The sequence below is a fragment of the Euleptes europaea genome, chromosome 10 (genome assembly GCF_029931775.1).
Source record: "Euleptes europaea isolate rEulEur1 chromosome 10, rEulEur1.hap1, whole genome shotgun sequence".
Lineage (NCBI taxonomy): Eukaryota > Metazoa > Chordata > Lepidosauria > Squamata > Sphaerodactylidae > Euleptes > Euleptes europaea.
In genome coordinates this window covers 68,456,830-68,745,187 of record NC_079321.1, presented here as the reverse complement: position 1 = coordinate 68,745,187, position 288,358 = coordinate 68,456,830, and positions in this window count along the sequence as shown.

The following is a 288,358-nucleotide window of genomic DNA, read 5'->3' as shown; positions in this document are numbered from 1 at the left end:
TTAACATCCATGCCTTAGTTTCAATTAAATTTAATCCTAATTCAGAACACAATGCATAATAAGAAACACAGTTTGGGAAGCCCATAATTTGTCTAAAAAAGGATGCTTGAATCGCCTCCACTTCATGATTAAAAGCATTAAACCATATAGGAACCCCATAAAGAACCTGAGGTAAAATTTTAGAGTTGCCAAGGCCTCATTTTAAGCCTGGTAAGATCCGCCCGGGCCAGCTTGATGGTGCTGGGGGAGAGGGCCCAAAGCAAGGGATCCCCCACCCCTGGTGGGGTCTGGCAACCCTAAGTCTAATGCAAGTTAGCCACTATGGAAATTAAAATACAAACCACCTCCCTGCTACTATCCTGCCCTTATTTAAAGCTCAGTCCTCTAGCATGCAAGTTAACACAGTTTCATTACTACTTATCCAAGGATCCAGGATGGTTGTAGAGACAGGACCTTTGGAGGCTTGTAGGCTTCTCAACGCTCAGACACCTGAGAATTAAGAGGGCAGAAGAATAGGGCATAGGCCTTTGGAAGACTCAGCAAGGCATCTTCAAGGTAGATAGACCTCAAAAAGAAAAGGTTATTCTCAGGTTGCCTTCCCCCTAGCCTTTTCTACATTTCTCTTGGTCAGGGCACCCCACTCCTTAGAGGTGGTGACAGAGGCACGGACAATTTCCCCCTCTTCCATTATTTACTCTGAAACCCAGGAAACAAAAGTCCTCATACAAATGTTTCCAGTATCCTAGTCAGAGCTTTGCTTATTAGTCATGAGACTGTTCTTTTGTTTGTCATTTGCATCCTGGGGATTATTTGCTTTCTCAGCAATTAGCATTAAATTTTGGGGACTCCCAATCAGGACGTTTGGGCTGGGATCTGAAGAAAGTCATCCATGTAAAGCCTGAATGTGCATGCAAACAGTTTTGGACAGGGTTCCTTATCGATGGAATCTAGTCCTGTGCAATTTGGTTACTTGTAAAATACTTCCTGGTCATCTCAGCAGCTTTTTATATGAATTCAGTTGGTACAACTGGGATGCAGCTAATTCCAGGTGGCACTAGGGGTGTGAATATCAATATGCCAAAATTAAAAACAAAAACAAAAAATTACCTTTTCAGTATTTTTTAACTGGTATTTTAAACAGCAACAATAAAGGGAGCTGAATAAGTGGGTCCCGAATATTGCCCAAAATATTCAGTCTGGTGCCATTTCCGTGCTGCCAGCCTTCTCTGGGGTCCAGAGAAGGCTAGCAGCATGGATCTAAGCAAAGTCCACCCTGCCCAGCTTCCCAGGAGTCCTGGGAAGCCGGGGATGGTGGTGGTGGTCTTCATTAAGATCTGTGCTGCCAGCCTTGGCAGCATGGATCTAAGTGAAGTCCACCCTGCTCGGCTTGCTGGGAGTACAGCACGGATCTTACTGAAGACCACCCCGCCCGGCTTCCCAGGACTCTGGAGAAACCGGACAGGGTGGACTTCTTTCAGATTCATGCTGCAAGCCTCTCTGGACCCCAGGGAAGGCCAGCAGAATAGATCTAAGAGAAATCCATGCCAAACCCATTTTTGAGTTTGGGTATTTTTGGGTTCAGATTTATTAACCCAAAACCTTTTGAAAAATCTGAGTTTCCCGCATTTTTCAAAAATTTCCAGGTTTGATAAACTTGAACATGAAAAAATGCACAACCCTAATTGGCACACCAGCTTCTGATAAAGTGTCTTCCTCTTCTGGACTTTATTCTATGGCAGGGGAAAATGGGTATGTGTGTGATCCAGCGTTGTCCTGAGTTGCAACGTTACTGCTGGTGTGAGACCATAGAGCAGTGATGGCGAACCTTTTAGAGACCGAGTGCCCAAACTGCAACCCAAAACCCACTTATTTATCGCCAAGTGCCAATATGGCAATTTAACCTGAATACTGAGGTTTTAGTTTAGACAAAACAACTCATACATTCACATATTTTGCGTTAAAAGAAAAACACAACAACAGAGTTTTCAATGATACAAACAACTTTTTATTGAAAGGTAAAAGTCTGCATTTGGCATGCATCTCTCCAGGACTCGTCCTCTGCTCAGCCACCGGACATTATTGTACATAAGTAAACAATTATACTGTGCCTGAACCTCCTCAAGAAGTGCTTGAAACTGTCGACAATTCAGAGCACGAGCCATGATGTAATTCACCATTTTTGTGATATCTTTGAGGACATCGTCAAATTTTTTGAACAATTAATGTGCTTTTTGCTGTTGTGTTCATGCTGATAATTTGTCTACCCTTGGCTCATACTTTGTAAGTTTGAGAGCAACACATGCAGCACTCAGGTCATCTGTTAGCCTGTTTCTGGTGTCAGATATGATATAATTCAAAGCTGAAAACAGCTGCTCACAAGCATAAGATGATCCAAACAAAATAAGGAAAGCAATCCCAAGTGCTTTCATTGACTTAAAATTATTTGGCAAAGAATTCCACACTTTAAGGATTTCATTTTCAGAACTAACTGTCATCCCTTCTATCTTCTCAAGTGTTTCATGCAGGTCATAGAATTTATTTTTCCAGTTAGAGCTTTCTTGAAATTCTATTAGCTCCATTTCCAGATTTTCTAAATCTAACCAGTGTAGGCAGGAAAGATCAAATTCTTCAAATTTGGCTTTATCTGGAGAAGTATGAAAACACAGGGTTGTCTCCATCTTATGGAACTGTAAAAATCTGTTACTGAAATTCACCTTTGCAGCTGCTACAATGCTAGAAAATTCCTTGTAGATTTCCTGATGGCTTGTAGGATTGTCTGCAAATGTGGTAGAATTTTCTAAATGCTTTTTTAGACCGGCGGGGCCCCAGACAAACTGAATACGGGCGGGGCCCCGCAGCTCAGCTGAGAGGGGGGACGTGGCAAGGTGCTCGGCCATAGCCTCCCGGTCCAAACTGAAGACAGGCGGGCCCCCGACAAACAGCTGAGCTGCGGCGGCAGCTCAGCTGAGAGAGAGGGAGGGTGCCAGTGCAGGCTTGGGAAGCATGGGCTTGGGGGGAAGGAGCACCGCCCTCAGCGCCCTCACCACGGCAACACCGGCACAGTCTTAAGCAGATGTGAGGGGTCTGCGCATGCCCAAAGAGAGGGCTGGGTGTGCCGGCTGTGGCACGCGTGCCATAGGTTCGCCAACACAGCCATAGAGTTTAACCACAGAGATATGGGTTAATCCTAGCTCATTATCTCTACGCAATGACATTACTTCCAGTTTTGCAGCAGAAATGATGTTGAGTGTTGGCATGACACCAAATCCCTTCTCCTCACCCCCTGATTTCTCCCACCTGGGTGCCAGCTAAGGTGGGCAATGGGCAACCCTAACTTCTGGACTGCTTCAACTGGATCCGCAGATTGTTCCAAAACCCTTGGAGTAATCATTGAAAAGTGGATCAAAACTCCAGCAGTCCTCACTTCTCCTAATCCTATATTATCATGCAAGGTCAGACAAAGTGGAATCATCTGGGGAAGGGTCTTTCTGTTGCAAAAATCTATTTGTACCAGTTTCCCCTGTGAACAAAAGGCTTATCTCAATTTATAAGGGCTAATGTTCAAGTGTTGTATTTACTGGCAGATGTTTCTCGGTTTCTGATGGAAAACTACAAAGGTACAAGGTCTAAAATCCATGTTGTTCAAAGATGGAATCTTTAACTGGGCCCAAAAATATCATGGACTAACAGCCTCCTACTTCTTAAGAAACCCTCCCTTACGACTTTGTGTACAGATAAAGTGAGGTCATGGGCCCTTTCCATCCTTTGGGATGGTTGGTTAGCCAGAGTGGGTGAGGAGGGTGCCTTAGAAACACAGAAACATAGAATTGGAAGGTACCTCAAGGGTCATCTAGTCTAACCCCCTGCACAACACAGGGAATATACTACCCCCCACTCCTCCAGTGACCCCCTGCTCTATGGCCAGGATCCCTGGCCAATCTGGCCTGGAGGAAAATTCCTTCCTGACCCCAAAGTAGTGATCGGCATTACCTTGGGCATGTAAGAAAGGGCCATGAGAACTGAGCACTGACTCATACCTTCCTGCCCTCCTTCTCATGATCTATGTAAGTTCACAGAATCACTGGCTACATTTAGGAAGGCATGTGATGCAGTCTTATTCTAGTGAGCATTTGGTGGCAGGTAAACTGTTTCAGCATATTTGGCTGTGCTCGTTGTACTCTTATCTGTTTTTAATTCTTGTTTTAAATCTTGGGTGCTTTTAAAGGTGTATTTTATATATTTTAATCTGTGTTTCAATTTTGTTAATTAGGCTATTATAATTTGTGTCCTTGCAACCTATTAGTTGACTATAATAGTTGACTATTTTATGTTCATTCGTTTTAAGGAAAATTGCAGACTGAATTCAGTATGCAATTTCTATGCATACAGAAAATGAAATCATTCTTAACAGTAACAAAATAAAGGACTTGAATTACTAGAATTTTCATATACTGTTGTAATGGGTCTGTACTTTCTACATGTTACTTTGCACTTAACCAACACACAATTTTATCTGCCAATTTACCCAGTTACCTACTTCTGTGACACGCTTCTGAAGCTCTCAGTGGCTAGCTTTAACCTAAATTGTCTTGAATAATTTAATAGCATCTGCAGGTCTCATCACTTCACAATTGCCCACAGTTTCTAGATTATTAACTATCACAGTAAATATAAGTCCATATCCTCAAGGCTCTGTACTCTTTCCTCTCCCTGGTGTGAAATCTAACACTTTGTTTCCTATCTTTAACTGATTATTGAAATTCACCAGCTGCATCCTCAGCCTCCCAGCCAGCAATCTAACCCTTTGTTCTTTATGAAAAGTGCTTAATTCTCTTCACATAACTGGTCAATTCAGTTTGAACAAAAATACACACACACACAATTTCATCCTCACACATTTTGACCTGCTTTAGAATGTGTCTTTACTTAGCACAAGACAGTGATAATTCATTTCCATCATAACAGACTTCTTGGAATCTATACACAAAGAGCTTTTTCTTATGTCTGATCCGAGACTTCCAAAAGAAAGCATCCTGGAAATAGCATTGCAGTTCCAGCTTGGGTAAGGTACCGAGCCCTCCATTGGGGGTGGGGATCCCCACCTTTGGGGCCTCTCCCCCAGGCATAGTTCAGCCAGCTGGTGGGGGGACTTACCAGCAGCAAATTGAGGACTAGGCCTATGTCAAAGGACATTTATGTCCTTTCCAGCAAGGACCAGAAGTGAGGTCATCCCATTGCAGCTTCTACCACAGTTTTTGGCCAAATACCAGAACATCACTGTGTCACAAGCAATAGAGGCCTAGGCCTCAGTTTGCTGTCAGTAAGTTGTCCCCTGCCGGTTGTGTAATGCCTGTAATCATTATTATTAATTGAATGTATGCTTTTATGTTCAGTTCTGCATATTTGCACTTATAGAAATGCTAAGCCCAGAATATAAGGGCTGGTTCAGGACACTATGTATTCATATGCACATATATGGAGGCTTTGGGAAGGTGGCACCCGGGAGCCATGGGCCAGTAAATCAGACTGTCTGTGCTTGGTACAGCCTTCCACTAATACACCACTCAAAGTTTCCTTCTGCTTAAGGAATGTGTTTTGTATTTCCAAGATCACAAGACCTAGCATCTGCTTAGAGTCAGCTTCGACCAATCTCTATACACTACGTTAATGAAAGTAAAGTAAGCAACCAATGTGTAGTTAGTCTACACATTGGAATTGGAACATCCCTAACCAGAAGTTATAATTGGGGTGGCAATCCTTTGTTTAGTGTGGGCGAGCTGTCTTAGGGCAGCCGTCACCCGGTATGTATTATTAAGCTTAATAAACAAACTGCCTCGAAAATCAACCTCTTCCTGTGTTATGGTCATTGGGACTTAATACTATAACGCAGGCTCTTCATTTGTCAGAGGGTACCTGACAACACTAAGCTTGGGAGATTCCTGGAGATTTGAGGGTGGTACCTATGGAGAGTAGAGTTTGGGGAAGAGAGAGAGCTCAGCAGGGATATGATTTCATAGACTCTGCCTTCTGAAGCTGCCATTTTCTCCAAGGGAACTGATCACTGTAGTCTGAAGATCACTTATCATTCTGGAAGAACACCAGGCCCCATCTGGAGATTAGTAATCCTGCTTGAACTACAGCATTTCATGTTTCATGAAGAGCAGTGGGAGCAAAATGAGTGTGTTTGGGGGAACTGGCATCAGGCGATACCATCATGTCACTTTCATATTAAGTACCCAGAAGTGATGGCATAGTGCCAGGCAACAGTCTAGGAATTTCCCAAGTCTGTGTGATAAAACCCACAGAGATCTGGAGAATTCCTAGAGCATGTCCCAATGCCATGACATCATCTCTGGGTACATACTTGGAAGTGGCATTGCAGCATCACCTGACATCAGTTTCCTGTGTCTCTGCCCCCTCCCCCATCTGAAGATCCTGGGGTTGCCAATCTTCTACGGGTGACCCTATCTAAGCAGCTGGGCCCATATAGGGTTGCCAGATCCCTTTTCTCCACCGGTGGGAGATTTTTGGGGTGGAGCTTGGGGGGGCGGGGTTTGGGGAGGGGAGGGACTTCCATGCCATAGAGTCTAATTGCCAAAGTGGCCATTTTTCTCCAGGTGAACTGATCTCTATCAACTGGAGATCTCCAGCTAGTACCTGGCAGTTGGCAACCCTAGGCCAATATGATGTCTGGCTATTTATAGAAGTTAACTGAATTCATACTCTCTCTCTCTCTCTCTCTCTCTGGAGGGGGAAGAATCATGCAAATAGCCCAACCTCCCCATGGAAGTTTGTGGCACACATTCTATTTGGTATGTGATAGAGGGATAAAGAGGAATAAAGAACATCAACTAAAGCTATCAGTGCCACATTGTCCTACAACGTGGCCTGAAACCAGACTGAAAAGGATCTAGAGCAAATGAATAATCCAGAAGACTTGAAGCTGCAAAAGCACATGACAGATGGCATGATCTGAAACCAAAGTTAGTTTTTAAAAGGTTATAGCTTGGAGACCAGGCTGGATAGGTGATGTGGATTCTTCAGACAGTGGCAGTAGATTTTAACATAAAGTAGATTGTTTTACTTCTATCTGGAAACTGGGTCATACTAAGAAATACAAATTACTAACTTGCTCAAGTTGAAATTAATCTTTCACAATCATTTTGAGACTATTTCTATGAACATACAACAAATTGGATAGACTGATTAATGTGCTACTTTGTAGCTGCTAAAACAAAAATTTTAGTACTAAAAAACTAAATAAAGCCATTAAAAATATTTCATAGACCCACAAGCCTGTCATATATTCACTAATGTGCACTGTACATTATGTATGAGAATGGCTTTATATTTTATCTAGAAACTCATATAGAAGATCAGCAAGAGACTAGTATTCTTGTAGGTGTCAGGCAAAGAAAAACTGATACATCTTCCTTGTGGAGAAAGATTCATGTGTTCCTAGTGAGGGGATTACGGTACTCCTCTTTCACCATATGCTGGTAGTAACCAAAGTAGGAGTCTACAGAACATCCATGATATTATACATAGCTGGTCAGAGAGTTACAGACTTTCTATTCAGAATTCATTGCTACTTCAACCGAAAAAATATTTCCTTATGTTGGAAATTGTTTGTGATATGATAAATGATAAAGGACAACCGAAAAAATATTTCCTTATGTTGGAAATTGTTTGTGATATGATAAATGATAAAGGACAAGATCCTGCTCTCCATTGCCTAAGCCTGCATAATTTAATACACATCTTTGTTTGCTTTACTCATTTCTTATCATCTTTATTTGCTACAAACTATGCAGCCCACTTGCACAATTCTGGTATGGAAGCAGTCATTTAGCACTGGTGCTATCTCTCTCTCACTCTCACACACACATACATCTCAAAGAGCAATGAGACCATTTTCTTCCTTTCCTCTGTACCTTTTGTTTAATATAATTTTATTCTCTGAACACAGTGCTGCTTTCCATTTTCTGCACTGAAGTTGACTTCTACATAGATTAAATTTAACAGGGCAATTGAGGGCAAGCAGTGGCATACCTATCCTATCACTAGCTCTGCATTGTAGACACCAGTTTAACAGAAAAGGAACATGCAACGACAATTGTGCAAAGCATATAGAAGGATGAGGAATGCTTTGAATCCTGCAGGAAGGCCTAAGATTTCAGTCATCTTACAGATGCTTGTTTAGCTTCCTCTGGCTGTGGAGGTAAGGTCTGATGTTAAATACCCCTGTTAAATATCTTTGACATCCTCCTTTATTATATTTTATCCTATTTTAAAGCTAAAATTAGCTCTCAAAATGGTAGATAGTGTGGGAATTGGGAAGGATTGAGGCGAGGCTTCAGTGTCAGTGTAAAACAGAACTCCCTTGCAGAGAGCTGAGTTTATTTTATAGCAATTGTAATCAGCAGCCAAGCTGAGCAAGGCAGAAAGCAGCTAGATTCAGTGACTAGAACAGCTTGTACATTGCTAAGGTATATTGTTGCAATATAGGTTTCTGCAAGGAGCAGTTGCTAACCTAAGAACAAAGGCAGCCTGTTAGATGGCGTGATCTGCTAGCCTGCCCCCCCCCCCAAGGCCTGGTGACGTTGGTTTGCCAACGTCACTGATGGGTGGTGTGCCAGCAACCATCGGTAGGCCAAAACCCTATACCCTATAGGAACCTAGTCTAGGGTTTAAACCCCTACTGCCACTGGACCGTCCCCACAAGGCCTTGCGCTATGGCGGTGGTTTGCCAGCTCGCCAGGGCAAGGCCTTGTGCTTCTGGCGGTGGTCTGCCAGCTCGCCAGGGGTCCAGGGGTTTGGGGTTCAAACCCTACATGTCCCCCTTTTTTGTTTTTTAAGCTGAAATACATAGTGCAGCATTGCAGATGGTCGTTAGACAAGGAACACATATGATACAGATTAGGTAGGCATCGTACAATGATAAAAAGGATGCTCGCAGCCATTTAAAGTTAGGTAGCCAGCTGGTCAACCAATCAAAAAGACCAAGAGTTTCAGAAGTAATAACATTGTTAGTGAGCATATGACGCAATTTCTCCAGCTCATCTTCTATGGTTTTGTTGAGGTCATGAAATGTGACTTTGCAACCTGCCTGACCAACAATTTTACAAAACCCACCTTGCCGAGCTAGGAGAAAATCTAAAGCAAAGCGATGCTGTAAGGTGATTTGATTCAATTCAGAAATCTCTTGCTGTAAATCTTGAATTAAGCGGCTTGTAGCATTAACAGTCTTTTCTAACCTACAAGTGAGGCCTAAGATGGAATGACGGTTTTCCTGGGCAATTATCCCTGGTAGCTTCCCAGAGTCAAAAGTCCAGTAAGACCAGCCCCTAAAGCGCGACCCCAGTCGCTTCCCCCACTGAGTTGAGTGTCCACAATTACCTGATCTGAACACCTGGGGCCAAGAGGGGCTGCTGCGGCTCGCCTCATTTTGTGAGTGGCCACATGTGTCCCAGAAGCATCCAGGACTAGGACTGGTATTGTAAGATACCCAAGAGCTGCACACTGATATTTGCCTGGGTGATAGTTGGTAGCCCACCCTGAACCCCAAAAGAACTAAAAGTTGGGATCTTGAATGAGCCAGTTGCCACAAATGCTTCCAGAGGTGAGCTGGGAAGCATTGGGAGAAAACATAGGGAAAGTGTGATACAGCTGTTGTGTGGTGGTGTTCATGAGAGTGAGATTGGGCTGAAAAAAGGAGTTAAAGTTACCCCAAAGGTAAAAACGATCAGAACAAGCAGTATAATTGACAGCATGTTGTCCCCACAGTCGATCAGCAACCTTCTTGTAAGTCCAGTGGGAAAACTGAGGATTGAGAGCATAACAACAAAAACATAACCTAGGTAGATAACGATGAAACCAAAACTTGTGAAAAGGAGTAGTGTTCCAGTTAGAGTCAGTGATGGGCACAAACAGTGTTGAGTGGTTCAGGTGCTGTAACTCAGAAAGAACCAGTTCAGGTGAATTAAAGGGAGCAGACATAGTAGAAGCAGCCAAAGGAGGTTCATAAATCAAAGAGACGTTTTGTCCATGGAATGCAAACATGTAAGCAGCATGACGAACCCATAAGTTTGGTGCAGAGAAATCATGCTTGACCCCCTGCACCCCAGATCCTAAGAAGCAAAAGCACAAAATGATCATGAGGGAGTTCGTAGTCAGCTGGGCGAAAACAGCAGCTAGGAAGCGTTCTAGCGTGAAAGGCACACTTTGCTTCTCCAACACCTGCTGGGCTTGATCAGACAAGCTTTTAAGGGCCCCCCAAGTCACTGGAGGGGTTGATCTGCGACGACTACGACGTCTCTCGGCCATGGGCTCAGAGTCCACCAACTAAAGGTTGAATTGAGGAATCGGGTTGGAGGATTCCAATTGAGGAATCAGGTTGGAGAGACCTTGGTGCCATGCCATGAAGATCAGGTCGCACACACCGCGCAGGCACCCACAGAAGTTCGGTAGGCGTTTGGACAGCAGCTTAGCCCCGACCCCACGTGATGAGAGGCACCGGCCTGTGCCAGTGGGGGTCGGGCAGACGGCGATAGCGCACCAGGGGCTGTTGCAGCGGCTTGCCGGCCTGGCAATGCCGCTGAGTCCTAGTAAGAAATTTTGAATTAAAAGAAAGAAGGTTAAGATGGTTGAGCGTAAAGAGAACCTGAGCTAATAGGCTCTCCTTGTCCAGGAGAGAGAGGCCAACTCCCCCTTGTTTTTTAAGTTTTTCAAGCATTCTTTTGAGAGTGCCATTGGCACGTTCCACAATGGCTTGGCCTGTGGAATTGTATGGAATGCCAAACGTATGTTAGAGTTGCCAGCGAGCACAGAAGGCAGCGAATGTGGAGGAACAACAGGCAGGGCCATTGTCCTGTTTTTAGAGCAGTGGGAACACCCATGACCGAAAAGGCACGAAGTACATGGGTGCAGACGTGCTTGACTTTCTCACCTTTTTAAGGTGAGGCAAACAGGTAACCAGAGTAGGTATCTATGACCACATAGAGATAGTTCCAGGGAGCAAATGGAGAAAACTGAGTAACGTCCATTTGCCACAATTGATTGGCTCCAAAACCTCGAGGGTTTACACCAGTGGAAGGAAAGGAAGCTTGCCCTGAACACTGAGGGCATTGCTGAATGATGGCAGAGGCTTCTGCAAGGGGCAAATGAAATTGTTTCGCCAAGGCTTTGGCGTTTTGGTGATGCATGGCATGACTCTCAATGGGAGAGAGAGCAGCATAGGAAACAAACCTTTTGGCTTGTCACCACCACTGAACATGTGCAGAGTGCACCTTGAAAGCAGTGGTGGGTTCCAGGTTGGGAGAGCAATGAGGCTCTCAATGCTTACAAGTTATGGTATTTTACACAAAGCAAGTTTCAAAAATTCGGTTTTTCAAAAAATTAAGCAAAAGTATAATGAAAATAAAAATAGAGCTCCTGTGTGTCCAAATTATGAAGGTCCTTGCTGTGAATCTGCTAAATTTTAAGCAAACCATAAGGTTTTTGCAAAAGGGGCCCAAAAAAGACAGAAAGTGATGGCACCTCTGTGCTTACACAGAGTGTTAGGGCTTGCTTTGCAAGCCAGAGAGCAAGACCTAAAAAAAAATTCCTATAGAAGTGGAGCTTGCGAGGGGGTGTAGCGGTGCAAAGGAATGTGTTTCTTTACAGATCAAGGCCGTTTGGGAGGGTGATTCGCCTCCAGTCGATTTTCAAGAGTACATCCTATCTCTGTCAGGCAAGGAGTAGACGGGCACCCTTCCTCTTTGGAGTGGGGGTAGGGTGAATGCATTTCTATAGCAAAAAGTGTGAGCTGTAGGGAAAGTGTCACTGGGCCTGATGATTGCATTCCTCCCCCTATTTCTCGGAATGAAGGCAGATGGGCTGTTATGGCAAGACATGATTCTGGGTGAGAACAGCCTTTTCTTTTTACAATTATTAGTGGAGGAAATTTGCACTCGGATTGCCGGATCTAGAATCCAGAGTGCTAACCATTATACTGGGTGTAAGGGAGAGGCCAATGGGCCTGAGGGGATGGAGAATGCTGAGCCTTTAGAATGGGCTTCATTTTTCTGTTTAACTGTTAGAGTCAAGCTTTCAAAGAAGATCCTTGCTTGACATTTGGTAGGCATTTTCAAACCCTTTTCTGGTGTTAATTCACAAGCTTTTTGTACCATTTTAACAGCTGCAAAGCTGGATTTAAGAGTCTGGACAAATTTGTCATTGGTCCTGGCGTGTGCCAGTTCAGATATACCTTGGAAGTTTAGCAGGCACATATTAATGCAAAATCAGATTCCCCAGTCCTTGTAATTTGTTTTCTTTTACACTTGACTTTCAAGACAATAGCCAATACTTAAACCAAAATGCAAAGGTAAACAGGAGAAATTTCCTAAAGGAGGAGAGATCGGCTTTTGCAGGACTGAGGTATACAAATGCTTTATCAGTACTAAAGGGAAGACTTTCATTGTGCAATGAACGTAACCTTACTTAATATGAGGAAACAGAAATAGTTTTCTTGCCTTTCTCAGACATGGTGAGAGGGCATACATTTGCAGTTGGAATTTAAAACCTGCAGGGTGGGGGTAGAGCCTGCTCCCCACATTGTGTTTGAGAGGAACCGGCCGGCTTCCTCACAAACAAGCACCCTAAAAGTACCAGTCAAAACACACACACACAATCTTATTTTTTATGAGAGCACAATACACCACATAGCTATGCCCTTCTTGTAATTGCAAAGCAGACTAAAAGCTACACATTTTTAATTTCAGGGCTAAAAGGAAGAAAAAAAAACCAGGCCTCCATACTAAGGAGGCTTCTGTCACTATACGAAGCATTAATTTCTTCTTTTTCTTTTGTACACACTCTCACATTCATACACACATTAAAGAAGCGGATTTTACACACACAAGGGGACTTTTAGGCGTTGCAAAGCTTTCAATTTTTCACCAGGCAGCGGCCATTGGTCAATCCACACATAGTCTGTGGAAAGCCATGACAAAGCAAGGGCGCGAGGCTTAGTCATTAGTGACTAAAGTAGCCCCCAATTGAGACAAAAGGTCTCGTCCCCAAAGGTTGACTTTAAGTGGGACGACAATTGGAGTTACATACCCCCATCTAATGCAGTGGAACCCCCCACCCCCCAGACAGCAGATGAACATTCTAGAGGCCAGGAGGGGTCCCAATCATGAAAGGTGGTTACAGAAACATCAGCACTAGTTATCAAGGAGATTTTTTAACTTTTTACCTTGAACCTCATACTCACGAATTGGTTTCTGAAGTCAGATGTTTTCAGGACCAAGGTAATCTGTAAGGAATCAAAAGACAAACTTCCCCTTGTCCCCCTCCCAGTGCGGGAGTGGGACAAGGTGCGCACAGGAAGCACCTTCCTTTAAATCCAAAGGAAGAGTGCTCCAACACTGCAAAACAACAAATAAAATTGTCCTGGACCACAACCTTGTCTGGTGGTACATTAATTCCCTGTTGCTGGGCTGCACAGGTAGGTAAGGCCAGGTACGTGCCAGGTGGAGCCTCAGCACGCATAGAAATGAGGGCAACCTCCCCAGGGAGGGGTTGCTGAACTGCATGTGCAACATAGAGTTAGGAGTGTTAGCACCACCCCCTTGGTAGGCTCCCCCACCGGGGGCTCGGCACTCACTCCTAAAGTGATTGGGCTTTTGGCAGTGAAAACAGTGAGATGGCATTTTTAAGCTGATTTACAAAACTTGCATATGACTCATTGGGACTTTGTTTCATGGCAGAGAAAGATTTACGCAGGTGGATCTCCCTCCCACTCTTCGGAAAGATCCAGGTCCCCATTACAGCGGGCTGCCTGGACTGCCAACACCACTTTTGATCGAGGCGGTGGACAAGCGGGAGAAGGAGATAAGGGAGCCAAAGATGAGGCTGCAGGGAGGAGAGCCGGATAGGGGGGCGGTGTCACCTCCATAGCAGGTTTCAAGAGCATGTTGTCCGCTGGCGTCCCAGCGCAGACAGCTCTATAAACCTTTTGCCAGGCAAGAATATATTGCACTGGTGCACGAGGCTCACCCTTCAATTCCCTTCCTATTCGTTCCCAGTCTCCTGGATTGAAAGTGCCTTTCTGGGGGTACCAGGGACACTGACAATCAATCTCCCGTAGGAGATCTTTGAGATCCGCCACTGACATTGAAATCCCGCCACAATGTTTAACCAACCGCTGAAGTTCTTCAGCATGCTTCACCTGTTCCGTTGACAATGTTTCACCCATACTTACCAAAGAGAGCCGGAGCTGAGGGGGCCGATGAGCCGTGGGGGCCTGGAGCCGAAGGGGCCGATGAGCCGAGCTGAGGAGGGCTGAAAAGCCGAGGGGGCCGATGAGCCGAGTGCGCACATAAACCTTTTCCAGTCGTGGTAAGCGGGTGGGGTCCGGTGGATCACGTCGAATCACGTCGGCGGCACCAGATGTGGGAATTGGGAAGGATTGAGGCGAGGCTTCAGTGTCAGTGTAAAACAGAACTCCCTTGCAGAGAGCTGAGTTTATTTTATAGCAATTGTAATCAGCAGCCAAGCTGAGCAAGGCAGAAAGCAGCTAGATTCAGTGACTAGAACAGCTTGTACATTGCTAAGGTATATTGTTGCAATATAGGTTTCTGCAAGGAGCAGTTGCTAACCTAAGAACAAAGGCAGCCTGTTAGATGGCGTGATCTGCTAGCCTGCCCCCCCCCCAAGGCCTGGTGACGTTGGTTTGCCAACGTCACTGATGGGTGGTGTGCCAGCAACCATCGGTAGGCCAAAACCCTATACCCTATAGGAACCTAGTCTAGGGTTTAAACCCCTACTGCCACTGGACCGTCCCCACAAGGCCTTGCGCTATGGCGGTGGTTTGCCAGCTCGCCAGGGCAAGGCCTTGTGCTTCTGGCGGTGGTCTGCCAGCTCGCCAGGGGTCCAGGGGTTTGGGGTTCAAACCCTACAAGATAGAAATATAAATCCTATAAAAATAACATTAATATTCAATTTAAATATTCCTTTGAGGTAGACTGAATTGGATTCAGGAATGGTGGAAGAGTACCTGCCCCCCTCTCACCATCACTCTGATGTCTTTATTTTGGGAGCTGTAAGGAAGTGGAGCATTTTTATGCAAGTTTGCAGGAATACTAATCCACTATCCACTGCACATCCAAAATATGTATAGCCAGAATATTTACTGCAAGGAATTCCATGTTTGTCCTTTCTTCTCAGCTGTTTAACTGTCCTGTCTGTTTCATGTGGTGTCCGAGAGACACTGGATCAACTGTGGGTTTTGTGCATTCAAGGATGCTCTCCCTGATTGCTTTCCTTGAAGTCCAGGTGTACAGTATAGTGAACCATCCACATCCTGTGCTTATTTGGATCAACAGAGCATTCTATCCAGAAGCAGATAGAAATGATTTGCCCTCCATTTCCTTTTAACGTCCACCCTTATAGAGTTCAGGAGAACTCAAAAGCTTGCACACTATGTTGTTCTTATTTGTGCTTGGTCTTAATAAAGGTTTGGGTTTTGGATATTCAGTCATATAATGTATTCAATAGACTCTGGACTTAATAGTTATATGGGCACCTCCTTTTTAAGTGGCAACGTATCAAATGTGAACCTACAGCCTGCTTTAGCCCCTCCCCTGAACCAATGAGCTGGGGCCTTGCATTTACATCCCCAAATCCTGCCCTGATGTATTTTGGATGTATTTTGCCAAGATCCACTTCAAGAAACAATTCAGTAATGTTCTCCTGGGAAAAGATTAATTTATTTCCAGAAGTTGTTGGCTGCCTTGCATGAAAGAGTGCACTTCCCCCCCCCCTTGACTGTGACTTTCATATGGCACAATAGGCAGAAATTCAGCTAGCAAATCTATCCCTGTCATTACATAGCTGGGGAAACCTGCACCTGTTGAATTAGTGCAACATATTGAGCAGGACTATCTACACATATGTTTACTAGAATTACAGCCCATTCCTGAGGTTGGGGGCCAAATGAGCAGTGTGACCCCTACACAGGCATCTGTGCCATTTGACCCATGCAGACTGGCACGGCGCTAGTGTAGGGGCACCCCCTGGACCATGGTTGCAGTGCAGCCCTCAGATGCCAGAGCGGCCTCCTGCCAGCGGCCTCGTGGTGCAAGACCCCGCGCCAGCACCCCAGGAGGCGTTCCTGGGGTGTTCCGGGGCGGAGCTGCCATTAGGCAGCTTCCTAACCCCTTTCAGCCCGGAAACACCCCCTTTCACAACAGCATTGCTGACCACCTTTTTAGGTGGCGCGGCATCATTTTTTTGCAATGGGGCCTTTCCCCCATTTTCTTTTAAAAAACAAAAAAACCTCATTGGTGGCGCCGTCCCCGGCCACTGCTTCTCTCAGGAATGGGCTGTAAGAGTTGCCACGCTGTCGTCATGAATGGGTGCTGGGTGAGGCTTTGGTCCTTTCGTTATGATCTTATTCGGCTTTAGACGGATTCATGGCTGCTGGCCATGATGACAAAAAGGAACCTTGAGAGGCAGCAAGTTTCTTGTTACCAGTGCCATGAAGCAACATTGGGGATGGCCTTATGCACTGGACCCTGTGTGGTTGTTGTTTTTGCCTTCCAAAGTAACTGATACGCCATGTGTGATATTGTACGCTGGACTAGATGGACCACGTGTTTGATCTGCTTGGGCTCTTGTGGTTTTTAGATCTATTTTCACCTCAAGTGGTGCTTCATCTTCTTTATCTTTAATTGTGTGGAAGAAACTGATGTTGATATACTGTTCAGCATAATATATTAATGAGCTTTTTAAAATGGGGAATTTCATAAATTCTTTCAGGTATCAAATAGTTCCTGTAAAACAGGTAGAATGAATGAGGTATTTCTTTTTAATGTCATTTAACACAGGAAAACAATGTCCAGTGCTTGAGGTACTGGATTTTGGAATGGTTGCCATTCTCTAGGGTTGCCAGGCCCCTCTTCGCCACCGGCGGGAGGTTTTTGGGGTGGAGCCTGAGGAGGGCGGGGTTTGGGGAAGGGAGGGACTTCAATTGCCAAAGCGGCCATTTTCTCCAGGTGAACTGATTTCTATCGGCTGGAGAACAGTTGTAATAGCAGGAGATCTCCAGCTAGTACCTGGAGGTTGGCAACCCTAGCCATTCACAAAACATCAGGTCTCCATGATATACTGAAGCTTTTGAATTTCTGCCAATGTTAAATTTCACCAAAACAACAATGCAAGATTCATTTGAAGGATTCTGCTCAGGCAAAGCAGGAATTCGGAGGGAAGTACCGTAGACAAGACTATGAAAGGGCCTCGGGGGTGTTTATTCCATCTCCAGTTAGTACTACTTAGATCAAACTTTAGATAAGCCCCAAAGCCCATCTCATGAAATATATACCGTATTTGTCTTTATAGCCTGACATCTCAGACACACCTTTATAGTCCAATGTTTCAGGAAGACATGGCTGCAAAATGAGTCCCTAATGCCAATGAATAGATGTATAGAATGTTCCTGTTCAACGTATTGCAGTTTTTCATCTTTGGCTGCCGTGACAATATAACTCATCACTGTCATATTTAGAAGCTAGATCAGCACCTGTGGCCCCAGGGAAAAAAGACATTCTCAATTTAAAAAAAAAAAAAAATGCTATCCCTATTCAGATTTTAAACATGTCAGCAATTCTTAATTTTTCCACATGTCCATAACTTAGGATCTTCATTGGTTATAGACTACATTTTTTCCCAGATACCTGAGAAAAATAAGTGAATGATGGAAGAAGTTATCTTTACATGACTGGCAGCAGCTATTTTTCACTTCTGAGATTGTTTCACAAAGAGATATTTTCTTGCTGCTTGCATTTTATTGTCATTGAAGAATGTTTTCCTACTATAAATGCAGAAAACTGGAACCACCACATATTCTCTTTTGTCATTTGATTTACTATGTTCTTCAGCATTTTGGACTGACAATAAATGTGTTTATTAAATTTTGTTAAAACTGTTATATACCCAATTCTCAATTAAAAAATACATTGGGGGAGTTAAAACATCCCCCAATGATAAAAAAGAGCATATGTAGCTTTAAGAAACAGATACCCACACTGGCTGTTGCTAGGCAACCACAAAAGAATTGCCATCCTCGACAACAAGAAGAAGAGTTGGTTTTTATACCCCAATTTTCTCTACCCTTTTAAGGAGACTCAAACCGGCTTATAATTGCCTTCCCTTCCTCTTCCCATAACAGGCACCTTGTGAGGTATATGGGGCTGAGAGAGTTCGGAGAGAACTGTGACTAGGCCAATGCCATCCAGTAGGCTTCATGTGTAGGAGTGGGGAAACCAACCCAGTTCACCAGTTTAGAATCTGCTGCTCATGTGGAGGCACAGGGAATCAAACCTGGTTCTCCAGATTAGAGTCTACCACTCTTAACCACTACACCATGCTGGCTTGGCATCTATCAGTAAAAAGGCAGAGTGAGGGTGTAGGACATTTTCCAGGGCTGTTCTGGCCTTTGAGAGAGGACTCATCAGGGCCAGGGTCAGCAACAACCACTGGGAAACTTGCTACCATGTGACTTGCATAACTCAACCAGGACTGGATGCGTGCCACTGTTTAAGTGTAGCCACCTCATGAAAGCCAGCATCAGACTAGGGTCTGGGAGACCCAGATTCAAATATCCATTCTGCTGTAGAAGTTCACTGGGTGACCTTGGGCCAGTCACGTTCTCTGCCTAACCTAACTGACAGGGTTGCTGTGAGGATAAAATGGAGGAGATGAGAATGATGTCAGCTACAAGTTCTTCTTTTATCATTTTGGGTTTTTTAAATTCCCCTAAATGCACTTTTTAAAGATTTCAGGTTTTTCTGCAAATCTTTGGATTAAAGTATTCACAGATAGGGCCACATTGAACATTATATATACATATGTCAAAGGGAGAGAGGAAGTAAAAGGGAGGGACTAGGAGAGGAGAATGTGCTTCAAGTTGACAATCTTCATTTTGCATGAAGGTTCAAGAACTGAGACCATATTTGATCTGTTGTCTCTGCCATATCTCTTGTGGTGAAGGTGATTTTTGACAACTTCTTCTCTTTCCCATATGGCCTGGTGAAGAAGTCTTCTGTGTAATTCAAACCCGAAATTCTTCTAATAAGGTTTTTCTATACCCAAGAGAAGGTAAATGTATCCCACCTCCCCTTGTATTATTTCTATTTTCTTTTTAATTTCTTCACTAGCTTTTCTCTCCTACACACATCTTCAGATTTCTTGGTACTCAGTGGGGTCAACAGCAATTTTTAGATTCACTCATTATTGACAGCTGAATAGTTGAAAGGCAGCAACTTTGTGGGCCCACAGAGACTTATCTGTCAGTCTGAATCTGAGACAAGCACATTACCCCTGCTTCAGCACAAGGATAATTTTATCATCTACTTTTGTTGTTTCTTTATTTCATGGCAAGGCCTCAGAACAAGAAATTTATACATTTTCAAGAGGAGGAAAAAATATAATCATTGCTGCTAGGAATGACAATGAATTAGGATTAATGAGGACACCGGCAGAAACAGTGCGAAGGCAATATAAAGCACTGCACAGGCATTGCAGCTGGTGAATGCTAGCTATATTTCATCCCTTTTTAATTTCCACTCAGAGGGCCTGAAAAGCTGTGGGCAAACTCTCTCAAAATGAAGAACATCATCACCGAGTTAAGGCTAACACAAAATAATTTAAAATAGGAGCAGCTTGGCAGCGTAAATGGAATGAAGGGCTTCAGAGCAATCATAATGTTCACATCAACAGCAGGCATTACAGGGTTTTTATTCAGGTACTGTATAAGATTGCAAACACAGATCTGACTTTCTATTTCAGTGAAGGTCGACGTCAACATCTGAATAATGCGGTGTGGTTTAAAAAGGACAAAATTGTTATGTGGTTGACATCAATGTTATATTTTCATAAAACACATTGAGTTGTATTGTGCATATGAGGGAGCCAGGGGCAGAAGAGCAAATCTAGGAAGATAATAAGAAAGAGAACCTTCAAAACCAGTCTAAGGAAATGGAAACCTTGCAAAATAGGAAGAACAAATAGAGTAGGTGTGTTTTCTAAAACTAACGTAATTATCCTGGAAGTTTGAATTACTGTATTGACTCTATTTTTATTGGTCTTGGACTGTATTTTATTATTTATTTTAACATGGTTATCAATGCACATTTATAAATATGACATCAATAATTCTCAAAAGCAAGCAGCTCCAAGGAAAATTTACTTAATAATTAATTTATTTTGCCATCAAGTCACAGCTAACTTATGGCAACCCCATAGGGTTTTCAAGGCAGGAGACGTTCAGAGGTGGTTTGCCATTGCCTGTCTCCGCGTCACGACCCTGGTATTCCTTGGAGGTCTCCCATCCAAACACTTGCCAGGATCAAGGCTGACAGTGTGTGTCTGGCCCAAGGTTACCCCACATGTTTCCATGGCAGAGGTGGATTTAAAGCTAGTTTCCCAGATCCTAGTCCTACACTTTAACCACTACAGCACACTGGCTCTCTATTAATTAATATTTGGAATTCAATAATAATACCGAGCACAATGTTCAAAGTGCTTCACGCATGTTTGCTTACTGTAATCCCTACATCCATATATGATGAACTAATTCAGGGCTCCCCAACTTGTTGAACCATGGGTAACTTTGAGACAAGGCTTTAGACAACACAACATAAGAGAGCCAGTGTAATAAAGTGGTTCAAGTGTTGGACTAGGATCTGGAAAAGCCAAGTTTGAATCCCTACTCTGCCATGGAAGCTTGCTGGGTGACCTTGGGCCAGTCACAAACATTCAGCCTAATCTACCTCACAGGGTTGTTGTCAGCCTAATCTCACTCGCAGGGTTGTTGTGAGGATAAAACGGAGGAGAGGAGAATGATGTAAGCCGCTTTGGGTCCTCACTGGGGAGAATGGTGGGATATAAATAAAGTAAGTAAATTAAAAAAATGGAAACCAGTCACAGAATAGCTGCCATAGGGTCTCAGTCCCATCACAAGAACATTGGGAGGTTCTGTAAAACGTTAGGAGCCAAACTTCCTTTTTTTGGGATTCAGCCATTTCCAAATGGTTACTTCTTGCAGAGACCATGGTTATATCTCTTAGTCTTTTTTGAAGCACTCTGCATTCCAATAAAGCAGAGAAAAGCCAAAATTGGCAGCTTGCTTTGAGGAGGAGATGTTTTAGGGAAGAAGTGAGCACTGAGAAACATACTGACAGGAACCATAGCACCCATGGGCACCATGTTGGGAACCACTGAGCTATCATCATATTATTATTCCTACATTGCACATAGGAGACTGAAGCTAAGAGATAGCAACATGTGTGTAGCTACCTGGAACATTTGTGGAAGAGGTGACATATGAGTTGGGGACGCCCTGGATCACAGCTCATTTTCTTAGCTACTATGCTACATTAGATCCAGGATGACAATGCATTTTCACCTTACCCTATCCCTAAGGTGAATTTGCCACTCAGTTTCAATACCAAAAATACATAAATCAAGTTGGGGGTAGATGGGATCAGTCAGAATGAAACTTTTCTATGAGGGCAACTAATCTTTTAGGCAGTTTCCCCAGGTGATGTTGTCAAGCCCCCAAGATCTAGGGGCTGCTTCTGCACTGAGATATCCAATCTTTCACCAGCCTTACCAAACACAAGCAAACACCAGGGAATTGCTGAGGTTTTACTTTAATTGCTTAAACTGCATCCAACAGCCAACTCATAAAGATATGTAATATGTCCCTTCAATCAGCCTCTGTACCAGAGGACTGGAGAATGGCCAATGTAACACCCATTTATAAAAAAAGATTCCAGGGGGGACCCAGGAAATTACAGGCTAGTTAGCTTAACGTCTGTTCTGGATAAATTAGTGGAAAGCATTATTAAAGATAGAATTGTCAAGCATATAGAAGGGCAAGGTCTGCTGGGCAAAACCCAACATGGCTTCTGTAAGGGTAGGTCCTGTCTCACTAACCTATTAGAGTTTTTTGATAGCATCAATAAGCATGTGGACAGGAATGAGCCTGTGGATATTGTGTATTTGGATTTCCAAAAAGCTTTTGATAAAGTCCCCCACCAAAGACTGCTAAGAAAACTTCATAGTCATGGGATAAGAGGACAAGTCCTCTTATGGATTGGGAGCTGGCTGAAAAATAGGAAGCAGAGAGTAGGAATCAATGGTCAGTTCTCACAATGGCGGGATGTGAGCAGTGGGGTGCCTCAGGAATCTGTGTTGGGACCGGTGCTTTTCAACCTGTTCATCAATGACCTGGAGCAGGGGTTAAACAGTGAAGTAGCCAAGTTTGCAGATGATACCAAATTATTTAGGGTGGTTAAAACAAAATCGGACTGTGATGAGCTCCAGAAGGATCTCTTCATACTGGAAGAATGGGCATTAAAATGGCAAATGAGATTCAGTGTGAGAAAGTTTAAAGTGATGCATACTGGGACAAAAAATTCCAACTTCACATATACACTGATGGGATCTGTGCTGGCAGAAACAGACCAAGAAAGGGATCTTGGGGTGGTAGTGGATAGTTCAATGAAGATGTCAACCCAGTGTGCGGCTGCTGTAAAAAAGGCAAATTCTATGCTGGCCATAATTAGACGAGGAATTGAGAATAAAACTGCTGATATCATACTGGCCTTGTACAAATCTATGGTGAGACCACACTTGGAATACTGTGTACAGTTCTGGTCACCAAACCTAAAAACGGATATTACAGAGCTTGAGAAGGTGCAGAAAAGAGCAACCAAAATGATTAGGGGACTAGAGCAACTGTCCTATGGGAGCGGTTAAGACGCTTAGGGCTGTTTAGCTTGGAAAGAAGGCGGCTGAGGGGAGACATGATAGAGGTCTATAAAATTATGCATGGTTTGGAGAGAGTGGACAGGGAGATGTTTTTCTCCCTCTCCCATAATACTAGAACACAGGGTCATCTTCTAAAGCTGGAGAGCGAGAGATTCAAAACAGATAAAAGGAAATATTTTTTCACACAACGCATAGTTGAATTGTGGAACTCCCTGCCCCAGGATGTGGTGATGGCTGCCAGCTTGGAGGGCTTTAAGAGGGGAGTGGACATATTCATGGAGGAGAGGGGTATTCATGGTTAGAATGGATACTAGTCATGCTGCACCTATTCTCTCTAGTATCAGAGGAGCATGCCTATTATTTTGGGTGCGGTGGAATACAGGCAGGAAGGTGCTGCTGCAGTCGTCTTGTTTGGGGGCTTCCTAGAGGCACCTGCTGAACAGACTGCTGGACTTGATGGGCCTTGGTCTGATCCAGCAGGGCCTTTATGTTCTTATGTAACTTCACAGACACAATTGAGCCAAAAGGCCAGTTTTCCAGTCATTGCCTCTATTTCCTTCCACCCAAGTTTAAAGATTGCTTCCAAGCAAAGGTCCTCACCCCCCCCCCCCCCAATCTTTTAGCTGCTGGCTCTAGCAATGGCCTTCCTGCAGTAGCGAAACTGCCACCTGGTTCCACCTTCCATATTCCTGGCCAGAAATGCCACTTCCCTGTTCCCAAAGCAAGTGTGCTTTGATTTTTCTCTCTCCCTGTCCTTCCTTCTTTTTTTCCCAGCTGCAAAGACCACAAGTCCTGCTGACTATCTTCAGCTTCCCACCCACCCCAGCCAGAACACTGTCACTTCTCCTGGCTGTTTCTTAGTTACCCTCAGGGCCTGCCCTTCTCTTTTCTCTGATCTGCAGCACTACTGCTGCTTCTGCCTCTCTTAGGGCTGCACCCATGTTCCCTCCCTTTCCCCCAGGCTTAGGGTGCCTTGGCATGTGACAAATACTTAAGTCAGTCATTACATTTCTCAAATCTATAATTTTAATGTAAAACAATCTCTGATCCGATTTGTGTTCTACATTAAAAAAATCACTAACATGGTGAGAGTTTTTAGTGCCATGTGTGAAAAATATTGCTTAGCCAAACCATATGCACATTTATTTTGATTTAAGTGTCTCTCCAATGGGGCTGTGGGACTGTAAGGGATGAGGCTTGCCTCATTATGTTTCCATTGAGGTCTAGACAAGGAGGAGATGCAGTCCTCTTCTGAATCTTCTTCCTCCCTTCAGGCTACTCTTGGTCTCCACCTCTTTCTCTTAGCTCCTTTCCCTTGGGTAGGAATTAGTTTGGTGCAGTCAACCTCAACCTCTAGCCACAGAGGTCTTGGTAACCCCAACCAGCCCCAAAAAGCCCTTCCCTTTTGCAAGTCACTTGTAATGTACTCCTCTAGAGGTTCCGGCCAGACCTTCTGCACAGTAGTTCTGACTTCTACTGTGTTCATTTGCATCAGAAGACTTGTGCACCTTTTGACTGAAATAGGTGCATTAGTGTCCCCTGAACAAGTAACTGAAGCTCGGGCAGCCCATTCCTGAGGGGAAGGACTGTGCCAGTGACTGGAGGCAGCGCAGCCACACTGTGTCCAAAGGAGGTTCCCCCCTACCCACTGAGGCTGAAACCTTCCCCTTACATGGAAAACCCATGCAACCACTCCATTGGTGCTCAAAAGGTGGCATATCTCCATGTAAGGGAAAGAGGGCATTCCCAGGCTGATAGGGCTTAGGAGGCCATCTAAAGGTGGCTCATCCCCTGGTCCTGTGTAGGAACGCCCCGGGAACACCCCTGGGAGGACAGCGCACAGAAGTACACCATCTGGACTGAGGCTGTGCCAGAGTCCCTGGGCGGTGCTGTCATGGCAGCACCAGGAGGATGATGCCCGGGGCCCCCTGCCAGCATCCATGCCACCCTGGGTGGCGTAAGTGGCATGGGTGCCGGTGCAGGGCCCCCGAACACCAATGGAGCCCCTTCCTGGCCTCCTAAGGACTTTCATCCTTGAGGCTCAGGAATGAGCTGTGAATATTTCAATCCCACTTACAACAACATGCTTATGTGAAGTGGGCTTCAAGACAATGGCTGAAATAGAAACAAAACAATGACGCAACTGGGAGTGTTGACTGGCACACTGCTGAGTATTTCCTCACCGCAAATCGACAGAGAGAAATTATCTGATGCCAAGCAAGCCAAAGTATCTCATGGAAGGATTTTGAACAAAGTGAAATTTCTTTTACTATGAAAAAAAAGTATTTATATACTCCTGCAGAGGTGAGACCCCCTCACCTCTGCAGGAGTATATCGTATACCTTGCAGCTGTGGAGAAGTTTACATCGGGACCACAAAACGCAGCATACAAACAAGGATAAAAGAACATGAAAGATACTGCAGACTTGGCCAACCTGAGAAATCAGCAGTGGCTGAACATGGACTGACACAAACAGGACACAGGGTCTTATTCCAAGACACTGAAAGACTGGACAATTCTACCAACTATTTTGTCAGATTGCACAGAGAAGCCATTGAAATTAATAAACATCAGCACAACTTTAACAGAAAAGAGGAGAGTTTAAGAATGAATAAGGCTTGGCTTCCTGCCCTGAAAAACCTCCAGACAAAGACAACATTCAACAATAGCCATACAGATTAGCTTTGGATTACACACATTAACAGATCACTTCAGGATACAATGGTTCCATATTAACATACCATACCCTCATTAGCACATTATCTTGATACTTACAGGACAATACTTTTGCAGGACAATACTCAGCTCAAACCCAACCCTTTCTGACTATATATTACTCTTCCTACACCCTTGACACTGAGAGACACTGTCCTTCAGTGTTACTACTCTGAAGATGCCTGCCACAGTTGCTGGCGAAACGTCAGGAAAGAAAATTCCAAGACCACGGTTACACAACCCGGATAACCTACAAGAACCAATATTTATAGTGTATTTTGGTGGGAAAGTAAATTTCTGTTGAGCACAGAGATTTTAAATTTGTTCCCCACGGACACCTCCTATCTTTCCCTCTAGAAACCCAGCGACTGAGAATCACTAAGATATAAATGCAGCTATCTGAGATTCGGTACTTGGATTAACAGGCATTGGAACTCTCAACGTCTTTTATCTTTGATTAAACAACACACCCATATACAACAATAGATTTTTAAATTAATGTGAATGTATTTTTTAATATTTATTTTAATATGAAAGGCATGTTCATTCATCACAGAGGTTATTGGGAAGCAGTGCGTCTTATCAACCATCCTGATGATAAATGGGAATATCCTTTTTTTTTTTGCAGCGCAATAAATATTTCATAAATCCACTTGAATCTCAAAGAAAAAATTTCTTTGCTTAGCCAGCACTCCGTGTTTGAAAATAAGATCTGTCAACAACAATTCGATTCCTCTGGAACCTCACAAATAATTCCATCATGTCAATTTGGTTCAAGCATACACAACTTCATTTTAAAATCACTGAAATATATTAGGAAGAATTTACAAGCATGATTTGTATGAGCCAGTTTCACCATTTTGAAGCAGAACAGGTAATTTCATTAAGCCATCTCTTTTCAATGCAGGAGCATCAGTGACGTGACATAGGACTTAAGCCATAGGTATGTTATAGGACATAGGTATGTTAGGGATACACTGTAAATCCATGTTTCCACTGATGTTTTTGAGTACTCCTCCCACAAGAAACTCACTATAACATGGAGAAAGTTTTTTTTTTTTTCATTTAAGAGCATTTCAAATGTAGTTTGCAATGCCTCATGAAGAGGCTGCTGGAGAAAACCCCCCAGTAATAAGCAGTTCTAGGTATACAGCTGCCCATGGCAGCTGTATAAAGGAGCTCTCGGGATTGTGGTATATATACACATAGACACACAAAAACCAAAATGGCAACAGCACAGAAGAGAAAAGAATAGGCAAACATGAGTCTCAACATGAGCCTCAAATCATAATACCAGTAATAAACATGTGCATCCAAATCTCATTTAATAAAAGGCAGTAAAATCCAGCACATTTAACACTTTTTAAAATAAATAGTAAACGTCTTTTGAGGAAATACCATCTTCATCAGGGAAGTTATGAAATGTGGGATCTTAGTGCAATTCTAAAAAAAAAAAAAAAAACACTTTCCTGGGAGAAAGCCCCATATTATAGCAAAATACTGAGTAGACTTGTTTAGGATTGTTTCTAAATCTGAAAATGCAGTAAGTTTCATTATAAAACATACACATTAATCAGAATTTCAGGATAATCTCTTAAATTCATACAAAAACTGTGCATATAATAAGAACAAACCACTAGACAATCAGAACAATAAAATAAATGTGCATCAGCTTCCAAAGCATAACTCTAAATATTGAGTATTGTGTGACAAAGAATATATTAAATATTTACTATTGATAATTATGAGTATAAAATCCTGTATAGTGAATGATACTTTGTTACATACATAGGTTGCTTCTGCACCAACTACTTACAACATATTTTTCTCGTGGTCGATCTTATAGGTTTGGCCATGAATTCAAAGTTTTTGTCTGCACCCTGTTGTCTTCCTTCTTCCTGAAAGCGTTTCACCCTGACCACACTCCTCTGGGGTACGTCGTGTCATTCGTGACATCATAGATGCCCCCTTCTTCCCCCCTTTTTGGTTTCTGTGCATGCGCTCCAGCGAAGGTTCGCTAGTAGGCTGCAATTGCCACCAGATACTAGCTGGAGATCTCCTGCTATTACAAGTGATCTCCAGCCGATAGAGATCAGTTCACCTGGAGAAAATGGCCGCTTTGGCAATTGGACTCTATGGCATTGAAGTCCCTCCCCTCTCCAAACCCTGCCCTCCTCAGGCTCCGCCCCAAAAACCTCCCACCGGTGGGACCTGGCATCCCTAACTGCAGCACCAGCTGAGAAGGGAGAACTCCTTCCTCCCCCCACCCCGAGAACACAGAGATTGCACAGTTCCCAAGCAAGGAAGTTAAGAGCACTCTCCTGCAAAACACATATGTCGTACAAGAGAAAGAAACCACCCTGTAATTCAATACTCTCTGTGACTTTTGGTAAGAGGATCCAGTTGCTTTGGCATGCATTAGCAACTCGGTCGAGCTACAAAGTCGGGGTGGTGGTGGTGGTGGTGGTGGTGGTGGTGGTGAAGAAGATCATGTTTCTAGAAGCTTGGTGATCTCTGTCTATGAGAGAAATGCAGTATTCCTTAATGTTCTTCTGTCATTTCTCTGGAAAATGGCTGCTGGGAGAAAGAGAAGGGGAGGGGCAGAGAAATGAATAGCAATTTCAATATGTCTGCACCTCAGAGGAAGTCATTCTAGAAACAGTGACACTAGAAACATTGTGGTATAAGTGTTCGCTGATACCACGAACATTAAATGCCTCATTAACTGTTGGAAATAATTAGTGCGGAAACGGCCATAGTTAGAATCTGACTTTCAAATAAGGAAAAGGTTAACATAAGAATTATTAATCTCCATCTGAGCAAAGATTCTTCCAGGCCTCATTTTCATTCCAGCATCAGACAGCTCCAAGACTGGGGAGAAGATAACAGGCTTTCTTTCTTTGTTCTAGCACTAGGTACTCAGAGGTATATTGCCTCTCAACACAGACAGTAGAGATGCCATGAATTTCATGGAGAACACACATGGTTGACAGTTGAATTCATCCGGTTTGACAGCTGTGATCAACTGAGCCATTCCTGAATTTGTTTGGTTCAACAGCAAATGTTTGAATGCCTTGCAAACAGTTTTGACATCCTTGGCTGGGAACAGATTGGCTTTAGAAGGGGTTGGTCTGTCACGGACCACTGTTTAGTGCTCTCCCATCTAGCCGAGAAATATTCCTCCCCCAGAAATGGCACCCTTTATGCGGGTTTTATGGATCTTAAGGGAGCTTTTGATACCATCCCGAGGGAGAGGCTATGGTTGAAACTATCACATTCTACTATGGATAGGAGGTTACTATGGCTTATTCAGCAATTTCATACTGACCTCACAGCTCAGGTTCGCTGTGGCAACCAAGGAGAACTAACCAAGCCCTTTGAACTGGTCAAGGGAGTTAGACAAGGTTGCCTCCTTGCTCCTCTCTTGTTTAACCTATACCTGAATGATATGGCAACCGATTTCGCAGAGTTTTGCCACCCCCAAAAGCTTGCAAGTCATCCCACCCCGATTCTACTCTATGCTGACAATGCAGTTCTCCTGTCCCACACAAGAATTGGTTTGAAAAGATCTTTGCAAACTTTTTCTGAGTACTGCTCTAGGGAAGGTCTTAAAATAAACCATCATAAATCTAAGATTATGATCTTCACTAAGAGGAGAAAATTGCCTCTTTTTCGCTGGGTATTAGATGGCTTTGAGGTTGACCAAGTCAAGGAGTTTGTTTACCTTGGCATTCTTTTTTCCCGTAACCTAAATTGGAATGCCCGTCAAAAAGCAGTGTCCAACAAAATTAAACCTGGGGTTGGTGCTATTGTCAATTTTTTTCACACCAAAGGTGGCAAATATATTCCAGGGGCTATTCAGGTTTTTAACCTGAAAATTACCCCAATTATCCTCTTTGGTGTTGCCATTTGGATTACTGTCATCAATGAATCTATAGATCGTCCACTGCTTCAGTTCTTACGAAAACTTCTAAATGCCCCTCGATGTGTTGCTGGCGTTACTCTTCGTTCCGAGTTTTGCCAAATGTCACTTGAAGCTAGGGCGTGGTTGGCCGCCTTTAAACTACACCTTAAACTGTGCTTTAGCACTGAGGGGTTCCTAGCTTCTCTGAAGCATGACCCTTTTAAATCCTCATGGCAAAAAATCTTAGATGAGAAACTGGCGTTGTTGGGCTTCTCGCAGGATATGTTATCAGATCTTGGGAAAACTGAAGCTTTTGCCAAAATTAAAAAGCGCATTAAAGAGCTCGATTATAACAGCACTACTTTTCGTGCTCGTCGTGTCTGTTCATCCCAGTTCTTCGGAATACCCCGTCCACATGGTCTGCCTGCCTATACATATTATCTAATAACTCCTCGTCTCTGTAGAGCTTTTTGCTTGGCTAGATTGAATGCTAACCCTTCTATGGTAATGCAGGGCAGAATTCTGAATATACCATACTCAGACAGGATCTGCCCTTGCTCTTCTGGCTCTATTGACTCATTAGCCCATGCCCTTTTGGAATGCCGCTTTTACGAGGAACTTCGATTGCACTATATTTCCCCCCTTTTAATATACAAATCCAATGCCTCTGTGACTGACATAATGCCTTTTTTACTAAGTGATAGGGACCCCAAGGCTACATTGTCAGTGGCAAGATTTGTTTCAGTCCTTATATCCCTCCAACACTAGATATATGCTGCTCAAGATCAATTGATCAAAGAGCTTCTAAGGGATAAAAGGTAAAGGCATACTAGCTGTGCTTGCTAGCTTTTAGTTACTTGAGCACAAGAAGGCAGCCAATCAGAGCAATCCTTGCTCATGACACAGTTGATGATCTAGTAGAAAGAGCATGGAAGGGAATTTCCAGAACAGTCCATCCTCCATTACAGGGTTTGCACAACAGACATTTTTAGCACAGCATGTAGGATTGCCAGGCTCCTGCCAGCAGCCCTAATTTCCCACCAGTGCTTGGAGTGATGGCAGGATTATTATTTTTAAAAACCCGCTAGCATTGCCTGCATCATGATGTCACTTCCAGGGAAAACACAAAAGAGACATCATGTACCTCTAGGAATTACCCAAGACTATGGTTTTATGCCCTGCCTCCCATGTCCCAACTCCTTCAAGTTCCTGACAATTGCCAGGCACAATGGAACCAATGAAAAGGGAAGGAAAAAAAAAAACACCTCAACCTGAACTAAACAAAAAACCTAAAAGTTGAGCTGAAAGTTATAACAAAATAATAAAATTTATTATATGGTGTACACAGAAATAAAAACACTGGGCTAATCAGTTAAAATAATATATATAAATAATTACTAACTTTGCAATATTGTTGATGATAAAAACCAGTATAAATGACCAATAAATAACCAGACGTGTTTTGGCCTGTATGGCCTTCTTCAGTGATCATATATACAATTATTATAGAGACACATCCAGAAATACATGTAAAATGTGTGCTATAAAATGGTATACACATCCATACAGCATTAGAAATACATTACAAGATTTCTGTGTGAGCCAGTTAAAATGGTGAAATATCCATGATATACAACAGTAAGCCTGGGTTCCCGCCTAAACGGGAGCCATTTTGCTGCCCCGGGCTGAGAAGGAAAGGCCAAGAGCGAAGGGGGAGGGAGATCGGGCCGGCCAGCTAACATATGCATTCGCGCGTACACGTCACGCTCGTGCCTGGCCCGATCTGCCTGGTAACAGCTCCCTCATTGGTTAATGCCAGGAGGCTTCGAACCAACGAGGGCTGAGGGCAGGAGCTGGGGCAGGGGTGTGGCTAACCCCGCCCCAAAAGTATATAAGGGGGAGTGGGGCCCACCCACGGCTCACTCCGTTTTCTTGCGAACCCACCCACCCACCCTAATTTGGTTTACATTATTATGTCACAACTTGGGGCGGTTTGGCATGGAGATGTGTCACGTTGGGGGAAGTGCATGGATATGGGGTCGCTTCCCAGGTTCGGGAATCCCAGTTTGGGGTTTTGGGAGAGGCTTTCAGGACATGCCCTGATGGCAGGGCAGGTTGTCCGCCTCTTCCCACGTGGTGGGGGATAACACATAGTGGCGTTCGTCCCAGTGTTTTCCTGGACTGCCATCCCGGTTGCTCACAGCAAGGGTGCTGTGGGCTGGTGCTAAGTCAGGGCCTTGGGGGCAAGGCCTTGGCAACTGACACATCACTCATGCTGCACCACAAGGGGTCGCAGCTGTTTGCCAATTCCAAGTTGTGGCCCAATTTATTCCAATTCATTCCAATTCATTCCAATTATTACAATTAACTTTTAATGATGTTGTTGTTTAATAAAATTGTGTTGTAATAAATTGTTAACTAAGAAAGTGTCTTCAACTTTGTAAAGAGCGTCGGCATTCCTTATCCAAACAGCCCTGGGTCAGCAAGTGACAACGGGCCACACAATATATAATGTTATTGCTTTATAGCCCACCTTTTACATGTATTTCTGGATGTGTCTCTATAATAATCATAATTGCCAGGCACAGCCTGGCAACCCTACCAGCATGATCAGGATGTGCATGCTTTCCAAATATTCTTTTTGTGTGTTTCTCAGCGTGTTGCATAATTTTATTTAAATTTTTACACTATTTTGAAGACACACACACACAAAAAAAAAGATGCAAGGGAGAAAGTACATCTCCTGATCCAAACAGATTGGCAACCATTACTGTTGATAATGAGATGATAGAAACAGAAGAAATTCAAACAAAAATTAGATATGCCAAGCAAAGACTTTTTGAAAGAGCAAACAAGCCTGGTCATTTTTTAGCTAATCAACTTCGACAACAAGAGAAGGCAAGAAAGATAATTGGCGCTAAAGTTAACGGGAAAATTTATAACAAACAAGAAGAAATTGAAAGAATATTTGTGGATTATTATAAGCAACTGTACGCGAAGGATGATCTGAAAGAAGATGAACTAGGAACCTATTTATTAGATGCACAATTACCCAAGTTACCAAAAGAAGACCAAGAGAGTCTTAACCAGAAGATAACGACACAAGAAATTGTGGATGCTATTCATAACTTAAAATCAGACAAGGCACCTGATCCAGACGGTATAACACCACAATTTTACAAGCTGTTAGAACAACAACTGACTCCGGTCCTACTTTCCCTTTACAGTGAAGTACTTCAACACGGAAAGATTCCTTCGTCTTGGCAAGAGGCACACATTTCTTTGATTCCAAAAGAAGGTACAGATCAACATCTTCCACAAGCTTACAGACCAATTTCATTGTTAAATATTGACTACAAAATTTTTGTTTCTATAATTACCAAAAGATTTCAAAAATATATTGGTAAATTGATACACCCAGACCAAACTGGCTTTATCCCAAAGAGACTTATGAGAGATAATGTTCGATTGATCCTTAGTGCAATTAAATATACAAAGTCAAAATCATTGAAGACCGCAATGATTTTCCTAGATGCAGAAAAAGGCTTTGATAACGTTTCTTGGCACTTCATTTCTAAAACATTACAACAAATAAACTGTGGAGACACTCTTTTAACAATTTTCAGAGCAATTTACTCTGCTCAGAAAGCACACCTTTTGATTAATGGTCTATTGTCATCAGAATTCGCTATCACGAAAGGTACAAGGCAAGGTTGTCCACTTTCTCCACTCCACTTTGATTTATCAATGGAAGTTCTTTCGAACTACATAAGAAATGATCCAAAGATTCAAGGTCTCATAATAGGAAACGAAGAACACAAAATTAAAAGCTACGCAGATGACGTTGTTTTAATCTTTCAGAACCCTAGTCAAACAACACCGCAGGTTTATAATCATATAATGGAATATGCAAAATACTCTGGCTATAAACTAAACAAAACAAAGATGAAAATTATGACCTTTAACACCACAATAGACGAAGACAAGTATATTAAAGAAGTTATTGGATGTCAAATTGTCAAAGACTCTGTCAAATATTTGGGTGTACACGTATCTTCCCAAAATAAGACTCTTATAAGGTCAAACTATTTGAAAATCTGGGGAAAAATTGAAAGGGACTTGACTTTATGGTCTAAAATGAACATTTCATGGTTGGGAAGGATTTCGGCGATAAAGATGAACGTACTTCCAAGACTAAATTTTTTATTTCAATTTTTGCCGATTGAAATCCCAGATAGAACAATAGAAAGTTGGCAAAAACAAATTAACCGATTTGTTTGGAATGGGAAAAAACCGAGAATCAGATTCAAGGTGTTACAAGACGAAAAGAAAAGAGGAGGACTAGCACTACCCAATCTTAAATTATATTATCACGCTGCTTGTCTAACTTGGATTACAGAATGGATAAAATATCCCGATGCCAGGCATGTTATTCTAGAACGAGCGGATCTCAGACAAGGTTTCCACAAAGTCTTGTGGGACTCCACAACAAAAATTCAAAAGGACAAAGTACCAAAAGATTGCGACGTTAAAATAGCGCTTATGAAAATATGGAAAAAATACAAAAAGAGAATAAGTCCTTCTCCACCATCTATAATGTCGCCAGTTGAGGCTTATCATGACAATGTCAAATTGAAACCGGGTGTTCATTTTACCTACAATCAAATGATAGAGCTACAGGAGAAATCAAGACTTTGACTAAACTTCAAGAAAAATTCCAGAAACTGAATTGGCTGACCTACCTACAACTGAGGTCTAACTTACAAAAAGACTGTCTTTATCCCCAGCCATTTCGTGAACTAACAGAATTTGAGCAGATAATATCTAAAGATGATTCACATTTATTAGGTAAAATCTACAAGCTCCTTTTGAAATACGAAACAGAAGAAGAACAAGTGAAAACTAATATGATAAAATGGATGCAAAACTTTGGAGAAATGATTAATATGGATAAATGGGAAAAACTCTGTACTCATGAATTGAAATATACTGTGTCCCAAGAAGTGAAAGAAAACTGGTATAAAACATTCTACAGATGGTATCTGACTCCCAACATGCTTTCTCAGATGACCACTCCAGGTAAAAGGGGCGCCTGTTGGAAATGTCAAGACACGGACGGTTCCTATTTTCATGTTTGGTAGACATGTCCAAAGATACAAACATATTGGAAAAGAATTCATCAAGAACTGCAGTTGATGTTAAATATCAAGTTCACATTTGACCCAAAATTCTATTTACTCAGTATAACGCCACAAAACTTGCCTTTAAAGTATCACGATGTTTTTAAGTATGCTACAACTGCAGCCAGAACGGTTTTGGCAAGAACTTGGAAACAAAATCATATCCCTGAAATAGAAAATTGGAAAGAAAAACTGTTGGAATATGCCAGCATGGCTAAGATGACTCACGAGATAAACCCAAAACCCAGCGAATCTAAAGAGCAATTTGACGACAAGTGGGCGTTATTTTATATTTATATGACTTGCAACTAACTAGTTGAAATATGCTGGCATTGTATTATATAATTCTGTTTTTAAATAATTGCTAAGTTAATAATAAATTCTTATATTATAGAATAGTAATATAAATAGAATAACACAATGACATACTGTATCAATTTCCTTTTTTTATTACTATCACTATTTTTTGGCATAAAAAACGTTCTACAATATACAATTTACAATATATCATTGAGCTTACTTTTTATATCTATATAATATCCATATTTACTGTTTTTATATTTACAATGCTTACCCCTCCCCCTTTTTTCCCCCTGTACCCCTTCAATTATATAAATAAAAAAATAATTAAAAAATGCAGAAATTAACAAAAAATGGTAATTTAAACAGCATTGATTTGCCAGCAGTTTACATGCATGAGACTTAATTTAACCCTGTGTTTTGGCTGTGCAGTGAAGTAGTATGAGCAATGAGTCAGGCAAAAGGAAGAGAGTTCCACTTGGCCATAAGGCAACATACAGGTGTAAAAGCTGATCATGTGTATACTGCAGTGCTGGAAGGGAGCACAGCTACCCTTGCAGCAGAAATGAATGGGATGTGAGTTGTCAAATGATCAACAACAGGCTATCAGGACATGATTCAAACTGTTTTGTCTTCCAGCAAGGTGTCGTGGTTAAGAGCAGTGGACTCTAATCTGGAGAACTAGGTTGGTTTCCCTACTCCTACACACGAAGCCTGCTGAATGACCTTGAGCTAGTCACAGTTCTCTTCAAGCTCTCTCAGCCTCACCTACCTCACAAGGTGTCTGTTGTAGGGAGAGGAAGGGAAGGAGATTGTAAGCCGCTTGTTGATTATATATCTTGCTCACTATTCTTACCCTCTAAAATCTTAATTTTGTTTTCCAATTTGTCAGTCTGTCCCTTTACCTGTTTTGCTTCAATCAATTCTTTCAAAATACCTTTTATTTTTGTCTCATTAGCTATCAATCTTTGATCTATAGTTTTAACCTTATTTTCCAAATCTATGCGAGAATCTTCTATTGTCATAAATATTTTTTCTTCCAAATTTTGGAATTCACTTAAACATTTCTCATATAGAATTTAAAGCAAAAAGAGAAGGGAGATAAGGGGGTGACTTCTGTGGGCTAATCTTTTTACCTTTCAGCATTTTCAAATTATTTTTTAAATCCTAACCAGATAATCTGAAGTCAGGAACTACTCTGTTCTAGAGACTAGTAAAATAAACCTAATTGAATAACAGAAGCAAAGATGATTTTAGTGTAACCTACCACAAAATTACTAATAGTATTCACCTTATCATTTTTATAATGTGAACTGCCACAAATTATCTTATTAACTAGCTACTTATATAGAAGAAATACCAATAACAACAAAGTTAAAATTCTTATTTAGAACAGGCGTCAGAAAGGCATCTCGCCACTGCCTTTCCTGGTGGCAAAAATGAGGCAAATGAGTCATCCTTTGCCCTCTTGCAGCTGACACCAAAGGGGGGGATGGAGACACATGCTGTGTGGATGGATGGGGGAGGTAGTTGCTGCTTACAGCTCACCAGGTGCTTGGTATTTTCCCCACTCCCTCACTGCTGCCTTATGCCACATAAAAGCCACTGAAGCTCTTGCAGAGTGGCTGTGGGGTATTCTTCACGGTGGATTTTGCTTCGGTTTCGAATCGGAGCAAACAATAAACCGATTTAAATAGCTTTTTCATGGCAGCTCAGATTCTCCCCCCATCCCGAGGCATTTTCAATTTTTCACGGGAGAAACAGCGCACTTCTCTGCGCTGCTTACGTCTGCTGCCGCTCATGACTCACCGCTCCAAATCCGACTAATCCCGTCCACTCTTCCCATGATCCTGTGTGTGTGTTTTTTTGGGGGGCATCCTGAGAGCAGCACATCCAAGCCAAAACTCCCGTCACCCTTCTGAAGAGAGGCTGCCAGTCTGCTCTGGGTCTCCCTCCAGCCGGTGCGATCCTATGTGTGTGTGTGTTGGGGGGGGGGCATTCTGCAAGCGGCAAATCCAAGCCAAAACCCCCATCACCCTTCAGAAGAGAGGCTGCCAGTCTGCTCTGGGTCTCCCTCCAGCCGGTGTGATCCTATGTGTGCGTGTGTTGGGGGGGCATCCTGAGAGCGGCAAATCCAAACCAAAACTCCCATCACCCTTCTGAAGAGGGGCAGCCAGTCTGCTCTGGGTCTCCCTCCAGCCGGTGCGATCCTATGTGTGCGTGTGTTGGGGGGGCATCCTGAGAGCGGCAAATCCAAACCAAAACTCCCATCACCCTTCTGAAGAGGGGCAGCCAGTCTGCTCTGGGTCTCCCTCCAGCCGGCGCGAACCTATGTGTGTGTGTGTTGGGGGGGGGCATCCTGAAAGCGGCAAATCCAAGCCAAAATCCCCATCACCCTTCTGAAAGGGGCAGCCAGTCTGCTTTGGGTCTCCCTCCTGCCGGTGCGATGCTGTTAGAGTGGCAACTCCCCCAGCCAATCACCGTTCTTGGGGGAGGAGAAAGGAGACGTCCCGGGGAGCCAAGCAAACATTTTTTCATGGGCATCCGAGCAACAAAACGCTCTTCTACTGGAAAGTACGGCTCAGAAGTGGTTTGGATTGCCTCTCGTTTAACCCGGCTTATTTTGCTCAGTGGGGGAAAACACGGATCCGGAGTGAATAACCAAAATTTGCCTCCAACGCAAATCAGCATCGAAACAGCAGCAAATCTCCGTGAAGAATACCCCTGTAAGAAAGGCATCTTGTAATTGCTTTTGCTGGTGGTGAAAATGAGGCAAACAAAGTCCTCTCTCGCTCCCTCTCAGCTGGCACTGGGGGGTGGCGGGGAGAGGTACATACCGTGCAGACAGACGGGGCGAGTTGCCGCTTATAGTTCACCAGGTGCTGTATTCTAATTCTTTTTAATCTTTTTGAAGGTCATACAAGCTAGTGGCCATAATCACATCTTGGGACAATTAATTTGAAAAATTAATTATACATTGTGCGAAGAAGTATTTTCTTTTGACCATCAATTTCCTGCCAATCAATTTAATCAGGAGACTCCTAATCATAGTATTATGAAGGAGAGGGAAAATTTATTTTTACTCTATTCACACAATGCATAGTTTTCTAAACTTCTTTTGTTATTTTCTGAAAAAGCCCAAGTATAAAGGTCTTCTGTTGCAGGGAAGGGACTTCAACATCCTAATCATTGTGGGTTACCTCTGGGAGTGATGAACGGAATATACTGTAAGGACTATTTAGCTTTTACATATGCTGCACAAATACACACGGAGGGAAGCAGTGACATTCTTTATATCAGTGATGCAGCAGGATCAATACCGTTTGGTGCCTTTTGCCGTTAGATTATGCAATAGAGAAGCAGAATTTGCAATGATTTTAGACCTGTTTATCCAATAAGTGCAGCTTGGTTACATTTGAGGAAAAAAAAGCAAAGCAAAACAAACCTTCTATCCTTTTCTGTGCATATACACAGAGATTAAATTTTTGGAATAAGCACTTTGGTTTTCCCCTCTGCTCCTGAGATCATTTCTAGTACCAGCTGCTGGGCGCTGAACATTTTTCAAAAATATCACCTCTTTGCTTAGGAGCTTTGTGCCAAGAGAGGAATTCAATATTAATAATCCTTCCTCCCATTTCATCTTTAGCTGTAATTCTTTTCTAGGCTAGGGAGTGCTTATAGGTCTGGCTCTAAATGGCATAATCCACCAGCCACAAACTTTACTGACTTGAACAGAGGCTTTGCAGAAGCGGGCTGTACTGCACTGTAGGCAGAAGTCTCAGGTTCACAGTCAAATATGTACCACATGAGAGACTGAAAATACTTTGAGGCCACTCTGGGTACTCATTTAGTATTTAGTTGAGCTATAGCTTGTGCAGTGGAGGTTCAACTGCACTAAAGGGCTAAATAAGAAATATTTATTTCTGTTGGTAGTGATGTTATTTTATTACTTTAGGGTATAGTGACCCACTGAATTAGTTTTCACAAAAATAACACTTTTTTCCATTCCAGAACTGGTTGCCCTTAGTATCCTTTTTTATATGCCAACCCTAAATACGTTTCTTGTAGGCAAGTCTCATTGAAACCAGAAAAGGTGGCTTTCATGCCTTTGCAGTGAAGCCTGAATGGCAAAGATTCCTGTGCATATGGTGGATTGTTTTAATGTACAGATTTTAATAGACTGTATCCTCTGCATCAAGTTATGTATCAAGACTCTTTTTGTTATAACCTATGGCCACAATACATTTTATATGATCCACTGAAACCCATGAACCTTTCAAACAGAAAGAGACACTGCAACATCACATGCCTTGACATATGTACCACAAATAGTCACAGGTATTTTCTTTCAAACAAGACATTTCAGAAACCTGGAAAGTACTCAGGATGTGCAGTTGGGTATTGAATCTGATGTAATCTGAATAGTGCCTATTTATAAATGGGATAAATTATCTGAATTTTAGCATTATTAATTCATTTGGGAACAATTGGAAGTCACCTGATCTGATAGTTATGCTATTGCCTCTATCTGACTTCACTTTTCTGGCAGCAGGAGGTGGGAGAAGCAGTAAGAGGGGAAAATGACTCAGCAGATATTACTTCACAATGACATCATGCAGCAAGAACAGATAACCCATCTTCCCACCCCCTAGGAATGTATTATAATAAGTATTAATGTGCACAGCATTTTCACTTTGTATTAATCAAATTCAAATTTATTTACAGTCAAAGACCAGCAGAATCTGATACAATACCAAAAATGTATTAGAACTGTCTAGTATTATTAATAATAATTCCCTGATCTAAATGCATAGGCTACTAGGTGCTACTCCAACGTTACAGGCATAGTCATATCTATATACATGCATACTTACATACAAATATATATGTATACATACAAATATATATAATAGGACATGCTTGATAGATTCTACCTTGCCAGACTGGCAGGGGCAGAGGCTCTGTGCATAAGGGGCGCATGCTTCTCTCCCTTCAGTAAAGGCAGATGGGAGTGCATTAAATTGGGCTAAGGTAAAGGTTCTTTGTTGCTTGGGAAATTCTAATATATAAAGATAATCTGAAGGAACAAAATTTTTATTACGGTCCTTCATTGCTGAAAAGGAGTAAGCCCATGATCTATCAGCTTGAAGGGCAGTATCCCATAGCCTTTGTTTAATTAATGTTCTGGCTTCTTGGTACCCAAGCAGTAATAAAGCTATACTACTATAGCTGAGATAATGGAGTTGGTCCTCTATTGTTCTCAGCCACCTTGATGGGAAATTATCAGCAGGAATTAATGAAGTTAATCCAGGTGGGGAAAGATTTAGCTTAAACCAAAGGCTTATAGCTTGAAACCAAGCATGTGTTTCTAGAGACACCAGCCCTACTTCTAACCTAAGCAGGGCATTCAGGATACAGTGTGGTACTCCTAAGGAGGATCTGAGAAATTTGGACTGAATTACTTCTAGTTTACGATAGTCTTTATATAAGCAAATCTGGGAGGCATACATGAGTTGTGGAATCACCTTACCTTGAAAAACCTTCAACTCACAAGGTATGTGGGAACCCCCTTTTGAAAAAAATCTTAAAGTTGCTGTGGCCACATGGGATAACTGCACTGACCATGAGCCAGATGATTGGAACACTACATCTAAATATTTGAACATTTTAACTTGCTCAGTCTTGTGACCATACTTTGTATTAATCACTGCACCACCTCATCGGCTTTGGGAAACTTTCTCATTCCAAGCAAGCAGGGGTTCAAGGTTTGCATGAGGTGTTTCCTTCATTCATTGGGGTTGTGCTCATTAGTTGTTAGGCAGGGACAAAGGCTTCACTTGCACATACTATAACATAGCTCAGGGATGTTATAAGCAGAACTTAGCCTTGGGCTACATTTATCTCCTTTATGGCAATCATCCCCCAAAGTTCTCTCTTTCCTCCAGGGCTCTGAAACAATACTTCTAATTTGGGCCTCACACAAATCCAAGTGATTGCCAGCCAACCAAAGTCCAAGGAACTCCACTGGATGGATGGGGGTGTGTAAAAAAACCTTTTATCTCAGATATCTGGATAAGAACATCAGTTTAGCCAGGATTTTTATTTGGCTTTTAGGTAAGATGTGGGTATGCTTAGAGATAAAAGCTTATTTTTAGATGATAATCACCCTGGTAAATGCCAGAAGCACCAAATCTACTTGGGCAATTTCTGAGAACCAGAGACTATGAGGGGAAAGGGGATGCCTACACCTTTGAGGGAACTTGTGTCTGGGTAACCTGGTCTGGTAAACCTCCTATCCTGAGGTAAATGTTTTGGGGAAAGTGTGTGGGGGGAGATCTCACCTTGTTGTCTATTTATTTGTAGATTGGGCCAGTTACAAAACATTAAATCCTTTGGGGAAAATGTTGTAATTTATTGTAATCCTGACAAGCAGAGGTTATCTGGGTTAACAGAAAGGCAAACTGGGGACATAAGATTTCTCCTGTCTGGATGGGGTTATACTGCACTTGAAAATCCAGGATTGCAGTTGGGAGTGCTGCTTTGACACAATGGTCACCTTAGATATTCAGGTGGCTGCAGTCCCTCAGAGTACATTTGCCCGGTTTTTGCTTTATTAGTTGCGTGGGATGCTGAAGGAGAAAAAGATTCCCCCTGAAGAAGCTTACGCGAAACACATTGGGGTTGCACAACGTATTAAAATATTATTTCCCTTGGACCAATTGTTTCCTTGCTTTCATTTTGTTTTGCTGCGGCCCCTCTTTTTCTTCCTTAGTTACATCTAGACAAGGTTATTTCAATGTGCTGTACATGGGGCTACCCTTGAAGAGCTTTCAGAGGCTGCAACTGGTGCAGAATGCTGCTGCTAGACTGCTAGTTGGGAAAAGCTACTGGGAGCGTGTGACCCTGGTACTATAGCAATTATACTGGCCACCTATCCACTCCCGAGACCAATTCAAGGTGTTGATTTTGTCCTTTAAAGCCCTGCATGGATGGAGCCTGGGGTATCTGAAGGACAATCTTTTCCCATACATTTCTACCCGGGAATTAAGATCACAGCAGAGAACCTGCTGACTGTACTACTAATCTAAGAAGCTCATCTGATGGATACATGAGAGAAGGCCTTCTTGGCAGCAGTTCCATGATTATGGAACTATCTCCACAGGGAGGTGCTCCTTTTCAGGAGGCAGTTGAAGACAGTTTTATTTAGGACTGCATTTGACTAATTCCATTTTTATTTATTGGAAGTCCTAATTGAGATTTTAAATTGTGCTCTTTTGTGTGTTATTACAATTATTGATTTATTTAAATCATAAGCCACCCTGAGTTCCATAAGGTAGAAAGGCAACTAATAAATGTTTTAAATAAAACAAATAAATAAAATTGCTGGGTCACAGTTGGAAGGGTATTTTTTCTCATTTAAGCTGAAACTTTCCACACATAACACTTACTCTGTTGAAAACTTTTTTTTTTACTATAATGTGTGTTTAGCTTTCAGCCATGTCTTGTCTACCCAGTTGAATATTTAGTGAAAGAGGAACTAAATTTCCTTCATAAGTGCTTCAAATATTGTTATAAGAATGTCTGTGGAAGATACAGGTGAGGGACACACAATTTACACACTACCAACCCTTTATCAAAAACTCATGTCACCCATGCTCATGAATGTGGGTGGTTAGTGATTCAAAGATAAAGAGAGGCTAGTGTGAGGGAGGGACCATTTTAGAATGGTTTGAGGCAACTACAGAGGCTCCTAAGGATAATAAAGTCTTGAGTCTAGGGCCTAGTTGCCTCAGAGCTTCATCCTACTCAGCCTCATCCCACAACCAACCCCCCCCCCCACACACACACACCATGAAAGGAATCCTATGTACAGGAAAGAAGCAAAGTCTTTGCTTATGCATGCTGGCTGGCTGGTACCACTACAGAATATGTGAAGAACAGAGCCTTTGATTCCCTGCCACTTGACCAGCATACTAAGGAAGGATAAAAGTGGAGGTTTAAGGCTTCACCCTGCAGTACAAAAGAGAAAATGTGCACTTGAAGTTAGAAATTTTTAGAGAGACCAGTGATAATGAATCAGGTCATTCCTTTATGCAAGAGCAAATGCTCATTCAGGATCTGAGATTTCTAGGCAGACTGGTGTATGTGTGTGTAGGGTAATGCAACATACTAAGTCCACAAATTCATGTGTAAAATGGGGGTCAAGCACATGTGATTGATGTGAGCTCCTCACTTTACATCATTTCATACTTGAAGCTTATTTTCTCCTGTTCAGTTAGTTAGGCTGGAGCTAAAAGACTGTAAGAGCACTGCATAGTAAGGAATCAAAGGTGGGCAGGATTTAGCTCCCTTCACACCATGTTGGTGTTCCCAATTCATTTATTTTATGCCATTTTACCTCTATTTACCATTAATATATGCCATTTATATGCACAAATAACAATGACAAATGCACACTTTAAAAGGAAATAAAAATTGGCATAAAGAAAACAGAATATGGTGCAAAAATAAATACTTACCAATTTGACCTAGAAGTAAAATAAAAATGGGAATTTTTGAGCTGAAATAGCAGGAATAAGAAATTTGATAACATCTGTGCTAGTTTGCAACCATATCCTTGGTTTTGCCCTGATCTACCTGCAACTCTCAGTTTCCCCTGCAGTAAAAAGGTAAAGGTAGTCCCCTGTGCAAGCACCGGATCATTACTGACCCAGGAGGTGACGTCACATCTCGACGTTTACTAGGCAGACTATGTTTACGAGGTACTCGGTTTTTTCTCTGTTTTTTCACAGATTGTGGCATTCAGGGGCCAATCTACCTTGCCATGTACATCAGCACACACATAATTGATGTTGTCATGGGTGGCATCAGAAACCCAATCCATCCTTAACAGAAAACAATGTGCATGTGTTCTCATGACAGTACACACTACTGATAAAATAAGATAAAAGCAGAGCGCCCCATGAGAGGGATTTAAACTCCTTGTATGAGGGGAAGTGGGGTAAGTGGGGAGAAAAGAAGGACATGTGAGCATCCTTTTGGGAGCCACAATCTCCCCCAACTGTGGGAGAGACATCGCTTGCAGCTCTTTAAAAGGCTACGCCAAAACAGTAATTTCTATACAAGGGCACGTGTTCAGATAACCAACACACCCATGCAAATGCATTACATAAGGGAAAAATTGGAGTGCTAGCATTTTTATGTGGAGAGAGAGGAGGGCAGCTCAGCTGGGAGAAAAGCGCTGTGGGAGAGGCATCATTTAGTTTACTCAGTCTCAAAGTTACAAGGGTGCTTGGCTTCAATGCAGATCAGCAAATCAATGAACTAACATTAGTACATTGTTTAGAAAACAAACAAAGGAGGATGGAAGTGGAAGGAGGGTATGGGATAGGGGGACATGGATTAGCACAGTGGATACCATGGGGTATTTGCATAAACAACAAATCTGAAAAAAAGCTTTTTGCACATAGAGACAATCCAATTAAGTCTCATTTTGAAAGGAATGCTTACCATATAACTGCTCAGGGAGGAAATGGGGAAATCACTAATAGAACCCAAACCAACTTCAGGATGGACCCAAAAAAATGCAGAACATTAAAAAAAAAAGTCAAAATCTCATACAGCAATAAATCCAGCAAAAATAGGACATGTATAACATTAACATCCATAATATGAATGTGCAAAGACAGTTGAGCAACTAGCATAGGAAGGAGTTGATAGTGCATGTGGAGGATGGCGTTAAATATGCATTGGATCACATTTACCCCCCCCCCCCTTAAAATCACCATGCAAAAGTACCCCAACACACAAAAGCAATTCATGGCAATATTTAAATTGTGTTAGTATCTTTCCTCATATGGAAGGTTTACTATTGTATTCAGTAGGATAAAATGTATCAGCTTTGATTTTTTTTTTAACTGCGATGTGAATGAACAGTTGAGTAGTCTGGCAACATTATCATACAGCAGACAAGTCGCCTAGCTTCTGAATATGCAATAAGGAAGGGAGGAAATGAATACGATTTCTATTCATGACCCAAAAAGGATCTCATAAAGTTCAGGTCAGCAAGTTAACTACCATATAGCTTTCAGTAAATACCACTATCCAAAAATTGTCAAAGCAGGTTAAGAACTTTTAGAAAGTAATTTTGCCTTAGTTTTTTTTTTTTTTTTTAATCCACTCAAGATCTCTAAAAAGTGATGCATTCCTGCTTGGGACATTTAAAAGCATCACATAAAAATTTAGCTTGTCTTTTATACCAGGTCTCTCTGGAGTAATGCAAAGTAAATGTTCAATATACTGATTCTGAATTTTGCAGCCTTAGACAGTACATTTTAGACTATATTTATAACATAGTCCCAAGAATTTTAATTATGATACGCTTTTATGGAGGTCAGAACTATTAACATCCATTAACCAAGAAGGATGTGGCATATATTTGCATAATCACAATGATCCAAAATGGTGAGGTCTATATAGTGAAAACAGGGAGTGGAAGATGAGGAACTGAGAACTTAATGTTTACCAACTATTCCTTCATTTGTGGCACCTATTATTAAAAGATTTTGAGAGAGATGCTAGTTGGTATAATACAGTCAGGCTGCTTTTTGTGGTTGTTTTGCTGATGGACTTTTATTATAAACATTTTCTTACAAAGATTATGATGCTGTCCTGATGGCCAGTTTGTTTTATCATAATGGAATAGAATGATTTGTTCCTGCGTCATTATGAGAGTCTTGTTGAAGGCTTTCACGGTCAGAGTTCATTGGTTCTTGTAGGTTATCCAGGCTGTGTAACTGTGGTCTTGGTATACCAAGACCACGGTTACACAGCCCGGATAACCTACAAGAACCAATTATGAGAGTCTGTTTAGATCCCATGGTTTTCTGGGCATCAGATACTTAAACATGCAGATAGGGGCTAAATTGAAACAAGGGATATTCTTCTGCAAACTTACGGACCCCCCCCCCCCCCAAGTTTGCAGAAAAACCTGAAACCTTAAAAAGGGGGTCCATTCCCCAAACAGAGAATTTCTCCTCTCCAGCTCATCAATGAAGCTGCTTCACTGGAATAATGCAGCCTGGCTGTTTGGGTGTCTGACACCACCCATCTCCACTGAAAATGCCATGAGATGGCAGTGTGGGAGGCTGGAAGAAGAGACAGAGGGGAATCCTCCACCACCCCATCACTCCACTGCTGAAACTGCAGCTCAGGAGGCAGTGCTGAGCGTAGGCAAGGAGGAAGAGGAGCCTCTACCACCAGTGACAGTGCTGGAGTTGGGCAGGTGGATGAGGAGGAAGAGGAACCACTGCCATTTGACCTGTGGTGGACAGTGAGGAGGAGAACAGGCAGAGAAGGGATGGCCGAGTGAAATTCCCTCTGCCACTCTTTTGGTGGGTGAGGGGAGAGAGGAACAGAGAACTGCCTGGCAAGTGGTTGGCTGGGGAGGAGGGGTCTTCTGGGTCCCCACTTGTCATTTTATAATTCAAAGTAACATATAACTACTTTATTAAGCCTCCATTGAGAGCTGGAAGAATGGTTGAGACTGCAGATGACGGAGGTTGACATTATTAACTTGCCATCAGAGGTGGGTGGTAAGACAAAGAAAGAGGCTATTGCCTCTTTTGGATGCAGGGGGTCCAAGAAACCTTTTGGATGCAGCGTCATCTCTTTCAACCCCTGACCAAAGAATAAACAAGCAGAAAGCATTTATCTGGAATACACATGGAAAGGCAGAAAAGAAAAAAAAGATTGATGTTTTTAATGTCAAATTCATGCCTACCTGCCACTATTAGGAAGCATTTTTCACAGCATTTTATAATGATTACAGAAACTAAAAATAAAAAGCATTTGCTTTCCTTCTACCCCATCTCATCCTGTTTTCACAGCAGCCTTTTTCTTCACTCAAACAGAAGATTTCCACTGTAGAACAGGTTTAATACATTATCGCTAACTCACCAAGGCAGGGTATGAAACACCCCTGTGTGCTGATGGACATTCCAAACAAATGTTTCTTTAGTTAGACATATTTTCTGGGAACAATTTTTCCCCTCAGGATATGGACTATTTTCCACTGAGATTAGATCATTTAATATACAATCAAACCAGTGTGGCACCCTCACGTCCCATGTTCACCATCTCTTGCCCCCTTAATCCAAAAATCACAGTCACTCATTTACTGAAGCAAAAATTGACTGTCAATCAACATCAGAATGGCTGCTGAAAATACTCACTTTGGTAAGTACTGCTGAGCAGAATAAGTTCAGGGAGACAAGAGGGTATTACAACATCTAAGGTACAAATGTACAAAATAAGGTGATGAAACACTGATTCAAGGCAGTCTTTTGAAGGTGATTTATTGACTCACAAAACTGCTCAAGATCCCATTGTATTTTGAGCTATATACCCCTTCTTCTGAGGAATAGTACTTCTCATAGATAACTAAAAGAGAAATATTGCCTTATATCAACACATGACACAGGGAGAGTTTTAAGGTCTCCATGCTCAGGTAATGGTGGTATCTGAAGAAAAGGTTTAGATTTGTTAAGCACCAGGGGACATTTTAGGAATATAACAAGCCTGGACAAAAGAAGAAGAATTCACTTGAACTGTGGTGGAACCATATTGTTTGTTTATTTCATTTGTACCCCACTTTTCTCCCCAATGGGGACCCAAAGCAGTTTACATAGTTCTCTCCTCCATTTTATCCTCTCCAAAATTCTGTGAGGTTGGTTAGGCTGACAGTGTGTGACTGGCCCAAGGTCTCCCAGTGAGCTTCCATGGGTCTTCCAAATTGCTGGCACTTAATGTCAAAAGATTGTGACAGAGAAGCAGTGGAGAATCTTGTTCAGGACCACTTGTCCCTTAGGTCTGATGACGCAATTTTTAAGGTTCTTAAAAGGAGCAATAGGATAAAACTTGGTAAAATCAGACAGCAACAAATGACAGTTTGTTAAGGAGACCACAGTGTCCTTAAAAACTGCACATGTGTTATGTGCAGTGAGAGACAAAAGTACCCTAATGTCAGAAGTACCAAAAACATGGAAGGTTTGGGGCTAAAAGACAACAACCCCAAAACAGAGGACATGATAGCGGTGTGAACCAACAAGAATCAACAACTAAAGACTTGGAAAGCCCCAAATTAGTTACATGTTAGGGATCAAAGACACTGGCTTGGATACTATGGTTTGGATGTGGTTCGTTCCTGCTCTCCCCTTCTTTTAGTACTGATGCTGAAGACTGCAGGACTCATATGGACAAAAAGTCATGTGGCTTGGGGAGGTTGAAGTAAGGAGGTGAAACCAAAATGACACTAGTCTAGTGGAAGCAGTGCTGATGAAAATGGAAGAGGACAATCATTTTGTCGTCTTCGCTGTTGAGTAGCTTATTTATATAGTGACTTTTGACAATATTTTTCTGAGAAACATTGGAAACAGGATGTTGATTATTGGTCTGATCTTCCAGGGCTTTATGTAGGTTTTTATGTCTGCTATGGGAGTGAGGACGTTCCTCAGAGTGATGTGACAGAGATGGGGAATAAAATTAAAAAAAAATGTCCCCAAAGAAGCAATGGCAAGAGTCAGTGTGGTTTCCTCTGCCTCTATTCTCCCAATGCTTCCCACACCCTCTTGGATTAGCACCCCCATTTAAGGCCAGTGTGCAAATGCTTGCATTCAGTGGTAAGCTATTATATTAGCATGCCCTCATACATGCTCCTACTCTCCTCTAGCTGAACCACCACTCTAGCCTCCATATGATAACATATAGGCCTTAAAGAAGGAAATATAAGCCAAGCCTTTAGATAGAATAAAAGTGCTTTTCACATATACAAAGGTCTCATTCATTGTCTTTGAGAATGTTGTGCTAAATAAGCTCTGATAGCCCATTCCTGAGGTTGAGGGCCGAGTGGGTTTAGGAGGCAGCATGATCCCTATGCTGGCATCCATGCCACTTGTGCCATGCAAACTGGCATGGACGTCGACGTAGGGGCACTTACGCCAGCCCTCCTGGACTGTGGTGGCAGTACAGACCTCAGATGCCAGCATGGCCTCCCGCCGGTGTCCTCCCAGTGCAAATCCCCACACCAATGTCCCGGGTGGCATTCCTGGGGCATTCTGGGGGGCGGAGCTGCCAGTAGGCAGCTTCCTAACTCCTTTCAGCCCAGGAACACCCCCTTAAGCTATGGCGTTGCCACACACCCCGTTTCTAATTCCCCCCCGTGCAGCAGCTGTAAAGCCTCTTTGAAGGTGTTGCAGCACCCCCATGGCCACGCCGTCTCCAGCTTCTGCGGCTTTGAGGAATGGGCTGTTAGTTTTCCATGTGAAGGGTACTTTATACCTATTCTGACTTCTTTGATAGCCATTCAAAGTTGTATGTGAAGATTCTGCTAGTTTTCTCAACGAGTGCTAGACTAAACATGAAGGCATGCTTAATGGCTTTCCAGTTATAATGCATCTCCAAAACAGGAAGCTAAACTTTGGCAAGGTACAGACTGCCATTTAAAATAGTCAAGTTAGGGAACAGGGAAATGCACGGCTGTCCCCTGCGCTTTGCAAAACACCTTGGCAAAGGCTACCTAGAGCTGCTGTATTTTCAGGTTGCTTTGAATTGGTAGAAGACAGCTTGTTTAACATTTGGAGGGATGAAATAGCACCATAAAGAGCTTTCTCAAGCTGTTTTCATCTTTGCCAGCTTGCAGTATCATCATGTATTTCTGGCAAATAGAGTTTGCATCAGCTCTGTTGACAACCCCTTGTGCATTTTAATATACTATCTCCATATTCATGTTTAGGGCTGTCTCCTGGTTTCTTTTTTAATACAGTCTACAGTTGCACTGAAATACATTTGTGAGTTGTAGTTAGATGCTGGATATACCGTTCTGTCTGTGTGGATATGTCTGGTTATAGTGATGCCATGATATACTTAATTGCTTAATAGGGTTGTGTAGAAGAAAGTTTTGTTTCATTTTCTGATTCATTTAAATTTAATTTTTGTTCTTTATCTTTTCATATTTGGTTATTTATCCTTTTATATTTATCAAGCTTGTTAGTTTATTCCATTAGACTCTACAGAAGTACATGGCCAACCAGCTTCTAATTAGGATGAAACCCCTAGGAATTGTCCCAAGGATCCTTGTACCTGCCAAAATTTAGCTATGTAGCTGACAGCATCCCTATTTTACAGGGAACTAAAATCCTTGCCTGAAGAGTGGTTGCAAGGTGGCAACACTGTATCTGCATAAGTTTTTTATTCTTTGTCATGATTCTCAAATGCCATGTTTGTGTCTCTATAATTAAACACACACAGGCGAGGGAAGCCAAATCATGCTCCCTTACCTTTCTTAGAATCCTAGATTCATAGAGTTGGAAGGGACCACCAGGGTCATCTAGTCCAACCCTTCACAATGCAGGAAATTCACAACTACCTTCCCCACACACCCCCAGTGACTCCATGCCCAGAAGATGGCCAAGATGCCCTTCTTCTCATGAAGTGCCTAAGGTCATAGAATCAGCATTGCTGACAGATGGCCATCTAGCCTCTGCTTAAAAACCTCCAGGGAAGGAGCGCTTACCACCTCCAGAGGAAGCCTTTGTGTTCAACTGATTTCAGTATTTTTTGGTATCAGAACCAGGCTGAAAGAAAAATGCTGAAATCTATCAACAATTCAGCAAGGTATTGGGAGAGGAGCAAGAATTGTGTCCTTACACACTCAGGTTGTTACCAAATGTAGACGCTCTCACACCTGCATTCTTTACATGTGAACTTGTAGATTCATACATGAAGATATCCCATATTGTCCTGAACTAAAAAGCCTGCTTTCCTTGTCTTCTACCCCTGCCTCAGTGCCAAAGCCTCAATCAAACTTTTCACCATGGTTACCTTTTAGTAAAACTAAGACTCACTGATCTCTGGGAGAAACTAACGATGTAATAAAGAAAGACATGGGAGACAAAATTTAGCTTTTCTTGCCAACATGCTCCAGTTTTGTTCAAATGTTAACTCTGCCATTCTCCACTAGGGATCCCAGAGATGCAAACTCATGTGCCCACTTTTACCCTTTTGTGTATCCACTCTGCAAACATGGAACTGAATTGTTCTTAAATAGCAATGCCTTTTCCTATCTGCCGGAGTGTGGCAGGAACCATCATTGGGCAAAGGATATAATCCTTGAGAATTTTATCCTATTCATTGAGAGAGAGAAAGTATTTTTATTAAAATATTTATGTGCAACTTATTGGCAGAAAAGTACCTGGGAAGTAGTTTACAAATGCCATAGAAACTTAAGAAAATGTGAATGAAATACAGCACAATCTAAATACAAGAACACACCTAAGAGCAAACCAGCCATCCAGGACAAAACAAAGCAAGATATTTTTTTTGTCGTCAAGTAACAGCTAACTTATGGTGACCCCATTGGGTTTTCAAGGCAAGAGACATTTAGAGGTGGTTTTCCATTGCCAGCCTCCGCCTCACAACACCTTTGAAACAAGTGAAGTAAGAAAAACCAGGTCAGTCTATGGAAAGATCTTAATTCAGACTGGCTTTAGCAAAAAAAAGAAAAGAAAAAAAGGAGGGAGTAAGGCCCTTTCACAGGCTATTTTGGCCTCCCAGTCTGTCCCTAGTCAGGGCTAATATGTTTGAACTCTGCTTTGTAGTCCTCACAAATCAAATCTCTATGGAAGCAATCCTTCATTTTGCTATTTTTATTCTACGTGTTTCTGTTTCTTCTGTTTAGAAACATATTTAACAGGAGTTGCCTAAAGTGTATTAAACTTGCCCACATTTTACATGAGATGACTAGCATGATTACTCTTTTGTGAAAAGGGCCTGTTTTAGATGTACATCCATTGTTAATCATCCCTGATGACGATAGGCTAGCGGGAACAATTAAAACAGTGCAAAGACTTGAGCTGTGTGTCTACTCCTGAGTAACCACAACGGGGATTTTGAAGGCTAAAATGTTAAAAAGGAAGGCACTCTGCTTCAACGGTCATGTTTGACTTATGGAAGTCTCTATTAAGAAAACCTCTGTGGCAGATTATTGAGGGTGGGAAGTGTAGTATATATTTATTGTATGCATTGCAATGGAACAGTTTGTTTCCCCGTTCTTTATTTGTGTGGTTTAGGCTCATGGAGTAGAGTCTTCTTGTTAGTTCTGCTTATTAGTTAGAATTTTAGACTGTATGAACTCCCTTGTCCCAAATCCAATTGGTCCCATCTCTGTATCTTCATGCTAATAAATGGATGTTGCATTGAACACACCCATCTCTGCTAACCTAAGAGACAGAACCTGAGTACTCTTCCTGGCCTGTAAGCAAAGGGAACATCACAGGATGTGATGTCGAAGTGTTGGGTAATCCACAATATTTGCAAGTCCTTCTGAAAATTCCACAGCAAAAGAGAATGCAGCTCATGTGTCTCCTGCATTTTTTCGCCATCATCACTCACTTGTAGGGCTGTGCAAAAATAAATTAAAAAGAAATTCTGTAAATATCGGGTTCAGGTTTATTGGGCCCACTTTTTATTGGTAAACCCAAAATAAGCTGAATACCCATACCAGTAAAGGTGTATTTTGGCTTTATTTCTGGGTTTACAAAAAAATTGGGTCAATTATAGTGTATGGGGATTTTTTTCAAAGCTGCTGTGGGGGCATTTTTGGAGGTAGAGTCCCAAATTTGCAACATAGCTGCAAGGGACTCTCCTTAGACTGACACTAAAGTTTGGGGAATTTTGGGACAGGCGGTCGAATTTTATAGGCCCACAAAGGGGTCACCCCCATCCTCCAGGTATTTGCGAGCTGAGCTATCCATTGGTTTTCAGGTTCAACGTTACCGAGGACTGTCAGAAAGAGCCAATTGGCAGCCTGATGCCTCAAAGTCTGGGAGTTCCCTTCATATCATAGCATGATGTCCATGCAAATTAGCTTCCAAACTGAGGAAAACAGCCTAAATGCAAGAAAAATATGGCACGGAAAACATTTTTTATGGTAGCAAATGACATCCTGTGATTATATTATATTCATCAAAACTCTGATTTCAAGTCATGGTGCGGGGAAACAAAACCTTTACTTTGTTGAGAGCAGGTTTTTAGGGGGGTGATATCGGAGCCAGCCGAAGTTATGACCTAGATTGCTCTTGTGAAGGAGATTGCTCATCTATGTGGGTGAGCAGTTTTCTTCAGAACGAAGCCTGTTCAGTAGCTGTTGAAGCTGGTGCTTTTTAGTTGGAGGGTATATTTCTCCGGATGGGATTGAGTGAGCCCAGTTTTTTAAATTACCCTTCTGCCTCCAGACTATCCTGGTCCAGATCACTCCACTGAATGGTGAAGGATAGTTTGGTCAGACCAAGTTGGCTCCAATTGCATGACCCCTACCTCAAAAGTGCCCCAACTATGGGGCCCTAACAAAACCAGTAAAAGATGAAAAAATGGGTGAAAGCACAGAGCTGTGCATCTGAGCAAAGGTGAATAGCTGAAACCTGGAAAAGCCGAATATCTATTTGGCTTTCTCGGGAATCACCTGTTCAGCTTCAGGCAGATTCCCAGGTTTGGGTATTTGATCGACTCGAAACCAGAATATTGCCGAACGGCTAATTTTGGGTTTATTTTCAGTTTGGGTATATTGATATGCACAACCCTACTCACTTGTTGTAGAAGAACTTTAAACCACCTCCCACCATCAAACAGAAGAGTTGATGAAGAGAGCATTGCTCTTTCATTGCTTCCAAACTTTTAGAAAGACAGCCAAGTCTCTGGGACGAAGATTTATGAAGCTGGGGTTGTGGTAGAGGGAGAAATGCAGCCTAATGTGGATGTGAATTGGTTCTGGGAAGGAATAATAAACAAAAACCAAGTTCAACATCAGAATTTGAATGGATCTCTCTCCCTCAATTTCAGGCGTTCACATGCCCTGGTTTTCAGCAATCCAATCTGCTATTGATTTCCGTAAGACTGATATTGAGTTCTGAAGGAGGAAAAAAAGAAGCTCGCTTTTACTTTAGTGTCTAAATATGGATTTAAGGTCCCATAAGCTTAGGAGTGCTGTCTTAAATACTTTGACCTAGATAAAAGAATTATAAAGAAAAGCACACCTTTGGAAAAGTAGAGTTTCTAAAGCAATGATAAATCTTACCCAGAGAGTTTGAATACAGGCTACATTGATCCTGAGTATTTGTAGAACATTTGAAAGTCAGCCTTCTTCCACTTCACTTTGTATTTTATTATGTGTTCCCCTTAGTTAAGTCTTTACTAAACACAATTGGAAAACAAACAATCTTATAAAAATATTTCTACTTCCTTTTTAGACATTTAAAGGTTGGGATAATGGATGCATGTGAAGGGAGGGGGACTGTGGCATAAGCTCTTCTTCTGGCTTATGTGAATTTGTTGGAATGCCTGTATAGATTCTCTGGTACATGCACAAGCACCTGTACTGGGAATCTATTTTTTTCAGGGTTTTTGATCATGCAAAGAGAGCAACATTCATATAGGTTCTTTACAGGTATCTCAAAGAACATCCAAAAGTTAGTTAGATGTCAGAAAGCAGAGAGTAGGAATAAATGGACAGTTCTTCCAATGAGGGGAAGTAAGCAGCAGGGTCCCACAAGGGTCAGTACTGAGACTGGTGCCATTTAATTTGTTCATAAATGATTTGGAATTGGGGGTGAGCAGTGTAGTGGCCACAAGTTAGCAGATGATACCAAATTATTCCAGTTGGTGAAAATCAAGGCAGATTGTGAAGAGCTACAGGGGTCTCTCTAAATCATGTGATAAGGTAGTAAATGGGCAAATGAAGTTCAATGTGTGCAAGTGAACAGAACAGATTTTATTACGGTATTGACATTCTAAGAATACTTGATAAAATTGTCCACAGTTCACAATTGTGCTAGGGCTGTCGATTTGGTTCTATCCAAACTGAAAAACAGCCGAATTTGCCCCGATTCGGTGGTTTCCAGTTTGGATAGAACCGAAGTAAAAAAAGGCGGGAAAACGACGAGCCGAATTCAGCGAGTTCGGGAGGATGCCGCATAAATTTGGACAAATTCGCGTCCCCGAATCAGCATTCTCCCGCGGCGCCTTACTGAAAAGAAACAAAGAGCGAGCTCTCTTCTGGAAGGCAAGCAAACGTGCCTTTCAGAAGAGATGACCAAACACCAGTGGCCAATAGGTGGCCAAGCTGGGTCTTCTTCTGGCCAATCAGAGAAGGGATTCTCCCTTTTGAACCTCTCTGAATTGGGCAGGAGAAGAGAATAAATACTCCCATCCTGTCCCGTCCCTGGCTGTCATGACTCGAGTCTGTATTCCTTCCATTTTGGTAGTTCTGCTTGCTGCTACTCCTTTGCTGATCTTGTGCTGATCGTGAGAGATCCTGAGCTGAGCTGACCTGCTGCTGCCTGCTGGAATCAGATTGGATTACTCCTCCTGACTCCCTGCTTCTTCTGAAATAGAAGACATCCACAGTTTGACCCATTTTGGGGCTTTTCTCTATAACTTTTTTCCTGTGTGTGTGTGAGGAGATTCTGTGTGTGTGGGGGGGGAAGCCAAAGGGGGGGTGACCTGTCCTGGTTGGGGGGCCTGATTGCCTCTGTGCTAGTGTGATTTTTGCTGTGGAAGATTTGAATCCTGCAGCATGAAATCTATCAATACTGAAGATATGCAATTTGTGCAGGTCGCGCTTATGCTAGTAGCTTTATAAGATGTACTTTCGCTGTGTTGAAATGAAAAGATACATTAACCACGCTAGTTACGTTGTTTACTTACCCTTTGAGCATTGTTGGATGCACTTTCGACGTAGTATGAAAGCTTTTCTTGCTTGTTAGTGTTACATCGGTTCTTAGTGTTACTGGATTCTTTCGCTTTTTTTGTATATACAGATACACAGTAGGAGTTCGTGTTTGTTTCTGTTGGGATCTGTTGAACAGCACCTTGTAAGTTTTTTGCATATAATAATCATATCAGTCATATCGTTAGTTCACTACAGTAAAATTATATTGTTTCATAATAAGAGTTGTGAGCCACATGCTGTCTTTTTTAAAAGCACAGAGGGTCTTTTGTTTATTTGTATATTTTCTTTGGGGCAAGCTAAAGGGGGGGTTTACCTGTTCTGGTTGAGGTGGGCTGGCTTGCCTCTGTGGGAGTTATTCCTGCTGTTTTTTGTAATTGCCACGTTCACCTGGAGGTCAGTGTGGGTCGGTAAGTCTCTCTCTGGCTGCCCCAGAAACAGTGGGAGGATTTGCCTTGGATTTGCCGCTCTCTAGATGCACATTTCTCCCATCCAAATGTCCAAATCTCAACAATAAGCCCCCCTGCAGAGTTTTGAGACTTCAGATGGGGGAAATGTGCATCTAGAGAGTGGCAAATCCAAGAAAAACCTCCCATGCATAAATAGCCAAAGAGAAACAATGGGAGGTTTTGCCTTGGATTTTCCACTCTCTAGATGCACATTAAGGATTGCCGGCTTGTATTCATTCCATTGGGTGGATGGGGGGACCCCTTCCAGACCTCATAACTCAGGACCCCCCTGACCCAATCTGCACCAAACTTGGAGGTTCTTGCAAGTAGGGTCCCTCCAAATTCAATTCCAAGTTACCCTGAAAGTTTGGGACCTCTACGTCCAAAAATGCCTTCCCCAGAGCCACGGAAAACCGTGAATGTGTTTTTAATGGCTTTAAATGGCCGAATTTATTTGGGAACACCGAATTTCAATCCGAATTCCCCGAATCCTAATAGGGGGAGTTCGGACTTCGGCATTTCCCAAATAAAAATGGGCTGAATTCAGCCGAATCCAAATCGAACTGAATTTTTTTTCAACAGCCCTAAATTGTGCACTAATTTAAAATACAAAAATACAATTGGTTCTCTTAGGTTATCCGGGCTGTGTAACCGTGCTCTTGGTATTTTCTTTCCTGACGTTTCGCCAGCAGCTGTGGCCGGCATCTTCAGAGGAGTAACACGTCAGGAAAGAAAATACCAAGACCATGGTTACACAGCCCGGATAACCTACGAGAACCAATTAACTCTGACCTTGAAAGCCTTCGACAATACAAAAATACAAATCCATCAAGTTAGATTTTACTTATCCCCTTAATTTAAAATTAGATCAATCCTTGAGGAAACCTTTGAAAGGCGAACTTTAAAAGCTATTGCACAGAACCTTGCTGTAGCTAAGGTAACCTGTTCTTTCCCCCCCCTCCAGAAGTGTCTGCAGTATTACTGATTCTATGGGCTCTCTAGGGCCCTTCAGCAAAGGGAGAATGTACTTGGTGCACGCCTCTTCATACCAAGGACATATTAATAGCACATGAGCCACTGTTGCCATTTCTCCAATTTCACATTCGCAATGTCTGTCACTTATCGGGGTCCTTTTAAAGTGCCCCTCTACCATTGCTGAGGGGAGAGCTTTAAAGCTGGTCAGTGTGAAGGCTCTCCTAAGACCTGGATGGTCTAACTGGTAATGTGTGTAAGTATAAGGTGATACATAAAATCCTAATTTTAAATATATATTGAAGGAGTCTCTGGCTGGGACTGAGATTGAAAGAGATGCTGAGGTTGTTGTGGAAAGCGCAATGATAACGGCAACCCAGTGTGTGGCAGCAGTTAAAAGACAAACTTCACACTTGGAATTATTATGGAAGGGACTGAAAATAAAACTGCCAATATTGCAATGCCCTTGTGTCAAACTATGGTGCAGCTTCATTTGGAATTCTGTGTGCGGTTCTGGTCACTGTATCTCAAAGAGGACATTGCAGAACTGAGAACAGTACAAAGAAGGGCAACTAAGATGACTGGAGGATTGGAGCACCTTTCCTATGAGAAAAGGTGGGACTGTCTGGTACTTTCCAGCCTAGAAAAAATGGGTATGGGGAAACATGATAGAGGTTTATAAAATTTGCATGGGCTGGAGAAGGTGGATAGATGAACCATTTTCTCCCTCTCCCATAATACTAGAACTTGAGGGCACCTAATGAAATTGTTGGGAAGTATGTTCAATGAAGAATTAAACTGTGGAATTCACTGCCAGTGGAGGTAGTGATGGTCATGAGCATAGATAGCTTTAAAAGGAGGTTAGGAAGATTCATGGAGGATAGGTCGATCAGTGGCTAGCAGCCAGGTGACTAAAGGGAACCTCCATATCCAGAGGCAGCAAACCTCTGAATACCAATAGTAAGAGGCATGATCAGGCCTTTATTGGCCCTCCAGGGCAACTGGTTGGCTGCTATGCGAACAGTGTGCTGGACTAAATAGACCACTGGCACGATCGAGCAGGTTGTACTCATGTTCAGGGCACAGCTTGCTGCTGCAAACCTGCCCTGCTTCTGTAAATTCATTATATTCCCTTGAACAGGTTTTCTCTTTCCTGATCATGTTACAGAGTCTGTCACTTTTATAATCTGAATTCTGTGTGGTTAGGGTTTACCATCCCAGGGTTCCTAGCATAGTATGTGCTGTGCAACAAATAGAAACACAACAGAAACAGCAACAAATAGAAACACAAACACTTTTTCTCTTCATTTCATCTCCTTGCTCAATGCAGATTCACTGGTTAAAGTTTGTGCCTCACATAAATGTTGAACAAATGGCATTAACCTTATTTTTATTACATTTTAAATCCTGCCCTAGGTGCAATGAGTTCAGGGTAGCATATATGGTCCCTCCTCCTCCTCTATTTTAATATTACAACAACCCTGTGAGGTAGCACATCACAGTGAATTTAATGGAAAGTGGATATTTAAACCTTGCTCTTTACTATAGTTTAACACTTTATTTACTATACGACACTAGGGGTCTTTATATATACACATATATATTAATTATAATTATAATCATATATAAATTATCATAAACATATTATATAATTATTATTTTTATAACGGGATACAGAAGATAAAGAGGGGAGTAAGGAGAAAAGATTAGATCTATTTCTACTTCCAAGCATTACACAGTCTAAACTATCGTCAGATCTAAATAACATCAATCGTCATAAGCATATGAACATTATTATAAGGATTCATGAAATGATTTCTAAAATAAGTCTCTAAATCTCTAAACTCATTATTTTTATTAAATATTCATGGCACATGAATAATGGTCATATAGAGGTTGCCATTTTATCCTAAACTCGTCCATTGAGTTCATTTTTTTCAAGTGAGTTAATTTAGCCATTAATGCAAAATCAAAAAGTTTACTGCTCCATTCTGTAATAGCTGGTATTATGCTGGATTTCCAGTATCTGGCATAGACAATTCTGGCAGCAGAAGTTGTGTATATTGGTAAAGTTCTTTATTAACAGAGTTCACTTGGGGAGAAGTTATACCTAGCAGCATGTATTTGGGTTCTAATTCAAAATTTACTCGCAACGTTGTCTGAATTTCTCTGTGGATTTTTCGCCAATACTTTTGACTTTTAGTACAGGTCCACCATTGGTGAAAAAAAGTTCCTGTTATATCTGAGCACTTCCAACTGTTAGCTTGGTCTGCTTTATACATTTTTTGAAGATCTTTTGGAGATAAATACCATCTACACTAGCGGTCTTGATTGATTGAATGGTTGGTTTGATTGATTATTGGCTTCTATAATTGTATTCCTAGTATGAAAAAATAGGGTGCAATTGCCGATTTTAATATCTGACACTTCTTTAAAAGTTCCAGTTTAATCTTTCAGATACTGTGCCTAGTCTCAATAATTGCCTGTGGTAGAGGTGACAGTAATTTAGCAGGGGAGAATGCAACCCCCTGGAATGAATTAGCTTAACCCAATAGACATGGAGTCTATGAACGGAGGCTAGCAACACAGGGAGAGTCTGTTGGTTGGGGAGCTGCATAAAATTTTGGGCGCTTATCATCTGGTATAAGGACTGTATTTTTCCAGCTGAAAATTGAAGCCTGGTTTCTGTTACATCTAGTTTGTGAGCCAGTGTGGTATAGTGGTTAAGAGAGGTGGTTTGGAGTGGTGGACTCTGATCTGGAGAACCGGGTTTGATTCCTCACTCCTCCACCTGAGCGGCGGATGCTAATTTGCTGAACTGGATTTGTTTCCCCAATCCTACACATGAAGCCAGCTGGGTGACCTTGGGCTAGTCACACTCAGCTCCACCTACCTCACAGGGTGTCTGTTGTAGGGAGGGGAAGGGAAGGTGATTGTAAGCCGGTTTGATTCATCCTTAAGTGGTAGAGAAAGTCAGCATATAAAAACCAACTCTCCTCCTCCTCCTCCTTTTGCAAGAGGCCTGCATTGGAAGACTGGCACTTGGTGGACCAGAAAAGTTAAACTTTGCTCACCAAAAATCTGTATCGATCAACAACCAGTTGCATCTGAATTCACGGACATTATATACGCCACAGGTTTCTATCCTTTGTTACATCTATGAGTTTAGCTGTATAAACCTTGTTGTATTGTTCTGTATGTTGGATGGTTTTAAAAAGTTTGATTTAACTTATATTGTCTTGCCAGTTTTGTTCATGATCTTGTTATGTATGTATGTTTGTATATTACAGTAAGCAGGGGGGACCTCGCTGAGCTTGGGGTTCTCCAAGGCTCCTAAGACTGCATGTGCCCATTGGCCACTAGAGGTGTATTCCCCCCAATCACGGACTGGGGGGGAGTGGCCGCAGGCGGCCAGGGGGGCATATAAGCAGGGGGTCTGACTCCTGTAAGCAGTTCTGTTCTTGTTCTCAATAAAGCGGTTGTTGTTGGAACTCCGTCTCCGACCTCGTGTGTCCTCCGCACGCGGACTTAACAGATCTGTCCCCATAGAAATCATACAGGCAGAGGTTATACATTCTCAATCTTCTCTTTCATTTCAGGAAAGGAGGAGCAGTTACTAATGTACCAGGAAATTTCATATTGACTTGGCTGATGGTGCAAGTTCATAATATATATTGCTGATTTGGATGCACTAATGGGGAATGCCAGCTAATGGTGCTCCAAAACCATTAATCCAGCAACCTGCTGCTGCAACAGGGTGGCCGGGTCACCTCTGGCCACTGGTGGGAAGCTAGGGTTTCCAGATCTAGGTTGGAAAACTCCTGGAGATTTGGAGATGGAGCCTGGGGAGGACAGAGACCTCAGTGGGGTTTAATGCCATACAGCCCACCTTCTAAAGTATCCATTTCCTCCAGGGGAACTGATTCTGTAGTCTGAAAATGAGCTGTAATTCTGGGAGATCCCCAGATCCAGCATGGCGTAGTGGTTAAGAGCGGTGTTGTGGAGGGGTGGACTCTGATCTAGAGAACCGGGTTTGATTCCCCACTCCTCTATATGAGTGGCAGAGGCTAATCTGGTGAACTGGGTTTGTTTCCCCACTGCTACACATGAGTCCAGCTGGGTGACTTGGACCAGTCATGCTCTCTCAGCCCCACCTACCTCACAGGGTATCCTGTTGTGGAGAGGGGAAGGGAAGGTGATTGTAAGTCGGTTTGAGTCTTCCTTAAGTGGTGGAGAAAGTTGGCATATAAAAACCAACTCTTCTTCTCCTTCTCCTCCTCCTCAGCTGTCCTAGCATCCCCACCATCATAGATATGTGGGGGAATGGGTGGGTTTTGCTGCAGCAGCAAAAGGGGAGAGTTGGTACACAATGACCCACCAGGTACTAGCTGGAGATCTCCTGCTATTACAACTGATCTCCAGCTGATAGAGATCAGTTCACCTGGAGAAAATGGCCACTTTGGCAATTAGACTCTATGGCATTAAAGTCCCTCCCCTCCCCGAACCCCGCCCTCCTCAGGCTCTACCCAAAAAACCTCCCATAGGTAGCAAAGAGGGACCTGGCAACCCTAGTTGGGGTGGGTGGGAGAATAAGGGCTTATAGGGACCAGAGTAGGCCCCACCCCTCTCTTTGCACCATTCAGCAATGCATGTCATAGCTGCGGATGATGGCTTCATCTGTGAAATCAGGGATACATTAACAGAGGAGGCCTGACTCTTCTGCATCTCGCCAATTACCTACCCTCTGAGCAGAGGCGGATCAACTGTGAAACTAATGAAGCTTAAGCTTCAAAGCCCCTAATCCCGGAGGGCCCCCCCGAAGCAACTTTTTTTTTTAATGAGTGAATTTCTCAACAAAATTGATGGAGATTTTTTAGCGACAGAATCATAAGCCAATGGGTTGAAGTACTTAATTTTGACTTTAGAATATGCTCTAATACCCATTTCATATGGCCTGAAAATGTCCCTGTAATTGGTCAAATTTCAAAATTTTCTCGGGGGCTTGCAGTGCTCAAACCCCCAGCTGTAAGGTCTCCCTGAGCTGGCCAGAATCTATTCACAGCCGACATTTTGGCAGCTGGATCCTCAAACCTGTTGTTGTTGCACAGCTTAATAGTTCTGCTGTTTTATTTCATCACTGTATGGCCCATTTTCAAGAACTGCACCCCACCACCCTGTTCTCCACCATTTGGGCCTCAATGTCCTTGCAAGGGCATCAAGGCCCATTGGACCTTGTTGGATGCTGCCCTACTGTTGCTGATTGCAAAGGGGCCCCCATAACAGTTTGAGCTTCAGGGCCCCAAAAATGTAGGTCCGCCACTGCCTCTGAGTGGGTTTGGGATGTAGTTGGCCTGTGGATACTGTAGATTCCCCCCCTTTTGAATTAATGTAAAATAAACTTGGCTTCTTTATTATCCCATCTGAAGTTGTCGGCTCTCCTTATCAGGGATGCAAATGGCTGGCTCTCCAAGACCTACTGAAGCAAGGCAGTTGAGAACAAAAGCAGTGCTTCAGAGACAACTCTGACATCTGCCTGTGGCTAGTGAAGGTTCCAGTGGAAATGATAAATTCTGTAATAACGGCCATCTGTGGTAAACATCTATGTGTTACAGGCTCAAAGTTTATGAATAATGATTTCATTTTGAAGTAATTAGGATTCAGTGCCATTTAACAGCAGGATTTGTGGATAATTATATTTTTTGAATGAAATGTCTGGCAAAAGCCCTTTCGGTTTGTGTGGCATTGGGTTCGATGATAAATGTAATAAATGGCAATATCTAATATAAATACAGAACTGAAAAATTAACAATATCAATCATGACTGACACTATGGAAATCAGGCAATATCAATAAAATGGGGGGGGGGACTAGATTACATCCTATGTTTCACTGTACATTATAGTGGATGCCTTTCCTTCCTTTCCAAAAACATGTCAAGGCGAAATATTTAAGTTAATTTACAGGCAGTTTAGTTTAGCTCTTAAGCAGCCACCTGCTGACATCATTAGTGTCTTAAATAATTCATTTGTTGTGTTTGTTTTCTTAAAATATAAAGTGCTTGGAACAATTAGTTGGATCTAGTCAGTTTTCCCACTCAGTCTTGCCCAGTTCTTTTCCTTACTGAACCACGCATCTTACATGGCTTTTGTACATATAAAATACATGACACCCCCCACCCCAGCAAAGGTGTTTTTCAGCGGTCAAAATATACCTTCCTTCCTTTACACTAGCAGAAAAGCAGGTTGGAGCCAACCCAATGTGAAAAATAACCACACACCCCAAAAAATCCGAACACCAAATGTAACAATTGCCCAAACTATATCACAGTAGACAAGATTTTATACTGAATAACAAAATCCAAATAAATTGTTACCATTATAGGAATGTTTTACACATATAAAGACTGGGGGAAAGGGAGTGATAAAGTAAATTTTGAAATTTATCCTAAAAATGAATACATTTATATTTGAGATAACTAACAATTCCTCTCTGAAAATAAGCAGAATCATATTAAATAGTTCACAGCAAATGTCAGAGAAAAACTATGGCCATTTCATAGAGTCAAAGCCCCATGGTGAGCCAGGAAGATGGCACTTGCCATCCTTGTCCCCTGCCCCCACCAGGCATTAGGTAGGCAGGAAAATTGCACCCCCTCCCAACTGTGACAAAAAACCGCCACCTGCCCTCCCCACCCCTGACGGCCAAGTGAGGTGGGTTGCAGTGGTGCCCATGCCTCTTGCCCCCACTGGGCCATGGGGGCGTGAGAAGATGGTGTTGGCCCTCCTTGTCCTCCAGCAACTAGGCAAGGTGGGGCATGGTGGCACCCACCCTTTTCCTCATCCTCTCTGGAGGCCACACTTCTTCCCCCGTATCATAGCAAAAAGCCACCATCCACAATATTCATCTCCTGGTGACAAAACAGAGCATTTTCACATCATTTTCACGGTTCTCGCCTAATCCATTGTATTCTCCCAGCAAACCCTTTTGTGGAAGTTAGGTCCAAAGTCAGTAACTAGCTCATGTATTAATTTGAATCCACATGTCCCCAATCCTAGTCCACCATTCTAACCATACTAGCATGCAGTGAATCTTCAATTCATTTCTTTATTCTTTATAATTACTGATATACATACTGATAAAACTGGAAAAATTATTTTGATGTAATAGCATATATAATTGTATTACTATTCCTTTCATGCAGTGTATTTCTGATACTAGTGCACATGTGTACAAACCATGACATAACAAACTATTGATATAATTATATACACAGTTGCTTTATTAATCCATAATGTGCACATTATGGGAAAGTAAGATACACATGAGCACAAGAAACTATAGCACTCTGTATACAATTAAGATTTGTTTTAAAATCCAGAACAATTGATATTTTTGTAAATATTTTGTAAATGAAAAATAAATTAAGAATAGCAGTGGAGGATTCCTAGTTGTTTGTTCAGAGAACCAATGAAACCACGTAATCTCAAATTCCAAAATCCATGGATAAATTCAGATGCGACAAATTTTGGGAGCAACCTTAAAAGGGATGTACTGTAACTGCTTGGATTTTGGGAAAGTAATACCTCAGTCTGGAATCTGGAAGACTCTTATAACCTGGATATGTTCTAGAAAGTGCTTGAAGTAAATACTCTTGAAGATACCATGAAATAAGAAGCAGGCCTGGCTCTAAAGCTAGCATGGCTTGTGTGAACAATTTCAGGAAATTCATATGGCACAGTCCCCTTTGTTGGTTTGGCTGCAGCAGTAACTAGCTGTTCTTCTGGAATTCAGTGCAATGCAATCCTAAACAGAATCCTAAACAGAAGAAGAAGAGTTGGTTTTTTATACCCCACTTTTCTCTACATTTCTCTTTAAGGAGTCTCAAAGTGGTTTACAATCACCTTCCCTTCCCCCCTCACAACAGGCCCCTTGTGAGGTAGGTGAGGCTGAGAGAGTTCTGAGAGAACTGTGACTAGCCCAAGGTCACTGAGCAGGGCTCATGTGGAGGAGTGGGGAATCAAACCTGGTTCTCCAGAATAGAGTCCACCGCTCTAAACCACTACACCACACTGGCTCTCCCTTCTACATCCTTCTAAGTCAACTGAATCCATTGAACTTAGAAAGTTGTAACTCTGGTTAGGACTGCACCATTATTTTCCAACAGTCTGTCAGAGAAAGAAGAGGACGAGAAGCAGCCACCGCCCCTGCCATCAACCTCTCATTTTTAGAAGCCTGCTCTCACCACAGGCAGTTGTGTTGTGATTCTGCAGGACTCAGAGCTGCTAAGGAGGTCAGTGTAAGGTTTTGCTTGTGCTTGTTCCTCAGCTGTTTGGGAGCTTCAGCTGAGGCTGGTGTGTGTGAGAGTGAGTTAGTGTGTGAGAGAGAGTGTGGGTGAGGGGTGCTCAGGGGCTGTTGGAGAGGGGTTTCTGAGTGTTTCTCTTTGTTCTTTTGTTTAGTGTGGCTTCCAGAGTGAAGAGGGCAGTATAATTGCTGGGGGTAATTGCTGCCCTATGCTGTTGGCATTGAGGGGTGGGACTGCAAGTTGTTCATTCAGAAGCCTGCGCTCGCCACAGGCGCGAACCTTTGGCGCGAGACGAAGAGTGAGAGCCCAAGGGCTCTTGGCCTGTGGCTCTTAGCCTGGGGGTCATGTCTGGGGGTCTTGAAACAAAGTTTGTATTTGTAGTTTACTCCGAAACGGGGAGTGTCGTGAAGCTTTTAGTAGGGTTACCATTGAGGGAGTGTGCAAGAAACCATACCATGTCTGCAATGAATCAAAGTGGAATGGCTGGTGAGAGAGTGGAGGCAGTGATGTGTAAGGTTTGTAGAATGTTTGTTTTCCTACCCAAGGGTAACTGCAATTACACATACAATATAAGTTGGTGGTTCTACTGGAGGAGAAAGTAAGGGGACTTGAGGCATGCTTGTCTACACTGCAGAGTATAAAAGAGGGGGAGGAGTACATGGACCAAACTCTTGAAAACCTCTTGGGAGGACAGGGCCAAATAACTCAGTGTAGGGAGGGGGACCCATCTCAGGAGGAGAATATGTGGAAGAATGTTACCCGCAGAAATAGGAAAGTCAGGAGATATTCCGTTCCTCTGCTGCTTAGCAGTCGGTTTCAAACCCTCCCTATAGATACTGAGCCTGGATCACTGGAACAAAGGTTCAGTGCCCAGTCCTCCCTGTTCTCTCAGGTCCCTGTGGATGACAGGACTCAAACTTCTGCTCCCCAATGTAGGAACAGGCGAGTGTTGGTTATTGGGGATTCCCTACTGAGAGGGGTAGAGGGTAAAGTGTGTCGACCGGACTTGTCTTGAGAGGTGTGTTGTTTGCTGTGGGTACGCATCCGGGATGTGACAGAAAGTCTGGATAGACTTGTTAGACCCACTGATCATTATCCCTTCCTTCTTATTCATGTGGGAACGAATGATACTGCCCAGCATAGCCCAGAAAGTATTAAAAGTGACTATACTGCTTTGGGGGGAAAGGTGAAGGAACTGGGAGCACAGGTTGTGTTTTTGTCGGTTCTTCCGGTAGTAGGCTGCGGATTGGGAAGAGAACAAAAAAAATCTAGAAATAAATCAGTGGCTGCGTCGATGGTGTCGCCAGGAAAAGTTTGGTTTTTTGAACCATAGCTTACGCTGCCTGGATAATGCTCTATCGGGAGATGGCTTGCACCTCACAAAGGTGGGTAAAAATGTGTTTCGCCACAGCCTTGCAAGCTTGATAAGGAGGGCTTTAAACTAAATCTTCTGGGGGAGCGAGATGTTGATTTAAAGCCTCAAGTGAGGAGAATAACCGCAAATATAGATAGGAACGAATTGCAGAGGGTAGCACATATGCAAGGAAAGACAGTTCAAAAACTTAACAATGGGAGGGAAACAATCTTAAATAAGCTGCCAAGAGGAAGGACCTATTGTCTAAGGTGTCTCTACACTAATGCACAGAGCATGGGAAATAAGCAGGATGAACTAGAACTTTTAATAGTACAAAGCAAATATGATATAATAGGCATTACGGAAACCTGGTGGGACGAGTCTCATGACTGGAATGTATTAATTGAAGGGTATAACCTATTTCAGAGAAATAGACCAAATCGGAAGGGGAGAGGAGTAGCATTATACGTTAGGGATGATTACACCTGCGAGGAGATCCAGGTCTTAGACACTGGAACCCAGCTTGAAACTATGTGGGTTAAAATTAAGGGGGAGAAAAATAGTGATCTCATTGTGGGGGTATATTATAGACCCCCAAGCCAGACTGAGGAGTTAGATGATGCTTTCCTGGAACAGATGTCCAAACATTCAAAAAAGAGAGATGTAGTAGTAATGGGAGATTTCAATTATCCTGACATCTGTTGGAAGGCTAACTCTGCCAAAACAACTAGGTCTGACAAATTCCTCACTTCCCTTGCAGACAACTTTATAGTCCAAAAAGTGGAAGAAGCGACAAGGGGAACAGCCATTTTTGATCTGATCTTAACAAATAATGATGACTTGGTTTATGGGGTAGAAGGAGTGGGATCTTTAGGTCGGAGTGACCATGTTCTCCTGGAGTTTGTTATACAGCAGAAAGGAGAAGCAAGAAATAGTCAAACATGTATTCTAGAATTTAGGAAAGCTGATTTCAATAAATTTAGGGAACTACTGGGTGTGATCCCGTGGGTGAGAATATTGAATGAGAAGGGATTACATGAAGGATGGGAAATTCTTAAAAGGGAGATATTGAAGGTACAATTTAAATCAATTCCCACGAGGAGAAAAAAAGGTAGAGGTTTGAAGAAACCAGGGTGGATGTCTAAAGAACTTTTGGTTGAGATAGGATTTAAGAAGGGCATGTACAAGAAATGGAAAAGGGGAGAAATCAACAAAGAGGAATTCAAACAAGTAGCCAACACATGTAGGGAGAAAGTCAGGAAGGCTAAAGCGCAGAATGAGCTCCGGCTAGCCAAGGAAGTTAAAAACAACAACAAAAAGGGTTTTTTGGTTATGTCCATAACAAAAGGAAGATCAAGGTAACGATCGGGCCATTGTGTGGAGAGGATGGTGAGGCAGAAAAGGCAGAATTACTTAACTCCTTTTTTGTATCCGTCTTCTCCCAAAAGGGGAATAGTGCTCAACCTGGGAATGTTGGAGCAGAGGATGCAATAGGGGAATTACAGCATAGTATAGACACTGAGATAGTACGGGAATACCTGGCTACACTTGATGAATTCAAGTCTCCGGGGCTGGATGAACTGCATCCAAGGGTGTTAAAAGAACTGGCTGAGGTGATTTCAGAACCACTGGCAATAATCTTTGAGAATTCATGGAGAACAGGAGAGGTTCCAGCAGACTGGAGGAGGGCTAATGTAGTCCCCATCTTTAAAAAGGGGAGGAAAGAAATCCCAAACAATTATCTCCCAGTCAGCCTGACATCAATACCAGGTAAAATACTAGAGCAGATAATTAAACAGACAGTCTGTAAGCACTTAGAAAGAAATGCCATGATCACTGACAGTCAACATGGGTTTTAGGGCTGTTGAAAAAAAAATTCAAGAAAATTCAGATTCAGCAAAATTCGGCCCGTTTTGATTTGGGACATGCCGAACTCCGAACTCCCCCGATTTGGATCCAGGGAATTCGGCACGAGATTCGGTGTTCCTGAATCAATTCGGCCGAATAAAGGCAGGCGGGGTTCTTTAAACTGCTCCGCACTGCCAGCCCTGGCAGCGCGGAACAGTTTAAACACCCACTGCCCCCTTCCAGGGAGTCCCTGGAAGGGGGTGGGGGGGTCTGAAAACTGCTCTGCGCTGCCTGCCCAGGCAGCGCGGAGCAGTTTAAAGACCACCGCCCGGTTTCCTGGGAGGACCTGGAAGGGGGGGTCTGTAAACTGCTCTGCGCTGCCTGCTCCCTGCCCGGTTTTCTGGGAGTCCCTGGAAGGGGGCGGGGGTCTTTAAACTGCTCCGCGCTACCAGCCCAGGCTTATTCGGCAATCGCCCGAACTCACTGAATTCGGCTTGTCGTTTTCCCGCCTTTTTTAATTTGGTTCGTCCCGAACTGAAAACCGCCGAATTGGGAGAAATTTGGCTGTTTTTCGGCTCGGGATGAACCGAATCGACAGCCCTAATGGGTTTCTCAAAAACAAGTCATGCCAAACTAATCTAATATCTTTTTTTGATAGAGTGACAAGTATGGTAGGTAAAGGGAATGCTGTAGATGTAGTGTACCTTGATTTCAGTAAAGCCTTTGATAAAGTCCCCCATGATCTTCTTGAAACAAAGCTAGTAAAATGTGGGCTGGACACTGCCACTGTTAGGTGGATTGGTAATTGGTTGACCAACCGAACCCAAAGGGTGCTCATTAATGGTACAACTTCATCCTGGAGAGGAGTGACTAGTGGGGTACCATAGGGGTCTGTCCTGGGACCGGTACTTTTTAATATTTTTATAAATGACTTGGATGATGGAATAGAGAGCATGCTAATCAAATTTGCAGATGACACCAAGTTAGGAGGGGTAGTTAATACCCCGGAGGATAGGGTCAGAGTTCAGAATGACCTTGATAGACTGGAGAGCTGGGCCATAAGTAATAAAATGGATTTCAATAGGGAGAAGTGTAAGGTACTTCACCTAGGCAGAAACAACATAAGGCACAGGTACAGGATGGGAAAGAGTTGGCTTGACAACAGTACATGTGAAAGAGATCTGGGAGTCTTAGTGGACCACAAACTGAAAATGAGTCAACAGTGAGATATGGTGGCTAAGAAGGCCAATGCAATTTTGGGTGTCAATAGGAGTATTGTGTCTAGATCAAGGGAAGTAATACTACCACTGTATTCTGCATTGGTCAGACCTCACTTGGAATACTGTGTCCAGTTTTGGGTTCCACAATTTAAGAAGGAGGTTGACAAGTTGGAGCGTGTCCAGAGGAGGGCGACCAGAATGGTCAGAGGTCTGGAATCCATGCCCTATGAGGCGAGACTTAGGGAGTTGGGTTTGTTTAGTTTGGAGAAGAGAAGGTTGAGGGGAGACATGATAGCCATGTTTAAATATTTGAAGGGATGTCATGTTGATGAGGGAACTAGCTTGTTCTCTGCTCCAGAGACTAGGACATGGAGTAATGGATTTAAACTAAGAGAAAAGCGATTCCACCTAAACATTAGGAAGAACTTTCTGACGGTGAGGGCTGTTCGATGGTGGAATGCACTGCCTCGGAGGGTGGTGGAGTCCCCGTCTTTGGAGGTCTTTAAGCAGAGGCTGGATGGCCATCTATCGGGAGTGCTTTGATTGTGGGATCCTGCATTGCAGGGCGAGGGTTGGGGTCACTGGGGATGTGGGGGGGGGAGGTAGTTGTTAATTTCCTGCATTGTGCAGGGGGTTGGACTAGAAGACTTTGGTGGTCCCTTCCAACTCTATGATTCTATTTCCAGTAGATGACATTCTCTTTTTAAAGAAGGTTTCAGCAGGTTCATTCCCATGAGTGCTACCTTTCCTTAACCAGATAAGAATTTTAGCTGGGGGAGCAGACTGAAAAATCCTTGTACAAAGAGAATCTGAAGTGCTAAAGAGGACAAGTGGATGCTGGCAGGAACTAGAGGTGTCATAAGCAGATGTAGCTAGAAAGTGGAATCAGCAGAAATAATCCCCCTACTTCTGTAAGTTGCTGATTCTCTCTTCTGGTTGCAGTCCCATTCTACATCTTGTATTATTCTCTAGGGTCCTGATCATTGAGCGCAGTATCAAATATAAATTAGCAAGAATGGTTTAGAGCCAGTGTGGCATAGTGGTTAAGGTGTTGGAAAGGAGCTGGGAAACCCAGGTTCAAATTCCCACTCATGCCATGGATGCTTGCTGGGTCACCTTGAGCCAGTCACACACTAAGCCTCAATCCTGGCAAGTATTTGGATGGGAGAGACCTTCAAGGAATACCAGGGTTGTGACACGGAGGCAGGTAATGGCAAACCACCTCTGAATATCTCTTGTCTTGACAATCTTATGGGGTTGTCATAAATAAATGATGGCAGAAAATAAAAAAGAATTGTCTGTGTCTGGATCTTGGTATGCGATTTTCTGTATAATTGAATTGAGAAGCCTCAGTCTTAGATGTAATACACAGTATATGTTAGTAAGCACATCAAAGAAATTTCTTCCTTTGGGTATACTGCTGGAAGATGAAAAGTTTTTGAAGGTAATGCAATTAAATAAGACGTGCATAATTTTAAAAAAGTGATTTCATCAAAATGACAGAAAATATATCAATTTTGCTTGTGATACCATTTTCAAAATGTCATTTTTATGTCTCTACAGACAGGATTTAGGATTTGGTAATTTTAAATTATTTCACATGATTACACTCTATTTTAATTCTCACATGAAGGGATGAAAGCTTAGCAGAGGAAAATGCTCCAGTTATCAAAAGCAAAGTACTTTTTATGTAAAAAAAAAGTGAAAATCAAACTATCAAGGATAAGATCCCAAAAAGCCCACTTTGATGGAATGGGAATTATAATTTTCTAAGCAGAGATCTGCTTAATGTTCAGCACAGGAAAGAAAAAAATCCCGCCACAAACTGAATTTTAAAAGCCCCATGATTAAGAGTAATGCAAGGGTATGCAATTAGCAACTTACTTGAGGCTACTCAAGTATGAAAATATTCTCATAAATGAAAACAATTTTGAGGGTGTATTTGGAGACATTTTAATAAAGAGTGAAATATTTTTAAACACGTTTAGTAAAATAGGCAAAATGTTTTATTGTAAGGAGCTAGAGGGGAGATCTCCACCACTAAACTTTAGTTTGAGATAGACAGATTAAAAAAAAAACCTTAGTTGTGTGACTACAATTATCCTAGATCAAGGCATAACAGTTGTTGAATTATAGCTGCTATCGCTGAAGTGACCTGAGGTCTTCGTTAAAGCATACTTTGCAGAAGATTTTTTTACATCCTTATGTGTAAAGTGCACAATCCCATGTACATCACAACCATTTCTTTGTTGTATGTACCGGTCCTATGAATACTATATTTCAGAATAAATCCATATTTAAGTGTATCTTGATTCCAGAAATGTTATCTTTTATTATAATTTTGTTTGGTATTATCATGTCCTTACTATCATCACTATAGATCCTATGATAAATTGCAAATTTGATCAAATATAAGTTTTCAATCTCAGTCCAGCACTTCCACAAATACCATGCTATTGTACAAATTAAGTTATTCTGGCATTCTATAAATGTGGTGTCATCACTGAAAAGACACTAGTTATCACTGTCCCCTTCCAGATCTCTCAGTATGGGAGCACTTGGAGCAGAGGGTCAGATTATCCTCTGATGATCTAAGTTGCTAGAAGTTTAAACCAAGAAGGCAGTCTTTCAGGTATTCTGGTCCCAGGCAAAGTTAAAACCAGCATTGGGAGTTCTACCTTGAAACAAACTAGAAACCAATGAAGATTTTAAAATTGTGGGCCCAGTTCATGGGGAACAGGTGAGGTGATGGCATTGGCAACCCACAGTAGGCATGCAAGAAACAACCAACACATTACTGGAATGAAAATGGCCACAACTTTATTGGTTACAGCTGATAGAGCCTTGACACAACATAGGGTAATGGATATAGCACTGGCTTATCTGCTTACTGACCAATGTGAACACCTCCTACCTGCTGGGGAGTATCATGGGATGGCAGTATGTGGGTTTCCACATGGGTAGGCCATTGCATGGTTTTCACTGCCACTTGGAGTAAGGTTGCCTTTACAGGCCTGGAGTTGTGCATGCTCCCTGCAAGTTCTCATCCCAAAATCCCTTAAAGGGGTCACCAAAAATGGGCAAGAAAGGACACGCAGGCCAAATTTCCCCCCAAAATGGATCTACCCCCATCCTGACACTGCCAACAAGTTGTGACAGAGAAACAGGGTAACAAAACATGAACCTGGAACATAGCGAGAAAGAATGGGAAGGGTGGGATGAAGAGACAAGGCCAACTGACTTCAGTAGCATGGCAGCACCTGGAGGGAGGTGAAGCATCAGGGGGCCCATGCAGCCACAGAGGCTTCTCCAGATGAGCCTAGGGCCAGAGCTTTCACAAACACAAACCACTGTCAGTCCATAATCTGACTGTTGTATTCAGCAGAAATTAGAGTTTCTGAACAGTCTTCACAGGTTTTCATAGGTAGCTTTATTTAAAGCATGTTGCCATAGCCAGAATTATCTCTGTCCAGAAGGGAGTGCGGATGATATGTGTGCCACTCTGAGCCTGATTTGGTCAGGAAAGGGCAGTATGGAATAAATAAATAAATAAAATATAGCAGCCTAAACTGGTAAATGGTGTTTCAAGCTACCGAGCCCATTTATGCCTCTTGAGTGAGAACTGGATTAGTGACATTCCCAATCAGTGTATCCCATCTTTATGGGACAGGATAACCCTACCGAGAACAGTTTCCTGAAGGTTGAACCGCCCACCAACAATATTCTTTCTTGTCTGGATTGAATTTCATTTTACTAGCCCTCACGCAATTCATTACATCAGGAACCTGCTCATTACTCTCTCTCTCTCTCTCTCTTTGAAGTTGAGCAATCACAACCTTCTTTAGTACTTTGGCCCCAAGGGGGCTCTTAGTGACAAGCTGGTCATTAGAATAATCACTTTTGTCTGGAAACTATTAGGAGTGGCTGCAGGAATATCTGTTTCAAGACAGCTGGAACTATACAGTTTCTCAAAGAACCATTTATTTCCCCTCCTCAGCCAGATGCTATAATCCAAGAAGTGAATGAACTGAGTTAACATGTGGTGGTCTGCTCCTTTCCATGAACCTAGTCTACATCCTCTGGTTTCAGGGAGCCGTCCAAATTCAAAACAAAATGAATATGTACACAATTGGGCTGCTAATTCTGATGCAAAAAAAAAAAAAAATCCAAAAGAGATCAGTACTTTAGTTAGGATTAATGGAGCTCAGAGTCATTTTTACTTGGGGTGGGTGGGTGGGAAATCTAAATAATTCAGAGAAAATACATTGCATGCTGAGCCATGTAGCTGTGCAGGAGCAGATGGAGACCATGCAGCGTGTGATGGGTGAGATGGCAGCGGCCCTGGACGCGCTGAAAGTGCAACCGCCTGCCGGCAATCTCCCGGACGGAGCACCGGCAGCCCCTCCCGCGCCTCCTAGCCTCCCGTCCCGTCGGGACCTGAAAGTCACGTATGACGGTTCAGGGGACCAGTTGACCTTTTTCATGGTCCAAGTGGACATTTTTATGCGAGAACAGGGCCGAACCTTCACTTCCGAGGAGTCCCGAGTGCAGTACGTGGCTTCCTTACTGCAAGGGGAGGCGGCCGCCTGGATGGTGTTGCAGTATGAACTCCGCTCGCCGGTGCTGCGAACACTGGACGAGTTTATGGTAGCACTCCGCAACCGCTTTGAGGACCCGACTCTGGGTGAGCGGGCTAAAGCCTCCCTGATGCAACTGCGCCAAGGGACCAAGTCGGTGGCGCAGTATGCAAGTGAGTTCCAGTCACTGGCCAGCCGAATCCTAGACTGGAGTGAAGCCACTTTGGTACAGTGTTTCAGGGAGGGCCTCAACCCAGACCTCCAACATTGGGCCTTCATGCAAGGGAACCCCCCGGACGTGGAAGGTTGGGTTCGTCACGCTGCCGACATAGAGAATCGCAAACAACTCCTGACCTTGTCCAAACAACGCATCGGACGAGACCCGAGACCCCGAAGCGACCGGGGCCGAGACTTCCGACTGGGGGGCAGCGGGGGTCCCTCAGCCGCTGAACGCCGCAAGCGATTTGAGACCGGTGTCTGCCTGACCTGCGGAGGTAAGGGACACTTTGCGTCGCAATGCCCCTCTCGTGCGGGCCGTCCCAACCCCCCACGCCAAGCCCCGACCGAACCGCAGAAGGCGGCTGCCGAGGACCAGCCCCGCCGCAGGAGCGGACCACTGGGCCGACGTTCCGGCGCACCCTCCGCTCTCCATGCGCGCCCCCAGGACGGGGCCTCCACTTCTACAGGCCCAACGGGGTCCCGGATTACAAATACTACTTTTGATTCGGACGGGTCCCCGACCGCCACCACTCCTTCCCCCTCTTCCAGCGAGGAGGAGGAGTGGGAACAGCCGGCAAAAAACGCCGTCGGTCTGCTGTAGAGGGGGCTCCGCAGCAGACCGCCCCTGTCGTTGTGCAAGGAGCTCCACCGATGGTAAGCGCCCAAGAGGACAATGTGTATGTGCGTGTTCACCTATCCCTACCGAAAGGGGGTCCCAGTTTAGAATTCCCCGCCTTGGTTGACTCGGGGTGTGCCCGCACCATGATTAGCGAGGAAACTGCCAAGAAACTGGGGGTCCGGCGCAAGCGGCTTCCAGGACCCCTCCGCTTTTCCCAAATGGACGGGAGTGATTTTAAACGGGGCCCGGTGACCCACAGAACTGCAGCCGTGATTATGTCCGTGGGAGAACATTGGGAACGCTTGTATTTTACCATTGCCCCTATTGTAACCCCTGTGGTGTTAGGGATGAACTGGCTACGGGGACACAACCCTTCCATCGACTGGGTTAAACGGGTGCTCTCGTTTCCCGAAAACCCCTGTGGGTTACATGATAAGGAACGGGTTGTCCGGACTCCGGCCGCCGCGGTAGTAGGGTTTCCCCCCCCAGCCACCGTTCCTCCTCAACTGCCCACCGAATACTCGCAGTTTGCGGACGTCTTTGATGTTAGGGAATGTGACGAGTTACCCCCCCACAGAGAAACGGACTGTGCCATCGAAATAGTGGGGGAAGGCAAACTGTCTAAGGGGAAGGTCTACCCCATGAGCCCTAGTGAAAAGGCGGTGTTACGGGACTATCTGGATGCCAACTTGGCGAGAGGTTTCATACGCCCTTCCAAGGCTCCTTATTCGGCCCCGGCCTTCTTTGTGAAGAAAAAGACAGGAGATTTAAGACTGTGTATTGACTTTCGTAGGCTAAACGCCGTTACCCAGTCTAACGCTTACCCTCTCCCTCTTATTCCCGACCTTCTAGCACAATTAAAGGAGGGCCGAATCTTCACCAAACTGGACTTAGTGGAAGCATACCACCGCATTCGCATTAAAGAAGGAGACGAATTCAAAACAGCCTTTTCCAGCTGTTTTGGAATGTTTGAGTACCTAGTCATGCCGTTCGGACTTTCGGGGGCTCCCAGTGTGTTTATGCAATTAATTAATGAGGTTTTGCATGATTTGCTGTTTCGGGGGGTGGTGGTATTTCTCGATGACATCCTTATTTACTCTGAAACCATGGAAGAACATGTGCGCCTAGTGCGAGAAGTGCTCCAGCGGCTGCGGGAGCACAAACTGTATGCTAAGGTGTCCAAATGTGAGTTCCACCAACCTTCCATTACTTTTCTTGGGTACGTGATTTCCCACCAAGGGTTAGAAATGGACCCCGCAAAGGTCCAGGCGGTGCGGGATTGGGAACCCCCCACTACTCGCCGCCAGCTTCAGCAGTTTTTGGGGTTCGCCAACTTTTACCGGAACTTCATTCCTAACTTTGCCCAGGTTGCGCTTCCCCTCACTGCCCTGTTGCGTACCAAGGACAAGGGGGCTAGCGCCGCGCTACCCTCAGCCCGTTTGCAATGGTCCCCCCAGTGCCAGCAAGCTTTTGAACGTTTAAAGCTGCTTTTTTCATCCGAGCCCGTTTTGGCTCACCCAGATTGCACCAAGCCTTTCGTGGTGCAAGTGGATGCCTCGGATGTGGCCATGGGCGGGGCCCTATTGCAGAGGGATGAAGGGGGGCGGTTAAGACCATGCGCCTACTTCTCCAAAAAGTTTTCCCAGTCCGAAATCAACTGGGCTATTTGGGAGAAGGAGGCGGCGGCGGTCAAACATGCCCTCACCATATGGAGACACTTCTTAGAAGGTGCCGAACTGCCGTTTGAAGTGTGTACCGATCACAAGAATCTTGAGGCTCTCAAGGGAGCTAGAAAGCTCAACGCCAAACAAATTCGGTGGGCCCAATTTTTCGCTAAATTCCGGTTCACTCTCAATCATGTCCCTGGCAAGGAAAATGCCCTAGCCGACGCTTTGTCACGACTTCCCCAGTATCGCAACGATTTCGATCGCCCTGTGGACTCCCTGTTCACTCCCGAGCAGCGTGGGGAGGTCCCAAGCTTAGCCGTCACTACCCGGTCCCAAGCCCATCGACCAGAGACCCCCCCTACGCTCAAAGGTATCCCGGAAGCCTTCCAACAGCGGCTCCGGGACGCTTCCTTACAGGAGGAGGAGCACCATCTCCTCCCCACTGGCTTGGAACGAACCAACACTTGGTGGGTGCAAGGGGGAAAACTATATGTCCCATCCTCCCTTCGCAAAGAGGTATTGGGACTTGTACATGGTGCCAGGTTGGCAGGTCATTTTGGTTTCATAAAAACGCTTCACCTGGTACGGAGGCAGTTCTGGTGGCCCGGTATGAGAGCTGATGTGGAGCTGTATGTGCGCAGCTGCCCCACTTGCGCCACAGCTAAGAAACGGATGGGAAAACCCCCAGGGCTTCTCAAACCGCTTGAGAACCCCTCCCGTCCCTGGGAAGTCATAGCCATGGATTTTATCACCGACCTACCTCCTAGTCGGGGAAAAACGGTTCTCTGGGTAATCACGGACCTTTTTTCCAAACAGGTCCATTTCGTTCCATGTGCAGGTCTTCCTTCAGCCCAGGGCTTGGCTAAACTATTCGTCACACATGTCCTCAGGCTACACTCGATCCCGAGGAAGGTCCTCTCCGACCGGGGGGTCCAGTTTGTTGCCAAATTCTGGCGAGCCTTCCTAAAGCTCATGGGGGTGGAGGAACAGGGCCTGTCTTCCGCCTATCACCCCCAGACGGATGGTCAAACGGAACGAGTAAACGCGGTGGTAGAATGTTATTTGCGTTGCTATGTAAATTTCCACCAGGACGACTGGGTCGACCTGCTGCCATTCGCCGAATATGCGTACAACAATGCGCCTCATTCCTCTACCGGCTTTAGTCCCTTCCAAGTAATATACGGGACGGAATTCGGTCCTTTCGGTTCCGCCCCCGTCACGCCAGAGCTCCAAGCCACCCCTGATCTTCAGGAGTGGATTCAGGTAGTTAAATCTACCTGGCCATGGCTGCTCAAAAATCTTGAGAAGGCAAAAAGCAAGTACAAGGAACAGGCAGACAAACACCGGTCTCCGGGATGGGAACTAAAGGTGGGGGAGCAAGTCTATCTGTCCACCAAAAACCTCCGCTCTCTTCGTCCCTGCAAAAAACTGAGCGACCGTTATGTGGGACCTTTCCCCATTACCAGAGTAATCAACGAGGTTACCGTGGAACTGGAACTCCCAAAGACCCTCAAGGGAGTCCATCCCGTCTTTCATATAAGTCTCCTCAAACCTTATGTGGCAGCTCCCCAGTTCCACCCCCCTCCCGAACATGAGATTCCTACTGTGGTAGGAGGGGATACCCATCTGGAAATATCCAAGGTTTTAGATTCCAAATGGAAGAAAGGGAAACTGTTTTACTTGGTTCGTTGGAAAAACCTTGGGTCCGCTCACGACGAGTGGGTGGCCGCACCCCACATGGCGGCCCCTCGCTTGGTCCGAGAATTCCACCTCGCTTATCCCGATAAGCCTCGCCCTCTCGAGGACCCCGGAGGGGGGCCTTAAGGGGGGCAGAATGTGAGGGTCTCTGTCTATGTGTCTCTGCTTCCCATCACCTGCTTATCAGTGAACTCGTAAAAGCAGTTCACACCTTCTGGTCTCAGGCGCCAGGCCTGATTGCCCCAAGTATCTTCCCCCCCGCTGTTCTTCCTGTCAGTACTCCCTCAGGCCGATGCGGCCTTGGAAGTGTGATAGCTTCACCAGACTTCCTGGGACTCGTCTGATGTTTTGTATTATGCCAAGCTTGTAACTTCCCATAACAATAAGTGTGAACCCCAGTGCCCCAGTGCCCTGGAGTCAATATATTCTGTACACCCGATTAGCCCCTCACTTGCAACTTGCTACCTGTGCCTGTCTCATCTCCTGATGTCTTCAATAAATCCTTTGTTTCTTTATCAACGTCTGAACATTTGATTTGGAGAAGTAAACTCAGAGAGAGGGGATCTCTCACATTAGCAATCTGACAGGTCTGGTGCGGTGTGCTCCCTTTTTCTTGCTGTTTTCTGTTATATAACTTGTGCCCTCTCTTGAGCTGCTGTTTCCTTTCTCCCTCTTAACATCCACATTTCACTGAGCAGTTTCCCCTGCTATTTATTAAGGCAGCCCTATTCCTTGCATGCAAGCAGACATACTTCCCAATTCATCTGACAACCACATTATGCTGAAGTCTAAAGTCATCTCATTCTGGGCTTTGCTTTTCTTAACAGAGAATTCACGAGTAACATAAATGATGTGAAAATATTCTTCCACAGGGACTGACAATTCCTGTGATTCCCATATCTGATTGGCTAAGTGCACAAGTTAGGCTTTTCTTTTTTTTAAAAAAAAGTCAATATTGCAGATAAGACAAACATAAACACAGAAGTCGAATATTTTTTTCATCATGATGCATGTATACCCACAAGCATCACTAACTAAATCATACACAGTACTGTCCTAAACACCCTTCTAAATTCTTTGAAGTCAATGCAGTTTGAATGGTGTAACTCTGCTTAAGATTGCACTGGCAAAATACAACATTAATGGTATAGCCATGACCTAAATTTTAAACAAGAAAACATTATAAAGAATCTTACTTCCCACATTCCAACATTTTTGGAAGAGCTGACAAGATATATGATAACAGCAGCAAAATGTATCACAGCAGCAAGTGGGAATCAGAAGAAAGCCCAGACATTGAAGACTGGAAAGATAAAAGAGCAATTAGTCATGGCTAAACTGACCAACCAAATAAAAAAAATCTAAGGAAGAATTTTTTTTTTAAAAAAAGGGAATTGTATTTTTATATGCTTAGAAAGCTGTGTATAGATAAAAAAGTTTAGTTATAAGATAGCGAGATATAAAATTTTGTTATTAGGTTTAGACATTCTAGTAAGTATAAGCTGAGGGATCAAATATTATATTAGGAAAATGTATTTGTTTTACGGTATATAATGGCTATGTATAGTTAAGTAGGGCATTGAAGTAAACAACAAAATGACTCAAATCCACTGTTAATACAATATTGTAAGAATCAAACAGGGCAGGCTCACAAATTATAAGAATATCAAAACATGTAATCAATGTCAAAACAAGTGCAAAACATCAACAAGCAGTACAGTGTGACACAAATATATACAATACAATATGTACAGGCTATTTTAACAAATAAGCACACTGGCTGTTTCTCAAGTCAGACGTGAAGCAGAGTCCACTTCCAATGGGTGAGTAGAAGGTCGCTATTAAACGTTATGGGTCTTGCCGCAGCACCACCGCAGGCAAGAACAACAAGGAGGAAACGCTTTTCCGGATATTTCTGGCGTTTTCACCAAAAGCTTCATCAGCCTGAAATGATTAAATAAATGACATTTGCTATCTCAAATATTAACTATAATATATTTATACCTTGCATTGCAAATTCTCACCTCAAACAAAGAAGAGAAAAGAACTCCCCCGTGGAACTTCTCCAGATTTCCTGGGAAGGTCGTGAATTCGCTTAAAGGATTGGTTAATTAACCATCCTTATTTCCATGTGTGTTTTTTGCTATTTTTATTTGTTTTTTAATATATGCTCCCCTTCACTTGTTTTGACGTTGATTACATGTTTTGATATTCTTATAATTTGTGAGCCTGCCCTGTTCGGGTATTGAAGTAAGGCAGGGATGGAATATTTAGGTTAGGATCTAAAAGTTAGTATAAAGGAAAGGCCATGGTATTATATTTAGATTTTCTATTATAAGAATATATATGGAACTTAAATGTCAAATGATATGTTTATCCTGAGAAAATAGGTTGTGACGTATTGTATTACTAAATCATTTCCTTTTTCATTTTCTTATTTTGTGTATAGTCTTGTGATGTTTTGTAGGTGTTGTATTGTGATGTGTTTTGTTTTGTATCTTATTAAAAGAAACTTTTAAATAAAAAAGAAAAAAATGTAAAGCACTGAACACTTTTAATTGGCTAGCAACAGTATCTGACTACAGTATAAAATTAATATTTGAAATAGGTCTAATAACATCCAGAGAAGCACAAGTTGAAAACTGTTGCTGCTGCCTTCTTCTTGCAGGCCCCTTTGTGGGCCAAAAAGCATGCTAGAGAGTAGATCTTTTTTTGGGGGGGTGAAATGGGATGTAGTATGGAGGGGGTGCAAGGGGTAGGAGAACTGGCAGAAATTGCATGAACAGAAGTATCCTTGTGGCTCCCCACGGACTTAAAAATAGGAAATCAGCATGGAAAATATTAGGGCTGCGCAAAAAACAAAAATCTGGTCAATTTCAGGTTCAGGTTTATTGAACCTAATTTTTTTCGGGAAATCCGAAATAAGCTGAATACCGATACTGGTAAATGGGTATTTTGGCTTTATTTCTGGGTTCTCTCTCCCCCACCCCATTCAGGTTTATTATGGTATATATGGAATTTGTTTTTGAGGAGCTGGGGGGTATTTTTCAAGGTAAAGTCACCAAATTTTCATAGTAGCTGCAAGGGACTCTCCTTGCATGGACCCAATGTTTGGTAAAGTTTGGGACATGGGGTCCATGCTTTCCTATGGAAGAAGGGGCAACCCCTTTGGGAGCCCATAAAATTGGAGCTCCTGTCCCAAACTTTACCAAACTTTGGGGTTCATGCAAGGAGAGTCCCTTGCAGCTATGCTGCAAATTTGGTGATTCTACCTAAAAAATACCCCCCTCCAGAGCTCATTAAAAAAGCCTGGGGAAAGCCGAAGCCAAAAAAACCCGAATCGGTGATCGGCTATCCGGCTTAGGCTTGATTCCCAGTTTTAATATTTGGCTTAAATTAAACCTGAAAAAAGCCTAAAAGGCCTTTTCCAGGTTTATTTTCAGTTTAGGTTTACAGATATGCACAGCCCCGGAAAATAGTGAGCTTGAACTGCTCTCCCGAATACCAACCTGTCTATGTGTGCAGACTTTTTTTTATAGGAGGCAGTATTTAATGTTCCCCATGTATAGTCTGAAATGCTACAGTACATGAAAGGTTTTAGCACATGACCTTTTGTGTGTGTGTGTGTGTAGACAGCCTCAGAATGCTCATATCTAGCATTTCAAACATCTGTTGGTAATATAAGCAGCCTTACTCCATTTATTCTGTATTTTATGATCAGTTTGAGGCGCTGCACAAATGGTCCCATTTTATGTAGCTTTAATCTTATGAAGCAAAAAAGGTAAGTATTGGATACTGCTGGAATGTTTTTTTCTACATCTTAAACACAGTTTTACAACCTGTATTGCACTGATAGTACAAGGCAAATCAACCATAATAAAATGTTATACTTTAGCTGTGGAAACATTACAAACACCATTATTCTCTTTTCATTCTGTTGTCTGTGCACAAAACATCTGTAGCTTTATCCATTCCCTAGAGCCAAATTTGACCTTGTTCCTGAGACATATTAGTGGATTAGTTTAATGTTGGACAGGTTTGACTTTAAATGAGCATACTTCTGATGGGACAATTACACTTCTCACTTCTAGAGAATTATTATTTGCTCTTGATTCACTCTTCCCCCTCTTTTTCTTTCTCTGAGTCCTGTGTCTCCTTTGGTGCTTTCTCTTGTTTCAGTGATTCTTTCTCTCCTTTCAAACACAAATATGCCTACAGACATGATAATTTAAGACACCTCAAAGTTCATTTCTCTTTGTCTTGTTGTTTGTTTTAATAACCATTTTCAGGAAGTGAAAGGTCAGGTTTGGTCACCACTGTTGGCTAAATTTCTACTAGTAATCAGAGACAGTAAATAGATGCAAACCCAAATCTTCAGGACTCCATCTTGACAACTGTGAAATACAGGTTCCCACCCCCAACCTTATGGAGATAATATGGTTTCCAATGCACATTGCTCTAGCCAGTATCATTTTTGGACCATTTGTCTTGGAGTTCCATCCCGATGGAAGTTGGTTTCAGGTAGCCAGCTCAAGGTTGACTCAGCCTTCCATCCTTCCAAGGTCAGTAAAATGAGTACCCAGCTTGCTGGGGGTAAAGGGAAGATGACTGGGGAAGGCACTGGCAAACCACCCCGCAAACAAAGTCTGCCTAGTAAACATCGGGATGTGATGTCACCCCATTGGTCAGAAATGACCCGGTGCTTGCACAGGGGACCTTTACCTTTTACCTTTATACATGATGCAGTAGAATAAGGTGCTAGGATAGACTGTTCTACTTCAGACTGCAGGATGGGGATATCAGTTTTGAATATCCCCCTATCAGTATGCTGATGACACCCAGCTTTATCTGATCATGTGCTGTGACTGGTTGGTTGAGAAAAAGCCGGCTGAAGCTGAATCCAGCGAAGACGGAGGTCCTGTGGCTGGGCCGGGGCAGCTTGGGGTTGGGGTGCTGGCTTTCAGCTCTTGACGGTGAGCAACTGACATCTACACCCACCATCAAGAGTCTGGGTGTGATCCTGGATGCCTCCTTGTCTGTAGAGGCCCAGGTCTCAGCCGTGGTCAAGGTGGCTTTCTTCCATCTACGCCAGGCCCGGCAGCTGCTGCCCTATCTCTCCCGCCCTGACCTAGCCATGGTGATCCATGTAATGGTCTCCTCTAGGCTAGACTACTGTAACTCGCTCTATGCAGGGTTGCCCTTGAGACTGATTCAGTGGCTCCAGCTGGTACAGAATGGTACAGAATGCGGCGGTGAGACTCCTCACAGGGGTTTTGCCCCCAAAGCATATAAAAGCAGCACTCTGCCAACTGCACTGACTCCAGCTGGAGTATCTGATCAGGTTCAAGGTGCTGGTTTTGACCTTTAAAGCCTTACATGGCCTTACATGGCCTGGAACCTTCGTATCTTTGGGACTGCCTCTCCTGGTATACCCCCCAAAGATCTCTATGGTCATCTGACAACAACTTCTGGTCCCTGGCCCTAAGAGTGTGTGGCTGTCCTCGACGAGAGCCAGGGCTTTTTCAGCCCTGGCACTGGCCTGGTGATATCAGAGCCCTGCAGGACTTTAAAAAGTTCCGCAGGGCCTGCAAGACAGCTATTCCACCAGGCCTATGGCTGAGGACAGCCGCGAATATCATCTGCTGGCCTCCCTATTCTCCCCCCTCCTGTTATATTATTAATGTCAACTGAGGGGTAACCTGCTGCGAATATCCGGCAACATGAGTAGTGTTTAGGTGCCATCTGTAATTTGTACTTTTTAAGTTTTAAGTTTTAATTGGGATTTTATTGTTTTAAATTTAGATTTTGTGGTTAATTTTATTATTGATGTATTAATGTTTTTGTATGATGTTACCCACGCTGAGCCAGCTTTGGCTGAGGAGGGTGGGCTATAAATCACAAAATAAATAAATATAAATAAATAAATAAAACTGGGCAGTACTATACACAGCATAGTGGAGAAAGATATTAACCCAGTCTGCTCTCTGCTATGAGATATCTGTCTGCAGGCTTTTTTTTTTTTTAAAGTAGCAGATGATATCACTCGTGTCCTGTATGAAGTTGGTAAATCATTTTATTACCATCAGTTGTCTACACCAATGACCAATCAAAACACATCTGGATTGTAAAGACTGCCATCACTGAAACATTGTATTGGATTCCTGAAATTAGAGTAGTCTGGTTATTCCCTTAATGTAGTACATCTTGTACCTCAGTTAATAATACTTGTAATACAGTAAATAATAGTAAGAGACTCCTCGTTCATCAATATATCTGATTTCAGCAGACTGGATCTATGAACAGATAAAGCAGAGTTTTCTACAAACATGCTTGTAGAACAGGTTTGCAGAAAAATCTGAAATTTAAAAAAACATTGAGGGGTTAACCCCCACCCAATAATAGAAGCAGAACTAATACCTTTAAGAAACAAATGCCCCCTGTGTTGGCTGCTTGGCAATCACAACAGTAATAGTCAGCCTTCAAGCCTTGGTTTCTGTTGGTAAAAGGCAGGGGAAGGGAGCAGGCCCTCTCCGGGCCTGTTTTGGCATTTCAGGGGAGACTCATCGAACCTGGCTGCAACCACCGGCAGGCCTGGCAACAGCAGCCACACCATGAAAGCCAGCGTGGTGTAGCAATTAGAGTTTCAGGCTGGGATCTGGTACATCCAGGTTTGATTCCCCACTCTTCCATGGAAGTTTACTGAGTGACCATGAGCTAGTCCACAAACTCAGACTCAGGGAGTTATTTAAGCTGCTTTGAGTCCACATGGTGGAGAAATATAGGGGACTTGTTTGTTCAATTGTAGTTTTTGAATTTTCAATCAATGAGTTACTTTCTATTATACTAAAGCCGACAGTTTAGTTTTATTTTTGCCTAAATTTGAGAAATCCTGTGGTGTTAAGGCTAATTAGAAATTAGAGAAGGTTTGTTACCCCAGAAGCAGTAAACATGATTTTGCTCATCATTTGCATATTAATTGGGAGCTTGAGAGTTATACATTTTCTGGGTTCTATTTACATAAAATATAAATTTAGAATATTTCAGATTGTTAAGAATTTCAACTATGGCCTTCTCATCTAAATGCAACCCTCCAGCTGGGCTAAATGAAGGACCAGACAGTATTTTTACCCATGATGATTGCATATTTGTTTGAGAAACTGGACCTTCATAGCACCATAGTATATCAATGTTAAGCACCTTCCACCAACAGATTCATGATTCTTTCAGAAAGGGCACTAATAGAAAACCAGTCTCGTTCCACGGACTGGCTGTTTAAGTCAACTTAGTTAAAGTAAGCATAGGGCATTAATTATTATGATTGGATTGAGGTGTGAAGTTCTGTCAAGTCACAGCTGACTTATGGCCACCCAGTAGGGTTTTCAAGGCAAAATAGTAACTGTGCCTTCCTCTGCATAGTGACCCTGGTATTCCTTGATGGTCTCCCATCCAAGTACTAACAGGGCCTGCCCTGCTTAGCAGCTCAGATCTAACAAGATCAGGCTAGCCTGGGCCTTCCAGGTCTGGGCAATGAGGTTGTCTAGTGGGCTTTAAAGGTTTGATTTCAATTATTTTTCTTAATTAAATGGTGATAAATTGTTTGAATAACAAGTAGAAGCTGACAAACAGTACTGAGCTGTCTCTTTTGCAAGAGGCAATATAAACATTATAGTAAATGAATAAATAAATACACTGAAGGACCAATTAATATAAATACTAGAGGAACTACTTAAAATAGTAGTAGTTTGCTGAACAGATGAACAGAGGCTAAAATTATCTTACTTTCAAAATATGACACAAATCTTTATCACTACTGAATGTTTATGAAATACTGACAACTATATTAGCAGAGATTGAATTGAATAGTAATTATATTTATAAATAAACCTGTGTCTATAAGTTCAATCCTAAGAAGAGTTAGACCCTTCTAACCCATATTGTAAGAATGAGAGTGCTTAAAGATCAAAGGAAAACAATTAATACAACATAACATAATATAGTTTTAACCAAGACACCAGATATGCTATTATGTTTTATAGATGATATAGAAAGTTTTTAAGAGTAGATAGAATGGCTTTCAAGAAAAAGGTATGGGGATTTTATTTTGGAGTGATACTAGAAATATGCCTCATGCTAAAGTCTTGAATATGAATTTCAGGATAGCGTCTGCACTGATTATGTGATCTTTTTTCCAAAGGAACTGAAAAATAGTACAGACACTACTATAATGCTATCCAACTTCCTGGATTTGACAAGCAAAAAGAGCTGAAACTCATAACTGGAGCTCAAATATCCTTAAAAAAACCTTCTGTGTTAGAGTCTCTCTGGAATAATGTCAAAATGGGAACTTTCCTCACACTTTCTAGGAGGATGTTCCACAGAGTAGGGATGATGACACAAATGGCCAAAAAAATAGTCTGTACACACCCTCTCATAGAAGAAGAATATTGCTGCAAAGTCTGTGGGTACCTGTTTGTGTAGAGCTTTCTTTGTACTGTGGCAATGATTTTACACTTAATAAAAGTTCTTAAGAAGTATAAATATAGGTTCTTGTAGGTTATCCGGGCTGTGTAACCGTGGTCTTGGAATTTTCTTTCCTGACGTTTCGCCAGCAACTGTGGCAGGCATCTTCAGAGTAGTCACACTGAAGGACAGTGTCTCTCAGTGTCAAGGGTGTAGGAAGAGTAATATATAGTCAGAAAGGGGTTGGGTTTGAGCTGAGTATTGTCCTGCAAAAGTATTGTCCTGTAAGTATCAAGATAATGTGCTAATGAGGGTATGGTATGTTAATATGGAACCATTGTATCCTGAAGTGATCTGTTAATGTGTGTAATCCAAAACTAATCTGTATGGCTATTGTTGAATGTTGTCTTTGTCTGGAGGTTTTTCAGGGCAGGAAGCCAAGCCTTATTCATTCTTAAACTCTCCTCTTTTCTGTTAAAGTTGTGCTGATGTTTGTGAATTTCAATGGCTTCTCTGTGCAATCTGACAAAATAGTTGGTAGAATTGTCCAGTCTTTCAGTGTCTTGGAATAAGACCCTGTGTCCTGTTTGTGTCAGTCCATGTTCAGCCACTGCTGATTTCTCAGGTTGGCCAAGTCTGCAGTATCTTTCATGTTCTTTTATCCTTGTTTGTATGCTGCGTTTTGTGGTCCCGATGTAAACTTCTCCACAGCTGCAAGGTATACGATATACTCCTGCAGAGGTGAGGGGGTCTCTTTTGTCTTTTGCTGATCGTAGCATTTGTTGTATTTTCTTGGTGGGTTTAAACACTGTTTGTAGGTTATGTTTTTTCAAAAGTTTCTCCATCCTATCAGTGACTCCTTTAATAAATGGCAAGAATACCTTTCCTATGGGAGACTGTTTTTCTTGAGTTTTCTGATTTTTGTTTGGGTCAATGGCCCTTCTGATTTCATTCTTGGAGTAGCCGTTTGCTAGCAGTGCGTGATTTAGATGGTTAGTTTCTTGACAACAAACGGATGTTTGTTGTCAAAACTTGACAACAAACGGATTATCTTCAATCTGACAGACCGACAACTCTCACCTGAAGAAACTTCCATCTTAGCTAAGGGAGGAAACTTTGCAGTCACTCCCACCCAAATTCCAGTGGAAGACATCATTGCAAATGTAGAATCTGCCATTCGTAATCTACCTGAAGAAGATGCTGAGGAAATAAGAGGAGAGACAGCAAGAATTCTACAAAAAGCAAAGCCCCCTGCTAGCAATATAACACGCAAGGAGAGAAACCCCATCAAGACCCTCAATGCAGATCCAGAAATCATTATTCTACCAGCTGACAAAGGCAATGCCACAGTGATCATGAAAACAGAAGAATACAAAAAGAAGATTGAGGAACTTCTGGACCCTGCCACATACAAAAAACTAAAACGAGATCCAACTTGCAAAATTACCAGGAAAACTAGCATTCTGATCAAGAATTCCACTCTTCATCCCGACACACACAGAAAACTATGCAAGACTGAAGCACAACCACCACGATTATATGGACTACCTAAAATTCATAAGGATTCCGTTCCACTCCGATCCATCGTGAGTGCCATTGGTTCCCCAACATATGAATTAGCTAAATATTTGACCACCCTCCTACAGGACCACATTGGAAAAACCACTTCTTACATCAAAGATTCAACTCACTTCATCAACAAAATCAGTCCGTTAAGACTCAATCCAAAGGATATATTAATCAGTTTTGATGTTGTATCCCTCTTTACCAAGGTTCCAGTTAAAGACACAATCTCATTGATTAACCAGATTTTTCCAGAAGATATAACAGCCTTATTTCACCATTGTTTGACAACAAGTTATTTCCTATGGGATCAAGAATTTTATGAACAGATTGATGGAGTAGCTATGGGAAGTCCACTCAGTCCAGTAATAGCAAACTTTTACATGGAATATTTTGAAAAGACAGCATTAGAATCAGCACCTTACAAACCTACAGTCTGGTTCAGGTTCGTAGATGATACATTTACCATTTGGAGCCATGGTGAAGAAAAATTAATGGACTTTCTAAACCATCTTAATAATATCCATCCAAACATTCAGTTTACCATGGAAAAGGAAATTGAGGGTAAACTCCCATTTCTTGATACCCTTGTCATCCGTAAATCAAACCTTCAGTTAGGTCACAAGGTCTACCGGAAACCAACTCACACAGATCGCTACTTACACAAAAACTCCAACCACCACCCCCGACAGAAAAGAGGAATAATCAAAACATTAATGGACCGTGCAAGACGGATCTGTGAACCACAGTTTCTCAAGGAAGAAACTAACCATCTAAATCACGCACTGCTAGCAAACGGCTACTCCAAGAATGAAATCAGAAGGGCCATTGAACCAAACAAAAATCAGAAAACTCAAGAAAAACAGTCTCCCATAGGAAAGGTATTCTTGCCATTTATTAAAGGAGTCACTGATAGGATGGAGAAACTTTTGAAAAAACATAACCTACAAACAGTGTTTAAACCCACCAAGAAAATACAACAAATGCTACGATCAGCAAAAGACAAAAGAGACCCCCTCACCTCTGCAGGAGTATATCGTATACCTTGCAGCTGTGGAGAAGTTTACATCGGGACCACAAAACGCAGCATACAAACAAGGATAAAAGAACATGAAAGATACTGCAGACTTGGCCAACCTGGGAAATCAGCAGTGGCTGAACATGGACTGACACAAACAGGACACAGGGTCTTATTCCAAGACACTGAAAGACTGGACAATTCTACCAACTATTTTGTCAGATTGCACAGAGAAGCCATTGAAATTCATAAACATCAGCACAACTTTAACAGAAAAGAGGAGAGTTTAAGAATGAATAAGGCTTGGCTTCCTGCCCTGAAAAACCTCCAGACAAAGACAACATTCAACAATAGCCATACAGATTAGTTTTGGATTACACACATTAACAGATCACTTCAGGATACAATGGTTCCATATTAACATACCATACCCTCATTAGCACATTATCTTGATACTTACAGGACAATACTTTTGCAGGACAATACTCAGCTCAAACCCAACCCCTTTCTGACTATATATTACTCTTCCTACACCCTTGACACTGAGAGACACTGTCCTTCAGTGTTACTACTCTGAAGATGCCTGCCACAGTTGCTGGCGAAACGTCAGGAAAGAAAATTCCAAGACCACGGTTACACAGCCCGGATAACCTACAAGAACCAATGAACTCTGACCGTGAAAGCCTTCGACAATATTTAGTATAAATATATTTTATTTATTTAAAAAATTGTTAAGCTACCTTTCCTCTCAATCAGGGTCCCCAAGGTGGCACATATAAAAACATTCAGACTTTTGAACAATTTAAAAATACTTTTAAAATGATTAAATAGTTCAATAAAAACACGTTAAAAACACCAATACCAGGGAGGAGGGCCAATAACCATTATTGGGAGTATGCCAAATGAAACCAAAAAGTCTTATCCACTGGCAGAAGATACCAATAGAGGGAGACAGGCAAATCTCCCTGGGGAGGAAGTTGCAAAGTTTTGATACCACTATTGAGAAAATCCTTTCTCGGGTCACCAGTCACCAGCCATCTAGCTTCATCTGATGGGGGCAACCAAAGCAGTGCCTCCAAAGTTGACTAGAGTGAATGTGTAGGTTCATATGGGAGAAGGTGGTCCTTAAGGTATGTTTGTCCCAGGATGTACAGGGCTTTAAAGGTCAATACCAACACCTTGAATTGATCCCAGAAGCAAACGAAGCCAGTGTAAATGGCACAAGAGTGATGTGATATGGTACCCATCACCCACTCCAGTCAACACTGGTCACAGTATTCTGTACCAACTGCAGCTTCTGGACAGCCTTCAAGGGCATTTTCACATAGAGTGCATTGCCTTAATATAATCTAGATATTACCAGGACACCACAGTGGCAAGATCTTTTCTGCCCAGGAAGGGCTGCAGCTGCCTCACCAGCTGAAGCTGGTGAAAGGCACCCCTGGCAAGAGCTGCCACCTGGCTATCCAACAGGAGGCCTGGGACCAGGAGCACTCCTAAACTGTGAACCAGCTCCTTAGGAGGAACTCAATTCCATCCAAAACAGGAGATAACCCATTTCCTGAGTCAGACCTTCACCCCACTAGTAGCACCTCTGTTTTGGGGGATTAAGTTTCAACTTGTTAGCTGTTTTAGCCAGGCCATTTTATAGTCTCCACAGACTCCCTATGATCTGCTTGTAGTGCAAGATAAAACTGAGTGTCATCTGCATGTTGGTGGCAACTCAGTCCAGTATTACTAAAAGCGAGGCAATCATAACTAAATGAATGCATTAGTTTTGGCATATTTGATGGTGTTGTAAAGATACAAGAAGTTTTTTGATATTGAGACGTATCACAGGCAATCCTTTGGAATGTCTTGAAGAAATTGACAATTGCTGTTGGATCTGAATTTATCAAACCCTGAAAGATATGATCCTATATCAATAATTTTATTGTTAAAACTAATCTGAATTGGAAAATTATGCAAATTCTTCACAAGAATCCTCCCCCTTCCCTAACTGCTATTAGATTGAGTATGGTATAAGAAAAGCAAAGTCTTATTTATATGTAAAGAAAGCAAGGGAGTTATCTTTTGTTTTTATTTTTATACAAAACGGCATGCAGGTATGTAGAGCTAAGTCCTGCCCTCTCCTGCATTTTACCATATTGTGTTTCATTTTTTTCACCACCCCACTCCAACATATTTTTACTACTAGAACCAGTTAAAGAAAAATGCTTCAAATACCAAAGCGCGCTGAATTAAGGCATGGGTGGATGTAGGATGTAGCTCCCGTTATCAACACACTTCATTATTGTTTAGGGGAACTCATACTTGAGGATCACTTTAGTGTGTATAATTTGTTTCTACTGCAACATCCTCTCTTAGGTTCCCAAATAGTTCCCTGTTCCTCCTTTGCAAAAACGTGTCTTCCATTAAAACCACTAGAAATATCTAAAGAAGAGAATAAAGAAAACAAGTGTAGTGGCTGTAAAATAATAATATTCAAAAATCTAAAATGAACGGAATTTTTATGACTGGGAAATGGGTAAACAAAAGAGAGAGAGAGGAATTATGAAGAATGGTATGGAATTTGATCTTCATTTCTTCACTACCAGAAAGTAGTCACCATTAATTTATTCAGAGAATGTTTTCAGTAATGCATTAACTGTTGGGAAAAAGACAGTGTAATCACAGGTATCAATCGAGCCAAAGAACCAGTAATGCAGCCTTGCTCATGGATTGGATCTTTCTTGCCTTCTCCTTCCCCTTGCCTTTTCTACCCCAAAATTTGAGTGCCTTCAGTAAGTGTGGGATGTGGCATGAGGTTCAGCAGTGGGAAGGGGTAATCAACTGAAATCTTTCTGTGTGCCCCTCTCCTCTTGTGTGAGTAGAAGTAGCCTTCTGCTAATGGAAGGAGAAGGTGAAGTTTGAATCCAACAGAAAGACAAGATAAAAAGAGGAATCAAAGAAAGTTGCTGTATATTGTGGTTGTGCGTTTAAATATATAAATGGACTGTATGCTATGCATTGTTGCAAGATTTGTATTAAAGCCAAAACAGATTATAAAAAGACTGTTTTCCATGGAACATTTCATGAATAGCTTTGCTTTGCCTGCTGACTTTACTTTTTTTCTATTATGACAGAATTGTTGATGAATTTTTTTAAATGCAGAGCATATATAGTTACAGGTTTCCAGAACAACATTATTCTGCTGCTGCTCTATTACTGTCTTGATAATAATGGGACAAGTGTGTAAAATAAAACATTTTTTCCCTCATCTGTATTTGTTTTCTTCTTTGTCTCTTCGTGCCTCTCCTTTTCTCTTTACATGCATTTGAAGTATATTACTGTTACAGGCAATTCCACAGGCACCCTCCCCATAGAACCATGCCATCTGCCAGCAAATTCAAAATCTTACATGAGCAGCCAACATCTCAGAGGTGCAAATCAATTTGGTGTCAGTGCTGGAGCAGTTCCAATGCTTTTCCTCAGCAGAGATGGGGAAAGCATGTCAACTGAATGGTGTTGCATATGTTTTTTTTTTAATCTGCCATTGACTTGGAACTAAACTAAAACCTTCAAAATAAGATCATCTAGGATTTCATTTGGAGTCTGGTACCAAACTTTATTTAGCATATTATGCATAGAATATAGTAGAAAGCAGAGGGAAATTGATTATATTGACAGGCAGTGATGAACTATGGAGACAGATGCAGAACAGTATAGAATGAACAAGAATAGATAAAGATTGCAGAGGGATCAACATGTTATGGATAGAGTCTTGCACACAGGCTCAGATTTATAAATCATTTTATGTCTGGGTAGCCACATGCAGGCGTGTTGACCAAAGCTGCTATGTATACAGAGGACACAATGTACTTGCTGCATGGACACAGCACTCACACAGAGAAGTCCCTACAGGGCTCAATAAAACACTGTTTTCTCGCTTCCCTACAAGCCATCAAGAATATATTTCCTATAGATGCCCCAGAACAGCTGGCTGTTGAGCTTTGTGACTTTGACTTTGTCTTCACCCACAGCTATTTCAGATTTGGGGGCATCCTCTCTCTTCAAGTCAGAAACATCTGGCCCCAACATATTTATGGCAGATTTAGAACAGCTCTGTCTCCAAGTAGCTTCTACTTGAGATTCACTGATGACATTTTTTATCTTCTGGGAAGGACTTTCAGAAACTTCACCAAGACTTTAACTACTTCTGCCCACCCTCATTCTGAGCCTGAACGAGTCCATGCAATTGGTCCACTTTTAAAGTATCACTATACAACTACATGATGTACATATAAACTCCACTTTATGTCTGAAACCTATTGATTGCTACAGTTTACCTGCATATTTCTAGCTACCATTTACCACACAGTCCATTGTCAACAACTAAACCCTGAGATGCAAGCATATCTGTACCAGTCTGTCAGGAAGGTACAAATATCACCATGATACCTAAATCTGTAGTTCCGACCTGGAAAAGTTAATAAATAGACTGACAAGGCTAGACGGGTACCCAGGAGGAGGCAACTTCTACAAAACAGGCCCAGTGGAGAAAAGAGTGGGATGACACTGGATGTGATCTATAGTTGCCAGATGAAATACCTCCAGTGCACCATTAGGGATCTATAACCTCTCCTGAAGGAAGATCCTTCTCTCACATGACTTGGGAGGTAGACTGGTCCTTTCTTATAGGCAGCCCCCACTGACCAATAACAAGAGGGCATGAAATGATGATACATATTCAGAAGCTAATCCTTACAATAAACTCTTGCAATAAACCCCTGGTGGTCCCCAAATCTATCACTGGAATCTAACTACATCAGCAATACCAGCAAATACTTGTTCATCTGCCTATCCTCTGATGTGATATGCAGCAACAATACCATTCTGCCATTTACAGTGGACAATATTAACATTCTCTATGCAGAAAAATAAATGGACACCAATCAAATATTTAAAATGGAAGCACTCAAAAACCAATAATAGAAAATTCTTTGCTGGGCATTCAATAATATAGTTTGCAGTACTTCAGCAGAAAAGTTTCAAAGGCATGTTCCAGCCAGAACTGCTGAGTTGGAATTCATATGCAGATATGATACTGTGGGTTTAACAGGGGCTTGAAATGGTTAGCTCACTATAAATGTAAGTGTGTTTCCTTTCAGGTTTCTGTACATTACTCAATTTCATTTTATTTTGACAATTCATCTATAGCTTGTGTACATGTATCTCTCCTACAGAATGTGACATGTCATACATTTGATCAAGCAGGCACACAAAAGCTTATGCCACAATGAATTTGTCAACCTTTAAGATTATTTTGTGTTTATTAAGTTGTTATTGTGTTTATTAAGTTGTTTTTTCCATAGCACCTTAAGTTTGCAGATAGAAATCAAATACATGTATGGGTTTTTTTTTTAGGTTACCTTTAAAAAAAAGAGAAGGGGGGACAGAGAGAGATTGTGGTGCTTCATGTAGTCCATAATTCAGGACAGAGTGTATTGTAAATGAACTTGCTGTCTGTGTACTTTACTTTCTTTATCTGACCTTGCTCACTCAAAAGATGCACTTGTTACAGAATGTCAGTCACTAATGAGGCCTAAAGTAATTGAGCCTGATTGAACTGGCAAGATGCTGCCTAATTATCATGATAAATGGAATTGGCTGATCAGCTATGAAGGACGAATGGCATAGAGGACATTAAGCAAGGTCACTCAGTCAAGGAGAGCCACTTTTCTTACTTTTCTTCTTTGCATGGTTGTTCCCAAGCAACAACTGTTCATCCAGTTATGTGATGCCTTTCTAAATAAAGCAGAAGACATCACTTGACACACCCATGGTATCCAAACACCAACAAGGACTCATTCTTGGAATACAAATGGCTAAAAGTTGGAACCCCTGCAGAGACTACTTAAACAAGGGATGGAAGTCTACTTTATTGCTTTAGCAGAAACAGCCCATTGCTATTTATTTTTGATAGCTACAGCAAAACATGTCATGTTGATCTTTACAACTTTCCTTAGGCCGAAGATGACACCTGCAACATTTGGACCGAACCACCAAAGATTTTGGGGCTGTTTTCCAATTGATCCAGTCAGTGGTTTCCCCCCCTTTCATTAATAAAATCTTCAGAATTTACACAGAAATACTTGGAACTATAAAATTACTGAAGTAACTGTGCCTTCCTCTGCATAGTGACCCTGGTATTCCTTGATGGTCTCCCATCCAAGTACTAACAGGGCCTGCCCTGCTTAGCAGCTGAGCTCTAACAAGATCAGGCTAGCCTGGGCCTTCCAGGTCTGGGCCTTCCAGTCTCCCCAAACCTTGTCCTATCACAATAGCGCCTGATAGTGCTTTGAAATTAAACCAGCAGAAGCATATATGCAGAGATCTTATATTAGAATGTAATTACTTGAAACATAGGAGATTCTTTAGGACTAGGTTCCCCACAATTTTTGTGTCATTTGCATGAAAAACAGCCACTCCGGACCCTGGAGAGAGTGACCTCATAGGGAATAACAGGCCTGAAAAATGTTGGAGTTAAAAAACAACAACACAGAATGCTGAAATGATATAGTGGCAGGGGACGACATCAGTACTGCAGAATATCAGTATGGAACCCATTCCTGAAATCCAAATCTGATAAAATACTGATTTTTCAGATGCACATCCCTGCCACAGAGTCTGCCCTTCAAAGCTGCCGTTTCCTCCAGGTGAGCTAATCTCTGTTGAATGGATGCTGGGAGAACTCCAGCCCCCACCATGAAGTTGTTAACCTTATTTCTGTATAAATTTGCTCTAATACTAAGGATGAGCCTTAGTAATGGCAAAGGTCAACAGTACACCAAGACACAATGGAATCAGTATAGCAGCAGCAAAAGGAGATATAATAGCAATGCTGTACCATTTCTACTCTTCGGTGGTTTTTTTTTTTTTTTTTGCCAGAAAACAACTTAATTCTTCACAAATATTGAAAAAGATTAAGGAGGAGGATCTGAAGAATTATTTCTCTGGTTAATGTAATGGCAAAGAATTTCCATGAAAGGATTCTGTTTTCGATGTACACCTGAGGAACTGTTAGAAAGCTCATCCCATCATGCCGGCGGCTGTAGGGGGTTGCTTTAGATGCTGATTATTGAAGCTGGAGTTCAAAAATGCTGAGGCTTAATGAATCTCTGTGGGTAGATTTATCTGCTAATTGCAGATCATATTTAGAAGAACAAGAGTCATTAAAACTGATTTGTAGAAGCATATAGGCTTATTTGAAAGTCAGGACCACTTTTGTTCATGTATCTTCAGAATAACTATTGTTTTTTTGTTTGTTCGGTAGCAGCTGAAAGGCAAAATCTACTTAGAATTTTCTAATGGGTACTTGGCTTTCATGCTGTTCCACTTTTATTAAATATTCAAAAGATTTACACCAAACCTAAAAACAAGAACAAAGAAACTCTTTTTTGTTTTTGTTTGGCTCCCTCCACTCGTTGCTTTGTATTAATATCCCAAAATCACGATGTTTAGCTATTCCGCTATAAATATTTTATTGCAGTTCAGAGGATTTCCTATATTGTTAGCACAAATAATCATGAAAGAAGCAACAGAAAAAGTAAAAAGTCAAACAAGAAACTCCTAATTAGCTAAAAACCCTGTTTCATGAATATTGTTGTGAGGGAGATAATTACTAACCCACTGAAAGGAGATCAGAGACAGGGAGATGTGAAGCTGTTAGATTATATTTGCAGAAAAATACACATGAGTAAAGATGTTGCTGCTTGTCCCAGTTTTTAATTCAATCTACACATCAGTTAAGCTTACAAACTAAGTTTTATGTCATTTTTATGTCATTGTAGCATTTAGCATTTTAGAGTCTAAAATCAGGTACTTCTGTTTTTACTTTACCTCTTTTACAGGCATGACATTACAGTGGTATCATGGTTTATTTTTTATTAAAATATACAAATACATGAAACTGCCTAATCCTAAATCAGACCAACAAGGTCAATCTTCTTCTATTTCTTCTTCTACTTCTTCTTCTGTTTCTTCTGTCTATAAAGATGGGCAGTGGCTCTCCAGGGTCTCAAGCAGAGATCTTTCACATCACCTATAATTTCTACTTTTACTTTCCCTTAGGCTCAAGGTGGGATATACACATTAATTAAAACCAGATAACATAAAATCCCCCAATACCTACCTCACTTTGAAAAGATTCCTGCTTGCCGTGCCTACTGAAGATCTCCAATGAGAAGGTTCCCTTCACCTCTTCAAGGTGACCCTTGCACAGAATGGGACTTGCAATGAAATGACCTGGATTCTGGTTGATGCCAGGTGGGTCACCCTAAGTGGAGAAACAGTCAGTAGGTGGCAGCCTGAAAGCCATATTTAGGGTATGAGAACATATAGGAGGAACAGTTCTTTAGATATGTGAGCCCCAAGCCAAGAAAAACTTTAAAGGTCATAACAAGAACTTTGAAGTAAGCTCAGAAACAACCTGGCAGCCAATGTAGCTATTTTAAAATTGGCAAGATATGTTTCTATTGGCTGTCCCATGACAATGATCAGGCTGCCACATTCTGGACCAACCAACTGCAGTTTCTTGATTGTCTTGAAGGGTAGTCTAACATATAGCACATGGATCAACGTAACCTCACAATAGCGAGGTTACAAAATAGTGAGGTTTTTGTAACACAATAGTGAGGTTACACAAAAGCATGGATCGACGTGGCCAGATTGGCTAAGAAAGGAGAGAGCTGGTGTGATCAGGATTGGGCCCTTACAGCACCCATGAGTCAGACCCATGGATGCCTTCACATCTAGTTTGACCCTCAGAAGAACAGTTCCCCGGTATGGCAGTTATACATGGGCATGTGTGGAAAAGGTGAAACAATGTGTTGTGAGTGACTGGCAACTAGTCTTGAGTTACATTTTACAGCCACTAAGCAGACAGAGGAGGAATAGCTATATTGCAACTAGCAAAACTAGATTCCTAACTGCTTGTTGTTTCTCAAGAATTTTCCTTCTTCTTAAAGAACATTACCTCTTCAGCATCTTGCAACAAAATTTCCCTATGCAAAGGGAAACTTCCCTCAGTATGAACACTAATGTGATTGAGTGCATTGTTTCTTACTGCCTTTTTCTTCCTATATGCAACTGACTCCTTTATACTGTATGATTCACAGTGCAATCCTAAGTAGAGTTACACCTTTTTCAATCCATTGAAGTCAATAGTCTTATAATGATGTAACTCTGCCTAGAATGGCAGTGATATTGAGCAGGATGCAGACTGCTTTGTGTGTACTTTTATTTCTTGTCCAGAGACAAAGAGTAACACTCCTAATCTTCTAAAACTGTAAAGTTGCCTTGGCTGTTTGGGTTCCAGTGTGATGGTAAAATGTGTGAGCAAATATTCTCTGAATAGCCAAGGTTCAGTTCGTTCAGACATATAAACTATCGCCAAGAAGGATGGCAGTTGCTTTTCCCCTATTGAAAAGGTTCTTTTTCAAACTCTTATGACTGATGGCCTCTTTTATAGCTGTGAGAGAAATACAGGTCATTAGCTCCTTTTCATGAGGGGTGTGAGGAATTTCTCTCCCTTGGAAGTACTGCCAGCTTGTCAGCAGAGACCTGTTTGGAACAGGCTGCTCCCCTTGATGTGTTTTAAAGTGGTATTCAGCTGGATCAAAGAGAGGTGGAGGGAAAAGGGAATAAAAAGGAAATCAATGTTCCCACCCACCGAACAGCTGATTCGGGCAAGATTTCCAGGAGAAATATGACTGTGGCTAAAATGCAATCATAGTGAAATTGATTTGTTGTGACTGACCTCACTGTAGGTAGACCAATATGCTGTAAACTGCCCAGGAATTACTTTAAAAGAGTGGGATTGCTTTAAGGTAGATTCTCAGTCTTAAAAAATACACTGATAGTTGCCTCTCTCCCTTCCTTTTGTGCACTGTGACATCCCTAGAACAGTTTGCTTTGTTTCCTGTTCCAAATTGTGGTTTATTTATTATTAAATTATTATTCTTACAATATTTACACTCCCACCTCTTACTACATGACTTCTGACAAAGCTTTCTGAGGTCCCTTCCAAGAACAAACATTTAAAAAGCATACGGGTAAAATACCAGCATGTAAACAGTCAAAAGATCCACAATAAAACCAACAGGTAAATCAACAGAAGCAATTGATTTAGAAGGAAGAAAAGCATAGCAAACAGCATAACACAACTTCAAAGTTAAACTTGCCAATGACAAGACAAATAATAATAATAATAATAAAGGCTAGGAAAAAAAGAAATATTTCTTGTGGTACGTTGATGACAGGTGAACTATGGTGCAGAGGGGCTTCCTTAACTAGAGTAACACAATAGAACCCTCCCAAAAAACTCCTCCTTGAGGCTTTCACTCACATTCATTCTAAATTGGGCATGGGTACCCACAGCAGCAACTCTGCACCATACTAGATTATACTTCACTCTGAATTGGCCATGGGAATGTGGTGCTATTTCAAAGCTTTTCAAAATGCCATGAGAGCCCAGTCCTAGGGCTGTTGATTCGGTTCATCCTGAACCGAAAAACAGCCGAATTTCCCCCGATTCGGTGGTTTTCAGTTCGGATGGAACCGAATTCAAAAAAAGGCGGGAAAACAACGAGCCGAATTCGGCGAGTTCGGGGCACGTCGAATAAATTCAGCAAATTCAGGGGCTCAAAATCAGCAGCATAACCGTCAGTTAGTAAGCAGCATTCTCCCATGGCCAATGGTGGCCAAGCTGGGTCTTCTCCTGGCCAATCAGAGCAGGGATTCTCACTTTTGAAATGGCCCAGAGAAGAGTCTAAAAACTCCTGTCCCTCCCCTCCCATCCCGACTGTATTCATTGCCTTCCAGTTTGGTGGTGGTGCTGCTGAGAGATCCGATTCCTGACTGGGCCGAGCTGCTGGCGCTTACCGAAATAGGATTGGATTTACTTCTCCTCTGTGCTCCTGCTGGAAGACATCCACACAGTTTGATTTTGGGTTTTTTTCTCTATACCTTTTCTCCTGTGTGTGTGTGTGTGGAGGGGGGGAGAAGAGTCTGTGTGTGTGGGAACAGTTTCTGTGGGTGGGGGGGAAGCCAAAGGGGGCTTTCGCCCGTTCTGCTGAGGTGGGTGTGCCCGCTCGCCACTGCGGGAGTGTGTGTTCTGCTTTTAAAGTTTTAAAGTTTAAAGTTGAGTCTGTGCAGCGGCTAGCGAGTCTCTCTCCACTCGGCACTTGGGCCGCGCCTCCTCCTCCTTGGTTTTTTTCCCTTTTGGGGTTGAGCCGAGCCGTACTGGTTTGAGGGGGGGCTTTGCCCGTTCTGCAGAGGGTGTGTGCCCGCTTGCCTCTGCAGGAGTGTGTGCTGTGCTGTGCTTTTGTTTTTTGCCCCTAGCCTGGGGTTGAGTGCGACAGTGCAGCTTGCCTGAGTCTCTCCCTGGCGCCACTCGGCACCTGCGCCTCCTCCTCCTTGGTTTTTTTTCTGTTTGGGGCCGAGCTGTACTGGTTTGAGAGGGGGGACCTTTATGGCTTTATTCCAATGAGGGAATGGAATAAAGATGCACATTAAGGATGGGCAGGACCCCTTCTGGGCCCCATAATTTCGGACCCTGTGACCCAATCTTCACAAAACTTGGGGGTTCTTGCAAGAAGGGTCCTCTCAAGCTATGCTGAAATTTTGGGACCTCTACCTCCAAAATGCCTCGCCACAGAGCCGCGGAAAGCTGCAACTGTGCTTTATGGCTTTATTCCAATGAGGGAATGGAATAACGATGCACATTAAGGATGGGGGGACCCCTTCCGGGCCCCATAACTCTGGACCCCCTGACCAAATTGTCACCAAACTTGGGGGTTCTTGCAAGAAGGGTCCCCTCAAGCTACGCTGAAAGTTTGGGGCCTCTACCTCCAAATAGCCCCCCCCCGGAGCTGCAGAAAGCTGCGAATGTGTTTGTAATGGCTTTATTGCAATGGGCAGATGGGGGCACCCCTTCTGGGCCCCATAACTCAGGACCCCTGCCCCAATCGTCACCAAACTTGGGGGTTATTGCAAGAAGGGTCCCCTCAAGCTACAGTGAAAGTTTGGGACCTCTACCTCCAAAAATCCCCCCCCCCGGAGCTGCAGAAAGCCGCGAATGTGTTTGTAATGGCTTTATTGCAATGGGCAGATGGGGGGCCACTTCTGGGGCCCATAACTCGGGACCCCCTGTCCCAATTGTCACAAAACTTGGGGGTTCTTGCAAGAATGGTCCCCCCAAACTACACTGAAAGTATGGGACCTCTACCTCCAAACATGCCCCCTGGAGCTGCAGAAAGGCACAAATGTGTTTTTAATGGCTTTAAAGGGCCGAATTTTCCCCCGAACTCCAAGTCTCGCGCCGAATTCCACGGATCCGAATCGGGGGAGTTTGGACTTTGGCATTTCCTGAATAAAAATGGGCTGAATTTTGCCAAATTCAAATTTTACAGAATTTTTTCAACAGCCCTAGGTGGAGTCATACATGGGTGGAGTCGAAAAGAATACCCTTAGTATATATAATTTTGTTATCCAGAGGGTTCAGCAAACTTAAATATTCAACAAGAGGTGTGGTTTTCAGAACATTTGAAAGTACCCAGTGTGACACTGCTCATGTGCAGTGTCACAGTGCTCTGCCCACAGCTTCCCCTCTACCACCTCATCTAAATCCTTCTGCACAAAGCATCCAAGAAAAAAGTTCTGAACAAAGGATGAGCTCTGAGCAACCAAGAACCTTTCTTTTGTCTTATATTTCCCAAAGGTGCACACATCTGCAGCCAGCCCCTGTTAATTTCATTTCACGTCCTAGTCTCCAGCTGCAATTCCATACAGACTAATACACTGAGTCCTTTTCCAGTGCATTGAAAACCAAATTGGCTAAGGCTGTCTGAGCTGCAGAAATGTGCCCTTTGAGGAAATAGGGATTCAAAATAAAAGGAAAAGAAAGGTTCCTGCTGTGGAAAGTAATTCCACTGACTGAGGAATGCTGCCAATAGCACAAGTGGAAAAACTGCATACAAGTTAGCTTCTTTTGAAAGAGATATCCCACGATGACCCAGAACATGGTAATCAAGCATGCATGATCAGTAACTACTCAGCTGAACACCATGCCAAATGCTTCCATGGTACAGACAGATAACCATTACAATACTACTCATTGTGGATTGTGAGAAAATCTTCAATGAGTAGGGTTGCCAACCTCCAGGTACTAGCTGGCGATCTCCTGTTATTACAACTGATTTCCAGCCAATAGGGATCAGTTCACCTGGAGAAATAGCTGCTTTGGCAATTGGACTCTATTGAAGTCCCTCCCCTCCCCAAACCCTGCCCTCCTCAGACTCCACCCCCAAAACCTCCCGCCAGTAGTGAAGAGGGACCTGGCAACCCTATCAATGAGTGTAAACTCTTCAAGAGAGAGTAGACTCAACAAAATAAAAATGTTTCAAAAGACAAATTAAATTATTTATCACACTTTTTGAGAAGTTTGCAGCATCATTATTGGGTGCTTATTGATTGATTGATTGATTTGCCTTTGTATCACTTGTTTTAAACTTAAGTACCTCAGGAAAAGCACAAAAATTTACAGTGACTACACTAATAATAGAAAATATAGCTCATATAAAACCAGCTCAGATAAAATAGGAAAATACAATTACAAACTCCAAAAATCATAAAGTGAAAAATAACAGCAAGAACTAATTAAAAGGTCAGGAGAGTAAAATAAGTAATTTCCTAGTATCTAAAAGCCTGTAGGTAAGCCTCATTGGGGAGGGAACATCAAAGCATTGATGCCATGACAGACAAGGCCCTGTCCAGGGTGTTTACCCACCACACTTCAGACATGTCAGTATAGCAGAGCCAGAGTTGATTATCTCAAATGGCAAAGACAGGAGGGTTTGCGCACAGCATCATGTACTTTGTTGAGCTGCCAATCATCTGCCTCTGCAGCGAAAAATCACTTGGGTACCAACCATAAGAATTTCATCTCAAACCTATGAGTAAATATATGACCAAATAGAATTGAACAGCATACAGAAGGAAGAAAAACATATGCAATAAAGATAATAAAGAAAAATGCTATTTTTTCTAAAGACAAAAACAAAACAAAAAGTTTGTGCTTTTGTTCCTTCTATCTAGAACCTTCTCATAGAGGTCATTATTTTAATTTGGAACAAATTACTGATTAACATGTTTTATTTTTCTTAAGTAACAAATAACCTACTACACAAAGAGCAATGTTTGCCTTTTTACAGTGTTCTCAAATCAGTGACTAGCAGCAACGTTTCATTCAAACACACATTACCTTTGAGCAGTAGTACAATATTTACATTGCTCATAGACCTTGAAATTTGAATTGTAAGGTCTCCTCAGTTTCCTTAGCACTCAGTTGCCAAGTCCTGCGGCTGTGATATCAGAGAAGTTAAGCGATTGGTAGCTTGAGACGCTGAGACATTTTTGCTTTCTAACAACATCAAAGGAGATCAGTTGATGGCATGAGGTGAAATAGGCCAGCAAGGAGAGCAGAGATTACAAAGGATGTTTTTTCCAAGTGAAGAGTTGAAAACACAAGAAGGGGAATATAGGCAGGGCATCCAAGAGGTTCCAGGAGCCCCAGAAAAAAAAATTATCCTCAGGGTCACCTTCCCACCACTTAGAACTAACCTAAACATCATTTGGAAACAAGCCACGTGACTTTCTGTTAGCATGAATAGGCTATGATGTGCACAATAACTCCCCTTCCCGTTCCATTTCATACATTTATACCACACATCTTCCAATATCTTAGGACAGCATAACTGGTTTCCCCACCTTCATTTTATCCTTACATTAACCTTATGCAGTAGGCTAGACTGAGAGACAGTAACTGGCCAAGGTCACATTGCTCATTCTCACCACCTCAATAAAGAGGCCACTGGCTTTGTAACTATACATCAGTGATACCTTGCCTGGCTCTCTGACCCCCTGGGTGACTATGGCCAAAGGGAGTTTGTTCCCGTGGTTCCCTCTCTCAGCATTCCTTAGAGGTAAGGGTAGTCAGTCCCCTGTGCAAGCACCAGGTCATTCCTGACCCATGGGATGACATCACATCCCAATGTTTACTAGGCAGACTATGTTTACAGGAAGGTTTGCCTTCCCCAATCATCTACAGTCTACCCCCAGCAAGCTGGGTACTCGTTTTACCAACCTCGGAAGGATGGAAGGCTGAGTCAACCTTGAGCCAGCTACCTGAAACCGATTTCTGTCAGGATCGAACTCAGGTGGTGTGCAGAGCTTGGACTGCAGTACTGCAGCTTACCATTCTGCACCATGGGGCTTTTCAGCATTCCTTGGTATAGGAATATTCGAACAGGTTAATAAGTGCTTGCAAGTAAGTAGTTTCTTTATATTAGCCTTTTTCAGACATTAGATATGGGTACTCCAAGTGCATGTAATGGGAGCACACCACACACCCTCTTCCCAATATGAGCAGTCACCATTTTGTGACAGTAAAACAATGAGTGAATTTTTCAGCTTCATTTTGTGACAATGGAGCAATGGATTTTTGAGGGTACATGTTTAGATGTACGGATATTGTATGCACATGAAAAAAATCTGTGTTCACAGAAAATGTAGCTATGCCTAAAAGGAGGATCCATCATCCATTACACAGGGTTGGAGCACCAAAAGTGATCAGGGTTTTTGTTACTTTGTGATTCAGATAATGTGGATACCTCATTATGGAATATGGAGATTCATGGAGTGTTGGTTGAGACTATGCTGGTTTTAAATATGTATAGCCAATAATGACTGTGATAAAGAGCTCTTGGAGTGGCAAACCCTCATTGCTAGTATTGGCATGTGGAGTATTTTGTTGCTGCTGTAGTGGTAGCTGAGTTTGCATGAGCAGGGCACCCATCACTATGATTTGGAACCACCATCTCTGCATGTTGCAAGGTTTTCAATAATGTTTTCAAGGTTAAGCCACAGCAGAAAGAATCCACGATTTTAACTCTGAGACAGACCAAACATTTTTTATAGATAGACAACATCTCAGAACAAAAACTTAGTAATGAATTGTGTAGATTTACATGAAGTACCACCAGGCGCAAAACTGGATGTGGGTTGAGGGACCATAGCACACGTACCATTTCCCTATTCCCCATGCTCTACCCCTCCCCTTCACTCTCCTGTATCTCTAAAATATCAGTAATAACAATGATAATAATAATAAAAACAACAACAATATCAAAAACAAGACATGTAGACGGAATTTGCTGGGCAAGGACACAAGATGAATGGTAAAATCTTCCATATCTGTCTTTTCCCTTTTTTCCTTTTCTGTACCCCTTCTAAAAATGAATAAAATCATTTTTTAAAAAGAATGTCTTCAAGGTTTACAGAACCTGAATGAGAGTGCTGCAAAATTCCACATCACCTGCAAATCCATGATGGAATAATAATTAATAACAACAACCAAAAGTTTTTATTTTGGAAAATTATACCTGGCTGTTTCTACTCACTTATATTTTACTTTTCTAACATATTTTGTTGCTGCAGGATTGAAAAGCAAGGACTCTGAACATTTTAATAAAGTGTAACATGTGACAGAGCACACAGACAATTGGTGAAGATGAACCTTCAGCAAATTGGTGAAGATAAACCTTCATCTTCAGCAAAGTGACATTGAGAACTTTCAGCAATGCTTGCTGTGTTCATGCTAGAGAAGCCATTGATGTGTGCAAAAATCTGTAGCCATAGCCCCGAAATTCTCTCTGTCCCCCTGCCGCTCTCACTATAACAGGGAAAGCTCAGAGATGAGCAGAAAAGAATGGAGTTTTTATCTAGGCCGTGGGATTGAGTGGGTGAGAGGTTTTATATTATGATAAGCCTCCTTCTTTCTCTTTGAAAGAAGAAAAGGTAAGCTGTTCAATGCCAGTTCTGATCTACCACTGCTGAGTGTCGGCAGTGGGCCAGTCCTCATGTATAATTCATGCAATCAAAAGTTTGCAACTGTGCAAAATTATGTACCCCCCATCCTGTGCCTCCAAATCGGCTTCCTATAAACCATAAGAAGTTACAGCCGTGTGGCTCGCTCAGCAACTATAAACTGAAGCACTAATGAAGCTGCCTGAACTGCACCACGGAGAGTTGTTTAATCAGACTCTAGTTTTAATTTTGGTTGTCTGACAGGTGGCCAAAAGTGTTGTGGAAGGGGAAACAGACACGTTGTCGTAGAGCGGATTAAAAGGATCAGACAAAAAAAATTTCATCAAGGCATTCAGAGAGCTGAAATGAGACATGGTTTTTAAAAAGACTAATCCATATGAAGAGTTATACAGATTGTTGTGGGTTATCCGGGCTGTGTGACCGTGGTCTTGGTATTTTCTTTCCTGACGTTTCGCCAGCAGCTGTGGCAGACATCTTCAGAGGAGTAACACATGTTACTCCTCTGCAGATGCCTGCCACAGCTGCTGGCGAAACGTCAGGAAAGAAAATACCAAGACCACGGTTACACAACCCGGATAACCCACAAGAACCAATGAACTCTGACCGTGAAAGCCTTCGACAATATTTTCCACTATCAGATTTTCTAATTATTATGTATTACTCCCATTGTTAATTCCAGTTTGAACATAATGATGACCAGCAGTGTAATAAGTATGTCAAGTAGCTTTCCCTCAATTTCATCCTCTTTATGTTCTTTCTTTCGTGTATGATTTGTTGTTTTATCAATAGCTTTTTTAAATTTGGACAATGGTGAGTGTACCATACCTAGACTGAACAAGCATTTGTGAAACATCTGTTTTTCTGTATTCCAAAAACTGCATTGATACTCCATACAAATATATCAGAAATAGCCTTATGCTCAGAGACGTGGCTCCTGAACGTGAATCTAGAATCCTTGGACTGTACTTTATTAATTTAACATCTTGCAGTTTCTCCCCTCTACAGACACTGGTGAGGTCATCCCTACCACTGCTCATAGCAATCCGTCATCTGGTGAAGACCTGGATGAGACCAGGCAACATGCAGCAAGGTTGGTGGTCATATCTGTGGCACAGGAAATGGGGGGTTGCCTATCATGACTTCTGGTCAAACATGTGCTTTTCTTCTTTTGTTGGTTAATGCTGTATTTTAAAAATAGTGTTAGATCGCTAGTAGAAATCTGATCAGCTTAAAGGTGGGGGAAGATTCCATTTTTTTGCACCTTTCGATTCTTTCCTTTCTTTAACACATGTGCTTTTTTTTACAGCACAGTTTGGTCTTATTCCTGTGACATTGGTTTTGCTGGACTGTCCTGACTTTTGGGACGGGGGTTGGTCCATTTCATGCTCCTTTTGAGTCTTTCCTTTTATTTTTTGCATGTGCTTTTCTGCTTCGGAGTAGTGTCAGATCACTAGAGACATCTTGATCATCCCTACTATGATATCTAAAGAAGTGAGCTGTGACCCACGAACACTCATACCCTGCCAGAATTTTTGGTAGCCTTTAAGGTGCTACTGGTCTCTTGCTCTTTTCTACTGGTACAGACAGACTAACATAGCTACTCATCATGGTCTATCCCTACTATGATAACTCAAAAGTTTAAAAGAATACTTCAGCACAGTTTGCTTATTCTGGTGCTATTGGTTTGGCAAGAAGGGCAGTGTGTTTTGAGGGGGGGACTATTCCATGCTCCTTTTGATTCTTTTCTTTCTTCTTCTTTCCTCCCACATAATACTGTACTATTATCAAGTGATTACAGTTCTAAAACGGGCAGCTTCTTTTTATTGGTGGCACTGATTGTAATGTTGAAATGTTTTCCTGATCCACTTAATGAGCACTACCATGTCTACCCCCTCTTGCAAACCCCCACACCTTCTATTGAGTTAAATTTGAAGAGTAAAACTATTTATTTCCTTCAAAACTAATGCTGCTTTCCAATTTGCCCACAATACAGTGAGGCAGCATAAATGTGGAGCTAACAGCTGCTTAATGCATCTTCTAATGTTCTTCTCCATTGGTTCTCCATAGGTTATCCGGGCTGTGTAACCGTGGTCTTGGAATTTTCTTTCCTGACGTTTCGCCAGCAACTGTGGCAGGCATCTTCAGAGTAGTAACACTGAAGGACAGTGTCTCTCAGTGTCAAGGGTGTAGGAAGAGTAATATATAGTCAGAAAGGGGTTGGGTTTGAGCTGAGTATTGTCCTGCAAAAGTAATGTGCTAATCATTGTCCTGTAAGTATCAAGATAATGTGCTAATGATGGTATGGTATGTTAATATGGAACCATTGCATCCTGAAGTGATCTGTTAATGTGTGTAAACAGATCACTTCAGGATACAATGGTTCCATATTAACATACCATACCATCATTAGCACATAATCTTGATACTTACAGGACAATGATTAGCACATTACTTTTGCAGGACAATACTCAGCTCAAACCCAACCCCTTTCTGACTATATATTACTCTTCCTACACCCTTGACACTGAGAGACACTGTCCTTCAGTGTTACTACTCTGAAGATGCCTGCCACAGTTGCTGGCGAAATGTCAGGAAAGAAAATTCCAAGACCACGGTTACACAGCCCGGATAACCTACAAGAACCAATGAACTCTGACCGTGAAAGCCTTCGACAATATTTTCTTCTCCATTGTTCGTAATTTCTTTCCAAAACAGACAACATTGCTTCATCTGGTGATCATGCCACATTACATGAAAGAAACCTGGAGAGATCCTCCACCCCCAAGGAACTGATGTGCAAGGAGGTTAATGACAGCTTAATAAGGTGTTTACACATTCACAACAATATTACTATGTGTTCTCCAGTTGAACACAGCATGCCTCCATGTTCCCTCTCTTTAGGCAGCAGTGATGGGGCTTTTTGTAGAAGAAACTGTAGGTGTTGCTGTGCTCACCATGTAAAAGCTGTGGTGGACGACAAACAGGAGAATGCTTTCAGAGACTCCAGAAAGCATTGACATTGATAGATAGTGGTGTGTGTGTGTGTGGGGGGGATCTTTGCTCCTGTTTGTTGGGATTATTTTCAACTAAAACAGAATACAATCTCTGTTTAGGTGAGCATGCAAACCCACAGTTGGAATGGCCAGTTGCAGAGTTGTCTCCACAAGACGTCTGGCAAATGCTTGAAACTGCCAAAGGCATGTTTCCATGGTTAATGATGTTGCCCAGTAGATACTGCACCAACATGCCAGCAGTCAAGCCAGTGCCAGCAAATGCCATGAGGAGATGCTTGCAGAGGATAGCCAGTGCCATGATGAGATGATGTCCGAGGAGAAGTGCAGGTATGACCTGATGTTGGAGGAAAATAGACTGGAGTGCAAGGCATTCCAGCATGCCATGGAGAAGAACATGGATGTGATGCTTATGGCTGTCAATGCCCTCAAAAACGTGGGTGAAATCATGATGTCAAGGCAACGGGGACCATCACAGAACAGAGGCCTATCTGGTGAGCCAAGAAATATTAAACTTGAAACACTGGAAACCTCACTTGGCATGACTAATGCAACCTATGCATGTTTCAGCTGTAAGATGGTTCACATAGACCTCTAGCTTGCATTTTCAGTTCTCCCAAAGAAACTCCCTACTGTAATTCACTGCATAATCATCACCACCGCATAATCGTTGCACCCTGTTTTTTCACCCCCAAATTTGGTTATTGACCTTTCATTGCATAATCATTGCAGCAACTCTCCCTGTAGCCTCCATTGTCCACAGCTGCTCCAGCTCCACCCAAGCTGCAAACGCCAAAGCATGAGGTCTTACCATGCCTTTGTTGCCTGGCGCAGAGCAGCTGGGCAGCGGAGTGCTGGAGGAGGACGCGGCTCGTTGGGACTTGTGAGAGGCGTGCTCTGGGGGGCGGGAGGGGAGCAATGGAAGCTGGGAGGTGTGGGAAAAAAAGCTGGCTGCTGCAGCCCAGCACCTGGGCATTGCAGCCATGTTTCCTGCATGGCAGGCCGGAAGGAGGGAGAGGCAACAAGAGGACTTACCGTGCCTTCATTGCCCGGCATAGGATAGCTAGGCAGCGGAGTGCTAGAGGAGGACGCGGCTCATTGGGGCTCGCGAGAGGCGTGTTTTGGGGGGTGGGAGGGGAGCGACGTGAGCTGGGACAGTTTAATAATAAATGATTTTTTAAAAGCTTCACATAATGGTCACACCCCAGTTTTTTGCAAAACTTTTTGGCATAAAATCTGTGACCATTATGCGGTGAATTATGGTAATTGTTCTGTTATGCTTTTCCCTTAATAAATTGTATTTCCTCATGTTAATGCACGGTAAGTCTGCTGTTGTGTGCAGCTAACATGGGTGATTATGAGGTATGTAAACCATGTTGGTGTATACTCAAAATGACATGTTGATTTAATAAATAACATTTTATTACATAACAAATTACAAATAAGTTAAACCCCACGAACCCTTGTGCTCCACCCCCAACACCCACCCAATGATGATATCCAGATAAACATTTAAAAAACCCAGAAAACAGTATTTTTTAAAAAAAAAAAAAAAACCACACCAGGAAGAAGTATTTACAATCTTCAGAATGCACAACCACAATCAACTATTTATAATCAACTATTTACAAGAAAAAACCCCACTCCCCACTAAGGCTGAAATAGCTACTCCAATTGCAGGTGCTGTTTTATGTGGCAAACCTCCTACTGCAGCTTGTGCAGACATCTGTTTGTGCTGGTCTCGAGCCGCTGCATGGATCACACTGTGTGTTGGGGAGGGAAAGCAGCGTTTAGTTAACATTCTGCAAGTCAAATGTCCTCAAACATAATTCAACTTTTGTTTAAACTCACAGGTATTTAGGCACCACCTCTCCAGGGAATAGATAGCTGGCAGCATAGCCTGGTTCCTGCTTCCTTCTTGGGCCATTTTGGCCAAGGTGGGAGATTTTGTGGGCTGGTCTTGTTGGTTTGAGGGGGCACCATCTCACGTGAAGGTCATGAAATGTGACACAAAAGTTTTTGTTTTGTTTTGTTATGACAGCTCTGATGCAGGTGCTATGGCACACCCCATTCAGTGGTGCCCACAGCAGTGTGTATCATAAGCGTTGCACAGTAATTATTGAAGTACTGGTGTTGGTGCCCCTACCTGATACAGGGGAAGATGAAGCATGGGCAGGAGAAGATGCCCAAGAGGCAAGTTTGATCTATTTTCCTCCTGCCCTTCCTTCCTTGGTTGTGGCTCTTCCTCCTTACCCTCCATTACCTCTGCTGCCTCCTCTGGTTGGTGCCCCAGCTTCCACTCTCCGAGCTGGTGTCTGTTGGGTGGGGGGAGCAAACAGTACAGGAAATTACCCATGAAGAATGTGTTATTTAGAGAAATGGGACAGTTATTAACAATTATATTACTTGATCAGCAAGCATTGGGAAATGTGTGTGGGTTTTTGGCCTGGCAATGTGGTCTGTATTTCTGGCCACATCACAGATGTTACTGTTTTCATTGGCCATGGACATTCAAAACAGTTGCCCTGAACAGCTTTTCTAAGGATATTTGAGGGCCCACAACAGGATACAAAGCCAGGGATCCCTGCTTTAAAAAATCAAACTCAGCCTTCTTATTTACATTTCGTTCTCTTTTTGTTTCCACAGTACCTCAATATCTGGGCCTAAGTTCATTTATATATCAATGTCATCAAAGGGAAACCTGTGAGACTTCTGGTAGAGATGCTGGACTGAGCACAACGTTTCTCGGGCTGTCCCGGAAAAATCCAAGAAGCATCCAGAACTGGGGCGCTAAATAGCACCCCAACCCGGTTCCTAAATAGTGGACCGGGTAGCAGGATTAGCCCTGCATCCACGAAGTGCAGTTTTACTCCCAAACTCTCTGAGGGAGCTTTTTTAAGTCCCCCGGAGGTTTGGATGCTTGTCCCGCCAGCATTGAGGGAAATTCTACCGCCGTGAATGCTCCTTTGGCATTAGGCTCTGTCCTCCTTTATCTATTACCGTCAAGGACATATTTTGAAAGGAAACCTCATCTCCAGAAATCTACGTGAGTTAATCAATCTCTTTTGTTTTTACCTTGAATAAGAAGCTACGGGAACTTGACAAAAATAGCTGTGGACTCCGCGCCTCTCTGCCCAGCATAAAAACTGATTTTTAAGTAAAATATCAGCCGGATTTAAAAGCAGAAACCTTATCAACACAATCGGCACATAGACTAAATAAACGGGATCCCTTTGACTGCCATTGATTCTACCAATAAGACACGGCTTCACCGGAAGGGGAGGGAGAAACAAGACTTCAGTCTTAGCAACAAGTGATGTCTTAACAGTTTGGGAGAGTCCTCCAGATACTTCTAAATGGAAGCGATTCATCCCGGAACCGGGAGACTGCAAACTACATACTCATCGTTCCCCAGGGAATGGAAGAAAAACATACTACCAGGAAGAAGGTCGTAGGTCCGGAAGGTCGTCTCCCGTGTGTAGCAGTTAAACTGCTCCTACCTTTCAGCCAACAAGAGGAGACGACAGAAGGTCCACTTCCCTATAGTTTCCTGTGAACTTCCTGCTTCCTCCCTATTTGCCGACTTAGAGCATCTGTTACAACTTGGTGGTATTTCCAACTTTTAAACTTTATTACCATATAAATGAGCCGAATTTAAAACGTCTGCCGTGGCGAAAATGCTAGATTGCTGATCTAATGACTATAAGCCACAGGATCTATTTAATGAAAGACTGCCAATCTTTTAAAATTTTGTGTTATCTGTAAATGGCTGGAGGTCACCAGAGAACTGGTTCCTTACACAGCCCTGCATTTTCTAAGCTTAAAGAAACCCAACAAGATACAGCCATGGGGGAAAAGTACAAGAAATGCTGGCTAAACAAACTGAAGCGTTTGCAAAACAACATGAACAAATGTCCAACTAGATGGCGCAATTGACTTCTATGATAACTACCCTAAGTCAATCAACTCAAGCTATTAACCAGAAACTTGATGCTGTGACAGAAGATATTAAGGACATGAAGACCCAAGTCACAACAATTAAAGTAGATATGAAGACAATGGACAATTCAGTTAAAAAAGTGATGGAAGAACAGAAAGAGGTGAAAAAGAAGCTAGAAGGACATGAAAGACAACTTGATGCCATTCATTCTCATGAGGATACAGTCAGAGACCAACTGGCCATGATGGATCTGAAGGTGAGAGAAACCAACCTTCATCTGCACAATCTTCCAGAAGACATGGGGGACACTAGAGAGACTCTAATCCAAGCACTTGCCAAGATTTGGATCATGCAATTAACAGAATTTACAGGATACCTTTACCACCAAAATTGAGGAAATCTAAATCTAGAAATGTCATGATTTCCTTTTATGACGTTAGGATCAAAGATGTTATGATGCAATCCCACTATGAGAATCCTATTTTTTGTAGGAGATACGCCATTAGTAATCCTCAAAGATATTCCTCGCCATCTTCTGACACAAAGAAATAAATATAAAGACTTCATATTAGTATTGAGAAATAATGGAATAAGGTATCGCTGGATAATGCCACAAGGGCTCGCTTTTACTTACAAAGAGGTTAGAATAACTGTCACTTCATTGGCGGATGCTGGGAAATTTATGAGAAGATACAAAAAAGATCTAGTGGGCCTTACCCCACAACAAGAACAAGACCAAGGGCAAGAAGAAGATGATCCTACATTACAAGGAGCAGCTGGTGGACTCTCGCTATAAAATGTGACTTTTAATAACAACTAATCATTATGGCTAAAGCAATTTCATGGAACATAAATGGACTGAATGAAAAGATTAAAAGGGCAAGGATTTTTAAATTTCTACAAAAACAAAAATATTCACTAATCTGAATATTTCATATTTCAAATAAATACTCATATTTCAAAGAAAGACAGAAAGCATTTGGAAAGACAAACGTTGGGTCATGGCTTTATTTCATCAGCTAAGACTAAGACGAAAGGAGTAGTGCTATATGCCATGGTGAAGAAAAATTAATGGACTTTCTAAACCATCTTAATAATATCCATCCAAACATTCAGTTTACCATGGAAAAGGAAATTGAGGGTAAGCTCCCATTTCTTGATACCCTTGTCATCCGTAAAACAAACTTTCAGTTAGGTCACAAGGTCTACCGGAAACCAATTCACACAGATCGCTACTTACACAAAAACTCCAACCACTACCCCCGACAGAAAAGAGGCATAATCAAAACATTAATGGACCGTGCAAGACGGATCTGTGAACCACAGTTTCTCAAGGAAGAAACTAATCATCTAAATCACACACTGCTAGCAAACGGCTATTCCAAGAATGAAATCAGAAGGGCCATTAAACCAAACAAAAATCAGAAAACTCAGGAAAAACAGTCTCCCATAGGAAAGGTATTCTTGCCATTTATTAAAGGAGTCACTGATAGGATGGAGAAACTTTTGAAAAAAACATAACCTACAAACAGTGTTTAAAATCACCAAGAAAATACAACAAATGCTACGATCAGCAAAAGACAAAAGAGACCCCCTCACCTCTGCAGGAGTATATCGTATACCTTGCAGCTGTGGACAAGTTTACATCGGGACAACAAAACGCAGCATACAAACAAGGATAAAAGAACATGAAAGATACTGCAGACTGGGCCAACCTGAGAAATCAGCAGTGGCTGAACGTGGACTGACACAAACAGGACACAGGGCCTTATTCCAAGACACTGAAACACTGGACAATTCTACCAACTATTTTGTCAGATTGCACAGAGAAGCCATTGAAATTCATAAACATCAGCACAACTTTAACAGAAAAGAAGAGAGTTTAAGAATGAATAAGGCTTGGCTTCCTGTCTTGAAAACCTCCAGACTAACAAAGACTACAGTCAACAATAGCCATGAAGGGGAAGTCGCATTTTTATTTAAATTTGACTGTAATCTTAATAACCTAACGTCATAATTTTTATTTTAATAATTTTGTTATTGTTGATATCTATGCTTATATACCTTAGAAAATAAAAAAATATTATTAAAAAAAGGGAAACCTGTGCATTACATACTTCTTGGGTTTCCAAGTGTGCCCTGGAATTACTCTAGGGTGTTGTCTGGCAATAATAATAAGAATGCTCTGTAGTGCATTTCCCCCAGGGAGAGGCTTCCAGGGAAGGGAAAGCTGATTGCCAATGTGGTTATAGTGTCAGAATGGATCTGTGAAGCTGAACCAACCCCCAGCATGTGTGTGTGTGTGTGTGTGTAGGTGTGTGTGTGTGTGTGTGTGTGTGTGTGTGTGTGTGTGTGTGTGTGAGAGAGAGAGAGAGAGAGAGAGAGAGACCAATTCACACCCCTCCCATGTCCCTTCCTGGAAAGGATCACATCAAGAAAACAAAAGGCTCTTTGAAATATTTTAACTATTTCTATAGATTTTACTGCACCCGGGGAACATTTTGTACACTGAAGATTTGAAGTTCTTTGCCTACTTCAAGCACCATGGTAAGTATAAGAGGTAATTGTGTGTTCAGGGTCTCACAAGTCAGTATTGCAGGGTTTGCATTCAGCACTAACACAATGTCTGCTTTCAAAAGCAATATTTCCTAGAATTCTCTCTATATAAATCGATTGATTTGATTGATTGATCATTTATATATATAAATGGGTAGATGTAATTTGGGGGTAATTCTCTTGGGCATGTGATATCATCAATGAACCACATTTTTCTTTTCATTCTCACACGCTACCTCCACAAGCATGTTCTTATGATTTGTCCTAGTTCTTTGTATGATATATGTTTCAAGGAAGTCTCATATTATTAGGCCATTGCCACAGGCTCTGAATTTGAGCAAATCAAATCCCAAATGTCAAGAAAATAACCCACAGAGAATAGCCTTTATTTTATGCTATTACCTTCAGGTTCTGCACTTTCAGCAACATCAACCAAAAGTGAGTTTCAAGGACATGAAATTAGGACTATTACTTCACAGCAGCTAGGCTGAGGAGTTAGAGTGAAAGCCGTTATGACGTTTATTGCGCAGTAAAAGTCATGTCAATAATAATCCATGACCCAAAGTTCTTTTCATTACTTCAGTTAGGGAGGGGTTAGCCAGCACTTAATGCAATCCACAAGACCCACAACATGTGGCCCACTAATTTTTACTCTCCTTGAAGTTTTAGAACAAGACAACACCAACAACAAAACCTTTCCCCATGTGTCTACCCTCTCTCTGCACTAGCTTTATTTGCTGTTAGTGATGTCAGTATGTAGCCATATCTGATTAGTTATGCAGAAGTGTGATCTCATTCTGTTCACTACATAAACCTTGACTGGTTAGACTCAAGGAAGAAAACATGCAGTAATGAAAGGGAAAAGGTGCTGAACCAGAAGTAGCAAGGAGAAACAATGGGAGCAAGCAGGATAAATATATGAGCATATATGAACATTCTCACAATTATTTTTAGGTGGGATATCGATACCTTCCCTCCTGAAAGCACTACCATAGACCTAAATGTTAAGTGCAGCTTTGATTCATATTGACATTTTCACTATCAAAGGGATATGGGAAGAGAGACTGAACTGTGACATCTACTGCATAAAGGAAACTCCCTCTATTTTGGAAGTGAGACACAATAGATTAAGGCTGCATACTTACCAGAAAGTAAGCCCCGTTGCATAAACTGGTTTTTACTACAAGAAACGTGCATAGAATTGTATTGCAAATTACTCCCCACCACCACCACCTCCAATCTCCTTTTCAGGTTTTTATGATCCTTTTCATAGAATTGTTAGGTTTGTTAGACTAAGAACTATCACTAAGCACTGAATTATCTTTGATGAAGAAAAAACCAAGAGACAAACTAGAGGCCTGCCTGGCAAAAACTGCTCTGAGTAACAACTGACCACCTTCAAGATATTAAAAGACAGTATGACTCCAATACTCCTAACTTTAGGATGTTGTTTACTTCTTGTGTGTCAAAAAGGAAATGTTCTAATTAGGGCTGTCAATTTGGTTCGGCCTGAACCGAAAAACAGCCGAATTTCCCCTGATTTGGCAGTTTTTAGTTCAGGACGAACCAAATTAAAAAATGGCGGGAAAACGGGGGAGCCGAATTCAGCAAGTTCGGGAGTTCACGAATAAATTCAGCAAATTCGGGACGCAGCAGCATAACCGTCAGTAAGCAGCATTCTCCCCCGACCAATCGGTGGCCAAGCTGGGTCTTCTTCTGGCCAATCAGTCAGGATTGAGTACTGGAGGAATCAGCTGCTGCGCGGCCCGGCCGGGGAAAGAGAGAGAGAGAAATCCTCGTGGGGGGGGTGAGTGTGCACATTTTCTCCTTTCCATGGCTGCAGGGGGCGCATTTTTGGGGGTAGAGACCCCAAAGTTTCAGCGGAGCTTCAGACAAGCCTTCTTAAGAGACCCCCTAAGTTTTGTAAAGATGGGTTCAGTGGGGGCAGAAATATGGGCTCCCACCTTTTCTCTTTCCGTGGCTGCAGGGGGCACATTTTGGGGGGTGCAGCCCCCAAACATTCAGCATAGCTTCAGATGAGCCTTCTTAAGAGACCCCAAGTTTTGTAAACATTGGGTCAGGGGGTCCCGAGATATGGGCTTTCCCCTTTTCCCTATTGGGATGAATGGATCACCCGATCCTGTATGCATCTCCAAAGCTGCAAATCCAAGGCAAAACCTCCCGTGCTTAAATAGAATCGTATTGGATTACCCAGTCCTCCCAGCCCCTCCTGATAGAACAGAAGACAGCCACAGTAAGACCCCTTTGGGGGCTTTAATCTATAATTTTTCTCCTGTGTGTGTGTGGAGGGGGGGAAGCAGAGTCTGTGTGTGTGTGTGGGGAGGGAGCAGTTTCTGTGGGTGGGGGGGAAGCCAAAGGGGGCTTTCACCTGTTCTGCCTGGGGTGTGTGTGCCCCCTCAAGTCTCTCTCTCCCTGGTTTGAGGGGGGGCTTCAGTTGTGTGTCCTCAGGTTTCCCTCATTCATAAGATCGGTTAGGTCTATTTTGATGCTTGCTCAAAACTGGTTTTCAAATGGTGACTTAAAGAATGCATTTTCCTGGTCCTGAGTCCGATGCAAAAGGGGAAATTCCACCCCCTCCTGCTCATTATGCATAGCTAGCTGCCTCTGTTCCTTTCCATGGTTTGCAAACTCCCAGGTGTCAGGTGTTGCTTTGCATGGTTGCAAACGTGTTGCTTTGCATGGTTGTGTTGCTTTGCAGTTGTGCTGCTTTGCAAACTTCTTCGCACCTGCCCCGCCCTTGCTTCCCGCAGCTCAGCTGTTTGTCGGGGCTGGGAGCTTTGTGCGTGGGCAGCAAGCTCTGCTCAGAGATGCACATTAAGGGTGGGGGGACCCCTTTTGGGGCCCATATCTCAGCCCCCCCTGACCCAATCTCTACAAAACTTGGGGGGTCTTGCAAGAAGGGTCCTTTGAAGCTCCGCTGAAAGTTTGGGACCTCTACCCTAAAAAATACCCCCCCGGAGCAGTGGAAAGGCGCGGTTGTGTTTTTAATGGCTTTATTCAGCCGAATTTTTTTCCCGAATTGCACGGACCCAAAGCGGGGGAGTTCGGACTTTGGCATATCCCGAATCCAGACGGGCCGAATTCGGCTGAATCCGAACTATACCAAAAAAATTTTTCAACAGCCCTAGTTCTAATGAGATAAAAGGCATAGAAAAACCTAAGTATGAGATGTTTATCATTTTGCTGATGGGATATTTAAAAGCGGATTAACCACAGGATTATAACACTGTTGTATCGAACAATTACATTAATAGAAAATATTTGACTGTTATTACATCTCTGTATGCTTTCCATGTCCTTCACTCTGTAGGAATCTAATTACAAGTAGACATAATACTGTGATCCTGGGAATCTGAACTTCAGTGCTCCCTATTGACTCTTATAAAGGTGGAAACTGTCTTTCCTGCCACCCAATGCTTTTTGCATATTCTTTTTATTTATTAGTTATTTCATTTCAATCCTGTCCTTCTTCCCAGGAGCTCAAAGTGGTATACATTATGCATCCTGCTTTAAAAAAAAATTATCACAACTATCTTTAGGCTAAGAGAGAAAGTGACTGGCCAAGATAATTCAGTTGGCTTCATGGAAGAGCAGGATTTTGAACCTAGGTTTCCCAAATCCTGCTACAATACCCCAACCACTAAACCACACCATCTGAAGTATATCTGAACCATGGGCAAGTTACAAATCACTGCAGGCTTTTATGCACTTCACAACTTGCCCTGAAGCTTGGTGGAGCAGACTCAGCTCTCATTGGCAGAATCCAACACCCCTTCATATCAGATCTGGGCTGAGATAAAAGTACTGTAAGTGTTGGAATAAGGCATGGGACGGGGTGGAGTTTTGTTTCCCTTGCCTTCCATTTCGTTTAAAAACAGTTCCTCACATTTCTCCCTAGTGAAATTTTTATACTTGGATGAGTGGTTGTATGGATTTATTTTTCCTGTTGAGGTTAACAGCATATGGGAATGGGTCTGTTTGTATCAAGAAAATGGAATGTCTGCTTTTATTAAGTTAAAGAAACTGAAATATATCAGCACTCGAACCTCACTAATTTCTCACATAGAGAAAGAGATCCCAGACCATTCCACACCACAGACTGCTCATCTTACCTGGTTTGGTCTTGCCTTTCACTAAGGGAGTAATATTTACTTTATTCCCACCTTTCTGCCTTGCGGGGAGTATGGACAAAATATTTGCCTGTATTTCTCTCTCCAGCAAGCATACTGCCTATAACATAGCCTAACCTAGCCTCTACTATCTCTTCCCCTCACTCTTCATCTGTGCACTTTCCAGAGATTACAAGTAAAATGTTCTCTCTTCTCCCCTACAGGTAAGCTGCCATTCATTGGAAAGAAAGGACACATAGCCTGTGCCACTATCTCCCTGCCCCAGGCTGCAGCATCTGCCTTCAGAGATTGCAAGCAAAATATTTACCACTGTGTAGTTAAGCAGGCACAATATTAGAACAAAGAATGAAACATCAAGAAAAAAGAAATAACATATTTATATAGATTAACAGCACAACCTGGGGGGTGGGATGCACAAGGTGGTGATCAGCTGCTATGTAAATGTATTTTGGAGATATGCTGGCAACCTGTACATATGCCAGCATAGGGCCCCAGCGCCACTGGCTGAGTGCCAGTGTAAAGCTGCCAAAGCCCCCTACTGTAGTACTGCCAGCACAAGCCCCTACACTAGTGGGGAGTGAGTGGCCAGGGTGCATGGCAGTAATTAGTCAGCTATAGACCTCTGTATACACAATGAATATTATTTTGCTGTCCCAACAGGGACCTGCCTGCTGCTAGGGCTGCCAATTCTAGGAGAGCTGGCCTACCCCTAGAAGTAGAAGCACTCCCAGATGGCAAAGACCACCTACCACATGGAAGATGACTGGACTGGCAGCCCCACATCTCTCCCATTGATGCCTCAAACCCCCAGGACTATCTTGAACCACAACTGCAGAACCCTCCCACCCTGGAACCCCAAGCCTTCAGGTAGGCAAGGGTCAGTTGGTTGCTGCACATCCCCATGGCTGCACTACTGTTGGTTCTTTTCTTTCCCCAGGTAGGACCCCTCCAGTAATATATCTCCATGCCACCATCCATGGAACCATACATGGCAGCAGCAAGAATGGAACAGCTGACTGCATCCACACCCCAGCTGAGCCATAGGGTATGGGTGCCTGGCTGTGGGTGCCTGACTGTTGAGGAATGGAGGCATCCTGCAGCCTTCCCAAGGCAGGCTCCCCACATGGATCTGTCATGCAAGAGGGGAAAAAGGGGGTGGGTTGTGGGCCATTGGTTCCAGCTGTGAGAACTTCCATGGTCATGCTCCACCCATGGCCATGTCCTCACTGTCCTTTATGGTTTCTTTATGGCAAGCTGCTGGGATGCAAGCTGGTAACCCACAAAGGTAAATGCAACCTTTACTGGTCTGTCACTGCTGTAGTGTGTGGGTGCTGGGGGGTAGGGCTATATGGGAAAGGGGCTTAGGGGAACACACAGACCATGTGGGTGCATGTGGCAATGGTGCAGTGGGCATGGGGACACCACTGTTCATCTGCCCCCAGATGTCATGTCATGGGCTATTGGCACAGGCAGCAGATACCAGGGTACCATCGAGGAGCTACCCTATGTCACTGCTCCTGCCTCCATATGTGTTCCTGAACCTGCTGCTGATTGGTAATATTCCAGATGTTCTGGCCCATTGTTGTCAGCTCTAGAGGCCCATCCCTCACGTCCCTAGGCCATGGGATCTCCCCCTCGTCCCCCCCCAGGTGGAGCAGCAGTAGCTGTCACCTGAGTGCCATGTTGTGGAGCATGGCATAGACAGTAAAAATGCCCAGGGCTGCATAGCCCTGTGCCCCCCCCCCAAATGTAGTTCAGGCAATGGAAGTGTATCTTCAGTTGTCTAAATGCCCGCTCAATGACCATGCAGGTTTGATGGTGCACCTGGTTGTAGGTGGCATGGTCCATGGTATTGCCGCAGCATATGATATGAGCAGTACAGGAGCAGTGGGTATCTCCAGTAACTTGTGGTGGGGAGAAGGTCAGCCTTCAGGGTCTATCTGGACAACACCCCTCTGGCAGGGAATTGACCAATCAACTAGCCCTCACCCTCCAACCAGGAATCCAGCAGACGGTTGTGACTGGATGCAGTAAAGATCTGCCAAGTAGAACAGCTTGAGGCAGGTGTGGTTGAGAAGCTGCAGGGTGCTGATGCACTCTTGGTAATGCCTGGCATGGCATCTCCTGTGGCATCACTGTGCCACACACATACAATGAGAACAGGCGGTGAATCAGCCAGATCCCAGGCACAGGTGGCAGACTGAAGGGCCAACATCCTGATGTAGGCGGTCTAGGGGCTGGTGGTAGGGGAAACTGGTTAAGAGCACAGATTGCATGGGAAACCTCTCCGCACCCTGGTAACCATACATCCCTACTGCAGGGTATTTGCCCAATCGCTGGCCTGTTCAGGTTTCCTTTAATTGAATGGGCCAGCTATGCTGCTGCTGTGCTGGTGGCTGGCCATCTCCACCTTAGCAGCCCTCAGGATTGTGCTGTAAGAAAGCCTTTAAAGTGCAATGACTGGAAGAAAGCTAGAACACAGTAAAAAATGTTCAGGGCTTTGTGTGTGCATATGGTGCTACTCCCTTGTACTGAGTACCAGCACTTATAAAAACAAACAAACAAACAAAAATGCACTTCAAATGACTATTAGATGATTCTCTTTGGTGGGAACAGTTGCCAGGTTTTCTTGTGTCATTTCAGACACAACCGTTTTGGCTCCCGAATGCTAACAGATTTTTTTTTACCTTTTCAGACAAAGCAGTTTGTGTCTCATTGGCATACTGGGGCTCAACCATTTTTAATAACAACCTACTTTCTCTCATTTTCAGTTCTTCCTTGCGCTTCTGAATCACTGCAGCAGGCTGTTTAAAAAGCCTGTCTGGAGCGCTTCCAAAAGGACCACTCCCTCCTTTTTTAGATGTGAGTTCTTTTTTTCCGTCTTTTAAAAAATGTTCTAAGATTAGTGGTATATTGGTATATCAACATAGCGCTATAGCATCGTAGCAATCCACTGCATCCAAATGCTGGTGATACAGCATTAATCTTAAAACGTTAAAAAAATGCCAAAAAAAAATAATGCACCGCTAAAAAAGGCGTGAGGGGTGGGGAGTGTGGCACTGTTTGAAATGGCCAGAGTGCTTCAGAGTGACTCATAGATGGATTGAAATGAGCTGTATGAAACAGCCAACCCTGTATCACTTTACTCAGAATTGGGCCAACAACAGCTAACATCCCAAATATGTGGGGAAAAAATGAAATTGTAACAATAATGGAAAGTCATAAAAATAACAATGATTTTAACACTTAAATCCTATCTGGATAATAATTTCAACTGTTTGTGTTGTAGATTTATCAAAACTAATTTAATGGATTTTTGTGGAAGTATCCTCATGAGCAATTTTTTTTAGCAGTTTCTGTGAAGTAGAGTTCAGGAGCTTATGGTTTTCACAGTCCTGTTGGATTCAAAATTTCATAGGTTTTAGATATTGCTAAAAGACAAGCATGCAAAAGAACTGATTTTCAATTTGATAGTGGCAGCAAAAAGTTCATTATGCAATGCTAGATTGAGGATTGGGAGATCAAAGGTCTGAGTGCTTGATTTTTTAAAACTAACATTATTTAAGATTTAGAGAAGAGAACTAGATAAATAAAGTTATGGCCATATTTGAGAAGTTGTTTCAGTACTGGAATACAAAGAAGGTAATAATTTATTTTTCTTCCTTAGGACCTGTTAAATAGAAGAGAGCAACATCTATAAATCAGAGTGTAATGGAATAAAGAAAAAAATCTGAATTGAATTGGAGGAATGATCTTTTGGTTAATGCTATGCAGTGTTTTGATAGTTGTATTATTGTATATAAAGACTGAAGTATTAATGTTCTCACTAATGTTAGCAAGACTAATAGAGATAAGGAATAGTATATAGCAAATCATTTGATAATAATATTTTTTCTTGTATACTGTATATTTTCAGATGTTTTCATTGTCTTGCTAACATTTTACATTAATTAATAACATCCTATTTTATGTCTTAAAGGAAGTTTGCCTTTTCTATTTTTGTACAAAAATATTGGTTTGGATTTTCATTAGTTAATTAAGTGTACATCCCTGCTATGGACCCAGATGGCAACAAACGTAGTTTGAAGGCAAGTGGACTTTACTATTGGCATTGGCATCTGGCCTGCTAAAAATATCGTGGAATGTTTGCAAGCAAAACATAGCTTATTATGTCAGTGAAAAAAAGTCTGAGTGAACTGCATGCTGAACAAAACTGAATGCTGGTGATTACTAGATGTGAGTAATTCCATGATTATAGAAGAACAGAAGTAGTCAATTGGATCAGCCTCCCATTGGAAGTACATTAGAAATTCATGTTTCTCATTCAAAATGTGCAGAGGATTGGATGAGTGGGTATGAACTTCTTTGACATTTGAATTTTGTCATTGGGAATGTTTCTGAGGTGCTGTAAAAATAACAATTAAACAATTAAAATCTTTCAGATTCTTCTAGGAAGGCTTCTGAGAGCCACCATGGGTCCTCAGGCCAAGATTCCCTCTGAGTCCACCCTCACTCCAACAGACCCAACCTAAATGTCATAGGGGAAAAATGACGCCTTGTTCAGTTCTTATGGTACCAAGGGTAGCCAGAACCCCTGAAATTTTGCTCCCCTAGCTCTCTTCTTTTTGGCAGGCCTGACTGTGAAGTCTCTGATAAAACAAATGCATCTACAGCTTTTCCCATATGAGGACAGCAGAGCAGAACTTAACAAACCCACTTGGGTTCCACCCCTTTTTATATAAGAGCAAGGGAAATCCTCTCAGGCAGTTTCTCACTGGTGCAAGGCTGCCCAGATGTTTGGAGATGTACTGCAACACCAGAATAGGGATAAAAAGATGTTCCTTTTAAAATATTTATCTATATTTTTGTCAAGTTTTTGTGGTTCACTTATATGTCATTTAGGCACATAGTATCGATATAGTTAATTCTCAACATGGCCCAATCTGTGGATATTTTAATCCAGAGACAGAAGCAATGAATGGACAAGATGTCTTTCTACAAACCTGAACAAAGCCTCAGGTTTGTAGAAAAATGTGAAACCTCAAAGAAAATACATTGGGGGGTTAACCCCCCGAATAATAGAAGTAGCACCTGCAGCCACCAGGTGAATGGATATCACTTCAGCTTGCATGACTAACCCAGGACTTGCTGCTTGCTCATGTTCAACATCAGCCACCCCACAGAAGCCAGTGTGGTATAGTGATTAGAGTTTCAGAATAGGATCTGGGAGACCCAGGTTTGAATCCCCACTCAGCCATGGAATTGCACGGAGTGACCATGAACTAGTCTACACTCACAGCCTAATTTACCTCACAGGGGTGTAGTGCAGATAAAATTGAATGAAATGTAAGCTGCTTTGGGCCCACAATGAGGAGAAAGACAGGGTATAAATGTAGTAAATAAATAGGGTTGCCAGGTCCCTCTTCACCACCGGTGGGAGATTTTTGGGGGGATTTGGGAAGGGGAGGGACTTCAATGCCGTAGACTTCAATTACCAAAGCGGCCATTTTTCTCCAGGTGATCTGATCTCTATCGGCTGGAGATCAGTTGAATTAGCACGAGATCTTCTGCTGGCGGTTGGCAACCCTATATATAAATAATAAATATAGATGAAAATGGAGGGCAAATAAAAGGTAGGTTAGTTGGTGGGTGGAAAGGAGAGAAGAAATCAGGGAAAGGTTCCCTATAGGGGCTGCCAGGAGAAGGGAAAGAGGAAATAGTGTGTGTGTGGAGGGATACAGGGGGAAATACATTGCCTCCTGCAAATCCTTGCAAGTTCCCCACCATGTAACTGGGTGTGGCAGCTTTCACAGTACAACCGGGCCATAGTTTTCCTGGGTAGAGGCTGCTACGGGTAGGGAAAGCAGAAGACAGAGAGGCAGATACAAGTAGGCTGGCTGTTGGGAGGGAAAGAGAGAAAGAAACAGGAAAAGGGGGGATGCTATGGGGTCTTTCTGGGAAGGGAGAGAGGAAATAATGGAGGAGGAGGAGGAAATGAGGCAAGTCCTTGTGGGTCCCCACTTGTATATTATAATACATGATCCTGGTTTATTAATGCACAATTGATGCTGAAAAATGTGTACCCTTTATGGGGCAAAACCAGTGTGATAAATTCATGCAAAATATGAAGAGCTGTAGGTTTAATTTGCAACAGGGAGTAGTAAGATTGAAATAGGGAGTGTTGAATCAAAATGACAGGGAAGTGAAAACTGAAATCATCCTCACTGTACAGTAGGGCTGTCAATTCGGTTCGGGCCGAACTGAAAATCAGCCGAATTTCCCCTGATTCGGTGGTTTTTAGTTCGGGAGGAACCGAACTCAAAACTGGCTGGCAACCGGGGGGGGGGGGCGAATTCAGCGAGTTCGGGAGTTCGCGAATAAATTCGGCCATCAGTAAGCAGCATAACCGTCAGTAAGCAGCATTCTCCTCCCCCGGCCAATCGGTGGGCAAGCTGGGTCTTCTTCTGGCCAATCAGTCAGGATTGAGTACTGGAGGAATCAGCTGATGTGCGGCCCGGCCAGGGAGAGAGAGAGAGAGAGAGAAATCCTCGTGTGTGTGTGTGGGGTGCTTGTACACATTTGCTCCTTTCTGTGGCTGCAGGGGGCGTATTTTTTGGGGTACAAACACAAAACTTTCACTGGAGCTTCAGATGAAGCTTCTTAAGATACCCCCCAAGTTTTGTAAACATTGGGTCAGGGAGTCCCGAGATATGGGCTCCCCCCCTTTTTCTTTCCATGGCTGCAGGGGGTGCATTTTTGGGGGTACAGATCCCAAACTTTGAGTGGAGTTTCAGACCAGTGTTCTTAAGATACCCCCCAAGTTTTGTAAACATTGGGTCAGGGGGTCTCGAGATATGGGCTCTCCCCCTTTTCCCTCCCCCCTTTTTCCATTTATGTGGCTGCAGGGGGCACTTTTTTGGGGATATAGCCCCCAAACTTTTAGCATAGCTTCAGTCAATTATTCTTAAGATACTACCCAAGTTTTGTAAAGATGGGTTCAGTGGGGGCAGAAATATCGCCTCCCCCCTTTTCTCTTTCCATGGCTGCAGGGGGCGCATTTTTGGGGGTGCAGATCCCAAACTTTGAGCGGAGTTTCAGACCAGTGTTCTTAAGATACCCCCCAAGTTTTGTGAACATTGGGTCAGGGGGTCCCGAGATATTGGTTTTCCCCTTTCCCCTTTTGGGATGAATGTATCAGCCGATCCTGTGCATCTTCTCCAGAGAAAACCTCCCGTGCCTAATTGGAATCATCTTGGATTACAAGTCCTCTTCAGCCCCTCTTGATGGAACAGAAGACAGCCACAGTAAGACCCCTTTGGGGGCTTTAATCTATAATTTTTCTCCTGTGTATGTGTGTGTGTGTGTGGGAAAGCAGAGTCTGTGTGTGTGTGGGGAGGGAGCAGTTTCTGTGGGTGGGGGGGAAGCCAAAGGGGGCTTTCGTCGGTTCTGCCTGGGGTGTGTGTTCCCCCTCGAGTCTCTCGCTCCCTGGTTTGAGGGGGGAGGTTTCAGTTGTGTGTCTTCTGTTTTTTCCCTGTTGCAAAGGTGTTGTGTTACAAGGTTGAGTTGCTTTGCAAACTGTTGTCGGGGCTGGGAGCTTTGTGAGTGGGCGGCAAGCTCTGCTGAGAGATGCACATTAAGGGTGGGGGGGACCCCTTTCAGGGCCCATATCTCAGCCCCCCCCTGACCCAATCTTTACAAAACTTGTAAAGTCTTTCAATAAACGTCCTTTGAAGCTCTGCCGAAGGTTTGGGACCTCTAACCCCAAAAATGCCCCCCCAGAGCCGCGGAAAGGTGCGATTGTGTTTTTAATGGCTTTATTCGGCCGAAATTGTTTCCGAACTTTGAATTCCCGTCGAATTGAATGGATCCGAAGTGGGGGAGTTCGGACTTCGGCACGTTCCGAACCAACAAGGGCCAAATTCGGCCGAATCCAAACTGTACCGAATTTTTTTTTTTGACAGCCCTACTGTACAGTCCTCAGAATAGGTTCCAGGAGTCACTTTGTTGGCTGTCTTTTCTGTTAGACAAGTGGAGGGACCCGCAAGAAACTTGCCAGAGCAGCTATCCCATTTCCCCCCACCTTTGCTTCCTCACCTTTCCCCCTACTTCTCGCGGTCTCTCACTCTTTCTCCCTCCTGTTACCCCTTTTCCTACTCTCTCTTCCTCCATGCCTGTCAGTTTCTTTTTCTGCTCCATGCAACTCCAGGGGAACTGAGCTCTGTCATCTGGCGATCAACCTCACCCTTCCTAGGGTCCACTCAAATCTCCAGGAATGTCCAAATCTGTAGTTGGCAACCCAGTCTCCTTCCCACCCAACAGCAACCAACCTCTATCTGTCCCTCTGTCTTAAGTTTTCCGTCTCCTCCCGCCCCTGCAGCCACTACCTTTGAAAACTACATTATTTCTCCACAATGGGGACCAGAGCAGCTTACATTAGTCTCCCCCTCTTTTTTATCCACACAATAACCCTGTGCGGTAGGTTCGGCTGAAAGTATGTGACTGATCCATAATCACCTAGTGAGCTTCCCCAGCAAAATGGGGATTCGAACCTGGGTCTCAAAGACCTTGCTCTGAAGCGCTAACTACACCACACTGGCTCCAATGTCTGCAGCTGAACAGTGGCAAGTAGCCAGCCCTAGTTATGCAAGTCAGGTGGTATCAAGTCACCAGATGTTGCTGCCAGGCCCAGCACTGCCAAACTTTAGATGGAACCTGGAGATATCTCAGAATTACAACTGAATTCTAGACAACAGAGATTTGTTCCCCTGGAGAACAAATTTGGAGAGTAGACTCTATGGCATTATACCCTGCTGAGGCCTCTTCTTTCCCCAAACCCTGCCCTCTTCAGATTTCACCACAAAATCTCCAGAAATTTCCCAGTATGGAGCTGGTAACCCTAGCCAGGCCCAGCCCCAGCCCCAGCGAGTCCCCCCTCAGAGGCCCAACTAGTTTTGGAAAGGACCCTGCCCCCTCCTCTTACCTTTTACTGGCAGAACTGAGCCTTGCATTTGTGGGTGCCTAGCAACAGTCACTGAGGGAATCTGTCGCTTAAAGCTTCAGACACTCCTTTTATCATTTTTGGCTTTTTAAAACTCCCCAATGTATTTTTTTTCCATTTTCTTCTGCAAATCTGTTTCCCCCCGCCCCCTAGGTTTGTTGAAAGATCTGTCCTGTCCATTCATCGTTCCAGTCACCAGATTTAAGTATCCAAAGATTTGCAGACTTTGCTGTTAGAATATAAGATTGCTATTTATTTATTTTTCTCTTCTAGTTATCTATGTTAATATTTTGCTTCTATGCCAATAAAGGTTTGATGATGATATTGCATTGGTTCACTGTGTAAACATAATCATATTCTGCATTTTATTCAGCATCTTGTAAACTGCCCTAGACTTTGTTGGAAATGTGTTGTAAAACTTTTAAATAACTGTCTACATAAATAAAAGTGTGTAGTTTTCCTCCTCTCAATCATTTTTTTTCTGGTCTAAAAAATTCCAACAATAACATTCAAGTACTGCCTATTATTTTTCTTGTAACCTGCAATAGCATAATATCCAACGATGTAGATCCTAATCTACACTGCCATCAGTTACTGTTTCTGATTCTGCCAGTACCCAGCACTAGAACAAGAGAACAATGCATCTTTGTGTAAATGCAGGCGGCCTTGCTGTAGATCCTCTGGATTGTTTCACATGCCCTGTAGTCCATAGGATCAAGCTCCAAGATAAATTTCTCAGTTTACTCATTCATTACTCATGCTTTTATTCTCTCTGTATTATACTATACACTAGAGGAAGCTAAAAACAGAACTCATTTGTGCTTCTAGTGCAATTAATGACTATATTTAAAAAATGACAGATATCTAATGAATACTAGGGTAAAGGGAATACTAAAATGGAAAAGTTCAACTGAAAGGTTAGCAATTAAAAGCTTATCAGTGCTCATGGCTTATTATTTAATGCTACTCTCTTAATCATGTGAGCTAAACCTTCTAGTAATACAGAACAACTCCAGGCAGTTGAATTATTTTGGAAAGTTGTAACAACGGGGCATATTTAATTAGCAATCATTAGTGGGATGCATGACAATGTCTTGTTTACACACAGATTATTGTTTAAGTCAATGTCAGAAAAACAATTACATGGTTTAACACTCAGGAGAATTTTTGCATTATTTATGGAAATGATGGATTCTTTGGAGTAACTCCCCCATTCAGCAAACAATCTGCTACTTGAACCCCACTGCCCATAGTGTAATAGTAATTGGAAGACTAAATGAATATATTATATGGAAAGCCAGCTCCATAGTTAATGGCATCCAGACTCACTCCTAGTGGTTCTAATTCTGCAATTGCAAGGTTCCCTAGAGAGAATTCAGTTGATGCTCAGTTTTAGCCTTGCATGTAACAGCTCAATGCTGTGCAAACTTACCACTTCTTCAATTAAAAATGATTCTGTTAGGACTTAACTGGCAGCAACTGAGTTGCAGGCAAATTCCTATTACCCGTGGGTGTCTCCTGTTTGTACCTCTGCAATATAGTGAAAGGCACAATTTAGAGTGCAGTTCCTTCAAGTAGGCCTGTCAGCTGTTGAGCTGCGAGAGGGAGCGGGGGAAAGAGGCCGGCGGCTCCCGGCGGCAGAACATGCATGCGGGAGTCGATCGGGCTTTGGGAAGGGGCCTTTTGTGGACTCTGGGTGGGGGAGGGCATGGAGATTGGGGCCCAGTCACGTGGGGCTCCGTGCGCTGCTGGGTGTGTGTGTGGGCGGGGGAGGCGGGGAGGCTGGGGCCCAGTTGCACGGGGCCGGCATGCGTGTGTGCGTGTGTGTGGGGGAAAGGCTTTTCTCTCTTCCTCTTTTTCTGTCACTCTCCTTTCTCTCCCTCTTTTTCTGTCTCTTTCTTTGTCTCCCTCCATCCTTTTCTTTCTTTCTCCCCCTCTCTCCATTTCTTTCTCTCTTTCTCTTTCTCCCTCCCTCCCTCCCTTTTCCTTTTTCTCTGTTTTCCTCCCTCCCTTGCCAATTGACTGTGGGCTGCGCCCCCCTGGTGCCTCATTTGCTCGGGCCCACCGCTGGCTGCCCTCCCACCTGGCAGGGGGGGCACTCTGCAGGCCTTCTCTGTGTGGCCTCCCCTGGGGATGCCAACCTCCAGGTGGTGGCTGGAGACCTGGCAACCCTAGCCTCTCCCCCCCACACCGAGAGATCTACACCTGGTATGGCCCCTGAATGATGTTATAAATGTGCAAATGGCCCTTGGCAGGAAAAAGGTTCCCCACCCCGTCATAGTGGTATATATGATGTTTTCCATTTTTTAATCTCACAATCTCTCTGTGAGGTAAGCTGGGCAGGTCACTTGCTCAAAGTCACCCAATGCCAGTGGTAACCAGAGGCAGATTTGGTTCCAACTGGACATACTGCTGAAGTTAATAATCCCTTGATTCAGAATATGAGTTTCAGCAGCTCATAGTGCTAATTTTAAAAGTTTTCTCTGCACATTTTCTTTGGTGCAGCTGGTATATCTGAGCCATAGAATAATTCCCCATCCATTCTCTTTCCTCCTCTTTTCCTATTTATTTACTTAGTTACTCGAAGCAGCTTACAAAGTTTTTTTTTGTAAATAGTGCATCGATCCGCAGATGTGGCGAGTCAATGGAAGGATAACGTCCCCATGCCATGCCAATGCCTTGCTGCTGCAATCAATAAAGTTGTGGCCATTTCCCTCCAAACTTGGTTTGTCTGTGTCTTCTTGGCATGGGTTGGTGGGAGCCTGAGGTGCCGCTGGGCAACGGGGCAAGACTGGCACCGGGAGCGCCCGACGCAACTAGGCACTAGGCTGGCAACCACCAATTTGCTCGAAACCTGAAGCTTATCTAAAAAGGAACATCCAAACTGCATGGTGCTGCAGACTACTGCACATATTACCAAACTGTTGTCTATCATTAATCATTTTAATCTGTTGTATGAACAACTGCCCATTGACTCTGTCTGTTTGAATTTACAGATTTAATCTCCTATGGATAATGACTCCTGCAGGAACTTTAAACTTGAAAAGCAATACCCATATTCCCTAACACATTGATCTCCAAAGTATTTGTGTATAAATCTGATTCCTGTGTACTGTTAGAACGTCTCCTATGAAATCTTGTTTTAACTTACTTTTAGGTGCATACAAGCTTACAGGGCTTATCTAGGAAGTCTTTGCTGTGCAGTGCTTGCTTTATATATGGATTTCCCCCCTTTTCCATGCTATCTGTGACTGGCTCTGTTGTTTCTCCATTCAGGGTCAAAGAAAGGATAGGATTTATTATAAAATCATCCACAACCCGGACCATAAGTCTTTTGAAAATCTTTTGTTAACCTCTTTTTAACATTAGATATCATAACCTAATGCTCTCTATATGGATTATTATGGGTGCCAGTGGTTAAAAGGAGAACAGCATCTCCAAAACACAACTGAGCATTTTCATTTGAGGACTGGCTGGACTGAGGACCTGGGTTCAATGAGGTAGCAGTTGGTGTGAGTATCTGATCAGCCTCTGGTTCCAGTAAATGACAAGTGAATATCATTCTGGTGTAGCTTAGTGGCTAAGCAAATAAACTGTAGTTTAAGAGGTTTCCCATTCAAATCTCATGTCTGTCGTGAAATCAGATGGCCTGAAACAAGCCAGTAGGGTTGTGAAGAAAAAAAAAAGAAAACGGTAAATTTTGGGTTTGGGTTTATTGGGCTCACATCTAGTTTGTGAGCCAGTGTGGTATAGTGGTTAAGAGCGGTGGTTTGGAGTGGTGGACTCTGATCCGGAGAACCGGGTTTGATTCCCCACTCCTCCACGTGAGTGGCAGACTCTAATCTGCTGAGCGGGGTATGTCTGAACATGCCTTTCTCAGGTGACTTTGTAACAAATGTGTAAATCCCATCTTCCATATGTCTCTTAAGCACATTTGGAAATAAAACAGTTCATAGATTCACAGCGTAAAGAAACGGCCTATACCCAGAACAAATTTTCTAAAAGAGAGGAGGCAAAATCTTGAGTAAGTACTTTTTAAAGTCACAAGGTATGAAAGAAAATGGATCAGAAGGAACAGAAAGAAATTATAGCAATTTAGTTGATAGAATGCCCAGAATTGAACCTAAATTGTTTTACTGGTATAAATGGTGTGAATGGAGGTTTAAAAGCCATTTTGTGAGATAGATGACAGTTTGCTACATCAAGACAGCCAAATAGTTAAACGGACACACTGTCTAACCTGCAATAATGTAATTGCTTCAGCAAGAAGACAACTAAACCACTCCTGCTCATGTTTTTGTAGTTCTTATACAATGAGGTTTAATTCAGTATGAACTGGAGGGGGGAAAACTAATTCTATAGATGGATTTTTATCTTCAGGCATTCTGGTGACTAACACAGAAAATGAAGGTCAAAATATAATAATCAACTAAATACATGACAATTTGCTAGCCTTTACAGTTATTCCAAAATCTGTCACCTGAAGTGAGCTGCCTTAGAGAATGTGCGTGGTTTCTTCCCTCCCCCCTTTCCCCCCTCCTGCAGTTCTCTTTAAATGTTTCTCCCTTTTTTGGGAGCTATGTGAAGCTGGAAGAGTTACAACCATGCTTTTCTTTTTGTATGTGTGTGTGAACAGGTGGGAGGAAGCTATTTCTGTCCCATTTGCCAGCCATTCTGTGTTAGTGACTTCTTAAAAATATGTGTCTGGTTGTGATACAGGGGAATAGTGAAGAGGAACTATCACTAAGGTAGTGGTAGGCAAAGAAGGTGTAGTGGTGAGAGACAGACTCTTCCAGTCAGGAGAAAGGGATTAAGAAATTAGGCCCATCCTTTCTGCTAGTCATTTGCCATACTCTGTATGGTCAGTTTCTGTTTTATCTGGCATATTAGCTGCAAATAAAATTTATTTATTTATTTATTTAGTCATTTGCCAAAGGAATCTTGATAATTGGATAGCCATTCTTCAAGCCTAGAAGGGCTACTACTGCATGCAAGATTGGTTCACAAGTTAGCAAGCTAGATGAGGAAGTTGATCTGTTGTGTATCATAGAGATGTGGCTAGACAAAGTAAAAGGAATATATGTCTCCCAATTGTGTGTTCCCAGTTGCAGCATCTGCCTAAGATTGGTGAGCAGGGAGAAGAAGAAGAGGAAGAAGAAGAGTTGGTTTTTATATGCCAACTTTCTTTACCACTTAAGAAAGAATCAAACCAGTTTACAATTACCTTCCCTTCCCCTCCCCACAACAGACATCTGTAAGGTAGGTAGGGCTGAGAGAGCTCTAAGAGAACTGTGACTAGCCCAAGGTCACCCAGCAGGCTTCATGTGTAGGAGTGGGGAAACCAACCCAGTTCACCAGATTAGAGTCTGTCGCTCATGTGGAGGAGTGGGGAATCTAACCCGGTTCACCAGATTAGAGTCCACCGCTCCTAACCACTGCTCTTAACCACTACGTTACACTGGTTGGGGTCTTGCTCATGTACTTTGTTAGTGAGAGTTCCAACTCTAGGTGTATGTATCTGTTGCAGGATACATGGGATGGATCAGAGATTCTCCCATTTTAGCAACACCCCAATGCCTGTAGCTTTGAGGAATTCAAGGCTTGTTTGTGGTCCTTGGTGACGTCAACATCCATACAAGCCCACCTGATGGGAGCAGCTCAGGAATTCATGGCTGCTATGACAACCATTGATCTGTCCCAGAACATTCTTATACCTACACATATAGCGGGACATACACTTGATTTGGTGTTTTGAGGGGGGAAATGGGAACCAGATGCAGGAATTATAGTGGGTGAATGTTCTACTTTGGTCTTATCATGGATTGTTATCTAGTGAGAATTAGACTTGTAGATAATTGGAACCTCTATAAGAGTGGAGGTTCAGGGCTACTACAGCCTGCCTGGAATGATCTGGAAGCATGAGATAGAGCTGAGTGTCATCTGTGTATTGGTTACAACCCAGCCCAAATCTTCAGATGACCTTACCTAGTGGTTTAATGTGGATTTTAAAGAGAATGGGGGATGAGATGTTGGTTTTTAGGACCTTATGAGCCATAGGCCAAGAGGATAAGCAGCAGTCCCTGAGCACCACCTTCTGAAATGTATTATCTATGTAGGACCAGAACCACTGCAGAACTATGCCTCCCTGTTCCAGCCTGGAAAGTTGGTCCAGAAGGATACTCAATCCTTGCACTCTGTTTCCCAGTGCAGGTCATCCACTAGGGTGACAAAGGCTGTTTCAGTTCCACAACCAGGCCACAAACCATATTGGAAAAGATCCAAACAATTAACTTAAGGCTTGAAGTTGTCCAGTCACCAACAGTTCAATCACCTTGCTCAAGAATTTAACATTTGAGCCTGGTTGATAGTTATTGAGAAATCCTGAGTCGAGGGTACATAGAGCTGCCAGGTCTCTCTTTGCCACCGGCGGGAGGTTTTCATGGCAGAGCCTGAGGAGGGCGGGATTTGGGGAAGGGAGGGAATTCAATGCCATAGAGTCCAATTGCCAAAGTGGCCATTTTCTCCAGGTGAACTGATCTCTATTGGCTGGAGATCAGTTGTAATAGAAGGAGATCGCCAGCCACCACCTGGAGGTTGGCAACCTTAAGGGTACGCTTCTTTAGAAGTGGATGCACCACAATCTGTTCAAGGATGGGGTGACTATCCCATCTCTTAAGGAGGCATTAACTACTTATCTAACCCAGTCAGCCAGCCCTTCTCACAGATAGCCAGGAAGAGCAAGGCTCATACAAGCAGGTGGTAGGCCTCAAGCCTCCAATAATCTTGTCCCCATTCTCAGGCTAAATAAACTGACAATAAACAGCTGAACAAGTAGGGTTGCCAGGTCCCTCTTGGAAACCGGCGGGAGTTTTTAGGGGTGGAGCCTGAGGAGGGCGATGTTTGGGGAGGGGAGGGACTTCAATGCCATAAAGTCCAATTGCCAAGGCAGCCATTTTCTCCAGGTGAATTGATCTCTATCGGCTGGAAATCAGGTGTAATAGCAGGAGATCTCCAGCTAATACCTGGAGGTTGGCAACCCTGTGGACAAGTCAGCACCCTGGCAGTATCTGACACTGTCATTACTAATGTAGAGCCCAAGTTGGAAAGAATATGAGAGATTTTATCTGCAAATTGTTGAGCAAAATGGTCACAGCAAGCTACCTAACAGTGCACCTCCTCCTGCAGGCCAGATCCCAACAGGACCCTTACCATCAGGAACAGTTCTGCTGACTTATACTGCAGATGCAATTGGGGTGGGAAAGCGTTGTTTCTTTGCCACCCCAGAGTGTGCTTTAAAATGAACTTTCAACTGTTTCTTTAGATTTGTCCCAAGCCTTTCTCCACTGTCACTCTAGCTGTCTGTTCATCACCTGCAGGCCATCAGTAAACCAAGGTTCTACCAGAGCTTTAACACTAGAGAGATGGCACCTGGGAGTGATCATGTCAACTGCCCAGATAATTTCTTCATTCCAGAGGTCAACCAGGGCATCGATAGGAAAATCCCCAAGAACCATCAGAAAGCCATCCAGATCCATCTGGCTCTGGGTAGTGATGGAGGATCCTTTTAGTACATCTCCAGCCCTGCAGAGTCTTGGTACACTTGTCAGTTTAAACAAGAGCAAATAGTGATCTGTCCATGACAAAGGAACCCTCATCATTTCTTCCACCCTCCAATCACGTTCTTCCCACCTGGTACATAATATCAGATCAATAGTGTGACCTGCACATTGTGTAGGACCAGTTATTACCAGATACAGTCCTATGGTTGTCACGGAGGCCATGCATTTCTGAGTCATTCCTGATCAGACAGCCTCAACATGAATGTTGAAGTTTCCCAGGGTCCTCACCACCACTGAAACCACCTTTGTCAGCTCAGGCAGGGAGATGGTTAGGCAGCAAGGTGGGTGGTACACTAACAGAATCCCAAACCTGTCTCTCAATCTCAACATTAAGTACACAGCCTCAAAACTGGAAGTGTTCTGGATGGGGCACTGTGCTAGAGGGATATAGTCCTTATAGTGACACCAACACCTTTTGGCTAGACCTATGCTGATGTATCACTGAGTACCTTAGAGGTAGGAGAGGTTAACCATTCACCCCTCCCCAGCGCAGTCTCAGTGATACATACTAGGATAGCTCTCTTATCTAGGGGCGAAAACGCACGGTCACTTTAGCCTCCTTTATTCCCTGCATCAGCCAGAATTCAGCCAGGATCGAACACATGCGTTTCGCTGAACGTGCGTTCGATCCTGGCTGAATCCTGGCTGAAACAGGGAATAAAGGAGGCTAAAGCGACCATGCTTTTTTGTCCATGGATTAAATCCTGTATGGCTGCTGCTTTTCTTGTGACCATGCATTTAGTGGCAAGATTTATATCCTGGAGAGTTAGTGATGTGGTTAACAATATAACTTTAGTTAAAAGAAGAGGGAAGATGACTGGGGAAGGCACTGGCAAACCACCCCGTAAACAAAGTCTGCCTAATAAACGTCGGGATGTGGCCCCGTGGGTCAGGAATGACCCGGTGCTTGCTCAGGGGACCTTTACCTTTAAAAGAAGAGCCAGAATGGGCAACAGCATGCAGATGTCTGTTGTCCCTTCCCATTATCTGGCCAGCTCTTCTTCCACCATCATATCTTTCCTCACCCCACACACTATGAATCATGGCACCATTTCTCACACCATTCTGTCCCTCTAAGCACATCACTCCCACCAGCAGGTAAAGGGACCAAGTAACCAACAGACAGCAAAATAAAGACACAGCCAATACTCACTAAGCAAAAATCTAGATCCACCTCTCACCTGGGTGTTGGGCGGAAAAAAATCCAGACACAAATCCAGACCAACCTTTCACCTGGATCTAAGTAGAAATTTATTATTTATTTAAAACAGTTATTAGCTTCCCTTCTACCTTGCAGAAATCAAGGTGGCTTACAATGTAAATAGAACGATTATAAAAACACATAAAATGTCACTATTTAATATCTCAATTAGGACTAAGGTGGCTTACAATGATCAGACAGCCTCAACATGAATGTTGAAGTCTTCCAGGGTCCTCACCACCACTGAAGCCACCTTTGTCAGCTCAGGCAGGGAGACGGTTAGGCTTACAATGTAAATAGAACAATTATAAAAACACATAAAATGTCACTATTTAATATCTCAATTAGGACTAAGTAAAAACTAAATTAGTCAAATGCAGTCCTAAATATAACTATCTTCAACTGCCTCCTGAAGACTGAAAGTCAAGGGGCCAGGCACACCTACTTGGGAAGGTTGTTCTATAATTGTGGGGTTGCCACTGAAAAGGCCCTCTCTCATGTGCCCACCAGATGGGCTTCTTTGATTGGTGGGACAGTCAGGAGAGCCTCTCCCTCTGATTTTAATTCTTGGGAAGGAATGCATAGCAGAAGACCATCCTGAGATACCTTAGGCCCAAGCCATGAAGGGCTTTAAAAGACAAAACAAACACCTTGGATTGGGCTAAGGAGTGGATTAGTACCCAGTGTAATTGCTATAGTATCGTTGTCTCATGCTCCCAGTAGCCGGGTCAAACCAGCAGTCTAGCTACAGCATTCTGCAGTAGCCCCAAGTAGAGTACATTGCAACAGTCCAGTATGGTCCAAGTAGAGCACATTGCAACAGTGCTGTATAGTTGTAACTGAGGTATGGATTACTGTGGCTAGATCTGACTGAATCAGGAATGGGCACAGCTGACGCGTCTCCTGAAGCAGGGCAAAGACCAAGCCACTGCAGATACCAAGTTTTTAAAGTGACTGCTGTGTCAAGCGGCACTCCCAAGCTGCTATCCTGGCTTTTCAAAGGGAGTGCCACCCCATCTAAGACAGGAGGAATTTCAGGTCCTCAGGTTGCCTTTCTGCTAAAGGCACAAACACACAATCCAGGTCTCACCTGGTGAACAACAATCAAAGTACTACACCTCCACTGTCCTTCATCCCAATAAGAAATTTGTTAATGAGCATTCAAGCCAAAGGTATTCATTTTTTAATACAGTGAATGACCTGAACATTTCCAAAGTACAGCAAGGGTTGAAAACTGCAACTGCAGCAGATATATTCTTGACATGTATCTGAGCTTCCTGTCAAAGAAGGGGGGTCTTCCTGGTTGGCATTTCTGAGCTACATTCTGTCAATAATTTCACCATCTCACCAAGTTTGAGAAGGCTTTCTGATTCTATAGGAGAATCAATCTTTTCACATGAGATATTTCACTGTCTGGGGCGGCACCTACTTATATGGAGCAAAAGCTTTGGTAAAGGCATACTGGCAGGCCTGCAAAGATAGGGAAGCCATTTAAGGTAAAGGTAACGGTCCTCTGTGCAAGTACCGGGTTATTCCTGACCCATGGGGTGACATCACATCCCGACGTTTACTAGGCAGACTTTGTTTACGGGGTGGTTTGCCAGTGCCGTCCCCAGTAATCTCCCCTTTACCACCAGCAAGCTGGGTACTGTAGACTCACATAAAGCTAAAGGTATAGGCCTAAGGCTTCTTTCAAGACAACAGAAATCTAACATACATATACACACACAGAGGAGGCAACAAAAATCAGGGATGTCCAACAATTAAATCCTTTTTTTCAGAGACAAACTGCTAATTTTAAAGATGGTTTTGCTGCATTTAAAAGAAGTGCAGTAAGTGGTTCTATAAAACCAGAGGGTCTATTTTGAACAAAATCAGAATACTATAGAGGCAAATAGAGAGATTATACCCTTTCCCCTTTGCCTTACCTCACTGCACCCTGCTGTCTGAAGCATATTTTCTCCCAATCAGACTCTGATATGGCAAATCAGCTGAGCTGGGGGAAAATCCTGTCCACCCTTTTTTTCCCTAGTTGCATTTAAAAGGTGTTTTTATTCCGGGGACTAATAGCAACCTCCACTGGGAGAAAAACAGATTTGAAAAATATTTCAGACAGAAAAGTATAGGTAGAGTCTGTGTTCAGCTTACTCCCAGTTAAGGTTCAGCTTCTATCAACAGTAAACATGGCCACATCTGCAGCTACTTTAATCTGTGGATCAGGCCCTTGTACAGACTAGAGGCATTTTCCTGCAAACTTGGGGGACCCCCCCCCCCAAAAAAAAAACTGGGGAAAACAGAAGGGGATGTTGCTAGTGCATACACAAACAATGCACTTCTGTTGGATGTGATACCTGATGGAGGAGGCAGCAGTACCATAGGATAATGGAGCAAGTGGTAGGGTTGCCAGGTCCCTCCTTGCCATCGGTGGGAGATTTGGGGAGTGGAGCCTAAGGAGGTCGGGGTTTGGGGAAGAGAGGGACTTCAATGCCATAGAGTCCAATTGCCAAAGTGGCCATTTTCTCCAGGTGAACTGATCTCTATCAGCTGGAGATCACTTGTAATAGTAGGAGATCTCCAGCTAGTACCTGGAGGTTAGCAGCACGAAAGGCTCCAAATGAAATCCAACTGGAATTGCAACACAAACTTATATTGAAATAAAACATTCCATCATGTTAATGAAACAAAGTCAAGCATTACATCATGCAGACATGAGAAAATAACAAGCATAAGCGGCTCAGACAGTAACCCCCAGTGCAACAAGCTGAAAAGGTGGGGCGGGGCAAATCCTCCTACTGTCTGGGATGGTACAGTCGCAAGTCCAAAAAGACCAACAGGTGAGAAGGACGGTGAAAGTTCATGAGGAGGAGAGGAGAGGAGAACGCGTGGCTAGTCGCTGGTGCGCGTTTCAAAAGGCTTTCTTCAGCTCCAATGGAAAGGCAACGTCAGCTTTTAAGTCCATATGGTAATAAGCTAGTTGTCAAAAAGACCGTCAGCTGACTGCAATATTGCAGTTCATAAGATGACTCCTAGTTACATTTATTCGCAAATCCTTGAACTGATAGGTTATCATATTTAGAATTTAGATATAAGGTGTTATTTGATTTTTAGCCTGATGAAGCTTTATTTTGGTGAAAGCACCTCAACTACCCGGGAAAGCGTTTCCTCCTTGTGTTGCCGGTTCGCTTGGCTTCCGGTACCTTCGTTCCGTCTTTCAGCAGCGGCATGATTATGACGTTCACCTTTGGACTTTACACCTGATCATCTTCCATTTGTTGGATCTGCTCCGCGTCCACCCTTGGAGATAGCCATTGGGCTTTAGTTGCATTTATTGAACTTCGTTGTATAGTTGCACATTTGTATAGTAACTGATGTATTTGTTGCATTTTTATGTAGTTGAACTTTGAAAAATATTGTTGTTATATTGATACTTCGAGCCTACCCTGTTTGGTTCTTACCATTTCATATTAACAGTGGGTTTGAGTTTTTCTTGTAGTTAACCTCCAGGTACTAGCTGGAGATCTGCTATTACAACTGATCTCCAGCCGATAGAGATCAGTTCACCTGGAGAAATTTGCCACTTTAGTGATTGGACTCTATGGCATTGAAGTCCCTCCCCTCCCCAAACCCTGTCCTCCTCAGGCTTCATCCCAAAAACCTCCTGCTGGTGGTGAAGAGGGACCTGGCAACCCTACTGGGACAGGTGACAAGCCAAAAGACAAAACAGGGACCAGTGGGAGAATTTCTCTATTACTTTCTTATGGGTCCCTATCTATAACATCTGATTGTGAACTCAGGAACAGCACAGAGACTCCAGAGATGTAGGTTTGATTACCATCACAAAGGTAATCTGATACTTATACTGAAAAAGTAGCAATTAAAATGAAATCTGATAACGCTTTTCTATAGTGTACAATGAAATCATATTGCCACACATGTACACTTATTTTCTCTCTCTCTACCTCTTGCAATTTTCTGCTTTTCATTTGCAATCTTGATACAGATCAAAGCTGGCAACAGGGTACCAAATCTTACTTGAACAATTTAGAGCAATTTCTTCAAGCACTTTTTCACATAGAATGAAAAAAATTAAAACAGTATGTATTGTGGCACTCTAGATTGGAAAGAGTGTGGGGTTTGAACAATTAAAACAAAAGGAAAATGTTTTATTTACAGTGCAAATATATTTTTCAAAGGTCCCCAGTATAGTCGCCAGCATTGTAAATGATGGTTATTTCCCCATACGTCAAGATATGCTCTCTCTTTGAAACAATACAATTGGCTATTATAGACATCGTATTTTCTCTTAAATTATATGTTGCTGCCATTCAACATTTCAGTAATAATATCTTCATTCTAAATGATTTTTGCACTATTCAATAAACCCAAGTATGTAGTATAAACAGTGAACTAAACAGGCAAGCAAATAACTTCACTGTGGCATCTATGTTGCTACTGTAATCCCTTAAATATTAAGATGATGAAAGAAAGTTTTTAGTTAAAAAAATATTTCTGTGAGTGCCATTTAATCAATGGCGCCGATTGTTTGCTTGAAAGTTTGTCAGGCTAGTTGCCGTAGAAATTACCTCTAGGGGATGTTTTTATAGTGGAGATGCTTGGAAATTATCGACTGAATTAATCAAAAGCTTAAGTTGAACTAAAGTCCAGCAGGACTCAGAAGCACAACTCATTTTCATTATTTTATTCATGCAACTGCATTTATATTCTATCATTCTTCCATTACTGAGCTCAATGTGGTTTACAGAGCATTCTTCCTATGCAGAATTGCACCCTTCTAATCCCATTGACTTCAATGGATTTAGAAGAGAGTAACTCAGTTTAGGATTGGAGTGTAAATCATGGTTAATGCTGTTGGATTGGGACCATCAGTTCACTTAGATGCATTTATAGCTGCATTTGCAACAATGGTAGAGATCCATATATTGTATTGGCCAGAATATCATTAAGTTTGTATTTATTGCAGATGACTATACAGCCTATTGCTGCTGCTGCTCAACCTTTTCCACCAGTAATGATGTGCTGGATTCTGTATAAAAGAACTCAGGTCACATTGCCCCTGCCAAGAGTACTTGCTATATGTGTTAGATAGACAAGACGGTAGATATTTTAATGGATTCTGCTGAAGTAGTTCTGAACACCACTTGTAATAAGAGCTGCTGCAGAGTAATATCAGTAGAAGGACAAAGGTATGTGGCACTGGCAACCTCAGCACTGTCAAATTAAGCTGGTAAATATCAGATCTTTCTACTCTTTGGCTTGTGATTTGCAGTGCAATCCTAAGGAAAGTAACTCCAGTCTAAGCATATTCATTTTAATGGGTTTGGATTGGAGTAACTGTGCATAGGTTTGCACAAATGGTGTCTGAAAAGTGTAATAAGTGTCGCTTTGGCATGAAAGAAGTGGGTCAGGAAGTGCTTGGCCTATAGAATGTATGAAGCCTATAGAATGTTCTTCCCTCTGCTTGTTCGGTTCTTCAAGGGCAGAACAGCTGGTTTTGCAGTTCCCATATGCCAATCAGTGCAGTACATATGCCAATCTACTCTGCAAGTGTGGATGTCCATACTTCTGTTCCTTCCCCCAAAATGTTGCAGAGAAAAGAGAAGGATCATGAAAGCAAAATGCTCCAGGAAGTCCTGAGCATGGATTAATGGGATCTCTAATTGTTACTGCATTTATCCTGCCAAAAGATAGGACAATACTACTATCAGCATTTTTCAGGCACAGATCACAAACACCAAAACACTGAATGGATGAATAACATGGCTAAAATGAATGTTAAAACTCTGCTGCACTGTGTGGAGTTGGACTGAGGTCTTCTAGATTCCAGTTTGATGCACTTACCATGGCATGAACCACTGACACTCTCTTCTAGAGGAGAAAAAGTAAATAATGAACTAACCCTGTTTCCATTTCCAAGTAACTGATAACTCACTTTGGGTTTCAATTCATGGGCAAGACTCTTATTATCTGACCCTGCCAGAAAGCATCACTGGTAAGTGGCTGAGTTGCTCGAGATTCTTCCACTCCCAATAGCAATAGCATCAAGCCTTTAACAAGATTTACCACAATACTGTATGATGAATACATTTTAAAAGGTCATGAAAAACACAAGCGGCTTTATTGCTTTGCCTTATTGCCTCTTATCTCATCAATTATTATCTCCATATGGTGACCTTTCAAAATGTTCCTTAAATGTGTTTAAAAACAACACGCACATGCACACAGAAAAACACACTGATGTAAGGATGTGTAACATCCCAAACTATTTGGTTTTGTAGTACATTGCGATTCAAGCAGTAACATATGCTGGGACAAAATGGAGGAGGGGAGTATGTCGTAAGCTCCGTTGGGTCCCCACTGAGGAAAAGGTGGGTGTCAATGAACTAAAAATACACTGCTAAATTGAACTCAATGAGCCCTGTGGCACAGAGTGGTAAGCTGCAGTACTGCAGTCCAAGCTCTGCTCACGACCTGAGTTCGATCCCAACGGAAGATGGTTTCAGGTAGCTGGCTCAAGGTTGACTCAGCCTTCCATCCTTCCGAGGTCAGTAAAAGAAGCACCCAGCTTGCTGGGGGTAAAAGGAAGATGACTGGGGAAGGCACTGGCAAACCACCCCGTAAACATAGTCTGCCTAGTAAACGTCGGGATGTGGCGTCACCCCACGGATCAGGAATGACCCGGTGCTTGCACAGGGGACCTTTACCTTTTAAACTGAACTCACTAGGTAACTTTGGCAACTCTTTACTATGTCTCAGTCCATCTATCAGTAAAACAGAAACAGGGTTGTCATGAGCAAGTCCTGAAAAGCCCTTTGCTTATTTAAAAGAGCAATTAGTACTCTTCTTGCTCACATTGGCTGTCCTGTAAACATTCAATACCAGAAGTTCAGCAGGATCAAAAAGGGGGCAATGGGACATTTGGCTCTGCTTCTCCTGTCATAAAAGTGGCCAACACTCTCTCACTGTCAAAGGAAAGCAGAGTTGGGAGAATGATTTAGGATCCTGCAAACTGGTCCTCCTGCCTCCTCTGCCCCTCGTTTGATTCCTTCATTAAAAAAAACTTTTTAGAAATAACAATTCTTTCTCTGACATAACCAAATAGGGATAGAATACTCCATGAAGCACTCATACATCACATTCAGGAGGAATGGGTTTTTCCCATGACAATTTCTGCCTAGCCATGGGACTAGATTTCAGCACAGGTGCAAGAGTAACAGTTATGGTTTTGCTTGGAGTATTTGCCAAGCCCCCACCAAGGTTCAAGCAAATTGGATCAAGGGGTCTAATTCTATGGCCACTGAACAAGGTGCCTCCATCTATCCATCTAGTCTCCATTGTTTCCCATGGAGGAAATATCATACTTTCTCTAGGGCAACGAAGCCAATAGCCTAACACACAAGAGCAACAACTGGTCAAAATCCTCCCAATGCAAACAGTACCAACAAACCCAACAGAAATAATGTCAAGCCAGAGAATCCAAGCCAAGCCAAGCCAATTGAAGCAAAGGACACTGTAGCAAGCCCAATAAAACCAATGTCACGCCACATAAGCCAAGTCAAACCAACCTGGCAAGCCGAGCAGTGAGAGGCAAACCAATACTTCCAAAAAACCCCAAAAACCCTTGCCCTGAAACGGAGTCAAGCTGCAGCCAGTCCTACTTTTTATCCTCTTTGCCCATGACCAGACAGCTATGGGCTATGAAAGAATAATTGTGATTGGGCAGACCATTATTGCTGCCCCTAATGTGTTATCCCATTTGCCTAGGACAGACGCCTCCCCTCTCTCCTTTTGTCCAAGAAACCTGTTAAATGGGAAAAAAATATGTTAGGGATTCAGTGCGAGTTCCATTTCTGTCAGGGCAGTTAAAGGGTTAACTTGTTTACATCAATAGTTTAGAGTCTCAAGGTGATGATGCAAAAGACAGATGTAAGTATTCTATTGGCTAGAGAATCGCCATTGCAAACGTGCAGAGAGTCACGGAGTCAGAATTGTTTTATTACCCTGTTCCTTTGTTAAAGGTGTGAAACTTTGGGGCAGGATGTGCCAGTTACTTTTTGGATGCCAGCCTGCTAGGATGGAGAGGCTTTCTTGCTATTTAAGAAAGCCTACTCAAGAGTAAGCTTAGCAACTGCCAGAGGCTTCTGGCAAGGTTAGGGAACTTAGAATGTAGAAAGATGTTATTTGTTTTTATTCCATGTTACCCTCCCTATTTTTAGGAAAGTAAAGGATTATTTGTTTGAATAAGAAACAAGTTTTTGACTCTGTTTATTGTGTGCTTGACCTGAATTCTTTCTAACTGCAATCACGATTCATTGGGCCTCTTAACAATCCCCAATAAAATAGGACTGGGGTCCTTAAAATGCTGGCCTTGGATATTTCCAAATATTCTGGAATATTTGGGACCCAGGTACCAGTTGCTAGGAAAAGTTGAAGGCAGGAGGAAAAGAGGAAGACATAACATGAGATGGATTGACTCTATAAAGGAAGCCACGGCCCTCAGTTTGCAAAACCTGAGCAATGCTGTTAAGGGTAGGACATTGTGGAGGACATTGATTCATAGTCTTGCCATGAGTTAGAAGCAACTTAACACAGAGAAAGATAACAGTATACCTAAGAATCCCATATATCATTCAGACTGGTAAATGTACATAATAATACGGGTTCCCCCCCCCCCCACGGGGAACAGGTATATCTGAGCACACATTCCTAAAACAGAGCTTCTGTCTGAAATGTGGAAGTGTTACCTGAATTAGATAGTTTCCAGTTTGGTTGGGGGAATTAGCAATGGAGACCTAACCTTTGTGACAGGTTAGGTAACTAGGTAACCAGAATCTTTTGCCAGCATTTACGAAGATGAGCCTCTTTTGGAAAACTCTTAACAAAGAAGCAGTTGTTTCAAATTAAATGGAGTTTTATTGTGAAAATAGTTTCAAGCACACACAGCAAAAACACACACCCAATTAACTCAAGAGCTAAGAATAACAGGCAGGAGGGGTGGGACACAAGGATATTACAGTTGAGGTGATATTTACCAGTCTAGGACATGCAATGCCTGAATGAATGCAGCACTGAGGGAGAGAAACAAACCAGCGTCTCTTAGAAATGAAGCAAAAAGAACCTTACACGCTAGTAAGAGGTGGGTGTTCAGATCCAAAAACATGCACACGATATAAATGGCACGCAGGCCAATATTTATACTTAAAATGAGCCCTGGGGTGGCATGGAGTACCTGGCAAACAAAAGGTTTGCCATGGACAAAGAGTCTAATTGCTCCTCCGGTAGCTCAGACAATGATTACGATGTTACAGAATGCCTGCGATAGCTTGATTAATGACCGGTGACTGCTGGAGTATAGATTTTAAAGTGTGTGAAGATGTCTAAGAGGTTTCTCAGGGTGTGTATGATTCAGAACAGGAGATGGCTGACTCAGTCTCCTCTGAATGCTAGATGAGGCTCTAGGGTACATCAGATATGCAAAGGACTAGTCAGACCTTTCTGAATAGCCCTGCTTTGCTGATGGGATGAAGGTGTTCACTATCAGTTCAGGTGTCCGCCTGGAGCGCTTCATTTAGCATCAGACATCAGAAACCACAATATTCAAAAACCAGTGGGAGAACATTTCAACCTTCCAGGACATTCTGTTGCAGATTTAAGAGTAGCCGTTCTCTTACAAAGGAATTTCGAAGGGAGATTGGAAAGAGAAACTGCTGAATTACAGTTGATATTCAAACTAAAGACAATGCGTTTACCTGGGCTGAATAAAGACCTTGCATTCATGGCTCATTACCAATGCTGATTTCTCCACACCCATCTCTCCCCTGGACATCACAGACTCTTCTGCATACCACACCTAATCCCATCACGCCTGCTATTCACATTTCCATACTGTTAACATTTACATACTAATGCTGGTCTGAATTCACTTTCCTCTACTTAAAGACAGATGGATTCACATTCTAGCTGTATCTGAAGAAGTGAGCTGTGGCTCACGAAAGCTCATACCCTGCCAGAAAATATTTTTGTTAGTCTTTAAGGTGCTACTGGACTCTTGCTCTTTTCTACTTCATTTAGTATGCGAGAGAGGCTTTACTTACTCCCTATTGTACCTCTGCCTTTCATACCTCAGGTCTTTGGGAAAATGTAAAGTGACCCTTTACTGCCTGTCAACACCAAAATTTCACCCAGGTTGCAAAGATGGATTCTAAGATTCCTTGGAAGTATGGCTCATCTTTGTGGAGCAGTGCCTAATCTAATTCTCTGAGACTTGTTGGTTGGCTCCGTCTCCTGCAGCAGCCATTTTGTGGTTGCACCCACCAACCTGTGTCAGAATTTTAAACATGCATGGTGGCTTTAAAAGTTTTGGGACCCTTGCATTAGATGGTCAGCATCTTCAGTGCACTAAAAACTCCAGGTCTACAGCCATGGCTTTGGGGAAGTAATTGATGGAGAAGATGATTCAGGAGAAAACAGTAGGCAGGAACAAGAGATTAGCATTCCTTTGTCCACTGCAAGTCCTCCGCACTTTTGCCTGGAGAAGTGGTAGCTGGACTTACCGGAGATGTACTGGCAGCCTAAGATTTACTTTCAGCCACCACCTTCTAGTCTGCTGACCTTTAAAGCCCTATGGGGTGTGGGAACAACATGCCTGAAGGACAACCTAGTCCCATATGAATCTATGTGACCATTATGGTCATCTTCTGGGTCCCTGCTTTGGGTGCCCCCCAAAGATTAGGTGGGTGGTAATGTGGGAGAAGACCTTGGTTATGGCACTAAAACTCTGGCATTCTTTCATGACTCACCTGGCACCTTCTGTTACCATCTTCTCCCAGCTAATGTTCCCTTAGTGCCCTATGTTTTAATGGTTGTTTTTGCTTCCCTATGTTTTAATTGGAGGGGGCAGAGGGTTGTATGTGTATTTTAGCTTGGTTGTAACTGTTTTAATATTGTATTTTTGTTTGGTTTTAATGGTTTTTAAGATGTGTGTTTATTATGCATTAGGGTTGTGCATAGTGATTGATATACCTGAACCGAAAATAAACCCAAAATTAGCCATTTTAGTAACTTTTGGGTTTCGGGTTGAGTAAATACCAAAACCGGAGAATCTGCCCAAAGCCGAATACGTGATTTCTGAAATATATTGACAAGGATATTTATAGCTGTTGGCAGCAAGAAAACGAGTGTAATGTAGTGAATATGAATTTGAGCTGCATGCTGGGAAATCCCCAAAGCCAACAACTCAGCCTTGACCTCACTAGATATCCTTAGGTAAGTAACTATCTCTTGCCGTCACCCTTCCCGCTGGTAGTAACAAATAACAATAAGCAGCAATTGAGCTGTTGTATATGTTACATGTGGTTATTAACTATGGGATATGTCTAGGCAGAAGAGACTATCTCTGCTGAGTGGTGACCCAGAGACAGGGGTGTCCAAACCTGTTACTGGCAGGTGGTTCAAGGCAGTGGTGAAGGTAGTAGGTATCTCATTCAGCACTGTTAAGTTGGATGGTTTCTGGCAGGAGAACCTAGTGAGGGTGAAACCAGATTACTGATGTCAATGGCCCATTGGGCAATACTGATTAATTAGCAGTACGTAGACAGTACTGACCCAGACACCCCTGTCTCTGCTCTTGCTACACAATTAGGCGGAGTGAACAGTTCCTAATTCACATTTGTTTATATTCATTTGTATTTTCCAACTCTTTCACTTTTCTACCTCCTATTGTTGGTTGTGCAGTTTTGTTTGTATTATGTTCTCGTGTTGTACAGGTTTTAAGTTCAGGTTGTGCAGTTTACATATAATATAAGCAATCCTTATGTGTAATATATGCATGATAATGCTGATTTATTCACACATAAAAATGTTGAAAAATTCAGACATTTGATGGGAAACATTTGATGTGGAAAACATAAAATGGCACAAAAATAATCATAATTTTAATGGGCACAACACAGAAGTGGAATCAAAACTGAGCAAACTTTTTCAGTTGTCCTGCTTTGCTGGTCAGAATGTTGGCACCCTCTCCCAACATTGCCACTCTGCAGTGAAGATCTCTTCCTCTAGGCAAACTTTCTTAAGAGCTGTCACTGAGGATTTCTAAGGCAATATATATGAAGTGTTACAAATATTCAAAAGTCCTTTACAAATACAAAGAATGCTTATTAGATATGTATTCTTCTAGCTAGAGCCCTGATCCTTTTTTTCCAGTACTACTACTGCTGAAGAAAAGATTACAAAGGAAACGTGGATATCTCTTCTTCTCCCTGATGGAGAGGCAACTGCTTCCGAAGGATTTCAAGCAGATTAAAAGATGATCAAAATAGCAGCTTCTGATTCAGTCAGTTGAACAAAATCAGTGGAGAAGAGTGGTATGGAGACAGGCAAGCAAAGGGTAGCTTTCATATTTATCATGGGTCATTGATTATTCACATGTTTGCCTCTGTCTAAGGGGTACGTGAATGAAGGAGGAACCATCCAACAGATATCTTTTCTTTCTTGTTCCAATATTTTCAATTATTTTGAATGCAGCCCAAAGACTCAGAGATTACACAACACAGAGGCGTAGAGAGAGAGAGAGAGAGAGAGAGAGAGAGAGAGAGAGAGAGAGAGAGAAAAGTTTTCAGTGGAACTGCCAGTATCTCTGAAATTGCCTAGCCCAAAGGCAGACAAGACAGAACTCTGTTTGATAATAAAAGAAAAAGAAAAAAGGGGGTGCTGAGATCTCCGGCAAAACTTTAAGGCATGATTCTTCAAACTCTTCTTGCTACAACACCAGTATCTTTTGATGAGATCTTTTAGCAGCGCAGGGAATTTCAAAAGGGCTTTAAATTTCTTTAGACATAAAGAGCTTGTCAAAGATTTCTCTGAAAGGCTAAGAAAGCATGAAAACAAACACCCATGCTGAATTCATAAATGTTCAGCTATTCTGATCATTTTTCAAACCTAATCTAAACTCAGAACATAGAAACATGGCTGAAGCAATACACATTCCTTACTTCCAGCATATATTATTTTTCATCTGCTTTTCTCACCGCAATATAATTTGAATTGTGATTGCTTCTTTGCAAAGAGAACAAGATTTATTATTTCTGGAGGGAAAGAAAGATCTCTTTAAAATAAGCACTGGAAATAGGGAACATTTATAGCAGGACAGTTTTCCTTTTAAAAAAATCTGCCTGGGGGATGATGAAAGAGTTAGAGCTGTTTCCCCCTTAGTGTTAAACTCCTAAAATGAATCTGTTCATTGCAAAGGGGCATAGGTTTTGAATCCTGTGGGGCAGCAGTAGCTGGAGATATACATTTGAAACAGAAAAGTGGTGTGTAAGGAAAGGGAATCCTCTCCCCCACACCTGTCCAAAGCATCTCCTCTCAATGCTGGTTTTTCTCCCTTTAAAAATGGCTGCTTGGGTTCAGTTATATGCACTATGTGTGATATGTAGATATGCACAAGATCTCTTATACCAGCTGTAGCTAAGACTGTTGTTCGGGGGAAGAAATATGGAACTTTGGGTAATTTCATTACATTTTCTGATGCTTCTATACTGTAGCATATGGAACAATAGCACACCAAAGATTTCTAAGTATTTCTGAGCATCCTTTTGCTATGGATTCCTGCAATGAAGCAAATGCGCTTCCCCACTCACAGTTTAAAAATCTGAGCATGAGAGAGGTCAGAAAAAAATGCATGTTTTCAAATGTAGATCAAATGTGGGTCAAATGTAGAACTAAATGCAAAAAGCTCAGTTTGCTAATATTTTGGGAGAATTTTTTCCCACTCCTTTAAAAATGATCATTTATTCATTTTCATTATCCTTACTTACCATCACTGTTGATTGCTCTTACTTGCCATCATATAACCAAGATGACTGGCTACACAACATTGCCTGTATTGCATACACTGCCTATTGTCTGTATACAGTATATGGGCTGGGTGGAATTATACATATGACTAATCCAAGTAAAAAAAAAAAAAAGTAAAAAAAAATAATACTTTAAAGCACCAGCAGTCAAAGGAAATAATGCTAAATAGAAATTTGTTTTGGTAAAAGAAGTCAAATAATGATCCAAACAATATGTTTCGGGGATAGATTTCTGCCACACCGAAATAGGCAGTTCCAGTCAAATCTGAATTCCAGACTATCTGAATCGTACACTTCAGAGAATTTCTAGTAGTTTATTGAAAACGTATGCATCCAGCATTATAAATATGCACATCCTTGGTCACTGAAGTTGTACAACATATACATTTTAAAATGCAAACATGAAGATGAATGTGTGAGAAAGGCCTAAATATGTAGGCATTCATGTTCCAATACATTCTATATTGAAATGTTTCCAGCAATCACTAATAAATGACCAAACCATGTAGAATGAATTTCTGTCTCTGAAATCAAAAATTTAGTCTTTAAAGTGAATGGTTTATGTTATCAGTTGTAAGCCTTCTGGGTCTTTTTTAATTCTCTGATTTAAATTAAAAAGCTTTATGCTTGCCTTTGTTACCACTCAATTATTATTTTTTAAAAAGCAATTAAGATGAGTATCAGTCACAATAACCTCATACTCTAATCACCAAGTGGGTAAATTTTGCCTGTTTCATTTACTACCTTTGACCTGATAATAATGACTCAGAATTGCAGGGAAACACACACTGCAGCGTTTCTATTTGGGAAGTGTCACATTGATCTTTTTTTTAAAGGGAAAGGTTCTTGAAGAAATGCTGGCTTTGCTATATAATTCACAGTGAATCCCATTCATAGGATGCTGTTGTCCCGGCACCTTTAATCTTAAATGAGGCAATAGGCACTGATTGGTTGGGGCAGTTGATTGCTCAACCTTGGGGGTGGGGGTGGCAAAGAGGAGAACATAAAAGTGTCTTTTGCCTCTTCCATGGAGGATTTTGCTACATGCTGTTGTGAAGCCACCCTCCCTAGGAGCAACATGGGATAGCTAGTCATTTGAGGTCCATCAGGATATTTGGGGGTCTCCCAAGATTGGTTCATGGGAGGCCTTTTTCTCTTCTGTTTCATGTTGACTTGGGATTAGGGTTGTGCATTGAGACTGGGAAGGGCAGCCATGAAGGAGCTAGAGAAAATCCTTCAGTGCCAGGATGTATTGCTGGTGACCAAGATCAAGTTAATTCATGCCATATTATTCCCTATTACGGTGTATGGGTATGAAAGCTGGACAATGAAGAAAGCTGATAGGAAGAAAGTTGATTCATTTGAAAGGTGGTTCTGGAGGGGAGTTTTATGGATACTGTGGACTGACAAAAAGACAAATAAGAGGGTTCTAGATCAAACTAAGTCTAAACTCTCCCTAGAAGCTACAATGACCAAACTGGGGCTATCATGCTTTGGTCACATTATGAGAAGACAAGACTCACTAGAAAAGACAATAACATTAGGAAAAGTTAAAGGCAGCAGGAAAAGGGAAACATTCACCATGAGGATTGACTCAATCAAGGAAGGCACGGCCTTCAGTTTGCAAGACCTGAGCAAGGCTGTTAATGATAGGACATTTTGGAACTCATTAATTCACAGGGTCACTATAAGTCAGAAGCAACTTGATGGTACTTAACCCACATAGTATGTGAGTATGATCATCCACAGTACTCTTCCCCATCCCCTATCTTGCCTGTGCAGCTGGAGTAATGTTGCTTCTAATATTAAGAGGGGCCATGTAACTATTTTTATTTTGTATAAGAAGTCATAGAAAAGCAGAACCAGGCTTTGCAAGGCAAAGGAAAGCAACAGGGGGACTGCATTCCAGACTTTTGTAGTGGTTTAGGATCACTGCACATAGTATTACATGTCTGATTCTGGGATCTGGCCCCCTTGTGAAGGGTCCAACCATTTTTCCAATGTGTTATCTAGACATGAGGCTCACACATTCAAGTGTGCATGTGTGTGACAGAGGGAGTTTGTCTACATGGACCTTTACAACCACAACTAGCTTTTTCAGTATCTGTGGTGGTTCTTAGGGATGTACTTTTTATTATCAGTTTTGTTCCAAAGAATCTTATGTTTTGTGATGTTTATTTCCATTATTACATTCATCTTGTTCCATTATTCATTTTCATTTCATTATTATCTTAATTTGTTATAATGCATTCATTGCCATCCCTATTCAAATCAATGTGAATAAGACACCTTCCTCTGCTCTCCTTCTGCATTCCGCTGGACCTCCTGTGCTGTTGGTGGTGGTTGCTGTTTCTGCTGTCAAGGCAGAACCAGGCTAGCAGTGAATGGAAATAACTATGTGCTCTCCCCCCACCCACCCACCCATTCACACCTTCCCAAGCACTGGAGATCCAGTTTTGGCAGAGTCCATGGTGCCATGCATGAGGGCCAAATTAGATGTGACGGCATTCATGGGTCTGACCTATGGATGCCACTGCCATTTTAAATCCTGATGAGGCAACTTAAAAATGCTGTTGCTGTTCCAGCCCTTTAAAAGGGCTGGGGGGGGGGGAGATAAGAGAAGCACATACAGCTGTGCTGCAGGTTCTTGCGGTACTTTAAAATCACCTCATTAGGCTTTTAAAATGTCTGCAGAATCCACAGGCTGGACCCAGGAATGTGTCACATGTAGTTTGTCCCTTTGTAAACCTAGTGAAAGTAACATTAGGCATGCTAAGGAGTATATTTTCAGGCATTTTCAAAGGAACTTGAAGAAAGTGGAGGAAAGGAAGGATGAGGGAGGGAGGAAGTAAGAAGGAAGACTTTCTCCTTTCCTTTGATCTCATTGCCAAGCTCCAGAGAAATGAAACGAGTGTCATCCATTCATTCATTTTCCCATCCATTATTGTTGCCCAAATGAAAATGAATGAAACAAATGAGACTTAGATTTGGGGGGGGGGGTATGTGTGGAAATGCGTGATTCTCCCTAGTACATTTTTTTTAAAATGTGAATGCTCATGAGCAAGAATGCGAGGGTCCATCTACACATTACAACATCTCTTGTGTTTTGGGGGGAAACAACACAAAGGCTTTGTATAACATGAATGCAGTTTTGTGCCTCCTAGAATGAAGTTTTGTGCCTCCACCAACACTTTTCTGTTTGCAACTACAGAACACAGGGAGAAATGGCTGTAGGCCAGTGTCACACATGTGAGGCAAACTCCTCATGTTGTTCCTGAACAAACACAAAGACTTTGTAATGTGTAGACTGAGTCTCATTAATTACACCAATACGCTGAGGCAAGACTGGTAGCTGATATCACAGGGGAGAGCATGTTTTTGGAGCATCAGTTTCTACTGTGCAATGCCAGAGAAGGCTTTTTTTCCTCCGGTACACATCAAGAAGTATGCAGATGAAATCTTCATCTACCCAAAAAGTTGTCCAAAAATGTTACTCTAATTTGACAGGCAGTAGTACAAAGGCTGACAGCTGCTTTGAAGATGTCTTCAGAAAGTAATGTAAGCTCTCTGCATTGTTTCATCAAAACAATGGAACAATTCAAAGGCAGCATAAACTAGCTCGATTCCCTCATATAGTGTTAGTTTGGCCAAGGGTTTATCCCTTACATAGTGTCACAAACAGGATCTTGCTTCATTAATTACTCTTAAAAAAGGAGCAGCTTGGATAAAATAAAAATAAACAAATAAACAGAATGTACTGAATAATGGATATTCAAAAGCAACCTGTTTCATTTTTGCTCTTCTCGGACTATTCTTCTTCAGAACGGTCAACGCTACAAATAACAAGAAACCTGTTTTGATTTCTGTGAAGTAAATGGATCAGCAAAACCGTCGTTGGTAGACAGAGTCCTCATCGTACTTGAGGGCAAATACAAGTCACTATATTTGAAGTAGTTTATTTCTACCCCACTTTTCTCCCTAGCTGGGACCCAAAAGTAGCATCCACTAGCATTTACCCCCTTTCCACTTTAGCCTTAAAACAACAACCCTGTGAGGTAGGTTAAGCTGAGTGAGAATTACTGGCCCAAGGCAAAGTGGGGATTCAAAACTGGATCTCCCAGACCCTATCCTGATGCTCTCACCATTCCATCATGCTAGCATTCTTACATGTGGATGAAGGATGAGTTGTTTGCCTATCTCTGTAGTGAAATTACTTAAGGATGTTTTGCATAGGCCAGTTTCAGTGGGTCTATTTTTTTTAAAAAATATTTCATTTTATTTACTAAATTTATATCCCACCTTTCTCACCATGACTCAGGGTGGATTATACACTATACACTGATGTAATCAATATGATGAGACAGCTAATAAGCAGTGTATTAAGACTAGGGTTACAGAAATGTGAACAAGTGTAAAATATTATACAATTCAGAATTAAAATACAGTGCAGAAAAATGGTGATACATTATATATTATACAATTCAGATTAAAATACAGTGCAGAAAAATGGTGCTACATCAGTAGAAAACAATGCTGTGAGAGCAAATAATGCACGCAGTACACAATGGTCTAATCCAGTCTCATTCATTATAATAACCACCTTCTTGAACTATTCTTTTGTAATATAGCCCTATTACCTTTATAGAAATGCCCTGAACAATTCTGTTATGCATAGTTTGAAGAATTACAGAAGTGTGGAAGCCTTCCTGACTTCCTCAAGCAGGCCAATCCACAAGGTGCGGTCACAACAGAGACAGTACATGTTCGGGCAGTTGCTGATTTTACCACTTTGCAGGGTGGCACTAGCAAAAGTCCCTGAATAATAGATCAGTAGAGCTGCCATTAAGAGCCCCGTGGCGCAGAGTGTTAAGCTGCAGTACTGCAGTCAAAAGCTCTGCTCACAACCTGAGTTCGATCCCGACGGAAGTCGGTTTCAGGTAGTCGGTTCAAGGTTGATTCAGCCTTCCATCCTTCCGAGGTCGGTAAAATGAGTACCCAGCTTGCTGGGGGTAAAGGGGAGATGACTGGGGAAGGCACTGACAAACCACCCCGTAAACGAAGTCTGCCTAGGAAATGTCGAGATGTGACATCACCCCATGGATCAGGAATGACCCGGTACTTGCACAGGGGACCTTTACCTTTTTACCTTTAGAGCTGCCATTAAAGACATCTGTTGTGTGCTAAACTATAAGATTTGTTTAATTACTCCTAGATTTTTCAACCATTCGCTTAAAATAGTCTGTAAAAACAAGCCATAAAATTTAGAATAAATTAAAAAATAAATTTAAGATAGAAACACATTCTGAGCCAATGAACATTCCAGTGGAGTTAGGGCTGCCAGGTTCCTGCAATGGCAGGCATGAAGAGAAGCAGCTGATATGGTAACTGGGCATAATAATAGTGACCTAATAGTGGGGACCTTTGTCTGAATGAGGTTTCAGAGCACCAGTCCCTCCCAGGAACCTCCAGTGGCTGCCTGTTCATCCAGACAGGATGACTGGATCATCTGTGATTCTTATTCCTTGCTTCAGTCTTCTCCTTTTGTACTGTGCTGGCCAGAGGGTTGATTTTCATGCACACCATGAACAGATGCAGTCTAAAAACCAAGATGGAGGGCCCAATGACAATGTGGGGGGCAGTGTGATAGCAATTCACAAAATATACAATAACAACCCAGAACAGTCTAGTGTGCTTCTGAAAGCACAAATGTAATATATCCCATATTTAAGCTGTATTCCATATTTGAATTTACCAGTATTCTGACAATGTAGCTATTTCACAGCATGGGCTTCAGAGCACAAGTGCTTTTTTTTCCTGGACCGTACCCTTTGTAAACAGTGATCATTCTCCCAAAGCTAGGTGTTCATATTTCCAGACAACATTTAGGCTTGCTTCTGTGTTTTACAGGGGAGATTTATTCATACTTGAGTATGCACTTCATTTTCCACATGGCACACACACAAAAATATCAGATTAATACCTGAAAAGGGAGGAGCCCCTTGCAATCTCATTAAACCACCAAGCCTTTTGAAGATTGCTGAGCAATAAGTCTGACAAGACTTTCAAGGTCGCCAGTGTCAACTTGGAAAACTCTGTACGCTGGAAAGGTACCCAGGAGGAAAATTAAATGAAGAAGCTGATATTTGAACTGAAAGGTAAGGTAAGTCTACCTTTTCTGCTTGTAAGAGGAAGAGCTATCCCCATCAGACACAGCATCTTCAAATAACTTCTACTGTGTCACTATAACATTCAGTTCCTCTTGAGTGAAGCTAGAGATGACAGGCCGCCTGCTTCCTTTCAGCTATCAGACAAGCTGGCTGCATAAATATCTGCTTGGGGAGATCACACCAGATGGAAAGCACAGACTTGACTTATTTAGGAGGAAAAATGCTTCTTCTGCATTGAATGATGGAGACTATTCAATTAATACTCCTGGAATACAGAGAACTCCTATTTCTTTCAATGCTGGAATTTTACTTTGTTCAAACAAAACATAACCAACTTTCTATCTCTCTCTAGGAGAACATTTTAGGTAAGTGGTTGGTTCAAAATATTGCCCACCAACATTACTAAGCAACCCTCTGCAGTACCTGCTCTAGCCATGCTGAAAAAGTAATTACCTATAAAAGTATGCATTTATGTTCATAACTCTAAGAACAAAGGCTGCCATTTAAATATTTTCAAGCAGTATGTAGATGTTCAGTACGGTTGTCCCCTGATTCAAAGGAAGGTCTATGCATGAAAGCCTGTTTCATTCCCTGATTTTTCTTCTGGATCTAGGTGAAAATCCTTACTGTCACTCATTCTGCCATCCTGGGAAGGTTATAGATAAGTAATTCTTATGCTTCACACACACCCATGTCCACACTACAAGAATAGCAGTCATCAACTATCAACAAAATAATATAATAGAGTGAGATAGTCACAATATAGCTTCCAAGTGATGAAAGAAATCCTTGAAAAAAATCCAATTCATTGGCTAAAAATAATTTCCCCAAAAATAATTTTAATGGTGTGCAGAAGGCATTTAGCTTCTGTGCAAATCATACTAGCCTGTCATGTACCAAGAAATTAAAATGTCCTGGTCTTTACGCTGGGTATAATGAAATTAAGAACACACTCATTCTCAATGCTGCTAAAATTACCCTCCCAATTTCATGCAGGGTAAACATTACCTGAACTGGTGGTGTCCTGTGAAGTATTCTTCCAAACAGTTCTCAGCGGATTGACAGAGCTAACCAGTGTAGACATGGTATGCAACTACAGCACAAAGTTAGCTGAAGACTCCTTGGCAAGATGGAAGGTACCTGATAAAGATGGGATGACAGCCTAGTTGTTTAAGTGTAAAAAGGGAAACATGTTCATAGAATCATAGAGTTGGAAGGTACCAGGGTCATCTAGTCCAACCCCCTGTACTATCCAGGAAATTCACAACTACCTACTCTCCACACCCCAAGTGATCCCTACTGTATGCCCAGAAGATGGCAACTAAAACTCTCCGGGATCCCTAGCCTAGAGGAAAATTGCTTCCTGACCCCAAAGTGGAAATTGGCATTACCCTGGGCATGTAAGAAAGGGCCATGAGGGACAAACACTGACACAATCTTTCTGCCCCTCCCTCTCATGATCTGCCTAATTTGTCAGAATCAGCATTGCTGAAAGATGGACATCTAGCCTCTGCTTAAAAACTTTCAAAGAAGGAGAGTTCACCACCTCCCGAGGAAGCCCGTTTTATCAGTTGTAATAGCAGGAGATCTCCAGCTACTACCTGGTGGTTGGCAACCCTATTTCTTACTCTGAACATAATAAAAGAACCCTTTTTGTTGTGTTTAGCATCACTTGCTAGCCTGGCTTTTCCAACACTCTCCCTATGTGTGTGTGTGTGTAAAGTGCCGTCAAGTCGCACCTGACTTATGGAGACCCCTTTTGGGGGTTTTCATGGCAAGAGATTAACAAAGGTAGTTTGCCAGTGCCTTCCTCTGCACAGCAACCCTGGTATTCCTTGGTGGTCTCCCATCCCAATACCAACCAGGGATGACCCTGCTTAGCTTCCCAGATCTGACAAGATCGGGGCTAGCCTGGGCCATCCAGGTCAGGGCACTCTCCCTATAAGCACTGGATATTTGTTCATATTCGGTTAGAAGGCCCTCCTTCCATTTCCTAAATGATTTTTTATTTATTTATCACATCTTTAGAAAACTGTTTATGGAGCCATCCTGGCTTCTTTAGGCCCCTCCCATTTTCCCTTCTCATTGGAATAATTTGTGATTGCCTTCAATATTTCACTTTTAAGAAACTTCCACCCCTCTTGAACTCCTTCTCCTTAGGTATTTCTGACCGTGGGATTCTATTCAGCATAACTTTAAGTTTGTTAAAATTTGCTTTCCTAAAGTCCAACCTATATGTCTGTCATTGTACAGCTTTTCCCTTACCCAAGACTGTAAATTCCAAAATTAAATGGTCCCTACTACCCAGGGTGTCCACTGCTTTCTACTTGTCAACCAGTTCTTCCCTTTTGGTGAGAATCAAGTCCAAGATAGCAGATCCCGTTGTTTCCCTCTTCACTTTCTGGAAAATGAAGTTGTTGGCAAGGCAAGTCAGGAGTTTATTTAATTTCCAGCAGATATCAGTGTAATTGAAATCTCCCATGACCCCTGTGTCCCGTCTCTTTGAAAACTATGTAATCTGGTATAGGAGTGTCTCATCCAAGTCCTCTGCCTGGTTTGGTGATCTATAGAAGACCCCCACCATAATATCACTATTATTTCTTACTCCTTTTATGTTTACCCAGAGACTCTCAACTGAATTTCCAAGCTCAGATTCATGTTATTTCCTCAAAAATATACACATCCTTGACATATAATAATATTCTTTCCCCTTCCTTATTTGTATATCCCTTTGAAACAAGTTGTACCCCTCAATACTAATATTCCAATTGTGAATGTCATCCCACCAAGTTTCAGTAATGCCTGTTAAGTCATAGTCCCCTTCCCATATAAGGACTTCAAGTTCCTCCTGCTTGTTTCCCATACTCTGTGCATTAGTATAGAGACATCGGAATCCATGGCTTATGTGCCCTGAGGATTTCATTTCTGGGTTTACCCATGAGTTATTGTTTCCTTGCATACGTGCCACTCCCTGTAAATCTTTTGTGTTGTCATCCCGTTATTGGCATTATACTAGGCTTTAAGTTTTTGTCCCGCTCACCCATAGAATTTAGTTTAAAGCCCTCCTTATCAGGTTGAAGGCTCTTACCAAACATATTTTCCTACCTTTGTGAAGTGCAAACCATCTCCCGATAAAAAAGCTTCATCTCAAAAATGTGAATTATGGTCCAAAAAACCAAACCTTTCTTGATGACACCATCTACATAGCCATTCATTTATTTGCAGTATTCTTCTTTCCCTTCCAAAGCCGTGAAAACACAACCTGTGCTCCCAGGTCCGTCACCTTTTTACCCAGAGCTGCAAAGTCTCTTTTAATACATTCTGGGCTGTGCCAGGCAATATCATTTGTTCCCTCATGGATGATTAAGAAAGGATAATAATCTGTGCGGGCTTGATGAGTCTTTCTACCCTTTCCATCACATCATATAAGAACATAAGAAAGTCCATGCCGGATCAGATCAAGCTCCATCAAGTCCAGCAGTCTGTTCACACAGTGGCCAACCAGGTGATTCTAGGAATCCCACAAACAAGACAACTGCAGAAGCATTATCCTTCCTGAGTTCCAATGCACCTAACATAATAGGCATCTCTGATCCTGGAGAGAATAGGTATGCATCATGACTAGCATCCTTTTTTACTAATAGCCATGAATAGCCACTTCATGAACAAGTCCACTCCCCTCTTAAAGCCTTCCAAGTTGGCAGCCATCACCACATCCTGGGGCAGGGAGTTCCACAATTTAACTATGTGCTGTGTGAAGAAATACTTCCTTTTATCTTTTTTATCTGATTTTGAATCTTTCACCCTCCAGCATCAGCAGATAACCCTGCATTCTAGTATTATGAGAGAGGAAGAAAAGTTTCTCCCTGTCCAATCTCTCCATATCATGCATGATTTTATAGACCTCTATCATGTCTCCCCTTAACCGCATTCTTTCCAAGCTAAACAGCCCTAAGCGTCCTAACCGCTCCCCATAAGGCAGTTGCTCTAGCCCCGATCATTTTGGTTGCTCTTTTCTGCACCTTCTCAAGCTCTGCAATATCCTTTTTTTAGGTGTGGTGACCAGAACTCAACACAGTATTCCAAGTGTGGTCTCACCCTAGATTTGTACAAGGGCAGTATGATAGCAGCAGTTTTATTCTTTATTCCTCGTCTAATTATGTCCAGCATGGATTTTGCCTTTTTCACAGCAGCCGCACACTGGGTTGACATCTTCATTGAGCGATCCACTACCACCCCGAGATCCCTTTCTTGGTCTGTTTCTGCCAGCGCAGATCCCATCAGTATATATGTGAAGTTGGGATTTTTTGCCTCAATATGCATCACTTTACACTTTCTCACATTGAATCTCATTTGCCATTTTAATGCTCATTCCTTCAGTTTGTAGAGATCCTTTTGGAGCTCTTCACAGTCTGATTTTCTTTTAACCACCCTAAATAATTTGATGGCATCTGCAGACTTGGCCACCTCACTGTTCACCCCCAACTCCAGGTCATTGATGAAGACGTTGAAAAGCACCGGTCCCAACACAGATCCCTGAGGGACCCCACTGCTCACATCCCTGTGAGAACAGACCATTGACTCCTACTCTCTGCTTCCTATTTTTCAGCCAGCTCTCAATCCATAAGAGGACTTGTCCTCTTATCCCATGACTATGAAGTTTGCTGAGCAATCTTTGGTGGAGGACTTTGTGTATTTGGATTTCCAAAAGGCTTTTGACAATGTTCACAGGCTCATTCCTGTCCACACGCTTATTGACACTTTCAAAAAAACACTAAAAGGATATGTGCACCTGGTAAACAGCATACCTATTGAGACAACAAGTCTGGTTGGCACACTTTAGTCTCTACCACTCTCAGTAGGGAATCCCCAGTTATCAGAACACACCTCCTCCTATTTTGGAGAGCGGAAGCTTGAGTCCTGTCATCCACAGGAGCCTGTGAAATTTCCTTCAAACTTCAGGGAGGCTGGGGGAGTAGCCCTTGTTCCAGTTGGTCTGGAATCAATATCTAAGGGGAGATCCTGGACCCAATTGCTTAGCACCAGAGGCCCAAAATATCATTTGATTTTTCTGCTCCTGTAGGTTACATTCTTCCAGGCATCCTCCTCCTGTGTTGGGTTTTCCTCCATTTGCTGAGATACCTTTCTCTCCTCCTCCTCAAGTCCCTGCATCTTCTCCTCCAGTAGGGCTATCAACTTACACTTGCTGCTAGTGTAAATGCTGATACCCTCGGGTAAAAATATATATGTCCTCCTGCTATGTTGCTTGAGGAAAGGAATAATGTTATCATATAAAGCTAATGTTACCTTTGTTTATAGTCCATTATAACAATGAAGACTACAGCAACCATAATAAAAAAAAACCCTCTTTATTTGGTCAGGGAAAGAATTCACTACAGAGATTCCAAGGGACTTTATATCAAGGAATTGTGTTCCCTCAACCCCTTATTTCCTTGGTTCAGGCTTTAGGCCCAACACACTGTGATATCAACTCTAAAGCAGTTTGGAATGCAATGCTTGATTTACAAGCCTGGGAACAGTTTCACTTTTAGGAGATAACACAGATGTTACTAGTTTTATGGCCAAGTCCTTCCTTAATTGAAGGTCATTTTGTTGCTAGGAGAATAACTCTTCCAATTAAGTGCCTTATCTTGTCACCTGGTGGATTGGGGCATGATTTGTGGACTGCAGCCATGTTTCACACCCACCCACCCAAAAACAACCTTTTGGTCAGTTGTTTTGGTCCATCGCCTGCTTTATGATTATTCTCGGAACCTGATTGGGTCTTGTGAGCCCACCCCACCCTGGTTTCGGGGATAAAGATAAGTATTCTAACCTCAACAAAGTGGGTGGTGTCTGGTCATGCTGGCTGGCATGGAGGCCCATCACCCTTTTGATATCTAAATTAGGGCTGTCAATTCGGTTCGGTCCGAACTGAAAATCAACCGAATTCCCCCTGATTCGGTGATTTTCTGTTCGGACGGATCCGAACTCAAAACTGGCGGGCAACCAGGGGGGGGGGCCGAATTCAGCGAGTTCGGGAGTTCGCGAATAAATTCGGCAAATTCGGCCCCCCTTCAGGGGAGCCCGCTGAAAGGCGCGGGAGGCACAGACGGGAGGCACAGATGAGTTTAAAGGGCAGCCCGCCCCCCTTCAGCGGGCTCTGCTGGAGAGGCGCGGGCTGTCGTTTAAACTCATATGCGCCTCCCGGCCGGGAGGCACAGATGAGTTTAAAGGGTAGCCCGCCCCCCTTCAGCGGGCTCCGCTGGAGAGGCGCAGGCTGCCCTTTAAACTGACCTGCGCCTCCCAGCTGGGAGGCTCAGATCAGTTTAAAGGGCAGCCCGAGCCTCTCCAGCGGAGCCCGCTGAAGGGGGGCGGACTGCCCTTTAAACTGATCTGCGCCTCCCAGCTGGGAGGCTCAGATCAGTTTAAAGGGCCCCCGCGCGCCTTCAGGGAATCCCTCTGAAGGTGCGCTGGGGCCGAATTTTCCCCCGAACTCTGGATCCCCCCGAATTACCGGGGATCCGAAGCAGGGGAGTTCGGACTTCGGCACATACCGAACCCACAAGGGTCAAATTCGGCCGAATCTGAACTGTACCGAATTTTTTTTTTTTTTTGACAGCCCTAATCTAAATGTTTCTTTAGAGCAGAATGCTGCCACTTTGAACTGTGGATGCCTTTATTGAATGCTGAAACACTGTGACACCTCTTTTGGAACTGGTAAACTACTTGTACCTAATTTTGCTTTTTCCAAGCCTTGAATCAAAACATATTACTGTGTAGTTTGCTATTGCTAAGCTTTGTGGTTTTCCTTGCTTCACTGCCTCACCCGTTTTTTTAATTTGTAACCAGCACAATTCTTTTAAATAAACCTTTAAAACTTTACTTTTGTGGTTCTTTGACTTTAGTTGGCTTCAAGCTAGTGCCTTGGGTTGAAGGGGTCTGCTTACCAAATCAAAAACTCTTTATTTTGGTAACTCCAAGTTGTGGGTGTACTACCCTGCAAGGTGGGCATTAGTTTGTTCATTTGCAGATGGAGGTTGCTCTTAGCTTCTGCCTGGGTTGTGCATTGGGACAAGAGCTGGTGGCAGGCTACCTGCTGAGTTGAGAGGATTCTCTGCTCAGAGTTTGTTAAGTGTGAGTTTGCTGCCTGCCCCAACAAGGAGTTCCAGGGCTCTGGCTTTGTGGCTTCTTGACACTTTACAAATGTGATCAAAAAGTATACCCCAAGATGCAATGCCATTTTGGAGCAGAGGGGTCAACAACAGTTGTGATGTGAGTCAACCTTAAAAATAATGCAAACAACAATATTGAATGGTCTTCCTTCCTTTGGTTGATCTAACCAAGAATTATATACAGGGGCTGCCCATTCCTGATGTGTGGTGGCCGGCAGCACAGCCACAGTGCCTCCACAGAGGCTTCCCGACCACAACAAAGAAAAAAAAACAATTTAAAATGTTAAATGAACAGAATGCCCCCAGAGAAAACAGTGAGGCTATGCCACCAAAAAAGGTGGCGTCACAATACTGCAACTCAAGGGGAGTTCCCAGGGCGAAAGGGGTTAGGATGCTGCCTAAAGGCAGCTCCGCCCCTGGAACGCCCGTCACATGCCGGCGTGGGCTCCTACTTCCAAGAGTTCACTCCTGGAGCAGCTGCACCGGTGGCAGAGGCCCGCACAATGGTGTGGCTTACTGGTGCCGTTGTGAATGCCCCCTGTGCCAGTGAAAGTGCCGCTTATCCTGGGATAAATGGGCACTTTCATCAGCGTGGGGTCATGTCAGCTCCTATGCTGATTCATCCCCCACTTCAGGATTGCTGTTAGTCATTAGGTCAAACCAAGATCTCCTCTAGTTATTTCAGAAGATAAAGGAGTCCAAAATCTCAATCTCATCCTATTTTTCCAGACTATCTACAAAGTACTTGTGCTGTTTGATTCATGCCTGAAATTTTTGCAATTAAGAGAATTTTTGGCAACTGTTTTCAATGCTTTATCTGCACATACTTTTCATGCTGTGAAACAGGGAAATCTATTTGCACACCAGGTCAGCTTCCAAGCTGTGTTTGCTTGATTGCCTGGAAGATTGTAGCACATCCAAATGAGGGAATTACTGTGGACAGAAGATGTACTAATCACTCATTAACAGAATCTTCTATGAAATGATGGAGAATGTATTTTGACACATTCTCCATGCTCTCCCTCATGATTAGTGCTGAGAAAACCACAATTTGTGGTAAGCAATATATTTTGGCACCTAGAGTACATCTTGACATACAGCATCACTTGAAGAGGAACCAAATGCTTGCATTGGACCAAAACATTTACATGATTTTTGCTGCTTTCCCAAAGAACAAAGCAACTTACAAAAGAATTTAAGCCACAGGCATGTTACGCAACCAACACCAAGCCAAAATGAAACTGCATCCAGCAACATAACGCACAGCACTTAGCCTGCCGGTCCAAAAGCCCCCCCCACACACACACACAAAGGTGCTCCTTTCAGAAAATAAGGAAAGATGAAAAAGTGGCACTGTGAACTATGCTCAGAGGTATAGTGCAGCTAATATAACACTGTCAACATTTTTTACGCCCTCCAAGACTTCTAGGGAAACAAGTGGACACCTCCTGCCCTAGCTGAAGCTTTCAAGTTATCTTCAAGGGCAGCCCCACATGGAGAAATGTCAGGCTGGTGAAGTCTTCCTGGAGTTCTTCCAGACTACCAGGATAAAGATTATTTTCCATTCCTGTGACCTCAGTAGTCTTCGATATTACTGTGAGACTTGGGAAATTTACAGTTTCAATAAAGTCATCTGAACAGCTTTCATTTTCACCATTTACATCACACCCCTAACATTTCATGGCAAGAAAAGGTCTCCAAGGTGTACCTCCAGGCAAACATTTTAAGATGTTTTCAAACTGAAACACTTGCATTGACTCAGACATGTAAGAAAGATACTAAGCGATATGCTTCATAGATCGTTCAACAAAGCTCCAGTTAAAAACATATATTTGTAAACATGATTTAATAGAATTAGGCATCAATGAGTAGAAAATTCTGCCACATAGCAAGGACATCTGGCTTCACTGATTCTGAGCTGGAACACAAAACTATGATGAAAATTGGCTACTTCAGCTCCAGAACAAGCTTGAAAATTAGCTACTTCAGCTCCAGAACAAGCATCAGCAGATTATACATTTACAGATAGGGCTGTGCATATCGGTAAACCTGAACCAAAAATAAACCTGGAAAAGGCTTTTTTGGCTTTTTCTGGGTTTAAGCCAAATATTAAAACTGGAAATCAAGCCTAAACCAGATAAGTATTTGGCTTTTTTCAGCTTTGGCTTTCCCCAGGCTTTTCCCTGTGGGAAATGTTTTAATGAGCTCAGGGTGGGGGGCGTTTTTGAGGCAGAGTCTCCAAATTTGCAGCATAGCTGTAAGGGACTCTCCTTGCATGAACCCCAAAGTCTGGTAAAGTTTGGGACAGGGGGTCCAATTTTATGGGGTCCTGAAGGGGTCACCCCCACCTCCACAGAAAAGTATGGTAAAGTTTACTATGCTTTTATAAGGAGGAGGGGGTGACCCCTTTGGGGGCTCATAAAATTGGACCCCCTGTCCCAAACTTTACCAAACTTTGGGTTTCAGGCAAGGAGAATCCCTGGCTGATTTTGCAATTGGACTCTATGGCATTGAAGTCCCTCCCCTCCCCAAACTCTGCCCTCCTCAGGCTCTGCCCCCAAAATCTCCTGCGGGTGGCGAAGAGGGACCTGGCAACTCTATGGCTGCTGTTGAACAGTAACAAGCAGCCAGTCCTAGGTGAATCATGAAAGTTGCATGGTATCAAATTGCCTGGTGGTTGCTGCTAGGTCTGGGCCCAATTAGTCCTCTCTCGAGACTAAAACAGCTCTGGAAAGGGTGGTGATACCTCCTCCTGCCTTTTACTGACAGAAACTAAGTCATGGAAGCTGGTAATACTGTTATGTTTGCTAGCATTTCCCACAATGGCCACTGAGTTTTTTAAAAAAGCTACAGGCGCTGCTTTTATTATTTTGGAGGGTTTTAAATCCCATATGTGCTTTTTTTTTTTTTTAAGATTTCAGATTTTTCTGCAATCCTGAGGCTTTTCTCAGGTTGGTAGAAAGAGCTGTCTTGTCTGTTCATCATGCTAATCATGCTAATCCCTGGATTTAAGTATCCACAGATTTGGCTTTGTTAAGAATTAGATGTATTGATAAATCTCTTGGGGTGGTATTCCCAGGTTCATTTCAATTGGTTAGTTAACAAAATGTACAGATAGAAATGTGCTTTCCATTGAAATGAAACAAAAACAACTACAGAACAGATTAACTAGTCCAATCCAGGAATGTTGTAATCTTTGCAAAAAACCGGCATCTACATTTAAATTTGCCTTGTTAGCAATGTGAATTTGGTGTTGTTTCAATCTCATATGACTGTCTTAAATATTTGTTCACAATGCAAAACAAACATTATTTTGAATAGTTTTGCATCTATATAATGGGACACTCATCATTGATGTAAACTCACAATTTCCTGGATTGCTTGGATTATATATGCCTCGAGGTCATAATGGGCAGCTCATGCACCATTTAAAATGGACTACATTAGAGTATACATGCTGCTTTTGCACCTGTGCATTTGGTGGCTCTGCCACATGCTCATAATTGACTAGATCAATCTACAGTTTCCAGGTAGCAGTGTGAGAATGCATAAATCCAATGAATATAAACAGACAAACACATCTTTGTGAATCAGGAAGGGAAGCAAAATGAGCATGGCTGGAACTGGAGACAAGCAATGCAACTTCTCCTGTCCATCACCCTTGCAGGATTGAGACAACAAGGAAACCACCTCTTGTACAATGAGAGATTATTTTAATTGGTTGTATTGGGTGAATGAATGGGCAGGAAGGATTGGATCCAGCAATGTGCAAGCAGAAACTTAAACAGGCATAGTGCAGTTCTGCTTCTGCAAGATCTTGTGAAATACCTAGCACTTTCTCCCTATATTTTATAGTGCCTAGAAATTGTGTGCACAATACTTTGTGCAAGCAGAAAGGCAGTTTGGGATACTCTATGTTTAATTTAGCACAAGAGACTAGCATGAAGGTTTCCTCCCCCCCCCCAGTCTTCCTCTTATGCAAAGATTCTAACATATGCAGACATGTTCGAGTGGATCCAAGTACTGCAATCCTTACTGAACAAACATTGAGTTGAGACTGCATATACACAGATTTTTTATCCAATTTTGACTGCTTGAAAACAATCAGCATTTTTTTTCAAGATTTGAGGGTCCAGCTTGTAACCTATCAAAAATTGCAATCCAAACAGAGGGGCAATTGAGAATCCCTGGTTAAACATGTGGGATTACAATTTTAAAGAATCTGAAATGTTGGCACAAATTCCTAATACCTATCATACTTTGTGACTGAATAATTGTCAAAGCTAAAGATAGCATCAATTTATGCACATGATAACTTCATTTCCAAATTACGGAGTAAAACAAAATAATCTGCCAGAAAATACCAACAACATGGCATAAGGGCTCTTCAAACTGGCATCCGGATGAAATATGCACTAAAATACATCAGTGAGGGTATATTAATCGCTGTATTTACTAATGCAAATTAAATCACTTCATGATTATTTCTCTTGTAGTTGCAGAACTAATATAAATGTTAAATGCAACTTTTCTCTGTGGAAGCCTAATTACCGTTCACAGCACTCAATATTTTACTGTGCCTTTTCACCTATTCTAAGTAGCAACATTCTTCTTTTGGAAAGAAGCTTTTAACACTGGACCTGCGACCTGTTACAGTCAATGTTATTTTCTCATCAACAATTGTAGGACTTAAGTTTTAGAAAGGGAACTGAATCCTTAAAGGTGACCTAGCTTAATTTTCACAGTTTGTCATCATGTGAACCATTGCTTGCTTGCTTGCTTGAATTATATCTGTAGGCTAAGCACCTCTGACATAATTGATTTTGTCACTTTTGACTTTCTGATTGTAACAAAATACAATCACATTCTTCTTTTACATTATCTACTATGCCAGAGATCCCTGGAAATAATTTTTAAAACCCTGCTTCTAAGCAGGTATTTAGACAAAACCTCAGACCAGTTCCATTGTTCTACAAGTTCCTGCTGTCAGGATCAGGCATCTGTCCCTAGCACCCCATAAGCAAACTCATCCAGACAGGTAGCTCTGAAGTAGTAATACTTTATTAGGAGCAAAGAGACAGATTAAAGAACTGACTACCTACAGGCAGGTAAGGCTGATAATGGCCAACACAGGCAAGTTACATGCTTAAAGGCACTAGGGGCTGAAAAGGTAAACATTGCTAGGCAGCCCCGAGATAAGCGGTTCCCAGGAAGACAGACTAAACAATACCACAGCTGCAGTAAACAGGACGAGCGAAACTGTACACACAGATGTTCACAGGCATGAGAACCAAGGACGTGTAGCCAAAACCTGGCCTAACTCATGTCAAGAGCCTTTACTCCAGCTAAAAGGCAAAAGGCCTGACACCTGCTTTATTTCCAGATTTGCAATTTGACAAAAGAAAAAGTGAACTGCAGGAGCATAGAGAAAGACAAAGTGATAACAATATGAACCAAAAAGGTATGGGGGATACAATCAGGTTGAGGCACAGCAGTTCTGAGGGCCTGCCCTTTGCAACAATGTTTTTGTTGGACAACTTTTTATGAAGTCTACACAGTCACTGGTTGGCATAATTATAAATGTTCTGAGCCAGTGAACTTGTTGCTTAACTACATATTCCCCTGTTTGCTATTTCTCTGAATATATTTTCTGGCTCTGGACTTTCATGAATCAAAGACAGAATTTTAAGCAACTGCTGTGAAATGCATAGAGAAAATGAATTTCAAATTTGCTTAGGCAAGGAAAAGAAATATACTTTGGGAATTGGTGACATATACAAACATGCTTGAAGATCAAATGCTCACAGCCTGAGAGTTGTAAGCCACACAAGAATCTGAAATTATTCATAGAAGTTCTTCAGCAAATACTACTGTGGACAATTCATTAATGGGAAAAGTGGTAGAATTTCATTCATTAATAGGAAATGTTTGTTGCAAGGATATATTTAGTCAGGCCTGGGCCATGTCCGTACTTACCATTTGTGGCCCCGGCTTCCGCGGGCTTTCCTTGCATGTTCCCACTGTAACTCACCCGAAGGATTCCAGAGCGCAATTTCACCGCGTTAAGCGCATCCGCTTATACAGCGAATTAAAAAAATAAAACGTCCTCCACACCCGGTGCCTTACAGTGGGGACATGGAAACTGTGTTTGATCCATTTCCTGCTGCCAGCCCACTTCCTGCTGCCAGCCAACCCCCGCACTCCCCCCGCCTCCCTTACTCACGCTGGACCAATCGCCGTCCTTGCTTGGAGAAGCCGACTGGGCATGCGTGGAAGCGTGCCGGTCTGGGCTTATCAAAAGCAGCGGACAAAGGCGGCGCGGTGGGAACAGAAATTTTAACTCGTCTTGGATTCTTTCGTACTGGACGCATGTAAATAGCGAGGTAAGTTGCTGGTGCGTTCACGGGCCTGTTTAGGATTATTGAGCAAGGCCCAGATAAGCAATTGTAAATGTGATCTGCCTACAGAGAGCTATATGGCAGTGATATAACCTATAGCTACATTAATTTAAAAGGTAAAGGTAAAGATAGTCTTCCTGTGCAAAAGGGTCATAACTGAATCATGGGGTGATGTCACATCACAATGTTTACTAGGCAGGCTATGTTTTTGGGGTGGTTTTCCATTGCCTTCCCCACTCTACCCCCAGCAAGCTGGGGGATACCTGAAGCCAACTTCCGTCGGGATCAAACTCCGTCGGGATCAAACTCAGGTCGTGACTGCAGTACTACAGCTTACCACTGGCTGGGCTATTAGCAGTAGTGACAATGGCCTCAGCACCACCCTTAGTAGGCAGCTAAGTAAGTGGGAATGAGAAGAAGGAAGAGAGTAAACTGAGAAAATAATGAAAATGAATAGGATTACCACCAAAATACCTTTTTGAAAACATAATGAAAAAGTGAATAGATAATACTATGATAATATTTTGGGTGATAAAAAAGTAAATCTTATTCATGCTAAGGATAGGAATAAGATAACTGCTGCAGGATTATAAAAAGGAATTTGACCTTTACTCTGTTCTACTTGGATAGTATCCCAAAATTTCCTAAGTGCTTTATTTTTCTCTAACAAGTAAAGCAACAACTCCTGTTGGCAGACATATATTAGTACTGCAGCTGCTGGCTGAAACAATATGTCTACTCAAAACAATGTATTGTATCCTTAAAATAATGAACACAAATATTCTAATTTGATATACATTGGAAGGATTATTATAGATTCCAATTGTGTCTGTATAATTGGTGCCATCCCTATACGAATCACATGCCATCACAAGCTCATGTGCACATACTCTCCATTGTTCCTGTACAATGGGGCTCACAGGAGATCTTTCTGGTGGATTTTTCCCATTCTCATTATGTATGCCACTTGCTGATGTCTACTCACTCTATACTCCATAGTGTTTGGGGTTTATTGTGCAATTGGAGTTACTCAGCTGGAATAATCCTGACCCTGTTGCTTAAGATTCTGAAAATCTGGGAGCTATATTTACAAGAATGTTAAGAATAGACAGTTGGAAACAATGGAGAATGGATGGGGCACCCTCTTGGCCCCCCCATAAAATTGGACCCCCTAACCCAAGCTTTACCAAACCTGGAGATTCTTCTAACAGGAGTCAGTTGAAACTACGCTGAAAATTTGTTGTCTCTACCTTAAAAAAACTGGCTCCCAGAGCCCCACAAAGATTTCCCATAGGATTTAACAGACCCAACAAATTTCAGATATTCAAAAAAGCTGGAAAACCCCATATCAGTATGGGGATTTGTTTCTTTTGGATTCCCCCCCCCCCAAAAAAAAATGGGTCTATTAAACCCAAATAAAAAATATATCCCCCAGAATTTTGTGCACACATACTGAGTAACATTGGTTAGGACTGGCATAAATTATACATAGACTTAAAATAAAAGATCACTTTTTCTTAGAGCTTCTCCTTTTGTATCTGTCTTACATTTTAAGAATGAAAAAAACATTTAAAATCAATATAGAATAAATCTTTTAGTAAGCATGTTGTGTTTATAGCTCAAAAGGTGATCCCAATAACTTCAATTTGGAAAAAAAATCTGAGTACGAGCTGTTTCTACCCATACACAGTAATGACCTACACAACATAACTGCCAAAAGGGAAATCCAGGCATTGCTTTTGATGTACAGCCTCCTCTTCCATTGGGTGTGTGTGAGAGAGAACAAAGAAATAGCAAGAGAATGCACTTGTAAACATATCCAACTTTTCCAAGAAAGGTTTGAAATGGTGAACATTGTCAAATAACAAGTGGGAATCTGCAAGAACATTGTCAAATAACAAGTGGGAATCTGCAAGAACTTGCAGGAGGCATCTCATTTCCCCTTCCCCTATTATCTTTCCCTTTCCTGAAAGTCCCCATAGCCTCTCCCCCTTTCCTGCAGCCACTACCTAGGAGAACTGTGGCCTAGTTGTGGGATGCTGGCTACTGGGCCAGACCCATTGGCATGGTAGGGAGCCCTCAATGATGTGGGGGGGTGGGATCAGATGGCAGAGAAATTGGCCAGTCGGGGCATGAGGTGGGGATGAATCTCTGGCCGGGTCCTGGGAAGTCTGAGGATTGGAAAGAGGCCCCCCATGGAGGATTGAAGGAGTGAACAGGCAGCATTTTGGAAGAGGCAGGGAGGAGTTAGAGTGAGTTGGAGTGGGATCGGGAGGGGGAGACTGTTCCCTTCAACCACTTCTAATTTGCATGCCACTTGGTGACTGTCATGTGGCTGGATTAATTTTGCCAATAGGCCCCATTGCCCGCTGGTGACTAATCCCGAGGATGAATCCGGAGAGAGGGTCTATAAGTTGGATCATTTGAAATCCCATTTTTCTTTTCTTCTTTTTCCCTCTGTACTTTCTCCTTCTTCACGGAAGAGACTGCAGCCACTGACATTATCATACTAGAAAGTCCCAAAAGAAAGGAATACCCAATAGCACCATCTGGTGGACAGTATCGGAATCCCCTGCTACTAATACAATTTTCCATTGCACTAACTATATGGAGTCCCGCTAAATATATATCTCTTATCCATAAATAACCAATTGCACTAATGAATTGTAACTAATATTAACCCAAATTAATCATGTGATTGTCAATACTAATCAATTCTAATAATTTATAATAATTAATTAATTACATCAAAAGTCATAAAGAATTAAGTAAAATAAATTGGAAATAAATTGTCTTGTTATAATTATTTGCTGTGAATCTATAAAATCAGATTGGAATATAGAGATTGATAACCAGGTTAATATGAAAAGATATTTAAGGTTACCTAGAAAAAGTCCCAGGTTAATTCATGCCATCATTAATTCAGGCTAATTCATACCATTGTATTCCCTATTACTATGTATGGGTGTGAGAGCTGGACAATGAAGAAAGCTGATAGGAAAAAAGTAGATTCCTTTGGAATGTGGTGTTGGAGGAGAGTGTTATAGATACCCTGGACCGCCAAAAAAAAACAGATCAGTGGGTTTTAGATCTGAACTGACCCTAGAAGCTAAAATGACTAAACTGAGGCTGTCATACTTTGGACATATTATGAGAAGACAAGAGTCACTGGAAAAGACCATCATGCCAGGAAAAGTTGAAGGCAGCACAAAAAGAGGAAGACCCAACAAGAGATGGATTGACTCTATAAAGGAAGCCACAGCCCTCACTTTGCAAGATCTGAGCAAGGCTGTTAAGGATAGGACACTTTGGAGGACACTGATTCAAAGGGTCGCCATGAGTCGGAAACGACTTGATGGCACTTAACACACACACAGAAAAAGTCATTCTTCTAGGCCATCAGTGGCAGCCAGTCCCACAACAGAAGACTCCACTGTTGCCTTGGGGAAAATTGCTGAACTTTCAGATTCCGATCTAGAATCTTTTCTCTCTCAAGTGACCAAAGCTAAGACTATTAAGAAAGGAAAAATCAAATTGACAGCACAAACGGTTTCCACAGATTTTGAAGAACAGATGGAACAACTAAAAGACTACACGAAGCAACTGATAGAGGATATTACGAAAAAACAGACTATGGAATTGAAAGAAACTTTATCCAGGTTAGAAAAGAAAATTGATGATAATACCAAGGAAATTAAAGACTTGCAGCAAAAACAAAAGATTTTTGAAGACAAATTATCAGAACAAAGAAACACCTTGAAGCTCCATGAATCCAAACACCAGGAGACTGATGAGCGATTTGACTTGCAAGATATAATTAATCATGAGAATAATTTAAAACTAAGGGGCTTGGATGAGAAATTTGGAGTAATGGATTTATAGGGAGAATTGCAAACTCTTTTGCATGACCATTTTGAGATTAGAGAAACTCTCCTACAAATCGAGAAGATTTACAGAATAAACTCAGCATATGCCAGGAAGAACAAGACTCCAAGAGACATTTTGGTCAAGTTCACGTACCAGAGTACCAAAGAAGAAATTTTACGCTTACACAGAGAGAATCCACTGTTCTACAACAACATAGAAATACAAATATACTCAGACTTACCACCTAGAATTATTCAAAGAAGAAAACAATTTAATGACTTAAGATCTATATTACATAAAAAGAATATCAGATTTCACTGGATTGCGCCTTATGCAATAAGTGTTTCATTGCCAAAGGGGAAGAGAGTTATTAGAACAAGGGAAGAAGCAGACCTACTAGTAGAAGAACTTCTATATCAATCATCTTCTCCTTTTAGTACATTTAAAGAAGACCAGACGTCATCTGAAGGAGAACAACAACTTCAGGAAGAAATTCAATTCAGAAGATTAAGAAGGAGATACGGATTAACAGAAACAGTCCAGCACTTGTCGTTAATTGATCCTTGTGCATCTCTGTAAGAGCGACTAGTAGTTCAAGGACCAGTTGGAGGCATCAAATTTACCACCTCTCCGGAAACACTGCAGGAGATTGAAAAAAACAAAGACACTCTACAAGCATCACCTCTAACTCTAGAAAGCCCTCAAACCCCTTGTTGGGTCCATTTGCTTTCTGTCTAACCGGTCCGGTCTTAGACTATTCTTGGTTAAGACTTCTACCATATGACCCGTTTTGGTGGGGATTGTTTTCGTTTATTTGGAACTCTGTAGCCCACAGGGTTTATATCTTATGGCATGAATTGTAATGCTTTCGTACTATACGTTTATGTTTACACCGCTGTTGGCATGCCTTTAATGCCTATAAATGCTTATCAAAGAAATCACAGGATGCCAAATAACAAAAGATCCACTTAAGTATCTAGACACTCTTTAAAATGAACTATACAAAGATCTGGGGAGAAATAGAAAAAGACTTGAGTCGATGGTCAAAGATGAATATTTCCTGGCTAGGAAGAATATCCACAATAAAGATTAACGTACTTCCAAGAATAAACTTCCTATTCCAGTTTTTACCAATAAGTATACTTGACAAAACAATAAACAACTGGCATAAGCAAATAAATCGCTTTGTGTGGAACGGCAAGAAGCCAAGAATTAGGTTTAAAGTACTACAGGACGAGAAGAAAAGAGGCAGGTTAGCGTTACCGAATTTTAAATGATATTATCATGCAGCCTGCCTGACTTGGGTCATAGATTGGATCAAGCATCCTAAGAACAGAAATATCACATTGGAAAGAGCGGATCTCTTGCAAGGCTTTCATAAAGCCTTATGGAACCCTATGACACCATCGCAATAAGGTAAAACCTCCCAAGATTGTGATATCAAGCCAGTGATCTTAAAAGTCTGGAAAAGATACAAAAAGAGAATCAGTCCTTCTCCGTCATCTATAATGTCTCCGATTGAAGCCTATCAAGAAGATATAGTATTAAAAAACGAATCGCTACTAATATACCATAATATGGTAGATCCTACAGGAGAGATCAAAAGTTTATCAGCGCTCCAAGATAAATTCGAAGATATAAACTGGCTGACATATCTCCAACTGAGATCCAACTTAAAAAGAGACTGTTTAAAATCTGGGTTGTTCTGAGAACTAACAGAATTTGAGACAATTATAACCAAGAATGATGATCATTTGCTGGGAAAAATCTGTAAACTACTTCTGAAGTATGATTCAGAAGAAGAAGTTAAGATAAACATGATTAAATGGATGCAAAACTTTGGTGAGATGGTCACAATGGAAACATGGGAAAAATTATGTACACTTGAACTAAAATACACCACAAGTCAAGAAGTGAAGGAAAATTGGTATAAGATGTTTTACAGGTGGTACATGACGCCCAACATGATTGCTCAGATGACCACTTCGAAGGGAAACAAAGGGGTGTGTTGGAAATGCCAACAGACAGATGGCTCTTACTTTCATGTTTGGTGGACTTGCCCGAGGCTACAAATCTACTGGAGGAAGATCCAATGTGAACTACAGAACATAATTAAAATTAAAATAAGATTGGACCCCAAATACTTTTTACTAAGTATAATACCATCTGATTTACTTATGAGATTCAGAGATCTGTTCAAATATGCTACAACGGCCACAAGAACTGTGTTGGCAAGAATCTGGAAGCAAGCGCCTACACCTGACATAGAAGAATGGAAAGACAAAATGCTCGACTATGCAAACATGGCCAGAATGACTTTTATGATGAACCCTACCCACGATGAGTCAGTAGAACAGTTTAACGAGAAATGGCAACCATTTTACACTTATATGTTAGCGAACTAACAAATAAATATATTATAAGAAACCAGAAAATATAATCAGTTAAATGTAAATATATTAGATTAATGAAAATGTTTGGTAACTATACCCTGAAAATGTAAAATGCGTTCAAACTTATCAGACCAAAAAATGTGTTTGTCTACATCAGATGGATCCCTCTTATCCCCTCCTTTTCCCCCCTTTCCGTATCCTGAACTTAAATTAAAAATAAAAACTTTTAAAAAATATTTTTGTTTTTCCATTGGCAGTTGGCTATGTTGAATTAGTTTTCTTATGTTGTGTTATATATATATATATATATATATATATATATATATATATATATATATGTAAAGTGTATATTATTGTATCTTGAGTATTAAGCTTTGATCTTGAGCCCACGTGCTGTGTATTAGTCCCAACCACCTGGAGGTTGGCAACCCTAGTGATCGACGCAACAAATGACTGCCACAGGAAGTGGAAGTTACCACAAAATGGCTGCTGCAAGTAGCAGATTTAACCACAGGTTTGTTGCCACAGGAGGCACAGCTAACCACAAAATGGCTGCTGCAAGAGGAGGAGCCATCCACAAAATGTCATGGAGTAAGGTTTTGCATAACTGTAATAGTAACTCTCCAGCATTTGCAGAAGCTCTGTTTAACAGGATGCCTTTTAAAATGAACATATTGTTTTAAAGTGTTTTCTTGTGAACACACAGCTTATCTTCAGTCATGAAGTAAAGATCCTTGTCACCAAAGCAGTTTCTTTTGAGTCTGCACAGCCAATGTGATCTCTAATGGACAATCAGAAGTCCTGTTGGGCAAAAGTTCCACCTGGCCCTACCCAGTTTTTAAAATACTTGGTGGGCACCAGGAAAGATATTGGCAGGTGCCATGACACCCATAGACACCATGCTGGGGACCCCTTGATTAGCCCGAGTGACTGGCCTACAGTCCTCCAGCGATATTTTCAGGAGACCCACTGATAGCATCTTGTGCAGAATCCCTTCACTCTGGCCTGGCACCATAGACCACATATTGAAGAATAGGAGCCTCAACAGTCCTTTCACTGATATTCAATACTAATTTCTACATGTTAGTTCTAAAACTATTTAAACCTGCTTATAAAAGCAGGATAATGGTGTTAAAGGAAAATTAAAAGTATATTTTCTTACACTAACATCAAATTGGACTCTAGTTACATGACCTGTAATACAATTAAATTCTTTGCTATTAGCTTAGTTTCAGCCCATCAGACTGGGATATAATTCAAACCAAACATGCCCATATTCAGCCTGGGAAAACCTATTATGTGGCTTGATTTAGTGTAAAGGCAAAATTTAATGAAATCTGCTAACCAAAGACACTGCATTATTTTTTCTTAAATTAAACAAAATTAAATTATTATCTTAGCTTTCTGTTTCAGAAAGATATAAGTCACTTATATACTGCTTTACAAGAGAAAAGCAATCACACTGTATAACGGGCTGGATAATCCAAATGGAAATAAACAAATAACTTTAATTATAATGTGATCACAGCTTTATTCATCATATAATTTACAATTATAAATAACTGAACAAAAAGTTAATGCCAAATATTATATGATAAACAGAAAAGCGATCTTTGTATTAACAATAAAACATGACCTTCAATTCCAATAGATCTAATTTTAACCAGCAATGTCAAAAAACCATGAAAATTATAACAACCATGATGCAGGGTGTAAAATATGAATGTTCTTTAGTAAGCTGCTTACAAAATATAATTTCTTTTCTTTTCTTTTTTCACACAGCACATAGCAAGGGCAGAGGCATGAGATAATAAGGCACAGGAGACCTAATAAGCTCTTCTTGTAGATGATGAACCCTTCATGACTCTTCATACAAGTGACCGCCTTCAAGGATGTGGCAGTCCATTGGCTAAAGTCCATCATGGAAGACAGAAGATGTATAATGGACCAAGTGGTATTGGACCATATGTTGCAAGTCATCCCACATTGGGTAGCTTGCAGCTGACCCTGAGACATAAAAGAGGCCACTGAATTGTGGAAGAACTGGGAGAGAAATGTGGCAGTTCCTCAGATATGGGCAGGAGGTACTGTCAATGATACTCTGGCTTGTGTCCTGGCCCATTTCTTTTGGACTTCGGCGACCCAGGACATGCAGGGGTTCTGTAAATCCTATCCTGTGTGGCAACAGGCATCAGGCAGGCTGCCACCCCATGCCCCCTTATCCCCTCTGCCAGTGATTCAAACTCCTTTTGGAAGGATTGTGATGGATTTTTGGGCTTTTACCATGAACAGTAGGAGGAGTCCTGTATTTGCTGGTCATTATGGATTATGCTACATGCTACCTTGAAGCCATTCCTCTCTGCAACATGCGAACGGCAGGAGTGGCAAGGACCCTATGGCATTTCTTTACCCATGAGGGGCTTCCACAGGAAATTTTGTCAGATAGGGGAACCCTGCCTTGATGTGCCAACTCTGCCAAATATTTACAACTGTTCACCATTCCCAGACCAACTAGTCAGTTGAAAATTCCAACCAGATCCTCAAGATGATTCTCTGCAAACTAGCCCAGTACAGGCCCACTCAGTGGGGCCTATATTTGAACCCATTATGGTTTGCAGTCAAGTAAACCTCGCCAGACTCCGCTGCTTTTGCAGCTTTTGAGCTGGGACTTCCCACTTCCAGCATGACACTGCAGGATGCCCAAGGACGTGCTCTGTTACTGGTTTTATTTTTCTTTGTTTTAGCATTTTAATTGGCTTTTAACTAGGGCTCCTATTTGTCTCTTTTTATCTTTCACTGCCTGTGGAAGCTTTTATTCAAGCTTTTATCTTGTTCTATCGGCTCTGTTTCTGAGTGTGAGACTATAGATGCTCAAGGCTCGTTTCACATTCAGAGATTTTAACCTTGTTTTATTTTACTTCTACTTTCCCCCCTTTCCCCCCTTTCTCCCTTTCTTTGGATCCTTTCCCCATTTTAATATTTTAAACATTCTAAATGTTTTGAATTCTTTTAACTACCATTAGCCTCTGTTAGTTCTTCAGTCTCAATTAATAAGCTGAGGGCATGGTGTATGGTGACTATTGTTAGCAATTTTAGGCAAACAAGGACTTCCCTGTGACTGGCCAGGCTGCCCCAAGCACCCCCAGACATCCCTCCAGCCACAGGGAGTGGTGAAGACTCACTGGAGAATGCTAATGCTCTCAGGACCAGAGGAGGCGGCAGTAGCCATGGCAATGAGGGAGGAGCAGGCTTTGGAGTGGCTGTAGCTCCACTGCAGCTGGAAGAGCCTGGAGACATCATCATCCAGCACTGTAAGAGCAGCGCCAGCCTGGAGAAGGCCACCGGAGGATTGTCTGGCCTCAGGATTGTCTGTTCCCAGGACTGGGACTGGTAGCAGTCGTCCCCACCCTGCCAAGGCTCAACCGACAACCCAGAAAGGTGGGAGTAGAGCTAGAGAGGCCTAAGGGCAGAAGATTAGAGGTGCTTGAGAGATCGGGAATCTGGACTGTCTTCCAAGAGTGTTGGGGTGGGGAGAGCCTGGGGATAGGAGGCAGCTGGGGAAGTCTTTGGCCAACCTTAGGAGGCGCAGTGAGGCTGTCCAATAGGGAGGAGGGAGAACCAGGTGATGTGTAGACTCCGCCCCCCAAATATTTTAAAATGACATGAAACAATTTGAAAAAACAATCAATTAATAGTTAAATAGAGGAGAGCCCAATGGAGATATTTTTTTGTAAAAAGTGTAATAATCAAGACATTCTACTGACATCTAAAATTAACCAAGGAAGTACAGAACATGTGACAGTGATGAAAAAGGGAGTTTCCATTCAGAATAAACTCTTCCATCAAATTTGTGTGCACCCCAAGCAAAATTCCATAGTTTGAAAAAGTGTCAGGTTCTGACTAAAGTCACTTGAAGAAGGGCTCTTGGCAGGACCAGGCCAGGCTCTGGCTGCAGGTCAAGTTCTTGGTTCACATGTCCCAAACTCTGTGTATAGTTTCTCATCCTGTTATCCTGTTATTCCCTCAGTCTGCAATCCACAGCTGTTGTGTTGTCTACCTTGCCCTGGGAACTGTTATCTCGGAATGGGTTCACTTTGTTTTACTTTCTCTGGCTAGAGTGCTTTTAACCATGTATTCTGCCCATGTCATGCCATTAGCAGCCTTCTGTAGACAGTCAGTTCTTTTAATTTACCTTTTTGCTCCTAATAAAGTATGATTGCTTCAGGACCACTTGCCTGGATGAATTTGCTTTTGAGGGATGCTAGGGGTAAATGCCTGATCCTGACAAAAAGGAAAATATTTTTCTTCTGTATTGTTCGAAGAGAATTGTATACATGCTAACTCACTTTTTGCCTCACAATAAATCAGAGTATCCAGGATTGTCAGCAGCTCTATGCAATTATAAAATGAATGATGAAATTATCGGATAATATATTAATCCATGCATACAGCCTCATGATCCACCAGTACCCGCTTTGTATCCCCGGAAATTCGGGGGGATCCGGAGTTCGGGGGAAAATTCGGCCCCCCGTGTGCCTTCAGGGGGATTCCCTGAAGGCGTGCGGGGGGCCCCTTTAAACAGATCTGGGAGGCGCAGATCTGTTTAAAGGGCCCCCCACGCGCCTTCAGGGAAGCCCCCTGAAGGCATGCGGGGGGCCCTTTAAACAAGCCCCTCTGTGCTGTCTGCGCAGGCAGCACAGAGGGTTTCCAGACCCCCCCAGCCCTGCCGGGACTCTTGCCAGCCCCCCGCCAGCCCTGCCGGGAGTCCCAGCAGGGCTGGGGGGGGGCTTTAAATAGAACTGTGCCTCCCAGCAGGGAGGGGAGTCCTGGCAGGGCTGGGGGGTCTGGAAACCCTCTGCGCTGCCTGCGCAGACAGCGCAGAGGGTCTTGCCAGCCCCCCGCCAGCCCTGCTGGGAGTCCCGGCAGGGCTGGGAGGGGGGGCTTTAAATAGATCTGCGCCTTCCGGCCGGGAGGCACACATCTATTTAAAGGGCCCGCCGCACACCTCCAGGGAAGCTCCATGGAGGCGCACCGGGGGGGGGGGAAACAGATCTGCGCCTTCCAGCTGGAAGGCGCAGATCTGTTTAAAGGGGCCGAATTCACCGAATTTATTCAGGAGCACCTCGAACTCGGCGAATTCGGCTCCCCGGTTTCCCCCCTTTTTGAATTTGGTTCGTCCAAACCGAAAAACCGCCGAATTGCGGGAAATTCAGCTGTTTTTCGGTTCTGACCGAACTGAATCAACAGCCCTATACTAAACTATAAATATTTCTTATTGGAAAATGCATATTTAGCATGTGTTTTACTAAAGATAATGGACAATATTTTGGGTTTGGTTTAAGAATAAATACTGAAGTATAATGTAAGAAAGGACTTGTTCATTATGTAAGCACCAATAAATATATCTTTAATTTTATTGACCATTTACATTTTTATTCCTGTGAGTGGTTGTGTAGGTAAGGGCCTCAGTGCACTGCTTTGCCCAGGGGCCTATAGAGCTGTTAAGACCGCCCTGCTCCCAAGGCCAAGCAGAGGAGGAATGTATAAGAAGGGCATGACACAGAAGGTCTTTTGACTGTGGATATTGTGTACAGAATATGAATTATAACCAAAGGCCCCTGTAGTCTTCAGGACTACATAAATATAGTAAGATTTGGATGCTTTCTAAATTCTAACCTTCAACAGCAACAAAGAAAATATTACACACCAAAAAAACACACAAAAAAACAAAGTTCAGTCCTGAAACTGTTTTACAGTGGTGGAGTTTTGAACTGCACACACCGATCTATATGGAAGGACTTCTGTCATCATCTAATCAAAAAGGCAATTTCATTAGTCTTTAAAAAGCAATTTTCTTCATAACAGTTTTAGGAATCAATTTCATTGTTTTTCACTTTCGGGAAGTAATTTTTGAAAGGCATTTTTCTACTATTCACAAATGCAAAATGAAATTACTTCTTTAATGTTTTCACTCTGCTCAAACACAGAGTTACAGAAAATTGTTGATGCTGCCAATGTCATTTCCTTGCAATTACATCAAATACAGAAGCAGCGTTGGAAGGCAATCTTCAGACCATAAACACATCACAATGACTGAAAATGAACTATGCAGGTACAGCTGGCCAGTGAACAGAGTCTAGACTTGAAGACATCTTGGAATCATTTTAAAACATGTGCAGGTATTGTAAGATCATGGTTTGGGCTGGCCTTTGGGGTTTGGGTTAATTTGGAAATGATTTACATGAAATCTTACTCTATTTAATGATTTTTACTCTGATAAATACCTTAAGCCTTCAGGATAGGGCAGTTATATATCTAAATATATAAACAGCCCCTATATTGCTGTAAGCATCTTTTCCTGCTGCATTGCATCCTTGCAGCAGAGCACTGGAAGATTGCAAAGTGTTCTAAATTTGTCTTTCTTCTCTTCCTTACCTATGTAAGAAGCCCACCATAGCACAATGTGGGAAGATCTGGAGAGCTGTCGGGTTGGCGATTCAACCCAGGAGCATTTTTATATCTCCTAATAAAACACATGCAGCTTTGTAATAGCATTATGCCATTTAATTAACACTATCTTTAATAGGCTAGAATTATGCAATGGGGAAAAAAGACACAGCGGCATGGGAGTGTACAGAGAGCCATGGGAAAAGCAGTAAACTTATGAGACCCACAGCATCTTCCCCACTTCATCTTAATTTTGTGTGGACCAAGTTCAGTCCTAATTACAGTGCAGGTGAGGTTACACACCTCCATCTGAAGCCACCAGCTGGTGTGTGAAAAATGATTTTGTGAAAGGCACAATTAAAAGGAATTATGAATATTCTTTGTACTGATTTCAAGTGTGCTGTGTTTGTTTTATATTAATTTTCTTTGCCATTACTAGGAACTGGAAATGTATGATGAGCTAATACCCTATAGTACTCTATTGTTCTCTGTGAAGCCTGATAAACACGATGGGTTGGGTTCCACAGAATGTGAGTACAAGAGGTTTACTGATATAGACCTTCCCCACATTCCCCGCAGCTTTCCCACATTCCTAGCAGCTTCGCAACCCCACAAAAGGCGCTCTGGTGAGGAAAGAGAAATTGCTTACCCCTTCTCAGGGAGATTACAAAATTGGATTTTTATTTTTCAATCTTTTGCTAATAATTCTCAGCATGGAGCTTGTCTTCTTGACTGCAGCCATGCACTGAGTTGTCATTTTTCATTGAGCTATCCACAACAATCCACGTATCTCTTTCCCTCTCGGTCTTAGTCCGTTCAGATCCCATCAGTAAAAAGTTAAGATTTTTTTGTTCCATTGTGCATCACCTTACACATGCCATCATTGAATTTGATTTGTCAGATTGTTTCTCATTCACCTATTTTAGAGGGATCGTCCTGGAGCTTTCCACAACTAGTCTTGGATTCACCCCTCCTCCTTTCATTTAAAAACCCCTCCTCCTTTCATTTAAAATAAAAAGAGATCCAGTATCAAGTGTTGTTTGCATGCTTCTTCATGTAGCTGATTGTGACCATTGAAATGGTAATATGGTTGATTTCACCACTGACTTTAAATCAAAGTTCCATACCAAAAACACAAAATGTTGAAAAACAGGCCTAATGTTTAGACTTGGCCAAACTAGAACATACCAAATATTTTTTTTTTTAAGCTCCAATGTAACCTTTAGATTTGGACTCTACTTTTGATCCCTGCCTTGTATGGTCTATAAAACTGATATTATTCAATACAAAATGGTTTTGTGTTGCATATTGGCCAGGTGTTCCAGGCAGACATTTCATTTTCTTTTACCTCATCTAACAAGCAGACTTCTGCCAATGAAAACTTGCCTATACACCATCCTGCCTCTGGACAATGTTAAAGTCTCATTCTCTTGGTTTTTCGGCTACATATATAATATTTTGACAAATCTCAAAATAATAAAAAGGAGACCATCACAAGCTTGACTCTAGCTAGCACTAGTATTGATTTGAAGATTTTGGTGACAGCGGTAAAAGTACAGCGAGACACAGAGCTTCTGGTTCCCTTTGTGATGTTGTTATGTCAATGGCAGTAAATCAAAGACATGAACAGGCTCCTACTGCAGTAAATATCCTCAGGCCAGTGCAATCTGTATTCAGGTTTGGAGTTTATGGAACAAGACTGCATTAATGCTATGAGGCTCTGAACTGTATTCGACAAGTCTATTCAGTAGGAACAAATCCGGAAAATGGGAAAACATGAGAGGGAAAACATACTCCCATGCTGTGGAATATTTCATTTTGAATGGCCATTTTTGTCTGCGAGCATCGCTGGAAAGACAGTGACTTGACTGATAATAGTAATACCCATAACTGTGGTATAGTCCATGGTAGCTTGTGTAGCTTGGGCCTCAGACCTTCAAGTTTCAGCTCCAAGCTCTGGAGTACCTAACAACTAACTCTTAGAAAGATTGACTCATGCCCAATGCTGGCTTTAGATATTACACAGGCGAGAGGAAGGGAAAGTACCTGCCCATATCCTTCAGGACTGGAATACCTCAAACATGTATGTAATTCTGGTGGCTACAGCTGGGAGCCAATCAGGAATAGGGTTGTGCAAAAAAAAAAAAAAATCGGTAAATTTCGGGTTCTGGTTTATTGGGCCGTTTTTAAATTTTTTTGGCTTATTTTCGGGTTCCTGACAAATTCAGGCCCATTATAGTCTGTGGGGTTTTTTTGAAGCTCCTGGGGGGCATTTTTGGAGGTAGAGTCCCCAAATTTGCAGCGTGGCTGCAAGGGACTCTCCTTAGATGGTCACCAAAAAATTTTATGGGCCTGAAAAGCGGTCTCCCCCATCCTCTAGGAATTTGCGAGCCAAGCTGTCCATCGGTTTTCAGGTTCAAAAGTTCAGCATTGCCGAGGACTGATGGAAAGAGCTGATTGCTTGTCTGGCACCTCAAAGTCTGGCGGGGGGGCTGCCTTCGTTTCTGGGTTGGTTTGCATGATATCCATACAAATTAGCTTCCAAATGGAGGAAAAAGGCTTAAATGCAAGAGAAATAAGGCATGGAAAACATTTCTTTTGGTGGCAAATGACATCCTGTGAATAGTCCTTTATTATGGTCATCAAAAATCTGATTTCAAGATAGTCATGGTACGGGGTAACGAAGCCTCTACTTGGGGCGACCATCTTTTGGAAAGCAGGTTTTAAGGGAGGGGGGAGATCAGAGCCAGCCAAAGTCTTGATCACAGGGGCTGTCTGAAGGAGATTTGTCATCCACATGGATGAAGAAATCTCCTTCAGAAGCCTGGTGGTGTCAGCAGGTGTTGAAGCTGGCTATTTTTAGTTGGAGGGTATATCACTTCAGATGGGACTGGGTGAACCCTGTCTTTCAAATGACTCTTCTGCTATGCAGACTAGTCTTCTGTTGGGTGATATACCTGGAAAGTTGGTCAGACCAAGTTAGCTCCGATTACATGACCCCGACCTTGAAAGGGCCCCCTCTGCTATATAACCTCCAAAGAAGAGGAGCGCACCACCTCCCAAGGAAGTCTGTTCCACTGAAGAACTGCTCTAACTGTCAGAAAGTATGTAGAGATAAGAACTGGCATTGAATTTTGCATAAGAGAAAGAGATTTGTACATTGAGGTGTGACTTACATCGGTAGCTTTTGAGTACCCAGAAACTCAAAAGACAATTTGGCCATAGCCCGAATTATGTGATTAGCCTGTGATTGTATCTCTGTGAAACTCAAGTGTGCTCGTAAATTTAGTACTATTTCTAAATATATAGTAAACTCCAACATCCCTTCTCAGATGTTAGAACGTCTGTGCATATTCCATAACATCACAGTCAATCAGACAATTGTTAGGGAGGGCATATAGACAGGTGAGAGACAATTTTTGTTTTTTTTTGTGTATACACAAATGATGAATCTACAGGAAACATTTACTCCAAACTGTCAAGCAGGTATAGAGAGTGCCTGTGTATATATCACTGTGGAGAAATGTCTATCGAAACTGTCAGTTCTCCAGTGTAGCAAGGTATGATTTTGTAAACAATGTGCTTGGTCCTTATCTTGTTTTATTGCTTCTTATTATTGTCTGGCCATTTAAACTAGACTTCATTGTATCTATTTTATAAATATGAGTTACAGATGCATAAATATATGTATGATACATGTGTGTGTGTGTGTGTGTGTATGTGACAGACAGATTCTGTGTGCTTGGAGGGCCCACATATATTTTTACAATAAAATATTCAATAAAGGACTAAAGGTGCAAGAGGTTCCAAACAGTTGGTGTATCAGGAAGGAGTTGCTGTAAACAGGGCTACTCAGAGCCATTCCAGTGCAAAAAAAAGATTTTGTGAACACTGCTTTTTGTCTTCTTTCTTCTGCATGTGTTTTTCACCTGTGCACGGCAAACAGCTACGGTAGAAAATATTATGACATGTACAACAATGCTTTCAAGAGCAACAAATTCCCATAAGATTTACAATAAATGTGGCATGAATATTGAAAGGAAAGGAATTTTCTTCCATGTTACTCAAGGTACAGTTTTCTTTAGGGTACAACTATTACATCAGTATTTAAGTTAAATGATACATGGGATTTATTTCATTTTGCAATGGAGTATTGTAAAATTACTGACTCTTAAGAGTTTGTAAATTGTCTAAGCAGGAGAAAAAAGGAGACAACCCTGATGAAATCATAAATGGGTTTCCTATCATTTCAGAAACCCTAATTTTATTGGTTATTGCTTGAGTTGATAAAACAAATTAAAGAAGGAATCTCTGAGAGATTTCTCTAATATACAAAATGAATTTCAATGTTGTCTCCTGCTGGTATTTTTATGGAAAACCTGACTAGATGGTACACTGAAATCTGCATTTAGATGGAAATATTATGAAATGTGTGATATGGTAGAGAGTAAGTCATTCAATGGTGATAGCAAAGTGTTGCATTATATGGTTGAATGGAGAGACAGCATGCCTATGGGCTTTCATGTCCTAGTATAACCAACTGCCCTGATTTGCCCAAGAGAGTCCATTTTCTTTTAGTGTGAATCTAATATTGATTTTTTTTAAAATCATCTGGGGAAATATCTGGACCTTTACCCACATACATTTAGACACTTGCGCGTGAGTCATAAACTGTAAACAATAGTACTACTCTGCCCTTACACACCACCTTTCAATGAAATGCCTCAGAGGGTTCAGTCCTGATTTTATGGAAAGTAATAGCCTCATCCATTGACATTAGAGCAAGTTTATATTATTTTGTTCTTCATGGACCTGAAATTGGAACATTAGAGTATTTTCTTACATAACACTTAAATCATTTCTGATTGTCTTTGCGCAAATAATACATATACAGAAGTACTGGATGCAAAACCAAAACAACTCTATCTTATTGAATGTACATACTGGACAAGATAGTGAACATTCATTATATATTTATATATTTATTAGCCACCAAGTGCATGTGTGAAAATGCAAAAATGTTATCCATGTACTTTCATGAGTATTAAAGTCAAGTCTAGATTTTTAAATGTACGCCAAGAACAAACAAAAAAAGACTCAGATATTGTAAACTCAACCTACCTGTGGACAACATAAACTGAAGAAAGTACAAGACCAAGATTTCATTCACCTTATGTGAATATCAACAGTTTTGACATTTTAATGAGGTACTGAATCCATTTCACCGGTCTTGTTTTATCAAATGTTTTTATGCATGCACATTCATGAGTGGCAAATAGATGGGAGTATCACAGACTCATTTGTTTGGTCTTTTGAGTTATTTGTCAGTAAAAATGTCAATCAAAAAGTAATATTTGAAGCTTAAGACACAGTCATTTAGGAAACAACTGCCTAAATGAAAGATAAGACTTTTGGAAAAGCATACCCCTTGGAATATTCTGTTGCTACCCTACTAAGAACTGATGTGAGGACCAAGATACCAATTCATTGCTTTTCTGATCACTACATTCTAATTATGTTCTGACTTATATCTGAAAGTGAAATATTTCATGGAGGAGGCTGCTGATTCTGGATCTGCAACAACCTCATATGGACAGGTGCTAAGCTCCTGGTTCCATGTAATAGATTTCTAAAACTTGCACTCAGGTCACAAGCAGAGTTCCCAACTGCTAGTCCATCTAACTCTGACTTGTCTACTTGTTTAGTGAGGTGGAGACACAGACTAACCCAATTCTACTACATTGTTCAGTAAACCTGAATTTAACTCCCTGTCCTGTGCTGCTCAATGATCAGTTTTGTCAAAACTTAAAAGAGCTGAGTGTCTATTGGGTGATGCCAACCTCCAGGTACTAGCTGGTGATCTCCTGCTATTCCAACTGATCTCCAGTCGATAGAGATCAGTTCACCTGGAGAAAATGGCTGCTTTGACAATTGGACTCTATGGTATTGAAGTCCCTCCCCTCACCAAACCCCACCCTCAAACTCCACCCCAAAGATCTCCCACCGGTGGTGAAGAGGGACCTGGCAACCCTACATCACTTACTTCCATGCTAGGTACTACTATCCACTCACCACTGATTGTATGGTGCTGCAATAGCACTCTGGTGCCTCCATTGCTTCCTCCTGATGCCTTGTGGTAAAGGCACAAAATTGCATTAGCCCTTTATTGGGAAATGTGCTGCACAATGTAGTACTTACATTCCTCTCAGAAAAATTCCCCATAAGCCACCTCTGAAGGTAAAGGTAAAGGTCCCCTGTGCAAGCACCGGGTCATTTCTGACCCATGGGGTGACATCACATCCAAACGTTTACTAAGCAGACTTTGTGTACCGGGTGGTTTGCCAGTGCCTTCCCCAATCATCTTCCCTTTACCCCCAGCAAGCTGGGTACTCATTTTACCGACCTCGGAAGGATGGAAGGCTGAGTCGACCTTGAGCCGGCTACCTGAAACCGACTTCCGTTGGGATCGAACTCAGGTCGTGAGCAGAGCTTTTGACTGCAGTAATGCAGCTTACCACTCTGCGCCACGGGGCTCTTAAGCCACCTCTACTGGGTACTAAAAACTTCCCTCTGTAGAAGTTAATATGAGAGAGAAAAAGAAGAGTTTTTATATTAGGTTTTTAATCTTATTTTCAAAGACAGACATGCAAAGAAAGCTTTTAAGCATCAGGTGGGAAAAAAATCTTATTATTTGGGTTAACCTGGAATGCCCTTGAATTTATCTTCTTAGCTTCATGACCTCATCCACTATTTCAAGTTAGCTCAGCTCATCTTTGAGGTAATACATACTATACCTTCTAGAAATGATAACAGGGTGACTTCATGGTGTTACTGGATGCCCCATTGCTCTTGCTAAATCATTGAAAATAATAGGGACACACAAAATAATGTGGCTTCAGGTGTGTTGAGGAGACCTACTTCTCCAGGGGTTAATGGATGACTGTGTTCTAGTTGAGTAATCAAATATAATACTGTACTTCAGAGGCTTTTATCAAAACAAATACATGTGCTATAGACTAATGACTATTACTCTAATATGCTTTTCAACCTTGAATACTCTTTAGAGGCAGTGCTTGACTGCTCTGTTATGAAGTTATTATAAATAAGGTTTTTCCCCCTAATAGCACTTGTTGATGAAAGGGCCAAAAATAAACATGGAGATAAAAATAAATATAATAAAATGAGTAAAATAATAAATAAGAATATGGGTAAAATAAACTATGTATTTTAAGAACAAATAATATTATAATTCAAAGGTCACAATAGCCACCCACACTGTTGCCTTGAAAATAAGTTATACAGTCACACTTAAACAATAGCTAATGTTTTAAAATATTCGCCATGAGTCGGAAGCGACTTGACTGCACTTAACACACACACACAGTATACACAGGAATTATTATAATCTAATATTGTAGATTGTCTTACTTAAAAATCAGCATCCTATACATCCTGATTGAGTAAAACCTTGTATTAAAACATTCACCCATTCAAAAAAATAAAATGTTTTACTTTTTTCATGCTTCCCAAAGTTATCAGTTTTTCATCATAAAAATGGGGGGGGGGTTCTTTGGCTTATGGGGGGAAAGCCTGCTTTTTCATTACTGAATACATCCACCCCCTGCCCCCAGGGCCTTCATATCTCTAAGCATGGGAGCCTAACTAGACAGTACAAACTGCATGAGAACATCACAAGGACTTGCAGCTACACTGTAGTTGCTAGTTCCTGGTGACAACTTGGGAGTAAATGCAAAGAAGCAACCAATTTGGATCAAGACCACTTCACAGGAGAAGGAGGAATTCCTGCCTTCTCCCTTGTGCTGTTTTCAGCAGTTGAAACAGTCTGAAGGCACAGGGGACAGCATTATTTGCTCCATTGGAGCCAACTTGTAGACAGAATGCTTGCATGTGCTGGTTCCCCTCAGAGCAAGTAACACCCTTCTATGTCCCCTGGGATGATTCATCCACCACATAATGGAGAGAAGGAAGGAATCTCTCCCTCTCCTACAAAGTGGTTCTGATCCAAATTGGACATTTATGTTCATTTACACACTTGCTAAACAATCAGTTCCAGGATCTCCCCATAGATATTGATTCTGGACCGCTGGAACAAGGACTAATTCCCCAGGAAATTTCTCAGGACCTTGTGGATGAGAGGACTCAAGCTTCTGCTCCTCAATATAGGACAAGACATGTGGTGGTAATTGAGAGGAACAGAGGCCGACCAGACTTGTCATCACAAGAGGTATGCTGTGTACTAGGTGCATGCATCCAGGATGTAACCGAAAAACTAGAAAGACACATCAGTCCAACAGATTATTATCCCTTCCTGTGATGTTATGGTGTGGGTCTGCTATAGACCACCAAGCCTGACAGAGAACTTGGATGATACACTCCTAGACCAGATTACAAAGTTCTCAAAGAGACAGGACATAGTGGTCATGGGAGATTTCAATTACCCAGATATCTGTTGGAAGTCAAACTCTGCCAAAAATGAGAGTTTTAATAAATTCCTGACTTGCCCTGTTGACAACTTCATTTTCCAGAAGGTGGAGAAGGAAACAAGGGGGTAATCCCATGGTCAGAAATACTCAAGGAGTAGCAAGTTCAAGAGGGGGTGGGAGTTTCTTAAAAGCGAGATATTGAAGGCATGATCACAATTGATTCTAATGAGAAGGAAAAATGGGAGGGACCTAATGAAGCTAGGGTGGCTCAATAAATAGCTTTCTGAAGATCTGAGAATTAAAAAAAATACACATTTAGGAAATGGAAGGAGAGCTATATAACCAAGGATAAATAAAAACAAATAACCATTGCTTGTAGGAGAGTGTTAGAGAAGCTAAAGCTCAATATTAGGGCTGTCAAAAAAAAAATTCGGTACAGTTCGGATTCGGCCGAATTTGGCCCTTGTGGGTTCGGTACGTGCCGAAGTCCGAACTCCCCCACTTCGGATCCATTCAATTCGGCGGGAATTCAAAGTTCGGAAACAAATTCGGCCGAATAAAGCCATTAAAAACACAACCGTGCCTTTCCGCGGCTCTGGGGGGGGCATTTTTGGGCTTAGAGGTCCCAAACTTTTGGCAGAGCTTCAAAGGACGTTTATTGAAAGACTCCCCAAGTTTTGTAAAGATTGGGTCAGGGGGGGCTGAGATATGGGCCCTGAAAGGGGTCCCCCACCCTTAATGTTGTGCATCTCTCAGCAGAGCTTGCCGCTCACGCACAAAGCTCCCAGCCCGACAACAGCGGAGAAATTAGCAAAACAACTGCAAACACAACCTTGTTAAACAACACCTTTGCAACACACAACTGAAACCTCCCCCCTCAAACCAGGGAGCGAGAGACTTGAGGGGGAACACACACCCCAGGCAGAACCGACGAAAGCCCCCTTTGGCTTCCCCCCCACCCACAGAAACTGCTCTCTCCCCACACACACACAGACTCTGCTTTCCCCCCCACACACACACATACACAGGAGAAAAATTATAGATTAAAGCCCCCAAAGGGGTCTTACTGTGGCTGTCTTCTGTTCCATCAGGACGGGCTGTAATCCAAGATGATTCCAATTAGGCACGGAACGTTTTGCTCTGGAGAGATGCACACAGGATCGGATCGGCTGCCCCATTCATCCCAATAGGGGAAAGGGGAAAGGGGAAAGCCCATATCTCGGGACCCCCTGACCCAGTGTTCACAAAACTTGGGGGGTTCCTTAAGAAGCTTAATCTAAAGTTCCAGTGAAAGTTTTGTGTCTGCACCCCCAAAAATGCGCCCCCTGCAGCCATGGAAAGAGAAAAGGGGGGGAGGCGATATTTCTGCCCCCACTGAACCCATCTTTACAAAACTTGGGTAGTATCTTAAGAATAATTCACTGAAACTATGCTAAACATTTGGGGGCTATATCCCCAAAAAAGCGCCCCCTGCAGCCACATAAATGGAAAAGGGGGGAGGGAAAAGGGGGAGAGCCCATATCTCGAGACCCCCTGACCCAATGTTTACAAAACTTGGGGGGTATCTTAAGAACACTGGTCTGAAACTCCGCTCAAAGTTTGGGATTTGTAACCCCAAAAATGCGCCCCCTGCAGCCATGGAAAGAAAAAGGGGGGGAGCCCATATCTCGGGACCCCCTGACCCAATGTTTACAAAACTTGGAGGGTACCTTAAGAAGCTTCATCTGAAGTTCCAGTGAAAGTTTTGTGTGTGCACCCCAAAAAATGCGCCCCCTGCAGCCACAGAAAGGAGCGAATGTGCACAAGCACCCCACACACACACACGAGGATTTCGCTCTCTCTCTCTCTCTCCCTGGCCGGGCCGCACATCAGCTGATTCCTCCAGTACTCAATCCTGACTGATTGGCCAGAAGAAGACCCAGCTTGCCCACCGATTGGCCGGGGGAGGAGAATGCCGCTTACTGACGGTTATGCTGCTTACTGACGGCCGAATTGGCCGAATTTATTCGCGAACTCCCGAAGTCGCTGAATTCGGCCCCCCCGGTTGCCTGCCAGTTTTGAGTTCGGATCCGTCCGAACAGAAAAGCAACGAATCAGGGGAAATTCGGTTGATTTTCAGTTCGGACCGAACCGAATTGACAGCCCTACTCAATATGACCTTAGGCTAGCAAGAAATGCTAACCACAAAAAAAAAAGAAAAAAAAAAGGGTTCAGAGCAAGAAGAGGAAAGTGGAATTTTAACAGGTGATGAAGAGATGGCAGAGCTGCGTAATTCCTACTTTCCTCAGTCTTCTCTGGCAATGGAAATGGTACTCAACCTGGGAAAAAGAGAACACATGATGAGGGAAGGGAGTTGCAGCCTAGGATAGGCATAGGGGTGGTACAAAAACACCTACTTTCTTTAAACGAAATAAAGTCCTCAGGGCCAGATGAATTGCATCCACAGATATTAAAAGAACTCACTAGGGATTCCAGCCTCTAGGTGGGACCTGGGGATCCCCTGGAATTATGGCTCATCTCCAGAGATCAGTCCATCATTTTTGAGAAATTGTGGAGAATAGGTGAGGTGCCAGACAATTGGAAGCAAGCAAATGCTGTCCCCATTTTTAAGAAGGGGGGAAAGGAGGATCCAGCTTGGTGTCTATACCTGGAGAGATTTTAGAACAAATAATCAAATAGTCAGTCCTTGAGCGTTTAGAAAGGATGGCTGTGATTACGAAGACACAGCGCAGGTTCATCAAGAACAAGTCATGTCACACTAACCTTATCTCCTTTTTTGAGAGAGTTACTGCCTTGTTGGATGATGATGAAGAAGAGTTGGTTTTTATATGCCGACTTTCTCTACCACTTAAGGGAGAATAAAACCAGCTTACAATCACCTTCCCTTCCCCTCCTCTCAACAGACACCCTGTGAGGTAGGTAGGGCTGAGTGAGCTCTAAGAGCTGTGACTAGCCCATGTTCACTCAGCTGGCTTTATGTGTAGGAGTGGGGAATCAAACCCAGTTCTCCAGATCAGAGTCCACTGGTCCAAACCACCACTCTTAAACACTTCACCATACTGGCTTTCCATGAAGGGAATGCTGTGTTGAAGGAGTTGGGTATATTTAGTCTAGAGAGGAGACGACTGAGGGGTGATATGACAGCCATTTTCAAGTATTTGAAGGGCTGTCATATAGAGGATGGAGCAAAGTTGTTTTCTGTTGCCCCAGAAGATTGGATCGGAACCAGCAGGTTGAAATTAAATCAAAAGAGTTTTTGGCTAAACATTAGAAAGAACTTCCTGACAGAGCAGTTCCTCAGTGGAATAGGCATCCTTGGAATAGTGGAGATTTTTAAGCAGAGGCTAGATGGCCATCTGACAGCAATTCTGATTCTGTGAACTTAGGCAGATTATGAGAGGGAGGGTAGGAAGGCATGAATCAGTGTTTGGCTTTCATGGCCCTTTCTTACATACCCAGAGTAATGCTGATTGCCACTTTGGGGCCAGAAAGGAATTTTCCTCCAGACTAGATTGGCCAGGGATTCTGGAGGTATTTTGCCTTCCTCTGGGCATAGAGTATGTGTGATTGGGGAAGGGGGGGGAGGTTGTTGTGAATTTCCTGTGTTGTGCAGGGGATTGGAGTAGATGACCCTTGAGGTACCTTCCAGTTCTATATTTCTAGGTTTTCTATGTTTCTACTCATGAGTTACCATGGGGAATTAATCCCCATGGCAAACTCATGATGTTTTTAACATTTAATTAGGCTCTAGTTCTGCTGGCTTGGATCCTGTGCTAAATCTCCACTAATGGGCAGTTCCATTAGTGGAACAACACTTCCTTAACTCCATGTTTCTGCTGTGGCTCACAATCATCCCCCAGTGGGTCAGAACAAGAAGAGCGAGCTGAAGGTCAGAATGGGGGAATCAGCAAAAATGCCCCCCTTACATTGGCAGAAAAAAGCCCCTGATTGAGTATCAAGTGGAAAGAGAAAGAACACTTATGCATTGGCTTCAGCTGGGCTCCAAGTGATGGCATTACCATGGGTTTTTGTCTTCCATTTCTGACTTCCAAATGTACCCTGGGGTAGGTCCACATATTTGACATCAAACTCATTTCAACCACTCCTGAACATTATTAGATCGGTACCCAGAGCAAGCAGTGAGGATGAAATATTCTAGCTGCTACAACTAGTATCACCCCAGTGGAACTGGGAGTTTTTAGTACTCTTACATGTAGGAAAGTGCTAGATAATTCTGAGCAACATACACGGGACCACTTCCAGGTTCCTGGCAAAGGAACAATAATTGTTTCTAGAAATCGCCATGGGATAGGTGCTGGAAGAATGAGCCCAAGCGCCTGCATCATAGGTTGTCCTTTGGTTCATCCTCAGTGGAATACTGGGGATGCTGAGCAAGAGGCTCCAAGCACACTGCAGAGATTACAAGTGTAAGGTGTTCAGAAGATATAGCACAGAGGCCCTTGGAATACATGAAGCTGTTTCTGGAGACTGTTTGTTTAATCCAAGGTCTTTATTTATATTCTGCTACTAGCACAGAACACTCTGGAATATGTGAGGCTGCCACTGGAGAGAGACAATTAATCTGTATGATACTCAAACCAAAGCAATTTATTAATAGTTTGGTGCTAGCTATTTGAAAGAATTAAATAGTTTAATCAAAGTACTTTATTAACATCTTGTTACTAGTGCAAAGTACTTTGGATTTTGAGGAGTTGCTTTTGGAGTACTTGTGCCTGTTGCTAGACAGATAATCTGTTGTTCATATCAAATAATTTTATGAATGTTTTGCTGCTAGCACAAAGCACTGAAATATTAGTAGCTACTACTAAGTGAGATTTGTTTGTGATGCTCTAATTACATTATTAAAGTAAGAATTTTTATTCTCCTAGTAAAGCCCACTATTTAGCATCCTATTACTATGTACTGTTACATCTTTCCTAAATTATTAAGCAATGATACAGTAGTATAAATGTGCAGGATATTAGTAGGACATCGTGATCATTCTTGGGGAGTGGGAAATGGAATAGTTCTGTTATGAATTTAAACTGGGAAGTACATTATGTTGATTAGGACACAGTAATAATATGAGAAGAAAAAATAAAACGATTCAGTCTACATATGATTAAATGAATATGGAATGGACTAAATTAATGCTCCTTTTTACAGCTTTAGTAAGCTCTCTTGTGTGCTCCTCTACTTTGTTGACTTATTATGAAATATTCTTTTTTAATACTCAACTTACTGACAAGTAGAAAGTATTTTGGTATAGCAGGCTAGTAAGATGATCCAGTAGACCATACCATTAAAGTGATTTCATTCACCCCTCCCCCCATTCATGTTAATACAGAAGGCAAGTAATAATCAAGAATGGGAAAGTTAACAGTGTTTGATGGATTAATGATTGATAATTTTTCATTCTAATATTGGCAAGCTAAGACTACAGACATATATTATTATTCTTCAGTCCTTTCATCTGTCTTATTGAACATAAGCAAACTTGCTTTCCTTCCTTCTGTTTAATGGGCTGTAAGGTATTGACCTGGGCCTACAGACTGCTCATTTCTGTGATTGATGAAGTTCTCCTAAATAACACATATATTCAGTTTTCTGCATGTGGTGTTACAGTTTTGAATGCAATAAAAGGATGCTTGACGTCTCATAAATTCTTCCTCCTGATTTTTTTTAGATTTGATGAATATGTCAGAAGTTTTTTTTTTAAAGACAAGTAGGAAAATAGATCTATGCCAATAAAATCCTGTTCCTGAGGATGAAAAAATAGCAGAGCTCTGTAAATCTGTATAGTGACTAGGTCAATGTAAATGGCAAGGATAAAACCATTTGTTTCTTCAAAGTAAATACACACCTGTACTTGGAGAGAGGTTTTTCCTGCTTGTTCAGAAGACTAATGGTAATGCATTCCTCAGTTGGTCACTTGACTCATCAGTTGGTTGCTATGTTAAAAAAATATCCACTGGTTCAACGAACAGATACAAACAGTTACTGCTCCTGGTGTTATGGCTGTGTCAACTTGGCAGTTTCCAGGAAGAGAGAAGCTTGGTGTTTTAGTGGTAGAGACTCTAGGAGATTTAAGCAAAGATGATAGAGAGATTCTAGACTAGTTCACACAAACAAAAATCATCCTTCAGTGTATAATGACATAAGGGAATCCAGTGTGGCATTACAGCTGATTATAATGAAGTTGCTATAAAGGAGCAAGCAAATGAACACCCAAATCCATTATGCAGTGAGTTATAACATGCACTGTATTGTGTATTCTCCTCAGGGCAGAAGAGGTAAAGGGTACATGTCTTTTCTTGTATAAGGTCCAGAGGTCATAATCAATGGCATTTTAAGTCACTGAGTGCTGAAAACCAACTAAATTAGGTTGTCCAAAGGAGTCCAGTGAATGATAGCCTCCAAAGACCCCAGAAACAGAAAAATCCTAGTCTGCAAAACTGCAATCCCACTCTTCATGGCAGGAAGTGAAGATGGAAAGGATGGGATCATACTGTCTCTGCTTCTCAATTCAGTTCAACGGAAAAAAATGTAAACCTTATGATCCCTAGTAGGAGCCACTGCCCTGTTTGGAGGAGCTTTATTAATTGTGAGGGGTCTCTTAACCCAGGCCCCTGAGGATGTATATCCAGAATATATGTAGGCATGCTATGTCTTTTTTGTGATGTATTTTGCAGATCACATTGTTCTCATCTGCTGCTAGCTACTTAAATACCTTAATTGATTTAGTTATATTTCAGAAACTTTGGAGCACCATCTGGTCCTAGTTGCATGGATGACTTTCAGTTGCTGAGGCAAGAAGTGGACAAGCTGCCCATCATGTCTAGATGTGACCCTTAGTTGAGTGGGATCAGGAGGTAATAAACACGTCTCTTTGGGAAGCTGTTGCTCCACCTATTTTGAAAGAGATGGAGAACCCTCCTAGAGGCTTCCCTGAATACAAATGACCTAAATAACTAAATCCTGGTAAGCACGTGGTAGCTACTTAACTTAGGTGGTTTTAGAGAAGATGTTTTTTTTTTATCCATTTCAGTCTAGATTCAGGCCTGAGTTTGGGACAGATACTGCCTTGTTTGCTCTGATGAATGTTCTTCACTAGGAGAATGATAGGGGGAGTGCATCCCTGTTGATTTTCCTGGACCCGTCAGTGGCTTTCAATACAATTCACCATGGTATCCTTCTGAAGCAGCTGGCTGAGCTGGATGTAGGGGATACCATGCTTTGGTGGTCCAGCTCTTACTTGGCTGACTAATTCCAGAATGTGGTGCTATGGAACTGCTGATTGGTCCCATGACATTTATACTGCAGAGATCTATCTTATCTCCTATGCTATTTAACAGCTACATGAAACCCCTGGGAGATATTGTCTGGCAATTTGGAGTGAGGTGCTACCAATATGTGGATGACACCCAGCTCTATTTCTCCTTAACAGTTGAGCCAGGCCACAGTGATTCATGATCTGTTCACATCCAGGTTAGATTACAGTAACACACTGAATGTGGGGCTGCTTTTGAAAACTGTTCAGAAATTTCAGTTTGTCCAGAATGTGCCAGCCGGGTTTTGTCAGTGGCTGCATACAGGGATTTAATAATCTTTTCTTTTCTTTTTAAAGATCTGCACTGGATGCTCATCTATTTCTGGGTATAATTCAGTTCTGGTTCTTACCTTTAAAGCCTTAAATGGCTTGGGGCTGGGGTACTTGAAGGACCACCTCCTCTCAAATTGACCAGCCTGCTAGTTGAGTTCTTCTCAAGCCCTGTTTTCTATGCCTCCACCTGTAAAGGTAAGATGGGTAGTTATCAGAGACAATGCTATTTCATAGGTGGCACCTTCCCTTTTGCATGCCCTACCCCTTGAGGATTGCCTGACACTGCCTTTACTCTCATTTCGGTGCCAGGCCAAGCCATTTATCCAGGCTTTTAATTAAGGGGTTCATCTTTTTTATCTGTTTAAAAGTTTATTCGTAAACAGAGGACTTTTAAAAATCCCTTTAATGCATAGTTTAGACCTCACCAAGAGTTTTGGACACCACAATTTAAAAAGGATGTAGACAAGCTGGAACATGTCCAGAGGAGGGCAACGAAGATGTTGAGGGGTCTGGAGATCAAATCATATGAAGTAAGGTTGAAGGAACTGGGAATGTTTAGCATCGAGAGAAGTACTTGAAGGGCTGTCATATAGAGGCCAGATTGGCCAGGGATCCTGGAGGGTATTTTTGCCATCTTCTGGGCATGGAGTAGGGGTCACCGGGGGGTGGGGAGGTGGGGAGGTAGTTGTGAATTTCCTGCATTGTGCAGGGGGTTGGACTAGGTGACCCTCGTGGACCCTTCCAACTCTATGATTCTATGATTCCATGAGGCAGTTAAAAACATTGATGTTTTCTACAATAAACAAATGCAATTCAGTTACAAAGGAATACTGACTACTTAAAAGGAATATTGACGTGGGAATAAGAGAGAACATATTAAAAATTATGCATCTTTATGTAATTTGCTCAAGAAACCTTCTGAAATGTGTATTGATAAAACATTTCCCCTTTTATTTTTTATAAGTTGTAACTACAACAGAGAAGTTTTATTAACATAATTTTAGACAGCACTGGTCTATGTGATTTTGTTTGTCTTTATTGGTATAAATTTTTGTCTTTGTCTTTATTGGTATAATTTTTTATTACTGTTTTTAGCAGACTCCAAGTACAAATCAACCCTACCATACTCATAGTCAGACTGATGTAACTAAGAGTTTGTTATTCAAATATATCTTAAGATGGACACTTTTACCTGTTCATTAGATTTCTGTTCCAGTACAAAATAAAGGGGCTCCAGGTCTCAAAACATTTCTTCTGCACCCCACTTTCACCTTCTCGCATTTTCTTATACAGGGAGATTTAATCTATCAGTGCAATATACCATATTTTGCTGGTTATATATCTATCTCAGGCAATTTTTCCTGCTACCAATCCTGTGCTAATAATTGCCTAGCCACTATGAAAATGTTTATAAGTAAGCATTTCACTTTCCCCTGGATAGAAAAATATTTAGAGAAGCTATTTTAGCATCATTAGGTATTCTAGAGCCTAAGATTTATTTGCCTTCTTAAATATGTCAGTCCAGAATTTTTGTGATTCTGGGCACTTTCACCAAATATGTAGAATAGTCTCTATATTCCTATTACATTGCCAGTACTTGTTAGAAACTGTGGGCATCATTCTAGCTATTCTATCAGAAGTAAGGTACCACCTATGCATAATTTTTAATATGTTCTCTCTTATTCCCACGTTGACTGAAACTTTTGTAACATCTTTATGTAATTTGCTCAAGAAACCTTCTGAAATGTGTATTGATAAAACCTTTTCCCTTTTATTTTTTATAAGTTGTAATTACAACAGAGGACTGTTTTATTAACATAATTTTAGACAGCACTGGTCTATGTGATTTTGTTTGTCTTTACTTTTTGTCTTTGTCTTTATTGGTATAATTTTTATTACTGTTTTTAGCAGGCTGAATAGCCCAGATAACCTGAGCTTGACAGAACTTGGAAGCTAAGCAGGTCAGCCATGGTTAGTACTTGGATGGGAGACCACCAAGGAAGTCTAGGGTTGCTACACAGAGGCAAGCAATGGGAAACTACTTCTGTTCGTCTCTTGCCTTATGTATACTAACTGGCCACGAACTTTAAATTTTTCACAGTGTTTTGTCTTTTTGTATTTGTTTGGTAAACTGTGTTCCCGCACCTAGGAGGCCTCCTAATGCCCTTTCGGCCTGGGAATACCCCCTTTTGCCGCCGAAAAGTTACGCCAGGTCTCAACCTGGTGCAGCCCATTGACCGCCATGCAAACGCTCCAGACCCTCATCTCTCCGCTGTGCCCAAGCACTGCCCATCTCAGCCTGGCACCTCTGGAACCCACCTAGAAGCCGGCCAATGGGGCCAGGGCAGGAAGTGGTGGCACCCCTCTGGAAGAGGGGCCCCGGAGGTGGGAGTTCCCCTCATAAGTGGCACTTTGTAGCCGGTGCTCACTTGACAGGTAAGCCTCGCATGGGCTGGCATGCTGCCAGTCTGTGCCGGGGGGGGGGTTGGGACTTTGCGGTTTTCTCGCTCCAGCTCCCCTCTCTGCGGGGACTGTGCATGGTTCTCACTCCAACTCCGCTCTCTGTGGGGACCGTGCATGGTTCTTGCTCCAACTCTCCTCTCTGCGGGTACCATGCATGGCTCTCGTTCCAACTCCCCTCTCTGGGGGGACTGGGCATGGTTCTCACTCCAACTCCCCTCTCTTTGGGGGGGGCTTGCCACTATGGCCCCTCCAGCTGCCCTCTCTGGGGAGGGCTTTTTTGGGGGGCACCTCTGAAGTCCAGCGCCAGACATACCCCCTCCACTCAAACCGTTGCTGTTGTCGAGGCACACAACTGGCCTCACTCAAAAGAGAGGCTTTGTGGGAGGCCGGGGCGAGGGAGCCTCTCATCCCTCTCTGTGTTTTTTTTTCCAGATGCCACCACAGTTCTGGATAGCCCGGCAGCTCCATGCCGCTCTGCCTCCCCCGCAGCGTTGATTCCCGCAGTCCGCCCACCTGCCACTTGCACTGCCCTCACCCTCAGCTGAGCTCGGGCCTCCACGGGACGCCTTCTGATGATGCTGGTGATGTGCGCCACAGCCACAGGCCTGAACCACCCCCATGCCATTGGATTGTGATCCCTGAGCGGCCGCCATGCCGCCCAGGGGTTGCCTGGCCATCTACCTTTAGACCCTTCTTTCTCGTTGCAGGTCTATCCAACGGCCACCCGGCCGCTTTCACCCAACCACATACATGCGGACACATGGAGAGAAGCAGGCCGGCGAGGAAGCAGTGCCGTCACCTCCCAGCACCGTGCCAGCTCTCCGACCCCCTGGCCCCCACCACCCAGTGTGACTCATGGAACTGCAGCCGTGCCCTACTAACCTGCTCCACTCCTGCCCTCTCACCTGCCACTGTCCAACTTGTCTGAAAATAAAGTTGTATTTTGAAACTGGCGCTGCCTGCATAGTGCTTGGGGATGGGCATGGGAGGGTCTGGCCGCACCGGTCCAGGCGCCCTAGCCAAGGGTTCTAGCATAACCCGCAGATGGCCTCCCAACTCTTGGAACTCAGTCCACAGCAACGGGGGGGGGGGAGTCGAGGGAGCAACAGCCTTGAACGGGCCAGGAGGCCTGTCCAGAGGGTGGAAGGGGGAGACCATCAGGACTGCTATGAGCCTCAATGGGGTGGGCCGCTAGTGATGAGACATTGTGGGGCCCATAACCCTTTGCAGTCCCTTCATTTACATGGCCAAAGATAGTGGCCTCTGGTCGGCCATTCTGGCCCACCGAGGCATCCGGCGCATGCCAAACACACACCAGTCTCTCAGGGAAGACCCCGCCCACACCTAGGCGCCCCTGCCAGCTCCTCACCCAGGGCCACCGCGGCCCTCCTGTGCTAGCCACCCCAACACCTTGACCCAGTAGAAGGCAGCCGGCTGTGGCTCTTTTGCCCCGGCCGCCCACATCATTTCCGCGGCCGGCCTCCACAGCCACTGCACAGCCACAAAAACACGAATCTGTTCAGGTCTGGCTTGCACTTGGCGGGGGGGGGGGGGTCCCGGTCCCCGCTTGCTAGTTTCCAAGTGGTGGTGTAGTGCCAGCCCTAGAGCCTGAATATCTGCTGTCGACTGATGTGGCACGCCAAAGTTCTGGAACCAGGATGGCCACACCAACAGCACTCCCAAGCCGGCCCCCACCCAATGTTCCACCATTACTCACCCCCACCACCACCAATGCTCCAATCAGCCCTCCTGCATGGTCAATGGGGCCACTGGCCCAGATCTCTCAGATGAGAGTTGCCTCCCCAGCCCTTCTTTCGATGGGGGGGTCTCTCTGGCAGCCCCCGGCCCACCCTGGAGCTTGTGTCAAGGGAAAGAGTGGTGCTTGGGTGCAACTGGGAGGGCTGTGGGGACCCATGAAGGTGGCGCTGGCGACCAGTCGCCCGTAGTCTCCATGGCAGCTGCTGCATGCCATCACTATTCTCCCAGCCCTTCCGGGAGCTCTCCCATCCTCCTGCTCCCGCCCTGCTCTGCCTGCCTCCCTCACAGCCACCACCCTTCCCCCTGCACTCCTGCCCCTGAGGCGGCCCCTCCCCTCTCGCGGCCTGCCCCTTCCATCCCCATTCTGTGGCCCACCTCCCCTCAGCAAAATCCCTCCCCCAGAAGTTGCCCTGTGAACTCAGCCAGCCTTGGCTGGCCTCAGGCTGCGCCGTGGTGTTCCTGTGCCCCGGCCTTCCTGTGCAGCCGCACTGCTCCTCAGCCTCTTGCCTCTTTTTACACTTTTGCCTTTTTCTTGGCGGTGCACCGCCACCATGAAGCTCCTTAGGAGGCCTCCTGGCTGCGCCATCGCTGTGCCTTGGCCGGCCGCCATGGGCCGCCTGCGGCCTCAGGAATGGGCGGTAACTGTCCCCTGTCTTTAGACTGGAGGTATGAGAATATCCAGGGGCCAAGCAACAAAATGTGGAAACAAATATAATTGACTTATGGCTGGAACTTAATGGTCTAGCTTGGGTATGTATTTGAGTCAGTGTGGTTTAAATACAGATAAAAAAGGAGTAAGAGCATTAAGATTGTACTTGACTTATATCAAATATGAAATATAGTTAGAATTAAACTCATCCTGGTCAAATATAGTTTGGCAGAGACAGGTCCTAATGGCTTATTCATATCTCCCACTCTTTTCAGAACATCGATTTGAGCTTGGTTTTACATTACTTCAGCCTCTTTTTAAAAGTTCTGGTAAACTCCACTGAAAATTGTCTTTGTCTGCTACCCATTTAAGATAAATATGACATATTTTATTTAGAATGCAAAACACAGCAACATTGTAAGTGGGACTGCCTTCCCATAAAAAATATTAATTTGGTTAGGTGGCGTTGAATTTAATTTCTTTTAATTACGTAGTACTCTTGTCCTTGGAAGACCAATCACTCTTGTGAGAAGCTAATTTCCAGACTGCTTCAGTATAATCAAGGAGCTGAAGGATGAAGAGGCAGAACAATGGCACCATTGGCTTTTATATTATCATAAATCTACTGTCAATGTCCCTGGTATTAGACCACATGAGCCTATTGTACAATGTACACTACAGTTTTTAAGGGCAAGCAGGAAGCAAAAGATCTTGCTTGAAACTAGCTATGTTGCCTTGGTACACAAAAAACACATTCAGATTCATTATTTGAAATGTGTCAAGTCTGATAATCAGTTAATATTTGTTTCTTGCACTTTATTTATTATACAAATGGCTATCATCTGATTTCTATTTTGCATACAACATTCATATGTGCACACAAATAGCACAAGAAAAATTAAAGATACTCATAATAGTGATAGATTGATCCTTGGCAAATAGCAAGTGTGCCAAAAAGAACTTATCTTGCTTCCAAAACCCGTTTCTCTCAAGTTGAGTACCTCAAATACCCACACAGCCCATCCCCCAAACTTCTCCTCTATGTGGGCCATCACTGAGAGGGAGTGCCTGGAGGCCCGCAGTCAGTGGCAGGAGACAACAGATTGAGCTGATCATTGGATGGAAACCCTGGCAGCTGAAGTGACTGCTGCCAGGGGCCACCTGGAGACAATACTTGGACTGACCCAGAACATTATGGAGGGGCAGGCATGGGTGCTGGGGTCCCTGGACATCCTGACATTTGTGATGGGCCCCACCCCTCTAGCCCCCTCCTCGCCTTTCAAGAGGGCTCCCCCAGGGATGCATGCCCATGCCAGAGGGCGGACCCCTGCTTGAAAGCAAGACACTAATCCCCACCCCCTCCACCCTCCAGACCCCACCCATGCCCCACCACCCCGCTGTTACTGGAATACTTGGGAGGTGGCAGTTGGTGAGTCGTGGGCACAAGTGCTGTTCCAGCATAAGAGTTCCCAAGGACTCCTGTATAAATGAGGCTGGTATCTTTGGCACAATTTTGTATCCATTTTGACAAGTTGATTTTGAATGGTTTGCCCCCTTATGATTTCCTGGGGGAATACACTTTTGTTTCTAGAAGGGGTAATAGTGTGATAGACTATTGCTTGACGCTGACAAAGTTAATTGACCTAGTCAGAGCATTTGCTGTAGAAGGGTGATCAGATAGTGATCACCTACCCGTTCTTGTTCTTCAGACTCCCGCTTCCATAGGGTTCACTTAAGCAGCCCTCAAAACTGGGACTTAACACATGCAGTTTGCCGGGCGTGTATTGGTCCTCAAAAGTAAAGGAGAAGATTGAGCATTGCCTAAAAGCCCAGTCCCTATTGACACTTAGATATTCTGATAAGAATACAGAAAAGAAAACAGATATAATAAAACAGTATGATAACATTCTGGCTAATATTTTGGAAGCTCTTAGAATACAACCTGTACACAACTCACAAAAAAAGATAAGAGTGACTGGTTTGAAAACAAATGTCACAAAATGAAAGCACAAGTGCGTGCTAGCTATAGGCAATATAGGGACTCGAGGGCTTTAACTCTCCCGGATGAATATTTCAAATTAAAAACCCAAGAACAGCATGTATTTAAACAGAAACAAAAAGTTTTCTTGGAAAAACAACGGGAGAGGCTCATCCAGGGATTCTAGGAAATTATGGATATTAGTGTCAGAGGGTACCAGAGAGGAATTTTCACAAAACGTGGTTATATCCAAACAGTCCTGGCAGGAATATTTTCTGAAGGTTTTCTACGAAGATAGGGTGAATATGGTAGATTGCCCCAAAATTAGTTTAGATGATGTATCAGAGTGGCCTCTGGTATTGCCAGAGGAAGTCAAGTGTCTTATTGGACAATTAAAAGCAAGGAAAGCTCCAGGTCCAGATGCAATTCTTCCAGAAATCATCAAATCCAACACGGACTGGTGGGCTTCCTTGCTAGCTGATTTGTCATGACCTGAGTCATGGACAAACGCTGTTCTTGTGCCAATATTTAAAAAGGGTCATCAGTCACTTCCTAGTCACTGCCAGCCCATTAGTCTGCTCTCCATAGTAGGAAAACTATATGCTGGACATGTGTTAAGCAAATTTACACTGTGGATGTCAGAGCAGGAAATTTTGGGTCTGGAACAGGCGGGTTTTTGCCGGGGGAAGTGACCACTGCATCATCCTATCACATTTGGTTAACAAATATAGCTGTGGAAAGGGATCTAAACTATTGGCAGCTTTCCTAGATCTAAAAGGAGGCTTTGACTCTATTTCTAGAGAACTGCTTTGGGATAAGCGCCTAAAATTGGGGATAGATAGAAGATTACTGTTCTTGATAAGAAAATTACACACCTTCACAAGCTGCCAAGTCAGTTATTCCTCTTCAGGAAAGTTAACAGAAAAATCCCAGTTAATACAGGGGTAAAACCAGGCTGTTTACTGGCTCTTCCTCACCTTTTCAACCTGTTTATAAATTATCTTGCGTCCTTTTTGAGTGCTTCTGATTGCCATAGTCCTAAACTGGGCGCGATACACGTGCCATTACTATTGTACATGGATGATGTGGTAGTACTTTCACGTACAAGAATAGGATTGAGATGTTTACTATCACGCTTCTTAGAGTACTGCGATCAGAATAGACTCATACTGAATTTTGAAAAATTAAAAATAATGGTTTTTGCAAAACCATGGAGCCCCTTTAATTGGAGGATAAGGGGTAACATGATTGAACAGGTGAAATGGTTTAAATATCTAGGTATATACTTCCTCTATAGAGCCAATTGGGTGACACACAAGAAACTGGTGAGAGCAGCTGTGCAAAACAATATTTTGGCTATCACACGATTCTTCTATATTAAAGGACATCAGTATGTACCTGCAGCTCTTAAAGTCTTCAATGCTAAATTAACTTCTCAACCTCTATATGGAATCCCAATCTAGATTCAGGCCCTATACCAGGATGTTGAAAAAATACAATCCAAATTTCTATGGAACATCCTTGGAACACCATCCAGTGTACCTTACGCAGCCTTGTGCTTAGAAACAAACCAAAATCGTTTGGAAACCAGAGCTTGGCTTGTAACAACAAAACTCTGGTTACGATGGCACTATAAGGCTAAAACAAACAGTTTCACTCATTATATGCTAACTGAATCTGATTCATCCAGATAGATAAGTTTTATTTAATATAAAATTAGATCAATTGGAATCCCTTTGGATTCCTTGTACTGCCTTACAGAAAAAGCAGCGTTTGAGATGATTAAGCATAGATTTATAGATATAGAACTGCAAGAGCTTAGAAGATTGGCAAGTAGTAGATGTTCGCCCCTTTGCTGGGAACCTTGGCCATATAAATAATCTGTAGTGCAATATTTCACTTGCCTAACTGTACCCCACAAGCGGAGAGAATTTATGCTCGCTAGATTAAACGTATTACCATCTGCATTACTATATGGAAGATTTAATAAAGTTTCATATCTGGATCGGGTCTGCGCATGTGGAGAAGGCGACATAGAAACCATTTCACATATCCTCCTTAAGTGTCCACTCTACAATAGGGGCAGTTCCAATCTCATAGACCCGTTACTTGCTGATAGGGAATGGTTACCTACCAATTCAAAGGTGTCCTACCTTATGACCATGCAGGATCCAACAATTATTGACTCAAAGGTTTTTTTCTTCTTGTAATTAGAGAATGTGATTGTGACTCTGCACCGTATAATGGTTAACTCAGGATTAAATAACCAAGTAACCAATCTAGAGGGATTTGTATGTTCTTACAAAAATGATTTTATAGTAAACTTTACCATATGATACCTGCATACTTTATATCATGATTTTATTGTAAACTCCACTGTACATTTCCCCTTTTAATGCCAATAAAGGCTTTCGTATTCGTATTCAAGTCGTGGGCACATGTTGGCTAGGGGCCAATGGGGGGGAGGCTTCCACCACTAGCACAGCCACCACCCCCCATCCATCCTCCTGCCCACCGCCGGGAGACTTCCCTGGCTGGGTCCAGCTGGCAACAGCCTCCTGCCCCCGACTGCCTGCTCCCTCCCTCCGCACAATCCTATCTGGCATGCAGGGATGGGGCAAATGGCCAGGAGGTCACGCCCACAGCCTCCTCTCCACCCCGTGCTCCTCCCCACCTCGCCCTGCTCCCCAGGTGTCAGCCTTCCTGCTCTTACTTACAGCATCTGCCTGGCCCCGCCTCCAACGCCCCAACACACCCACGCCATCATGTGCCACCCATTTATTTTCTGCTTTTTAATGATTTTCTGTGGTGGCCCAAGGCACAGCAAACTGCTTTGGAGCTGGCGTCAGTCCACCGTTGCTCCGCCACCCACAGCCACAGCAGAGCTCCCCCAACCTCAGGAATGTGCTGTATATCTCAATATTTCTAAGGTTGAAAATCTCCAGATGGGGGCTGGAGTTCTCCTGGAATTATGGTGGATCTCCAGAGATGAGCTCCCCTGTAGGAAAGGACAACTTTGGAAGGTGGACTGTATGGAATTACATCCCCTTGGAGCTCCCTCCTCTCCACCCTTACCAGGTACGCCCCTCCCAAATCACCAGGAATTTCCCAAGCCAGAGTTGGCAATTTTAAATATTCCTTCTGATGTGTATGCAACTACATATCTGAACACACACACTACATATATATATATTAAACAAATAGTGGCATATTATGCATTCAGGTCTTACAAAAGTTCATATTTTGCCCAGTAATACTCTTTCATATTGTTTCATGAAAGGCTGATCTAAAAGTTGTTTTTTGTGTTAGTCTAACTCTCAAATGACTGAATGAGTTGTTCAGCACTAGATCTTTGTAAAAATAATTTCCCACCTGGAATAGCTGGATGCATGCAGGCCAAATGTAACAAGCCTGCTATTCCACTAATTTATTTTGATATATTTTTGTATAATACAGTTGAGATTCACATTTGAGATTATACTGTCCAACACATGAATAAGTACTGAACACTTTTTTTTCAGACCTGACTTCCTGTTTTGCAGCCTGCAGTGGCAATTCATTTCTGTGGAATTTAAGTTTGCTTCTATTGATAGATACCAAGATGTATCCCAGAGATACCAAAATATATCTCAGAGCCTAGATATGAGGAAACACTGTCATTAAATTAAGCATATGAGTTCCAGTACCAGCAACATGACAGGACAAGCTATAGTTTAGCATCGGTATAGTAACCGGACTATAGTATGGACACTGGCTCAACATAATTTTTTCCTTCAGGCTACCAAGGTGTGCTGTGGGGAGGAATGGGAGAGGGGTGAGGCTTATGTAACTCCTTTTGCACAATTGAATACATTGGTAAATGACTCTGGTAATTGATATTGTATTGATGTAATGGTATGCATGGTACAGAAGAGGGGATTCTGTCCCAGTTTCCTGATACATGACATTTATTTCATCTCAAGGTGATCCACTAGATCAGAAATAGCCTTCTAGTACTGCTGAAAATGAGTTCTTGTGATACTGTCTCACAAAATCTCAGGTACCATTTTGGGGACTGTTCAAGAAACAATGTTGTAGCATTGTAGAACAGGGCCCCTGTTTCTTTCCTGGTAACGCAACTGAGTGGTTCTGGGCTCGGACCAGCAGACTCACCAATATAGCAAAAAAGGTTTATTGAGTATAAAATTAAGCAAAAGGTTTAAAGACAGGTCAGTGGATGAATTACAACATGAAAATAAGAAATCTGTCCAGCTATGTACTTACTTAAAGATGTTACATAGTAAAGCTGGTAATTAAGGCATGAGGTCGGTCAAGTAACAGGTGACAACTAGCATCCAATCACAGGGGTGTCTAGCTGGAATGCAGATCTATGTTCCCAGGGAAAGATGAGCTAGTCCTGTAATGCCCAGATATAAGGGCTGGTTTAGAACACTATGTATTCATACGCACACACATGGAAGCTTTGGGAAGTTGGCATCTGGGAGCCATGAACCAACAAATCATGCTCTCTGTGCCTGGTACGGCCTCTCACCAGTAGAGAGCTCTGAATTACGTTCATCTTCAGGAATGTGGTTTCTGGTTACCGAGCTCACAAGATCAGGCGCTCACTAAGTGACGCCTTCGGCCAATATCTATAGGTTATGCTAATTAGAGTGAAGTAGACACTTAATGTGCATTGGTGCTTTTGTGTATCAATCCGCTTGTCAGCAGCCATGGGCCTGCCCCATGCGAATGCATAAATGATACTGACTTTCCTTTGTTTCTCGGGTGAGTAACTCTGCACATCTTATTTGTGGGTTATTTCACCCCCAGGTCTGTGTTTAGCTAAATAAAGAACTGTTGCTCTTTTTAACCTCCTCCTAGTTGTCTTCATTGGACTCTATAAGACAACCAGGGCACTTCAGTCCCCACTCCCATCTCCTTACGCAGATGTTTCTCATGAGCTACTTAACCCGGCTCTGGGAAAGACCTTGAAGAGACCTACAGACAACACCCTTAGGATGGAAGTTTACAGGCTGACCAGCTAAAGAGAACAAAAGGGATGGCAAAGAGACAAGACGGCGCCTGTCTTGACAAGCCTGAGAACTGTGAAAGTGGCAAGTGGAAGAAGGAGGTGACAAGAAAGGAGATGGGGAAAGGAGGAGGTGGCAGTGGAAGGGTTGGGGAGAAAGAACAGTGGCAAAGGGGAAAAGAAGGGGTCAGTGGAGGGAGGCTGCCACAAACACTGCCTGCTCCAGAGAAGAAGTTGGGGGAAGGAAGAGGAGGAAAGTGTTATTTCTTATTGTATTATATGCCACTTCACAAATTGGATTATATACCACTTCACCAACAACATGTCTCTCAGGCTGGAGAGTTCTATACCACCTCAATACCCACACCCTCCTTTTCTACTCGTATTACTTAATATTAGGTTCACTGTCCCTAATGCTTGAGGGGAAGTGTGAGCTAAAGTGGATTTGTTTTCTTTAGTGGGTCTACTTTGACACTATCACAGGATTTCTAAATTCTGAAATAGAGAACACATTGACTGAAAACCAGGCCTTGCTTCCGTGGGCCCTACAGAGTATGTAAGCTGGGTTGTCCCAGTTCTTCGGAATACCCCCTCCACGTGGTCTGCCTGCCTATACATATTATCTGACAACTCTTCGTCTCTGTAGAGCTTTTTGCTTGGCTAGATTGAATGCTAACCCTTCTATGGTAATGCAGGGCAGAATCCTGAATATCCCCTACTCAGACAGGATCTGCCCTTGCTCTTCTGGCTCTACTGACTCATTAGCCCATGCCTATTCAGAATACAGAACCTTTATTGGCATTCACAGTAACAAAACAAACAGGTAAAGCAGGTAGAGATGGATCTAAAAAAAGAATGAACACACAGTTCATCAGTAAATTTTATAATAAACAATTAAATGAGGGTTCCCCTCCTTCTTTCTCCCTCCTTTAGGACCTTGGCCAGGAACTCGGCTACCATTAGCCCATGCCCTTTTGGAAAGCCGCTTTTACGAGGAACTTCGATCGCACTATATTTCCCTCCTTTTAACATACAAATCCAATGCCTCTGTGACTGACATAATGCCTTTTTTACTAAGCGATAGGGACCCCAAGGCTACATTGTCAGTGGCAAGATTTGTTTCAGTCCTTATATCCCTCCAACACTAGATAGATGCTGCTCAAAGATCAATTGATCAAGGAGCTTCTAAGGGATAAAAGGAAAGGTAATCTGGGTTGAGGATGACACAGGTGTCATTTGTTTATTTGTTTGATAAACATGTAATTTCATCTTACTCCAGCTTGCTAGCTGACACAGTACCAGAGCTGAAAGGTGTGTTATACTTTAGTGTTACAATGTTTATTTTTTCCAACAGTTTTTGATGGAAAGGCAGTAACTAGACAGCTTGAAAATTTTCACTGTTTTTAGCTGGGAACAGCACCCCAACCGTGCCTGTCAAAATGGATCCCTGTGCTCCCTACTGGACTTGCTGCCTGGTCCAGGATACCTCCTATCCCTTCTTCATACAAAATCCAACTACCCTTTTTTTTTGGTTCACTGGCTGTTGACAGTCAACCTGGCCCTGGCTCCCCCTCCCTCTCACTTCAGCATTTTATTCAGCCTTTCAAACCAAATTGGTTCTCACTGACATTGGTGGCAGCAAGGGAAAATAAGAAATGGGCAGAGGAACAGTAACCAGTGGGGGAATTTCCTGCAGTGTGTATTTGTGTTTATATACTGACCTCTTATAATTTTTGTGTGTGATTGGTGTATGATTTGTGTATGATCTAACCTGTTCTGGTCTGTTTTGCTACAGTAAGTCCTTTAAAGGACACAGATCCTTCTGTTTCATTCAAATATGCTTTGAGTCTCCATAATTCTTTAGAACAGAGCAGGATGAAAAATTAAAGCAGATGTATATTTTTTTCTAGTGTTTACTTGCCTTTGTCAGGTATTGTTGATGTGCTCTAGAAACCTAGCTCAAGTTTGGCTCCACTTCATATCTGGTCAATATTTCCAACCCAAACCATAGATGGGCCCTTTCAAGGGCAAGATTTGATGCCTTTTCCTCCTCGCTACTATACGGTAGATTCCATCATACTCCCCGCTCCATGAGACTCTGTCCCTGCTCAAGTGTCTCCATAGAGACAGTTTCTCATGTATTATTTCATTGTGTTTGGTATGCCTCTGAAAGAAAGCAGTTAATTGAACCTTTTTACAGCAATTTAACCTAACCGGAAGCCCCATACATCAATATGAGGGTTTTTTATTAAGATATTTCTTGGAGGACAAAAATGTGGAGGTCTCACGTGCAGTAGCAAAAATTTTGTTTATCGCATTTACCAAACGTAAGGCAATCACAAACGATCTAGGTCCCCCATCGACTGATAGTCACTGAGACCTTTGATGTACAAACTCTATGTATGAACTCTAACTGTCCTATAGAATGACAGTTATAAATGTTCAGGATACTTTTGTGGATTTTATATATTCCTTTTAATCTTAAATGTCTCTGTATTTGTATATAATCTGTCTGGTCATTGATCGTTTTAATAAACTGATAATAAACTGATACTGATGTGCTCTAGAAAGAGACAAGGGGACATTTTCTGTCCAACAAGATCAGTTTCTTGACTCTGGCTTGTTGTGTCTGAAAATAATATTTTTGCATATGTGTGAAATTAATATTAGGAGGATGCATTAGAAGAGCTGGTAACTTCCTCTAGTAGCATAATCAGTTTCTGGAATAAATATCACAGAGTACTTCACTGCCATTGCAATAGAGAAAAAGGACAGAACTAACTAACACTTACATTTCCTCTGCATATAAAGCTGCAAATCATATATTTATTTTATCATGCCATGATGCTGCTTAGCGGTTCACTGAAGTGACAAAAAGCTGCAGCCTAATCCTTGGCACGTGCAGCCAATTTGAAGACTTCAGGCCAGCCAGGTGAGAATGAGGCAGATGGCAATGTGTGCCCGGCAAAGCGACTTTTAAACGTAGCACAGAATAGCTAAACTGAAGAAGTTGGGAACATCTGAGCTTTCCTTTTCTGAACAGGACAAAGGCCAAATGTTGTTCCTGGCAACCGTGCCCGGTTGTTCAGTCAGCTCCAGGTGCAGATTCAGCCAGCTTGGAGAAGAAGTGTGCCTGCATCTGCCCTTGACTGACTCCAGGGTTCTGCTCAAAAGGGGGAACATGCTGCTGGGAGATAAATTCCCCTCCTTCTAATTACAGACCTTGCCATCTTCTGCCCACGTCAAGTGTAAATCACCTAATCATAAGCAATTCCCCTTCACAGTTCAACACAGATTGGATGTAATTTCCTGACAACACCAATCTGTTCACTGTGTAGCGTGTAATCTAAAGAATAATATTAGAGACTTTTCTTGGTCTTCTGAGAGGAGAAGAGACATGAAAGGAGGGAAAATAACAACTGGAAAGGGATCTGATTATGCTTCTTAACATGTGTTCAATTAATACTGCTGGGGAATTTCTCTTTATTAAGGTTAGGATTTAGAGGAAATTCACATTGCCTAGTGCACTTTGCAAGTTATCTTAGGTTTGATTAAATTGAGGTCATATCCATATAAAACAGTGGTTCCCAACCTTTTTTTGACCAGGGACCACTAGGACTTTTTTGTTCGGTGCAGGGACCCCAAGGTTCAAAATAAAAATTCTGAGAATTTGAAAATAAACTTTAATCATAACTAGTTAAACATTAAACTTAGAATAATATTTGAATATATATTTTTATAATAGAGAACTTTTAATTGAAAATATTAATTTATTATGGGTTTATAACTTTGTTTCGCGGACCTTAATTTAGTTCTCGCAGACCCCTGGGGGTCCGCGGACCCCTGGTTGGGAACCAGTGATATAAAAGGACAGTAGAGTACACGCTCAGTCATGTTTATAATCATGTATTTATTTTACCCTGCCTTTTGGCACCAAAGGAGTCCTCAAGGTATAAATGACACATATTGGTATAAAATGACATATTGGTATAAAGTGATATATTAGTATAAAATTGGTATAAAGTGACAAATTGGTATAAAATGACATACAGTACATTGGTCTAAATGACACATATTGTAATATCAGCATAAAACTACACCAATAAATAAAACGGAGAAAACCAGTGACATCAGCCATATCAAACAATAAGAATGGGATTAAAACAGCATTCAGCAAAGATTTCCTTCAAGGTGCGGTAGACAAAGCAGCCTGGATGAATTACTTCAACTCAGGGGGGCTATGCTGCTGTGGGAGATTGTATTATTTAAACCATTACATGTTTTGTGATATCACAATGTTTCTCAGAATTGATAACATTTTAAAGAAGTGAATACAAATTCCTCAATTATTTTTTTTAAAGGTAATGAAAAATATTTTATAATTTGATTGAATGCCCCTCCTTAGTAGATCCTTTCTAATCTTTAAAAGGCTGGAGATTACTGCAGGAGAGTTAAAATTATGAGATCAGCATAAGGTTACCTACCTCCAGGTGGGGCTTGGAGATCTCTCAGAATAACAACTGATCTCCAGACAACATAGATCAGTTCCCCTGAAGAAAATGGTTGCTTTGGAGGGTACACTCTATGGCATTGTACCCTGCTGACATTCTTCCTCTCCCCAAACCCCACCCTCCCTAGGCTCCGTTCCCATACCTCCAGGAATTTCCCAACTCAGAATTGTCAGCCTTAGACCAGCATGGCAACGGATGCTTGTATGATTAACTATAAACTATTTATTATATAAAGAAAAAAATAAATCATCAAAATGAAGGATTTTCCTCCTCAAACAAATTAAAAGACGAGGAGAAGCCAACGAAGAGACTTTAGTAAAACTAAAAAGGCTATGCTCATGGCTGAAAATATGAAAATATGATATTATGGATTGGTCCGTGGGGGGAGGGAAAGGGGGAAATTTGTATTGGAAGAAGGAAAGTGTAAATTGTAATTATAAAGGTATGGAGATGTAAAATGACCTCCAAGGCAATTATATATATATATATATATATATATATATATATATATATATATATATATATATATATATATATATATATATATATATAAAAAACAAATTAAAAGACCAGCTAGACTTTTCCTGCTCTCAAAGGAGAAAAAAAATAAACGTAGAATAAAAGAGAGACAAGGAAAAGGGGTTGCTGACAATGTTCTTCAATCAAACCTCCCTCTCGCATGCTTAATTGGCAAGCGGGGGGGGGGGGGAGAAGAGCAGGAAAGACCCAACCCTGCAACAACCACAACCTGCAGATACCAAACGCAGCCCAGTGGGACCAAAGAAACATGGACCGTAGGGTTGCCAACTTCCAGGAACTAGCTGGAGATCTCCTGCTATTACAATTGATCAGTTGTGAGCAGATCTCCTGCTATTACAATTGCCAATAGAGATCAGTTCACCTGGATAAGCTGGCGACTTTGGAAATTGGACTCTATGGCATTGAAGTCCCTCCCCATCCCAAACCCTGCCCTTCTCAGGCTCCGCCCCAAAAACCCCACCGGTGGCAAAGAGGAACCTGGCAACCCTAATGGACCGACAACAACAGAAAAGGTAAAATAGGGATGGCCAAATTAACAGAATTCCTACATGGAAATGATATGGAAGAATTCAAAAAAACTTGGGCAAAGGCTATCACATATTGGGATAAACTGGCAAAAATGGATTTTACTATTTTAGTTAGTGAGTTATAGAAATAAGTTTATTTACTTTTCTATTATTACTATTAATAACTTTCAAAACTGTTTAGACACTTCTGCGGAAGTCAGTGATGGGTCACTTTTTAAGGTGGGTGGAGGGTCAAAAGGGTATTTTTGCTTTGTTGAACTTTATAACTTTGTATAATTATAATTGATACTCTTTTGTATTTTCTTTTTATGTTTTTTGTTATTACTGTATTTGTTTTGTTTTATATTATAAAAATAAAAAAAATTACACTAAAAAAAAGAAAAGAAAAGGTAAAATAGAAACAATAAACCTGGACTAAAAGAACTAAAAGAGGTAAAATAAGATAAAATTGAGCCTCTAGCAAGAGACACAAGATTAAAACAATAAAAGTCTTTTCTTCTCTCCCTCCCAGTTCCTAGAACAGAGGAAGGAGGGAGTTGGAGCAAATATAAATATTAGACCTACAGCTAAAATATTGCCCCACTCAACCTATTCTCTAGTTCCCATAACAAAGAAAAGGGAGAAAAGAAAACAGAAAACAGAAGAAGATGGGATAGGGTAAAAGCCAGAACAGCCTGGAACAGCCCGGAATAGGCATTAAACAAATAATAGTACCGCAAAAACAGTGGTGTACCTTAAAGACACCCCAGAACAATATTTTAGAAATCAAAATACAGAAAGAGTGCACATTTATTAACCCTTCCCTCCAGAACACCATAGAATTGCCCAGAACAGGCATTAAAAAATAATAATACTGCAAAAACCAGTGGCGTGCCTTAAAGACACTCCAGAACAATATTTTAGAAATCAAAATGTCGAAACACTCCTGAAGATATAGAATTCGATTAGATCTGAACATGCAGTTCTACATCTGGGTAACAAAAATGAGAAGCACACATACTGGACATGGGTACATTTCTGGGTAGCAGTGAGTGTGAACAATATATTGGGGTAAGGGTGGGCTGTAAACTAAATATGAGCAGTGGTTGTGATGCAGCAGCAAAAAAGACCAGTGCAGTCTTGGGGTGTATCAACAGAGGCATAACATCCAAATCGCAAGATGTTCCTCTGTACACCACATTGGTCAGGCCACATCTGGAGTATTGTATGCAGTTCTGGAAGCCTCACTTCAAAAAGGATGTGGAAAGAATGGAGTGGGTGCAGAGAAGGGCAATAAGGATGATCAGACGCCTGGAGACCAAGCCCTGCAAAGAAAGGCTAAGAGGAATGTTCAGTCTGGAGAAGAGGAGGTTGAGGGGGGACATGATTGCTCTCTTTAATTATTTGAAAGGCTGTCACTTAGAGGAGGGCAGGGAGCTCTTCCTTTTGGCAGCAGAGGACAGGACTCACAATAATGGGTATAAATTGTGGGTGGAAAGGTACCAGCAGGACATTAGGAAAAAAATATTTACAGTAAAAGTAGTTCAGCAGTAGAATTGGCTGCTCAAGCAGCGGCTGGATGGACACTTGTCAGGGAGGATTTAGGCTGATCCTGCATTGAGCAGGGGTTGGACTAGATGGCCTGTATGGACTCTTCCCACTCCATAATTCTATGATTCTATTCTATGATTTAGGGGCAGTATCTGTAGAGGGGAAGATTTGGGCAGGGATTTCACCTAGAATCTATAATATATCATAAAGGCTGCCCCATGAAGCTGTCATTTTCTCCAGGAAAATTGATGGTAAGCTGTAGTACTGCAGTTCAAGCTCTGCTCATGACCTGAGTTCAATCCCAACAGAAGTTGGTTTCAGGTAGCCGGTTCAAGGTTGACTCAGCCTTCCATCCTTCTGAGGTCGGTAAAATGAGGACCCAGCTTTCTGGGGGTAAAGGGAAGATGACTGGGGAAGGCACTGGCAAACCACCCCGTAAACAAAGTCTGCCTAGTAAACATCGGGATGTGACATCACCGCATGGGTCAGGAATGACCCGGTGCTTGCACAGGGGACCTTTACCTTTACTCCGGAGATCAGTTATAATTCTGGGAGAACCCCAAGCTCCACCTGCTGGTTGAGAACCCTAATTTAATTATCCTATAACACCCACCCAAAGAGGTGTGGCTGTGGAAAATAATAATCCCAAAAAAGAAAGCCTGTGGAAATCCTGATATCAACATTATTAATGTTTGTAATCAATTTAGTTTTCAAAATGTAATGAATTTTCTTACACTCAAGCAGCCTGCCACCCATTCCCTGCACTTGCTCAAGCTAAAGGTTTGCAAGTGTTGAGGTAAGTATATCAAGATGGTGTTGGTAGCCTGGATTCCTAAACATGAATGCATTTGTTTAGAGCAACAAGTCCCAGGGGAAGGAACAACTGGTCTGGATTTCACGCCCATCAGAGAAAGGAAGGTCATGATGTCAGGTAGCCTTGGAAGCTGTACACTCCTCTTGGCCAACAGACAAACTCCTTATCTACCAGTGAACACATCCACATAAGGAGAATCAGCTTGGCTTATATATTACAGCAGCCTATTGCAATCCTTACAGCAATATTATTTGCAACGAGTCTATGAAAATGTGTAGCCAATTTAATATTGAAAGTTTTAATGAATTTTGTTATACGCTAGTTCCACAGAAAATCCTGTTAAAGTCAATGTAATTTACATGTATGTAACTGAATACAATGCCCTGACCTGGATGGCCCAATCTCATCAGATCTTGGAAACTAAGCGGGGTCAGCCCTGCTTAGTATTTGGACGAAAGACCACCAAGGAATACCAAGGTTGCTATGCAGAGGAAGGCAATGGCAATCCACCTCTGTAAGTCTTTTGCCTTGAAAATCCCATAAAGGGTTGCCATAAGTCGACTTTGATTTGGCAGACCTTTACACACACACACACACACACACACACAGCTGAATGCAGGTTGCATATTTAATGATAAACTAACTATTGGGATTCAATATTTATGAGAAATTTACACAAGCTATAGGGGATAGGAATAGGAAAATCCAATATTTATTAAGTACAAGAAATAAGAACAAAAGTAATAGCCTCAGCAAATCATCTCACAGTAGTTTAACTCAAGTTCCTTTTCAATAATACAGTATTTGGCATATTTGCTGTTTTGTGCTCCACTGTGTTAAAATCCACACACAAGCAACTTAAGATATTTATGTTGTGAGATGTGCACTGGAGAAGAACAGAGACAAAATTGTTGAATCGCAAATATAATGGTTTATTTGCAATGTCCGAAGGTCTGAGTTTCTCTGAATAGTGTATAAACTAGAACCCCTCAGAGAAACCCACAGTTAGCCAACGCCATTTTCACAAACTTCTGCCGTGGTAACAATATTTCACAGCATAATTTCATTGCATCAAAGGAATTAGAAAGTTCAATAAGTATTGGAAGTCAGCTCCAAACCTTGGCCTTACAGACTAGTTCTTGGCTCCCGAGCAGATATCAAGTAAAAAATGCTACAGTAACAGTAGACGTTGCAGCTGACTACATTCCCTTTCCAAGCAGCTTATAGAAAGAATACCTTTCCTGTCAGGGTGCAGCATCCATTACAGTCAGACTATGGTGCTAATGATAAGAAAGGCAAACTATGTGAGACACAGGGAGATCTGCAAATGGTTTTCCTGAGTCCCAAGCATTTTTAATGGTAAATAGCTATCTCAGAGGCCACTGATTCAGATGGGGTTAAGGGTGCAGCGGAAAGGGATTTAATTATTTATGTCTTCCCAACTCCAATTCAGATCCTGCCAACAGTGACTACTATTGACCAGTATCTCAGCTAATGTGGATCTTAATTAGGCTGCTCTGAAATACTAGTTGAACAGCCTAATAGATAATGATTAGTTCTATAATCTGTTTTGAGCAGCTATACTGCATTAATTTTACAAAATTTTGAGAAATACATATTCCTAATGAGTGTGTGGCTCTGACCTGGACGGCCTAGGTTGGCCCAATCTCGTCAGATCTCAGAAGCTGAGCAGGGCTGGCCCTAGTTAGTACTTGGATGGGAGACCACCAAAGAAGTCCAGGGTCACTACACAGAAGCAGGCAACTGCAAACCACCTGTTTGTCACTTGCTTTCAAAACTCTATAGGGGTCACCAAAATTTGGCTGTGACTTGACAGCACTTGATAAGCATGAGAGCAGAACTATAAATTAAATTTAGTTCCCTGATAATTAAATTTTTTTTTTTTTTTTGCAAATGAAGCCAGGGGATATTTTTGGAGGCAAGGAGAAAGACTTTAATTCTCTCCTCGCACTTTTACTTTTTCCTCCCGCCTGGCCCATTGTTGTATTCTAAGTTTATCCCTCTGTTGGTGTTTAGAAGTTTGTTAGAAAGGCTGTGCTCTGTTATTGAGCAGTATTTGGAAAAGAAAGTAGCAGGAGGAAAGAGGGAGAAAGATGCAAGAGAAAGAAAGCAAGGGCTGCAGGAGGAAGGAAAAAAATCTGTTCCGTATTTTAAATCTTTGTTGATTTCCTTGCCTTCATCAAGATGCAAAACAAATTAATGTCAAGATTAATGAACCTGAGACTCTTTGTAAGGTTCTTCATAACACCTCTAACTAGGCATGCTGCAAATTTTGATGTGAATACAATACTTTATTTGATTTTACTTGACTTGAGATGTGAGGTGAGCTTCTGATTGGATCACCTCAATGGTTATTGTCAGCATTAGTCTGGAACAGCTTTGTGCATGTGCATAGCCACTAATTGACCAGCATGGTGTAGTGCTTAAGAGAGGTGGTTAACAGTGGTTGACTCTAATCTGGAGAACTGGGTTTGATTCCCCACTCTTCCACATGAGTGGCGGACTCCAATCTGGTGAACGGGTTGGTTTCCCCACTCCTACACATGAAGCCAGCTGGGTGACCTTGGGCTAGTCACAGTTCCCTTCAAACTCTCTCAGCCCCACCTACCTCACAGGGTGTCTGTTGTGGGGAGGGGAAGGAAATTCTAAGCCGGTTTGATTGTTCCTTAAGTGGTAGAGAAAGTCGGCATATAAAAACCAACTCTTCTTCTTCTATGGGTGGGGGGAGCTCTCAACTGTTTGCTGCAATTGCCATTTTCTTTAATGGTGCTATTAAACTGTTTCTATCATTAGGCATCCCTTTAGCTCAGATGGAGGGAGGGGGCAGGCATCTTTGATCACAAGATTATTGCTTTGCCCATTTCACCCCTCAAACATGATTGGGAATTGTGTACAAAGTCCTCCAGACATTTCACAGTACATAACAACATTTCACTTACAAAGCTTCACTAAAGTATATACATTTGTCACACCCACAAGTCTGTCTGCTCCTGAGCATAGCACAAAAGCGCATTTCAAAATTACATGGGAAACATCTTGCTCCAAGATGCATTTTACATTCCAGCATTAGGGTTAGAATTCTACATGTTACATGATTTCAAGTACACTGGACAGTGTGTTTTCCTTATCCTTTGTGTTAGAAATCACAGGATCAGCATCCCAGGTTTCACTCATGAATTATGGTTTGAGCATATTCACATGATATGGGGGTGGTGGTGTCGGAGTCCATAAAAAAGACCAGATAATTATCTCAACCTGTGTTTGATCCCTTAGGGCCCCACCCAAGGGCTTCCATTTTATTACATCTAAGCAACTTCAGTACTATCACATGGGCAACTTTTTAAAAAGGTGAATGAACACACCTTATCACACCACAGTTTCTGGGTGGCTCTGGGCTTTGGCAAAATTCTCATGTCAAAATTCTCATTCTCAATATAGCTCACAGTGGAGGTGGTGGTTGCGGCCAACTCCTCTTCCCAGTGCATCTTAATTGGATCCAAAAGCCTAGTGAATTTTCTGCCATAAAGCAGCTTGGAGGGTGTGAGCCCCAGCAAGCTTTGTGGGGCTGTTTTATATGCAAAGATCAATTGCTGCAGAATCCTTTCCCAATTATTGGGGTGTATATCCATATACTTCCTCAGCATGACTTCCAAAGTTTGGTTATATCATTCTACTAATCCATTGGTCTTGTGCTTCACCCCCTATTTCTCCTAGAGATTTCCCATCAGGCCTGAGATGAATGTGCCACCCCTTTTCCTTTGGGGCTTCCAAGCTGGCCAAGGTAGAGATCAGGGCATCTGCTACAGATTTCCTAGCTAAAGGTTCATCCTCTTGGTAACTGGTTGCAAAGTCAGCCAGAACCTACACATATCTATTCCCTCTCTGAGTAGGTTTGGGAAATGGACCTAGATATGCATATCCTCATGCTCAAAGGGCACCTCAATCAGCAGCAGGTTTGGTAATTGAGTCCTTGCCCTATCCTGGGGCTTTCTGGCATGTCACAGGATTTGCAGAACTGGGTAACCTATTTTCCCACCACTGGCCAAAATAAATTATTTCCCAGTCTCTCCTTCATCTTTCTCACTTCCACATGTCCACTTGAGGGAGTTGCATGCTACAAATTCAATAGTTTCTGTCAATATGTGTTTGGAAAGTGGGCTGCCAAGTTTGCCAGTGCCCATGAGTAAACAAATTCTTGGTACGACAGCCCCTTCTTATTACAAACCGGGAGTGTTGTTGTTTGGACAAAGCCAGGGGGTTCCCCTCCACTTCTCTTCAGGCATCTTGCAAGCTGGTGTCTTCCCTCTGCTGCTGTGGAAACTCGGGGGGGGGGGTGATTGGGGGATTGTCTGGAGCTCTACTGCCCCTGGGATGGCATTGCTTTCTCACCTTCCCCTTTAAACCTCACCATCTTTTCCTTCCAGGAGGGATCCTGCCCTCCTCAGCCCTGCAAGCGAATGCTTTGCCATCTAAGCAGGGAGCTGCATAGACCAAAGAGTGGCTTGCTTCTCCTGGTTGGCTTCTCTCTCCCAACTCCTCCTCCCTTTACTTCATTTAAAGCAACATATTCATTTTCTGCTGACAGCTGAAGAGCAAGTTGGGGTGGGGATATGTGTCCAGCTGCAGCTGCTTGGCACCACACAACTGAATTCACAGCATACCTCTTCCCTGCCAAGTCTCCCCCAAACAGGAACATTGCTGGATACTTTAGGGAACATCTGCCGTCCTTTCTCTTCTCTACCTCCCAATATCCAATTTGGACTCTGTCTTTTGACAGTGTGCCCACAGCATTTTGAAAGGGTTGAATGTGCACCTATTTTTTCAGGAGAATTAGGTCTAAGCTAATCAAACAGCTATGATAACATAAATGTCATTTTCCATCCAATATCTGTTTTCTTTCAATCAAAATCTGTTTGTTGTTTTCCTTCAATCAAAATATCTAGCTGAGGAGGCAAACTCTTTCACCCACTACCCCTGTTTCCATCTTCAAAAATTTCCCTTTTCCCCCAGATAAAGCATTTATTTGGATCCCTTGCTCCCTACATGACAGGCTTGGAGCTGGAAGGGTTAGTGGTAGAAGGTCTTGGAACTTTCATTCAGCAAGGTACACCATCCATACATGGCTTCTGTTGCTTTTTGCTTCCCTCTGACCTTCTCTCACCCTTCTCCCATATGTCAAACTGGTCCTCTTCCCTGGTTAATAAGTTTATTATTCCACCCCTCAACCTTGTACAACAAATGTCCAAGGAACACTTGATACTATTTTCCCCAGACCAGCAGATCCCAGATCCCAGACCAGCAGATCCAGCATGGTGTAGTGGTTAAGAGCAGTGGTTTGGAGTGGTGGAGTCTGATCTGGAGAACTGGGTTTAATTCCCCACTCCTACACATGAGCGGTGGAGGCTAATCTGGTGAACTGGATTCGTTTCTCCACTCCTACACATGAAACCAGCTGGGTGACCTTGGGCAAGTCATGTTCTCTCAGCCTTACTTACCTCACAGGGTATCTGTTGTGGGGAGGGAAAGGGAATGTGATTGTAAGCCGGTTTGAGTCTGCCTTAAGTGGTAGAGAAAGTCTGCATATAAAAACCAACTCTTCTTCTTCTATCTTTTCCAGTTAGGTGGCTTTAAAGCCCACCGGCCACCATCAAATAAATCTTTGCATGTTGATCACAAAATGGCCATATGCCTCTCCCTGTTCCTTCCTTATGAGCAGCACTGTCTTCTGGCATAGTCCAGAGAAAGTAAAAAAATGTTCACATGCTCATCGCCCAGTCATGTAAACATCTAGTCATGTAAATCATGTAAGGACCACATCAACAAACCCTTAGAATCTATTACAAATCAGTTATTAACTCAGGGCACCTTCCCTCAGCCACTCAAAGAGGCAGTTATTTGTCTGCTACTTAAAAAAAAAAACCATCCCAACAGAAAAAATGTTGCCAATTATCACCTGGTCTTTAATCTACCCTTTTTGGGCAAAGTGATTGAGAGAGCTGTAGTGAAACAACTCCAAGTCTTCTTGGATCATTCATCTACCCTAGCCCCTTTTCAGTCTGGCTTCAGGCCAGGCTATGGGACAGGGAGAGTTCTGCTAGCTTTAGTTGGTGACAAAAGCCAAACCTCTCTGTAGCTGCTTTTGGATTTATATGCAACCTTCAATACAGTAGATCATACCATCACGTTGAGGCACTTGGAGGCAGACGTAGATATCAGGGGGTGTGCATTGAACTGGTCCAAATCATTCCTCAAGAATCAGACTCAAAGAGTTGCTATTGGAAAACAGCTATTGGCTTCTCTCTCCCCAGCTCCTCCTCCCTTTACTTCATTTAAAGCAATATAGTCATTTTCTGCTGACAGCTCAAGAGCAAGTTGGGGTGGGGATATGTGTCCAGCTGCAGCTGCTTGGCACCACACAATTGGTGTGGGACCTATCTTGTGGGGTTCCATAGGACACAAGTCTATCCCCCACGCCTTTCAATATCTATGTAAAGCCCTTTGGACAACTCATTCATAGCTTTAGGCTTGGTTTTCATCAAAATGCTGATGATACTCAGCTCTATGTATTCAAATCTCCTGGTAATGAGGTAGAGGTCCTGAATAGCTGCCTTGCCATGGTAGTTGACTGGCTAAAAGTGAATAAATTGAAATGAAACCCTGAAAAGACAGAGGTCATGCTGGTTGGAAAGGAGGAGGTCTTGAAGGACATGGCTATCCCCACTTTTGATGGAGTTCAATAGACCTTTGCTGACTCAGTTAAAAGCTTTGGGGTCATACTGGAGCCAGCTTTATTATTAGAGAAGCAAGTTAATGCAGCTGGAAAAAAATAACCCACAGATGCTTTCTACCAACTCAGCCTAGCTCATAAGATGGCCCCTTACCTTGATACGGCTGACCTGATCACCTGGATCCACACCACAGTAACACTGAGACTAGACTACTGCAATGCATTGCACATTAGTCTCCCTTCAAATTCAACTCAGCTATTAATGGGAGCATTAATGGGAGCTAGATGGAGCATGCATATTATTCCCATTCTGCAGATGCTCCACTGGCTGCTCATCTGTTACTGGGCCCAGTTTAAGGTATTGTCTATCACATACCAAGACTTTCATGGCTTTGGCTCCTCTAATTTGCAGGACTGCCTCTCTCCTATGGTTCTCCATGAAAACTTTGCTCAAGTCAGCAGGTGCCTAGACAGGTGCCAACTGGCAAATGGGCAAAATCAACAACTGGTTCTTGTAGGTTATCCGGGCTGTGTAACCGTGGTCTTGGAATTTTCTTTCCTGATGTTTCGCCAGCAACTGTGGCAGGCATCTTCAGAGTAGTAACACTGACTGTCCTTCAGTGTTACTACTCTGAAGATGCCTGCCACAGTTGCTGGCGAAACGTCAGGAAAGAAAATTCCAAGACCACGGTTACACAGCCCGGATAACCTACAAGAACCAATGAACTCTGACCGTGAAAGCCTTCGACAAATCAACAACTGCCTGTACCTGTGCTTTCTCCATTGTGGCTCCCACCTTGTGGAATGGACTGCCCAAGGAGGTCAGGAGAGCTCCCACTCTCCTGCTTTCTACAAACTATGCAAAGATTAACTATTTAAGAGGGCTTTTCTGCATAGGTCTTAAGGTTGCATTGCACAAAATGGTTTCACAAACTTGCTTGGATAAATGATTAGGGACTGTGGTCTATACTGCTATGTTTAGCTTATTGTAAGTAGGATCCTATTTATGTAATTTCTGTACCACTTAATGTGTCATGTGAATACTTATGCTATGCTTCAGTTCTTTCTGGTGGTTTCAGACTTGAAAATCATAATGCATTGGTTAATGTCCCATTTTTGTGATGGTACTGGCTCACTATTTGTAATCCGACTTGAGTACCTGTGAGAAAGGTGGACTGTAAATAATGTAAACAAATAAACAAATAAACAGATCAAAGCCATTCCTTTTGACCAGCAGAATGTCTCCAACCACATCTCATAATTAGCCACAAACCCATGATCCCATGGTTCTCAAGAAATCAGCTTTTGGAATGTTCTGTCCCCTTCATAAATTTTCAAAGTTTCACCAAGAACAGTTCTAAATCTTCATTTTCTGCTTAATGGGGTAATCTCTTGAAATCCCTTTTACTGGGCTAGCAGTGAAGTGCCCTTTTCTCCTCTTCCATTGGGTATATTTCAAGTTGGCAACCTTAGGTGTGTACATTTATGGATTGTGTATCTGTATTGAGATGATTGTCAACCCATGGCTAGGTCATTAATCTTACCCTCTCTGTAAAGTTAGAGTGATAACAATAAACCTCACAGAGGTATAGGAAGGTCAAATGATAAATTCTATATGGAAATGTTGCACATTGAATAATTGTCCTGATGTTGATTCACTACTATATGAATGTAGGTCTGTATTAGACTATCACCTTGATCAAATGGCAATAGAAACCCCAGGTTGTCTTAAGTACCTGAAAAGGTTTAAAAACATCATTGGGGCAGCTGTTCCACACATATACTGGTTTCTTCCACTCAAATGAAAAGAGAAATGTGTGCTTTGGGGTTCTTGAGCCTAATTCAGGTGTATATATGGTTCATCATTTCCCCACATTTCTTTTATGTCAAGGAAGTACACTTAGGAGAAAGGGAAGCAATATATTCCTGATGATGCAATCATTTGCTTGAACTGGGAGAGCTGCCATATATAAACATCCCCAATTAAATGAAGATGTCAATTAAATGGCCTCTATAATGGTTTGTAGCCCTTTTAAAAATGTGTACGAATTTTCTTTCGTACACTTTTTCTTTGAGGTTTTTTGAGGAACATAGTAGCACAGACTAAATGTAGATTAATATATGACAAAGTCAGCCTCTAAAGAAGCTGTATCAGACATAAGTAATCTTAATAGAATTTCGAGTTTTATATTATAGTATTATCCCAATAAAATGGATTTTTAAAAATAAGTGCAGTGCTGAATCTGATTGTTTAGGAGAAATTGTTAGAGTCCCTTATATTTTACACAGTTACAATCTATAAGAAGTGGTGTGCATAGTTCACTTGAAGGCCATGCTGAAGATTTATGGAGCTGAAGACACATAGATCCTAAATTAGGTTTCACAACTGCAGTGTAATTTTTATCATGTAAGAAGGAAATTCATTTAGAAAGAATATCCTGCAGTTTTGAAAGTCGCTGTCACAATTAAGGTTCTACTGACAGCCAAGAAAAGATAGAAATTCTGGGAGCAGAGCAGGGGGTGGAAGTGGGGATTATCAAATACCTTGAAAAGAACTCAATGCTAAGATTGGGTTGGTTCAAGATTCTGTCTTTCTATATAGAGTCAAAATTGAATAGTATTACCTTCATCAGTCTTAAAATATAAAGATTTATTAATTTATTTAGTTAAATGAAATTGTCATACTCAAAGTGAAAGCAGATACTAGATTGGTTCAGTGGTAGCCTGAAAGCAAAAACCATGTTGTTATGTGGTTTTTGCTTGTAACGTCTTCCTCCCTCTTCCCCTTCTTCACTGTGTGTCACCGATATAACCAGAAACTTATGGGAGCAGTTGCTGGGCTTGTCTAAGATCATGAAGGATGCTTCTGCAGGCCAGGAATAGGAATAGTCTTATCTGCCTAACATATAAATATGCCAAATAAAGAGTGTCAGAATCCCAGAATAGAACAGTCTTGGATAGAGGCAAAAACAAAGGAGTTACAGAATAATATGACCTGTAGTAGATTAGAAGCAGTCTAACACAATCAATGGATAAGATGTGTTAAGGTCCAGGTGAAAGAAGTATCTCAGATCAGCAAGAATATCCAACTAAATACAGAAATGAAGATATCATTAAAAGATGGGATATATTGGTTGGGGTCCAGCAGATAGTTATGTGTGTGAAAAATTGTAAATACTATTTTTGGTGTTCTTGGTTATGATTAAATGTAGTAGGACCTAACACAGCATTTAAGGATTATGAGAAGATACTGAATACAGATAACTTTGCATGGTGTTCGAAGTTATAAGATAGTTAGCCAAGAGTTGTGCAAAAAAAAAAAGGAAATTTTGGTTTCGGGTTTATTGAGCATGATGTTTTTTGTTCTAAACCCAAAATAAGCCAAATACCCATACCAGTAAATATGGGTATTTGGCTTATTTCCAGGTTTACTTGAAAAATTTGGGCCCATTTCTGGGGATTTTTTGGAAGCTCCTGTGGGGGGCATTTTTTGAGGTAGAGTCCCAAAATTCACAGCATAGCTTGAAGGGATGGACTCTCCTTGCATGACCCCCTGAAGTTTGGTGAAGATTGGACCAGGGGGTCTGATTTTATGGGGTCTGGAAGGGGTCACCCCCCTCCTCCATAGAGAAGCATTGTAAACTTTACCATACTTCTCTATGGGGAAGCGGGTAACCCCTTCCAGACCCTATAAAATCAGAGCCCCTGACCCAATATTCCCCAAACTTTGGAGGTCATGCAAGGAGAGTCCCTTCAAGCTACACTGTGAATTTGGGGCTCTACCTCGAAAAATGCTCCACCAGGAGAATTTTAAAAGACGTGCTTAACAGCTGCCCATCTGCTTCCTTCCCCATGGTTGATTGCCAGGTTGCTGCCAACCACGGGAAATTGAGTTTTTTCCATGCTTGTAATGGCCGCTTCCTCCCTCCCCTAAGAATCATGGGAAAACTCAATTTCCCAAGATTGACAGAAACCTTGCAAAGATCATGAATGACAAGTGTCAAAAATAGTATCCTTGCCTGCGGAGCATGTTTGTTTGTTTCCTTATATTTATAGCCCACCCTCATTTCTATCAAGCCAGTCTCAGAGCGGGTTCGCTGCACAGTTCTCAGCATCCCACATTAAGGGTAAGATTTAGGTTTAAATACACATAAAAATGCTAACATGTCAAAAGGTAGGCCTGGAGCATGGATCCTGATTTTCAAGATTCCTTCTTAGCCTTTAAACAATGAGATTGCCTTATGATACAGCATTGTGTGTTAAACAATGAGATTGCCTTATGATACAGCATTGTGTGTTGTTTTCCATAGCTTTATATACAGCAAAGGAGAGTTTAGTTGAGCTAACTGGAAATCATTAGTTTTGGGAACAGAAAGGCCACAGATCTTAAAATTAGGGTTCAAAGAAACAGTGGCCTTTATTATTATTTTTTATCATGGAGCCCAAAAGCTTGCTGATATTTTGAAGTACTCTTTATGTTATGAAAGTCACTAAAATGACAGTGTCTGGCTTAGCAGAAGGCAGGGAGGTGATCTAAATTAAATTTGGAAGGGGGAGAAATTAAGTTATTACTCAAATGAAATGAAGGAGTTGAACATGTGGGACAAAGGAGATTGTTTATAAGACTTGATTCTGTGACGGATTTTTTTAGTGAAGTTTCCCTTCCATACAATTTACCAATGTTTTTGTTAAGCTATGACTGGCAGTGTCTGGAATTCTGTTTTGCATGTTAGCCTTGACATTGGAGGACCTGAATATTGCTGCTACCACGAGGTCTTCTTTTTATAGTCAAGCTTTTTGAACACCTAACCTGCACAAATCAGTTTACCATCCACAATCTCAAATAAATCAATGCCAACATTTTGCTCCAAACTTGTATCTCAGAGAGAAAGGTCAAAGTGGTGGGTATAAACTAGGAACTGAAAGTCAGAGGAATAACCTTGGATACAGCAGAGCCTTTCTTTGAGAAGGCATTTATAATTATCCAAGGGTGTGACTCTGGTTTCTGCTGAATCTCTCTCACCCTCCCATTTGGCCTTCCACAGCGCATTGAATGCTGTGTCACATGACCCTCAGAAGTGGCTTTTGGAGGAGCTCGGGGTACCGCAGAGAGATGGAGTGGAAGAGTTCACTAGATAGTTGCTTGTACTTCCCATTGAAGAACAACTTCAGAATATGAAATGTAGAAATGTAGAAATGTAGAAATAGACAATGTATTATTGGTTTGTAGCATTTACATCAGGTTATACTTTATTTGGGTTATGCAAAATCCAGACTTTCCTGCTGTCCTCTGTGCTGTCTCATATAGAAGTCTTTCACGTTTGGATTTTGGGGGCTAATGAAGAATCACTTTTCAGATTTTCACTGGAGGGGGGGGATGAAACATCAGAGTGACAGGGTTCAGTTGGTGATACCCAGTTTTACAACTTAGTCCATAGGCTTCATTTCTTTGCTAGGACATTAGTTTGCTCACATATTTAATATGTAAAAATGCTTGACAGATGTAATCCATCCCTGTGTCAAATCAAGATTAATTAGGACAAGAAAATCCAGAGCAGATGGGCCATCTAGCTTGCTTTTAAAATAAGCAGTTGACATTTTATTGGATGATGTTCCGTTATTATTTTGGCTTAGTGAGACTAGGGTATACCATGTTTATTGACTATTTGCCTCTGTTAACTTTGTTTGAAAAAGAAGCATCAAACACTATATAATTATTTAGAGCACTGTTCTAAGACCATAATTCTGCTTTTAAGTAGGAGAAGCCATGAGTTTTGACACTTTAGCCCCTTTCCACTGATCCCTGTTTGCTAGATATGTGCATTATTATTTGGGTGCAAATTAACTTTTTTAAAGTGTGCCACATTTTTTCTCTGAAGGTCTTTTCACTCATAGGAAAAAGAATGTTGGTTTCAAGTAATTTCAATGAGAAAGAAGTATAGAGGCTTCTTTTACTCCCATTAATCAAGAAAGTGTGTAACATGCAGGGTGTAAATAATGGCAGAATTAGAAGCCTTTAATCTCTAATTACATTATGTGAAGTTGTGTATGAATAAAACATAACAGAATGTTGACATAATTTGTAGCAGACATTAATTGTTCTCCCTCTCAACTGCCTGATTAGTGCTGCAATTTTTTTGAGGGGTTAATTAATTAACACAAGTTTTTTTCTTCCTGAGACTCCACAAAATTCAGATTACTTACAACAAGGGCTTGATCATATCCAGCATCATTACTGCATGCCCATTGCCTGACTTGAGAAATCCTGCTAATTTAAAATAATAAATTTCTTCACAACTAGTAGGAATAAACCATTTAGAAAATGTATGTAACAAGTAATGTCGGATGAACAAATGAGATTCATGGATGGTGATTAGTAGGAAATGTGATTCTGTCAAGTTGGCACTTTTCCAGGAACATTAGTTAAATTATTTTCTTCATGACTTTAGTGGCAGAAGAATTTCTAAATCTTATTTTATTGTATTAAAAGTTGAGGGACTGGGCCAAAGTTTTTAAAAGCAACTTGTTTAAATGTACAGTGCTTCATCTAGATTTACCCTGCTAAATAATAAGGCTCCCACCCCGTGATTTGGCTCATGCACACCCAGGCCATCAAAGTGAATAAACATGAATGACAGCTGATTAGCATGTTTAAAAGTCCAGCCACTGTGAATCATTTGATAAATGCAGGTTTACAGACATAAAGATAGGGCTTTCCAGGATATTAAACATGTTGTTGTTTATTAAGTATCCCAAGTAAAAGCTAACACTGTAAAGCATTCAAATAGCTAACAGTGAAGAAATAACTACTCTAATCTAAGCTGTCCTTCAGACACTGCCCATGGAGTAAAATGCTACTTGATGCATCAATTCTAACTGTCAGGCTGGTAACCAAGACTTAACTAAGGAAGCAATTCTAAGGAAGTCTACTTGTAAGTTCCATTGTATTCAACCCGGCTTACTCCTAGGAAAATGTTCTTAGGACCGCAGCCTAAGAGAATGGAAACTTTTTACGGTTGTGGTTTGTTTGTTTCTTAAACTAGCTAAAGAGGCACACCTCATTAGGGTCAGAGCCCTGGGTGGCCAGATTCTCTTATGTTTGAGTCTTACGGTGCAATTCTGGGGGGGGGGGGTAGATCTGTGACAGCTGAGAGCAGCGCAGATGCCTTCCTGGCTGCCAAAAAGAAATGTAAACCCTTTAAAAATAATTTAAAAAGAAAAATGCCCCCATTGACTAAAGCAAGGCTGCATCACCCCCCAAAAAAAGGTTGCGTAGTAATGCCGCAGTGCAAGGGGGCATTCCTGGGGAGAAAGGGGTAAGGAAGCTGCCTAAAGGCAGTTCTGCCCCCAGGAACACCCTGGGAATGCCTCCTAGGATGCTGGTGCAGAGACCTCCCCTGCTGGAATGCTGCCAGGAGACAGCTTCGGTGCCTGAGCCCCACGCCGCTGCATTGCATCAGGGTGTGGATGCCACCTGTGATGGCATAAATGCCCTTATCCTGGGTTAAATGGGCACTTACACCGGTGTTGCTAGCCAAGCCCTCTGACTCACCCTGGCAGATAGTTTCCCAGACTTCACCCTCATCTGAAATTCTATAGCCAATACTCAAGGGTACTTATCCCAAAGCACCTAGGCATTATTTCAGATCTATCGTATCTCCTGTTCTTTTCTCCCTCCAACTCCTAAACTCATCAAGAGCAATCAGACCTTTTGTCCACTGGCAATGACAGGCTATTACCAGATGTTGCCAGGTGTAGTAAAACCATACCTCCAACTCCTCTTCTGGGTATAAATATCTCCATTTGCTATGGCAAGTTGCAAGCATTTTTCCTTGGATCCAAAATGTGAACCCTGTACTTGCGAGTACAGTCTTCCTTCACTTTCCTTACAAGGAATGCTGGTCATTACTCGTTCCACGCATCTGGACCTCGCTCCCCATATCAGTAAATATACTTTTCCCGGGAACCTCTAATCCTTGTGTCCACTCCTCCTACCTTTATTTTCCTAGTTCTCTGTATGTCGGATTTGTGTTTTTTTCTGTGATTATGTAAACAAATTTGATCATTTTAAATAAAACCCTTAACATTTATAAAAGCTTCTTTATTAGGAACCTTTCCCACTGGTGTTCTCTTCCCCGTAAAAATACGTTCAAAGATTCCACATGCCAACCTCTCGCAAAGCTCTACCAGTTTCCAGCTAATTTCCCCCAATAAAAGGAGACCCCTCTATTTGGCGTAACACTAGCTGCAAAAGTGTATACCCTTCCATTGTACGAGAATCCCTCCCCTTAAGCTTCATGCAGAAATGAACAGCTAGAAGTGCTTCACACAAAATGGTCACTATATTGAGACCTTTCAGATCATTTCCTGTGGTAGCTGAGTCCATACAGAAAACTGTTCATGTGCAATACAGAATTAAATACTTTTGGGAATAAAATGTTTCCCTTCACCAATGCAAACCAGAACATACCTATCTTAATAGAATTGTGCCTGCTAACTGATTTGAAGTTTTTAAAAGAATTACATATGTTTTACCAGATAAACCTCTGTATTTTGAGGACTCAGAACACTCTGAGCATTTAATTAAGACAATATTTGCTGATTTTAAAGCTTTTATTTGTTTGGCTATCCCTAAAAAAAAAACCTTGAGCCATTCCTTTCACTTACATTTCTTTACTACTGAACAAATCAGCACATAAGCCAAAAAGATTTACAGCTCCCAACATAACCCTGTTTACAAGCAAAAGGCATTTTAAGTCATTGCTGGCATTTTAAAGACTTTCAGAACAAAGTTTTAGATGTCCCATATACCTTTATGTTCACAGTGAACTCAGGTACTAAGGCTGTTAAAAGATGTAACTTTATCACATCCCTGACAATGTTCTAAGAAGAGAAACACTATTTTCATATCTATGTTGTTTATGACAATTTGTCATCCAATTCTTCCAGAAGCTGTGCTTATACTGCAAGATTAATAAGTCTTGGTGTGTTTTGTTGAATTAACAAATAGTCTGCAATTGCTGATTTAGATTAGTATTCATCTTTATTTTATGAATGAACTAAAATAAGATAAAAGAGAATAGTCAAAACCTTTAATAGCATTTTATATCAGGAGATTTATTTGTAGTATTTCTGTACCGCAAGACTGGTAGCTTAGGAAAGGCATTTTTAAAATAAGATTCTGGGTATACATTAGATGGTTCAGAAAGCCTATCAGATTTAGACCCTTCCTTTCATCTTGAAGTCTTCTCCAGTATGACCCACAATGAACTAAAACCAAGAAAAGCTGGGTAGATATTTTGATATTTGCAGTAGTTCACATTATATTTCCAAATGTTAAATATATAAATAAGAACCAGGGCATATCATGGGTAGGCCAGGAAGGCCACTTGGCCTGCGCCTCACATTCACTGATGGCCTCAAATTTAGACTTTGATGTTATCTCCAAATGAGGCTATACTTGTGAACAGTTGCAGAGATACACAGGATTGAAAAAAGAAGATGTTCATCATAAAACTTAAAGCATGTGTCCTGTTACCAGGCCATACCACCTGTAGTACACACAAGTTTTGGTAACCCTGGTTTGGCAATTCTTCATTTTTTAATATACTAGGAACCTGAAAAAATGGAAGTGGCCAGGCTTCTTTTGACCTCTGAGAGGCTCTGATAAGAACACTAAGAAGGTTCACCTATGTATGTTCATAAGTGGGACATTCCAGATGTTTGTCCCACTGGAAGATGCTGAACATGACAGGTCAAGGTCTCAGCATAGGTTTACCACTTGCCCACCCACCCATAGTGGGTAACCTCCCATCCCTATGCTGCACCCCCTGCACTCACTTGATGCAGCCGCAGAGGGGGGGGAAGGGGCAACAGTTCAGCATTTCAGGCAAGCACCTGAAAGTGATGTCAAGGTGTCAGCAATACTTTAGGAACTCACCACTTCCTAGAGCATCATGGACACTATGATGCCATTTCTGGGTGTTCATTGGAAGTGACATCACAAAGGCAGCAATGCTTCTCCTCCTCCAAATACCCTTGGGGGTTGCCAAAGCAGGGCTGGCAACCCTATTTCAGCAATATTCCCTGACAAACAAATGGAGGAGAGGGTATTAAGGGAAGATGACTGTCAGGTTGAAACCTCAAGGTTGATTATTTTTCATTCTCCTGCTCCAGATACTTATAGCCTGGGCACGGGGAAGTGACATGAGCTCTTGGCTCTTGTCTCTTAGTTCATGGATCATAACCACCCATGGCCTTGGCCAGATGGGTTTACCTGGTATATACCAGCTCGTGATTTTTTTGTACTTGTTTTCTTTTCGGTTTTTTTTTAATACTGGGTTTTATGTGAATTTATTTAAAATAAAGTTTTTGTATGCCACTTTGGGTCCCCATCAAAGAGAAAAGTGGGATAAAAGTATACTGTCTAACTGAACTAAGTAACTAAGGCCATTAACACATGGCTTAGTTTGCTTACATTTAACCCTGTGCTGTCCCATGTTTTAAAATTCTGCGTTGGAAAAACTGAACGCACCAGCGCTGAGATGAAGAAGCTGCGCTAGTAGGTGGTGCTCCATTCACTCCTCCACCCCACCATCCCCTGGCTTGGAATGGTTCAGGAGGCTGGTGGGGAGCCATCGAAAAAGGGTGATGGTAAGGGGCTGGAAGAGTGTGGTGGGTGGAGGCTACAGCGACTGGGGAAGTGTGCAGCTGCCACTCTCCCTCTGACGATGGGTCTCTGTGCCAGGCCTTCTGGAAGGTGCTTGGAGAAGCAGGGAGGAGGGAGGCAAAGGAGGGTGGCTACCCGGCGCCCTCCCCATGTTGCTGCAGAGGAGGGTGCAGGAGAGGGGAAGAGAGGGGTGCAGGGTCAGGGGCTGCTGCTTCTGCTGCTGCTTCTGCTGCCAGGGCTTCTCCCAGTGCGAGGTCATCCTGGGTGCTGAAACACTTGGACAAGCACTCACTCATGGAGTGAATCTTCATTTTAAATCATGGTAATGACAGGATTGAAAAACACACTGAAGTTTCTGAATGAGGTGGATTGATCCTGCTTTCATGTAGTGACCATGTGTGTTGCCTTCAGAGATTCGCTACATTCTTGGGAGAACCAAAGGATAAAATGGCCATGTGTTAATGCCCATACGAATGAACTAACTAACTAACTAACTAACTAACTAACTAACTAACTAACTAACTAAAGAAAATAGTATGTGTGAGCCACATAATTTAGAAACTTCACCTGGCACCTGTGATTAGCCCAACATTTTGGGGAAGGAGAAAAGTTCTAGTATGATTGAATATTTGGTTTTCATGCATTGGTGTTCACATGGAGGTGGGTGTACTTATTCTTGAGATGTGAGTGCACTCCCTATTATACATAAAAGCTCTGGGTGGGGGTAAGATCCCACACTGTCATGCCTCAGTTTCCATGGGTTGAGAATGATCCCTTGTCTGAACCAGGGTGGGAAAAACTTCAGCAGGAATATCTGAATTGTCTCTACTGGATTTCTGCCTTAATTTCTCCAAATTTTCCAATCTGAATATATCTGTGGTTTCAGTCACACATTCTGCTGTATATTTGTTAAATGAAACATGAGAATTACTCAGTACGCATATAAAGAAAGATAAAGTGTACAGTGTACATGGATTGCATGCGGATTCATTGTAACACATGATCAGGGTTAGAATCTTTTTTCAATGGGTACAGTTCACCTGTTTATCATCAATGCCTCATGATGATGCTTTAATGAACATTAACATGTTGATGAGTCCCAGTTCTGCTTTCTTTGCATATCTGGTTAGCAACAGATGCTAACAAAATGATGGATTAAATGGACATTTGCTCTGATCCAGCATGGTTCTTCTATACACCAGACCTGTGGAGAGACTGGAGGAGAGTCAGACATGACAGGTGCAGGGACCAGAATGGTTTGGTCTATGTTTTCCTCCTGTGCTGTCAACAGCTACTGTCACTTAACTCATCCAAGGTGAGTACTAGTATGATTCTTCTTTCTCCCTTTCACTACACGGACATTGGTTTCCAACTGCTGCTGGGTGAACACAAAGGTCCGGAGGAAAGAAGTTACAGCAGAAAGAGGACACAGAGATGAAAACAAACCCCAAAGTTTGGTGAAGATTGGGTCGGGGGTCCAATTTTATGGGGTTTGGAAGGGGTGGCCCCCTCCTCCATAAAGAATAATTGCGAAGTTTGCAAAGATTGTCTATGGAGGAGGGGGAGCAACCTCTTCCAGACCCCTTAAAACCAGACCTCCTGACCCAATCTTCACCAAACTTTGGGTGTCATGCAAGGAGAGTCCCTTCAAGCTATGCTGTTTATTTGGGGGCCTTACCTCCAAAAAAGAGGAGCCCCATGGCGCAGAGTGGTAAAGCTGCAGTACTGCAGTCGAAGCTCTGCTCACGACCTGAGTTCGATCCCAGCGGAAGTTGGTTTCAGGTAGCCGGCTCAAGGTCGACTCAGCCTTCCATCCTCCCGAGGTCGGTAAAATGAGTACCCAGCTCGCTGGGGGTAAAGGGAAGATGACTGGGGAAGGCACTGGCAAACCACCCCGCAAAACAAAGTCTGCCTAGAAAACGTCGGGATGTGACGTCGCCCCATGGGTCAGGAATGCTTGCACAGGGGACCTTTACCTTTACCTTATACCTCCAAAAATGCCCCCCAGGAGAATTTTAAATGTACTTACCTTTTTAGACTTGTCAGTAATGGCTGCCAGTCTGCTTCCTTCTTCATGGTCGATTGCTGTTAATAATGAGAAATTGAGTTTTCCCACACTTGTAATGGCTGCTTCCTTCCTTCCTTCCTTCCTTAAGAACTCAATTTCCCATGATTAACAGGAAGAAAGTAGACCGGTGGGAAGGGCTGTTGGTATAGCTGACTGGTTAAGAAACTGAGCAAAGATATTGGAGGTTGCCAGTTCAGGTCTCAGCCACAAGTTCACTGAGTCCCAGTAGCCCTAGGAAAGCCATTGTCTCTTATCCTTTGTGCCCCATCTGCAACATGGAATGAACAAAACTAGCTTACCTTTCAGGGTTATTTTAAGGATCATATTGATGCTATATGTAAAGTTCTCTGAACACTGAATGTACTGTGTAGATTATTATTATAATTATAATTTTGAGACTCTAGGGTTGCAAGATCTGGGTTGGGAAATTCCGGAGATTTTGTGGGTGGAGCCTGGGGTTTGCAGAATTTGGGGAGGGGAGAGACCTAGGCAGGATATAATGTCATAGAATCAATCTTCCAAAAAAGCCATTTTTTTTCCAGGGAAATGATCTCTATAGCCCAGAGATCAGTTGGAATTCCAGGAGATCTCCTGCCACCACACAGGAGATTGGCAACAGTATGAGACCACTGTAACAGTCACATTTATATCCAGAAGGTACGTTTTCAAACATACTGATATTGTTTTTAAATTAGAGGTTCTTTAAAAAAACAAAAACCACTCCAATTTCTTTCTCATTTTTCTGCAGACTTTTTCTATGAGTGTCTTCCTTTACAAACGTGACAACTGAAGCTTACTTTATGTTTTAATAATGCATATTATGCATAAAGTTTTCCTCAAATCTAAAATGCTTTATGTGCATAATAGGCATATCAGTTGCTATGTTTGTTACAAAAAATGCAAGATAAATTTCAGCTTATTTCTTAAACTGTAGACTACTTTTCTTTCATAGCAAAATATGGAATCATCAAATCATAGAATGGGAAGGGGCCATACAGGCCATCTAGTCCATCCCCCTGCAAAATGCAGGATCAGCCTAAAGCATCCCTGATAAGTGTTCATCCAGCTGCTGCTTGAAGACTGCCAGTGAGAGGGAGTTCACCACCTCCATAGGCAGCTGATTCCACTGCTGAACTACATTATTTCCCAAATACCAATTATTGCAAGTCCTATCCTCTGCTGCCAATAGGAACCCTGCCCTCCTCCATGTGGTAACCTTTCAAATACTTAGAGAGCAATCATGTCCACCTTTAACCTCCTCTTTTCCAGGCTGAACATTCCTAAGACCCTCAGCATTTCCTCATAGGGCTTGGTCTCCAGGCCCCTGATCATCCTTGTTACTCTCCTATGCACCCACTCTATTCTGACCACATCCTTTTTGAAGTGAGGCCTTCTGAACTGTACACAGTACTCCAGGTGCAGTCTGACCAATGTGGTGTACAACGGGACTAGGACATCTTGTGATTTGGCTGTTATGTCTCTGTAGATACACCCCAAGACCACATTAGCCTTTTTTGTCACTGAATCACACTGACTGCTCATATTTAGCTGACAGTCCACCTGTACCCCAAGATCTTGTTCACACACTGTGCTACCCAGAAGTCTATACCCCATCTAGGGCTGTTGGAAAAAAAAATCGGTATAGTTCGGATTCGGCTGAATTCGGCCCGTTTTAATTCGGACCGTGCCGAAGTCCGAACTCCCCCGCTTCGGATCCCCGGATATTCGGGGGGATCCGGAGTTCGGAGGGAAATTCGGCCCCCGCGCGCCTTCAGGGGGATTCCCTGAAGGCGCGCGGGGGCCCTTTAAACAGGCGCAGATCTATTTAAAGCCCCCCCAGCCCTGCCAGGACTCCCGGCAGGGCTGGCGGGGGGCTGGCAAGACCAGACCCCCCCACACACACACCCTTCCAGCCCTGCCGGGACTCCCGGCAGGGCTGGGGTGGGGGCTTCAAACAGATCTGTGCCTCCCGGCCGGGAGGTGCAGATCTGTTTGAAGACCCGCCGCGCGCCTCCAGGGAGCTTCCCTGGAGGCGCGCGGCGGGCCCTTTAAACATATCTGCTGCTCCCAGCTGGGAGCAGCAGATCTGTTTAAAGGGCACCCCGCGCCTCTCCAGGGAAGCTCCCTGAAGGCGCATGGGGTGGGGGAAAGGGGCCGAATCGGCCGAATTTATTCGGGAACACCCCGAACTCAGCCAATTCGGCTCCCCGGTTCCCCCCACTTTTTGAGTTCGGTTCGTCCGAACTGAAAAACCGCCGAATTCAGAGAAATTCGGCTGTTTTTTGGTTCGGGCCGAACCGAATCAACAGCCCTACCCCCATCTACTATGCATGTTTCTCATTTTTGTTACCCAGACATAGAACTCTTCACTTATCCTTGCTGAATTAAATCTTGTTAATATCCGTCCTATTTCTAGTGAGTTGAGTTTTATTTGAATTCTTTCTGTATCTTCCAAAGTGTTTGCTATTCTTCCCAATTTAAAGTCATCTGAAAATTTAATGAGTAATCCCTCCATCCCCTCAACCAGATTATTTATAAAAATATTGAAAAGTACTGGGCCCTGAACTGAGCCCTCTGGCACCCCACTGGACCCTCCCTCCAATCCCACCCCATATCCTCCTGAATTGGACTCTCATATATATATCTAATCCTGGTGGCTACAGTTTGCAGCCAGTAAAGAGAGCCTTGAGCCTGCCTCTTTCTTCCCCTAAGGAACTCTAATTCTTTTTTTGCTTGTTATTAGGCAGTGTTGGCTGCCTTATAAAAGTGAAATCAATAGAGGCAGTGACTACAAAAACAAAACAAATGAACACAATGAAATAAAATGATGTGAGTGTTTTTTTGGTTTCATTTAGATTAAGAATTTGATTTGTTTTCATATTAATTATGATAATTACAGAACACCCCATTTTGCAATTACTATAATTAATAATGAAAGAAACACACAAGTCTAGTTGTCATGGCACTGAAAAGTCTGGAAAAATTGACATACTTATATTTCTGCTGTCAATGTCTAAACAAAGGCTGTCCATCAATGCACCACAAACACAGAGGCAGACAGCCTGGACTGAAACCTGACTAAAATGTGTTAAAAAGAAAACCCTTTCTTAGCAATTTGATGAAGCTGAGATGGAGCTTCCCACTGAATCACCTTTTTCAAAAATAGAAATTATGTTGTGTGGTGTCATCACCTCTTGCCAGTTCCCATACTTGCTCAATGGAATGTGTACACTGTGGTGACATGTTGTATGTTAATATTAGTACCTGTTGTATGAGAAAGGAAAAAGAACTTGACATGAGGTTGCCATCTTTTCCAGTATCATACATAATTCTGTCCTGAGACAGAAATGTGTTATTTGATGCATTCTTGTTTGATGTGAGGTTTAAATTTTAAATCCAGCCCTTTATTACAATGTAGTGTCATTGTGATGCTACAAATGGCATGGCTGACAGTCAATTTTCACAGGAAAACAGCTGGGAGTTGGAATCCATGGCACATAGAACTTGGGTACTTGAATTAATCCATTGAATTTAAAACTAAATGGAAATCCTGGGAAATCTTGGAAATGGATGAGAAGCCATTTACCTATGATCCCTGATAGTAAAGTACCGTGGCAAGCAAATGATCAAATCCTTGGGGTACCTATGTCTTAGATGAGTAGCAAAATGAAAGCTGAAAAATTTGCAGCTATCCTCCATTATGAATGTGGCCAGACATCATGGTTGTTTTGCCCACATTTTCAAATTTGAGATAAAACATGGGGAAACACAGGGGGAGAGCGAGGCGACCCTGATGGTCAGAAATGGAATGCATAATCAGAACAAAGACCTGAAGTCATCAGAGGGGTGATGGCAAGTGAAACAGCCATGCATTAAAGACCCATATTTACAGACCTCAGCAATATGAACTACAAGTGGGGACCTGCAAAAAAAAAACTTGCAGGAGCAGCTATCCCATCCATCCCACATTTGTTTCTTCCCCTCTCCACCTACTTCTCTCAGTCTCTCATTCTTTCTCCCTCCTGCCACCCCTTTTCTTTCTCCTCCATGCCTGTCACTTTCTCTCTCTTTCTGCCCCACCCCATCACTCTTTCCTTCTACCACCCATCACCTTCCTGGCTTCCCACCTGCTTTCTCTGCCTCGCCCACAGCAGCATTGGTAGAGGTGGTGATCCCAGCTGCCCACCTGTCTCCCCCCGCCCACACACACACAGCAATGGCAGTGGCTCTCCCAGAATCACAACAGATCTCCCAACTAAAGACATTGGTTCCTTAGTGTTGCCCACTCCAGGTTGGAAAATGTTTGGAGATTTGGGGGTGGAACCTTGGGAGAGCAAGGTTTGGGGAAAGAAACAACCTCAGCAGGGTGTAATGCAATAGACTCCACCCTCCAAAGTAGCTATTTTCTCCAGGGGAACTGATCTCTGTCATCTGGAGAGCAGTTGTAATTCTGTGATCTCTCCAGCTTTCATCTGGAGGTTGGCAATGCTAGTTCCTTTGGAGGAAATGGCTTCTTTGGAAGGTAGAGTCTGTGACATTATACCCTCATGTGGTCCCTCCTCTCCTCAAACCCAACCCTCCCCAGGCTCCATCCCTCAAATCTCCAGGAATTTCCCAACGTAGAGCTGATGTAACCCCTCATTTACATAGAGTCCAATGGAGTAAATGAAGACAAGGAGGTTGGGTTGAGCTGTCACGGTTTGCTTTATTGGCCGATACGTCAGAACCGGGTGATCCCAGAAAGCAGACTCACAAGCTCTGCAGTCCGGTCACACGGAGGGAGGGGCAATGCAAGAGGTTATATAGACATTTCACATTCCAATAACATACGATGCAGCTTGTCACTGCAACGTCATTACTTTCTACAGAGTGGGTGGGCATTGCTACATTTCTGGACAGAACTCTATTGTTCCCTAGCAGTGAGGAGAAACGAAACTTAAAGGAAGGGGATGGGGGGGTGAAGGCTATCGGAGCCTTCCGTTAGCGGACAATGGAATCTGTGTGCATGTTTGGTGCTATGCAAGAGGCTGGAAAGGAGGGGCCACTTGGAAGCTGCTTCTGTGGGTATGCGTGTAGCCTGCGTGTCTGAACGAGGTTACTCAATCACAACAGAGCTGGCAATCTCCTTCTCAGTCAACAGCCAACCTACCTTTATCTGCCCCTCCACCTTAAGTTTTCCATCTCCCCCCCCCCATGCAGCCTCTATTTTAGAAAACTACAGTCTTTTTTCACAGTGGGGACCAAAGCAGCTTACATTAGTCTCCTCTCCTCCTTTTTATCCATACAGCAACCCTGTGAGGTAGGTTAGGCTGAAAGTATGTGACTGGTCCAAAATCTCCGAGTGGGCTTTCACAGCAGAATGGGGGTTTGAACCTGAGTCTCACAGACCGTGCTCTGAAGATCTAACCACTACAGCACACTGGCTTTCACAGGGTGGCTGCAGGATGTGTTGAGCACAACAGGATGTGTTGAGCAGTAGCAAGCATCTAGGCCTAGTTGAGTTATGCAAGACAGGTGGTATGAATTCACCCTGAGGTTGCTGCCAGGCCTAGGGTTGCCAACATCCAGGTGGGACCTGGAGTTCCCCGGAATTACAACTGAACTCCAGACAACAGAGATCCGTCCCTGTGGAGAAAAGGGCTGCTTTGTAGGGGGGACTCTGGGGCATTATACCATCCTGAGGCCTCTTCTCTCCCCAAACGCTGCCCTCCTCAGACTTCATCACAAAATCTCCAGGAATTTCCCAATCTGGAGCTGGCAACCCTAGTCAGGCATGGCCCCAAGGTGCCCTCCCTCAAAGGCCAAAATAGGCCTGGAAAGGGCCCTGCCCCCTCCCCCTGACTTTTACTTACAGAAACTGAAGCCTGGAATGCTGTGGGCATCTGTTGCTCAAAGCTAAGGTGCTCCTTGTATTATTTTTGGGGGGTTTTAAACCCCCGATGTATTTTTTTTTAATATTTCATATCTTTCTGCAAACCTAGGGCCCTTTCTGGGTTTGTAGAAATATGTATCTTGCATGTTCACAGCTCCAGTCACTGGATTTAAATATCCTCAGATTTTGCTGACTTCGCTATTAGAAGATAAGATTAAAGGCCAGTATCTGTGCAACAAACTTGTGTGAAAACTAGTGTTGTATTTTTGTAACATTACAGAGTATACATACACTTGGTAGTAACTCTGTGAAATCTTGCAGGTACAATAACAAATAAAACTTGTGAAAAGCTGATCAAAAGGTAACATTTCCAGAAAAGAAGTGTGAAATTACTTCAGAACGAAACTTACAGTGAATATATTAATTGGTGCTTTATTTAAGTAGGTATTTAGTTCCAATGAAGTTGACAAATCAGCAGTGAAGTTACGAATGTTTTAGAACTTGCTAGAACAAAATGTATATGTTTATCTGTCACACTTTTGGTCATCAAGAAGCTCATAAATGGCACTGCCCCCATTTTATTCTCATAGGAATCTTTGAGATAGCTTAGGATGTGTTGCTTATCACATTTCAGTTTTGCTGGCCTTTCTCTCTCTTCCTCTTCCTCTTGGCTACTGAGAAAAATCATAGGAGTCCAGAAAATAAATGTTGGGCCATCTTCAAGACAAAGCCTGAGAGTGAGGAGAAAGGACAAGATCAGGTATCATTCCACTTGATCTCACCATGCTCACTGTGGCAATGGTAGTTTTAAAGAGAAACTAGCCTCTCTCTTTACTCAGCTTATATCAGGGGTGTCAAACATATGGCCTGGGGGCTGGATCTGCCCCCTTGAGAGCTCTTATTGGGCCTGCAAGCCAGCTGAGGCAGCCACCCCACCCTCCAGTCCCGATCTGGGTTGACGAGCCCAGCTTATGGCTGTTTTTCAGATATTGCTGCTGGAGTACGGATGTGCACCTCAAAAAATAAAATTGGTATTTTTCAGATCTGGATATCAGGAAGCCAAAAAACATCAGTATTCCTAGCAATCAAGGTCCAAATAGCGATTTGGTACTTGGATCCATTGGGTTTTTCCCCCCAGGGTCCTGATATTATTTGGCTCAATTATTCCCTATGGGGAATCTTTCTGAAAGGCTAAATGAGCTGTTTTTGAGCAAATTGCACCAAAATTTCAGTGGCGCTGCTGGTGCCTGTCCTTTAAATAACTCCTAAGTTTCAAGTGATTTGGACCAAGAGGTTCAGTTCTATGGGCCCCTGAACAAGGTGCCTGCAGCCATCCTCTTTTGTTTCCTATGAGGGGGAGGAATTCCATGTTTTCTCCAGGGCTAAGAATAGTCAAAGACACAAGAGCAAGCAAAGCAACCCCTGGTCAAAAGCCTCTCAAAGCAGACAGAACCAATAAATCCAAAGAACCAATGCAGAACCAGGGAATTTCAGCAGAAGCACAGGTCGATGTGGCAAGCCTAACTCAACCAACGAACAACCCAAGACTCCAACCCAATGTCAAACCAGAGCATCCTTCAAGCCAGGCCAAATAGGAAACCTGTTGTAAGCCCAACAAATGTAAAATAAGAGAATCCACTGCAAACCCAACACAAACCAACTTATCAAAGCCAAACCAATATTGCAAGCCGATACCAAGCCCAGGGAAGACAAAAACACAGTGAAATATATATTTCAATATATATATATTTCAGACCAGATATATCCAAATGCACATCCCTATGCTGGAGTTAGGAGTCACCGTCACCACAGTTAGAAGACGTGGCAAGGAAAGGAAGAAAGAGAAGGGAGGCAGCAAGAGAAGGATGAAAAGGGCCAGGCTTGCCCCTGCAATGGGGGAGGAGGAGCAGGGTCCCCACTGGCCACCCACTTGGGAAGGGGCACCTCTCAGAGCTGCTATTTGCTGCATCAGACCTTTATGTCACAGGCATATGGGAGGGCTGGTTGCCACACCTCCACCTTTGGTGCCCTACATTTGCCTAGTGGGCAGGTTAGCCCTGCTGATAGCTGAGGTAGGCTTCAGCAACCTGTCCTCAAAATTTATGGCAAGAATCTTTATTGATGTAGATCAGCAGATAATGTCTGGTTAAACTCCAGTGCTCCTGGCTCATGTCTTCATTCCAGATGCTGCTACAAATAACAAGTGCCCAGTGGGAAAGGTGGTTGTCCAAATTTACCATTTTCAAATGTGAGTGGAATGAACATAAGAGCTTGCTGTCTCATACAGCACAAAGAAAGTGTCTGACTTCACCAGGATTTAACTTTCACTATGTTTGGGAGGCTGCCAGTCATTAATCAACACTTTTGTCAAGGTACTTGGCTACCTTTTACTCTTTATAGTTTGTGTGTGTGTGTGGCTTTCCTGGTTTGAGCTGCTCTCAATATAGAGTCATAATGTTGTGCAAGGAATCTCGACCTTTTAGAACTCTCAAGCTGCTATCAAATGACCGGGATTGAGGCAGAAATTGTGTCTAGAGGCAAAATAAGTTTCTTTTCTTATCAGAATTGGTATCATGCTTCAGCACCCTTAGACTCCAAGAAACTACATTAATTGTTATGGCAACTTCTAATTCCTAATTGCTGCCACTTCTATGAAACACAAGATTAAGAAATAACTCTTCTGAGCAAACATTAACAACATAGGCAGTAAATGAGAGAAGTTCCTTCTTTTGAAGTTAATGTTACCATTCAAGAAATCCAACTGAAATCAATGTGAGTTTACTCACATTGTTGCAATAAATATTCAGAAGTATAAAGAGGTTTTGTGGCCCTGAACTCTCTCTTGAAAGTCATTCCCCCTTAACCATCCATTTTTTTCTCAGCAGTTAGTTGCTGTTTATTTGTAATTTTGTCACTAATGACATTTTGGCTACCTAATTTAAGGGAAACAAAGCTCATTTTGGCAATCCATCACTCTGAATTAGCTTTATTTACTATCAGTGATCTAATTGGTTGAGTGATAATGCCACTAGTCCTAGGCAAAAGAAAAATTATTTTGAGTAAAAACTGTCCCTGAAGCTGCAAAAAGTTGTAAACTGCCTCACTGGCCCATACAAAATCCAAAAAAAGATTTTGAGGTCAAGCTAAATGATCCAAAAGATGGTGCAAGATTTCAGATTCCATATAATCCTTCCTCAGGCAGAGACCCTGTGATACCAGCCTTTGATGTTTTGATGCTGGCAGGCTCACAGTTAGGTTGCTATAGGTGATAGATGCCAGTTTCATGCCTCTAATTACAAAATCTGGATGTGGGATATTTGCTTTTCTCCCATCCTTCTCCCATCCCCCTGTTGAAGGGGGAATTGGAACTCGCTAAAGGAAAGATAACCTAGGGAGAACCAGAACACAAAGATGGAAACTGAAAATGGGTAATTTAAATACTATTCTGGCTACCTTCTAATTCACTACCACAGAGGGGTAAGTTTTAGAGTTAGACCAAGGGAAAGAGGATTGTGTTTACTCCTCATTTTATTTGTCTATAGTTATTATGTATTTCAATATTTAACTATATATTTTTATTTTTTGTAAGCAGTGGTTTTAATTTCAAGTAAAACCTCCCCCTTTTATGAAATTGGTGTTACTGTGGTCTTCTAAACCCACATAAAGGCTTCACTTGTCTCACCACATACCAAGATTGCCAGTAAAAGCCTGAAGTTCTGAATTTTGTAAAAGGGAATTTTATAGAACCAAAAGAAGATAGTTTAGTTCCCAGAGGGACTAATCTGGCATATCTTCTGAGCTTCCTCCCAAACCCTCCCCAGGCACTGCCCCCAAATCTCAAGGAATTTTCCAAGCTGAAGCTGGGAAATGTACCCCCTCCCCATGCGTAAACAAATCTCAACCACCAAAGGTTCTTGTTCCAGCCCTGAAGGAAAAGAATCTAATTTCACAGTGGTTTGATCTGAGAAAGGTAGATTTAGAAAGCCCAAACAGTACTGTGGGAGGGAAGGTGGCATGGGGTGTAGCCCGATCTTGTCAGACCTCAGAGGCTAACAGGGTCAGTACTTGGAAGGGAGACCACCAAGGAAGACTCTGCAGAAGAAGGCAATGGCAAACCACCTCTGCTTCACACTTGTCTTGAAAGACCCTTGCTGGGGTCACCATAAATCGGCTGTGACTTGAGAGCACTTTACACACACACACACACACACACACACACACACACACACAAGGGTTGCCAACCTCCAGGTACTAGCTGGCAATCTCCTGCTATTACAACTGATCTCCAGCCGATAGAGATCAGTTCACCTGGAGAAAATGGCCGCTTTGGCAATAGGACTGTATGGTAATGAAGTCCCTCTCCTCCCTAAACCCTGCCCTCCTCAGGCTCCACCTCCAAAATCTCCAGGTATTTCCCAGCCTGGAGCTGGAAACCCTAACACACACACACAGGTAATCTATCAGTAATCTATTGTTTGCCCTCCTTTTTTGTAATGCTCCTAGCTATAACCCCCCCCTATTTATATCATTTCTCTCTGCCCATATCCGATTAGTAAGTTACTTCTTCCCTTGACCTGTGAAACATATTCAGCAGAGGTGACAGTGGAATGAGTTATGAGTCATGGGTAATGGCATTTTTCTCACCCCTCCCCTTTAATGCTATGAAGAAACTGTAGTCTCCTTCTGGTCTCAAATGTTAAACTGGCAAATGTTAAACTGATGTCCCTACTTAACCCCAAATCACAGAAAAGCAAATACCATATAAAAAATAAGCCTGAATAACATGCAAATATATTTTCTGTATTCAGTTGTGTTTATTGGCAAGTGGAAAAGAGAAAGTTTATGTCTGTGTGCATTTTACCATAGTGTGTTTTGCAATGGTGAAATACATAATTATTCCAAATAACAAATTAATGTTCTGAAGTCATTAACCAATCAGCCATTGTCTTATATGGCATTTGGGACCATGTGGACCATATGGAGATGCTGTCTTTTGCAAATTTGGCATTGTTGTGTAGATGTTTGAATAAGATACTAAATGAAAATAATTCAGCAACATTTATTCATGTTAGCTGCTTTGATACTTACCTACTTTTAAAAAAAGTGTAACAAAGAACTATGGTTTATTGGAACCAGGCAACAATCATTTTTTACAAACAGGACATCTAAAGAAATTATGCACTGCCTTTCTTGGCTACACAATGCTCAGGTGTAATAAAATTGATGATCCCATAAAATAAAATTTATGAAACCATAGTGAATTGAATTTATTTGAGTATGCTCAGTTATGTTTTTGTTTATTCCCATAGCAGATGTTTAATTTACAAACCAGGCAATTACTCCAGCTCTCCCAAACAAATAAGAGCAGATTAGTCAAACGTTCACATCAATTTTTATGTTTATCATTAGTTTTATGATGCATCATGAATATTCAATGATAAGAAAAACTATCATTTTGGTACCTGGAAAATCTCAAGATGATGTTTTGCATCTCTAAATGCTCTTTCATCTCCTATGAAAAACCTATTATTATGTCTTTTCTCTCTTACTCCTAGGAAGGTTTATGCAGTAATAGGGAGCGCTCAGTGGTACCCTTGCTAGATATCACCTAGTATCCACTGTGCTCAAGAGTGTATGTATGTGCATGCACATATGTGAACATGTGTGCCTCTAGGGTTCCACATAAAATGTGTTTCTTTATGCAATCTTCCAGAAGTATTCTTGAGCCAGAATTGCTTTTTAAAAAAGAAATGAAATGTAACTAATAACACCAAAGAGATCTGTCCCATCTTTCACTCAGGGTAAAAGGCTTTCCTTTGATTTCCTTTGCAGTGCTCTGAACTATCTCCTGTAGCTGAAGGAAGCAGCTATGTGTCTATTAAGAAAACATCACCTTGTTCTTGGAAAGGGTATCTACTAGCAAATGCATTCCCCTGATTATTTCAGCATTCAGAGATCCCAATCTACATTCCCTACTTTTACTATTAACTTAAGCTCTTTTCTCTCCTACTGGTAGTTGCAGGTACAATTTTAGGAAGACACTTTCCAAGAGGACCTGTAACAAGCATATTTCAGAAAGCAGAGTGACCAGATGATGCAGAGAACAAGATGCTAATACCTTTAACAGGTATGCAGAAGTTTCAAAGCTTGTCAGCTCTGAAAGTGATACCTGCTGTACAATATACACTGCATTGAACCACATATTCTATTGCATCTGGTTACTATAAATGAGGATGCATTACTTTCGTATGGAAATACTGTATGGAAATACATTATTTTATTGTCCATTGTATTAAATCTCTCTAAACTACAGCCATGGGGGAAGGGAGACTTAATTTGAACTGGAATTGTAATGCTGGGTGAAGTATTGGGAGTTAAACCTTTCCTCAGTGCCCTTTTCCCATTATAAGTCCTGCCCGCTGGTTAGAACCATTGCGCCCAAAGGGAAAATATACAAGGACAAACAGGATCACCAAGAAGCTGACATATTTGAAAAATAGCTTCTGCTACTTATAGCCATTTAAGAAGACAGGAGATCCAGTAATAGATCTCCAATTTTTAATCTGGTTTGTCCCAACAACATTGACTCCAAGGGATTTTCCTGATTTGATTTTTGTATCAGATGAATGAAAGGCCACAATCAATACTGTGATCCATGCAGAGCCGGATTTACGTATAAGCTAAACAAGCTATAGCTTAGGGTCCCACTCTCTTGGAGGCCCCAAAAAAATTTAAAGGAAAAAAACCTGATGTACATTTCCAAAATATAAGATAAAAAACAAATAAAATAAAACCTGCATACAGCAACAGTGTTTTGTGCTGTGTAGGCTCCTATGATGTAAGTAGTGGGCCCCGCCTGCTAGCCTGCTCTCTTAAATATCAATTACTTTGATAAAATACATATTTTGTTATGTGCAAATGGCTTTAGATACCTATTAGGTCCATAAATTACCATATAGCATATATTCAACACAAAAAACAGCGACAATTTGTTGTTGATAAAGGACAGCTGGACATATAAAGGGCCCCATTACCTTCAAGAGCTTAGGGCTTCATCAAACCTAAATCCAGCCCTGAATCCATGGGTATCCCATTCCTGACCTCCAAGGATGAAAGTCCTTTGGAGGCCAGGAAGGGGCTGTGCTGGTGTTGGGGGGCCCTGCGCCGGCGTCAGCATTACTTACGCCAACCAGGATGGGCCGAATGTTGGGGGGGGGGATGCCCAGGGATGGGCCTTTGTATACAAACCTTAGTTGCCTTCGAATTCCCCGACATAATGATTTCTTCTCCTCAATAAAGCGTGCACAGTTCTTGGTAGCATAGGGTTATCCTTCAGGAGGGGCCTGGAGTTCTCCCAAAATTACAACTGATCCCCAGGCTGCAGAGATCAGTTCCCCTGGAGGAAATGGCAGTTTTAGAGGGTGAACTTTATGGTGTTATACTCCTCTGAGGTCTTTCCCCTCCCCAAAGGCTACCCTCCCGAGGCACCACCCCAAATTTCCAGGAATTTCTCGACCTGGATTTGGCCACCCTATGCTAGCAGCAATTGAATAAGATCTGACCTGAGCTCATTTCTCTTTTGCTTGCAGGTACTTATCATAGGCATAGCTGGAAATGCAATGGTATTATATGCTGAAGATATTGCTGTACATAATCCTTCCTTGTGGGAATATGTTCAGTTAAACTATCTTTTCAAGTGCAATCCTAAACAGAATTAAATCCTGCTAAAACCATTGACTTCAGTGGACTTGGAAGAATGTAACTCTGCACTGTAGGTTTCCCAAAGAAAAACAAGTTTCTGTCATTATTTTGTACTATGACATCTTTATCTTTTACTCACGTCCATTCTTTGTTTGATAACAACCAAAACAACAGCTGCGTCCTCTTCATTAGATGTAGTGTAAATCTCATTAGAATCCTTAGATTTAAAAATAGGTTTGAAACAACATGCACAAAGTAATTATATGGATTCTGGATCTTTGCCATTTCAGAGTACATCGAAGGTCTGAATCTATCATTTTGAACAACATTCACATCACTGAAGAGTATTTGGATCTCAAAAATGGTAGACTGTCAAAACAATAAAAACAGAGAACTTTGTTCCGTTCCACTAATTTCTCAAGGATTCCATCACATTTATGGGTACTAATCAAGGGGATGCTATTAGTAGACTGAAGTCTGGAATTATATAGATTTTAAGGATTGGTTTTCAGTTAGTAAAGGATTGGACAGTTAGGGAAACCTGAGTTCAAATTTTCTCTGAGTTATAGAACCATTCATATGATCATTTTGACATGCAGCAGTTTGACAAAGTGGAGTCTCTCTTTTGCATGAGATAATAGTTAAAGACAGAAAAATTAAATAGTTCTGACAATGCCCCATTAAATGTGCATTATTGTAGAAGTGCCAACCCAACAAGACTCTTGTGGGGCCCTCTTGCAGTCCCCCCTCCCCTCAACAGCTGAGCCCTGGGAAAGGGGGAGAATGCTGGAACGTAGGGCTGCCATTTTGAATGTAGTGCTAAGCGCCACCTTTCCCTCCAAATTGGTTGCAGGCAGAGCTTTCACACAGAGGCTTTAAGTGTCCTTTACATTGGAACAAAGGTTTTTCTTTGCTCCAGGTTTAAAAGGAAAGCCTCACAAGCCGTGCTTAAAAAGAGCACAGCATTGTGTAGAAGTTCCCAAATAAAGCAGGGGCATGTTATATTCCACCCGAGCAAAAACCTCTGAGTGGAAACAGCCCAGCACTATTTTTTTAATTTTAGTTAAAAACACTGATTAGCCACTTTTTTGCCCTGTGGAACTCAAGGCTGCTTATGATGTAACTTTTTATTCCCCTGTCAAGTCACATCTGTCTTATGGTGACCTCGTAAAGTTTTCAAGGCAAGAGATGTTTGCCATTGCCTGCCTCTGTGTCGTGACCCTGGTATTCCTTGGAGGTCTCTCATTCAAATATTAGCCAGGGCCAACCCTGCTTAGCTTTTAAGATCTGATGAGATCAGGCTACCCTGGGGCTATTTAGGTCAATAAAACAACAACAATTTAAAAAGGCACAAAAGAAGAAGAGGAGGAGTTGGTTTTTATATGCCGGCTTTCTCTGCCACTTAAGGCAGAATCAAACCGGCTTACAATCACCTTCCCTTCCCCTCCCCTCCCCACAACAGACACCCTGTGAGGTAGGTGAGGCTGAGAGAGAATGACTTGCCCAAGGTCACCCAGCTGGCTTCGTGTGTAGGAATGGGGAAACAAATCCAGTTCACCAGATAAAAGACCACAATTTAAAATATCAGGACTGCCAATAAATAAAAAACAAAATTAGTCTCACATCACACAACCTTTATTGGCATAAACATCAAGGAAACAATTACAAAAACGTCAGGAGTCAAGAGAAAATCTCCTCTTACTAGCATAGTAGAGAAATTTCGCTACCGATTCAATGATATTCCTGTTCTTTGTTACAACAGGTTTACAAATTTTACAATGATCAGATACACATCTAATAGTTTTTCCTGAATGGAAAGAGATTCCATTTGAGATTTGAGATTTCCTCAAGAGATTGCAGACTAGACTTTAAGTGAATGGTACGAAGATCCTTATAAAATTTGCAGTAAAGTAGGACATGTTCGTTATCCTCAATCTTATTCATCCCACAAGGACACAATCTCTCTGTGTTGCTCTCCAGTGCTCTGGGGTATTCCTTATGGTCCCTCCTTTACGGAATACTTTTCCTGTTTGATTGAACCGTCCCTTCGTAGGGCATTTATGTTGTTTCGTTTTAATGTTCATCCTTCCATGGTGTTATATGGGAGATTTGAGAAACAAAATTAGTCAAATGCAGCCATAAATAAAACTGTCTTCAACGGCCTCCTACAGATTGAAAGTGAGGGGGTCAGACAAACCTCCCTATGGAGTTTGGTCCATAAGCGTGGGGCTACCACTGAAAAGTCTTCCTTTCATGTATTCACCAGACAAGCTTCTTAGACTGGCGTGACAATTCAGAGGGTCTAAAAAGTCATTTATTCTTCTTCCTAAATGTGCCTCTAAAATAAATTTCCGACATTTTTTTAGTGATTAACAGATCAGGCTCCTTTGAAGGAATGCATATAAAACATGTGACTGCTTAAAAACTGGTCTGATATAGACAAAGAGTAAATTGAACAAGTGTGGGGCATTGCCTTAGTGAAAGATGCAAGGACGATCCATTCAGGAAAAACTATTAGATGTGTTTGCATGCCCAGGAGTCATTCCAAAAGCCATTTTGCAAGCATTACAATAACATGGGCGCCACCTGTTTCCTTCTGCTCTCTCCTTTTTCAATCCCTTTCGATGAGTATGCCCATGTTTTAGATGGCATTAGTAAACATTCATTTTGAAGGTTTGCTGAAGTGTGTACAACAGCAGTTGCTTCTCATTGTTATACGAGGCAGGCACCCATTGGCCATATAAATGCAATGTAAAGACTGATAGCATGAGTAATCTACCAGGGAAGATATTATTATGTTTAAAGATTGCCTACGGCTAGTAAAAAAAAAAAATTCACAGAACAGGATTTGGAGTAAGCACAAAGGGAAAAAACTTCCACCATAAAAGTGTAATTAGAACATAAGAACATAAGAAAAGCCATGCTGGTCAGACCAAGGCCCATCAAGTCCAGCAGTCTGTTCACACAGTGGCCAACCAGGTGCCTCCAGGAAGCCCCCAAACTAGACAAATGCCGCAGCACCATCCTGCCTGTGTTTCACAGCACCCAACATATTTGGCATGCTCCTCTGATCATGGAGAGAATAGGTATGCATCATGATTAGTATCCATTTTAACTAGTAGCCATGCATACCCCTCTCCTCCATGAACAATTTCCAGCTTTATTGCTGGGGAGCAGTTTGCCCAGGCCCAACTTGGTTCAAAGAAAGCACAAAGTTTCACTGGGCAAGAAGTCTGAGCAGCAGCTAACTGAAAGGCAAGGCTAAGTGGTACTTGTTAATGCCATACCTCCTCAGAATAGGCTTTTTCTGCAGGCTGCTCTCCCACCCTCCCTCCCTTTAAAATCATGGGATTAGCTGGTTGCTTCAGGGCCAAGCAGGAATTTTTTGAGTTCTCCCTAACTGGCACCTGGGAGTACCTTTTTTCGTCTGCTTCATGATTAGGGTTGTCAAACTCCAGGTACTAGCTGGAGATCACCTGCTATTACAACTGACCTTCAGCCGATAGGGATCAGTACACCTGGAGAAAATGGCCGCTTTGGCAATTGGACTGTATGGCATTGAATTCCCTCCCCAAACTCCACCCTCCTCAGGCCCCACCTCAAAAACCTCCCACCAGTGATGAAGAGGGACCTGGCAACACTATTCATGATGTTTGGGTTATTGGTGTTTTTTCCCCTTAAATAGGCCTGGTCAGTTGACTGTGTAGGCCATAATTGGTTTTGACAGGGATTGGGCGGGCTGATCACCAGAGGGAGAGGTAAGCTGCATGCACCCTGAGACAGTTATGTGTTGGAGGGAGTGTCCGGAACAGCTCATCACTGGCTGTGCAGCAAGGTGTGGCAGGGAAGGAGAAGCCCTTTGGTGCTGAGCAACATTTTTCCAAACCTGGTAGTGGCCGTGTGGCATGGCAGGCGAGGGGAATGAGGCTGGGTACCTCTTGGCACATTGTGTGCAGGTGATGCTAAACAAAGCCAGCAGAGGATGCTTGATATGTTTTGACTCAGGGTGGGTCTGCCAGAAAAGGCAGCCTCGGACATGCTGCCTTAGCACAGCACACCCATTTAAATATCTAGGATATTTAAATATTTGTGCAGATCAGTTTAATTAATTAAATATACTAGTGAAACCCAAACTGTTATGTTGTGTCTTCTTTGGACTGGTGCCTGGGCAATAAATACCTGCACATTTTCAAAATACCTGCATATTTTCAGTACATACTGAGAGAGGCCTGGTTCGCAATCTGCTTTCTCTCCCCCACTTTGTGAACACGCATGAACGTGCATTATGTGCATACATAAATCCCTTCTAGGGATTTAATATTTAAAGACATGGTGACTCAAAGCTCCAGTTGTGATTTGCAGGAGCCTGATTATCTTGTGTGTTGGTTAAATGCATTACATTCTCTGGGGAATTACATCTAAATAAAGCTTTCTGTAATCACCAACAGAGATTAGTTAATGCAACAACAGTGGAAATGGGGATTCTCCAATCCATCACCTTTCAAGAGCTGGCTTTATTTATTAAACAGAGACAACTTAACAAGAGGGAAATAGCTTTCTTGGCACTGCTATCAGGAGCCTCTCCCTGGCCTTCTTTTTCATCTCCTATTATTTAAAATTCATTATGGGAAAATACATGCTGGCCATACCAGAAGCACTTCAACAGGGTTACTCAAAATTTAACTGTCATTTGTTCTTGTATTGGACTCAACAATTGTACCTGAGCAATGGGAGGAGAAAAGTCAAGGAAGGTTTCTTCTGTGACTTCACAATCCTCTTTGTTCCTGCTGCTCTGATAGGAACCTACTTATTGCTTGGTAGTCTATTTGCTGCCCTTTCCCCTAATGACAGTTTGGTGTTGTGTTCCTACAGCTATACCCGCCCGCTCCTGGCTTGCTCTCCTGCTGCTCTCTTCACCAGCTGACTGCCAGGTGTCGCTTGCCTGAAGTCCTCTCCCCATGCTGTTCATCAGATAATAGGTTGCTCTCATGAAGACAGCTTCACAATGACTTCCTGCTGCCTCCTTAATCTGGGCTGAGTGACAGGTATTGCTCTGCTGCCCAATTTACCTAGCGCTATTTCCCAAGTGAATCCTTTTGATGTTGTTCACTTTTACTTAGAATAATTGTCTGTCTCGTTGCACAAAAATTGGGAGGGGGGAATCATTTCACAAAACTTGGTAGCACATAATCTTTAATATTGGGATTTTTTTCTGAAATTTTCCTGGAAGACTCACAATGCAATCCTAATCAACCCTTGCTGTCAATTGATTTAGGATATATATCTGATCAGGACTACATTGCTAATATTTTAAATGAGGGTTTTGGTTGAATGAAACCCCCTTCCCCCATAATTTGTACTCAAATTACCCATTATGCTAATTGCTAAAAGATACTGACTTTTTAACTTCATGTCCATCAATATGAAACCTCAAAATTAGTATTTTGAACTTTATTTCAATGTAAAAAAAGTTTATTTTGAATATCAAATGGGGCATTTGACTTCTTGAGACTGACTGTAAACAGACTTGACATATTTGTGGCTGAGGAGAACTTGCTGACAAGAGCAGCAGAGATGCAGAGGTCTGCCAAGGCTACACAAAGGTCAGGCAGAAGGAATCCCTTTAAGAGATAAATTCAAGGCAACATTTGATTGGAACATGCCAGATTACATTGTCTACCATCTAAAACCCCTCCAGAGATGCTTTCTAGCATTAGACAATGCTGTGCTTATTTCTTATCTAATATATTTCTAATTATTCTGTATTTTCTTCTAGTAAATATCTTTCTGTTCAAGACTCAGAATTTTGTTGAAGGCTTTCATGGTCAGAGTTCATTGGTTCTTGTAGGTTATCCGGGCTGTGTGACCATGTCTTTAAGACACTGTCCTTCAGTGTTACTCCTCTGAAGATGCCTGCCACAGCTGCTGGCGAAACATCAGGAAAGAAAATACCAAGACCACTGTCACACAGCCCAGATAACCTACAAGAACTCAGAATTTTGTTTGTGGTTCAGAATGTTTTTCTGCACCCAATAAGACTATCAGTAGAATCCTAAGAATACTTTCCTGGGAGTAAGCCTCCTTTAATAGGCCAGCATAGGATTCTGAGTAGCCCTGTTTAAGATTGTTCTCTGACTTTTCTACTTATACATTCTTCAATGTGTTTCTGTGTGTAACGTTTATCCAACTGTATACGATTTGTGAAGGTAGTATTATATGGCCTAGGCCAGAAGAAGCTTGTAAAGCATTGTGCTGTAAATTAAGTTTCCAGAAAACCTGATTGTAAAGAATGATTGTAATGGTGGCAGCAAAACTCTGGTCTGATTTCTGAGCATGGGAGAGTTTGCAACACCTTTGTGAGGAGCTGCTGCAGTCATTGGATTTTTAAATGATGTGTAGTTTTATATTATATATTTTATTGGTTTTAATTGTATAATACTGTTGTAAGCAACCCTGAGCCTGATCTGGTCAGGAAAGGGCGGAATAAAAATCAAATAAATAAACAAACAAACAAATAAATAAATATATTCACAAATGTTAACGGTACCCAATATGAATTATAAGGTCTGAACCATCACACATTAAAGCAGTCAAAATAATGATATCAAAAGTAGCTGATGAACTGACTTTGTTTCCCCACTCCTTCACATGAAGCCTGGTGGGTGACCTTGGGCTAGTCTCAGTTCTCTCAGAACTCTCTCAACCCCACCTATATCACAAGGTATCTGTTGTGGGGAGGGGAAGGGAAGGTGATTGTAAGCCACGTTGAGACTCCTTAAAGGTAGAGAAAAGTGGGGTATACAAATCAACTCTTCTCTCCCTCTGTTTCTACATGTTCATTTATCCATAGCATGACTTTGTGTCCCCACAACTCAGCAGGCAATTATGTGGCCAATGTGATAACGTATCACAGGTAAGTGATATGGTTCATGACCATGAGACAGAGAGAACCTGACAACAGGAATCTGTTTTTGCGAACTACCCTGGGTAACATGTAGCTTGGCCCTAAGGAATTACTCATTTCTTGTTTTCGGCTGATTCTGAAATAACTTCAGTGACAGAATGGCTGTGTATTGATGGAGGGTGTGCCAGCATCTGCTTCTCAATGATGTGATAGTATTTACAGGAATGTTGTCAGACGATAACACATCTGAGGCATTTATACAGCATGTGTTACCTTTCATTGCATATTGAGATGAAATCCTTGATTTTTTAAAAAGTGTTGTTTTGAGGAGCCCTTATAAATCAGTTCCTCAAATCAGAGTTTAGGGAGAAAACGATCTGAAAATGCTGCAAGAAATGTTTAAATCCACAAAATGTCAAGAATATTCAACAAGGTAACACTTTCAGATACTTTTTCGATTCTGTCCTTCTATTCAGAGAGACCGGTCACTAGGCAGAGATTTCTTCTTTTGAAGGAATACACATGTACATGTGAATCTGTAACACTGCAATCCTAAACAGAATTGTATCCTTCCAAGTGCATTGACTTGAATAGATTTAGAAGGGTGTTCACTATGCTTAGAAACACACTGTTAGAATACTAGTCCAGAGCTTATTCAATAGAGTTGCTTTCATGTTGCCAAAAACCACAGTGCCCGCATGCTGACATAACCCAACTGATTGTTTTTGACCATTTGAAGGATCCTTCTACAAGGGAGGCTTTGTTTTACCTTGAAAATAAGTGATAGCTTTACTTCATCCCCTGAAGAGAGAGCTCTGTGAGAATCAGTGAAGTGAAAATGAACAAAGTTATACTGATGTACAGTTCTGGGTATGCCCAGGGACACTGTGAGTTATGTTTTCCTTCCTTCCTTCCAGAACTAATTCCAAAATTAACTTGGATTGCCTGTTAAAAAAGGTCAGCAATACATTTTGTACAGATTAATGTGGCAAAGTAAGATAGAAGATGGATAGTTATTTCCTGGATGACTCCAACAGAAGAGCTGTATTGTAATAAAAAGGAACTTGCATGTTTCCCCAATGAAATGTGTGGTCTAGATGCATTGGACATTTTGGAAACATTTCAGCCTAGAAGTAAATCGCCATAGATGTTTACTTTCCTTCTAATTTTGTTAGGGGACAGATAATGCTTGTGAATCCTTCTGTCAAAGCTGTTGTCCAGACTCGATTGCCCAGATAGAAATGCTATGGAGTTCAGGCTTCTGCTTTCTGTCAAGCAATGTGAGAAAAAGCATTACAAATGTTCTCCACATTAGAAATCCACACATTTTTCTGTGATGCCATGCACATTCTCTGTTCAATCACTGATATATTTTTTCTACCTCCTATTGGTAAGAAATATAATGGGAGAGGAGAGCTTCCAAGCTCTTGTCTCCAGCATTCTTGTGCTTTCACGTCCATTCTCTCAAGGCTGAAGTTGTTTTTGAAAGTGTTAGGAAAAGATACACATGACTGCTTGTTCCATTTAATTTGGATGTACGTGGCATGTATGGCTATTTATCCTGGGATGATAACAAATATTTTTTTTCGTAGTATTTCAGCGCTTCCTGTGATACCCTGTTGTGATCTAGGCTGGTCCTTACTAGCATTTCTACCAACATTATGATCTCTGCAACTATGTTAGTGTGTCTGGCTCAGCCTCAAATGAATATCTATTTCACCCCTACCTTATACCAAGAGGTACCCAGGCCACCGGTTGCCCAACCTGCTCATATATCTGCATTAGAAACAGAAGGAGACAGAAACATAGTTAAATCCAGGAAGAGGAGTAATTAAAGCTCAAAGTAGGAGAAATGGCTGCATAAAGGAGTGCACTTTATTTTAATTGTACAGTTTAATTAATTCATTTGGTGTTCACAGCAGAAGCATTGATCATAATGAATTAATTTGATATTAATGTGGATGTCATATGTACTTCCACAGGAATTCCACTGTAATTCAGCATTAGCTAAATGTACCATTAAAAGAAAGTGTTATCCATAAAAAAGGGTTGAATAGCACATTTGAGTTTACTTTATATTCTTTTTTTGCTATTATAGAATATTTATGGCTTAGAGGTAAAAGAGTGCTTTGAAGCTGTTAACGAGGCATAAAATGTATCCATTTACAAATTTAACATTGTGTAATTTGGCTTGAGTTTGCCCTTTTATAATCTAAATCTAAGAGAATTAGCTAAGGAGGTGGTACTTCAAGCAATCAAAAGCACCAGAAAATATTGCAGAAATGCATTAAAACTATTATAAAATATGATCACCTTTGGGGTTTGTACGGCAGTTGTACATTTTACTGCTGTAATAGATTTTAAATACTTCTCTGTATTCATTGTCAAATAAACCTGTGAGTAAAAGCTGTGTTTTCTAAGAACAGATCTTCTTGAGGTTTCTTTCTGTCATGGAAATTATTTCAGATTATTTTATCCAAACCAGTGTAAATAAATTGGAGAAAATTCCAAACTAAATTAAAGTCATGCCATTGTCTTCATTCAGCCTACACTTTACTCTACTTAAAGATAAAATTTATACATAGAATTTCTATATGCAAAATACATTGAAGATTCTGTTCTTTACTTTGTGTTACATGCTGTCAAGTTGCTTCCAATTTGTGGCAACCCTATCAATTATTGACCCCCCAAATATCCTATCATTAACAGCCTTGTCCAGGACTTACAAACCGAAGGCCATGGTTTCCTTTATTGTGTCAACCCATCTCATATTGGGTCTTCCTCTTTTCCTACTGCTTTTCTTTTCAACGTTTCCTAGCATTATTGCCTTTCTCAGTTATTCTCGCCTTTTCAAGATGTGACCAAACCATTATAGTCTCAGCTTAGTCAATTAAGCTTCAAGGGAGAATTCAGGCTTGATTTGATCTAGAATCCACCTGTTTGTCTTTTGGCAGCACATGGTGTCCATAAAACACTCCTACAACACCCCATTTCAAATAAATCAGCATTCTCGCAGCCAACATGGTGTAGTGGTGTGCATATCAATATACCCAAACTTAAAATAAACCTGAAATTAGTCATTTTGACAATATTTGGTTTTTGGTTTTAATGCATGCCAAAACCTGGGGATCTCCTTGAAGCAGAATAGCAATTCCCGAAAAATCTAAATATTCAGGTTCAACTATTCCCCTTTGCTCAGTGTGTGCTTTCTCCCATTTTTCTAATTTTTTTTTTTACTGGTTTTGTTAGGGCCCCATAGTTGGGGCCCTTTTGAGGTTAGGGTCATGTAATCGGAGCCAACTTGGTCTGACCAACCAGGCAACAGGCTGATCTGCACTTAAAAGACAGGGCTTACCCAGTCCTGTCCACAGGGATATAGCCTCCAACTAAAAAACAACCACTTCTACAACTATTCACCAGGCTTCTGAAGAAGACTGCTAACCTGCCCAGATGAGCAATCTCCTTCACAAGAGCTGCCTTGGTCATGATTTTGGCTGGCTCTGATTTCACACCCTTCCCCGAAAACCTGCTGTGAAACTAAAGGTTGCCCCAAGTAGAAGCTTTCTTTCCACATACATGACCATCTCTTGAAATCAGATTTTTGATGACCATCCATAATAAAGGACTGTTCACAGGATGTCATTTGCCACCCAAACATTAGTTTTCCATGCCTTATTTTTCTTGCATTTAAGCTGTTTTCCTCAGTTTGGAAGCCAATTTGCATGGATATCATGCTGTGCACCCTAGATACAAAGGGAGCCCCCAGACTTTGAGGCACCACCAGCCTGCCAAACAGCTCTTTCCACCAGTCCTCAGCAATGCTGAACTTCTGAACCTGAAAACTTTGCAATGAAAACCTGAAAACTTTGCAATGATTGTCTATGGAGGAGGGGGCGACCTCTTCTGAACCCCATAAATTTGGACCCCCTGACCCAATCTTCACCAAACTTTGGGATTTGTGCAATAACAGTCCCTTCAAGCTACGTTGTGAATTTGGGGGTCTACCTCAAAAAATGACCCCTCCCCCAGGACATGGAAAAAGCCAAATAATTATTCTGCTTTTTCCGAAATTGCCTATTCGGCTTCAGCTTTCTCCCCATGTTTGTGCATTTGGTAAACCTGAACTGGAAATTTACCAAAATGGCTAATTTCGGGTTTATTTTTGGTTTGGGTTTATTGGTATGCACACAACTACACCAGACATTGCCTATTCCAGCATTAGGAATACAATCCATACATGGCTTGTTGCTTTATGAAATTAAAGTCCTTTATTGTTAAGGAACTATATACTAGAAAAGGAAAAAAGTATAAGCCTTCTGGCTATCTGTCTAGGCTAGGATGGAGATTTTGAGAGCACAACTTGCCCTGATGTAAGTTAGACACAGAAGCAAGAAAAGACAGAGATCAGCAGGAACAAAGGAAATATTTGAATAGCACTCTGGGTAAACAAAGAGACAGCAGAGCGGACAAGAAGAAAGTGACTTATCTAGCTTGCCAGCTCTGCTGCCCTTTCCAGAGTACTGGTGTGCTCTGTACGGAGAGACATTGCACAGTCTTTAATTTCCAACAATTTATACATTCTCAATATATACAGAAGTATACAAATTCACACGGTATATTCTTTCTTATATGTGGTCAGTTTAGAACTCTGCTTATTTGAAGGACTGAATATGACCTAATAGCATCAAACAAACTCTTGCATTACTCCATTTCAAAAAAGCATCCTAGTAAGATAAAATTAAGTTAAAAGATCAATACAGATATATTGTTTTAGGCAGAAAACATAGATTTATTGTGGTTCTCATCCTACTTACAGTAATGTTGGTGATCTCTCTTTGTCTGAATTTTTAACAAACTGCTTTGTTGAATATTTTTACACACAAATAGAGAGATCAGCTGGATTCTGGAATTAAAGGACCTTGTCCAACCTCCTGGATTAATTTTGCATTGATTTTTGTAGACAATGGTCCATGATTATAGCCCCCTTTACAAAAGAGAAATTAAGTTTGGGAAGCTTGGGAAGTCATCAGTAAGATTTCTCTTGTGAGTCTTTTCTTTTTTTCTTGTCAGTCCATTTGAGGATGAGAAGAACAACAGGGGAGGCATAAAATAGAAGTGCAATCCAACTCCCCCCCCTTGAACATAGGAATGGAGAGATATTTGATTTGTGTGCATGTTACTGGAGACATGGCGAAAGCCCTTTATACTACCCAGTGTGGTGTTTTGAGAAGGTGCAGAAAAGAGCAACCAAAATGACTAGGGGGCTGGAGCAACTGCCCTATGAGGAGCAGTGAAAATGCTGAGGGCTGTTTAGCTTTTTAAAAAGGCAGGTAAGTAGAGACATGATAGGGGTCTATAAAATTATGCAGGGTGTGGAGTGGACAGGGAGAAGCTTTTCTCCCTCTTTTATAATACCAGAATGTGGGGTCATCTGCTGAAGAGCGAGAAATTCAAAACAGAGAAAAGGTAGCATTTATTCACACAATGCATAGTTAAATTGTGGAACTCTTTGCCCTAGGCTGCCGACTTGGCAGGCATTAAGAGGGGAGTTGACATGTTCATGGAGGAGAGGGGTATCCATGGCTAGTCAAAATGGATACTAGTCATGATGTGTACCTATTCTCTCCAGTATTAGAGGAGCATGCCTATTACATTAGGTGCTGTGGAACACATCTTGTTTGTGGGCTTCCTAGGGGCACCTAATTGGCCACTGTGTGAACAGACTGCTGAACTTGATGGGTGCTGGTCTAATCCAGCATGGTTTTTCTTATGTTCTTATAACAACTCTGTTTCTTTAATCTGGGCCAGTGTTTTAGACTGCCCTAGTCCACGTCAGGACTTGGTGTGGGCAGGAACAGGGAGAAAGGAAGTTGTACTCACCATAGTGCCAGACAGGGAAAGAACTAATTATACCATGCCCCTGTTTGAAACCAAGCTGCCACCTTATCTTGATGCCTAGCATTAAGAACACAACACCCAGCAGTTGTTTAATGATGCAGGAGGTCCAATGCATGCATACAGTTATCCTGTCCTGTACAGATTTTCCAGAAATAATCTTTGGAGGGGTAAGGAGTGCTTTGAATTAGACAAGCAGTCAATTCACATGGAGATCATGCTGGTCTAAAGAGCTTATCAAGATCGGTGGGAGGTGCCCTTGTTGAAGATCACCAAAGATTAAATCACCAAAGATGAACAACCATTTCTGATTATTTCCAAATTTTGCTTTCCAGCTCAGATCAGTTTTTATATTTGGTATGTGATGATTTGCAATCCATCTACACATCCCTGATAAATGGCATTTTCTTTTCACTGTGTCAACAAAGTTGTACCTATGGGACATAGAATAAATTGCCCCTTGTTGTCCACTGAGAGAGCTGTTAGAGTTCAAATTAAGAAAATTTGGGTAACTGATGCATGAAACAATATGTTAAATCAGTCAGCAAAAGCTCATCTGTTATGTCCAGTACAATTCTGTCCATCTACTGCAATGATATAAATAGTTTAGAACCTTAGTCTGCATTCTAGCTGAATCTGGATCTTCCATTTTCTACAGAGATTAAGATTAAGAGTTTTATACAGGTAACATGAGCATCTGATATTACAATGCAATCCTTTTAAGTCTAAAGGTGTAACTCTGTTGATTGTACTGTTAATCACGAGATGACTCCTTTCTTTCTTTAAAAGCAAACAAAGGTGTGGGGGGGAGAAGGAACTATCTTTAGGAAAACAGAACCCATGCTAAAAACCCACTGTGGTCCTGTGAGACTCATTAGCATAGCAAATATTAATTAATGTGGAGATATAAAAGGAAGTAATGTCATGGTTAGTGCTTATGCTAGCTGTAAGATAGTGAATATGCATCATTTAAAAAACACACACACACATAGCCAAGGCATGAATAAAGAGTAAGAGGAGTCTTCCACCTCCATTCAGTTGATTTCCCAACAGATTTTCAAGAAAAAGTGTCACCATGGAAGTAATAGACAGTAAGATAATCTAACGCAAGAAGGGATTGATTTCATACCACTGCTATCATGGGGATCAAGAATACTGGAACAACTCAAAGTTATTTATATTCAGTATTATTTATATGTTTCCCACTGAGTGTTTTTCTGAAGTGAAAGCATATGACTACATTCTGTCCAGGTCTTGCATACACCTTGGTGATTAGGGTTAAGGTTTTTTTTTTTTTTTTTTTTTAACTTAGTGTCTGTATAATCTAGTACAAAAAAAATAGTCATTTGGAAAGACAGAAAAACTGGTTTCCTTGTAAGTGTCATTTTCTGTTCTACCCTAAAAGTCTGTATGTGCGCTTTCACCCATGGCAGACATCCAGTGGTGATTTTTTTGCCATTATATTCCAAATTGCTGTCAGTTACTCTTTACTTTTTTTCCACTGACAAAGTAGGAATTTCTGCTTCTTCCATTGACAAGTGTTCCTTTTCATTCAGTCTGTGGAGAAATCAACAAGATGCCTTTGTTCTTCGAAGCTTGATCCTGAGTCACAGAGATGATCACCCTGAGCTTTGCCTGCTTTTCTTCCTACTTATTATTTTTTCATAACGCTAAGGGCAACATACATGCAACAACAGGCTCCTTCTTTATACTTAAAGGTATTTACCAAACCATAAAATTACCCATAACTCTTTGCACTTCATTATTTGAAAAAGAGAACTGAACACTGGGAAGTGATTCAGAAATACTCTTCAGAATACAAGTACTTCAAGGTAAACAATGCACTGACCCGTATACTTATTTCATTTACAACATTAACATTTCACCTTTCTGCCCAATCATAGCCATCATCTAGATATATGGAAGAATTGTACAATTTCTATTATGATGTGAGCTGTATTGAGAGCTTCCCCCCTAAATTTAGTGTGAACTGGTGATGGGAGACAATGAGCAGTAGTGGGCAGCGGGTTGTTCTGGGGAGGCTGAACATAAATTGGCTGGCCAGGGCTTGGAGATAAAGGCAGAGCTGCTGGCAAGGTGAGGTGAGTGCTGATTTTTGCCTTTCCTAAAACTGCTGGGGAGCATTAACTGAGGTTGCTGTGAGAGGACTATGTTTGAAGGAGAGTGGGTGCTTGTAGCTTGATTGTAGCCTTGTAAAGAGGGGTTTTTGATTGGTGCTGGGTGGAGCTTGTTTGTTAAATACCATGAGTATTTAAATTGCAAATGTTCTTCCTCACCAGAGGTGCGAGCCAAAGGGTGAGGGCACAAAGGCTCTTGCCCTAGGTTTCTTAGCCTGGGGACCCTATACGGTGCAGAAAGAATCCTGTTATTGGGGCAGTATAGATCTGTGTTCCCTGCAGGAGTACCAAGCGAGTTAAGCATCAGTGTGAGTTAGCAGCAGGGCAAGGAAGCAAGGGCACTAGGTCCTTATTCAGTACAGAAAGGGCATAGGGTATAGAGGTCAGGACACTTTCACTTCCAGGGTTAAAACACAAAAAATAAATAATTAAAATACCAGTTATGAAGATAGAAAGCCAGCAGTGGTCGGGGGGCTATCCAATGTGCTGCATGGAGTGTCACATATATGACTGTCTGCCTGCTGGACAGAAGTGATGGGTGTGAGCTCGATGTAGAGCAAGTTCAGGGAGTTCTCCTGGCTCTCAGGGAGCAAGTTCACTTCCCTGAGACCAAGATAGCTCAACTAGAGAATCTGAGACAGGCAGAGAGAGAAGAGGGTAAGGACTCCAGGGATAAAACAGTCACATCCGAGTCCCAGGGTGACGGCTCCCTGCCAGTCACAGATGATGGAGCCCTTGGGGAAGGAGGTCATCTTTCTGAGGTAAGGGGATGTGGTACCTTGGAAGGGACCCCTTCCTTGGTGGATGAACAGATATCCTCTCATATCGAGGATATGCCTCTGAGGGGAGGGGGGCTTCTTGAAGCAAAAAAGTCAATCCTTAGAAAGGTAGACAGCTGGCTTTCTGTTGGCTGCATGGACTGCATGGTGACTTTGTGTGGTGCAAAGGTTGCGGACATTACCAGTCATTTAGGTAGTCTGGTAGATAGTGCTGGGGAGGAGCCATTGGTCATGGAGCACATTGGCACCAACAATGTGGAGAAGTGTAGTCGGAGTCTTGGAATCCAAATTTAGATTGCTAGGCAGGAGACTAAAAGCCAGATCCTCTAAGGTAGCTTTCTCTGAAATGCTACCTGTTCCACGCACAGGACCAGCTAGGCAGGCACAGTCTCAATGTGTGGATGAGACAGTGGTATAGGGAGGAGGGCTTTAGATTTGTTAGGAACTAGGCAACATTTTGGTACAAGCCGGGCCTATTCAAAAGAGATGGGTTCCACTTGCACCAGGATGGAACCATACTGCTGGTGCATAACATTAAAAAGGTGGCAGAGCAGCTTTTAAACTGAACCTGGGGGGAAAGCCGACAGGAGCTGAGAAGCCTCCAATTTGGGCAGACTCAATGCAAATGGACAAAGGGAAAATTGCTTCAGATTGCCCACATGGGAATGGGGTAGACATGAAAAGGGATGGTAAAGAAAAGTGGGATAGCCATTTAAGGATGCACAAGTACACATGCCAGACAAGTTGAAAGAGAGAGACAGTGTGGAGGTTTTTCTATGCTAATGCTAGAAGCCTCCAACTGAAAATGGGGGAGTTAGAGTGCATGGTTTTAAGGGAAAACATAGATATAATGAGCATTACAGAAACTTGGTGCATGGGAGAGAACCAGTGGGATACGGTCATCCTTGGTTACAAACTCTATAGAAATGACAGGGAAGGGTGTATTGGAGGAAGTGTTGCTATGTATATCAAGGAGGGCATAGTGTCTAATAAACTAGAAACCATAAAAAGGGCAGACTTGATCACAGAATCTTTGTGTGTGAAGATTCTGGGCCCCAAAGGTTATTTAGTTCTGAGGACATTCTATCGGTCCCCTGACTGAAAGGCTCAGTGTGATCTAGAATGAAATCAGGGATGCATCCAAAGGTAATGAAGTAGTAATAATGGGAGACTTTAACTAACCTCATATTGACTACATAAATGCATGCTCCAGTCAAGCCAAACAGATAAAATTTCTAGACATCCTCAATGACTGTCCTCAAACAGTTCGCCATAGACCCAACCAGAGGGGAGGCGGTCCTGGACTTAATACTCTGTGGTGCAGCCAACAACTTAGTGCAAGATGTGGATGTAGTTGAGCCAATTGGCAATATTGACCACAATGGCATCAAATTTAATTTATATGTATGTTGGAAAGTGTCTGGGAAATCTCACACAATTATTGTTGACTTTAAAAGAGGGAGCTTCTCTAAAATGAGAAACCTGATAAAAAGGAAGTTGAAAAGAACAGTTAGGAGGGTTAAATCTCTGGAAGAGGCTTGGGGGTTACTCAAGTCCACAGCTAGATTGTATACCGCAGGTCATGAAAAGTGGTATTAAGTCCAAGAGGTCACCATCATATTCCAAGAGCCTTTGCTTCCGGTTCCGGTTTGGAGAGGAGAGAGTGTTGTGGCTGCGGTCAGTGTTACTTTGATTTTCATTTTAGTTAACCTAATTAATTTTATTTTAGTCTAGTTTAACTTTAGTTTTTCTCTTTGTTTATTTAGCTTGTTTAGTTTTATTTTTGTATACAGTAAAAGAGGCTTGAAGATTCATTGTTAGGCTGAGTTTGTCGATTAGGGTGGTTATCTCTGAAGCAGATAATTAAGGCTGAGCTGACCTGAACTGCAGATAATTCTTGGCTGTTTTTAAAGTTTATCAAGTTGCTGGCCACTGGCAAAAGAGACTATGAGCAAAAAGAGGCAATATACATTTGTCGACCAAAAGGATATCTCAGGGAAACAGAGAAAACACAGTAAATTAGAGGAGCTTTTTTAATGCTTTCCCTACCTCAAACAGATTTGAGGTTTTATACCATGATCAGGAAACACCGAAGGGGATTTTGGACTTGAGCTACACCTCTCTTCCTGACACAGCAAATCACGTTGATGCATCCCCTCATTTAGGTAAACTGATGATGCATAATGACTTCCCTGGAAAATCGAGCTCTTCTCCAATCCCAGAGACTTGCTCCCCTGATTTACTTCAGATCCTTGCTTCATAAATGTTTTTACTTGCTGAAACCTTCCAGAAGATATATAGTAAGTTGGACCTGGTTTATAATAAACTCTGTTTATATAACACTAACCAAGTTCAAGACCAGAATATTGGGACAAATACAAGAACTGGGGGTTCTTGCAAGGAGAGTCCCTGGAAGCTACCCTGCAAGTTTGGGGACTCTACCTCAAAAAATGTCCCCCCAGGGCTGATTTTTTTCAGGAAACCTGAAAATAAACCAAATTCTCATATTTACCGGTATGAGAATTCAGCTTATTTCAAGTTTCCCGAAAAAGAATTGGGCCCAATAAACATGAACCAGAATTTTACCGGATTTTTTTTGCACACCCCTATATGTAATATGTCCCTTAGATCAGCCTCTGTACCAGAGGACTGCAGAATGGCCAATGTAACTCCCATTTATAAAAAAAAGTTCTAGGGGGGACCCAGGAAATCACAGGCCAGTTAGCTTAATGTCTGTTCCAGTTTTTGAAAGTGTCATTAAGCATGCGGACAGGAATAAGCCTGTGGGCATTGTGTATTTGGATTTCCAAAAGGCCTTTGACTTCTAAGCAAACTTCATAGCCATGGGATAAGAGGACAATCTTATAGATTGAAAGCTGGCCGAAAAATAGGAAGCAGAGAGTACAAATCAATGGTCAGTTCTCACAATGGAGGGATGTGAGCAGTGGTGTCCCTCAGGGATCTGTATTGGGACTGGTGCTTTTCAACCTGTTCATCAGTGACCTGGAGTTGGGGGTGAACAGCAAGGTGGCCATGTTTACAGATGACACCAAATTATTTAGGGTGGTTAAAACAAAATTGGACTGTGAAGAGCTCCAAAAGGATCTCTTCAAACTGAAGGAATGGACATTAAAATGGCAAATGAGATTCATAGAATCACAGAGTTGGAAGGGACCACCAGGGTCATCTAGTCCAACCCCCTGCACAATGCAGGAATTTCACAACTACCTCCACCACACACCCCCAGCGACCCCTACTCAATGCCCAGAAGATGCCCAAGATGCCCTCCCTCTCATGAACTGCCTAAGGTCATAGAATCAGCAATGCTGACAGATGGCCATCTAGCCTCTGCTTAAAAACCTCCAGGGAAGGAGCACTTACCACCTCCCGAGGAAGCCTGTTTCACTGAGGAACCGCTCTAACTGTTTGAAAATTCTTCCTAATGTCCAGATGAAAATTCTTCTGATTTAGTTTTAACCCGTTGGTTCTGGTCCGACCTTCTGGGGCAACAGAAAACAACTCGGCACCATCCTCTATATGACAGCCCTTCAAGTACTTGAAGATGGCTATCATATCCCCTCTCAGTCCTCAGGCTAAACATACCCAGCTCCTTCAACCTTTCCTCATAGGACTTGGTCTCCAGACCCCTCACCATCTTTGTTACCCTCCTCTGGACATGTTCCAGCTTGTCTACATCTTTCTTAAATTGTGGTGCCCAAAACCGAACACAATACTCTAGGTGAGGTCTAACCAGAGCAGAGTAAAGTGATACCATTACTTCACATGATCTGGACACGTGTAAAGTGATGTAAAGTGATGCATATTGGGGCAAAAAAATCCCAATTTCACATCTACACTAATGGAATCTGTGCTGGCAGCGACGGACCAAGAAAGGGATCTTGGGGTGGTAGTGGATAGCTGTGTGTGGCTGCTGTGAAAAAGGCAAATTCCATGCTGGCCATAATTAGACAAGGAACAGAGAATAAAACTGCTGCTATCATACTGCCCTGGTATAAATCTATTGTGAGACCATACTTAGAATACTGTGTACAGTTCTGGTCACCACACCTAAAAAATGGTATTGCAGAGCTTGAGAAGGTGCATAAAAGAACAACCAAAATGATCAGGGGACTAGAACAACTCTCGTATGAGGAGCAGTTGAAATGCTTAGTGCTGTTTAGTTTGGAAAGAAGGCGGTTAAGGGGAGACATGATAGAGGTCTATGAAATTATCCATAGTAAGGAGAGAGTGGACAGAGAGAAGCTTTTCTCCCTCTCTCATAATACTAGAACACGGGGTCATCTGCTGAAGTTGGGAGGGTGAGAGATTCAAAACATAAAAGAAAGTATTCTTCACACAACACAGTTAAATTGTGGAACTCCCTGTACCAGGATGTGGTGATGGTTCCCAACTTGGAAGGCTTTAAGAGGGGAGTGGACATGTTCATGGAGGAGAGAGCTACTCATGGCTACTAGTAAAAATGGGTACTAGTCATGATGTATACATATTCTCTTCAGGATCAGAGGAGCATGACTTTTATATTAGGTGCTTTGGAACACAGGCAGGATAATGTTGCTGCAGTCGTCTTGTTTGTGGGCTTCCTAGAGGTACCTGGTTGGTCACTGTGTGATCAGACTGCTGATTGATGGACCTTAGTCTGATCCAGCATGGCCTTTTTTATGTTCTTATGTTGTTCCACATACATGGAATGAGCACTATAGAAATCATTAGATTTCTTCATGGGTGTACCAAGAGAGCTAGAGAACAGAAATGTGGATTTCTTTGGGAGATACCTGAATTTGCACTCTGGTAAACAGGACTAAAATGTCATTTGATCGAGTACATCTTTGCTTTGTGCTAACTTCTGTATCTTTATAATACTTTTTTGACCTATCCATTTACAAATAGACATGTTATTACTAATAAATTAGTCAAAAGCTGCCAGAGATCTCTTCTCAAAAGAAATTTATCATGTAAATGGTGCTGTGGCATCACCGAAGATCAAGAGAAGGTTATTATGCAAAAAAGAAATCACTAAAAAAAAGAGGTTCTATTTAATGTTCCAGAACTGCTGCAGAAAGTTCTCATTTACATAATTAAATATTTAGTTTTTGGTGAGGATTCACTGAACTCTTTTTGAAGTTATTTAAATTGATATATAAGCTTCTTACAGAGTATTCCTAAGGACAGTGCAGTTTATACCAGTGTTTCTCCAGTGTAGCTACTCAGTATCTTATGGCTCTTCCAATGAGGAACATCCATCCATCTCCCCCCTCCTGCCCCACTGATCAACCAACTCCAATGAGCTGAGAGCATAGAAGGGAACTGGAACCCATAGCAATTCTGCTGACACCCTCCAATTTCTGAGCAGCAAGCTGACAATGCCTCATCAGCCATGCATAAAAGCAGTCAACCAATACATGCCTCCCTGACATCCCTGACATGACAATACATGCCTCCCTGACTTCCACTTTCAGAACACAGAAAATGAGGAGACCCAGGAACCGGGCATCCTCCTCTGTGGATAAGACTCTGTTGTGCCCAGTAGAAGCCCTTTACCCACTGCACTGCTGGGAAACCTGCAGATAGGGGTTTAAATGTTTTGTTGCATATACATTCATGGCAGGCCAAAACACAGTGAAGGAGGCATGTCCACTCCAACCGGGTTACCCAGACACCATTGCAGCTCACAAAGCAGTGGACAGCTCCCCCAGCTGCTGCCAGAAGAAAAAGAGTATGTTTTCATATGCCGACTTTCTCTACCTTTTTTTAAGGAGAATCAAACTGGCTCACACTCTCCTTCGCTTCCTTCCCCCACAACAGACACCTTGTGAGGTGAGAATTCAAAGAGAACTGTGACTAGCCCAAGGTCACCCAGCTGGCTTCATGTGTAGGAGTGGGGAAACCAACCCGGTTCACCAGGTTAGAATCCGCCACTTATGTGGAGGAGTGGGGAATCAAACCCCATTCTCCAGATAAGAATCCACCACTCTTAGCCACTTAACCACTACACCACGCTGGCCATGGATTCTCCCAAACAAGGGCTAACTTGCTGTTAGGAAATAATGTTCTGTGGAGACAGAAAGAAGGGTGAAAGAGAGAGAGAGAGAGAGAGAGAGAGAGAGAGAGAGAGAGAGAGAGAGAGAGAGAGAAAGAAAGAGACAGAGACAGATCATTCAAAGAGGGTATTTCTGTCAGCTTCCCAGTAGCTTACTGGGGGGAAACACTGGTATGGTAAGTAGGAGTGAGATGATTCAAATTATGCCAAGAGAATGGAATGAAGTGGCTGATAAACATGGAGAAATGTGATTATGTGCCCTGTGATAGGGTAACCCCCTCCAGTTGCATGGAGGTTGCACTATCACAACACCACACGGATACCATGGTGACATTGGGCAAACACCACATCAACATTGTTCTAGCATGTATGCACTGTGCATAATTACTCTGTGCCCCCTGCCTGGAAAACACAGCTACCAATTGTTAAGAGCAGAATATTTATTGAGGAAATAGACAGTAGGTACACATAGGTACATGCAGGTAAGTGGGAGAGATACCCATCAGTCACCGCTTGACCTGTGTGGGGAGATTTGTCTTCTATCCCCAACTGCAAAAGACTCCTGTTTGAGGTAGAGCTCCAATAGATTCTCCATTGAAAATAATGGTCCTGAATAGGGTTGTGCAAAAAAAATATATCAGTAAATTTCGGGTTCAGGTTTATTGGGCCCGATTTTTTCTGTTTCTGGGGTGCAAAGCATTATGTCCATGCAAATTAGCTTCCAAATGGAGGGAAAAGGCTTAAATGCAAATGACTGTGAACTGTCCTTTATTGTGGTCATCAAAAATCTGATTTCAAGAAATGGTCATGGTGTGGGGATCGAAGCCTCTACTGGGGCAACCTTCAGTTTCAGGGCAGGTTTTCAGGGTGGTGAGATCAGAGCCAGACAAAGTCTTGACCACAGGGGCTGTCTGAAGGAGATTGCTGATCCACATGGATGAAAGAATCTCCTTTGGAAGCCTGGTGGTCAGCAGCTGTTGAAGCTGGCACTTTTTAGTTGGAGGGTAAATCCCTCCAGACAGGACTTGGTGAGCCCCGTCTTTTAAAAAACCCTTATGCTTGATCCAGATCAATTTGCTGAAAGATTGGTCAGACTAAGTTGGCTCTGATTACATGATACCCATCTCAAAAGGCCCCCAACTATGGAGCCCTAACAAAACCAGTAAAAATAAAAAGACAGAAAAAGGGGAGCAAGCACAGAGCCATGCCTTTCAGCAAAAGTGAATAGCCGAACCCGAAAAGCCGAATATTTATTTAGCTTTTTCAGGAATTGCCTATTTGGCTTCGGGAAGACCCCCAAGTTCTGGCGTTTGGTAAACCTGAAGCCTGAAAATTACTGAAATGGCTAATTTTAGGTTTATTTTTCAGTTTGGGTTTATCAATATGCACAACCCTAGCCCTGAAGCACCAGAACCTGAAAAACCTCACCAATTTGAATCCAGAACCAACAATGTCCTATACGAACATTAGCAATTACAGACAAAAATCCTCCCCTCGTATCCCACATATGAAAGTAGAATGAATTTTTTCCTGGTGCACACCCCTATTGGTTGGTCAGCCGCAGCAGCACAATCCTGCATCAAAAGGTAAAGGTCCCCTGTGCAAGCACCGGGTCATTCCTGACTCATGGGGTGATGTCACATCCCAACGTTTCCTAGGCAGATTTTGTTTACGGGGTGGTTTGCCAGTGCCTTTCCCAGTCATCTTCTGTTTACCCCCAGCAAGCTGGGTACTCATTTTACCGACCTCAGAAGGATGGAAGGCTGAGTCAACCTTGAGCCGGCAACCTGAAACCGACTTCCATTGGGATCGAACTCAGGTCGTGAGCAGAGCTTGGACTGCAGTACTGCAGCTTACCACTCTGCGCCAAGGGGCTCTGACAGACCAGTATAGGAGGTAGTATAGCTCTTTATGACACCTCCTCCACATTGGCTGGAGACTGTCCCTGTGCCTCCTTTGAAAGAGGGGACCAGGGCAAACAATTCCACAGCATTAATGCTCTGAATGGCCTTTCTCTTTAATTACCTTCATCACATGAAGCCAGAAAAATTTAACCCTATGATACATGTCCTGTCCTTTCAGATTTGGGGTTCCTGGGTGGGCTTTATGTAGTTGTTAAGAAGACTGTGATTGGATGCAGAACTAGTTAGTATCCAAAGCTGCACCCTGACTGCATATCATGATGGGAGATGGTGGGGAGGAAGGTTTATTTTACCCTCAGTTTGTTCAGTGGAAGTGTTTACACTTACATTAAGATTTTTGCTGTTTTAACTTTATGCTGCCTGGAACTAGAGGACAGGGCTAGAAATGCTCCTGATATCAATGCTCCTCCTTCCCTCCCACCCCACACACACTTTCCCCCTGAAATATCCCTGGAGCAGCTTATTTCCACACCAGCATCAGTAACATCATGCAATGCTGGCATAGCACTGACATAGGCCTAGATATGGTAACATATTTAGTCATTACACCAGACCAGGGTAACAGCCTTCCTAAGCAGCTTAAAGTCTGGCTTTAGGACTGTTCCCTTAGTTTGCTAAATACTTATAAGAAAATCATCTAGGTTAGAACATCTTCTAATCTTCATTAGGTTTTTTAATCTGGGTTTAGGTGTAGAGATTGCCAGATCTGGCCATCACATTGGGATACCTCTCCTCTGAGTTCGTGCTTTGAGGGTTTTATGTATCCCCTGTGATTTGTGTAAGTGCTGCAGTTTGAAGGTCCTCATCATGGCATCTTCAATGGGAAACAAATAGAACTTCTTTTCTATTGACATTCTATTTTAATTACTTTCTGTTACTTATGTGAGCTTTAGTGGTATTTTGCTTTGTTTTTTAATCTGGCATGGATTTTTATCTTCATAGTCTTTGTGTTTTGCATATAATTTTTATCTTATTTTGCCTTGATATTTCCTGACTATCAGGGGAAAATAACTATAAATCAAAATAATTTGAAATGTCATACTCATTGTCTTGTTTATTAGTGTATTAAAGATTGTTTTTCAAGAAATCTAGTAAATTTTATACCATTCCTAGCTTGTGTACTTCCCCTTCCTCTCTTTCCTCATTATTCATGCCACTAGAAACATTTGTCATTAATCGTTCTGTTCGTAATGCTTATTTCCCTTTTTCCATCCAAGTTCATTGCTAATGAATAATGCATCTCTTTGCCATTTCACATCTTACAAGCTCTATCTTACTCTAAAGTAGTTAGGCTAACCTGAAAGGGAAGACAAATTAGTTGCATTCAACTGGAATCAGAATGTAAGCAACTGAGCAGAGCTTAAAAATAAAAATGAGCACAATTGAATGAAATTAAATGATGGGGTTCGAGTAGTGGAAAATTTTAGTGGTAAAAATTGATCATATAAAACTAGGGAAGAAACAATGAATTATCTCAGAAAGTGGGAGCAAACTGTGTGAAGGACTAAAATGGAGCAGTGGAAACATAAGCTAGACTTGAAATAAAAGAAGGGCAAAGTGAACGTCAGTGTTGAGAAGCGGAAGATGGGTGCACACTGCTGATGCTTAACTTTGAGGGGGTGGAACAGACCCTTTTAGCCTTCCTAATGCCTGCCTTCCATCAGCCAACATGCCTGAAGCTGCTCACCAACTATGTGTACCACTTGCCTCCATCACCTGCGGGTGTTAGTCACACTTTCCCCTCTTATCTATGTGGTGGATGGAACAGAACAGGTTTCTTCTTGCCAATCTACATGAGCAGTAAAATTGAGAGGGGACCTTTGAAGCTTCAGTGGTAACAGAATATTCTGGAACTGACTTTCAATTTATATTAATAGTGGGATGATCACTCCTTTATGCAAATCACTAATTCAACTACCAGTTGTTTGTAGCACCTTCAAACACTTCCAACTTATTCTTTTTTTTAAAAAAGTGATTCGACTTGGCACTTACACATTCTCACACAGCTTTCATGTTGCAGTGATGAATGCACTGACTGTTAAATGCCCCAGTTTAAATGCCATGCCGAAAGCTGCCACTGCTAAGTAACAAAATTACTCAGGATAATGCTCATTTTGACTTGTGAACAGATCATCAGTGTGATCCTATGATGTCCTTAACTAAAGAGGGAATGTGCATTGTAAACAAGGTAAGTTCAATTTTCAAATAGCTTGTTTGAGAAAGTTTGATCATCCCTAGTTCATATGGGAAATGACTTTGTGGTTGCTCCTTGAGGTTTTTTTCCCTATTCAGGTGGTTGTGCAGTCTGGTTAAATGGCCAAACACTGCCTTGGGGACCCTGAGCTGGGTAGAAAGGCAGCATAGAAATAAAATAATTATATACTTTGTTTGTGTATGAACTGCCTTGTGATTCTGTCATTTCTACAAAATGAAGGGCAGGGGACAGTGGGCATCCCTACAGCCCAGAAGCCAACCAGAAGTTTCCTTGAAATTGTTTTGATAATTACATACACATCTCAATTCTGTTGAACAGTAATGTGTGACATCTCTTATCCTTCAAACAGTTGCCAAGCAACCCTAGAAGAAATTGCATTGCATATTGTGAATAGATTTGTGAATGTTCTTCACTCCCACCTTATACTGGTGAACGGTTTTATTTCCAAAAGGAGATATTACCATGTTACATTTTAGAAACTTTCACTTGACTCAAAATAACTACAGAAAGGAAAAATATTCTTTGAAATGATAGCACTAAAAAGGAATATAATTGAGGATTCAAAATATTTCTGTCCAAAATGCTGTGACTGTTAAAAGATATTCTCTGCAGCTTTCCATTCCAAGTATAATTTTTCATCCTATTGTGTGCATTCATTTTAACTTGCAAAAAGACCAACTACTGAAGGATTTCATGGCTTTACTGTATTTGCTTGAAATTTTATATATTCATAGTATTCTTGGAGATTAATCATCACAAACATAGGATTAAATAACTGAGCATTTTAATAGAATTTATTGTAATATACTGGCATACTCACCAGTTTCAGGTCATACTTTGAAGTTGAACTGAAGACTAGGTCCTGCTTTTCCAGTATCCCCTATGTTGTTACCTGTGATGACTTAATGTGCTACTATGGTGTAGTGGTTAGAGTGCCAGACTATGACCTGGGAAAGCCCAGCTTTAAATCCCCACTCTTCCATGTAAGCTTGTTGGCCTTGGGTCAGTAACACACTGTCTACCTAACCTACCTCGTGGTTAAATTGGAGGAAAGGATAACAAAGTAAGCCATTTAAGTTCCCCGTTGGGGAGCAAGCCAGAGTAAAAAGTGAAGTAAGTAAATAGGCAGCAGCTGTTTGGGAGCAGAGGCCTATCTTCTGCTAGTAAACTAGCAGGATCTGGATTTTTTTTTTTTAAATGCTCACTATTGGGATGATGACGACAATAATAATTTGTGACTGGAATGGCCTTATGGAGACCAATTTTTATACCTGCTTGCTGTCACTGCAGCATGCTATAGCCATCAAGCCATACCCTGAGGTTGGTGGAACAGTGTGGGGGTCGGGACTGGAAGAGTCTTGCAATGTGGTGGGAAGAACTAGTAAAATTTGGCTCACTTTTTCTGTTGGCAGATGTGGGGTTTTTTTTCCTAGGGGAAAATATAATTTGGATGCACCCCAATGTAGCATTTCTATACCTCTTTCAGCAGTTGGTACTTTATGTTGTCTGATTCTAACATCAGGTCCATAAGGTTGCTTGGTATTATCTCCATATTAGAGTCAGAGAGAGAGCGAGACCTTTCTTCATCTCACTTTGGCAGGGGAAGCCTATTCTCTTGGTTAGTATGGTACACCAAGGATAGTTGTAGTCGAGCCACAATTACATTCTTTCAATCTATCTACCTTTACTTGCATTTTAAACAAAGATAATTGGAGCCTGTATTTCCTGTAAGGACACATCTGCTGGAATCTGCCGATAGTAATCTGCTGATAGAAAAAGTATATTAATTTGCAGGCTTCCTGAGCACACTTACTTGAAGCGTAAGGTTTTATTTCTTATGTTACTTTAGCCGCATAGCTGCTTCTACACTACACCAAACCTTTTTGAAAAGAGGAAAAGACATGGGAGAGGCAGATATTATAGTTGTTTCCAACAGCCTGAAATAGGCTAGTACAGCTTGGGAATGAACCATCAGGCAATAAGGTTACAGAAGAATATTGCACATTTGCTTGTTCAGCTCAAACTTTGATGGTTCAAAATGGATCCTTTTAAGCTGAAGGATGTGTCATAACTCCATGGTGCCTGGTACCAAACCAGAACTGAACTATATTATAACTAGGGTTGTCAGGCCCCTCTTTTGGGGGTGGAGCCTGAGGAGGGCAGGGTTTGGGGAGGGGAGGGACTTCAGTGCCATAGTGTCCAATGGCCAAAGTGGCCATTTTTTCCAGGTGGACTGATCTCTATCGGCTGGAAATCAGTTGTCATAGCAGGAGATCTCCAGCTACTACCTGGAGGTTGGCAACCCTAATTATAACATAGGCAAGGCCTGGTCTGGGCCCTGCTAGGCCATAAGGAGCAACAGCCAGAAACCAATATAACAAGTGAAAAGTGAAACTAAAGCAAAGGCTTTTCCCTTAAGGGATTTTATTCAAATAAATATACAATACAATATGTGAACATCAAAAAAATCTCAACTGCCTGCGATATAACAGGTTGAAACTTAAATGGCTGCACACGATCAGTTTGCACCTGAATTTCATCAGAAACAATAACTGTAAATACTGATATTTGTTTGGGGATGGGCAAAGCAATCCTGAAGGGGGGGCAAAAAGGGTTTGGAGCCAGCGTTACCCCTGACACAGCCACTATGGCAGTGTTTCACCAGTGCAAGGGCTCGTGCCAGTACCAAAGGGGGTGTTCCCAGGGGCAGGACTGAGTTTAGTCAGCTCCCTGAGCCGTTTTGTCCTAGGAACGCCCCCTTTTGCTGGCGTGAACTTGCACCCGTAAAAATGGTGGGTGCATCCCCGTGAAACTGAATGGAACATTTCACAGGGTTTAAGGAAAATAACATTTTTGGCTTGCTGTGCTGAGGAAGCAAGCCACTCCAGAGGCAACGCAACTGCGCCGTCCCCGGGGCTTCTACAACTACCCCACCCCTTAGCATTGCTCTGTTAATCTCATCTGTTGGCTGAACATTCTGTTGTGTTGAAGACCCAGAATGACTGATGTTTCCTTAATATATTTATTTAAAAGCACCCCAACAGTGTAATCCTAAGCAGAGCCACATGCTTAGGACTGCACCACTGAAGTTTATAATGAATAAAAACATTAAAGAATAGCCATGTTTTAAACAACAAAATTAATCACTTTGATGCTGAATCAAAAAAGCAACAACTATCAGAAGAACTATGCCCTCTCGAAACGTTAAACGGCATCTTTAAAAAGACTCCGTGGTTGTAAATGAAAAGATGAGATGAATGCTCAAGATTTTAGGGATCGAAGGAATTCAATTGTTTAGAAATATTTGATTTGATGGAAGCACTTTGCAGTCAGCTTGGCATTTTCCGTCTAAAAATTATTGTCATTTGCAGATTTTGCTTCCTTCCTGTTATACATGACTTCAAACCATTTAGGGGGGAAAAAGTACTCAAGGCTGTTATCAATAGGATGTTTTGGATGTCATTAATTCATAGGGTCACCATGAGTCGGAGGTAACATGATGGCACGTAACTCACACACACACACACACACACACTGCACCTAATACCAATACTTGGAGTATCCCTTATTAACTCCCACCCCCTGTGAAAACTCCCCATTTATTTTCCCTCTCTTCTTTCTTATTTTTAACCAGCTTCCAGTCTACAAGAGATCTACTTTTATCTATTTATCCTCTAAATGCCATTTCCTTGGGCTTTCTTTTCTTTCTTTACACGTTCTTTCCCTTGGATAAGGAGAAATTTAGAATTTTTGAACAGTCATCAGTCATAAGACATTAACATCTGTTGTTAAGTGGTTTTTTTAAAAAAAATCCTTTTTTTTTTTGCTAAACAAACTTTTATTATGGCAATCTGCATGTTCAGAAGACACAGGGGCTGTTTTAATACACCCCCCCCCAATCCTTCTTCTGACTGAGGTGGCTGGGCTGTGTATCAGTGGTAGAGCATCTGCTTTTGCATGCAAAAGATCCCAGGATTAATCCCCAACATCTCCAGTTAAAAAGACCATGTAATAGCTAATGTGGAAGACCTTTACCTAAGACCCCGAAGAGCTGTTGTCAGTCAAAGTGGGCAATATAACCTTGGCCAAGCAGTGATCTGCCTCAAAATTATGCAGCTTCAACATGTTCGTATAGTTCAAAATATTGGCAGATGTTTTCTTAATGGTTATACATTGTTAGGAGGCAATACACTGAACTTCCTAAGCATGGAAGAAGATGGCACAATTGATTAGGGAGTGAAAAAGCAATAAAATGCTCAAACTTCACAGGCATAAAACTGGTGTAAAACAGATGGCTAAAATTCAGCAAAACAGCCAAATTCAGATTAAAAAAAACAGACAGGAAGTAAGTTCACTTTCTGAACACAAGTGAAACATTGTTGTTGTTGTTTTAAAAAATAGAGCTTTGTGCATCCCTACCAGGAAGTGGCTATTACACCACAAAGGTAAGATAAATGCTGAATTCCATTGAAATCAATGACTCTTGCTCCTCAGTGGGTGCATTTCAAATCAGGGTAGCAGTCAGCTTCTTACAATGGCAGCTCCATGAGAGCAGGAAGAGGTTTCCAGCAGTAATCGGTGTAATGTGTGGTCTTGGAGCTATGGGTCCTTGCCATATATTTGTATTGTTTAGGATTAACAGCCTGTCATCAATCTCTTACTTTGAATGTCCTGATGGTCACTTAAAGCTAGCAGTTTCCAGTTTTGTTTGCTGAAAGGTTCACAGAATAGAATCTGGAGAAAACGTCAGAACAAAAGGTCTATTATCTGTTTAACTCAATGTTTGCTTGAAGTTGGAAACAGTGTTTGCTTGACCCGGATTAAATATTTAGGAATAAACTTGACTGGATAAAATGATACTCTATTTAAAGACAACTTTAAAGTGGTATGGGAGAAGATACAGCAGGATTTGCAGATAGGGTCTAAACTAAAAAATTCATGGCTAGGAAGAATGTCTACAATAAAAATTAATGTATTGCCAAAATTAAAATTTTATTCCTGATGTTACGAATTTATATACAGGGGGAAAAAACTTGAAAGAATGGCAAAAACAGATAAATAAGTTCATATGGAATGGCAAAAAGCCAAGAATTGGATTTCAAGTCTTACAAGATGGGGGGAGGGAGGAAGACTAACAGTACCGAATATTAAACTATATTATCAAGCAGCTGGCCTAGTTTGGATTGTGGACTGGATTAAAAATCTGGAGCAAAAAGTAATAATTAGAAAGCAGATTTGGAAGAAGATTTACATAAATACCTATGGATTAAAAAATCAGTTTAAAAATACAATGCAAAATAAAAGCCACATAATTACGGATGGATTATTCAGAATTTGCAAATCTACCCGAAGAAGAATTAGTCCTCCCCATTAATGTCTCCCATAGAGCCACACTACGATAAGAATGTGAGGGGGAAATGACAATGCAACATATGGAGATATGTTAAATTCTCAAGGAGAAATCAAGTTTTGGCAAAAGATGAAGGATGAAGGTGAAAAAGTACAATAGCTATTATATTTTCAACTAGTCTCAAGATTAAAAAAGGATATCCACACAGCAAGAGGAGTAATAAGGGAGTTGACTGAATTTAAAAAGGTGATAATGCAGCAAAAAGAACATTTATTAGGATGAGTTTATAAGCTATTACTTTAATTTGACACAGAAACAGAACAAGTTAAAACATGTATGGTCATATGGATGCAAAACTTTGAGGAAAAAAATATCTATACAACAATGTGAAACCTTCTGGACGAAATGATACATTCAGAACTTCAAAAATTGCTTCAGGAGAATTATGATCTGGACCCTAAGTACATGTTGCTAGGAACGTTTCCCTCACAATTAAATTCTACGCATGAAGAGCTTTACCAATACGCAATCTCTGCTGCCAGAATTGTGTATGCTAAATACTGGAAATCCAATACAATTCCTGAAATCACAGAGTGGATTGATAAACTATTTGATTTTGCTTTGATGGCCAAGTTAACGCAATTGGTGAATCAGAAACCAGCCGAAGAGTTCGAGCTGAAATGGCAACCTTTCTATGACTATTACTCAAATAGCACATAAATATTTTTTTCTTTTTTCTCTTAGAATAGTCAATGGTATCAGTTACGATATTAAGTAATGAAATATAATGATCTTGGTATGCTTAGACTACCTGAAAGAGTTATAAGGTGTTTTAATTATATCGAACAAGATTTGAAGTTCGTAAGACTAATTTTATATGATCTTCATTCAAATAGTATATAATACTGAAATTTTAAGAGTATGATAGATTTAAGATATCTGAAGGAGCTTTAAGGAATTCTAGGTCATAGAATTAGAATCGAATGTTTGATAAATTCATTGCCTTCCTTTGGTATTACCATTTAGACTAAGGCTCGGAACCGACAATATGTTTAAACGTGTTTTTTTATTCCCTTTCCCACCCTCTTTTCTTTTTCTATATCCTCAAATTTTGCAATAAAAATACATGCTGAAAACTAGAAAAATTTAAAAATTAAATTATCTTTGGAAGCTAAAAGTATGCTATTATTTTACCCAAAAAGATTGGAAGAACTGTTCAGATATATGATTACAGCTGCCAGAGTAACATTTGCAGAAAGATGGAAAACAGATGTAGAGAGGATTGGGAAAGCAAACTAGCTAAATATGCAGTAATGGAAAAATTGACAAATTATGTGAATAAAAAATCAATTAAATAATTTCAAGATAAATGGAAAGCATATTATTTAAATTATCTCTAAAAAATGAGGAACAAATGGAAGGAAAAACTTGATTTTTAATGTTAGGGAAATATTATTAGAACTATAAGAACATAAGAAAGGCCCTGCTGGATCAGATCAAGGCCCATCAAGTCCAGCAGTCTGTTCACAGTGGCCAACCAGGTGCCTCTAGGAAGCCACTAACAAGACGAGTGTAGCAGCACCATCCTGCCTGTGTTCCACCGCACCCAAAATAATAGGCATGCTCTGATACTAGAGAGAATAGGTATGCAGCATGACTAGTATCCATTCTAACTAACAGCCATGAATACCCCTCTCCTCCATGAATATGTCCACTCCCCTCTTAAAGCCCTCCAAGCTGGCAGCCATCACCACATCCTGGGGCAAGGAGTTCCACAATTTAACTATGCGTTGTGTGAAAAAATACTGTTTTATCTGTTTTGAATCTCTCACCCTCCAGCATTAGCAGATGACCCCATGTTCTAGTATTACGGGAGAGGGAGAAAAACTTCTCCCTGTCCACTCTCTCCAAACCATGCATAATTTTATAGACCTCTATCATGTCTCCCCTCAGTCACCTTCTTTCCAAGCTAAACAGCCCTAAGCATCTTAACCGCTCCCCATAGGACAGTTGTTCTAGTCCCCTAATCATTTTGGTTGCTCTTTTCTGCACCTTCTCAAGCTCTGTAATATCCTTTTTTAGGTGTGGTGACCAGAACTGTACACAGTATTCCAAGTGTGGTCTCACCATAGATTTGTACAAGGGCAGTATGATATCAGCAATTTTATTCTCTATTCCTCGTCTAATTATGGCCAGCATGGAATTTGCCTTTTTTACAGCAGCCGCACACTGGGTTGACATCTTCATCAAGCTATCCACTACCACCCCAAGATCCCTTTCTTGGCCTGTCACTGCCAGCACAGATCCCATCAGTGTATATGTGAAGTTGGGATTTTTTGTCCCAGTATGCATCACTTTACACTTACTCACATTGAATCTCATTTGCCATTTTAATGCCCATTCTTCCAGTTTGCAGAGATCCTTCTGGAGCTCATCACAGTCCGATTTTGTTTTAACCACCCTAAATAATTTGGTGTCATCTGCAAACTTGGCTACTTTATTGTTTAACCCCAACTCCAGATCATTGATGAATTCCCTCTGACACCAGGGGATCAGTTGTAATGGCAGGATCTATAGTAAATAGATACACACCATTGTCCCTATACAGGTATGGCATATCAATCTTGATGGGATAACACAGTCTACGTATACTCTTTCTTTCAAAACTGAAGTGTGAATTGCTTAATGCCCAGTGGCCCTAGCACAGTCTATGTGGGTTGGCTTCCTAGCTAGGCTTACCAGCTCCAGGTTGGGAAATGCCTGGAGGTTATTGGGGCAGACCCTAAGGAAGACGAGGTTTGGGGAGGGGAGGGAATTCAATGCCATAAAGTCTAATTGCCAAAGCAGCCATTTTCTCCAGGTGAACTGATTTTTGGAGATGAGTTGTAATAGTGGGAGATCTCCTGCTACTACCTTGCGGTTGGCAACCCTATTACTAGTTCCTCTCCAGAACTCTGCTTTGCAAGAAATCTGACCATGCAATAATGGTCCTTTGGAAAAGATCTTTACCCTCTTATGTGTGGCCATACCCCTGCATACCCAGCTTTCCTACCACACATGGAACAATGTGCAGAACTGGGAGCCCATGCAGAAGGCAAGCAACATGGTGAACCAATGAGTGGAAGTGGCCTGAACTCCATCCTGGACAAAGCTGCAGTGCACTGGCAGAACCCTGCAAAAGGCAAGCGGTGTTGTGAACGGAAGTGGCTTGAACTCCATCTTGGATAAAGCTGCAAACCACTGGGAGAAATAATGTTTCCAGCCCCACCTGCAACTCCCTGAGCCATGGAAGAATGGTGTCTCTCCAGACAAAAGAGAGAACATTGTTATGTTTGCATAACTATTAATGTGGCCGCTTTATCAAGATCAGCCTGAAGACCGGAGCCTGCAATTCCTTTCTTGGAACAGCCTAGAACGGGCTAATCCCATCTCTTAATTCTTCCTCCTCTCCCCTCACCCACCTGCACCTGGCAGACTCTTGATATCAATAATTGCCTGATACTTGCCAATCAAGCATCTATTGTGGCCCCAGCACTGGTGTGCAGGGCCGGACACCGGTCGTCGGACACTGCCACGGCAGCGCCAGGCCCAAATGCCAACGGAGCCTGCCACCAGCGTCCGGACGCTGGCAAAGGACGCGTTGTCATCCTGGGAGGCATTCCTGGGGCGTCCCGGTGTCCCGGGAAGCATTCTCTGGGCGTCACGGTGCCGGTCAAGGGGCGGGGCCACCTTTAGGCGGCCTCCTGAACCATTATGGCTTGGGAATGCCCCCTTTTTTCCCGGCAGAGATATGCCACCTTTTAGGTGGCGTATCTCCCGTGCAAC